This window comes from Macaca thibetana, chromosome 2, assembly GCF_024542745.1.
Source record: "Macaca thibetana thibetana isolate TM-01 chromosome 2, ASM2454274v1, whole genome shotgun sequence".
Taxonomy (NCBI): domain Eukaryota; kingdom Metazoa; phylum Chordata; class Mammalia; order Primates; family Cercopithecidae; genus Macaca; species Macaca thibetana.
Genome location: NC_065579.1, coordinates 62,885,359 through 63,139,412, shown reverse-complemented (window position 1 = coordinate 63,139,412; position 254,054 = coordinate 62,885,359). Strand labels below are relative to the sequence as shown.

At 38.1% G+C, this 254,054-nt stretch overlaps 3 protein-coding genes and 3 pseudogenes across 15 annotated transcripts; 3 read left to right on the top strand and 3 right to left on the bottom strand.

The window, feature by feature from the left end:
* The first annotated feature begins 15,458 nt into the window (after positions 1-15,458).
* Positions 15,459-15,527, top strand: LOC126949483 (uncharacterized; annotated as a pseudogene).
* A 27,114-nt stretch (positions 15,528-42,641) lies between these two features.
* TRIM59 (tripartite motif containing 59) lies at positions 42,642-56,170 on the top strand. Its single transcript, XM_050779912.1, has 2 exons — positions 42,642-42,739; positions 52,559-56,170. Exon 2 carries the CDS (start codon positions 52,562-52,564, stop codon positions 53,771-53,773), a length of 1,212 nt encoding a protein of 403 aa, XP_050635869.1. The 5' UTR covers positions 42,642-42,739; positions 52,559-52,561; the 3' UTR covers positions 53,774-56,170.
* LOC126948939 (signal peptidase complex subunit 2-like) lies at positions 54,538-58,061 on the bottom strand (annotated as a pseudogene). The gene has a single exon (XR_007723572.1). The product of XR_007723572.1 is annotated as a signal peptidase complex subunit 2-like (transcript).
* Positions 58,062-58,090: 29 nt separating this feature from the next.
* Positions 58,091-94,753, bottom strand: SMC4 (structural maintenance of chromosomes 4). Of its 3 annotated transcripts, XM_050779900.1 has the most exons (24): positions 94,658-94,753; positions 93,454-93,594; positions 92,366-92,544; positions 91,561-91,752; positions 89,897-90,073; positions 82,215-82,379; positions 81,850-81,977; positions 80,719-80,859; positions 79,836-79,986; positions 77,964-78,128; positions 76,513-76,746; positions 74,624-74,809; positions 73,267-73,428; positions 70,862-71,087; positions 70,675-70,754; positions 69,419-69,571; positions 68,159-68,285; positions 64,214-64,403; positions 62,432-62,576; positions 61,970-62,143; positions 61,362-61,544; positions 60,409-60,641; positions 59,770-59,953; positions 58,091-59,336 (listed from the first exon to the last, which is right to left on the bottom strand). In XM_050779900.1, the coding sequence occupies exons 2-24, from the start codon at positions 93,587-93,589 to the stop codon at positions 59,184-59,186; spliced, it is 3,864 nt and encodes a 1,287-aa protein (XP_050635857.1). In that variant the 5' UTR covers positions 93,590-93,594; positions 94,658-94,753; the 3' UTR covers positions 58,091-59,183. The 3 variants fall into 3 exon arrangements, with proteins under 3 accessions (XP_050635857.1, XP_050635858.1, XP_050635859.1); XM_050779901.1 differs by lacking the exon at positions 93,454-93,594 and having other exon boundaries at positions 94,658-94,748; XM_050779902.1 differs by lacking the exons at positions 91,561-91,752; positions 92,366-92,544; positions 93,454-93,594 and having other exon boundaries at positions 94,658-94,750.
* A 409-nt stretch (positions 94,754-95,162) lies between these two features.
* Positions 95,163-228,981, top strand: IFT80 (intraflagellar transport 80). Of its 10 annotated transcripts, none has more exons than XR_007723393.1 (22): positions 95,174-95,284; positions 101,591-101,682; positions 111,755-111,839; positions 114,693-114,912; positions 118,852-118,962; positions 120,528-120,596; positions 130,402-130,511; positions 139,894-139,983; positions 141,319-141,456; positions 167,107-167,286; positions 178,663-178,781; positions 182,468-182,542; positions 185,381-185,544; positions 194,405-194,469; positions 197,680-197,815; positions 199,481-199,628; positions 200,929-201,100; positions 202,635-202,724; positions 202,828-203,000; positions 211,705-211,828; positions 217,548-217,740; positions 227,330-227,416. XR_007723393.1 is itself a non-coding variant. In XM_050779909.1 (22 exons), the coding sequence occupies exons 3-21, from the start codon at positions 111,801-111,803 to the stop codon at positions 217,647-217,649; spliced, it is 2,325 nt and encodes a 774-aa protein (XP_050635866.1). In that variant the 5' UTR covers positions 95,174-95,284; positions 101,591-101,682; positions 111,755-111,800; the 3' UTR covers positions 217,650-217,698; positions 227,330-227,392. The 10 variants fall into 10 exon arrangements, 8 of the variants coding, with proteins under 8 accessions (XP_050635862.1, XP_050635866.1, XP_050635867.1 ...); XM_050779909.1 differs by having other exon boundaries at positions 217,548-217,698; positions 227,330-227,392; XM_050779907.1 differs by lacking the exon at positions 217,548-217,740 and adding an exon at positions 110,134-110,265 and having other exon boundaries at positions 95,175-95,284; positions 227,330-228,981.
* Positions 154,002-159,612, bottom strand: LOC126947689 (60S ribosomal protein L35a-like; annotated as a pseudogene).
* Positions 228,982-254,054: the final 25,073 nt, after the last annotated feature.

Below are 254,054 nucleotides of genomic sequence, written 5' to 3'. Positions count from 1 at the left end.
CTAAAGATCAAGAGTCTGGATAACAAAATGTCATTGACATAAGACAACAGTACCCTCATGTCTTCCTGTTTGGAGTGCAAATTGGTACAAACTCAGGAGAGGTAAATTTGATAAAATCTATCAAAATTATAAATATATGTACTCTTCCTAAAATGTGTGAAATGACACACAAATTTATTGCAGCATCATTTGGAAAATGAAAAGACTAGACTGGCTGGGCACAGTGGCTCACACTTGTTATCTCAGAACTTTAGGGGGCCAAGGTGGTTGGATCAGTTAAGGCCAGGAGCTCTAGACAAGCCTGGCCAACATGGTGAAACCCGGTCTTTACTAAAAACACAAAAATTAGCCAGGCGTGGTGGTGTGTGCTTGTAATCCCAGCTACTGGGGAGGCTGAGGCACAAGAACAGCTTGAACCAGTGAGCCAAGATCATGCCACTGCACTCCAGCCTGGGCAACAGAGCAAGAATCTGTTTCAAAAAAACAAAAACAAAAACAAAAAAAAACTGTAACTAACCATCATTATGTGCTGGTTAAATCAACCAACATCAATATCGTGAACAATTTTACACCTATTTTTAAAATAAGGAAGACTTTTTATGCCTTGATACAGAAAAATCTCCAAAATACCATTGAAAGACTGAAAAAGCAAAATATATAGCAATGTAGTATTTTAGCATTTGTATTAAAAATACATTTTTGTTTGAATGTGCTTAAAACATCCCTGGAAGAAGATACACAAAAATTATTATCATTGTATTCTCTATGGAAAGGACAGGGTTGGAGGGAGAGTTTTATCACATGATGTTTTAAAACTGAATTTTGAACCATATGAATAATAAAACACATAACTTTTTACATAAATAAGAGTGTTTTTTGCTGCCACAAGGTGGCAGTGTTAAAGTCTTTATAAAAGAAGAGTATTTTGAAATTTGTCTCAAGACAGAAATTTTTGTATTGGGCCTGTAATTTTCAAGGATCTAACTGGGGATTGAAAACAGGTAAAATGTATTTTCATATAAGATAGCATATTTTAGGAGTCACGTAAATATGTTTTATTTCTGTAGTTTTGTAATCACAGTGTATTTTATTTTGACTTTGCTTTAAATAAAGCACTACAGGACCATGGTAAGAAAAAGATAATACAAAAGCATTTTTGGCCAGACATGGTGGTTCACACCTGTAATCTTTTGGAGGAGGACCAGATTGATTATTCCGGGTAGCTAGTGTGAGCTTTCTCTGTTGTTGGATTGTCAGTTTCTTTACCCAAGAGACCTCCCCCTAGACTAGGAAAACAGGGAATTCTGCATGCTTGGCCAGTGCATGTTAACTGCAGACTTTGCTTTAAAGTGTGTGGACCTGATGCTGAGCATCAGACTGGGAGCCTCAAAATGTCAGAATAGGCCGGGCGCGGTGGCTCAAGCCTGTAATCCCAGCACTTTGGGAGGCCGAGGCGGGTGGATCACGAGGTCAGGAGATCGAGACTATCCTGGCTAACATGGTGAAACCCCGTCTCTACTAAAAATACAAAAAACTAGCCGGGCGTGGTGGCGGGCGCCTGTAGTCTCAGCTACTTGGGAGGCTGAGGCGGGAGAATGGCGTGAACCCGGGAGGCGGAGCTTGCAGTGAGCCGAGATCACGCCACTGCACTCCAGCCCGGGCGACAGAGCGAGACTCCGTCTCAAAAAAAAAAAAAAAAAAAAAAAAAAGTCAGAATAAAGAGGGAGGAAGCCAGTTTCCCCTAACCAGACCATTTTATTTTGGTAAGAGCCCACTTGTTTCTTTTTCCTTTTGCTTTTTTGCCCTCAGGATAAATATGGATTGTTTTACAGTAAGGCACATGTGAGAAGGAAGGGGAGTTGAAGAGGCCAGATGTTAACTTTCAGTGTACTATGTTGAGACCCCTTTCTTTTTTTCTTTTCTTTTCTTTTTTCTTTTTTTCTTTTTTTTTTTTTTTTTTTTTTTTTTTTTTTTTTTTTTTTTTTTTTTTTGAGATGGAGTCTCCAGGCTGGAGTGCGGTGGCGTGATCTCAGCTCACTGCAACCTCTGCCTCCCGGGCTCAAGCGATTATCCTGCCTCAACTTCCTGAGTAGCTGGGATTACAGGTGCCCGCCACCACGTCGAGCTAATTTTTGTGTTTTTAGTAGAAAGGGGGTTTCACCATGTTGGTCAGGCTGGTCTGAAACTCCTGACCTCGAGATCCTCCCACTTCGGCCTCCCAAAGTGCTGGGATTACAGGCATGAGCTACTGCGCCCAGCCCGAGACCCCCTTCTTGTCTCTGCATAGCAGCCCCACTCTGGCCTAGAGCCTCTTCAGCTTTCCACCACTAAGCTAAGCTCTCACCTCCACTTTAGCCTCTTCCTTACTTAGACTTGTGTTATGGGCTTCCTCCACTCGGATTAACCTATCCACATGCTCCAATCTTCTCATCTTCCTGAAGTCATTTGATACGTCTCATCTAATGGTTCAGCCCTCACTGGTAAGTAAGCGTTTATTCCTTTTTGCTCTTCTATGTAATTATATTTATTTCATCAGGTTCTCCTGAGAGAATAGAGAAAGCACAAATGTTCCATCACCATACTGGACTGGAATCCTCTGGAGATATCTCTTAGTTCTGCTTTTTTCTTCACTCAGATCTTTGTCCCTCAGATGTGTGTGTTTGTGTTTATAACAGTTGTTGGTCTTCTGATTACAACAGTAATATATATTCATTGTATATAATTTGGAAATATAGAGAAATAAAAAAGTCTATAATCCACCAATTACTGTTACCATTATAGTATATTTATTTTTAGCCTTTTCAGTATGCATATGGTGTATTTTTAAAAACAAACGACATTATTTATACTATGTACAATTTTGTATACCGTTCTTTTTACTAATATCGTGAACAATTTCCCAAGTCACAAAATGGTCTTTTTCAACATGGTTTTTAAGGCTACATAGTATTTCATTATCTGAATTGACCATTATCTGAATTACCTCTTATTCTCCTGTTAGACGTTTTGCTTGATCTCAATTGTGTTTGTTTTTTAGTTTGTTATTATAGAACACTTCTATTATACCTGGCCTTTCTTGTGTGCTTGTGATATCTGTCTTAATTGCAATTGAGAAATGGACTTTGGGCCAGGCACAGTGGCTCACACCTGTAATCCCAGCACTTTGGGAGGCCAAGGCAGGCGGATCGCTTGAGCCCAGGAGTTCAAGATCAGCCTGGGCAACATGGATAAACCCTGTCTGTACAAAAAATTTGCCAGGCATGGTGGCACATGCCTGTAATTCCAGTTACTCGGGAGGCTAAGGTGGAAGAATCACCTGAGCCAGGGAAGTCAAGGCTGCAGTGAGCAGTGATTATGCCACTGCACTCTAGCCTTGGCGACAGGGGTGAGACGATCTCAATTTTCAAAACTAAAAAATATTTTTTAAAAAATATACTCTGATTTAAGCTGCAAAGGAATTTATTGAAAGGAAGGCTGTTAGCTCGCAAAATCATACATGCACAAGTTCAGGTAAGGGCTTTTCTTCTCTTTTTCATCAAAAACAATGTTTCATCTACTATCCATCATCCCAAGCACTGTGAGAGATTCACTTTTGACACTTGAACGGAGTTCGGAGCATTTCTACTAGCTATTCTGTTCTCATTCCATACCAGTCCTTCCTTTTTCTCATTCTTTCTGATCAGATCTGTTCATAACATTTGTTGACTATGGGGCAAAAGTACAAATAAGGCTCTATGTTACTTATATCTAAATATTTTAATCATACAAATTAACCTAAAAACTTGAAAGAGAAAATGTGCTCTGTCTTCCTCCATTGACCAATATACTTCATAAATAACCTGGAAGGGGAAGTTCTAATTCTGAATTATTGTTCTGTGCCTAAATGTAGTGGGGCAGGAAGAGCCAGCCCTTGGCCCTCTGCCTCAGGCCCGTGGCCCACCTAGTTGCTTTTCTACCTTTTACTCATTCCTTCGCCTGCTGTGGATGCCAGCATAAGAGGCTTTATACAGGCCTTAGAAGTGGACTCAGCGTGTTTGGCCAGAATTCTGGGGGTCCCAGTACACAGAGTGTGGTCTAGAAGAGAGGCGGTGGGTGCAGGCTCTGGTGGGCATTTCCTAATGGACTCCTCACTCTGGTGTTGGACTGTGGCCAGAGAAGGGCCAGAGCAGGGCCCTCTAAAAAGGGGTTCTGAGCAGGGCTATCTCCACTTCTCCCTGAAGCCTCCCTTGTCTCTTATAGTTCATATGACCTCACCTTTGTCTTTCATGTTCCCAGAGCATTTACCATTAATATTACTCATTTGAGCATATTAGTCATATATTCACTGTATTGTTACTTAGCAATTTCCTAAGGATATGGACAGCTTCCTGGCATCCCAGGAAGAGAGGACTGGGTTCATATCTTATCAATGTCAAATATTTCATCATCACAACTGATACTTTATGAATACTTGATAAATTGAATGGCATCAAAATGATGTAATAGTGTACTAATCCAAGATTAGTAACTTTGTTCTCAAATTAAAGCCTTACTGGATATTTGCAATGTGGCCGTCTTAGTCAGTTTGCATTACTATCAAGGAATACCTGAGGCTGAATAATTTATAAGAAAAGAGGTTTATTTGGCTTACAGTTCTGCACACTGTACAAGAGCCTGGCACCAGCATCTGCTTCTGGTAAAGCTTCAGCCTGCTTCCCTCAGTGGAAGGTGAAGGGGAGCTGGCCACGTGGAGATCATATGGCAGGAGAGGAAAGAAGAGAGAGGTGGAACAGGTGCCAGGCTCTCTTTTAACAATCAGCTCTCAGGGAAATTTCTGCAGGAACTAATAGAGCAAGAACTCATTCATTACTGCAAGGAGGAACCAAACCATCTGGGAGGGATCCACCCCCACAACCCAGACACCTCCTGTTACATTAAAGATCAGATTTCAACATGAGATTTGGAGGGTCAAATATCCAAACTATAGCAATGACCATATATGTTTTTGCCATAATTGTGGGATTATGTTTTCTGGTTATGCAAAACAAAAAATAAAAAAAAAAAATCCTGTAAAAGCGTCTTCTAATGGAACTAGCATTGTAATAAAAAATTGTTATATATCTAAAGTATAGCTCAAAATGTATGGCCAGGTGCAGTGGCTGTCACCTGTAATCCTGGTACTTTGGTGGGAGGATTGTTTGAGCCCAGGAGTCCAAGAGCAGCCTAGGCAACGTAAGCCAGACCTCATCTCTAATAAAAATTAAAGAAAAAAAAAAAAATTGGCCAGGCATGGTGGTGCACACCTGTAGTCCCGGCTACTCCAGAGGATAAGGCAGGAGGATCACTTCAGCCCAGGAAGTTGAGACTGAAGTGAGCCATCATTGTGCCACTGCACTCCAGCCTAGGTGACAGAACAAGGCCCTTTGACAAAAATAATAATAATAATAATAATAATAATGAGAACTATTACATGGAAAAAAAGTAAGTAAGCTAATACACTATAGAATTATTGCCTTCAACACGGAACATGCTGATAAAAAAGTTTCAACATAGCACACAATTTATAAAATAATCAGTTAATCAGGCCACAAATATTTCTTGAGGTTTCTATTTACTGAGTGCTGTGCTAGGCCCTAGGCCCTAGGAGTATTCAGTAGTAAATAAAATAAGACAAAGTTCCTCCTCTCGTGGATCTCATATTAAAGCTGATTGTAACAAAGGATGAATTTGTCATTGGGCATTACAGCTGCAACTCTTAAGTCCAGGCCAAAGAGTGTGCAAGGGTCGGAGGAAGAGCTCAAGGTCCGCATAGGATCATTGTTTACTGGCAATGGCAGTCCTTCCTTCCTGCTGTTCTGAATTTGCCATAAATGTCGCGAGGATAATGTGAAGGGTAGTGCCACCTCAGGACCTGCTCACCTCTCTCATGTTCCATCTTATTCCCGTAGACCTTTCATTGAAGCTGCAGCTCTTATTTTCCAGTTACTATTTAGATCGCTCTATCAAGGCCTGCGGTGTCTTGGGTTTGATTATGAAGACAGTTATTAAGGCTCCTAAATTTTCTTCCCTTGCAGTTTGCCTAAAGGCTGTTTAGGGAAAGATAGTCTCTTGGCTTGGCTTCTCTAAATGATCTTTATTTTTCCTGCTTTCCCCTAAATCTTTCTTTCTATTTATTTATTTATTTATTTATTTATTTTTGAGATGAAATCTCACCTGTCGCCCAGGCTGGAATGCAGTGCTGCAATCTCAGCTTACTGGAACCCCTGCCTCCCGGGTTCATGTGATTCTTCTGCCTCAGCCTCCTGAGTAGCTGGGACTACAGGTGCCTGCTACCATGCCCAGCTAATTTTTACAGTTTTAGTAGAGACAGAGTTTCGCCGTGTTGGCCAAGCTGGTCTTGAACTCCTGACCTCAGGTGATCCACCCACCTCAGCTCTCCTAAATCCTTCAAGTAGAAACAGAAAAGAAATAGGAAGGGGGAATAGGCACAAATTTGTTCAGGCTCCTGGAAAGCACCACCTGTCAGGCTGCCCTACACAACAGGAGAGCTGCCATCTCAATGTAGTGACGTGGTTCAACAGAAGAAGGTCTTCATATTTAGCTTCCCTGACATACCCACAGCTCCCCAGCATTGCCAACACTGAATTAGTAGCAGCACATCTGCCCTGAGACTCATGAGGTAGAGCAAGGTGACTCACCTGCACTCAGAGGCTGAGTGGAGACCAAGGCTCAAAGACTGGAGAGAGAAGACACTGCAGAGACTCAGGGGCCTGTCACCAGCAGGAGTCAGAGGAAAGCCAGCCAGCCAGAGGAACATCATTGGGAGCATTGCCCAAGGTGAATGCCCATTCACATTCATATCAGCCTCAGACTTAAGCCTTGAATACCAGCAGCACAGGGAGAAATTAAGTGAACAGTGGGTTGGCCAGGGGTGATGGCTCACACCTGTAATCCCAGCACTTTGGAAGGGTGCAGTGGGTGGATTACTTGAGGTTAGGAGTTCGAGACCAGCCTGGCCAACATGGTGAAACCCCATCTCTACTAAAAATACAAAAAATTAGCCATGCGTGGTGTCAGATGCCTGTAATCGCAGCTATTCAGGAGGCTGAGGCAAGAGCATCACTTGAACTGGGAGGCAGAGGTTCCAGTGAGCCGAGATCACACCAGTGCACTCCAGCCTGGGTGACAGAGCGAGACTCTGTCTCAAAAAATAGTAATAATAAAATAAAATATACAATGTTTCAACACACTTGAACTGAAGACAAAATTCTTATAAAGTGTTATAAGTAGTAGGAAAAAAATGGGGAGGGGGTGGTGGGAGATCCTCAAATAAAGTATGGATTGTCCACCAAATCTCTGTACTTGCAGAGACTTGGACTCTGGTTCCCTTCTTAGACCTCAGTGTGGTGGAAAGAACATGGGCCTCTGTTCTCAGCAGGCCTGAGTTTGAATCCTACCTCCATATATTATTTATCCTAGCTAATTTGTTAAATGAGAACAACTACTTCATCAGTCTGAACCTCAGTTTCTCTACCTGAGGAAAATACATGCGTTCTGTGTCATGGGAGGATTAAATGAAGTAGTAAACACCTGCAAAGTGCTAAGTATATTTTCTGGAACATAAAGAGGCAAAGGAAAAAGAAGAGAAGGAGAAGCAGAGAGAAAAAGGAGAAAAGAAAAACGTACAGATGACTACCAACAATGACCATGGTTAGTCATCTCACAAAATCTCTCCTAGCAAGTTCTGTCTTCTTTATGTCTCAAATATTATTGCTAAACTTACCTTCTATTTATTTGCCATTTGACTTCCCTTCTTAAAGCTGCCTGCCCCCCTTTGAACAGCAGAGGCCTTAATGTTTGGGGAAATTGGGTGAGGAAGAAAATCATTCTGCATATAGAGTTGCTGAAAAATACTGCCATATAGTTGAAACTTTTAACATTTGGTTTTTTTTGAGACAGAGTTTTGCTCTTCCTCCCCAGGCTGGAGTACAATGGCATGACTCGGCTCACCATAACTTCCACCTCCCAGGTTCAAGCGATTATCCTGCCTCAGCCTCCCAAGTAGCTGGGATTACAGGCATGCACCACCACACCCAGCTAATTTTGTGTTTTTAGTAGAGATGGAGTTTCTCCAAGTTATCCAGGATGGTCTCGATCTCCTGACCTCGTGATCCACCAGCCTCGGCCTCCCAAAGTGCTGAGATTACAGGCGTGAGCCACCGTGCCCGGCCGAAACTTTCAACATTTTTTAGCAGCTTAAAACAACAGCTGTTTATCTCAGCGTTTTTGTGGGGCAAGAGTCCAGGCATGGTTTAGCTGGGTTCTCTGCTTTAGGGTCCCTGCTTCAGGCTGCCACCACGGTGTAAGCTGAATGTTATTCTTAAAGTCTGACTGAGCAAGTGTCCACTTTGAGGTCCACTCGGATTGTTGGCAGCCTTCATTCCCTTGAAGCTGTAGGCTCCCAGCTCCTATAAACTCTCTGCCAGTCCTTGCCATGTTGGTCCCTCCATAGGCAGTTCACAGCATGGGTATTTGCTTCTTCAAAGCCAGCAGGAGACTGAGAACAAGACTGCTGGCAAGGGAAAGTTTTGTAAACATAATGTGATTACAGGAGTGACATCCCATCACCTTTGCCATAATGTATTGGTTACAAGCAAGTCACAGGTCCCACTCACACTCAGGAGAGGGGACTACAAAAGGGGGTGAGCATCAGAAGGTAGGGAATATACGGGTCACTAGATAGTTCAACTTTTTAAATTGTTTTCACAGAATTTTTCATCTCTTATGGATTTTTCAAGAATTGGTTTTTAAATTGTGCATTAAGGATGGTGGTTTGGGCTGGGCATGGTGGTTCACACCTGTAATCCCAGCACTTTGGGAGGCCAAGGTGGGCGGATCACTTGAGGTCAGGAGTTTGAGACCAGCCTGGCCAACATGGTGAAACCCCATCTCTACTACAAATACAAAAATTAGCTCGGCATGGTGGCATATGCCTGTAGACCCAGCTACTCAGGAGGCTGAAGCAGGAGAATCACTTGAATCCGGGAGATGGAGGTTGCACAGTGAGCTGAGATCGTGCCACTGCACTCCAGCCTGGGCAACAGAGCAAGACTCTGTCTTTAAAAAAAAAAAAAAAAAAGGAATGGTGATTTGGCTTAAACCCTTTGTGAAATGAAACAGAATGTCAATATAAACAAAAAGAACCATGCCCCACAACAGCACTGAGTCTATTTCCAGGCAGCCGGTGATCAGGGCTGAGAACTTGCCCCAGACCACGAGCCTCTCTGTTGAGAAAGCAAGCTGACACAGTTTTTCAGCATCTCAAAGAGCCTGCAGCGGTGATCCAGTTTCTTCAAAGGGTCTGTGGATTCTCTAAGCTTTCCTGTTATGTTCCTGCCGTAGTTCTTGCAGCAAAAGTTCATGATGTGAGTCTCCACATGCTGCTTTATCCATCTGAGCAGGAACTGCAAGCTAGTCCTGCCTCCTATCTGCCGTCTTAATCCCTAAACTCTCATCAGTTTTCTTGTCCTGTAAAAGATCAACAAACAGAGAATGGTATTTACCTGTGATAAAATGCAAAAACTAAGACTGCTTCATCTCCAATATCACCTTCACCTCCAACTCTACATCAAGGTTTGCCACAGAATATTGACTGTTCAAATAGGTTGTTTGCCGTGTGACAGCAAGAAGAACCTGAGACCTTAAAAGAACTCTTTAAATACCTGAAGATGAACTTTCACACAAACCAAAGGAATTTTAAAATATATGTCTTCCCCTCCCAATTTTTCAAAAAGCTCAGGGCTTGCCCTGTTTAAAAGGATGTGGTCAGCTGACTGCTACCTCAAGCCAGAAAAGCAATCATGTCCAATCAGTCCACACAGCCATTGCTGCCTCTGTGTCTCACTGGCATTCAGGGTCATTTTTCAAGGCTGGGCCTCCATGACCACCTGCAGTTACTGTTGTCTACTGGGAGATAACACTTCAAAGACCCAGGTGGGCCATTAGACTGAAATGAAGCTTCGAGGCTGGATACTCCCAGCCTTAGTGCCAGACTTAGCGAAGGAAGGCTCTCACTTGGGGTTAACTCCCAGGGAGCCAGCCCAGGGGCTTCATCTCTGTGAGTCCCTGGCAGGTCGCTCCCTGCCTTGGAACCTCAGTGTCATGGTTGGTTCTGGCATTCATTCCCGGAGGACCAAAACCGTCCCTGTCCCTCTTGGGTTGCTCAGCTTTTCATTTTTAACTCTTGAAACCCACAAGACTGATCTTCCCGCTTGCCAGAAAACAGAGCTCTGGTTCCATCCTCCTGCGGGAAGCTACCTTTGGGAGGCAGTGCCTGCAGTCACTCATTGACTGAGATAACCCCAGTATCTCTTGCTCTGAAGTCAAAAGAAAATCACTTTCTCTCCAGGGACACACATTGCAAAATGAGAAGCTGCCAAAGCTGGCACTCATTTTAATTTTCACTCCTCTCTCTCATCTACTTTTCTCTCTATTGCTCCTCATTCTCACCACACCCAGTAAGTGACATGTTTCTAAAATTTCTCAGGCCATCAAATCTCGATGCCAGAATGCTAATCTATTGGGTGTATTAGAAAGAAGCAAATGTGAATGAAGGTAAAATATGACAATAAGAAATACATATCTACAAATGTAAAGGACTACAGAAATAAAAACAGTCATTAGTCTATAGATTTAGGTTATTTATTTATTTATTTTGAGATGAAGTTTTGTTCTTGTTGCCCAGGCTGGAGTGCAATGGCACAATCTTGGTTCACTGCAACCTCCGCCTCCTGGGTTCAAGTGATTCTCCTGCCTCAGGCTCCAGAGTAGCTGGGATAACAGCCACCATGCCCGGCTAATTTTTTGTATTTTTAGTAGAGATGGGGTTTCACCATGTTGGTCAGGCTAGTCTCGAACTCCTGACCTCAGGTGATCCATCCACCTAGGTCTCCCAAAGTGCTGAGATTATAGCGTGAGCCACTGCACCAGGCATATTATTTTATTTTATTACTATTTTATTTTATTTATTTGTTCATTTATTGAAGTAGGTTCTTACTCTGTCACCCAGACTGGAGTATAGTGGCATGATCATGGCTCACTGCAGCCTCAACCTCCCAGGCTTAGGTGATTCTCCCATCTCAGCCTTCCAGGCAGTTGGGATTACAGGCACATGCCAATGCACCCAACTAATTTTTTGTCTTTATTGTTGAGACATGGTTTCATCATGTTGCCCAGGCTGGTCTTGAACTCCCGGGCTCAAGCAGTGCACCCACCTTGGCCTCCCAAAGTGCTGGGATTACAGGCGTGAGCCAACACACCTGCCCTAGATTTAGATTATATATAAGAAGGGCTACTTATGTATAGATATATGTGTGTATGTGGTTACTATGATGATAGTTTCCCTTAAGCTAAAGAACAAATATATACATGAAAAAGAATACTATAGCATAGGCTTCATTTTGCCCACAATGGGCACAATAACTCCATGGTTCAGCATTTGATGGCTAACATTATTATGATGAGCAGCTATTAGCAAGGCCTTTCAGCAGCTATTAGCAAGGTAAAATTTCTACCTGGCAGAAACCTTAGTAGGAGTAATCACTTTGGTTTGAGGCTTGGTTTTAATCCTGAACACATCAACAGAATTTCAAGATCAAAGGCCCTTAACAGTGACTGAGTTTCTTAGGCTCTTTTCCGTGGGAAGATTGACATTTCTCTTTCTTCTTGAGTTAGATCATTTATTAGCATCATTTTCATTTAGTTACTACCCAGTATAAAGTGTAGCACTAATATAAAACTCATTGTCCTCATGATGACTAAAGCTTTTTATCTGATGACACTGGCCTGGGAAGATCAGGATTATCTTTGTTTCTTTTTTTTTTTTTTGACGAAGTTTTACTCTTGTCGCTGAGGCTGGAGTGCAGTGGCACGATCTTGGCTCACTGCAACCTCTGTCTCCTAGGTTCAAGTGATTCTCCTGTCTCAGTCTCCCAAGTAGCTGGGATTACAGGCACTTGCCACCACACCGGGCTAATTTTTGTATTTTTAGTGGAGACAGGGTTTCACCATGTTGGCCAGACTAGTCTTGAACTCCTGACCTCAGGTGATCCACGGGTCTTGGCTTCCCAAAGTGCTGGGATTACAGGCGTGAGTCAACACACCTGGCCAATCAGGACAATCTTGAAAGGACTTTTTGAAGAGCCTGCCTCAGACTTTGTGTTACCTACCTCTTCATCTCCTTCACATAGACCTTATTTCATAGTTACTCTTGAAACAAACAGTGCATCTGTTCTTTCCTGGAATCAAATGAATAGGGTGGAAGTAGGAGGAGAAGAGGATCATGGCAGGAAGAGAGGAGGCACAGGGACTTTGAAATCCATTCTCTTCCACAGTCAAGTGCCTTACCTCCTCCTGCAAAGTGCAGGGGAGAGGGGGGAATTCAAGGTTTGCTGCCTTCCCTAAATGCAGAATTTTTTAAAGTATTATTTTAAAAATACTGCTTACATTTAGTTACTTCCCTATTTCTGCTGATGCAGACATTTTTATGCAGACATTTTTAGCAAATGTCTTTTTTAAAAAGTGAAGAATTGTATAACTGCAGAATTTCTAGGATCCAAAGAGCCAGGGGTACACAGGCCTTTGCAGCAGGAAGGGGAATTCAGAGATGAATCCTCTCATTTGATGGGTGAGAAGACTGAGGCCCAGACAGAGGTATCCACAGTGGTTTAGCAGGTTAGTGGCAGAATAGGGATCCAAGGTTCTCTTTCCTGGTTTAGTGATTTGTCACAAAAGCTGACTCATCCATTCACTCATTCTTCAAAAAGTGTTTGGATTCTCACTCTGTGCCAGGTGCAGTTCTGGGCACAGCCTCCTGCCTTTGGTGGATTTCCATGTTTGTTAGAAGATAGGGAGTGCAGCTTCAGGGTAGGTACAGGGTGCTGTGGAGGGTGAGGAAGTCTAGAGACAAGAGCTCACAGGCCTCTGTGGGTAATAAGAGCAAGCTGTTTTGGTGTGATTGGAACATGGGGAAGGGGTCATGAGCAGAAGGCGAGGGGGTGAGGAGGCTAGAGAGGGAGGTGGGGTCTGATCGAAGAGGTCTAGCTGGTGGAGAGCCAAAGTGGGAGTCTGGGACCTGGTAATGTCTGTGCTTTAGAGAGACCACTTTGGCTGCAGAAGGGTGAAAAAAATCAGAGAAGAGCTTACTAGTAGGCTTTGAGCCAAGGTAATGAACCTCTTAGACTCTGAGGCAGAAGTCAGACCTGGAAGCTTCCTCCAGTAGCCTCAAGTTGTTATCCCAGTGTGCTGTACTAAAATTGTCATTTTCTGTGTGCTATGATGAGAAAACAGATGAGAAAGCGCTGCCATAGAGGAGAGCAAAACCCTGGGTGAGGAGACTGGTTTGATGGGAATTCCAACTGGAAATTATATTGACCTGAACCAAGAGGTCAAGACCTGATTCTGGACTTTGTAATTTACTGGTTGTAGGTAGTGAAAGGGAAGTAGAGGTAAGTAAGAGACCCCTAGTCTGGGACAACTAGAAGGGTGATGATACCATTCATTGAAATAGGGAACATAGGTGAAGAGTTTGTGGATAAAGACTATGAGTTAGCACATACTAATGATAGGTACCTGGAAGACATCCAAGAAGCGATGTCCAGTGAGCATGTAAATATGTGGCTCTGAAGGGGAGAAGGAGGTCTCGGTTACAGTTATGAATCTGGGAATCTCAGCATATCTAGTAATTGAAGCCATATGGTCAGTGAGTAATGGTGGCCAAGAGAAATGTGTGGAGTAAAAGGAAAATGGGACTCAGGAGAGGAACATCAACATGTAGGCTAAGGCCCAGGAAAGGAGCTCCTAAAGAGAAGATGGGCCAGATAGGAAGGAGGAAGGTTCAAGGAGGTGGTGTCCTGAAAGCCAAAATTAAGAGCCTTTCTCAAAGGTAGAAGCAGCTAAGTCCTTTCTAGAAGATGGGAGGTTAAGGGTGTAATGCTGTGGATGCTGGTTGTGTGTGGCTGTAAATAGCTCCAATCCATGGCATCCATTTGTATTCTTAATGTACATGGATGGTGTTACCTTTTTTGGGCTAAAAGAGGAAAAGATGTTGTTGCCTGGGTTTGTAGAATAGGTAGAGAAAAATGAAAGAAATTCATACCCCAGGAGGTTTCGGTAGAAGCTGTAGGGACTGGATAATGAAGGACCTTATGGGACTTTGGAACCTAAGGGATACAGGGTTGGAGACAGAGGCCTTACTACTATTCAGTACCCAAGACTACTGTATGGCTGGACCCATAGAGCATCTGCGGACAGCATCAGGGCCAGCCTCTACTGGCTTGCAGAGGCAGTAAACTCTGTTTAGAATCTTGGAGAGAAGACCAAGAGTACATGTGAGTCCACCCTCTGAGGCTACAACACATCACTGGGAAAACTTTGGGGGCTGAGGGTTTGCTGGTTGCAGGAACAAGGAGCAAACACAAAATGTGGTCCCATCTGTGTCTACAGCTGGTGAGACTGGGTTATTCAAGAATCTGGGTGTGGAAGAAAGCAGCATTCTTAGAAAGAGCTGCAAGAGACATGATTAGTCAGGGCAAGGCCAGTTTTCTGGAAGTAGAATAAACTTGTAGTGAAAAGGTGAAGTGTATGGGGGAGTTTGTTTGCCTGGAAAACCTTTCCAAAGGTCATAGTTGAAAGGAAAATTTAGGAGAGAGTGAAATGGTAGAACACTGGGTGAGGAAAATAAAAAATAGAGAAATAGGGGATTGAGAGTGCATAAGAGGAGAGATGAGCACAGATGGCAATGACCAAAGATAATCAGGACTTCTAGGATGGAAGAGAGATTGGGAGGTAGGAGCAGGAAGGCAAATTCAGATCCCATAAAGAATCAGTTGTCCTTCCAAGAGGTTCTCAGCCCAGTGAAGTTCCAGATCTCTTTCCATTCTTGGGAAAGAGTAGCAGTCTCTGGTGGAAGGAATATCCCCTACTTCTTAGGAAAATTTATTCATGACCTGGTCTGGTAGTATTCCCTACTTCTTGGGAAGATTTACTCATGACCTTCCATAGCAGGGTGGAGTTGGGGTTTTGGTTGCTGCCATGCTTCTTCCTTTCCAGTGTCTCTTCTGCTTATCCGAGGTAATGCAAAAACTTTAAACTGATACCTGTTGGTGTAATGGGAGTGCCTTTAATTTATATCAACCTTCCAACTACCTTAATGTTTGGTTTTTGCTAGTCAATTCCATGCACATCTTATCCTCAAATGCTCTAATATGTGTAGACCTAACTGTCCTATTGTGAATCCCCTGTCTATTAGATACCCAGAGGCATGATCCAGCCAGGTCATTCAAGAGTGGCTCAGCAATCAGCAGACAGGATGTGTCAAAGGGATGGTCAAGTCCCTGGTTCCACCTCCAGGGTCAGCAACAAGGAAGGTGTCTGATCAGAGAGAAAGAGTCAGAAAAGCAAGAAGCAAATGTATTATAATAAAATGTTACAGCTCTTTTAGAATTTATCTAGCAGGTTTTCTGGTTACTATAAGAGAAGGGGGAACCACTGCGGATTTGGAATATAGTAAGATGGGGATATATTTATTCTCTTAGTAGCTGGTGCAAAGATTCCTCTTTGGGGGAAAGGTGTCTTTGTAAAATTACTTCAGGGGCAAACATGGGGAAGACTGTAAACATTGTGTTTGGGTGCAGAAGTCCTTAAACTTTAGCATGCAGCAGAAACCCTGGGAGTTGCTAAAACTCAGATGTGCTGGTCAGCTCACCTTCAGAATTTCTCACTCAGAAGACCTGGGGTAGAGCTTGAGAGTTTGAATTTCTAACACACTCCTGGGTGGTGATAATGTTGCAGGTTCAGAAACCACATTTTGAGAACTACTGACTTTCAAAAAAGAAGACACTACCTGAATAACTGAAGAGAAGAATCTAGGGTTGCACTTGTATTAGCCCATTCTCACGCTGCCATAAGGACATGCCTGAGACTGGGTAATTTATAAAGGAAAGAGGTTTAATTAACTAACAGTTCCACATGGCTGGAAACTTATGATCGTGGTGGAAGAGGAAGTAAACATGTCCTTCTTCACATGATGGCAGGAAGGAGAAGTGCCAAGAAAAAGGGGGAAAATCTCCTTATAAAACCATTAGATCTTGTGAGAACTCACTGTCACGAGAACAGCAGCATAGGGGTAATTGCTCCCATGATTCAATTACCTCCCACAATGTCCCTCCCATGACACATGGGGATTTGGGGGAACTATAATTCAAGATGAGATTTGGGTGGGGACACAGCCAAACCATATCATTCTACTCCTGGCCCCTCCCAGATAACTTGTCCTTACATTTCAAAACACAATCATGCCTTCCCAACAGTCCCCCAAAGTCTTTTTTTATTTTAATTTTTGAGACAGTGGGGACTCTCTGTGGGGGCTGCAACCCCACATTTCTTTTCTGCACTGCCCTAGCAGAGGTTCTCCATGAGGGCTCCACCTCTGCAGCAGACTTCTGCCTAAACATGCAGGCATTCCTATACATCCTCTGAAATCTAGGTAGAGGTTCCCAAACCGCAGTTCTTGTCTTCTGCACACCCGCAGGCCAAACACCACATGGAAGCTGCCAAGGTGTGGGGCTTGCATCCTCTGAAGCAATGGCCTGAGCTGTACATTGGCACCTTTTAGCCAAAGCTAGAGCTGAAGCAGCTGGGAGGCAGGGCACCATGCCTCGAGGCTGCACAGAGCAGGGGGCCCTGGGCCCTGGGAAACCATTTTTCCTTCCTAAGCCTCAAGGCCTGTGATGGGAGGGGCTGCCACAAGTGTCTCTGACATGCCCTAAAGACATTTTCCCCATTGCCTTGGTGATTAACATTTGGCTTCTTATTACTTATGCAAACTTCTGCAGCTGGCCTGAATTTCTCCCCAGAAAATGGGGTTTTCTTTACTATCTCATCATTAAGCTGCAAATTTTTCCAACTTTTATGCTCTGCTTCCTCTTGAATGCTTTGCCACTTAGAAATTTTTTTCTGCCAGATACCCTAAATCATCTCTCTCAAGTTCAAAGTTCCACAGATCTCTAGGGAAGAGGCAAAAAGCCACCAGTCTCTTTGCTAAAGCATAACAAGAGTCACCTTTGCTCCAGTTCCCAGCAAGTTCCTCATCTCCATCTGAAACCACCTCAGCCTGGACTTCGTTGTCCGTATCACTATCAGCATTTTGGCCAAAGTCATTCCACAAGTCTCTAGGAAGTTCCAAATTTTCCCACACTTTCCTGTCTTCTTCTGAGTCCTCCAGACTGTTCCAATCTCTGCCTGTTTCATAGTTCCAACATCGCTTCCACATTTTCTAGTGTCTTTACAGCAGCACCCCACTCTCTGCAGTACCAGTTTACCATATTAGTCTGTTCTCACAATGCTATAAGGACATTCCTGAGATGATAATTTATAAAGGAAAGAGGTTTAATTGATTCACAGTTCTGCATGGCTGGGGAGGCCTCGGAAAACTTACAATCATGGTGGAAGGGGAAGCAAACACATCTTTCTTCACATGATGGCAAGAAGAAGAAATGCCAAGCCAAAGGGGGAAAAGCCCTTTATAAACCTATCAGATCTCATGAGAACTCACTCACTATCACAAGAACAGCATAGGGGTAACCACCGCATGATTCAATTACCTCCCATCAGGTCCGTCCCATGACATGTGGGAATTATGGAAACTGCAACTCAAGATGAGAATTGGATGGAGACACAGCCAAACCATATCAGGGGAAGAGGATTCAGAAGGGAAGGAGAAAAAAGGGAGGTCACAGACCTGGTGGCAGGCAGGCTGAATACCATGTGAGGCAATCCTCCAAACTTTGAATATAACATTCTTGGGGTGAAGAGATTTCTTGTGGGAACTGGAAATGGGGTTGAGCTCTGCATTCTGAGATGACAGGAGGGTGAAACAGACATCATCCATGGGGCCAAGGAGACTTAAAATGAAATCCATGAACATTTTCAGAAATCTTAGTGGAACACTTGAAAATTTTCCCAGGTGGTGAAAATTGAGAATGGTGGGCAGTTTAAAGAAAAATCAACGGATAAGTTGGGGTTTGTGTACCTCAGCTGACCTCTACATTGCATGTCATCTAGGAGGAAGTATTTGTGGAAGAGAAAGAAAGGTTCTGGGAAAAGAAAACATTATACAGTATACATTCCTGAGGAAACCCAGTGTTTGAAATTCATCAGATGTTAGCAACACACAGAAAACCTGGGGAAGACAGAAGCTCCTCAATAGGAAAATATTCAAAGGCATTTTTTTTTTTTTTGGAGACAGAGTCTTACTCTGTCGCCAAGCCAGAGTGCAGTGGCACAACCTTGGTTCACTGCAAACTCTGCCTCCTGGGTTCAAGTGATTCTCCTGCCTCAGCCTGCCAAGTAGCTGGGACTACCGTTGCATGCCACCACGCCCAGCTAATTTTTTGTATTTTTAGTAGAAACGGGACTTCACCATATTGGCCAGGATAGTCTCGATCTCTTGACCTTGTGATCTGCCTGCCTTGGCCTCCCAAATTGCTGGGATTACAGGCATGAGCTACCGTGCTCGGCCTCAAATGGCTTTTAATAAGCCCATTTGTTCATTACTAAGTCCACGTGTTCATTAAGTTCAACAAGACAAGACTATGCAAGTATCCACTAACTTCATCCATTGGCAATTGGGAGAAACAGTGAGGTTTTTACTGTAGTGTAACATTTTCATATATACCCACTTATGAAAGATTGTAAGTAGAGTAAATTTCTATACATACCACACTGTTTTGGTTATTTATTTATTTATTTATTTATTTATTTATTTATTTTTTGAGACGAAGTCTTGCTCTGTCACCCAGGCTGGAGTGCAGTGGCGTGATCTCGGCTCACTGCAACTTTTGCCTCCCAGGTTCAAGCGATTCTCCTGCGTCAGCTTCCCAAGTCACTGGGATTACAGGCACGTGCCACCATGCCCAGCTAATTTCTGTATTTTTAGTAGAGATGGGGTTTCACCATGTTGGCCAGGATGGTCTCGATCTCCTGACCTCGTGATCCACCTGCCTCAGCCTCCCAAAGTGCTGGGATTACAGGCGTGAGCCGCATGCCTGGCCATACCACACTGTTAACAGTGCTGAATGGGGTAATTACATTTTTCACTTTCTTCATTTCTGTACGGATGATTTTTTTTAAACAGGGAGTTTCATTACTTTTGTAATCAAAATATTTTTAGAAAGCAGATTTTTCTTTCCTTCCTTCCTTCCTCTCTTTTTTTTTTTTTAGATAAGATGTCACTCTGTCACCCATGCTGGAGTACAGTGGAATGATCACAGCTCATTGCAGCCTTGACCTCCCGGGCTCAGCTGATTCTCCCACCGTAGCCTCCTGGGTAGTTGGGACTACAGGAATGTGCCACCACACCTGGCTAACTTTTGTAATTTTATAGAGGCATAATTTCACCATGTTGCCTAGGCTGGTCTCAAACTCCAATTACATATGTGAGTCACCATGCCCGACTAAAAGCAGATTTTATTTCCTATTCTAGTTTTCAACTGTTTCATGAACCTAGAGATTTTTTTTCACTTGAAAAGGGGAAAAGGATAAAACAGCTTTATCATAAAGAAAAAATGGAAACAAAAATAAACTTTACTGTATTGACACTTAGCAGATAGAGATGATCACCTTATAAATGCACATTTGAAACTGAACTGATCTGTCTTGTAATGAGTTTAACAAGCTTCCAACAGAAACTTGTGATGGATGTGGCTGTGTGGGTATATAGACTTCCCTTCTTGATGGTGGTTTAGCTCCAAAACCCACATATGGACTTCAGGTCATTGGAACACAGGGCAGGATTGACAGGGTCACAAGACCTGGGCCTTATCACAGGGATGAGGTGCTAGAGTGAGAACAAAGGAAAAAAATTGACTTAAAGATAAGATCCTAAATTTGAGTTCTCTTTAAATTCTCCAAGACTTGGAGGAGGATTGGTAATATATCTTGTTAGACATTGCCATAGTCTGCCCCAAAAAGGTTTGCATTCCCATCAGCAGTGTATAAATGAGACTGCCCATTTCCCCAGACCTCAGGATGTGTTGTCATAATTTTTAATTTGCAATTTTCATCAATACTATAGGTAAGAAATGGTACCCAGAATGATGTAAGTATGAGTAGAATGTAAGTATGAGTGAGTTTGGGTGTCTTTTTATATGTTTAAGGGCCATTTTTGTATCTTTTGTGTGAATTGCCTGTTCTTTTCCCAGTTTTTAAAATGAGATTTGTGGTTCTTTGTTCCTCAGTTTTTAAGAGTTCTTTTTATATTAAAGATATTAGCACTTTGTCTTTGACATATGTTACAAATATTTTTTCCCAAATTTTCAGTCTTTTTTTTGTGTGTATGTGTGTGTCTGTTTATGGTGGGTTTGCATGTTAATTTTTTTCATTTTTACATAGTAAAGTGTATCAATATTTTCTCTCAATGACTCCAGATTTTGAGTCATAATTAGAAAGCCTTTCCCTACACAGAGATTTAAGAAGTATTCATCCATGTTTTTGTATAATACTTGTATGATTTAGTTTCCTTTTATTTAGAATCTTGACACATTTGGAATTTATTCCTGTATATGGGTGTGAAGTATGGATCTAATTTTATCTTTTTCCAAATGGTGAATTAATTGTCCCAGCATCATTTATTTAAAACTCTATATTTATCCCAGTAGATGCCAACTACTGGGTTGAATAGTTGGCGTAAAGTTGAGTTGGATAAAGTTAAGATGACGACTTTATCATGTGCTAAAATTTTATATGCACTTGAATGTATTTCAGGACACTCTAGTCCAGGAGTTGGCAAATTTTTTTTTTTTTTTTTTTTTTTTTTTTTTTTTTTTTTTTTTGAGATGGAATCTCACTCTGTCGCCAGGCTGAAGTGCAGTAGCGCGATCTCGGTTCACTGCAATCTCCGCCTCCCGGATTCAAGCCATTCTCCTGCCTCAGCCTCCCAAGTAGCTGGGACTACAGGCATGCGCCAGCACACCCAGCTAATTTTTTTATTTTTAGTAGAGACGGAGTTTCACCATGTTGTCCAGGATGGTCACAATCTCTTGACCTCATGATCTGCCTGCCTCAGCCTCCCAAAGTGCTGGGATTACAGGCGTGAACCACCGTGCCTGGCCAGCAAACGTTTTTTTTCAAGGGCCATACAGTAAATACTTAGGACTGCAGGCCACAAGGTCTTTGCTGTTATAGGGCAAAAGCAATCATAAACAATTTGTAAATGAATAGACATGGCTGTGTTCCAATAGCACTTTACTTACAAAAATAAATAACCTTGAACCGTAGCTTGCCAATCCCTGCTCTAGATTATTTCACTCATTTATTTTTGCACCAGTAACTCATTGTTTTAATTACAGAGGCTTTTTGGTATGTTTTAATGTCTGGTTGGGCTAGTTTCTCCCTTTGTAATCTGTTCATTCTTTTAAAAAAGAAATATAGGATAGATCCATGAAATAAAATGACTTTTTGTTTTGTCTGTTTTTTGGTCTGGTTCATAGACCAACTCGAACGATAATTCCAAAGAGGAGTTCCAGAAGAGCCTCAAGCAATGTTAGTGATTATTCGAGTTCCCCATTGTGTTACAACTTAGAGGCATAGTATTGATGTGAATGTATCTGGTATGAACTGTTACAAAGTTAAATCATACAACTTACCTTATAGTTATAACTTTTACATGCATATTTTAAAAACTGAAGTGAATAGAAATTATGTTGAGGAGATATTTTTAAATGTTATAATAACCTTTGAGAAATTGGAAATATTTTAGGATATTACAATCAGAGCTAGGAATGGTTTCAGTATGTAATTTTTTTCCTGTGACAAACGTCTTGTCAATTGCAAATGATATGTAATTCTTCACAGTCTAAGATCATGAGTTATTTTTAAAATCCTGTCAATCATCTCTTATTTATCAGAACATTCTTCAGCTGAGTTGTTTTAAATAGTAGAAAGCTTCCCAGTTTTATGACATCCAGACCCTCATCCTGTTGGAAATGTCATCAAATCACTGCCAATAACCTGGCCACTAATTTGACACTCCTTACTTTCGTCAATCCTATAGTTGGATTGAACAGACTTTATGAATAAGAATTCAGAAGCTTGAATGAATATGAAGCTTATAACTCTTTAGTAACCACTAGGAACCAGAAACATTGGACGGTAGCCAAGCAAAATCTCACCATGTATGTGAGTTTCATGGTTTTGACAGCTGTGTAATTTTTACTGAAGAGAAAAGATTATCTTTTAAATGTACAAAATGGGAAGCTCATTTTTGGTTACTATCAAATGCAGTGGGGATGAAAAACACTGTCTCTTCAGTTGATGTCAGAATTATTATTAGAGAAGGAATTATATTAGGAAAACCAATTGACCCTGTGAGTGTGGAGGTCAGAAGCTTACATAAGAAGAAATGGCTAACCTGCTCTATAAGGAAAAGCGAATAGACTGTGTTTTGCTCCTGAGAGAGGGCCACTGGAAGAGAAGTACAGCAAACTAAAGGGAGGCTATGGCAGTTTGTGGTGAATAGTGGCAGTCTGCTGAAGTCATCACAAGATGAGACCCATCTCTGCCAGCATTGTCCCACAATAACAAACATCGTTTTGTTCAAGAGTGATAGATCTCCAATTGTTCATCAACAGGTGTTTGAGATGGTGGCTTTTGTTTTCAACATAGTGTAATTGCTAATTTGAACAAGAACCTATCAACTACACAGATAGTTTAATTTTGCTCCTCAACTGTCCATTTAAGATTTACTCAATAAAGAAAGTTCTTCCTCTGACCCTGGATGGAAGTGGTCGGTAGGCCCATGACTTTTCTTTTCTTTTTCTTTTTCTTTTTTTTTTGAGACAGAATCTTGCTCTGTTACCCAAGCTGGAGTGCAGTGGCACAATCTCGGCTCATTGCAACCTCCACCTCCCAGGTTCAAGCAATTTTTCTGTCTCTGCCTCCCAAGTAGCTGGAGCTACAGGCACGCTCCACCACACCCAGCTAAGTTTTGTATTTTTAGTAAAGACAGGGTTTCACAATGTTGGCCAGGCTGGTCTCGAACTCCTGACCTCAGGTGATCCACCCGCCTCGGCCTCCCAAAGTGCTGGGATTACAGGTGTGAGCCACCGCGCCAGGACGGCCCATGACTTTTCTAGTCACTGCTTGCTAACACAAAGTCCTGAAGCCCCTTTAAATTGTGAAACAGTCTCGTTTCAGAAATTAGTTTCATTGTCAAAGCTTGAGACTTCATTTGAAACTATAGTTACTCCCTCTCCCTCAGATAAGGCCTATTCCAGGGGGGTTGTTGACTCCTGAGGAACGTACAGGATCGGCTGCTTCTAAATTACCTCCTTTCCACCCTACCCCACTTCCCCAACTGACAGCTGTTTCTCATCCTTCCTGCATTTGAGCAGAGGGTGGAGGAGAGGGAGGTGAAGTGGGAGAGTTCTTACCTGGCTGGTGCTGTGGAAAGCCCAGCTCACATTCTCTGAGCAGGGGTAATGTTTCAAGCTGACTCTCTTGTTACAGAGGATCTTCTGTGGTTATTTGGAGACTCTGGAGTTCTTTCATGGGTTCTTTAAAGCATTTTACTAGGACTTCTCACCTGCAGTTTGCTTGACTTGGTGGATTTGCTCCCCTTGGGCTCACTGCTTACTCTTTCGGAGTAAAGGAGTGCTGTGATGCTTTTAGTATTTCTCTGTTGAGGCCTGTTTGCCCCTCTACTTGGAACAATTGGGCAGGACCTTTGGCAACCCCACACCTGCTCATCTGACCCTTGGGAGCAATCAGGCTTTCTCAGCACCCACCAACTCTGGGGATGCAGCAGCAACTCTCCCTCTCTCTGGCCAGCAGTGTAGGCAGCTATCTCTGTCTCTGCTTCCCCAAGGATTCAGTAAATACTAGGCTACTCAATCCCTCCAATGCAGAGTAGACGTAGCTAAGCCCTTCTCACTAGGCTTGAGGTGGGGGCAGACACTGTGTGAGAAGGTAGGACTGAAAGCACCCCACAACTCTTTCCAAGAGAGGTCTCACAAATCCCCTCCCCAACTCTTGCATACTGTCTCTGAGGGTGAGAAGTTATGATGCCCCAGTACAATTCTCAAGCCCCTATATTGTGGATGTTCCCCAGAGGTCTGTCTGCCTTGCGGTACACTTTGATGTTTGATAGCCTGTATCTTGAAGTTGCAGCAAAAATTTCGAACACAAAAGCCATTCAAGGAAAAGTAATTTATTTGGCCTGAAAGGCAGGGAATTGATGAGATTCTAAGATTTGGACCTAATCCCTTAGCAGTTGGCCACAAAGAGAGATAATTATGTGGCTTTCCTAGCCATGTGAAACGTAGCCCATCAGTGGGAAAAAAATACTTGTTAAGGGCTTGAGATCTGACAGAAATTTGTCACAGAGACATACTGATAATTGTTTTTACCATGATTCTTTGGCAGATGAAAAACACTATGAGATGAAAAACATTCTTTTTTTTTTTTTTTTTTTTTTTTTTGAGACGGAGTCTCGCTCTGTCACCCAGGCTGGAGTGCAGTGGCGCGATCTCGGCTCACTGCAAGCTCTGCCTCCCGGGTTCACGCCATTCTCCTGCCTCAGCCTCCCGAGTAGCTGGGACTACAGGCGCCCACAACCGCGCCCGGCTAATTTTTTGTATTTTTAGTAGAGATGGGGTTTCACCGTGGTCTCGATCTCCTGACCTTGTGATCCGCCCGCCTCGGCCTCCCAAAGTGCTGGGATTACAGGCGTGAGCCACCGCGCCCGGCCATGAAAAACATTCTTAATCACACAATGATATAATCATTCTCTGATAATGTGAAATGGTCATTGGGTAAGGCATCAGGAGGTTTAAGCATGGTCTTGAATCTGCTGTGACCTTGCTGTGTTATCACAAGTCAGTCACCTCTCCTTTGGAACTAAGTTTATCCTGTTGAAAATGTGGAGATGATCTCTGGGATTCACTCTGCACTTAGTGTTCTATGAGTCTGTTAAGCTCTCAACATCAAATAAATGACAACTCTAACCCACAGGGATTGCATTAGGAAGGTGTAGTAGGTTAAATGGTGGTCATGCAAAAGTTATGTCCACATCTTAACCCTCAAAACCTATGAATGTGACCTTATTTGGAAAAAGGGTCTTTGCGGATGGGTCATTAGGAATCTTCAGATGAAATCATCCAGGATTACCCAGGTAGGACTAAATCCAATGACAAATGTTCTTATAACAGACAGAAAAGAAGGCATACAGAGGAGAAGCCCACATGAAGGCAGAGGCAGAGAGTGGCATTATTTAACCCTAAGCCAAGGAATGCCTGGAACTACTAGAAGTTGGAGGAGGCAAGATCAGATTCTCCCCTAGAGCCTTCAGGAGGAGCACAGCCAAGTTTGGACTTGGCCTCCAAAACCGTGAAAGGATAAATTTCTGTTGCTCCAGGCCACCAAGTTTGTGGTAACTTGTTACAATAGCCCTAGGAAATTAATAACAGAAGGTGAGGGATAAAATAAGAGCACACAATCTGGCAGTGAAGAGCTCCTGCTTTGGAATTAGAGAACAACATTAAGCAGCCTGGAGGGCATTATTTAACCTTGCTAGCATTTAGTGTCCTCCTTTGTAAAACAAGGATGAAAATAGAGACCACTGTTTCTTTTCTATACTTCCTTTAAAAGTTTAAAAAATAGTAACTATTTTATAGCCCATTTGTAAGGATTATGGAAGATAGTGAATGACTTAATACAGTGCCTGGTTTGCAACAAGTGCTACATAAATGTTTGCTGTTGTATTTAAGGTTATTGCATACATGAGGTGACAATCTCTTTCCTTTTGAACGCTCTCTCTAAAACTTATTTGATGTTTACTCATACATTGCTAGGATCATCTTAAAAATGAGGCAGGGTACAAATCATAGTATAAGTCTGCCTAAATTTTTTAAAAAGGCAAATTCTGATTATGATGAACATGAACGGCACCCTGAAAGGGAAAACAAAAAGAATGACAGTTAACTCTTGAACAATGTGTAGGTCCCCATGCAGTAAAATATCCATACACAAAACTTTTAACTCCCCCAGAACTTCACTGATAATAAACTCCTGTTGACCAAAAGCCTTACCAACAGCATAAACAGTCTATTAACACAGCAGTCCCCATCCTTTTTGGCACCAAAGACCAGTTTCATGGAAGACAGTTTGTCGACAGATCAGGGTTGCAAGTGGGGAGGATGGTTTCAGGATGATTCAAGTGCATTACATTTATTGTGCACTTTATATCTATTATTATTACATTGTAATATATAATGAAATAATTATACAACTCACCATAATATAGAATCAGTGAGAGCCCTGAGTTGGTTTTCCTGCAACTAGATGGTCCCATCTGGGAATGATGGGAGACAGTGACAGATCATCAGGCATTAGATTTTCATAAGGAGCACACAACCTAGATCCCTCAAATGCACAGTTCGTGATAGTGATGGCAGCGCCTGCAGCAGGGTGGTGTGGCTAGGGCTGCACACTTCATGGAGCTCCCCATTGCTGCTGCAACCACCCAAACCATGATGTAGACCCAGGCCTCCTGCTCTCTAAGGAGCAGGCAGGAGCCCCACCCTCCTGGATGGGGCTGCAGCTACTCAAACTGCAGCTGTGGAGCCAAGCCTCCCTGTGCTCTTGGAGGGGGTTGGGAGTAGTCAGGATCTGCCCTACTGGGTGCAGCTGCATCCACCTGATCTGCAGCTACAGACCTGGGCCTCCCACTCCATGGAGCAGGCAGGAGTTGGGAACAAGCAGGAACACTGCCTCTTCTGAGTTGGTGGGGCGGGAGCTCCCTGGGTATAGCTGTAGCTGTCCTCCCAGGTGAAGGACCTGGATATCTCTGTAGTCTGCATCCTCAGGGGCCTGGGAAGGGCCCCTCACCTCTCCATCCCTGCTGGCTGGGGGGTGTCTGCTCCCACTGCCTGGACTCTCTCCTCTCCTAGTGCCATCTCTAATCTTGGAGTGGGGTTGGGGCCAAGCCCTGGGGCCATAAATGGCAGCAGGAGGAAGTCAGATTCCTGGGCTGTAGGGGGCAGGTCCCCAGTAAGACCCCACCTTCAGGCCAGGGAGGGCCTGAAGGCTGGGGGTGAGGCTGCCAGTTCTGCAGACTGGAGTAGGGGACTCGTGGTGCCTCTTCCAGGCCTGCCCATGGCTGCCCATTGATCAATCAGTACACACTTCCTCCCCTCTGAAGTCCATAAAAGCCCTGGGCTTGGCTAGTGTGGGCAGAGGATGGCCAGAGGATGAAGAGGGCAGAGAGATGATGGGATAACCAGCTGTAGAGAGAAGCTACCCTCTCTGTTGATAGCTGGAGATGATGGGACAACCAGTTGCAGAGAGGACCAACCCTCCTGCTGACAGCTGCAGAGATGACCTGCTGGCAGGGATGCGCCCCCCTCTCCAGGGCCTTCCTCTGCTGAGAACTGACCACTTGACAGATGGCCTGCCTACAGAGAGGAGCTACCCACTGCGGGGCTCCTCTGAGCTACTGTAACACTCAATAAAGCTCATCTTCATCTTGTTCACCTGTCGCTTGTCTGCATATCTCATTCTTCCTGGATGCAGGACAAGAACTTGGGCAAAGGCACTATGGCCACAGAGGTTTCTGGCTAGAAAATCGACACCCCAAAGATCCCATAACAATAGGGTTTGCACTCCTATGAGAATCTAATGCTGCCACTGATCTGACAGGAGGTGGAGCTCAGGTGGTAATGTAAGCAATAAGGAGCGACTGTAAATACAGATAAAGCTTTGCTAGCTCAGCTTCTGCTCACCTCCTGGTCTATGGCCCTGTTCCTCAAATTGGGGACACCTGTATTAACACATATTTTGTACCTTACATGTATTATATACTACATTCTTACAATAGTGTAAGCTAGAGGAAACATTTCTAATATCTTGAAAAATATATTTATTATTCATTAAGTGAAGGTGGATCATCACACAAGTCTTCATCCTTGCCATCTTCACATTGAGTAGGCTGAGGAGGAGAAGGAAGAGAATGGGGGTAGGTCTTGCTGTCTTGGGCTGACAGAGATGGAGGAGATGGAAGAGAAGTCAGGAAAGGCAGGCACACTTGGTGTGACTTTATGGAAATATATCATAATTTCTGTCTGGCTTTTGTTACTTTTCTATTTATCTAAAATTGTTTCTGTACAGCACCAATTCTTCTTCTGCTTTTTGCCTGAGTTTCAGTGCCCTTATCATAGCAGAGTCCTTGCTGTAAGAGAAGTCAAAAGCAATCTTGAATCATTGAAACTTTTCTGCCAGGTTGTCTAATGTCAGTTTGTTTTCTGGCACTGCTTCTTTTATGTCTTTTTCTTCATCACTTGGCACTGTTCAGAGGTGCCCATCTTCATTAAGCTGTCTTCTGTTAATTCCTCTAGTGTGGCGTCTATTAGTTCTTGAATTTCTCCAAGGTATCTTAAAACCCTTCACACTCCACCTTTTTTGCCATATTCACAATCTCTTTTATGATTTCCTCTATTGGTTCTGTCAAAATAAATAATAACTGGATTTATGACAGAACAAGTTACATATAAGTTAGCAAGCCCAAAACAATAAATTCCTGCTGAAGAAAACTGCAGGAATTTATTGTTTGGGACTTGATAACTGTCACAGCTTTTTCTATAACAATGATGCCATCTTCAGTGGTGTAATCCTTCTAGACTTTCATGTGTTTTCTCTATTGGGGTTCTCTTCCTTTCCATAGGGTACCATGTGTATGTAATGAGCCTTAATGGTCCTTATGACTCTCTCACCTAGAGGCTGATTTAGAGACGTTGTGTTTGGGGGCAAGTAGACCACTTTCACACCTTCAGTGTTGAGCTTGTGGGGCTCTGGGTGGCCAGGGGCAATGTCCAATATCAAAAGAACTTTAAAAGCAGTCAGTCCATTACTGGCAGGATACTTCTTGACTTTAGGGACAAAGCATCAATGGAGCCAATCCAGAAAAAGGGTTCTCCATGTCCAGGCCTTTTGTGCACCAAGACTGGCAGCTGGTGTTTATCTTTTCTCTTCAAGGCTTGGGGATTAGTGGCTTTCTAGATAATGGCAGTCCTGATAGCATTTGCATAAAACACTAGAGTTAGCCTATACCTTCTTGCCTTAAATCCTGGTGCTCACTTATCTTCCATACTAATACATGTCCTTTGCGGCTTTTTTTTTTTTTCCCATAATAGGGCACTTTCATCTGTATTAAAAACCTGACCAGGCAGATATCCTTTCCCCTCAATGACTTTTTTTTTTTTTTCGTATTTTTGAGACAGAGTCTCATCATGTTGCCCAGGTTGGTCTCAAATTCCTGGACTCAAGTTATTCTCCTGCCTCAGCTTCCCAAAGTGCTGGGATCACAGGTGAGACCCACGGTGCCCAGCTTTAATGATTTTCTTAATGGCATCTGGGAACTCATCTGCTGCCTCTTGGTCAACAGAAGCTGCTTCTCCTGTTATCCTGACATTTTAAAAGCCAAATCTCTTTCAAAATCATCAAACCGGGCACACCCAAGATGGCCAAATAGGAACAGCTCCAGCCTCCAGCTCCCAGTGTGAGCAACACAGCAGATGGGTGATTTCTGCATTTTCAACTGAGGTGCAGACCGACACCTCACACCTCACACGGCAGGGTACACCCCTGAGACGAAGCTTCCAGAGCAAGAATCAGATAGCAACACTCGCTGTTCAGCAATATTCTATCTTCTGCAGCCTCTGCTGCTGATACCCAGGCAAACAGGGTCTGGAGTGGACCTCAAGCAAACTCCAACAGACCTACACCTGAGGGTCCTGACTGTCAGAAGGAAAACTAACAAACAGAAAGGACACCCACACCAAAACCCCATCAGTACGTCACCATTATCAAAGACCAAAGGCAGATAAAACCACAAAGATGGGGAAAAAGCAGTGCAGAAAAGCTGGAAATTCAAAAAATCAGAGCACATCTCCCCCTTCTCCCCCTCCAAAGGAACGCAGCTCATCGCCAGCAATGGAACAAAGCTGGATGGAGAATGACTTTGACAAGTCGAGAGAAGAAGGTTTCAGTCGATCAAACTTCTCAGAGCTAAAGGAGGAACTACATAACCAGCACAAAGAAACTAAAAACCTTGAAAAAAGATTTGACAAATGGCTAATTAGAATAACCAATGTAGAGACGTTCTTAAAAGAACTGATAGAGATGAAAACCATAACACAAGAACTACATGACAAATGCACAAGCTTCAGTAACTGACTCGATCAACTGGAAGAAAGAGTATCAGCGATTGAAGATCAAATGAATGAAATGAACCGAGAAGAGAAGTGTAGAGAAAAAAAAAGTAAAAAGAAATAAACGAAACCTCCAAGAAATATGGGATTATGTGAAAAGACCAAATCTTACGTCTGATTGGTGTGCCTGAAAGTGACGGGGAAAATGGAACCAAGTTGGAAAACACGCTGCAGGATATCACCCAGGAGAACTTCCTCAACCTAGTAAGGCAGGCCAACATTCAAATTCAGGAAATACAGAGAGCGCCACAAAGATACTCCTCAAGAAGAGCAATTCCAAGACACATAATTGTCATATTCACCAAAGTTGAAATGAAGGAAAAAATGTTAAGGGCAGCCAGAGAGAAAGGTCGGGTTACACACAAAGGGAAGCCCATCAGACTAACAGCAGATCTCTCGGCAGAAACTCTTCAAGCCAGAAGAGAGTAGGGGCCAATATTCAACATTCTTAAAGAAAAGAATTTTCAACCCAGAATTTCATATCCAGCCAAACTAAGTTTCATAAGTGAAGGAGAAATAAAATCCTTTACAGACAAGCAAATGCTTAGAGATTTTGTCACCACCAGGCCTGCCCTACAAGAGATCCTGGAGGAGGCACTAAACATGGAAAGGAACAACAGGTACCAATCATTGCAAAAACATGTCAAAATGTAAAGTCCAGTGGAAACTGCATCAACTAGTGAGCAAAATAACCAGCCAATATCATAATGACAGGATCAAGTTCACACATAACAATATTAACCTTAAATGTAAATGAACTAAATGGTCCAGTTAAAAGACACAGACTGGCAAATTGGATAAAGAGTCAAGACCCATCAGTTTGCTGTATCCAGGAAACCCATCTCACATGCAGAGACACACATAGACTCAAAATAAAGGGATGGAGGAAGATCTACCAAGCAAATGGAAAACAAAAAAAAGCAGGGGTTGCAATCCTAGTCTCTGATAAAACAGACTTTAAACCATCAAAGATCAAAAGAGACAAAGAAGGCCATTACATAATGGTAAAGGGATCAATTCAACAGGAAGAGCTAACTATCCTAAGTATATATGCACCCAATACAGGAGCACCCAGATTCATGAAGCAAGTCCTTAGAGACTTACAAAGAGACTTAGACTCCCATACAATAATAATGGGAGACTTTAACACTCCACTGTCAACATTAGACAGATCAACGAGACAGAAAGTTAACAAGGATATCCAGGAATTGAACTCAACTCTGCACCAATCGGACCTAATAGACATCTACAGAACTCTCCACCCCAAATCAACAGAATATACATACTTCTCAGCACCACATCGCACTTATTCCAAAATTGACCATATTGTTGGAAGTAAAGCACTCCTCAGCAAATGTACAAGAACAGAAATTATAACAAACTGTCTCTCAGACCACAGTGCAATCAAACTAGAACTCAGGACTAAGAAACTCAATCAAAACCGCTCAACTACATGGAAACTGAACAACCTGCTCCTGAATGACTACTGGGTACATAACGAAATGAAGGCAGAAATAAAGATGTTCTTTGAAACCAATGAGAACAAAGATACAACATACCAGAATCTCTGAGACACATTTAAAGCAGTGTGTAGAAGGAAATTTATAGCACTAAATGCCCACAAGAGAAAGCTGGAAAGATCTAAAATTGACACTCTAACATCACAATTACAAGAACTAGAGAAGCAAGAGCAAACACATTCAAAAGCTAGCAGAAGGCAGGAAATAACTAAGATCAGAGCAGAAGTGAAGGAGATAGAGACACAAAAAACCCTCCAAAAAATCAATGAATCCAGGAGCTGTTTTTTTGAAAAGATCAACAAAATTAATAGACCGTTCGCAAGACTAATAAAGAAGAAAAGAGAGAAGAATCAAATTGACGCAATAAAAAATGATAAAGGGGATATCACCACCAACCCCACAGAAATACAAACTACCATCAGAGAATATTATAAACACCTCTATGCAAATAAACTAGAAAATCTAGAAGAAATGGAAAATTTCCTGGACGCTTACACTCTCCCAAGACTAAACCAGGAAGAAGTTGAATCCCTGAATAGACCAATAGCAGGCTCTGAAATTGAGGCAATAATTAATAGCCTACCAACCAAAAAAAGTCCAGGACCAGACGGATTCACAGCCGAATTCTACCAGAGGTACAAGGAGGAGTTGGTACCATTCCTTCTGAAACTATTCCAATCAATAGAAAAAGAGGGAATCCTCCCTAACTCATTTCACGAGGCCAGCATCATCCTGATACCAAAGCCTGACAGAGATACAACAAAAAAAGAGAATTTTAGACCAATATCCCTGATGAATATCAATGTAAAAATCCTCAATAAAATACTGGCAAACCGGATTCAGCAACACATCAAAAAGCTTATCCACCATGATCAAGTGGGCTTCACCCCTGGGATGCAAAGCTGGTTCAACATACGCAAATCAATAAACGTAATCCAGCATATAAACAGAACCAAAGACAAAAACCACATGATTATCTCAATAGATGCAGAAAAGGCCTTTGACAAAATTCAACAGCGCTTCATGCTAAAAACTCTCAATAAATTCGGTATTGATGAAACGTATCTCAAAATAATAAGAGATATTTATGACAAACCCACAGCCAATATCTTACTGAATGGGCAAAAGCTGGAAGCATTCCCTTTGAAAACTGGCACAAGACAGGGATGCCCTCTCTCACCACTCCTATTCAACATAGTGTTGGAAGTTCTGGCTAGGGAAATCAGGCAAGAGAAAGAAATCAAGGGTATTCAGTTAGGAAAAGAAGTCAAATTGTCCCTGTTTGCAGATGACATGATTGTATATTTAGAAAACCCCATCATCTCAGCCCAAAATCTCCTTAAGCTGATAAGCAACTTCAGCAAAGTCTCAGGAAATAAAATCAATGTGCAAAAATCACAAGCATTCTTATACACCAGTAACAGACAAACAGAGAACCGCATCAGGAATGAACTTCCATTCACAATAGCTTCAAAGAGAATAAAATACCTAGGAATCCAACTTACAAGGGATATAAAGGACCTCTTCAAGGAGAAGTACAAACCACTGCTCAGTGAAATAAAAGAGGACACAAACAAATGGAAGAATATGGATAGGAAGAATCAATGGTCATGGATAGGAAGAATCAATATCGTGAAAATGGCCATACTGCCCAAGGTAATTTATAGATTCAATGCCATCCCCATCAAGCTACCAATGACTTTCTTCACAGAATTGGAAAAAACTGCTTTAAAGTTCATATGGAACCAAAAAAGAGCCCGCATTGCCAAGACAATCCTAAGCCAAAAGAACAAAGCTAGAGGCATCACGCTCCCTGACTTCAAACTATACTACAAGGCTACAGTAACCAAAACAGCATGGTACTGGTACCAAAAAGAGATATAGACCAATGGAACAGAACAGAGCCCTCAGAAATAATACCAAACATCTACAGCCATCTGATCTTTGACAAACCTGACAAAAACAAGAAATGGGGAAAGGATTTCCTATTTAATAAATGGTGCTAGGAAAATTGGCTAGTCATAAGTAGAAAGCTGAAACTGGATCCTTTCCTTACTCCTTATATGAAAATTAATTCGAGATGGATCAGACACTTAAATGTTAGACCTAAAACCATAAAAACTCTAGAAGAAAACCTAGGTAATACCATTCAGGATATAGGCATGGGCAAGGACTTCATGTCTAAAACACCAAAAGCAACGGCAACAAAAGCCAAAATTGACAAAATGGGATCTAATTAAACTAAAGAGCTTCTGCACAGCAAAAGAAACTACCATCAGAGTGAACAGGCAACCTACAGAATGGGAGAACATTTTTGCAATCTACTCATCTGACAAAGGGCTAATATCCAGAACCTATAAAGAACTCAATCAAATTTACAAGAAAAAAAACAAACAACTCCATCAAAAAGTGGGCAAAGGATATGAACAGACACTTCTCAAAAGAAGACATTCATACAGCCAACAGACACATGAAAAAATGCTCATCATCACTTACCATCAGAGAAATGCAAATCAAAACCACAATGAGATATCATCTCACACCAGTTAGAATGGTGATCATTAAAAAATCAGGAAACAACAGGTGCTGGAGAGAATGTAGAGAAATAGGAACACTTTTACACTGTTGGTGGGTCTGTAAACTAGTTCAACCATTGTGAAAAACAGTGTGGCGATTCCTCAAGGATCTAGAACTAGAATTACCATTTGACCCAGCCATCCCATTACTGGGTATATACCCAAAGGATTATAAGTCATGCTGCTATAAAGACACATGCACACGTATGTTTATTGCAGCACTATTCACAATAGCAAAGACTTGGAATCAACCCAAGTGTACATCAGTGATAGACTGGATTAAGAAAATGTGGCACATATACACCATGGAATACTATACAGCCATAAAAAAGGATGAGCTTGTGTCCTTTGTAGAGACATGGATGCAGCTGGAAACCATCATTCTCAGCAAACTATCGCAAGAACAGAAAACCAAATACCGCATGTTCTCATAGGTGGGAATTGAACAATGAGATCACTTGGACACAGGAAGGGAAACATCACACACTGGGTCCTATTGTGGGAATGGGGGAGGAGGGAGGGATAGCATTAGGAGATATATCTAATGTAAATGATGAGTTAATGGGTGCAGCACACTAACATGGCACATGTATACATATGTAAGAAACCTGCATATTGTGCACATGTATCCTAGAACTTAAAGTATAATAAAAAAAAAAATCATCAAACCATCCATTGCTGGTGTTACGTTTTCCAGCTTTAGATCTTTTACCTTCCTTTTGCTTTAAGTTGTCATATTGTGACTGTGCTTCTTCTTGAATCATATTAGAGTCTATAGGCATGTCTTTCTTATAGCAATCCTATACCTATACAAAAGCTGCATTTTCAATATGAGATGAAGTATTTTACAAAAAGTGCAAGGTTTTTGTGCCTGCTTGCATAGCTATAGTGACACCTTCATAAATTTCCTTTTTTTTTTTCTTTTGTGACGAAGTCTCACTCTGTCATCAGGCTGGAGTGCAGTGGCATGATCTTGGCTCACTTGCAAGCTCTGCCTCCTGAGTTTAAGTGATTATCCTACCTTAGCCTCCTGAGTAGCTTGGATTACACAGGTGCGTGCCACAGGCCCAGCTAATTTTTGTATTTTTAGTAGACACGGAGTTTCACCATGTTGGCCAGGATAGTCTCGATCTCTTGACCTCGTGATCTGCCTGCCTCAGCCTCCCAAAGTGCTGGGATTACAGGCATGAGCCACCGCGTCCGTTCTCTTTTTTTTTTTTTTTTTTTTTTAATAGTGGCCTTTATGCTGGACTTATTTAACTTGAAATGGTGGGCAATCCCAGCTGCAGACTTCACTCCATGGTACATGTCAAGCAATTCAACTTTTTCTTGTAACGTCATGACTTTTCTCTGCTTCTTGGGAGCACTTCCAGCATTATTAGTGACACTCTATGGTGTTATTCAAGGTTTACAGTATTGCAGTAAACACAATGAAAAATACATGAGAACCGTGAGAGATCACTTTTGATCATAATAAGTGATTTACTAGGGAGAGGAACTGCTCATGGGGAGATGATTAAGGTCACACAGTGTTTTAAGCAGATACAACATGAGCTCACTGCAATAGCAACAGAAGGGACTATGAAATTATTACAGTAGTACGGTATGTGCTATTGCTCATTTTATGCAGTTATGATTTAATGTTGCATCTTTATGTTTGTTTACACTTCTCTCAACTTTGAATGGTGCTATGTACAGTCTGTGTGTGTAAGTTTTGGTAAATTTTAACTTTTTAGAAAAGGTTTGTGTATATTTTATGGTAGTACATGATAAACTAGCATCTACCTATATTTTATGCAATCATGACACACCTTTTTTTGATATTTCTAGGCTACATGGTTCATCTGTGAGTTTTTTCAAATTGTCCAAATCTCCGCGATATTTTCTAATATATTTATTTCTAAAAATCCACCCCTAAGTGGGCCCTTGCAGTTCAAACCTGTGTTGTTCAAGGATTACCAGTATAAGTAATCATCCACATGAGCTATTTCAAGTCCTTAGCACACACATGTTTGGGAATTGCCATTCTGAATATACAGAGTGACATGTATATACTATAAGGGGGTTTTTATAACTAGAAAAGTCCTCATGTTTCTCCTTTAAAAGACAACAGGGCAGTGTCTCAGTAGAGGATTTAAATTACAGGGGTGTTTTATTCTCTCAAGTCTCAAAAACTTAAAAGATATATGTTTCTTGACTTTTCAGCTATAATGCCAACCAGCATTAGGAAGATATTACCCAATCCCAGACTTGTGTTGCTGCCCCAAATTCAACCATTCTGAATTACAAGAGACAGAGACTATCACCTGAAAAGGTGATATAGCACAGACATGATGAATGGGGGCCTAATTGTGAGGTGGGCAGCCAGTGTGATTTGTATCTCTTCCGGAAATCCCTCTATTGATCTCAGAATGGGTGAAGATCATCCAGGTATAGCCCCAACTTCTGGTCATCAGTCACCAGAAATCTGGGAAACTCAGTGGCATAAGGCCTGGGCTGCTTGTGCCAATTGGAGGTACACCTTAATCTGCAGTTTATCTGATATTGTCATTTAACTAGATCTGTATGTTAGCTCGCTTAGATAAGCAACTTGAATATAGGAGCTGTGTTCTTTGTCTCTGTAATACTGTGTATTTTAGAAGGCAACTAACAGATATTGGTTTGAAATGGACTAGAGAATCACACAAGGCTGTATCAAAATAAAAATTCTAGGAATCATTTATCAGAAAAAATTCTTGAAATTCAAAATGTTTGGATCATTTTAAAAAAATAGATGCATGCATAACCATTACAAAATAGTCTAGAAAACTGGATATTAAGTGCCTACATAAAGAGATCCCCAAATTTACTTAAGGTTACAGCCACCCATAAAATTGAGTACTCAAAAAAGGTGGTGGCAAAAAAGTTAGTGGCATTTGAAATAAAAAAGACTCAATGATAATAAAGAAAAGGAAAAGTGGTTACAAGGTAAACTGCTCTAGGACAGACACATCTTTGGAGTCTTCCAAGGTGCATTCAGAGACACAGCTGAAAAGGGCTGTGTGAAAATAAATTCTGTGTATGTTCTAGTTTTAAAAATTGTGTAGTAATTTATGTATTTTTAGGTAGTAATATACAAACGAGCTCAAACTCAGCTGAAAGCAACGCCAACATGGTTGTTAGGTTTCTCTCCTCTAAAAATGAGGTTTTTCTAGATTGCCTCCAAAATCCCCCCAAACTCCAGGTCTCTGAGTCTATAAACTCCGCTGCATCATATAGCTGTGTGCTGTTTTTCCAGATAAAATGACCTTCTATGAACTATTAGGTAGATTCTCCCAGCTCATTATCACAGATTCATTGCCACTATAATTATGGTGCCAGCTGCTGCTGTGTTTTTTTGTTTTCTTTGCACTCCAGGCTCCAGATGAAAGCTGTGCATTTTCTGTGAAGTCCTAGAAATGAAACACTTGAGCTTTCTAACTTTGGAAAATCACATGTTCTCTTTATTAGAATTCTGCTGAGACTAATGTGATGGGAGACAAGAGTGGAGTATTTAAACTCTGTAGCTATTAACACCCCAATCAAGTGTTTTAGCTTGTCTATAGAGTACTTCTCTGTTACTGATGCCTCCTGTTTTAGCAACTTAGATAGAAGATGCCTAGAAGCAAAAAGTCTGACCTGAGCACCAGAAGGTTGTCATAATTAACAACAAAAAAAAATTCTTTGTAGAGATGGAGTCTTGCCATGTTGTCTGTCCATGGCTGGTCTCAAAACTCCTGAACTCAACTGATCTGCCGGCCTCCATCTTCCAAAGTGCTGGGATTACAGGCGTGAGCCACCACGCTCGGCCTAGTTGTCATAAAATTAATGTTATATTGCCTCCTCTTCTACACCTGGTAATAACTGCAAATGTTTATCATCTTTTATCTCTTTCCAGTATTCTATCAAAAGATTACTGGAAGTCAGGCCGGGTGCGGTGGCTCAAGCCTGTAATCCCAGCACTTTGGGAGGCCAAGGTGGGTGGATCACTTGAGGTCAGGAGTTCAAGACCAGTCTGGCCAACATGGTGAAACCCCGTCTCTACTAAAAATACAAATATTAGTTGGACACAGTGGTACGTGCATGTAACTCCAGCTACTCGGGAGGCTGAGGCAGGAGAATCACTTGAACCTGGGAGGCGGAAGTTGTAGTGAGCCGAGATTGTGCCACTACACTCCAGCCTGGGCGACAGAGCATGACTCCATCTCCAAAAATAAAAAATAAAAGAGACCCTTCCCAAGCAGCTCAACTGTCCTCTTCCCCACCATTTTTTTGGGTGGCTGAGAAACTTATCACCTGAGTTTTAGGCTTATGGATTTGAAGCATGTACTCCTGCATTTGAGTATTAGTTCTCCCATCCCACCTTCCCAGGAAAACATTATCTTTTGTAGAGTATGTTAATCACGGTCCACAAAACCAATTACGTCAGGCTGACTGCCACCACTTAGGCCACCATTGTTTTTGTAGGCTCCTGTGGTTCTCCACACCATCCTAGCCTCCTCAATCCCCAAATTCATGCTGGGCTACAGAAATCTTGAATCTTTGGCAGGGTTGGGAACCCACGGGCCTCTGAAGCAGACTCCCTGGAGGCACCAATATAACCCTTCCCTTTTGGCGTCATAGTTTTCCCCCACCAGGACCCGAGTCATCTCTATTTTGGGGCAAACATAATTCTTTCTGCTTCTCTGAAGCATTCGGCCTCTTCCTTAAAATATTGTTTTTCTACATGGGCTCAGGCTTTTTGGGAAACAACAGCCAGTAAGTCTAGTGTGAGGTTCTTCTGTTTTCTTGCTACATACATAACTGTTTTGAGGTAAGAAAGCACACAGGGGAAAACAGGTGAAAAAAATTATAGCTCAAAAACATTTTCATCCATATTAATTCAATTCCAGAAACAATTACGCTTTTTATAAAGACAACAATTTAATATACTACATTTACTGCTATGGAAAGATAATTCACAATATGTTGGGTTTTTTGTTTTGAGACAGGGTCTCACTCTTCTGCCCAGGCTGGAGTGCAGTGGTGTGATCATAACTCACTGCGGCCCTGATTTCCCAGGCTCAAGCAATCCTCCTGCCTCAGTCTCCCAAGTAGCTGGGACTACAGGTGTGAGCCACCACTCCGGCTAATTATTTTATTTTCGGTAGAGATGGGTTCTCACTCTGTGGCCCAGACTGCTCTCAAATTCCCGGGCTCAAGCAATTCTTCCACTTTGGCCTCCCAAAGCGTTGGAATTACACACATGGGCCACCACGCCTGTCCCACATGTTGTTGTGACAGGAAATTATAAAGATGTCTATCAGGATGACTCCAATGTTTAAACAGAAAATGTACATCAAGTCAAAACGAATATTTACCACCATGAAACAGTAGCTATCACTACAATTCACACTTCATAAGCAACCTTTTTAGGAGCTGAATTGGTGAAGCTATCTGAGATTGACTAAGGCCTCATTAATATTGCCTTACTTTCTGCTTTGTATCTTTAATATTTTCTGTAATTTACTGAATAAAAGCCTAGCACCTGAATGTACTGCAATATAAATATACAGTATATAGAGCCCATAGATTTTTTTTTTTTCCTGGAATGCAGAGGTGCCATCTTGGCTCACTGCAACCTCTGCCTCCCAGGTTCAAGCGATTCTCCTGCCCCAGCCTCCAGACTAGCTGGGATTACAGGTGCCTGCCACCACACCCGGCTAATTTTTTGTATTTTTAGTAGAGACGGGGTTTCACTATGTTGGCCAGTCTGGTCTTGAACTCCTGACCTCAGGTGATCCACCTGTCTTGGCCTCCCGAAAGTGCTGGGATTACGGGCGTGAGCCACTGCACCCGGTCTAGAGCCCATATCTTTATTTAGCACATTAGTAAACAAAATGACTTTAGTTATCAGAAGTTAAGTAATTCAAACTTAAAGCTGTTGGAACTTTATTCTGAGCCTTGAGAGGAATGTGGCTACAGCCTGAGCCAAGCAGCAGGCATCTGCACCGTCTGCCTTTTGTTTCTGTAAATAATTAAAATCGGAGGAGCAAACCATACCAGAGATACAACCCCCTGAGATCACTACCCTTCCTCACGGAGTAACGAAGTACTCTTTCTTGGAATGTAGCAATCTGTAACCTACCAAATAGCTGTAAGTATGTACTGGTCTCTTACGGAAAATGAAATCCTGCTAAAATTTGTCTCTGGCCACCTAGGTGAAACCTTAACTTCTTCACTTTGGAATGCTGACCCCATTTGGAGCTGGTGTCTCCTGGGTGGCTACCCTCAAGCTTTACGCTGGAATAAACTCTTATCCTTAATCATATTTCCTGAACCTATTTAAGGTCGACAGGAGAGGGAAGCGGAGATGTCTTGAGATAAAGCTGAATAAAGTTTCTCAAGAAAAAAGGGAAAGGGACCTCTGAGCTGTAAGTTGTTTTCTAACTCAGGGAGTTAGAGGTGAAGTAGGAACTTGAAGTTGGAAGTGCTGAGTTGGACAGCCCTCATCTCTAGGCAATACTTTAGTAAAGTGGAAAAACGGGAGAAGACGACGAAGGCTAGGGAGAGATGCACCCAACCCAGTCCCGGGTTTCCCACTCGCTCTCGGAGTTGGGTACAAAGAGTGTTCCAAAACCCCTTCTCCTGTGCTCAGCCCAGTGCTCCGGTGGGTCAGGTCTCCGGAACGCGTAAACAAAAGCAAACAGCTGAGCGGCGGAGGGCGCTGGCGACAGGTGTGGGTGTGCCCTGAGGATGCGTGGCGACTTCCCGGAGCAGCGGGTCTGTGAGGCAACGATGGAAGACACTGCATTCCACAGCATAGCAGCAGGCCCTGCCCTGGATGGCTCCAAGTAAAAGACAGTTCCCCAGAAGCCGTCGGCCGCCGGCGATTCGCCTCCTCCGGCGCCCGACCCCGCCTCTCCCCCAGACTACCGGTGCCATCCAGATGCCCCAGGCGGGACCCCAGCTCACGAAGCCCACTGGCCGAAGCTCCCCATAGGCTAGAGAGCCGCTCCTTCGAGGCCAAACGTCCGAGAGGCGGCCTGCGCCTAGCACGCAGGCGTGGAAAGCTAGGCGCCAGCCTCGATCTGACCGCCGCCACCTGCCTCGGGCCGCGCCGTCCGCCGTTTACTTTCGAACGAGCCCAGCAATAGTTCCCATTGGCCGATGCCGCGCAGTTGAAAGCTGCCTGCAGACTGCGCCTGCGCCGCGAGGCTCCGGGCGGCCCCGCCCGGCCTGGGCACCTGAAGCCCTTCGGGGCGGAGGAGGGCGGGGACTCGGGGCGACTCTCAGCATCAGCCAGGAGTCGGTGGCTCTCTGTTTCGGCGCTGTGGAGTCGCCTACTCCGCCTCCTCCCCGCGGTGAGTCTAAGGACCTTTACGGATCCGAGAAGGTGGCTCTGAGTCCTTTTTCTTTTCCTGTAGCACAGGCTGGTGTTCCAGTGTGTTTGCTGGGGAGTCCTGGGGGCGTGACGATGGAGGGAGTGGCTTGGGACCTGCATTCATTCCCACTTGTCCCACACTGGAGTTTGGGGAACCATTCTCCCGTCTCTCCACTGTGGAGCTGCGTTCCTGTGAGGGAGGAGGCGCTCTGTGGTGGCCAGGGTGAGCTGGGCCAGGCCGAGTCGGTCAGCCCCACGGGGCTTGGGGTCGGGCGGTTGCGGAGGCGGAGGCGCTTTAGGAGGGAGGCCTGGGAGAGTGGAGCTTTCAGAGGGGGAGGGGAAGAGTACTGCCATTTTGAGTCCCTTTGTGGGAGGTGCTCGTAGGACTTAGGTGGGATAGGTGCAGTTACCCATTTTACAGATGTGAAGGCTCACTTTTGAGAGGTATTTGATAATACTGACTCAGGTACCACAGCATTGAAATGGCAGAACAGAGAGATGAGCAAACTATACTAAATCAGTTACAATTTTGAGCTGGCAAAGTATTTTACTCCCATGGATGCTTTTGTCTTGCAGTTAATTTTAAGCACTCTAAATGACCGTGAATGTTTTTTCTGCCATCGCCGTTGGTGGGTCATATTGTCGAGAGCTCATAAGCTACTTGACGTTGTAAAGAGGTCCTTTGTGACCATCTGTTTGGTCAGAGTTCGGATTTTCAAGGAACAAGCGATACCTCTACTGCAGCTCCAGCAACTGTGTTGGTGTTTGTGACTTTTCGGAAAACACAGTGAAGCATAGTGAAGATAAACATCAAAGACAGTGAACTAACAACCATTTTTATGACATGAGACAATAAATTGAAAGCATTAAGGATAACATTATTTTAATTTTAGAATAAGAATAAAAGATTCTGGAGGAGTTGGAGAGAGTGTATTCCGTCCCCAAACCAGGAGATCAACAAAGTAGGTAAGTTCTGGGAGATTAAGTAAATATGAAAAACATTTTAACTGAGTTTTTACAGAGTGTATCATTTAAACTATAAAGTGAAATTTAGAAGTCTTTTGAAAAAACATTATGTTGATGGTGTATCAAATTCCAACCATCTTACCGAAGGAGCGGAGCATAAAGTGAAAAATAAACAGCTTCCTTTTCCGATCTGTACCTTAAAGGTAGTCACTCAACTCTTTCGTACATCCTTCTAGAAATTTTACAAGAATGTGTACATCTCAAAACACATGCAAAGCTGTTATTTTAGACATACAGATCTGCAGAACTACACAAAACTGCAAATTAAGTTACCTGGATACTTCTTCACTATGCATTCATATATTGGTCTTTTTAAATGAGTAAGTAGCTATTTAATCTGGCAAGGTGAAATTTTGATTTTAGGTAATGTTAGTTTTGACATTGCCTTTCACCAAACACGTTGATGAATATTTCCCACCAGATATATTTTTACTTTGAAAAGTATAACAAAAGTAATTAAAGCCTTAACTTCTCAAGTCAGTTCCTGGTTAAATTGAATTAATAGTCTTTTTTTGTTTTGTTTTTAGTTTTTTTATTTTTTAGTTTAGGAAAATAGGTTGATATCAAAATGAAATAAAATAGTACAGATGGACAAAGAGAGTTAAAATCAGCTGACCATAGGATTTTTTTTTTAATTTGAAAAAGTTAAGGTGATCTCTCATTATTTTTGTATATTTATATGTGGCAGAATTATTTTTAAAAATCTTGTTTCTCAAACTTTCCGCAACAGTGTTAAAAAAAAAAATCTTATTTATGTATATAAATGATGAAGTTGTAGTTATTTCTTAAGTAAGTCTTCGATTGCATGAAATGTATTTCTTCTTTATCAGTTAGGGCCACAAAGATGTGAGCCCCAATTTGGGTGGTGGCACCATTTGAATTTTTCTATACTTAAAGCTGACTCACTAGAAGTCATGGGGCAAGTCATCGAATTCTATAATGTAGTAAAAATATTTTCGTTTCAGAGGCTGTGAAATGTAATGAATGTTTTACAACTGTTCATGTTTAGAGTTGAAAGGCAGGAAAGCATTAGTGAATTAAAGCTTAAAAACTGGTTTACACAAGAGAATGGGTAATGATATTTTTGGTGCTATTTTATCATCTGTTATACTATCTATTACCTAATATGCCAGTTAGACATCAGGGAGGCTCCCTAGTGAATTGGTCCTCTGGAGAAAGACTTAATAAAAAGTGTGGAAATTCAGAAATGTATTTGTTTTGACACTTAAACACAAGACGTTAGTGAAATAATTTGTCAGTAGAGTGATTTAGCCTCAGATTTCTTTCTGAGAAGATTCATTTTTTTATATTTATATTTCTTGGTGACTTTTAAAAGAGAAGCAGGAAATCTTGAGGTACTGGTTTCTACATGAGCTTAGACTCACTAGAGGAAAATACATTTTACATGGATTATTTTACTTTTTTGCTTTTTAAAAACATACAGTAGTATAAATTGATTCAAATTCATTTAGCAAAAGAAAGACTGGATAATAGGCAAGACACTTGAACATTTTTTTTAATTGTGTAAAATATACTAAACATAAAATTTACCATTTTAATATTTTTAAGTATACAGTTTGGTGGTATTAAATACATTCAGATTGTTTTGTAATTATCACCACCAACTATCTCCGTAACTTTTTCATCTTCCCAAACTGAAACTGTGTACCCATTAAACCAGCAGTCCTCAACATTTTTGGTACCAGGGACCAGTCTCGAGGAAGACAATTTTTCCATGGACAGGTGCGGGTGGGTGGTACATGGTTTTGGGATAAAACTGTTCTACCGCACATCATCAGGCATTAGATTCTCACAATGAGCTACAACCTAGTTCCCTCGCGTGCGCAGTTCACGGTAGGGTTCACACTCTTATGAGAATCTAATGCTGCCACTGATCTGGCAGGGGGCTTTGCTCAGGCGGGCTTGCCGGCCGCCATGGCGGGGGTGCAGGGTGGGTAGGGAGGGTTGGGGACCCTTGCATTAAATAAATGATAACTCTACGTCTTCCCTGCTCTCAAGCCCTGGCAACTACCATTCTACTTTCTGTCTTTGAGGACTGCTTATTGGTTTTAATATTATATATGCTTTTTTCACATATCATGTGAATGTAAATTTTTTTTCCATTGAACTAATTGAGTGAATTATATTAATAGATTTTTTGTTATTGAATTAACTTTATATTTCTGGGAAGAACCTTATTTAGTCATGGTGCAGTGTTTTTTAAAATGTACTCCTGTATTTGTTTTTGCTAACATTATATTTAGAATTTTACATAAGTGTCCATTTTTGAAATTAGTCCATTTTTAGTTTGTATTGTCTCAAGTTTTGAAATCATGTTATACTGTCTTCAAAACATTTAGCAAACTTTTCATATTTGTATTCTGGAACAGTTGAGTAGGGCCTAGTCCACACTCAAGGGAGAGATTTCAAGAGTATCCAGGAAGTGCAGGTCATTGGGGGCCATTTTAGAGGCTGCCTATCACAGATAGCTAATGGCTTGTTTATTTACTTAAATAACTAACTCTTAGACTGGTCATGGTGACTCACAGCTATAATCCCAGCCCTTTGGGAGGCTGAGGGGGGAGGATCTCTTGAGGCCAGGAATTTGAGACCAGCCTGGGCAACATAGTGAGACCCTATCTCTACAAAGCATAAAAACATTAGGCACGTGTGTTGACATGTGCCTATCAGCTACTTGGGAGGCTGAGCTGGGAAGATTGTTTGAGCCTGGGAAGTTGAGGCTGCAGAGAGCCATGGTCTCACCACTGCATTCCAGCCCTGGTGACAGAGCAAGTCTCAGTCTCAAAAAGAGCCATCTCTTGGGTTTATCAGTTCTAGCATTTTTATTTTTTATTTTTTTGAGACATAGTCTTGCTTTGTCACTCAGACTGGATTGCAATGGCATGATCTCGACTCACTGCAACCTCTGCCTCCCGGGTTCAAGCGATTCTCCTGCCTCAGCCTCCTGAGTAGCTGGGATTATAGGCACCTGCCACCCTGCCCAGCTAATTTTTGTATTTTTAGTAGAGATGGGGTTTTGCCATGTTGGCCAGGCTGGTCTCGAACTCCTGACTTCAGGTGATCTGCCTGCCTCGGCCTCCCAAAGTGCTGGGATTATAGGTGTCAGCCACAGTGCCCAGCCAGTTCTAGCAATTTAAGTTTTCTAGTTCATTATCATCTTCCATTTATCTTTATTATTATTTTGTCTTTTGAGACAAGGTGTGGCTCTGTAGTCTAGGCTGGAATGCAGTGGAATGACCATGGCTCATGGCTCACTGCAGCCTGGACCTCCCAGGCTCGAGCAATCCTCCCTCCTCAGCCTCCTGAGTAGCTGGGACTAACAGGCATGCGACACCATGCTTAGCTAAGTTTTTTATTTTTTATAGAGATGGGGTTTCAGTGTGTTGCCAGGGCTGGTCTCAAACTGCTGGGCTCAAGTGATCCTCCCACCTTGGCCTTCCAAAGTGCTGGGATTACAGGTGTGAGCCATCACACCAGGCTTATCTTTATTCTTTTTTTTCCACTTTTCCTTGTTTTTTTTCCCTCTTTTTTTAAGTTGAAGGCCGGGCGTGGTGGCTCAAGCCTGTAATCCTAGCACTTTGGGAGGCCGAGACGGGCGGATCACGAGGTCAGGAGATCGAGACCATCCTGGCTAAAACGGTGAAACCCCGTCTCTACTAAAAAATACAAAAAACTAGCCGGGTGAGGTGGCGGGCGCCTATAGTCCCAGCTACTCGGGAGGCTGAGGTAGGAGAATGGCCTGAACCCGGGAGGCGGAGCTTGCAGTGAGCTGAGATCCGGCCACTGCACTCCAGCCTGGGGGACAGAGCAAGACTCCGTCTCAAAAAAAAAAAAAAAAAAAAAAAAAAAAAAAAAAAAAAAAAAGAATTATTTTATATTCCTTTTGGTTTGGTAAGGAAAGTGTATGGTGTCAACTCTGCCCATGTAGTTTTTTTTAGCTCTGTAGATTTTACTGAAGAGTATTTCTGTTGTTTCACATGAATAAATTATGTGTTGACTGTGTACAGAATTCTCAGCTCATATCCCTTTCCTTCTAGACCTTGTGGACATTGCTACATTGTGTTCTAGCATTCCTTGTTGCTGGTGATGTTCTGGTTATTTCCTGCTGTGTAACAAATATCTGAAAGCTTGGCTGGCCAGATGTTCAAGATGTCTTTTTCACTCATGTGTCTGGCAATTCCTTGCCCTTCTGTTTGGCCTGTCTCTTCAGCAAAGTAGCCTGGACTTCTTACATAGCAGTTTGTGGCTCAGAGGCAGCGACCTGCCAAGCTAGTTAAGGGCTATACCTAGAACTCACCACAGCACTTATACTGTATCTTCTTGGTCAGAGCAGTCACATGGCCCACACATACTCTAATAGGGGGAGAATAGATTTCAACTCTTCATGTGCAGGGAGTAGAAGCAAAGCCACATTATAGGACAGCTCGTGTGGGAGGTAATTACTGTGGGCATTCCAATTTTAGAAATTCCAATCTTTCAGAGGAGAATTCTGAGACCTTTGGTTTTGTTTTCCTTTTTTCATCCTTCTTTTCTATGTGGATACTTGTAGGATTCTCTTTCTTTCTTTAAAATTGTATTATATTTTTAATTGCTTAATAGTTAAAAGTGAAACCATAATTTATAATGAAAAACAGATTCTTACCCTCTAGAAGCAGTCACTTTTATCTTTTTTAACATTTCTTTTGGTATTTTCTTCTAAATTTCTATATACTTATTTTTTTGTGGTTTCTTTATTTTTTAAGTATGTATTGACTTTCTTATAAGGAAAAATTAAGATTTAGTTCTTAAACTGTTTCCTTACTGTATTTTCCCCCTCAATATAATTTTGTTACTCTTTGGTAAAATCAGTATTTGATATTTACAATATTATGACTGTTACAGTGACAGCTGAGCCATATACTATAATATTAATCTTTCCTCTTTTCGTGATTCTATCATTTTTTTCCCTAAATTTAGTTACCTCTCAGTATGTTTCAGATACATGAAGCATTTCTATCAGTTCCATTTATTTACTTAAACATCTGTCTTCTGCACGCCTGTAATCCCAGCACTTTGGGAGGTCGAGGCAGGCAGATCATGAGGTCAGGAGATCAAGACCATCCTGGCTATCATGGTGAAACCCCGTGTCTACTAAAAATACAGAAAAATTAGCCAGGCGTGGTGGCGGGTGCCTGTAGTCCCAGCTACTTGGGAAGCTGAGGCAGGAGAATGGCATGAACCCAGGAGGCGGAGCTTGCAGTGAGCGGAGATTGCGTCACTGCACTCCAGCCTGGGCGACAGAGCGAGACTCCATTTCAAAAAACAAAAAAGAGATCTGTCTTCTGGATCTGCCTTCCTCTTCTAGAGTGACTCTTCTCTAGGCTTTCACAGTTGTCCTGGAATTTATTTCACCATTATGCTGGTGAACATTCTTGCTTTTCTTTTCTCCCTGCAGTAGCGTCTTTAGAAAGAGTTGGCAGAAGGTTGTTCATTTTTGAGATCTTACGTTGTCAAACTGTCTTTATATAAAAATTTATTGTTTTTTTTTCTATGTATAGAATTTTATTTTCCATTTTGGAAGCTATTTTTTTTTTTTCTGAGAATATCAAAGGTATTACTCCATTGTCTTATTGTTTCCAGTGTTACTGATGTTTTTACTGTTTGGAAACCTACATACAGCATAGCTAAATCCAAGGTGTTCATCCTAGATTAATTTTTGCTCTTTTTCTTCCTTCCAGAAGTCTAGACTGGTTGTGGGAAATTTCTGCTGCATAAAATTTCATACTGGTTTCTGAAAGAACTAGCCTGTAAGCATGGTAGCCACCTTTTTTTTTTAAAAGAAAAAAAAAGGGTCTTGCTCTGTTGCCTAGGCTGGAGTGCAGTGGCAGTCGTGGCTCACTGCAGCCTCAACTTCTTGGGCTCAAGTGATCCTCCTGCCTCAGTTTCCCGAGTAGCTGGGACTATAGGCATGTATAACTGTGCCTGACTAATGTTTAATTTTTTGTAGAGATAGGGTCTCACGGTGTTGCCCAGGTTGGTCCTGAACTCCTGGCTTCGAGTGATCTTGCCACCTCTGCCTCCCAAAGTGCTGGAATTACAGGCGTGAACCACTGCACCTGGCCCACCTATATAGTTAGTGTACTTCTCAGGCAGCAACCAGAGTCAGAAAGTTCCTGACCTTACACAGTTATTTTTCAGTTCTAGTTTCTCTTCAATTTGTTGCCTAAAATTAGTTTTTAATAAATAAACCAGTGAGAAAAGGGTAGTCCGAGAATAGATTTTGACTTCTGTGATCTGTAAGTTATCTACAAATTTTTGTCTAAAAAGTATTATTAAAAATTTTACATATGATAGCAGTAACTTTGAGACCAACCATGATTTTTGCCTCCTTTTTTTTTTTTTGAGACAGAGTCTTGCTCTGTTGCCCAGGCTGGAGTGCAGTGGCGCCATCTCATGCCTCAGCTTCCAGAGTAGCTGGGATTATAGGGAGTACAGATGTGCGCCACCATGCCTGGCTAATTTTTGTGTTTTTAGCAGATACAGGGTTTCACCATGTTGGCCAGGCTGGTCTCGAACTCCTGGCCTCAAGTGATCCACCTGTTTTGGCCTGCTTCCATTTTATATAAGCTTAGGATTTGCTTTACAATGTCGTGAATATTTTCATTTTAAAGAAGTTGAGCTTTTGGGCCCCTAAATGCATTATCAGAGTTGTTCCCTAGCTTTTTGCAAGCATAGAATAGGGGTTTGGGGAGAAAAGTTAGATTCTGTTTTAGGACTAGTTTTGCTACTTAAACAATTGAATAGCTCCAATAATATTAAATCTAGATTAAATGTATGTCCACTGCTCAAATTTTATTTCCTACAAAGTGTTATTCTGTTTATTCCTTCAATGTGAATTCTGACATCACTGAAATACTCTGAAAAACACATTTGTTTTTCTTGGGTGGTTTCTGTATGAGTTCAGAGATTTCTGTAGGTGTAAAGTTGTAAAGTCTTGCCAACATGCACTCACTTGAATTCATCTGCAGTGAATGTCATCTTTACTGTTGCTCAATTACTTTAGTTTGTTGGAATGCTTCATCGTTCAAGCTTAGTCTCTGTTTGACACACTTTGGCTCATTCAGGGTCTGTCAGTCTGAATGGAGTATTTTCTGATAGATTTTCCTTTTACACCTTTTCCTAAGCAGAGATTTTGCTATTAAAAAAAAAAAGCAAAAAAAACAAAACAAAACAAAGTCCCGAAACAAAAATCTGTATTATCACAGGTGTCTGAAAAGGCATTTGTTCATTGAACCAATAACAAGTAAATGCCTGCTGTGTTAAAAGTTGTGCCTAAATTGCAGGAATATAACCATAGTTTAGACACAATTCCTGCCCTTCTAGGAGGCCTACATTCTAATGTATACAGAAAAGTTACAAAATTCTTTTAAATAAAATCTTGTTAAAGTGCTATGAAGTAAAAGTGCAGTGTTTAATGAGAATAACAGGGGACCTAATCTGGGGCAAGGCATCCCAAGTTGAGCCCTGAAGAAAGAGTAAGAGTTTGACAGATAGTAAAGATAAGGAGCCAAGTTTGCATTTTATTAGAAATGCAGTTACTTTTAGATGCTATTTTCACAGATTTTTAATCTTAAAAGTTAGTTTTATGGCATGTGATTTGGTAACCTTTATATTTTATGTGAATGGCACTGGGGTGTCTTTTTTTTTTTTTTTTTTTGAGACGGAGTTTTGCTCTTGTTGCTCAGGCGAGTGCAATGGTGTAATCTTGGCTCACAGCAACCTCCGCCTCCCAGGTTCAAGCAATTCTCCTGCCTCAGCCTCCCAAGTAGCTGGGATTACAGGCATTTGCCACCACACTGGGCTAATTTTGTATTTTTAGTAGAGACGGAGTTTCTTCACGTTGGTCAGGCTGGTCTCAAACTCCTGACCTCAGGTGATCCATCCGCCTTGGCCTGCCAAAGTGCTGGGATTACAGGCATGAGCCACCGTGCCTAGCCATGGCACTTGGGTTTTTAAGTTTTGCCTAAGGTACTTTCAACAGTGGTGTAACTTGGTTTTTCTCTATCAAGGGGTAAGCTAGTCTTCAGAATTGTGGCTTGCGTTGAGGGTAGATATAAAGGAAAACAGTAGGAGGTGATAGGGTGCAAAATGGTCAGACTTCTGTTACTGGAAATATCAGTAATAGCTTGCCAAGAGGTCAAGTTACTTGTGTCAGAGATGGTCTCTGAACTATTGCTGCATTTCTTTTTCTGTCTCAGAAATACTGATTGAGAGACTTTTTCATGAAGGAAAGATGACTAATGGTCTCCTTTTTGTTCTTTACCATTTAGTGCTCTAGTTTTTCACTTAAAAATTAAGGCAGTAATTCAGTTACCATAGTCAACTCTTATCTTTCAAACTGATTTTTATTATAAGGATTAATTCAAAATTTTTCTGCCTTCTAAATCTCCAAGTTAAAATTATTGCCTTAGAAATTTATACTGTGCTGATCCTGGGGTTTAAGCATACTTGTATTTTAATTCAAGAAGCTAAAAAATTTATGGTAGTAACAGTTACTATGGAGAAATTTGATAACTTGCTTTAGAAACCATTGTTGAGCCAACTGGGACATGTTTCCTTCTTTTGTATTAAAGAATATACTTTTGCTAAGCCTAACTTGTTATAATAGAAATAGTCTTGTCTACTCATTATATGTGCTTGGTTTTGATTTTATCATCTTAAATGTTAAAATGTTGCCCAAAATAGGCCGGGTGCGGTGGCTCATGCCTGTAATCCCAGCACTTTGGGAGGCCGAGGCTGGCGGATCACGAGGTCAGGAGATCGAGACCATCCTGGCTAACACGGTGAAACCCTGTCTCTACTACAAATACAAAAAATTAGCTGGGCGTGGTGGCGGACGCCTGTGGTCCCAGCTGCTCGGGAGGCTGAGGCAGAATGTCATGAACCTGGGAGGCAGAACTTGCAGTGAGCCAAGATCATGTCACTGCACTCCAGCCTGGGTGACAGAGCAAGACTCAGTCTCACAAAAAAAAAAAAAGAAAAAAAAAGTTGCACAAAATAGTTGTAATCACTAAGTAGACTTTAACAGAACACTTTGAATTTTTGTCTTTATTAGATAGTATATTAGTCTGTTTTCATGCTGCCGATAAAGACATATCCGAGACTGGGTAATTTATAAGGAAAAAGAGGTTTAATGGACTCACAGTTCCACGTGTCTGGGGAGACCTCACAATCATGGCAGAACGTGAAAGGCACATCTCACATGGCGGCAGACAAGAAAAGAGAATGAGCCAAGGGAAAGGGGTTTCCTCTTAAAAAGCCATCAGATCTCTGATACCACAAGAACAGTATGGGGGAACTGCCCCGATGACTCAAGTTATCTACCACTGAGTCCCTCCCACAACATGTGGGAATTATGGGAGCTACAATTCAAGATGAGATTTGGGTGGGGACACAGCCAGACCATATCGCATAGCAACAAATTTAAATAACTTTAATTTGAAGCATTTTACTACAAATTAATGATAATCGCTTTGTTTGGGATGCTTTTGGTCCCTAAGGAATAAATTCTTAATTGTGATCAGTTATTCACCATATATACTAGGAATTGAATTACTCAGAAAGCTTCATTTTAAAAATACCTTGTTCTCTTTTAAAAGACAAGCAGTATAGTAACAATTTGGAGGTTAATGCCTAGAATGTTAAATAATATGTACAGGTGTCTCTATGTAAACTTAAAATAAGCTTTTCTCTTGACAGGAAATGCACAATTTTGAGGAAGAGTTAACTTGTCCCATATGTTACAGTATTTTTGAAGATCCTCGTGTACTGCCATGCTCTCATACATTTTGTAGAAATTGTTTGGAAAACATTCTTCAGGCATCTGGTAACTTTTACATATGGAGACCTTTACGAATTCCACTCAAGTGCCCTAATTGCAGAAGTATTATTGAAATTGCTCCAACTGGTATTGAATCTTTACCTGTTAATTTTGCATTAAGGGCTATTATTGAAAAATACCAGCAAGAAGACCATCCAGATATTGTCACCTGCCCTGAACATTACAGGCAACCATTAAATGTTTACTGTCTACTAGACAAAAAATTAGTTTGTGGTCATTGCCTTACCATAGGTCAACATCATGGTCATCCTATAGATGACCTTCAAAGTGCCTATTTCAAAGAAAAGGACACTCCTCAAAAACTGCTTGAACAGTTGACTGACACACACTGGACAGATCTTACCCATCTTATTGAAAAGCTGGAAGAACAAAAATCTCATTCTGAGAAGATGGTCCAAGGCGATAAGGAAGTCGTTCTCCAGTATTTTAAGGAGCTTAATGATACATTAGAACAGAAAAAAAAAAGTTTCCTAACAGCTCTCTGTGATGTTGGCAATCTAATTAATCAAGAATATACTCCACAAATTGAAAGAATGAAGGAAATAAGAGAGCAGCAGCTTGAATTAATGACACTGACAACATCTTTACAAGAAGAGTCTGCACTTAAATTTCTTGAAAAAGTTGATGATGTACGCCAGCGTGTAGAGATCTTGAAACAAAGACCACTTCCTGAGGTTCAACCTGTCGAGATTTATCCTCGAGTAAGCCAAATATTGAAAGAAGAATGGAGCAGAACAGAAATTGGACAAATTAAGAACGTTCTCATTCCCAAAATGAAAATTTCTCCAAAAAGGATGCCATGTTCCTGGTCTGATAAGGATGAAAAGGAAATTGAATTTTTTAAAATTTTAAACATTGTTGTAGTTACATTAATTTCAGTGATACTGATGTCAATACTCTTTTTCAACCAACACATAATAACCTTTTTAAATGAAATCACTTTAATATGGTTTTCTGAAGCCTCTCTATCTGTTTACCAAAGTTTATCTAACAATCTGCATGAGGTAAAGAATATACTGTGTCACATTTTCTATTTGTTGACGGAATTCATGTGGAAAATAGTTTCTCATTGAAAATGTCAATCTGAATTGTTTAAATGGGCTCATTCTGTACACTGCTAAATGAAAAATAGGGTGGCAGCATGAATAAATAGCAAACTAAGCTTTATTAGTGCTGCAACTAATACAAACAAAGTTTATATTTGTTGCTTTTGGTTAACAATATGTCAAAGTTAGAAATATCTGAAATATTCAAATCTTTGGGAAAATCTAGTAACTAATTTGAAAAATACACTATCTCATTTTTATTGGCTTTATGAATGTTGACATAATGTTGCTGTGACATTTAAACATTCTTGTACCAATATTGTCTTTTACCATTATTATATACTGCAGTTAATTGGCTTTACAGTTCTTTATATATATAGCAAAATCCTGAAAGTACGTATACCTTTATTTTGATATGGCTTGAAGCTTTTGAATGGGTGAATAGGATGATAGAAAGGTTTTAAAATCAAGCAACAAAGTCTTAAAGTGATAAGGCATTGCTTAAAGATCTTTTGATCAAATATACCTGTGTTTTAAATAGTTTAAGAGCCCTAAATGTTTATCACCATTCACTCCAAATAAAGCTATTGCTTTTGGATAACTGTTTGGGAACAGTGGCTTTTTAAAAGAAATTTTCGAGACTGGGTCTCACTTTGTTGCCCAGGCTGGAGTGCAGTTGTCTGCATGACTCACTGCAGTTTCGACCACCCAGGCTCAATTGATCCTCCCGCCTCTGCCTCTGATGTAGCTGAGACAAGGCACACACCCCCATTCTTGGCTAATTAAAAACATTGTTTTTTGCAGAAATGAGGTTTTGCCATATTGCCCAGGTTGGTCTCAAAGTTCTGGACTCGAGATCTGCCCACCTTGGCCTCCCAAAGTGCTGGGATTACAGACATGAGCCACTGTACCTGGGGGCCAGCATTTTTAATACTTGTCATATTCTATGTTAGTGTAAATTTAAGATTGTATTTAACTTTTCTGCTCATCAAATCAGTTCTTGGATTAAAAACTCATTCTTACTAGAACAGAATCATGTTGGTAACTTGGTCTGCAACAGGTTTTGATGGCATCGTGGACTTTATTCATCTTTTTTATTATACTTTAAGTTCTAGGTGTATACATGTGTATACATGTGTACAACATGCAGGTTTGTTACATATGTATACATGTGCCATGTTGGTGTGCTGCACCCATTAACTCGTCATTTACATTAGGTGTATCTCCTAATGCTATCCCTCCCCTCAATATGCCCCAGTGTGTGATGTTCCCCTTCCTGTGTCCAAGTGATCTCATTGTTCAGTTCCCACCTATGAGTGAGAATATGCGGTGTTTGGTTTTCAACTTTATTCATCTTAGCTCATTTAAATTGTCTACCACATTCCCTTAAGCTAATGCAAAAGTACCAATAACTTAATCTTATATTTGCTTTGCTTAAGAGGGCCTATTAAATCAAAGCCTTTTAGTTCCCTTTAACAGGGACTGGAGTTATGATGCATGTGTTATGACTTTTGGCCCACTGTTCATGCAACCCTAAGTGCAGGTTGATTTGCTTTCCAGAAATCCCAAAGGGGCTGCTCTTGGATCACTGAAGAAGAGCCTTATCTAGTTCAAAAAGACGTTTTGGGTCAGATTAGACAATGCTCCTGGCCCTACAGATTACACATAAACTATCATAAATAAATACAGCTTTTCAGGGAACTAGTCCTAAAAGTCTTATCTGCTGAGAACAAGTCTTAACACTAAGATGACGGTATTATATCAATTTATGATTAGTATCAGACTTACACCTAGCACAATTAACTATTGTGTGGGTAAAGAACATTTAAAGGGCATAGTAGAGGTAAGGAGACACATATTCAGGTAGAGATAAAAATACTAAGTTGCATTGATTACTTAAAATACTAGTCACACCATAAAAGTGCCCTGTAGTTTGAAAAACACATAAGCAATGAAATGTATGTTAGCCATTATGTGTTAAGCTACTTAATCTCTCATATCTGTGATGTGAATATTTTTAACCCCCACTTTTTGTAGATGAGGGAACTGACAAGTGACTTGCCCAAGGTCATATAGCTGTGGGAGAACCCATGCATTCTCTTTTCAGAGTTCATGCTATCACTCAACTTTAAAGAAGTAGGCCAAGATTAATGTTAATAAGGGTTTATAATCTATAAGAATAGCTAAAAACATAAGTATATATACCATTTTAGATTTGACATTATTTTGTATCTTGCTAATTTTTAGGAAGACTTCATTTTGTTAAGTATGCATATAGTTGAATATGAGTAACTGGTTCTTATACTGCTGTTTTGTATTTTTACCAGCAGGAAGATTGCAAAAGTTAATGTATATAAATCTTGAAATATTTCTAAGTTTTATGTATAACAAAATATATATTTTAATAAACACCTTTTGATATTTATTTGCACTGTCTTTATGAGACTTCCAAACTCAGGAGTGGTAGCTATGGGATTTTCACTTGGGTTCTGGGTACTTCTATTCTTTGAAACTTAGTACTGCAGGCTGGGTGTGGTGGCTCATGCCTGTAGTCCAGCACTTTGGGAGGCTGAGGCAGGCAGATCACTTGAGGCCAGGAGTTTGAGACCAGCTTGGCCAACATGGCAAAACCCCACTCTACCCAGAATACAAAAATTATCTGGGCACTGTGGTGTGCACCTGTAGTCCCAGCTACTCGTGGCTGAGGCACTTGAATTGCCTAAACCCATGAGGCGGGGTTGCAGTGAACCAAGATCTTGCCACAGCACTCCACCCTGGGTGATGGAGTGAAACTCTCAAAAAATCTGAGCTCTACTGCATTGGTTATGAAAACATAAAGTATTAAATTCTATTCTCCCACCAAATGAAAACACTTGAGATTATCATTATAGCATTTTAAACTTACTTTTCCCTTATATATTCTTTTTTTTTACTTTTCTTGAAAAAAATTTTAGAAAATGGCAGTTAATAAAAGGCACAAACAAATCAACAGGGACATACTAGTGGAAAACACAATATAAAACTAAAAGGCCATTGGCTTGTTTAACTGGTTAAAAGCACAAAATGTAACAGGCAGAAAGTCTGTTTCAAACAAATTAAAAAGCTATGTGTTTTTTAAATTCTCCCCAAATCAGATACATACACACCCACAAAAAGTGTGTGAAGGAAAGCTGTCATACACAAGAAGTTGTATCCTGAATTCTTCAAGGAAACATATTGAAATAGGAATTAACAGTCAGCAACAGATTAATAATTTTTAAAAATTGAGTCTTAAAATGCTACATGGCCCAAAGCTATACTATATAAAGTACTGCTAGGTACAAAAGAAAATGTCTGTACAGCTTTTAGCAAAACTGCTTTCTCAGCAAAGCAAATTAAAATAATGCCATCAGCAGATCAAGGAGACTATAGACATCAGAGCTACAACTTCTCATTTCCGTGTCAGAAAATCCTATTTATCCAGAATAGACTAAAATTTCAGGACAAAACAGGGACTTAACATTTCTTACTTTACCCAGTTTAAGTTCATCTCCCCCACCCCCAAAGCCAGTAATTCAGCAAGATCCAGCAGAAAGAGGGCTACTTTTAGAATTCGCTATTTTACTTTTCTATAGCGAGACCGTCATGGAGCCTGGATATTTCAGGCTCATACGCATCCAAGACCAGTGTCCCACTGTGGTCAAAAAACAGCAATGGACTTGGTGAACTTGGCTTCCCGCTGCTGCTTTGTTCTCCCACTGATGAAGGTCGGCTTCAAGGTGTATTTGTCATCAAACCTTTTAAGACCGGAGGACAGCTGCCAAATATCATCAGGGTCCATTCCTGTAGGATCTTTCCTGTGGGCCATGAGACAGATGCTCTTCTCCTTATATGAGGTATAAATGGTCAGAATCCCCATCATCACAAAATAGGATATGACGCACAAAGCCAAAACGGGTTTGGACTCTGGAAAGGGGTGCATACAATCCCAAAGCAAAGCCAGTATGGCAAAGAAACAGGAGATTGTACAGATGGTGAGGCGACCATCAATTAGACCAAAATTCTCCACATATTTCTATTTTTCCAGAAGTACTTTTTTGCCAGAATCATCCAAAGAGTTTTTCACAGCTGATCCATCCCACTTGTCAATTTTTACAGGCTTATCATCTATCTTCCACTTACCTAACAAGCCGCTACGGCCACTGCCTGTCCCGCAGTTGGAACCGCCGCCAGCCCCACCATTGCCTCTGAGACCACGGCTTCTCCTGCCCTGTGCAGCTCCGCCGCCATTTTGTCCACCTCTGAGTCTCCCCCTTATATATTCTTGATTTCCAATAAGTTACCATACTTGAATTTCAGATCTTGCTTTATTTAAAAGTCCATGCTAATACTGCGTTTACATTTTTACAGTTACATTATGATACAAACTGTTGGATTTCTTAAGTATCTAAAACAAAAGCCCACTGAAGAAACAATTAACTCTTTTAATTCCTTAGGATAAATACCCAGAAATTTAATAGCTAGGGCAGACTTCTAATTCAATACCAAAATTCCTTCCAAAAACCAAGTGGTTGCCAACTTATGTTCAGTAGCATTAAACATTCTTGAACCAATAGTATAAAAATACCCTGACAATTTTATAGGCAAACATTACTCAAGATATCTTACTAACCATTTATTACTAAAGTAACCCCCAAATACAGATGCTCCTCAACAGTGGGGCTACATCCTGGTAAACCTATCAAGTTGAAACTACCAAGTTGAAATGCATTTAGTACCCTGATAAATGTATCATAAAGTTGAAAATTTGTAAATGGAACCAGTGTAAGTCAGGGGCCATCTTCATACTCATGAAGCAACTACAGTGGGGTATTTTTCAACTTAAAAGATAGCCTAGGCTTGTTGAGACACTGTCTTAATTTACTGGCTCTCTTGTAATTAAGTCATAAATGGTCAAACATCAAATTCTAGAAAAGCATATATTTAAATTCTCATCACTATAATTCAAAATGACTGGTTTACAAAAATATGTTCCTAGTATTTGGGTAATAACTGTGGTGATTGTCTAAACTGGCAAGCTAAGTGGAATGCCTTAAAGAATATATCCAAGATTAGTTGGCAGATGTTTCCAGTGTAGGTAGATCAAAGGCCCACGAAGGTATGCTGAGCACAACCTAGTTCAGGACTTTGCCTCAACTAACATACTTCTTACTTTGGCAAGTTACTTGACCTTCCAGGTATCTAATTTTTCTCGATAGTCTGCTACTTACAAGATTGTCATATTTTTGTAATCTAGAAGCAATTATAGAGAATATTTTATTAGACTTAACTGCATAAAATAGAAACCAGTTTCATGATCTAGTTTAAGGGGTATTTTATAAAACTCATAATCCTTTACAAATAGAAAAAAATCAGTAATACACTGAATCAACTTGAAGAATCTTCAGCATAAACAAGTTCAACAAAGTCCCTTAGATGCAATTTCTTTTGGATTTACAGCAACACTTTTTGTTATGTTGTATGTCTTGTAAATTCCAATAAGTCTATCCGAAATCTCAAACATATTATTTCGAAGAGAAATTATTATGAACTGTGCATTTTTTGTCTGTTCCTAAAGAGAAAGAAAAGTCAAACATTAAGTAATAACAGGTAAATCACACAAACATGTAACCTCAAATATTTTTTGGAAAATAAACATTGCATTGATAACATGTAAAGGAATGATGGCAGGAATAATTCATAAAACAGTATTTCAGTGTGAAAGGAATTTGGTTATTTTGACTTCTAATGGAAAAGATCTAGGAAGATGACCTAGGATTCTAGCTGTGATTCTGCTAATTTGCATTTTTAAGTTTATATTTTATTCCTCCAAAATGGAAGTATTTGGTTCAAATAAAAAATAATTTGGTCTCCACTGATACCAGAGGAGATGGGAGTTAGACAATAAAGAAAAAGCTCAATAGTAAGAAATGAATAATTCCACGTGCAGTGTTTAGGATACCCCTAAAAGTTTCTGGAATGAAAATCCCAAAATGATTACTTACATATATATAAAATGCAACAATGGACACATTTTTAAAATCAAGGGCTGCATCAATCTCATCCATGAAGTAAAGGGGAGTGGGCTTGTAGTGGTGAAGAGCAAATACTAAAGCCAATGAACTAAGTGTTTTCTCTCCTCCTGAAAGGTTGAAGATCTTTTTCCAACTTTTCTTAGGTGGTCGAACACTGATGATTAAGAAAATCATAGTCAAATTACTTGTAAAGCTAAAGTTAAGACCTTATGATTTGTTTTCCATAATTGACTTCTACTGTCTTTCTCTCAGGAATCTGTAATTTGCTTTTCACAAATATGAACTCTTCTGTCATTTTATAAAAACGTTACTGGAAGACGAATACATAGGAATACATACCAAAATTTTAAGATTTAAAGAGCAAGCTAAGTATACTTCTTGCTATTCTTTCTCCTTATCAAATACAGTTTCTCAATCCTGATGTTAAAAATGCCTTGAAAATTTAAGAAAAGATGAACTAGACAAATATTTTGTAAATACTGGCGGGCTGTCCCTGTAAACTGCAAGCATAAATAGCACGTAAGCAAATTAATATTTACTAGTAAATTGTTTGGAGAATATGCAGCAAAAGGTTAACGGTGGGATTATAAACTCAGCATAATTACACACCTGAACATGATTCCTTCAGAGAAAGGATCCAAGCTGTCTACAAGCTCCAGTTCAGCATCCCCTCCCAAAGTAAGCATTTGGTAATTTTCCTTTAATTTATTTGTTATTATATAAAAACCGGCCATAAATTCATTAAGCCTTTGTTTCCGAAGATCTTCATATGCCTGTCTAAAACTGTCTCTTTCATAAGTAATTTTGTCCAATTCTGCTACCCGTTGCAAATACAATTCTTCCTGTGAAAAGATTATGATAGGAAAAATCTATTCAGATAAATTTGATATAATTAGCACTGGTTTTTTTTGTTTTTTGAGACGGAGTCTCGCTCTGCCGCCCAGGCTGGAGTGCAGTGGCCGGATCTCAGCTCCCTGCAAGCTCCGCCTCCTGGGTTTACGCCATTCTCCTGCCTCAGCCTCCCGAGTAGCTGGGACTACAGGCGCCCGCCACGTCGCCCAGCTAGTTTTTTGTATTTTTTAGTAGAAACGGGGTTTCACCGTGTTAGCCAGGATGGTCTTAATCTCCTGACCTCGTGATCCGCTCGTCTCGGCCTCCCAAAGTGCTGGGATTACAGGCTTGAGCCACCGCGCCCGGCCAATTAGCAGTGTTAATTATTATTTCGTTATGAGACGTAGTCTCGCCCTGACGCCCAGGCTGGACTGGAGTGCAATGACGCGATCTCGGCTCACTGCAACCTCCGCCTCCCAGGTTCAAGCGATTCTCCTGCCTCAGCCTCCCAAGTAGCTGGGATTACAGGCACGTGCCACCACGCCCGGCTACTTTTTTGTATCTTTAACAGAGATGGGGTTTCACTATGTTGGCCTCGCTGGTCTCAAATTCCTGATCTCGTGATCCACCCCGCCTGGCCGACAGCATTAATTATACAAAACTAAAGGTCAGAATTTAGGCTAAGGACTAAAAAGAATTCCAACTAGTATACATAAACAGTTCATTCATACCTTCTTTTTATACTCTGCAATGGCACCGAGGTTTGGTTTCATTTCATGACACCGGGCTTCCAAAAGTGCAATTTGATTTGTTATAGAATCTGGATTCTTGATTGCTTCAAGATCCTCTGGGCTTAGAACTGAAATCTCTTCAATAGGATTATCTTCTATAGGATGCAATGATATTTTTGAAATCTAAAAGTTCAATTTAGGGGAGAGTTAGAGAAGGCATAATATCACAATTCATTGTCTTAAAAAAATAGTATGACAAATTACACAGCTATGAAAACAGGAGTAGTGACTGATTTGTGTATCAATTATTTTTCAAAGGACTTTAAGAAAAATAGTTGTAACACTCGAAAGTGTTCATGTAATCTTTTCTTAAATGTCCAGATCAGCCTTAGGGTGAAAGGGTAGTTGTCTGATTCTAACCATTACTTAAGACTTTTCTGTCTATAACAATATGTCCCCATAAACCTGAGATGTGTCACAGAATTAAAAATCACAATGTAGCTCGCAAACAAAATTTAAGAACCCCAACCCCCCAAAACAATCCTCCCCAAACCCACTTTTTTCATAAAGAATACGTTAAAAATTAAACTAAGTGGTAACAATCTCACCTCTTTGTGCCAATATTTTATTTTAGAATTATGTTCAGCAATGTGACCATCTATTTGTTCAAGTTTCAACTTAATACTAAGTGCATCTTTTTGCAGAGCATGTTCATTTTCTTGAATAACTTTTAATTCTTGAAGCAGATTGCGATGTTCTTTCTGGATCTCTGGTAAGGATTCCTAAACACCGAAAAGAACTGCTAGATAGAATCTTCCCAAATACAGCCATCATTTTCACATTATAAAGATGAAGGAATTACTAATCTCTCCTTGCCCCTTCCATTTAAAAATAATATAAGCATTTAAATTCACAAATTACAGTATTCTCTTATTGTACAAATACAAATTGATAGTTATAAAACTTTAAATATATGAGTGCTTACTACATTCTAGGCACTGTCACATATCCAGCTCTTTAAATTGGTTCCAGTATCATCCCATCTCCTCTTAACAGAAAGCAACTCTTACCTCTGCAGCATTTGTATTCTTTACGACCTCTGCTGCTTTGTCCTCAAGACTTTTCAGCTCTGCTGTTAGGTCATCCACCTCTTTCTCAGTATCTTTTATTTCTTTCTCTGTACGCAAGACAGAGTCTTGTGCCTTTTGAAGGTTTCTAAAGCAAAATGATGCATCAAAAATGCGGTAACATGATTTGTTGTTTCTGAAAACCTACTAAAGAACTTTTAATGAGATTTAGTGTGACATTTTTTGTATTCATAGATTTTTAAGTTTATGACTTTCTAAACCATCCTTAAATCGGTTTTTGTAGGTTTATACAAACACTTGTGGGATGAGTTGTATATTTTTAATTAAAAATATACAATATAAGCTGCTTGTATCATCTAACTTTAGATTGATGCAACACTGTCCATTAGATTATCAAATTCTGTCATTTTCTTGTCAGAGATTCTTAAATCTCTACACCCATAAAGTTGTACCTTCAAATACTTACCAGTTCAAGACAAGGCAACAAGTACTTCCAAAAAAGCAAGGCACCACTTCTCCCTTATTACCTCCTTATCTCTGAGCAAAACACTCTGGATTAATTTAACCAGATAATCAATATGCAATCAATTTGTTAGAATTTTTTCTAAAAACAGAAATGGCTATTTAAATTTCAATTTTATATACATACCTAGCTTTATTTTAGACATACTTCAATAAATACTCTAAACAAATTAAGGCTGGGCGCGGTGGCTCATGCCTGCAATCCCAGCACTTTGGGAGGCCGAGGCAGGTGGACCATGAGGTCAGGAGTTCAGGACCAGCCTGAGCAACATGGTGAAACCCTGTCTCTACTAAAAAAACAAACATTAGCTGGGCCTGGTAGCGTGTACCTGTAATCCCAGCTACTTGGGAGGCTGACGCAGGAGAATCGCTTGAACCTGGGAGGCGGAGGCTGCAGTGAGCCAAGATCGTGCCACTGCACTCCAGCCTGGATGGCAGAGCAAGACTGTCTCATAAATGAATAAATAAACAAATAAATGATCTAGAAGTAGATAAACCTTTTTTTTTTAAGGACAATGAAATCTTTTAGGTATTTACAAATTCAAGGTGGCTGGGTGCAGTGGCTCATGCCCGTAATCTCAGCACTTTGGGTGGCCAAGGCAAGAGGATTGCTTCAGCCCAGGAGTTCAAGACCTGCCTGGGAAACATGGCAAAACTCTGTCTCTACAAAAAAATACAAAAATTAGCTGGGTGTTGTGGTGCATTCCTGTAGTCCCAGCTACTCGGGAGGTTGAGGTGGGAGGATTGCCTGAGCCTGGGAGATTGAGGCTGCAGTGAGCCCTAACTGTGCCACTGCACTCCAATCTGGGCTACAGAGCAAGACTCTGTATCAAAAAATAAAAATATAAAATAAAATGTAAGTTACCAAGAGAATTTTGCTAAGTGATCCCATTTTTACCTCTTTTACTTATTCTTTTAATGCCTATATCTATTTAAATTAAGGACCAACTACTCCCTCCGAGACCAGAGAAACAAAACTGATTTCCATGCCCTCACAACAACTGGGGGGTTCGTCTACCTGTACTTTCCTATATCATACCTGTTTACCAGCCTTTTTAATTGGCCATAGGATAAATGTTCATTATAGGTTTTCCATCATGAAAGTCCTATTAGTTAATGTGTCAGACAGGTTCAATAAGTTAACAGTAAGAAAAACATTTTATGGAACATTACATAGTAACCCCCTTTCCAATGTGAAGGTGGGGAAAGGGAAAACAGGTTAGGGTAACATGCATACTCTACCTGTCAGCAGTCTTGATTGCTACTTGGGCTTTAGTAATAGCAGAAGCACATTCATCTAATTGCTTATTTATTTTATCAAGTTTGTCTTGTTGGGCCTTGAGTTTATGATTATTGATTTCTACGATGATATTGTGTAAGCGTTTAACCTCAGATTCTACTTTACCAGCTTTCTCAGCCACAGCATCATATTCTGAAATTAAAAAATAAAGAACCTAATTTGTGTTTCTATGTTAATGACATCATTCGTTAGAGGTACATTTCTTCAGTTGCTATGACTTAACGTGAGGCATTAAAACAAATTTTAGGCATATGGGAAAAAGCACCTTAAAAAAACGATTTCCTGTATCAGAAGAAATGGTGTTATAAAAATATACAAGGTTAAACACTCTAACTCAGCTGTACACACACCATTTCTTAATGGCTTCATGTTCTCGGCTTCTTTTAAGGTATCTTTACAACTTTTTCTTAGGGCATTTCCTTGACTACTGAATTCATAATGATTTTTAGCCTTAGATACACTATGTGCCTAACTCAGTATTATCTTGCCCACAGTGAAGTAACTGTGGTTATTTTCTTCTGCTAACATAACTTCGCAGTTCTCCACATTAAAACAAAGTGGAGGATATAAGATGAATTAGCAATTCTTCCTGTGACAACGAAGAGTAAAAGTTAACATTTCCCAGATTCCCCTGTAGCTAGGGTTTAGACGTAATTTAGGTCAATTCAATCAAAAGTACTTGCATAATTTGGAAGGCATAAACAAATTGGACATGTTTCTTCTGGCAAGCAGTCTGGATTTTCTGTAATGAAGTTAGAGGTTCTGGTGTCCAGTCAATAGCTTTGTGAATATTAACAGGCAGTGGCACTGACTTTGATGGTATGGATTACAGTAGGTACAATGTATTGCTACTGTTGGCAGTTGTAGTGGCATCTTCCAAATTTGAGAGATTGCTTTCCAAATGTGGAGGAGGCAGTAGCTTCTTTGATGGTTCTGCAGAGCAGCTCTGGAAATTATTCTTGAAATGTTAAATCTAGAAACTCTCTTTAGACATCCCAGTGACTCTGTAAACAATGTATTACTCTGCCCCTCCCCCACCACACCCACTCACCACACATATCCTATTTATGCTAGCCATACTGAATTCTGTTCTCCACACTTGAATCTGAATCACTATCCAATACAGGAAAAATGAAAAGGTAGCAAAAACATGGGAGATTCAGGCTATCAAGAATACTGAGATAACTGGTGGAGATTCCCATAAAGCTCCTTTGGGTATATGGGTATTAGGCACAGGAGGAGGGAAGTAGGATTTGCTGAGAGACAAGGATTGGACAGATATAACTACTGCTTCCTTCGTCTTTGCTCTCCTGTTAGGCAGATGTTGGAATTTCAAGAGCTCCCAAATCTCTTAACTTCCTGCTTCTTTATCTTTTTGTACTACGTTATAATTCTTTAGCCTGATCTTTTAGCCCATCTATTAATTCCAGTATCTCTATTTCTCAAATATCTGAAATTACCATTTGGCTCTAAAAAAAACAAAAACCCCCACTACTTTTTTGGGGCGGCTTATGGATGGCTCCTTACTTTCCTAAGAATATTAAACATATACATTTAAAAGTCCTACATATTGCTAACACTAGTAATTACTTCTTTCAGGTCTAAGTTACATTTGTTGACAGGATTAACTTGTTCATAGTAATAATGTTCTTTGTGGCTGAAATTCTAATAGGCTGCCTGTGTGCTTGGCTCACTTGTAGGGTAGAGCACCAGTTGCTGTGGGAGCCATCAGCACCACTCATGATGATTGGGGGATACCTCAGGCATGCAGTTGGGAAGGCTTCTATCCCTGAATCTCCTTTCAAAAAGAAATTCTACAGAGCACTTTCTTGTTTTCAAGTACCTGCAGTGCATTTTTTAATACCTATAGCAGTATGTCTACTAGAATTAGAAAATCTGTGCCACATATAGCCTACAATTCTGACATCACTATTCTATATTTAACTATTTTTTATTTTTGAGACGAAGTCTCGCTCTATGGCTCAGGCTGGAGTGCAGTGGCGCGATCGCAGCTCACTGCAACCTCCACCTCCCAGGTTCAAGCCATTCTCCTGGTTCAGCTTGCCATGTACCTGGGATTATAAGCGTGTGCCACCACACCCGGCTTTTTTTTGTGTGTGTATTTTTAGAAGAGACGGGGTTTCACCATGTGGGCCAGGCTGGTCTCAAACTCCTGACCTCAAGTGATCCGCCTGCCTCGGCCTCCCCAAGTGTTGGGATTACAGGTGTGAGCCACCGTGCGCAGTCCAATTTATCTTAAATATAAAATGTTTGCACAGATTTAGATATAATGATTTACTGTAGCCTTTATTTAAAAATATGTTCAAGAGTTGAAAAGAAAATATTTAATCTTAAAGATATGCTTGCACGAATGGGTCCTCCACATGAGATATTAACAGAGTCTCCTGATAATATACGGCATTTTTATGGCATTTCTATGAGAGGAGATATATAGAGCTCCTAATAAAGTCAAGGATTCCTTTACAAGTAAGTATGAAACACATATAGACTCTTGCAGTCTCTCCATGAAAATGTTGCCATTAACAGCACAGATACACATTTTGGCTTCTCAACTGACCGTTAGGTACCATCAGAGCCATTGTTGTGGGTGCTTGTAGGGAAAGTACAGTGTGGTTGAAGGCCCCAGGGGATCTGGGTTCCTCCGTCCTTTATTCCAGCCACAATGGCTTGTGTTCCCAGCATACTCCTGCTTCAGCCTTTGTATTTGCTCCTTTATGCTCTTCTTGGAATGCTTTTGTCTCAAACATACACAGGTTAGCACTCACACTTTCTTTGGGCCTCCACTTAAATATGTGCCATCTTACATGTGTGCTCCCTGGAAAGAGACTTTATTTTTGTTTACTGCTGTATCAATAGGACCTAAAACAAAGCCTGGTCAGTAGCAGGTACTATTTAAGTGAGGGCCTGAATATTAGAAATGCAGATAGACACAGACACAGACACGCACACAAATTAATGTGCGTATAAATGAACATTTGATACGCATTGTGGAAATGTGTCAACATTTAAAAATCTTTTTCTTTGGGAAGAAAATCCCCTCATTTTTGGAGCAGTTGGATAACTGCTCCAACTCCACTCTCATTAGTTTTTTGGGATGGTTAATCGGTATTTGTCTTCCTTGGCTCACGAAGCAAACTAACAGGGATCCATCTTAAGAATAAAAATGAAGCTTGCTGTGTTTGCTGGAGTCACTAGCTAAGATTGTGTAAACCTGGAACGGGACTGTGGCATAATTCACCATCCCTTCTCTCAGTAAGATGCACATCTATGTTTGATTGAAGCCAACATGGAAAGAGAAGCACAGCTGCTCAAGTGCGTGATCAGGGGATTTCAATTAAGGCTACAGAGCCAATTCTGCCTATGAATTCCTTTTCCTGCCTAAAGATTCTATTTTGGTAGAACATTTACACGTCTATATGTGCACAAGAAGTTATGAAAGAAAAAAAAATACAACTACACATTGTTTTTGAGTGCATACCATTTATTCCCTGTGTTATTTGAGTGATTTAGTTTTTCTAAATCTATAACCACTATCTTGAAGGGGTTTTGGAATGATTAGGGCCAAAGTATACAAAGTATGACATTAAAAACATGGGCTCAAAAATCAGACTATATCACCTATTCCTATACCACCACATACTGTGTGACCTTAGGCAAATTATATATGTATACACACACACACGCACCGCTGTGCCTCAGTTTCCTTATTTGTCAAATGAGACTTAACAGCACTTACTTTATAACACCATAAAAGAGTGCAATGACTTGCATATACTTAGCTTCTATTATTATTCCACTGCTTCTTAAATATTGCAAGCTTTAAAAACCTGTTTTTGTTTTCAAAAAAGGTCTATCTTTAAACATACCTGTTTTGAAAGCACTAACGTTTTCTTCTAGCAATTTCTGCTTTTCTTTGTCAGGGGCTGTAGCAAGTACATTGGCTTCAAGTTCCTTAACTTGGACATTCAAATATTCTTCTTGCTCTATTAAACGCTACAAAAAAGTTTTAACATTTAAGGTCAATATTTTAACATTTGCTGTAAACATTGTTAATTTTTAAAAAGAGCACTTAAAATCTTCAAGAAAAAGACACACACTAATAGGAAAAGGGAAGACATGTGCCATTGATATAAAAAATGAAAATGGCCAACAAAAACAAAATGTGTAAGCTCGTTATAAAGTTAAAATGCTACATTTCTGTTTACAAGATAGCAAACTTATTTAGACCACCCTAGTGTTCAAAGACTTGGAAAAATAATTATTTGAATATGCTGTTAGTAGTGCATAAATTATAACTTTTGAAGACAATCTGGCATTATGCAACAAATGCCTTAAACATTGTACACATATGGTCTAATACTTGTAATTTTTGAAATCTAAGGAAATAACTGATGAATCAAGGTATACCTACAAGGATTTTTTTTTAACATAGCCATGTACATAATACAAAAAAAATGGTCAATTATGGTATAAACAAAATGCTCTAAAGCAATTAAAAACAAAGTACATTTATATTGGCTTGAGAAGAAAACCATATTTTATTAAGAATAGTATGACATTAAAAAAACCATATGCACACTTTATATATACATATCTACCACATATATAAATATGTTACATGCAAACTAGGTATTAGAAAAGTTGAAAGAACATGCGTCAAAATTGAAGGTGATCATTTGGGTATTTTCTGGAAACTTAAAAAAAAAAGTGGGAGTGCATTGCTTTTTCATAATTAAAAAAAATTCCACTTTGAAAAGAATAAAAATAAAGGGCCACATCGTTAAGGAAAGTAATAAAAAAAAAAAAGTGGGAGTGCATTGCTTTTTCATAATTAAAAAAAATTCCACTTTGAAAAGAATAAAAATAAAGGGCCACATCATTAAGGAAAGTAATGTTTCTATGGAGTACAAATGGAAAACAGGAATAGCTGTGGTTGGGGCAACACTGTGACAGGGCATTATCTATTAGTACTCAATGAAACAAAATCATCAAGAGTTACATCTGCCTATAGATCCTCTCTTCTCCCTCCCTTATATATTTTATAAATTGTAAGCAAATAGCAAAATGGTTCTGATAAATTCCTGCTGAATCCCAAATAGTTTCAGTACACACACACATGCACATACCTGGATGCTTGCAGTAAATTTTTCTAGCGTGTTCCTCATTTCTCGTTCACTATGCCGTAACTTAACTACTCTTTCTTCAAGTTGTACTTTCTGTTCTTGGATTTGCATTGCTTTTTTAGAGTCGTTTTGCAACTGTGATTCCATTTTGTTTACCTACAAAGAAAGTTTTAAAAGCTATTAAAAAAAGTTTTCTCTAAGAGCCATTTCAGATTGACAGAAAAGTCAACTTACGAAGAAAACTAAAACTTCTGTCGCCCAGGCTGGAGTGCAATGGTGCAGTCTTAGCTCACTGCAACCTCCGCCTCCTGGGTTCAAGTGATTCTCCTGCCTCAGCCTCCCGAGTAGCTGGGACTACTGGTGTGTGCCACCACACCCAGTTAATTTTTGTATTTTTAGTAGCGACGGGGTTTCACTATGTTGGCCAGGCCAGTCTTGAACTCCTGACCTTGTGATCCGACCGCCTTGGCCTCCCAAAGTGCTGGGATTACAGGTGTGAGCCACCATGCCCGGTCTAAAACTTCTGATTTTAGACTAGAACAAAATCAAACCACCCGTTCCAATCCCAAGCTTAAAGTTCAGGAGATGGTCAAATAATTTCTTGATCAAATAATAAGATGGAAAGGTAACTAAGTGTTGTAAAGTCACCTATTACTTCAATGAAGGTACAGCATTCAAATACTTAAGTGGAAGGATATAAACTCGTATTTTCAAAATATGGGAGGAAAAAATCAAAGCACAACACTTTGGGAAAAGGTATTCAGGCTATCTAAGAACATGTTTTTGAGAAGGATAAAAGTATAAAATATGGGAAAAGGTATTCAGGCTATCTAGGAACATGTTTTTGAGGAGGAAAAAAGTATAAAATACTTTGAAGTAAAGTTGAGATTTGCATCAAGAAGTCTTTGCTCTGCTTATAATTATTTTGAAATAAAAAATTATGTAATATAGCAATAATGCAAAAAAACCCCAATAAGTTAAATGTAAAACAGAAATTATGTAAGTTATGGAATATCTGTATGATCCAAATGTACTAATTAAAAGATTTTGAGCATATAGTTTCTAATTAATATTTTGTTTTCTAAAACTTTTAAAGGGTTTTACATAAAAAACCCCTAGTCATTTACAGAAAATTCAGTCTATTAAAGTTTGAGTACACCATACTTAAAATGGCCAAATTTTGTAGTATGTATGTACTTCAGTAAAGCTATTAAAAAAAAAAAAAAAAAAAGTCTGGCTACAATTTCAGATATGCTGACCTCTTCTTCAGAGATTTCAGTGACAAGTGAGGAACCCATTCTTCCTTTCATTACTTTGCTTCCACCACCAGTCATTGTACCTGGAAAATAGGGGCGAGAAGTCAGTTTTAGATGTCTCCCCAACAAGATTAAAGTCAATGCTGGTAGAAAAAAAAACAAAAACAAAAAGAAACAAAAACACTATTACCTGACTGTTCTATGATTTGTCCCTGTAAAGTTACCACTCTCCACCTTCTATCTTTTTGATACGCTACTCTTGTGGCTTGATCCAAGTTGTCAGCTACTAAGGTATCTCGTAAAGCAAAATAAAAAGCCTGGCGAATTTTCTCATCTTTTACTTTTACTAAATCAAATAAACGAGGAGTATTTTCAGGAGTTTGAATTTTGGTCATCTTTTTTGCCCATACAGCCATCTACAAGTGAAAAACAAACAAACAAACACAGTAACAAAAAAGAAAACTCAGAAAAAAAACCCATAGGAATAAATTTAACAGAAGAAACAAGAAATGTACACAAAAGGTTATAAAATTAGACCTAAGTAAATGGAAGACATCCCATGTTTGTGGATCTAAAGATTTAATATTGTTAAGATGGCAATACTATCTAAACTGATCTACAAATTCAATACAACCTGTATCAAAATCCCAGTTACTTCCTCGCCTTTTTTTTGTGGCAGTAATTGACCATCTGGATCTTAAAATTCATATATACAAATTCTGGGGACCCAAGAACAGTCAATATGATAAAGAACAAAATTACAGGACTCAGACTTCCTGATTTTAAAACTTATTACAATGCTGTAATAATCAAGACCAGCACAAGTAATAAAATTGAAAGCCCAGAGATAAACCTTTACATTAATGGCTGGGTGGTTTCAACAAGGATGCCAAGAAAATTCAATGGGGTAAAGAATCTTTTCAACAAATGGTGCTGGAATAACTGGATAGCTGCATGGAAAGAGCAGTTTGATCCCTACTCTATATCATGTGAAAAATTAACTCAAAATAGATTAAAACCTAAATATAAAGCTAAAACTACAGAACTCCTAGAAGAAAACAAAGGAGGTAAATCACCGTGACCTTGGATTAGGCAGTGTTTCTTGGGTATAATACCCAAAACACAAGCAACCAAAGGAAAAAAAGATAAATTGTGCCTCAAAGGATACCATCAAGAAAGTGAAAATACAATCCAAGGAATGGGGTAAAATATCTGTAAATCATCTCACAAGAGATTTGTATTCAGAATAAAGAAATCCTACACTTCAACAGAGAAACCAATTAAAAAATGGGCAAAGGATTTGAACAAACATTTCTCCAAGGAAGATAAAAAATGGCCAAGGACATAAAAGGACTTTTACTATCATAAGTCATCAGGAAAATCCTAATCAAAACCATGAGATCCCACTTCATATTCACTGAGATGACTATAATCAAAAAGATGTACCATAACAAGTGTTAACGAGGATGTAAAGAAACTGGAACCCTTACACATGCTTGTGGGAAATGGTACAGCCACTGTGGAAACAGTCTTGACAGTTCTTCAAAAAGTTAAACATAGAATTACCGTATGACCCAACGGTTCTACCCTAGGTATATACCCAAAAGAACTGAAAATACATGTTCATTCAAAAACTTGTACACAAACGTTCATAGCAGAAGTATTGCCAAAGCAGTCAGAAAGTGAAAACACAAGTATCCATCAACTGACAAATGGTTATACAAAATGATGTAACAGATACCATTTGGCAATAAAAGGGAACGAAGTACTGATACATACTTCAACACAGATGAACCTGAAAACCTGCTAAGTAAATGTAGCTGTATAAGAAGGCCATATATCATATGATTCCATTTATATGTAGATAAATCTATAGAGACAAAAAAGTAATTAGTGTTTGGAGGAGGTGAAGGGGTATAGGGAGTGACTGTTACTGTCTATGGGGTTTCTTTCTGGAGTGATAAAAAATATCCTGGAATCAGACAGTGGTCATGATGAACAACCCTGTGAATATACTAATACCCACCAAACTGCATACTTTAAAATGATTTCTTTTTTTTTTTTTTTGAGTCTCACTGTCACCCAGACTGGAGTGCAGTGGCACAATCTAGGTTCACTGCAACCTCTACCTCCCAGGTTTAGGCAATTCTCCTGCCTCAGCCTCCTGAGTAGCTGAGATTACAGGCGCTCACCACCACGCCTAGCTAATTTTTGTATTTTTAGTAGAGATGGGGTTTTGCCATGTTGGCCAGGCTGGTCTCAAACTCCTGACCTCGTGATCCGCCTGCCTTGGACTCCCAAAGTGCTGGGATTAAAGGCATAAGCCACCACACCCAGCCTAAAATGATAAATTTTATTGTAGATAAATTATCTCAATAAAGGTTTCCTTTTAACTCTGGAATGTACATTTCTTTAATGGAGGCACTGCAATATGTCAAACAAGTTTTTATAATCATATAACCTCAGAACATAAAATAATCCTCAAAACCCATCAGGTGTTCACTGAGTAACCATAAAGAAAAAGCTAGAATCCAAAATGAAAAAACACTTAGCACTTAAAAATTCTATTATAGGTAGGTTATTATGAATACCCACCTTATCTAAACCTATAAAGGTTGCAACTCCAATATTTTGTCTTTTAAGGAAGTTTACACATTCTTGGGCTGTATCAATAGAATCAACAACAATGTAGTCTAATGCATGACAACAGGATGATATAGCCACATCGTATTTTTCATCAATGGCTCCTAAGTCCCCCTAATAATTAAGAGTGGGGGGAAAAAAGAGTTAGGCAAAAAGGACAGGACCATTTCATTCAACAAGTTTTAAAAAGTTCTTTTAATTGAAAAACTTTATGTAGACATGGTTTTAAAGGGTACAAAAGGGTACACAACAAAATACAAAATACATAGTTTATGAATATCCAGCTTGAATTTCTAATGAGCACGAAAGAACTGTTTTCATTTTATGAAAATGTGAAGCTATAAAACCTAAATGAACTATAAGCAAAACAACTCAGAAACTCTGAATTACTGAAAAGCATCTAAAATTATGTAAATCGTGATGAAACACATTTATCTGTTTATCTATTACACAGCTATCTAGCAGTATTCACTGGTTTGGGCTTTCCTTGAGAGCAAATGAATAGGATCAAATTGTTTATCCTCAAGAAAATCAGGTGGAAGTCCCCTGATACAAGATGTAGAAGCAATCACGTTGGGTAATTTTTCATTTGCCCTTTTAAATCACTTTGTTCCCTTCTCCGAAAGGCTGACTTAAGGACTGTATCAACTGGCTCCTTTGACTCTCCAGCTTCAGCCAATATGAGGTTTCAGTTAAGACTAGAGGGCAGGAAATAGGTGGGGTTAAGGTATCGATTTTCCCCATTTCCTCTGAACCACAACTCCCTTCCCTCCAGGTTCAGAAGCAGTAATGGCTATTGCTAGCCTTAGATTTTTAGATTATCCCTTGTTATATCCTTAAATGCTAGCCAAAACCTAAGTAAAATGGTGTGAAACCCCAAATATATCAACTTTTTAAAAATTTTTCATTTTTTAAAAAACGGACTTCGTTATATTGCCCAGGATGGACTTGAACTCCTAGGCTCAAGTGATCCTTCTGCCTCTGCCTCTCCAACAGCTGGGACTACAGGCACACGCCATTATGCCTGGGTAAATTCTTTCTTTTAAAAAAAAGGATAAAATGGTTTTAAGTTTGTGTGCCATTACTAATATTTTTCTTGACAGGTATGAAATAACTGTATTTATCTAAAGCTAAATAAACAAGAAACTATAAGGGCAAAATGTTTAAAAATAAGTGTGCTTTAAAACAAAGAAAATGAATGTTATTTTATATACAGTGACACTTGAAATACAGTTGTTTAAGGCAAAAAAAGTTACACTTTCTTAAAAAATAAAAGTAAAGCCATGCCCCCCCACAAAATCTACCTTACCAATCTTCCATATATTCCTGGAATCCTGCCAGATTTTTTTTCTTGAATTACTGCATCAAGGACTTTCCCCCTACTTCGATTCATTGCTAATGAGCTCTTTGCTTCTTCAACTTTTTGGAAGAGATCATGAACCAAACTTTTAAAGTTTATTTCTTCTTGTGTAAGTTTTTGAAGTTCTTTTTCTTTCTAAAAGTGAAAATAAAATGAAATCCAGAAGCATTAACTCCTAAATATGATCAGTTATTGCACTGAATTAGTTGTAATTCTTTAATAACAAAGAAAAAAAAAGACCAACAATAAAAATGTGAACCAAAACTGAGCAGCTGTATGGCGATTGCTGGTTTGGTTGTGGCAAATATGGATGGGTTTAAAAGGGGCATAAATTACTTGGGTCAATAAAAGAAAACATTAAGTGTAGTATTTTTCCAGGAGCAATTAGTTCATCCTGATAGAGAAAGTGTACCTGGGGCTGTGAAAATCCCAGTTTGACTCTACATAGTTATACGTAAGTGTGCCCTAATTCTTAAGCTCTGCCCTAATTAAAAGCAGACCCAGAAACAGGATCCAAGGTATGAATAACTGGGCAGGACTATGGTTATGCTGTGCTTTATTTTAGCTGAATGGGGCTGGGGGGTGCTGGAGAAAAAGCACACCTCTGAAATGAAGGGGAGAAAGAGGACTGGATAATTCTATTGCTATACAAAAATGCCAGGCTCCCAACAAGAGAGGAACCACACACATGCACACATAAATACAGCCTCTCAGTTTCTCAATCTCCAACTTAGCAGCAGCCATTTTTTGTAACTGGTATTCTCCTCCATCCACTAGATTTAAATTATGTCTATTACTTACTGCACTGGCATAAAGTTTAAACGAGGTTACTGACATAATTCATCCCAAAATAAACGGATTCACCAGGAAGATAGAAGTAGTCACTGGATCTAACTTAATTTACATTTAAATTCTCCCTGGTCATGAAATTCCCTGATGACCAAATAGTATGCATTTACTAAAATGAAAAAGACTCATATTTATTTTCAGTATAATTACACTTCAAACAGTTTTTTTTTTTTTTTTTTTTTTTTTGAGATGGAGTCTCGCTCTGTCGCCCAGGCTGGAGTGCAGTGGCCGGATCTCAGCTCACTGCAAGCTCCGCCTCCCGGGTTCCTGCCATTCTCTTGCCTCAGCCTCCCGAGTAGCTGGGACTACAGGCGCCTGCCACCTCGCCCAGCTAGTTTTTTTTTATTTTTTAGTAGAGACGGGGTTTCACCGTGTTAGCCAGGATGGTCTTGATCTCCTGACCTCGTGATCCGCCTGTCTCGGCCTTTTTTTTTTTTTTTGACACCTTGCCTACTGAGGTTTTGGAGATCTTTGGAGATTTAAAGTTTATGAAATTCCTTAGACATCTAATTCACTCAAGGATAGGGGACAGGCACCGATGAGCTAAGCTACACATCTTGGTTAGTTTATAACATTTTGGAATGCCAGGCAAAGAAACTACATCCATAAATTCAAAACCCAAAACAAACTAAGATAGTTGTTCTATATTCATTATATAAATACATATACACTTAATGTTTTTTATTTATCCTTAAATAAATTGTCTATACTTAAGATTTAAAGAAACACAAACTTTCTTTTGTTTAAATTATTTCCACAGTAGGGTGGCGGTGGTGATTTACTGTATGATGCTTCTGGGGATAATACAGTTTCTTGATAGCGCACATATGGAATACTGAAATGCTGACCTCATTCTTTTGAGATTATATAAAATGAAGAAAATTTATCTATCACTAATCACCTTAGATGCTGAGATTAAAAACAACAAAAATGTATAAAGCTAAAGGTGATGAATGATGTTCTGACGCAATAGAGAAGCAAAGATTTACCTCCTTTAATTCTTGTTCAGTTTGAGGGAGTTTTCCTTCTATATCTCTGATTGCAGCTTTCCTTTCTTTGAGAGTCTCAGAAGCTGCAATTAGAGCTTCCTTGGCCTTAGTTAATTGCGACACTGCAGTATTATGACAACTGAGATAGATATCAAGTTCTGACTGGGCTACATCCATCTTTGAACGTGCTTCATTTACCGATTTGCTGAAACCCATAAGTTCTTTCTCTCGACTCTGTTAAAATATGAGTTCATTAAATCTGGACAGATATTTACTTTCAAACCTACACTGAAATGAAACCACACATTTTACATTCAATTTAAGAAAGGAAATTCTACAAGCACAGTATATAGAAATAAAAAATTCTCACAAGTGGACTAGATTCAGTTTTTGCCTAGTTGTCAATATTCACTGTAGACAGCTTTTTCCCAACTGATTTCACAAGAGCTTTGTGAGGCAGATCATTATGCTGAGAAATAGACATTTGAGGCCTAGCTTTGTCATTAACATGGGGTTCAGGGCACATGAGTACTCAATATATATTAAATGAGCAAACAGTGAAAATCCACTAACCATAAAGTATCCCATCATGAAAGCTACTGCATTATCCATTGACACTTTATCACACAGGTATTCTAACCTGCAAAGTTTTACAGTTTGACATTAGAACATGTCCATATTCCAAAGGAGACTCTATTAAGTCCATGACTTTTTAATACAGTCTATTCAATTACCATTTTCCATTAACATATGTATTTAACATGCTTAGCATTGTCAAAAATGCTGTGGTACATATAAACAAAGACAATTTTATACTTACTCTTGGGGTAGATAGTACATATAAATGTGACAACTTCACGCTCTCGTTTTATTAATAAAGTGCTAAAATTACAGATAACGTTTATTTTCTTTCTTGGTATTTTATATATATTTATTCTTTATTTTCACAAAGTAGATATAATTCTTTCTCATTTTAAGGAAGACGACTTGGAGACATAACAACCAGCACAAGAACACAGACAGTAAGTGACTGACCTAGGATTTGAAACAAGAGCCACAGCTTTTAACTATTACACAAGAGCTATAGAAGCAAAAAGAAAGGAGACATTAATCTGTGCTTAGTGTGGCTCCAGGTTTTACAGGTGGCAACAAAATATGATGATTCAACATGCCTAGGAGTGGCATATATAATAATCAAGGTACTGTATTTGACATCACACCTTCTGCTACTACTACAAATTCTCATTCAGTTAACTTTTTAAAAAACAGGACAGCAGGAATTAAACGAATAGTCATCTAAGTCTAGGTTGACTAGTTTTAGGAATGTTGGACATTAAAAGTCCAAACTTACCAGTTCATGTTTCATATTTTTGAAAAAAACATCTTTAAGTCAAAAAAAAAAAAAAAAAAAAAAAGGCCACCAAAATAAACACTGATAAAAAACATCTTACTTCTTTTTCTTTCTGAAGCCCTTGTGTTTCCTGTTTAAGGCTATCCATAACTTCCTTTAATTTTTTTTCTTCTTTCTCTTTTTCTTTCTCGAGGGCATTGTTTCTGGTTGTTGTTTCATTAATGACATTGTTACTCTTGGCAGGTATACTTTTGAATTCTTCAACCTGAGGTTATAAAACAAGTTATAGGAGTATACATCTTTATGCTACCCAATACTATCAATATTTGACTTATTTAAAGGCATTTCTCAGTTCTTGTTTTCTTTATAATCAGAGTTAAATTAGCTAACTTTAACAAGTATTTTCCCGACTGTTCACGTAATTTCTAGATTATTTCAATCTAACAGTAAAACTACTACAAACACCTGACTTCTTACGAAGGAAAATTCTCTCTGGCAGGGCCTTAGGTCTGTCATCCTTCTCTCCTGATTTCAGGTTGTAACTATTCTTCTTTAGCTATAAATACGCTCTGACTACAAGGAATTTTCTAAACTATCCTTCCTGGTATGTCATAAGTTACCACAAATTATCTTTACCATCTTCCCCAATCCTAAAATCTTTCACTTTACTCTTCCAGAGTCATCATGTAGGGCTAATATTTTATTCCATTAACATATTCTGATAATAATCACTTATTCACGCAGTCTATGCCTAAAGGCTAATGACTCTGTAACAGTTACACTTAAATAAGATTGTCAAGTCTTTGGGGTTACCCCCAAACCCTTGTTATTTTGTTTACTCTGATTATGTAGTACCAGTGAAGTTCAACATTTCCCAAAATGCCATTTCCTTAAACACTGACTCAACATATTTATCAGCTGTGCTAAGCAGAAAGTATTTTGTGAACAAATACATTTAGAAAATGCTTATAGCATAGAGCCTAATCTATAATTACTGTGTAAACATAGGCAACAAAGCTTTTTTTCGCGGGGCTGGGGTTAAGGTATCATATCTATTTATATATGATAGAGCTACGAACATGAACACAGCTTACGAGACTCCAAATTAAAGCTTTCCTATCTCTAAGACATAGAGTCTCACTTTGTCACCCAGGGTGGATGCAGTGGCTTGATCACTGTTCACCGGAACCTTGAACTCAAGGCATCCTGCCGCCTCTGTCTCCTGACTAGCTAGGACTTGTTAGGCATGTTCCACCAAGCCTGGCTAATTTTTAAATTTCTGTAGAGATAGGATCTTACTATCTTGCCCAGGCTGGTCTTAAACTCCTAGCGTCAAGCAATTCTCCAACTTTGGCCTCCCAAAGCACCGGAACATAGGTGTAAGCCATCATGCCTGGCCAACATTGGTAATTCTTGCGAAATCCTGTTCTGATCCTGTTAGCTTAGTTTTTTGTAGAAGACAGGCAATATTTTAAAGCCTGTAATACTTAACCTAAATATCTTTAAAAACTACTACTTTAGGAAAAAGAAAATTAAAATTAACACCAAAATGGAACTGCGGTAAATGTTTTCCCAATAACATATATTATTGTAATATAAACTTTAAAACTTAAAGTCAAGCTAGGAGCAATGGCTCACATCTGTAGTCCAAGTTACTTTGGGAGGCTGAGGTAGGAGGATTGCTTAAGTCCAGGAGTTCAAGACTATAATCATATCACTGAACGCTAGCCTGGGCAACAGACTGAGACCCCATCTCTACAAAACTCCAAAACCAAACAAAAAACCTCCTGCAAAATAAAGTCAGTGGAAGCAAGGTTTCCCTAGAGGGGGTAAAATCATGTTCAGAGACAAATCTTAAAACAACATTTAGAATACTAATTCATTCTCTTAGGTAATAAGAGGCAAACACTTCCATGAAAACTAGATATGATATTCAGACATGATATCTTAAGAATTTTTTTCTAACACCTACCTTTTCTTTATCTTTTTGAAGTTGTTTCTCCAGTTTTTTGACTTTACTAGTTGCATGTTTTAATTTTTCTCTAACTTGAACATCTTCCAAATCTAGTTGTGTAAATTTTTCTTTATACTCCTCAATAAATTTTGTAATTTTATTCAGTTTCCTAGCAAAGCAAGTAGTCATTATTTTGAATGTTCAGGTATTTTAAAACCATGTTATATTTCCTACCTGGAACACTTCCTCTATAAATATGTTCAGGCTTTTAATAAGGCAAGATCCTAAATTTCTCCTTCTTCCAAGATGATCCCTCTCCCCATAGTTGAAGAAGCACCTGTATTTGTGATTATGACAGCAATTTTGCCTTTCTAAGTTGGATGCAAAATACTACATTTTCCAGTGACTACAATGTCTAGGTATATAAAATTTTTACCCTAGGAGTAAAAATTTTTTTTTTACCTTTTATGAATATACTTACAAGTTACTATACAAATTTTTTATTTAAAAATAGAGATACTAGTGTCACTGAAAAATGGCATAAGTAGGGACATGATAAAATCCTTCAAAATTTATCTAGAACAACCCAAATCCTACCCCTCTATCAGATTTGTGACTATTAATTAACCTGTCAAGCCAAATGCTTATTGTTTGTTACTGTGCTATGCCACTAGGGGGTAGCATCCCCACGGTTCCAAGACTTAAGAGTAGGGCATTTGATCTGTAATAATGAACTGGATGTGAGGCAAGTTTTTTTTTTTTTTCTTTCTGCCAAGGGGGCCACCACTTGATATGCTGGCAAATGTCTTACACTCATAATGTGCTGGCAGTAAGTTTATATATAAATACACATGTAATAAAATTATCTAAATACTCTTAGTACTTTCCAAAATATTATTACTTTTCTATATCTTTTACATCTTTATTCTTAGCTTTCATTTCATTTGATAGTATACTGCTCTTCTCATTAATTTCTTTGGTATCTTCATGAATTTTTTTCTTTTGAATTTCCATTTCAGCAATTCGTTTCTGCAAATCATAACTAGAGGGAGAAAAAAAAAAAAGAAATTGAAGCTCCTAAAATGCCATTTCTAAAACTGTATTAACAATTTTAGTAAAATTAGCTGTTTCTAAATTATTATACTAGTCAATATGTGACTACCTAGGCTATGAAGGGAAAAATCTCCTTGGGTCAAGGCTAGAATTTAGGAACAAAAATCGGTTTCATTGTACCAATGCGGTGGCTGATGCCTGTAATCCCAGCACTTAGGAGGCTGAGACAGGCAGACTGCCTGAACCCAGAAGTTTGAGACCAGCTTGGGCAACATGGCAAAACACCAACTCTACCAAAAAAAGAAAAAACAAATACAAAAAAATCCCAGCAACAACAATAATTAGCCAGGTGTATTGGTTTGCACCCTGTAGTCCCAGCTACTCATGAAGTGGAGGTGGGAGGATCAACTGAGTCCAGAGGTTGAGATTGCAGTGAGCTGTGATCACATACTGCGCTCCACCCTGGGTGACAGAGCCCCGTCTCAAAAAACAGTTCATTGTAAGCTGAAAAAAATCAGATCTGCTATTACACAAATTTTAAAAAGTGCACGTGTAAAAGGATTAAGCATAGTAATAAATACCTGCGAACCCACCTCCTAACTTAAAGTAGGATACTAAAAAGTATCAGCTTCAATGAATTGATAAATATGCCTAATTTAATAAATTCAACCCTGGTGATCAATGGGGTGACAGCCAGATAGTCCTCACATCAGATAAATTTACCACATAATTTCTTTTTTGTAGAGATGGGGTCTTGCTATGTTGCCCAGGCTGGTCTTGAACTCCCGGCCTCAAGCGACCCTCCTGTCTTAGCCTCCCAAAGTGCTGGAATTACTGGCATGAGCTTACACATCCAGTCACACAAATCAATGCTTAGAGACTTTTTTCACTTCAGTCTTTATGTTTCTCTAGGAAAAGAGAAGGGCTTTGACTTAATGGTTAAAAAGTAATATAAAAATTGATAAATCAAGGCACTTACATATAATATTGACAAACATGATTCTTTTTTCTAAATATTTCATTTTCCAAGGTAAGAAATTCAATAGCTATGTTTTTCTCTCCTTCTAAGGCATCCTTTTCCTTTTCCACCATCTTTACCCTGTTTAACTATAGAAATTAAAAGTTTAAAGACTGAATACACACTTCATATATACAATATGAACTTAAAATATGCAAACATTAGACTAAAAATAAGAACGTTCATCTTAAATGTTAATATATAAACTTCAATATAAGAGATAACATTTCATTATGAAATATTATAACATGACTATCTGACTTAGTAAAATGTGTTAAATCATAAATGAAACATTGATATACAATGAAAGTCTACAGAAGATTCACCTTCTCTCCTCTGTGTTCATTTAATATTTCAACTCTCCGACACAAGACTTTAATAGGTTCATTTAGCCGTCCACAACCAATTATATCTTCTAAATATTCAAGCATACCCTCATCGTGTTCAGTCTGGCCTTTTGGTTTCATCATAGCAATTTGTTCAACTTCGCCCTTTAAAAAAAGTTATATTTCATACTCACTGTATATGTTTAGCTAAATCAATCTTAAGTGAGAATTGGGAGCGGTTAAATAACAAAGCCAAGAGTAATAAACATCTAAATAAGGTACAGTAGTTCAACGATTGCATAAGGTATAAATAAAAATGTTATTTTCACTGGTATTCCTAGGAGTTTTAATTTTACATAAGGAGATATGAAACATGAATTTATATTCCCTTAGATAAATCCTTATAAAAGTGTAATATACATCCACTTATATATACACACACAGTTCCCCATCTAGAATGTTCAATATAAAAATAAAACAAGTAAAATTTAGGAAAGCATTCACTTAATCTGCAATCTGATTATAGTGGCAACATTATCAACTATTAATAACACAATTGAAGCTCCTGTTCTAAAATAAAGAATTTTCAAAAACACTTGCATCATTAAACTGTGCTAGGAACCCTGTCCCAAAGTAGTATTACCAACTTTCTCTATAAATATGGTTATTATGAGTTCCTTAACAAGTAATAGGTTTCAAAGGTAGTCAAAAACTTAAATGTTCAATTTTCTAAAAACAAGAGCCTTTGGTAGAAAAGGATATTACCTATTTTTCATGGTAATAATAGAAATCAAACTGATCACACCTTGACTAGAGAAAACTAATGGCACTGGTACATAAGACATCAGAAAACTTTTAGTTTGTAATCACTAATATAACAACTTTGAAATGTAATTAAAATCTTTAACTTTACATATTTGCATTCATGCAGTTTAATTATGAAGAGAAAAGAGAAAAAAAATCCATAATAAGTAACCATCAAGGCTGACTGCCAGGCAGCCATTTAGTTTGATGGTGGAGAGAAAATTGTGTCTGAATATGTTCAGGCCAAATGCCTCTACTTTATAGAAGTAGCTTGTTTGTACTCTAAACTATTACAATGGAAGAACAGGTACAGGCAAGTGAAAAAAAGATATACCTCTTATTTTCAGCAAAATAGCTAAGATGAAAAAAATCAACAAAAAGAATTACATATTAAAAATAGTATATTGTTCTCAATTTAAATATCTTAGTGATTCCCATTTCCTAAGTGAACACAGGTGAACCTTAAAAATGTGGGGTAAAACTTACTGAGAGCATCATATTCACCAAAAGCCTCAACATAATTACAAAACGTAGACAATTTAATAACAGGACAAAACAGCTCATTTGAAAATCTACTCATTAAGGCATAATTTTATTTGTATACATCACTTTTCGATACTTTTGACAGTCTATTAGCACAATGATTATCAACAAAGTAAAACTGTTACCCCAAAAGTTATTTTCCATAACATTCATATTATGTATGAATCGGTATAAAGTGAAAATATGTAGATATTTACATAAAGTATTTTATTCTGCTTTCAACTGTTACTTCTCTCTAAAAGTTTGCAGCAATAGTTTTAAGTTTTAGACAGGAATGAAGCCTGGAAAAACGCCCAAACCTTTGGATTATACAGGATGAACGTTAAGTCACTGAAGAAGCCAAGAGTCTTTTTCAAAGTGTGTATCTACGTAGGGTTTATCAACAGTGGCAGTACTGACATTTTGGGCTGGATATACTTTGTTGTGGAGAGCTATGCTGGGCATTATAAGATGCTTTAATAGCATTTCTGACTTTCACCCACTAGACACCAGTAGCATCCCCCCTTCCAACAGCTGTAACAACCCAAACTGTCTTCAGATGTTGCTGAATGTCCTGTGGGAAGGGGAGCAGAATTACTGTCAGCTGAGAACCACTGATCTAGAGGCTGCAGTTTGTTTGTTCATTCATTTATTATTTTTTTGAGATAGGGTCTTGCTCTGTCGCCTAAGCTGGAGTATAGTGGTGCGGTCTCAGCTCTCTGCAGACTTGACCTTCCAGGCTCAAGGAATCTGCCCAGCTCAGTGTCCCAAGTAGCTGGGACTACAGATGCACACCACCACACCCAGCTAATCTTAAAAAAAAATTTTTTTTTGTACAGATGGTGGTTCCCCTATGTTGTCCAGGCTGGTCTTCAACTCCTGGGCTCAAGCCATCTTTTGCCTTAGCTTCCCAAAATGCTGGGATTAAGGGCATGAACCACTATGCCTAGTCTAGAAGTTTTAGTTTAAATCCTGTGGGTTAGTGTTTATAATCCAAATAAGAGACAATATCTGACAACTAATATTCTACCCAATTCAAGGATAATATCTGAACACGTATTTTAAGAAAATGAAAAACCATCCTAAGAGAACTTACATTTGAGTCAAATGGCCATATTATTATTTAAGTATACATTTTTCAGATAGCTAAAAGTTGGGATTCAGTTAACAGTTTACGCTGATAAAAATATTCCTTAAAAACATCATATTTCTCCTGGCAAATTACTTATTGAAGAGACAGAGTACAGCTATTAAGAAACAGCTTAGCTTTGGGTAAATAACAATGGTTGCTTATTTTTGGTTGGTTGTTCCTCTCTCTCCAAACAAAATGAAAGATACAGCTATGATTTCCTCTTACTCTAATAAAGTTGACAAGCTTTTTTTTTTTTTTTTTTTTTAAAGACAGGATATTTACGAAGCAAAATAGTTACACCTCAAATCCTACATAACATTCAGTCTTATTATACTGTATTGCTTTTTTAAAAACCAGTTACCATATTATCAGATTAGCATTATTGAATCAACAGACAGTATTAACAGGCCTTTACTTGTCCTTTGACTATAAGACTACTGTGGTATCACAATGACAACCTGGGACTTTTCTTGTTGCTCTATTCTTTGATGTCCTTTGCCTGCCCTACCACTTGCTACCATTTCCAATCTTCCTTCTTCATTTGTGCCATCTCCTATGTAATCTGTAGACTGACAGTCTGTGCCTAAAGGATTCCTCCTTATTTCTTCAGAAAACTTACATAACTCATGTAAAATCATAGAATATAGTTTTAATTTAGGGCAATAAGCTCAATAAATTTCAGAAATAATTTTAAAACATCAACCTGAATTTAAAGTCATATCAAGGTTCAATCCTAATTTTTTTTTTTTTTGAGACGGAGTCTCGTTCTGTCGCGAGGCTGGAGTGCAGTGGCCGGATCTCAGCTCACTGCAAGCTCCGCCTCCCGGGTTCACGCCATTCTCCTGCCTCAGCCTCCCGAGTAGCTGGGACTACAGGAGCCCGCCACCTTGCCCGGCTAGTTTTTTTTTGTATTTTTAGTAGAGACGGGGTTTCACCATGTTAGCCAGGATGGTCTCAATCTCCTGACCTTGTGATCCGCCCGTCTCAGCCTCCCAAAGTGCTACAATACTATTACCTGACGCTGACAAAGTTTTACATGTTCCCAGTGTTATCTCTATTTGCTGTCGCTTAAAGCATATGAAACAAGGTCTTAAATGCTTTTTTCCCCCCACTGTTATTTACTACAAACTTCCTATGTTTTAAATTACATTCTTACTATATAAAAGACACTAAGCAACTGTGGAAAAGATCAAGTATGGTTTTTAAGAGTTACACAAAAAGAGCAAACATGCTCCAAGAGTACATTTACCATATCAACAGCTTAAATCTTAATTTATGGAACACTTTGAGTGGCAAACCAGGAATTATGATCCAGTTATACCATTCTTTGAGAATCAATTTACAGAAATACAGCTTAAAAATCTAAGAGGAATGAATAGGTATGATGCCCTTTATCCTTATTCAAATGTAATCCAAATTTTAGCAAGTGTAAACTACAGAAAACTCAAACAGTACATAGCTATAACAAAGTTTTGTTGTCCTAGTAAAGCCTCAATTATTCTTCTATTTTTATGTATAATTACTATGAAGGGGGGTTTCAATGATTCTTACGGCAAATATGAGTGTTTGCATAAAAATTAAATGGCCTAAAATTACTGGGGTTTAAGTTTTGATCATATTTTTGATCAAAATCTTGATCATATTTTTATTTTCTATATCTTTTATTATATTATACTATAAATTACTGTTCTTTATCTTCCTCTAGTACATTTTACTCTAATTTGATCTTTGTAAGCTACCAGAGGCCAAGAAACTAAACCACCAAGGTTAGTATCTTTCTAAAATAAAACAGAAAGAGTAATTTGTTCGTAGTTGGACTTCTTGATATCTATTTCTGGTTGGCTAGAGGATGCTTCCTTGCTGCTCCCCACCACCTCCACCCTACTTGTGGATATTGAATACCTTTGGAAAACTGAGGTATTACCGAAAAAACTAAAAATTTCTTTTGATATTATAGCATAAGCTCATTTCTACAGACTAAGAGACTAGAATCCAAGTAGTTTATGTGATAAGCTTAAAAGAAGTACATTGGAAGAGATGGTTAGGCAACAACTCAGACCTAAGTTAATTAAATCTTCAAATTACAAAATAATTTAAAAACAAACAAACAAACAAAAAAACCTTTGCTATTATTTATTTAGAGACAAGGTCTCACTCTGTCACCCAGGCTGGAGTGCAGTGGTACAATGTTGGCTCACTGCAACCTCTGCCTCCTGGGTTCAAGCAATCCTCCTACCTCAGCCTCCTGAGTAGCTGGGACTATAGGAGTGTGTAACCAAGCCCAGCTACTTTTTGTATTTTCTGTGGAGACATAGTTTCACCATGTTGCTTAGGCTGGTCTCAAACTCCTGGGTTCAAGTGATCTGCCTGCCTCAGCTTTCCAAAGTACTGGGATTATACGTATGAGCTAACGTGCCCAGCCTGGTTTTTCAAACTTTAGATTTTGTAATGTGAAGACAAAAACATATGAAATTGAAAACTTTGACAAAATTAAAGTTGTGCTAATAGTTGTAACTTTTGAGGATTTACAAAAATATTCCTGAGGCAGCAATCATTAATACAACTTTTTAGTAAAAACATTAACCATTCTTCTACCCCTGAATGGAGCAAAAGCACCCCTAATTTATAAGTCATAGTTACCCAAGAAATGCTATACAGAGCTAATAAAACTCTACTTGTATGGACTTATAGTTATTACAACGGGACCAAGGTTCCCAAAGTAGATATATATAAAAGGAAATGTACAATTATAAAAAACACAATGGTCAATCATAACTAAAACTTTGTGAGGGCATGTATGTGTCTTTAAGGACAAGAAACAAGGTTTAGCCATCTTTATATTACTTATAGCATCTTAGCATAGTGCCTTAAAAGGAATTCATTTGAATGGCCAATTAATGAAATTTTTAATGGATTCAAGTAATAAAAATGCCTACTTGAAAAATTTGCTAAGCCAATATATTAACACTGAGAAATTTTACTCTTAGGAAATTCTAGAAAATTTGGTTCTTTTAAATCTTAAAAATAAACGTTTACTTTTACTAAATTTAGATTACTTTTGCTGTTAATCACTATTACTGGCCAAAGAGTCTACATGTTTTATTCCAAGTAATGATTTAGGTCTTGGATGTTGATACTACGATGCTGTTTCCAATTTCTCAGCCTCCCAAATCAGTTTTTAAGATAGATGTTATTCAGTAAAAGAGAAGGTAATACAAATCACATTTTTACTTACCATCAAATGCTTTATATTGCCAGTTAGGAGTATGAGATTTTCATAAGCGACTCAAAAAAAAAAAATCCATAGAAACCATTGCCATTTTCCCTCAGTTTTAATTGGGCACTCACTATTAGTTCTACTGTAGTCCAGTCCCTGTTTCTTATTCCTAACAGGTGAGTTTCTAAGGTTCTTATCTGTAAATTTAATTGAGTCAAACTGAATCTATTAACTTGGAACATTTACCTTGGTATTATCTGGGAAGAAATGTTTTTAAAACAACTGTAAAGATCACAATAAAAAGGTTCAGATTATCATGTGGACAAATTGGCTTTAGCATCCCATATACTTCAGAAGCACAAATGTAATATAAACTTGACAATTTATAAATTATTTACTCCCTTGGGACAATATTACATTAGCTTCCTTTATTACTGAATTATGTACAGAGATGCTGTACAGGGGAAAAAAAAATATCCTCAGAAGGGTTAAAATGCAGTGTATTTTGATGAATCTTTGCATAAATGTAAAACTCTGATTATCCCAGGACGACGGTAAAAGATGATTAAGCAAAAGATACACGTTAAGTATAATTTCCTGCAAATTGGTATCATCATCAAATTTAGCATTATATAGGGACATAGCTTATTATCCATAATTAACCAAACCAAGTCCCAGAATATGAAAGTCAATAAAACAGTTCAATTTGATTTTAAAAACACACAAAATCCTTTAATGCCACATTCTATAAATTCAAATCTTGTTTAGAAATACATCTGCAATTAATTTCCTCAACATTAATTTTTAAACAAGTTTAGGTTGAAGTATTGCAAATATACTGTGCCTGGTAATAAAAGATACTAAAAAAGGTTATCCTAGAATGATACTGATTTACCTTGTATACTACGAATGTCTAAAAGTAATAATTTTTAAAAACAATTGAAGAATAAAGACTAAAATGGAAACAGAGGCTAATATTTTATAAGTTTGTTACTAGGAACATCCAGTCACCCTAACAAAACTTTTAGCATCAAATCAAAATTCCCTACTTATTTCAGTCATTTCTGCATCACAAAATAGTTTTGCTTTTATTATTATGCTTCGGTGATTCCTGATGGAACACAGGAAAAGAAGATACCCTAGAATCAAACAGGAACTTGACAAAGCCATGGTTTTACCCTTTTTTTTTTTTTTTCAAAAAATTCTGAATTTTGAGGACAGGGAAAAAAAGATAGGGGATTTTTCTTACCAAGCCCTGCTGGTAGAATATACTTTTACTTAAAGAAAACAGGGTTTCTAATAAAAATCAGCTTGGCACAGGTACTTAATTTTTACATCTCTTTAAAAGGACTTGCTCTGTAACAGCTGTGATACTTAAGAATGTAATATCAAAGTTCCTTTCTTTCACTAGTCGTGGTTCCACCAAGTCAGTCATTTTCAACGAAACAAAAACCAATGAGTAAAGGTTCAGTTAACCATCCGAAGTGTTACAAAGATTACATTAACTAGGTGCTCAGGTAAATCGAACACCAATTGTACCGATTTTTTCAGTTTTTGGTTATATATCAGAAAAGAATAAAACAAGAACAAAGGAAAAGGATAGATTATTAAAAAATAATACATTTCATTTAAAATGTTACCTTAAAGGGAAATACAAACAATGGATAAAATAGTTGCTATATCCCTGTCACACTGAAGCAGCACAGTAATATTGGTGTTTAATACATATTTCACTACGCCAATATTTACGTGCTGCTAGAGTGGAACAAGTATGTCAGTTCATCCAAACATAAAATGAACATCTGATGATGAAAACATAGTTTTGAATGAATTTCCTTAAATTTCTAGAGCAGCAAATAATGATTCGCATCTTGACTGTAGTATGTAAACCATGATGTGCTGCTACAGTACTTTAAGGCCTCAAAAATACAGGATTCATCCAACCTAACTTTATAGAAAAAAAAGTAACAAGAATAAGATAATCTTGGAAGTCTTTAATAAACTTACCTGTAAAATTAAAAATCTATTATGGTCCAAGTCAATTCCATGGCTTCGAAGAAGATTTCCAACATCCTTAAATGTCTTTTTCTTTCCACTTATGTGATAGACAGAAGTATTATCTCTGTAGGCCGTTCTTGATACATAGAAATTACTGTTCGGAATGACTTCATAATCATCCCCTTCCTGTTTTGAGGAAAAACAAAACCAGAAAACAATTGTTGGTATTAAGTCATAGGCCTACTTCAAAATTCACTCATTTCATACTGAAACTAATTCTATGGATTAAAAACTTCAATTGAACACGCACACAAACTGCCAGTAGTTCTCAATAATAACTCGGCTTAGCAAAGAATTGATAGTTTTCCATGCTGCTTGGTCTTTCTCAAAGATCATAAAAACCAAGAAGCCAAACCAACCAGCCAACGAAAAAACCCACCTCCAAACAAGCCTAAAAACACTTATGATTCAGAAGAGGTAGACAAGATTCCTACCATATTCAAAACTCACACAAATTATTAACATGTTGACAGATTTAAAAAGCTGCAGCTTTTAAAAATGATGATTCAAAGAAAAAGGAAGGAAGGTAGTAACGGGGTGATACAGTTTAGTTTTTTTGTGTGGGAGGGTAAAGAGTGTGCCATTAATTTAAAGTAAAAAGCATCACAAAATAACAACTAAATTCCCTAGGTTTTCTTTTAAACAAACAAGATGTAAAAAAAAAAAATCAATTGCAAATCTACTTTAACACTCACTTTCCCTTACCCTTAAAAGTTCTGTCATACTGAAGCAATGGCTTCTAAAATTTAGATAAATCAAATGTAATTAATAGGCAATGGAATAAAATCTGATTTACCGGCAATCTATTTTCCAACCCAACTTGTACAATAGAAAACACAAAAGAAACCAAATTAAAATAGATGATTCTGTGTAATTAAAGCACTTTGTACTTTTTTAAAAAAAAGGAAAACAAAATTCAAAAGCCAAATCACCTCCCAATTTCATTATGTAATTAGTTTTCTATATTTTTAGGTTCCATCGAGTCATTTTTGAACAATTAATTTCCTACATTAATTATTAAACAGAAGCAAAAGTATCAACAGGTAAATAATCTAGACATTTTACCTGTAATTGTCTCTATTTCTAGAAAACAAACATTAGCTTGCCCTTCCCCCATCTCAAAAGGACTTAATCACAGCAGTAGTCAAACTGAAGCAAAGCTCCTTCATATCATAGATACTCAGGGGCCACTAACATTAAAGTTAAAATGCATTGAAATAATAAAGATGGTAAAACCAGCCAATTGCCATATTTTCAAGTTTAGCTAATTTATTCTAAAGCAACCAAAATATAACTTTAAAAATGAACCCAATATTTATAGTAAAATAATGCCTATTTAGTACTCGGGATCCTAAAACTGCTCAATGTTTTTATTCCAAAAAGGATTACTATGAATAATTTGTAATTCATTTCTTTAGCTAAAAATTTAATATTTTAAAAGGCACCACCACCACTCCCCCAAAATAAAACATGGTCAGAGGTAATGAAACCAATACTTTCTGCTATAATTACATACAAATTTCTTAAAGTCAAAAATAATAAAATATGCAATGCATTTAAGTCCATTTGCCTTGCTTGAACTTGTCAATTACTAAACAGTAAAAATCCCTTACCTTATCAATTATCTTTTGAAAATGAACTTCTACGGTACAACTCTGAATGTCCTTGTGTTCATCAGAATTATGTATTAATACTGAGAGTTTTTTAGATCTTATTTTTTGTGCTCGATAGCCAAACACAAAAAGCATAGAATCAATAACATTGGATTTGCCACTGCCATTTGGCCCGATAATACAGGAAAAGCGCTGCATTAAAAAAACAAAAACAAAACAAGTAAAAGTTCATAAGGTCAAGCTAATACTACTGATTTTAACTTAAACCGTTCGGTTTTTTTACTTTACTTGCAGTTAAAAACTGCAAGTATTTAAAAGTTTTTATTGCTAATCACGGACATACAACTTGAGTTTTCTTACATCAAGTTCTCCTCTCTTAAAAGTTTCAACATTTAATAAGAATGCTCTAATTCTAACGCAGACGTTTTAGAAAACTCATTTTATAGTTAAATTATCTAAGGGTTCCAACGAAAGCTTTAAGAAAAAAAATTATCTAAGGGAAAATACTATTTCAAACAAAAACACCGACTCCATTCAATAGAAAACTTTACAGCTAGAGGTACCAAAGATAACCAGATAAACAAAAGATAATTTAAGTGTTAAAATCATATGAAACGTGTGTGCGTGTGCGAGAGAGAGAGAGAGAGAGAGAGAGAGAGAGAGAGAAAGAGAAAGAATGGCTATCACGATAAACAGGGAGTGAGTGAATTTTAGGATAGTTACAAAGCTGAAACATCTTGTAAATACGTTATTACCTTACAATAGGTATTTAAAAGTTATAAAATAGTTATTTCCATACAAATACCTTATGGAAAGGTCCCAGAATTTTCTCCCCAGCATAGGATTTGAAGTTCTGGTTTACAATATGAGTTATCATAAGCCGAGGAGCTCCAGCTTCATTGGTCATTGCTGGAGGCGGGGGAGGAGGAATGCTATTCAAAATCTCTTCTAAACTTCTATTATCAAGCTCCTCACTTGCAGTCTCTAAGTCAGTGAAAGGAAAGGAAAAGGAAGGCAAACGGGGGAAAAGCCTACATTAGTGCAATTAGTTCGGAGAACTAATGACTGCCCATCTTTAAAAGTAGGGGATGGAGGGATGTTATTTATGAAACTTAGGAGTCTGTATTTTCCACTTAAATATGTTATTATCTTAAACTCATGGGGGCGACTAAACCTTCAGCTTGATTTTATTAAAATTCTTGAAAGAAATGCCACCAGTCACAAAATTCTATATACCTATACCTCTTAAGAGTCAAAACACTACATCATAGAGCTAATCTGGGAAAACCGTAACAAGCTACTTCCTGCTGTCTATCCTAAACGGGAGGTTAAATCCTAAGGCTCTAGATCCAATTATCCGTACCGCTGAGCACCTCGAACCTTCATTTTGGAAACTCATGAACTTCAGCGACACTGCCACGAGAGTTTAATAACGTCACCCAACTCCTGGACTCACAAAAGCTACAGTGGTTTCAAATAAATTACCGTCTTTTCTTTAAAGGCAATCTAAGACCACGGAGGTGAGGTTAGGGTCAAGAAACTTTTCATCATGTTCACAGTCATATTGATTGTCTCTGGGAAAAAAATCCACTTGCTCTTGATTGACCGTCTCGATTTTAGCGGAAATACAATAAAGACGTCTATACCATTCCACAGGTCACAAACAAAAATTCACAACTGAACCGGTTTGCTCGCCCCCATCCCTTCCAGCGCCGTTACACCAAAATTGCACGGGAGTCTTATCTCAAAGTTGCCAAATGGCTCTCCTAAGCCTCTACGGGACCGACACCGGATCTTCAGACTTCAACCCCGCAGCCTCTAGCCCGCGCTCAACAACCCCAGCCAGCCTCGGGCTGGGCGCGCGTTCCTGAGTCGTCGCGGCGGGTCACTCACCTGCGGCGGTGGCTGGGCTCTCCGCGCGGCCGGACGGCGGCTCAGGCTCCGTGTCGCTGCTGGCGCCGTCAGGGGACGGCGGCGGCCCTTCCTCTCTGCGCCGGGCAGTGGAGGGCTGGGTGCCTTTACGGGGCATGGTTGCTGGGGCCGAGGGAGAGCCGGGAGCAAGTGAGCCCGCGGGCTGCTACACCGCGCCCGCCCCACCCGGGGAAACCTCGGTCCACCGGCTTCCATGAGCCCCGCTTAACACCCCGCTTAGAGGCAGTGGGAGTTCGGGAAGGGAGCCATCGAAAGACACCAGTGGCAAGAAGGCAGGACTGGTTTCTTAACAAGACCTATGTAAGTGAGAAAAACTAGAGGTGCCTGAGGATCAATCAAGGACTGAGCAACTGCTTATTTATTTTTTTAAAAGCCCTCCACCCGTCCGCCCATAGTATAAGCGTGTAATACTCGCTAACGCATTTCTAACGGAGGAACTCCCATACGCCGGCATTTCCGGACATTCCCACGCTCTCGGCGCCAGGGATGCAAGCGCACCGACAGGGAGAAACGAGTTCGTGTCAGGGTCAGGATCCCGCGGCTAACAACTCTCTCTAGAACGGTGAGGACTTAACTGGCGACTCGCCGCCCGCTTTCGTCTGCCCGCCTTTTAGCTCCCGGTGCCGTTGACGGCCCGAAGCATAACGAGGTCTCCCTCCTCTCCGCGATCCGACCGCTAAGGGCGAAGGCTGGAACCAACCACTAACAACTTCAAGTCGGACGCTGGCAGCGCTTGCTAATTTTGGGGTGGCAAGAGTTTGTCTCTCCAGCTCCCCGGGCGGAGTCCCGTTGGACAGTAAACCATGAAAGGTCACCAGCGAAGGCTGAGACCCGGTGACTAGTCCCTTGGCAGAAGAGAGAGGGGTAGGGGGAGACGCCCTTTCCCAGATAGAGACTAGGATTTTTTAAAGAAGAGATCTGCGAGGCTCGGGGCCTCCCCAAGACGTCTGAGTAGCTTGGAAAAGTGGCGCCCGGGAGTTGCGCGCGGGAGCCCGGGCCGCCCGGGAGCGGCCGAGGGGGGAGGGGTGACAGCAAGAGAAATCTCCCAGCGGCAGCCTCAGCCCGGACTTCGTCGCTCCGGCTCAAGGCCTCTATTTTCCAGGCGCTCGCGGACAAGGCAGGAAGTAAGAGCGTGACAACCTGACCAGGAAGAGAAGTACTTTACCTGCGAGACAGTCCGCTCAGACCAAAGCTGGAAACGGTTGTGTAGTATCCACCTCTCTGCTCCTACCGGTGTTTCGGCTCCGGGTCCTTCACTCGAAAATGGCGCCTAAAATACAAACTCGAACGGAAATTCGTTACAAATGCGCGCAATGATTTCTGGGATCCACTAATTTGAAAAAAAGTGCGGCGATTACCACCGCCATCTTATGGTCGCTCCTGCGCATGCGCGAGCTCCTGGCGTGACCTACGCGGTAGAAGTTTCTACTAAGTGAAAAGGAAGAGCGAGGGATTGTTTTCTCTGTGGTCTACAACAGCAGCACTATTATTAAAAATATTTGGAAAAACAACCTGGCAAGTTTTGAAAAATAGTTTTTTGAAAAGGGTAGGGTTCCGCTCACAGCGGGAGGCGGGGCTCAGTGGTCCAGAAACGCCTCTTCAGAAGAGGGCGGGCTCACCGAGAGGCGGGGTCTCTGGCCCACTCGGATGACGTGCCGCGTAAAAGTATCGCGGGAAGAGGAAGGGAGCGTAACTCTAAGAAGTCACTATGGTGACGGGGAGGTCGGGAGGCTTCTTGGTAACTGGTACCAGGTATTTCAGAGCAATCGCCACCGCTTTCCTGGAACTTGAGGTAACTCTCTTCACCTCTGGACCTGGTGGGAAAAGGGTTTGGAAGTTGTAGGCGTCACTGGATCCCATCTTTCTTGTTTTGAAGGTGTGTGCTTCGTGGAGCATCATTTTCTGTCTCCCTGGCGGCAGCGAGGCTCTGGGTGTAGCTTTTGAGATGAGAAGGAGGAAGCCCTGAATTTGAAGGGAGTAGAGAGACAACTAGAAGAAGACCTGGATTAGTGATAGCTTAGTCCACATGTGAATAGCTCAATAACGATTTTCGAGTTACTGCTTTTTAGATCATTGTTGTTACTAGTGAAAGGTTTCGGTCTTTTAAAATAGTTTGACTAAAAGGCTCTTTAATGGAAAAAACGACTCGCCAGTGTTCTGGTTATTTTTATGAGGAAATTATCGATCAGCAAATATTCCCTAAGTAGCTTTTGTATACATTGCACTAGATATGACATAATTAGGATTAGTAAGCAAGTTTGGCAATTCCTGTTCCCCGAGAACAGGAATTTTAGTTTTAGTGGGTTTTTAACCTGAGGTCTGTGGATCTGGTGGTAGGTGATTGGGTTTCACAGTTCATAACTCGCCTAACATTGTATACATAATTCTATGTGCATTTTTTTGGGAAGTTAGTTTTCCTACAGCTTTAATCAGAATCTCATACTTGCTCCTAATTCCCTGCATTGTTAAAGAGCCACCATCTCATTTGACTATCTCCAGTATTCATGCAACAACTCTTAAGTACTTGACATTGAGAACTACTAGCCTCTTTTTTTTTTTTCTTCAACTTTTGCTTACTTAGGGTCTGGCATGTTAAAGCACCAAAAAATCTGCCTTCTGAATGAATTTACATGATCACTCTAAATATATTATGGTTCTTCTCTCGAAAAGCATGAAGTCAGGTTCAGTGATTCTCAAAAAGGCGTGGAGAGCCACGGCCCTCCCAACCAATTGTAAGAATTTGGTGAGGTTGGGAGGCTGGTGTGTTTTAAATAAGCATAGACTCAATATCGTGATATATCTTTATGTTTGAAGTTAAAAACTATTGTTTTCATAAACTATAGAAATAAAGCTTAATGAAAAAAAGTTTTTTGACTGGTAAGCATACCAAGAAGATATAAGGATTATCTTTGAGAGCTTCTGGAATTTTTGCATTTCCAAAGGTTGTAAAACACTACAAAACCTGAGTTGGAGAGGTATCAACTATGCGGATCACCTGAGGTTGGGAGTTCGAGACCAGCCTGACCAACATGGAGAAACCCCGTCTCTACTAAAAATAAAAAATTAGCCGGACACGGTGGAGCATGCCTGTAATCCCAGCTACTAGGGAGGCTGAGGCAGGAGAATCGCTTGAATCCGGGAAGTGGAGGTTGCGGTGAGCCGAGATAGCGCTTTTGCACTCCAGCCTGGGCAACAAAAGCGAAACAGCGTCTCAAAAAAAAAAAAAAAAGTATAGACCAAATTGAGTGGTGTATTTGGGGGAACAGAGCACATTGTAGTGGAAAGATGTAATATAGAAAACAGAATCGTAAGTTCCGTCATTTTTTAGGTATATGCTTGACAGTTTCCTCCTTTTGTCAATCTTGAGAGTATTTATTTATGAAACTAGCATATAATACCTGTCTCATCATACTGTTTATGATTGTTCATCTAGCACATATTCCATAAGGATTTGATTTTGCTGTGTTTATGACACTGAACTTATTAAAGTATGCTAAGGACGAATACTGGGATATCAAGTTAGAGGAAGGGTAGCTTCTGAAGGATCTTGAAAACCAAGTCAAGGATGTTAGATACGATATGGAGGAAACGGCTTTTAGAACAATTCTGAGCCAAGGAATGACTTGGTAAATATAGGAAGAATAATTAACAGTAGTTATGTGGGATGTGTTAATGGGGAAAGAAAATGAGATCAGTCTAGGTTTTCGTTAAGATTGTTACTATATAACAATAAGTGAGAAGTGCCTACACAGTAGGATGGAAAAAAATCTGGAGTCATTTTGGGGGAAAAATCTATAGCTTTTGTAAATTGTCATGGTTCAGAGTATAAACCCTTGAAGTCAGTCATGTACTATTCTTTGTGTATCCTTGAATTAGTGATAAGGTATAGGAAGAACGATAAGTCACAGAAACATAGTTTTGATAAATAAACTGACCGATGGCCTTAAATTTAATTGAACCTAACTATTGCCCACTCAGAAATTTTGAAAAGGGGCATAAACCAGGTTGTATAATGAGAAAACATAACAAACAGCTACAGAGTAGACTTAAATCTGGAGATTTATATATACCACAAAAATAAGACATTCAGAATAAGTATAATTTTTGAGACGATATTAGAGTCACAAGAAATAAAGACTTTTGGTTGATTGTTGCCAATATTTTGGACATCTCATGAAATTAACAGAGTTTAATTACAAAGAGAAGCTAGCCTACCTGGAAAAGACTGGGTTACAATCATTTTGGAAAGTATTGCTATAACCAGGTCTTATCTTCCTAGTCTAAAATAATCTGCCAGTTATCTCTATTTGCAATTTCAGGCAGTCTTAGAAGGAAAACCTCACTTTTTACATTAGAAAAAAATTATACCCCACAGGAAGAAATACGTTCGAAGAGAAAAATTGGAATTACAGTCTTAATTTTCAATTCTTTAAGTGCAAGGTTTTTTCATCATTTTAATAATACGTGTTTTGTTTGCCTTCTCATGTCATAACATTTCAGAAAGGCTGAAATTAGATTTCTCAGTAAATATTTTAAAAGATTAAGTTTGTAATTGTAAATATTTAGATAAATTAGATATTAACTAATATGATTTTATGTAAGTATTGTATAAATATTTAGATTATATTGTTCAAGATTAATAGATATAGACACAGTGCAGATAGAAGTGAATATTCCTCCTGATAATATAAGCCCCTTGGTATATTAATGTTACAGAAACACACATAACTTATCACCAAAAACCCAGGAAGCTAGAAGGCAGAACAGCTCTTTTTTGGAAATGTTATATTGAAAGATAAGTATGTTTTTATTCTGTATGTTGGAATTCTGGAAAGATATATTCAACAAGCAGTAGAGGTACAGAGTATGGCTTAAGAGAGAAAATAAAATGGGTAGTGTTATAAGAATAACTGGAACACTAAAATAGGTTAGGTTTTTAAGATTGTAAGTGGAGAGAAGTTAGCACCAGACCAAGGATATTAAGAAAATGTTCATTTTTAGAATATAAGAAGAAATAATTACAGTAATATCTAGGATAGGACCCTCTTGGTTACAAGTGACAGAAAACCCAATCCAAATTGTCTTGAGAAAAAACAAATATTGTCTCCTATAACTAAAAAGTCAGGTGACTATAACTGGATTGAGGGTTCAGACAAAGACACAAGGGTTTGGTTTCTTTCCTTGCTTTGAACTCCACTGTGTTGGCAGTATTTTCAGGTTCCGTATGATAGTCTCTAGCACCTTTAGGTTCTCCCCTTGCTGTGGTAAGATAGCTACAGCAATTCCAGCCTCATATCTTCTAAAATTAAAATCCAAGGGGGAATGAGAGTTTCTTTTCCCCAGCATTGATTTGAATAAAAGTCCTGGGCCACCTGTGAAACAGTCTGTGCAAAGGGAATGGAATGCTCTAATTGGCTTAAGTCTGGGCCTCATGCCACATGGGCTAACAGTGAGGAAGTGGTTGTTGCAAAGAGAAATTCTTTTTAGGTAGGAAAAGAATGAATATACATATGCAGGGTGAAAAAACAACTTTCACAGGAAATACTAACATTTATTAAGTACTTACTATGTATAGGGTACTCTACTGGACACTTTACATACTTTATCTCATTTAGTCATTATAACTAATTTGTCAGGTAGGTATTATTAGCCTCATTTTACATTAGAAAGAAAGCAAAGTATAGTATCTTCATGAAGATAAGCCAGGTGAGAGTTTTAATAAGAAGGGATTCACGTGTGGAGAATGGTGATCTTATAAAAATATCATTTATTAGGGTTTTGTAGAAATGCAGAAATGCATAAAAATTGGGTCATAATCCCTTTCACTCAGATAATCCTATATTAAATATATAAATGGATAGATTAAAAAGTACTGTGAGCATTGTTAAAAACTTCAAACAGAACAGAAGTATATAAAATTAGAATTTAAAGCTTTCCTTCTCATCCCAGTGCCCCTACTCTTTTAGAGGTCTCCATTATTAAGTGTCTTGCATATCTTCCCAGAAAAATGTTTTGGTATCCACCAGCTTAAATATATCTCATTTTTTGTTTTCACAAAAGGAATTGAATTATATAATACAGCTGTATATCTTGCTTTTGTCATTTAACATAGACATCTTTCTATATCAATATGTACAAGTTCATCTCATTTTTAAAATAGTTTTTTTTTTTCTTTTTTGAGATGGAGTCTCACTCTGTCACCCAGGCTGGAGTGTAGTGACAATCTCGGCTCACTGCCACCTTCACCTCCCGAGTTCAAGTGCTTCTCTTGCCTCAGCCTCCTGAGTAGCTGGGATTACAGGCGCCTGCCACCACATCCAGCTAATTTTCGTTTTTGTTTGTTTGTTTGTTTTTGTTTTTGTAGAGATGGGGTTTCACTATGTTGGCTAGGCTGGTCTCAAACTCCTGACCTCAAGTGATCCACCCACCTCAGCCTCCCAATATGCTGGGATTACAGGTGTGAGCCACCATGTCCGCCAAAAATAGTGTTAAAACACAACCTTCAACTATATCAGCTATGTGATTTTTAAAAAATGTTAGTGGAATTAAAAGTGTGAATTAAAGGTGACTACATACTTTTAAATTTGTGAATCATATAGTTTAGTGGTTAGAATTTATTAGACCACCCCACAGAAGAATTATAAGTATAGCCAATAAGAATAATACTGAAGTATGGCTATTAATCATAGCTAGAATTTCAAGGAAACGTAAATACCACAGCATTTAGCAAATGCATACAGGAATTGAGATGGGGTGGGAGTTGAAGGTCTTCACTAATTAAACCACGGTTGTCCAACCCACGGCCCGTGGGCCACATGTGACCCAGAACGGCCTTGAATGCAGCCCAACACAAATTTGTAAACTTCCTTAAAACATTATGAGATTTTTTGTGATTTTTTTTTTCTTTAGCTCATCAGCTATCATTAATGTTAGTGTATTTTATGTGTGGCCCAAGACAATTCTTCCTCCAATGTGGCCTAGGGAAGCCGAAAGATTGGACACCCCTAATAAAGTAAACTACTGTACTGTTTCCTGTGGTTAAGCCTTTGAGTCTGTGCCTGAAAATGGTGAGCCTGCTTCTCTATCTTTTCTACCATGCAAGAGATCTCAGCTCAAGTCTGCAAGTTCTGTGATGGCACCAATCTGAATAAAAGGCTTGCCTTTCCGCTTTCTCCTTTCTCTATTGGAGAAGAGACACAGGAGTCTGGTCAGAGCTATCAATTTAGGGGACTGTTGATAAAATCTGTACTTCTTTTAATAGGACCTTGGTTAGTAATAAGCCAGCCTGCTGTCTCTATTAACTAGTATGCAAGTGACCCAAAGAAAACTTGGTATAAATATGCTTGTGATCTAGCTCTTAAATTTCTTATCTATCCTTGACATTCTTGTTCACTACTAGAGATATTTCTGCCACTTCTTATCTACAGGTACATTCTTGTTAACAAGTCATGGTCTCCCTGTTTATCACCTAAAATTTTTCTTATTGTTAGTGCTTTTACCTCTTAGTTTTATTTCCTAAATCTAATTCTTTTATTTTCTTTTTTAAAAACCATCTGTTTTACAGTTCAGTGACATTAAGTATATCCACAGTTGTGCCACTGTCACATGCATTCATTCATCTATCCATCCACAGAACTCTTTTCATCTTGCAGAACTCAAACTGTACTCATTGAACAATAACTCACTATTCTCCCTTCCCCTAGCCCCTGGCAGCCATCATTCTACTTTTTGTTTCTATGAATTTGACTGCTTTAGGTACCTTATATAAGTGGAATCATATAGTATTTGTCCTTTTTTACTAGCTTTTTTCAATTAGCATAATGCTTACTTAGGTCTAACTCTTAATTATATTTTCCTGATTTTAACTCTTCCATATTATAAACACATATATCCACACAGGGATGTAAAATCTATAAACATTTAAATTTCTAATTTTTGATAGTACTTACAGAGTTCTGTAATGAACAGATTTGAATATACAGTCTCAGACTATGATGGTTTGACATGATTTATATTGACTTTATGACGGTGTGAAAGGGAAGCACTTTTCAGTAGAAACTGTCTTTAAATTTTGAATTTTGATCTTTTTTTGGGCTAGCGATACATGATATGATGCTCTCTTGGGATGCCTGGCAGTGGGCAGCCCGCCACAACTCCCAGTCAACCACATGATCATGGCGTAAACAACTGGTAAGTTATAGTATGCAACTATAGGCTAATGTGAGTGTTCTAAGCATATTTAAGGTAGACTAGACTAAGCTATGATGTTTGGTATGTTACGTGTGTTAAATGTATTTTTGACTTAATGATATTTTCAACTTATGATGGGTTTCTTGGATGTAACCCCTTTGTAAATTGTTGAGGAGCATCTGTATATCTTGGTGTACATTCATATGTGTAGAGTGAATTCCTATGACTAGCAATTATTCCCAGTGTATATTGCTTATATGATACTTCCTTTGCATCAGTAGCTTCTAGTTTAAAAATATGGCATAGATCGTAGATTTGGCAGAGCCTTAGTTTTGTTAATATTTACCTGTGTTTCAGCTATAAGGAAGTGTAGAGAGGAAATAATTTGTTTTGTATAATGGGAAGAAGGACTCATAAGACATGGAATTCCCCAAACATAGGAAATGCAGCACCAATTGACCTACCCTTCAATAATGTATGGAAGTATCTGTTTCTCTGTACTGGCCAACTGGGTTTTGGGTATTTTGCATTTGGCCACTCGGAGAACAGAACAATGTATCTGGTTGTTTTAATTTTCATTTCTATAATTATAATTGAGGCTGGGCATTGCTTCTTGTTTCTGATTGCCCATAACCATCTTTATGTTTCTACGAACTGTGGATCTGTACATTTTAAAAAATAAAAGGTACCCTATTATCAGTGCCCTTGATCAAATGATTTCTAAGGGGACTGTGCTCTCTTAGTTTTCCTCTGTTTCCATGATATTGCTAATCTATCCCTGTCCACTGGGCCCTTTGCTTCCAAACTTGTTGTTTGCTTCCAAACATGCTAAGGTGTACCCTAATTTAAAAGGCCTTCATAGCTATAGCTATATTTCTTTCCTTTAACCCCTATACTTATATACTTTTTAACACACACACGTATATATATATACAGCATATTAATACACACACATACTACTACATCTATCTGTCTACACTTACAGATCTTTAACCTCTGCACTTATAAGCTGTGCCTACTGGCTTCATATTTTCTCCATTTGTTCATTGGACAAACGTTTACTGAACCCTTACTGTAAGGAAGGCATGGTTCTAGTTGCAGGGGATTTTTGGGTGCACAAAACAGACAAAAATTTCTGCCCTTATGGAGCTTACATCTTAGAAAGGGGCAACGGTAAGTAAAATACATAGTATGACAGACAGACGTAATAGGATATACAGAGAATGCTTTACTGAGAAGTGACTTTTGGGCAAAGATATAAAGAAGGAAAGGGGAGTAAGCCATACAGCTCTCAGGGGATAGGGATTCCAGGCAGGATATGGTAAATACAAAGGCCCTGAGGCAGGAGCATGCTTGAAAGAAAAGCATAGATGTCATTGTGGCTGGAGCAGTTTTAGTGAAAGTGGAGAGAAGCAGAAGATATTGTCAGAGAAATAATGGGTATATTACTCAGGGCTCTCTAGAGAAACAGAACCAACATGGGGTATATACTGCATATAAAAGTCATATTTACACCATATGGTAGTCTCTTAAGTGTGCAGTAGTAATATATCTAAGAAAAGAATGTACATAGCTTAATGAAAAACTACTGTATTGCTAAAAAATGCTGATACTCATCTGAGACTTCAGTGAGTCATAATGTTATTGTTGGCTGAGGATGTTGCCTGGATGTCAATGGCTGCTGACTGATTAGGATGGTGGTTGCTGAAGGTTGGGGTGGTTGTGGCAGTTTCTTAAAATAAAACAACAATAAAGTTTTCTGCCACCAGCTGCATTAGCACCTAACAAGAGAATCAGGATGTCATTTGAAACTTTGAAGCCAGGCATTAACTTGTCCTTTCTAATTGTGAAAGTCCTAGATGACATCATCTTGACTGTTTCATCTACACTGAAAACCTGTTGTTTAGTGGAACCACCTGATTTCATTAATTATCTTAACTAGATCTAGATAACTTGCTGTAGCATCTAAGTTAGCACTTGCTGCTTCACTTTTTGCCTTCATGTTATGGAGAAGGCTTGTCTCCTTAAATCTCATGAACCAAACCCTGCTAGCTTCAGACTTTTCTTCTTCAGCTTCCTCACTGAGATTTCTCAGCGTTCATAGAATAAAAGAGAATTAGGGCCTTGCTCTGGATTAGGCTTTGGCGTAAGGGAATGTTGTGGCTGCTTTGATCTTCTATTCAGACCACTAAAACTTTCTCTATATGAGCAATAAGGCAGTTTTACTTTCTTATCATTCGTGTTTTCATTGAAGTAGCACTTTCAATTTTTTTCAAGAACTTTCTCTTTGCATTCACAACTTGGCTGTTTGGCACAAGAGACCTAGCTTTTGGCTTCTCTGGGCTTCCAACATGCCTTCCTCACTAAGCTTCATCATTTCTAGCTTTGGATTTAAAGTGATAGACCCTTCTCTTGAATACTTAGAGGCCATTGTGAGGTTATTAATTCACCTAATTTCAATATTGTTGTGTCTCAGAGAATAGGGATGTCTGAGGAGAGGGATGGGGAAACGGCCGGAGGGTGGAGCAGTCAGAACACACACAACATTTATCCGTTAAGTTTGCCGTTTTACATGGTCATGCTTTGCGGTGCCCCAAAGCAATTAAAATAGTAACATCAAAAATCACTGATCACGGATCACTGTGGCTGATATAATAATAATGAAAATGTCTGAAATATTGCAAGAATTACCAAAATGTGATACAGAGACACAAAGTGAGCACATGCTGTTGGAAAAATGGTTGATAGACTTGCCCAAGGCAGGGTTATCACAAACCTTCAATGATATATGATATATTATATATAAGATAATATATAAGATATATATTGTATATACATATATTGCCCATATAAAATCATAAATACATAGATCTATCTGTCTGTATATAGAGGGAGAGTTTAGGAGTTGTCTCATGTGATTGTGGGAGCTGACAAGGATAAAATCTGTAGGGCAATGCTGTCCAGTAGGTTGGAAATTCAGATATGAGTTGATGTTGCAGTTTTGAGTCCAAAGGCTGGAAACTCAGAATTTCTGTGTTGTAGTCTGGAGGCAGAATTCCTTTTTTGTGGGGGAAACCTTGGTCTTTGTTCTTAAGGCCTTCAGCTGATTGAATGAAGCCTACCTACATTATGCAGGGTAATATGCCTTATTTAAAGTTAACTGGTTGAAAATGTTATACTCACCTGTAAAAAAATACCTTTACAGTAGTGTTCACCCAAACGACTGTGCACCATAATCTAGCCAAGTCGTCACATAAAATTAACCATCACAATGGAAATCCAGATTAATAAGGGCCTTGGACAACATTGTCAGAACTTTGTTTTCACTCTGGGTGAGATAGGAAGCCACTGAAGAGTGTTCAGCAGAAAAGTACCATGGTTTATTTAATCTAATTTATTTTTTTTAGAGACAGGGTCTCACTGTGTTGGCCAGGCTAGAGCTCAGCAGCATGGACATAGCTCAATGTAACTTTAAACTCCTGTGCTCAAGCAGTCCAACTGCTTCAGCATTCCCAAGTAGCTAGGACTACTGACATTCACCACCATGCCTGGCTAATTTTTTATTTTTTTGTAAAGAAGGGGTCTCACTATGTTGCCCAGGCTGGTCTTGAACTCCTGGCCTCAAGCAGTCTTCCTGCCTTGGTCTCCTAAAGTGCTGTGATCGCAGGCATGAGACATTGTACCTGGCTGTGGTTTATTTTAAATCAGTCACATTGGCTGTTGTGGTGAGCATACATTGTAGAGTGGCTCAGAGGCTAACTAGGAAGCTGTTGTAGTAATTCTGGTTAAGAGAACATGGCATCTTGGATTGCGGTCATAGTGGAGATGGTGAAATGTTTTACATTTTTAAGATAAAGCCAACAAATGTTTTTATTTACAAGTTGGATTTGGTTTATGAGAGAAGAGTAAATGATGACTCAAGTTTTTGGTGTATGTAACTGGAAGAATGGAATTGCCATTTACCAACATGGGTAAGAATGTGGGAGGAGCAAAGTTGGAGGGAAAATCGGGTTTGATTTGGATCTTTTTAAATTTGAAATGTCTGTTAGATATTCAAATAGAGTTGTCAAATAGATATAAAAGTCTGGGGTTCAGTGGAGAGATACGAACTAGAAATATGAAATTAATAGTTGTCACTATATGGTGAATATACTTACATTCATATTAAACCATAAAACTGGATGACTTCACCATGGCAGTGAGTGTAGATATAGAAGAGGTACAAGGACTGAGCCTACCATTTAAGGCTGGGGATATTAGGAGAAATTAACAGAAATTAACATTTGGTTATTTCCTCTGTAATTCTCTGTAGTTCCTTTCCCTCCTTAAACTGCTAGTGAAGTAAATGCCAACACCCTTATCAAGATTGAAAAGAAATCCCATTGAGTTCCATATGCTGCTAGAGGACTGCCCCTTTTTCCTTATGAAAGTCTGTATCACTACCGCCTAAGAGAGCAGTTCCAAGAAGGCTACAGTTTAAATCAATTAGCCACCTTTTCTCAAGAGACATTTGGGACTACTATGTCTTACCTTACATCCCTGTTTACCTCAGTCTCCACATTCAAGACTCTTAATTCCCTGTATTAGTTTGTTATTAGGATTAGCTGTTGATGACAGTAACTTAAATATGATGCAACTATTCTCTGTCACTTAAAACTTTGATGGTACAGGATTGATGTGATTTTCCACAAGGTCAGGAATCTTGGCTCTTTTTTATCTTGCTGTGTTATACATGGCCTTGATGGCATGGCATGGGGAGTGTCACTCTTTCAAGTTTTTATTTCAATTATGCTGTGATTTTATATAACTTTTTTTTTTTTTTTTTTTTTTTTTTATTTGAGACAGAGTCTTGCTCTGTCGCCCAGGCTAGAGTGCAGTGGTGCAATCTCGGCTCACTGCAACCTCCACCTCCTGGGCTCCAGCGATTCTCCTGCCTCAGCCTCCTGAGTAGCTGGGATTACAGGTGCCTGCCACCACGCCCGGCTAATTTTTTGTATTTTTAGTAGAGATGAGGTTTCACCATGTTAGCTAGGATGGTCTCCATCTCCTGACCTTGTGATCCACCTGCCTCAGCCTCTCAAAATGCTGGGATTACAAGCGTGAGCCACTGTGCCCAGCAATTTTATATAACGTTTATAAGAAGTAATGAAATGGGTTCCTTAGATAACTCACTGTGAAATTAGGCAACATGAACTTAGGTACTATTACTGTTGGGCTGTGTATCTGATGCAGGGCAGGCAAGCTCCAAAACGGGCTTAGCCCAGGAGTGTTCTTGGCGTGGCCCAAGAAAGAATTCAAGGGCAAGCTCGTGGTGTTATAGCAACTTTTATTGAAGCAATAGTGTACAGCAGCAGCAGAGGTACTGTTCCTTGTGGAGCAGGGCTACCCCATAGGCATTGTGCCCAGAGGAGCAGCTCAAAGGCACTTCTGCAGTCATATTTGTGCCCACTTTTAACTATATGCAAATTAAGAAGTGAGCTGTGCAGAAATTTCTGGAAAAACAGGTAACTTCCTGGTGTTACCATGGCAGTGGTAAACTGATACGGCACACTGATAGGCATGTCTTACAGAGAGGTGCTTTCACCCCTTCTGTGTTTTAGCCAGTACCCAATCTGGTCCTGTTTCTGAGCCCTGCCTCTGGAGTTGAGTCCTGTCTCTTACCTCATTTCTACCCCTCACAGAATATAAAATCCAGATTGGGCCAGTAGGTTGATGATATTATAATAGCCACTGTTGGTTTCAGTATTATTAATGCCTTGGGTGGCCACACCTAGTTTCAAGGGCAGCTAGGAAACATAGTGTTTGTTCTAGGTGGCCAGATGTACAGCGAAACTTCAGATTCCTATACCACAGAAGCAGGGATGAAGGCATATTGCACGATAGCCAGCTGTTTCTACCATCTCCAACCATCTATCTTAAACCATTAGTTCTTCACCATCTAAATTTTTTTAGACCTCACAGTGTGTCATTAGCCAAATCAGTGTCCTTAGCTTTTATTCTGAATGATCCCTTTACTCTCAAAGTCTAACCTAAATCTGGTTGTTTCCTAAGGAAACTGCTTTTCTTTTTTTTTTTTTTTGAGACAGAGTTTCACTCTTGTTGCCCAGGCTGGAGTGCAATGGTGAGATCTCGGCTCACCACAACCTCCACCTTCCGGGTTCGAGCAATTCTCCTGCCTCAGCCTCCCGAGTAGCTGGGATTACAGGCATGCACCACCATACCCGGCTAATTTTGTATTTTTAGTAGAGACAGGGTTTCTGCATGTTTGTCAGACTGGTCTCGAACTCACGACCTCAGGTGAGATCCGCCTGCCTCGGTCTCCCAAAGTGCTGGGATTACAGGCATGAGCCACCATGCCCATTGCTGGAAACTGCTTTTCTTACAGATCTCTCAAGTAGAAGCTATTTTGCCTCCCAAACTCCCATACGTCAGAGTCTTATCTCTTATTACTGTATCTGGACACTTGATTCTCTTTCTCCTTCCTCTCTAAAATCTCCTAGTCCCTTTGAAACAAGTCCTACCAGATTGAACCATTCTCTGCTGTGCTTTTATGCGGTCATCTGCATAGCTCTTTGCTCTTCCCTCATTCAATGAATATTTTAGCATCTGGCTAATTGTCCTTATCTCTACTACTCTCCTTGTCATTATCTTCAGCGATTTAAAATGTCCACAAATAAATCCCTGGCCTGTCAGTTCCTTGACCTCAGCCACCCACTTTAACAGTCATAACCCATCTTATTGTTACCCATATCTATACTGGCTCTAAAATCTGTTTTAAGTATCCCATTGTCTATCTCCACTTGTTTTTGCTAGTTAACTTCTTCTGGAATCTTAATGCTAACAATTCTAAAGACTCAGTAAGATTTCCAGGCCATTGAATCTACCACTTTTTCATGGTATCTTTGGCAATTTCATCTTATTCCATGGCTTTGAATATGATGTTTTTGCCGACAACCCTCAAGTTGATATCTAATTGATATATGCAACTCCAACTTCCCACTTGACTCCAGACTTAACTATATTATATCTCATTTCTCTTTAACTTTTCCATTGGGTTGTCTAATAGAAACCTTGTACTTAACATATCCAAGACAGAATGTTTGATATCACCCTTTCCAACCTGTTTCTCAGTCTTCCTCATTTCAATAAATGGCAACTCCATTCTACCTATTGAAACTTTATAGTCATTTTTTACTACTGTTTTTCTTTTTAATTTTTTGAGACTGAGTCTTGCTCTGATGCCCAGGCTGGAGTGCAGTAGTGCGATCTCGGCTCACTGCAACCTCCACCTCCCGGGTTGAAGCAATTCTCCTGCCTCAGCCTCCTGAGTAGCTGAGATTACAGACATGCGCCACCACGCCCAGCTAATTTCTGTATTTTTAGTAGAGACAGGATTTCACCATGTTGGCCAGGCTGTTCTCGAACTCCTCACCTCATGATACGCCCACTTCTGCCTCCCAGAGTGTTGGGATTACAGGCGTGAGCCACTGGGCCTGGCCACTACTGTTTTTCTTAAACTCAATTCACCAGCAAATCTTCTGGAATCTTTCCTCAAAATATATTTAGCATATGACTGCTTCATGCTGCTTATACTATTGCCTTGCTTGTCCTTCTTTATCTAAGTCACTTTCATTTCTCTTCTGGATTATTGAAATCCCAACTGGTCTTACTGCATCCAGTCTTATTCATTTTCCCTCTGTATAGGCTCTTTATTGTATACCATCCATCGCATCCATTTAAAATGTAAGTCAGTTCATATTGCTTATTTGCTCATAACCTCTCCACTGGCTTCTTGGTTCATTCAGAAGAAAAACTAAAGCTTTTATTATGACTTTCCAAGGCCCTGCATGTTGTGTCCCACCCTCTCCTTCCCTAATTTCCTGCCAGTCCCTCACTCATTTTATTTTAGGCATACTGGCCTTCATATTCTGACTTAACTTTAAAAGAATTACTGGCTGGTGTATTTAGAATAGTTTGTAGGGGTAAATGTAGGAATAGGAAGATCAATTTTGAGGCCACTGCAATAATCGAGGCAGGGGATGGTGGTGGCTTTGGATTATGATGGAGGTGCTGAGAAGTGACCAGATTTGCTGTGTATTTTAGTGGTTGGACTCAGATTTTGTTGCACATTTTTTCCTCTCAAGCCTCATAAATGTTGACCCATACTGGACCAAAAACAACTTATACTTGATTTTTAGTAGCAAAGACATAGTTGCTGCTACTTGCTCCCTATGTAAAGTTGCAAAGTTACCTATACCCTCAAAATTGTCTTTCTATTATCTAAACCCAGCCCCTGCCCCAATACCACTGGTTAGTCAGATCCTCGTGATCAGTCCCTTTAGGCAGATAAAAACACCTCAATGCAGCATTCAGGCAGTTCTGCACTTCCCCAAATTGGCTATGTTTTAACATTACTTTTCTTTTATTCCCTTATTCAATCCCACGTGAAAGTGCACATGTCATTCATACAGATGGACTCAGATAAATGGAATGTGTGAGGATGATCGTTAAGGGAGAACCTTCCCAGTGTTAGAATGCCATCGTCTTACTTTCTCTGATTCCTTGGCATGATGTTTCTGAATGGTTAGTGATTCCTTTCTTATAAAAACCATACTGCTTCTACTATTTATAGAGGATTATTATTTATTCTCGTGAGGAATTATCGTAATTATTAGGGATTTCGGCAGTTTTAGGTTTTCTGATGTAGAATCCATCATGTCTTTTAAGTTTCTGATTTTAATAGTATATTCAGTTTTTATGTGTATTTTGTTATCTATTGTGTTTTCATTTCCAGAAGCAAATATTTATCCGCCTTTCTTCTTTTAAAATCCTTATAAGCTGATTAAATTTCAATTATCGTGAAAAAGCAGCATTTCATAAAATGTTATTAGTCTTTTTTCCCCTGTCTAATCAGAGGGGACCTGATGGAAGAGGGAATTTGGAGGAAGGTGGAGAACTCCTAAAGACCAAAAAAGTGAACCTAGGAAGTGTTCCTAGGAGACATTGTATTTTAGCTCTGGCTGTGCTACACATAGTTTCATACTTTTGATATTCCACAGAAATCACCTTAAGAGAACTGGAAGAGAAAGAAGTGAAAAGAGTACTTTGAAATACAGCTTTATTTAGCACCTTGCTGGTCTAAAGGTTCTTGGATTCATGAGAATGAGAAATTATCTAAGGGAGGCCTACTGAATTCTCATCTATAGTCAGTACCTCCTTTGATGTAGTTAGCAGTAATTTTCAACTTAGTAAAGAGGATTGTTTCCCTTTAATTACACTTTCATTTGATTTATATTTGCCTATTTAGGTTAGTGATGCTACTCAGAAAGAATTCTGTAAATGTAAATCATACTCAGACAATTTAGCATTTTCTTGATTTCTAGCTTTTTTTTTGTGTACGACAACTATATTCATAGCAATGATTTGTGTCTTCTGATGATATGGCTATTTGGGGAATGTTATTCTTCTTTTCCTAAGTTTTTATTTGGCAATTACACTGTGATTTTTACATAACTTTTATAAGCAGTTTATTACCTCTTCCTTAAATAAGTCACCTATTTTTCACATTGTCACTGTAGTAACCGTAACTGTTGGGCAGTGTATCTGCCCCACTGCAGAATGTCAACCCCAGATTGGGCCACTAGATTTATGATGTTGTATTTTTCCACATGGATTCTAGAATTGTAGCTGAGCCAGTCAGACCTTGGATATTTATATCCAGTAGACAAGACCAAAATTGATTTGCAATTGAAGAGTTCCCAATTTGTGGAATTTTTTGATATGATCACAGGACATGGAAATTCTTTACCTGACCAGATTTACCTAGTGCTGTTCTGCGTAGGACTGTCTCAGGCAGGTTTAGAGGACTCCTGGGGTTCAGCCCAAGGCTCTCCATCATCCCTTGGTAGGATTGGCACACCAACTAGTTTTCTTTTTCTTTCCATGTACTTGATGTCAGAAGGACTGAAGGTGCTCCTTGCGGTGCAATGATGTTTTGTTTGCTTTTTGTGTGTGTACATATACATTTGTTTTTAATGCTGACTTTATATTTTCTCTCCTTTTATTTTTGCAGTAAATACAATCAAGTGGCATCTTAAATTTTTGCTGGAAGTGGAGTCATGAGACTGAAGATAACTCTTTTAAAAGAACCAAAGCATATCCTTTTAATGGTTGTAAATCTTATGGATTTTCTTAATTATAGTATTGTTAAAAGTTTCTCTATTTTATATTCTAGTTGAAGAATAGATGTTTTTTTAATTTCTTTAGTAGCTGTTTATCTAAATTGTTTTAAAATATTTAAGATCATGTGTTTTAGGTAATTCTCCAAAGTGAACCATTTGCTATAAATCTTACTTTCAAATTCTTATTGACATTTTTCTTATTTTACTTAAGTACTATACTTAAATACTTAAAAACCGGTTTTTGTTTACTTTAGTAGGGTCTTAAAAAGAAGCTTTTTTTGTTTTGTTTTTTTAGACGGAGTCTCACTTTGTTGCCCAAGCTCGAGTACAGTGGTGCAATCTCAGCTCACTGCAACCTCTACCTCCTGGGTTCAAGTGATTCTTCTGCCTCAGCCTCATGAGCAGCTCGGACTACAGGCACCCGCCAACATGCCTGGCTAATTTTTGTATTATTAGTAGAGATGGTGTTTCACCATGTTGGCCAGGCTGGTCTCGAACTCTCGACCTCAGGTGATCCACCCGCCCCGGCCTCCCAAAGTGCTGGGAATACAGGCATGAGCCACCATGCCTGGCCAAAATGAAGCTTTTGTAAAACCAAATAGTTTCTTTGCTAGTGTGATCTAGCATGTATTCATTCTGCCATGCTCTATTTCTTTACATTCATGATAAGGTAAAGGACAAGTTGGGGAAATCTGAGCAGTCAGATCCTCATTATTTCACATGAGAAGGTGGCAATTAGTAATATTTTCTCAAACACATGACCCTATATTTTGTCAGCAAGAGTCCCCAGTTATGTGTCAAGGAATTATGACAGGCCCCAGTATCATCATTCTTAGACATTGAGACTAATTCTACTCAAAGCATCCTTTGTAGACTTCATTGCAGGTCTGTGAAAGAATAGATAAAGAAATTGAAAGTAAGGGCTGAGAAATTTTTGTAGCAATTTGACATTGTTATAATGTCCAAATTTTCTAATATTTCATTTTTATTATATCTTACAAAATATCTATCTGCAATGGATTCAAAATAAAGAAAAATCTGGTCCTCCATCAGAACTAGGAAAACACTGATTTAAACATTTGGTCAGACATTTTAAATTGATAGGTGTTTTCATTTACATTATCTTGTCTGCTTATTTAACTATTAAGTGAAGACGTAATTATTTTTATTCCTACTTAAGTCATTTTTACGTCTTTTCAAAAAAGTGTGCTTTCAAGAGTTCATGCCATACACAATTGTATAGATTTTGACCATGTCTACTGTCTGCTTTCAGACCAAGAAATAACAATGTTTTTAAACTTTTTGATCTGGCAGTCTTCTCATTTCTCCCATAGTTTTAGTTGACCTATTAGTTTGAAGATAATGCCATGGACATCTAGCATGTACTTACAGCAATTTATATAAGGATAAGCTAATGATATTTGGTTTGCGATGTGTGCATATTTGTTTGTGTGAGTTTTCTTCCTTTCTAGGTTTTACCTAAGCTACTCCCATTTTAGTTTTACCTAACATTCTTTAGGCGACAGCAGTGATAATACAACAGTTTTTTCAGGAATGATCTAGTGTCCTTTTGTTTAGCTTGTGTTTTGAGTTTTGAGTATTGTGGTATCTCTTTATTACCTTTTTGTGCAGACTCTTAAGATCTTTCTATAATCTGTCTTTATTTTTTTTGGTTTCTGCTTAATCTATCATATTTTGAAGTATTAAAAAATCTTGGAACATACTAGAATAATTAGGCACATTGTCTCTGTTTCCTTTATCATATTATTGCTCAGATAAGACAGTAAAAGTATTGGTGAGAAATGAAGGAAATAAAAGGATTATATCATAACAGTAAGAACAAACAACTCAACCAGGAATAATCTGGCAGTATAGAAATCCAGATGTAGCAAGAGAAAACATCCTTTGTAAATAACAAACTGAAATGCCTTGTGGGTACACAATTCTGCTAGGGTAAGTACCCTGTCCTGACGGAGGAAGTGAGGGCTACTTGAGCATCTCAACTTACATAGAAATTCTTCTGATAAGTTAGAGCTAAAAAAAATGGGTTAAATAAAGTAAAAATTTTAGGGATCATATCTCATCCAGCACTATGCATCTTTTAAGTGAGGTAAATTATAATTGAATTATTTCCTAATTTTAATGTAGGAAAGTTTGCTATTGTCAATTAAAAATAAATGAAGAAATAAAATGAAAAATTTAAAAAAAGTTTGGTGAGATTTTAGTTTCAGCTGTTAAACCATAGGTTCTTTCCTAGGTGAATTGTTATGATAATATGTGATTTAAAAGGATAGCCTACTGTTAGATTTCAGTCTTCTTTTGACACTTGATTATTTTTTCCTTAGCAAAAGAATGCATGCTTATTTTAATAACTTAAATGATACAGATATATATAAAGAAAAAAAGTATAGTTCCCTTTGCTCCCTACCTATCCCCCAACAGTTCAGTGTAGATTCTTTGATACCTTTTGATCTACTAGGTTTCTTTTGTGTACCTTTTGGCTTTGTTTATGGAATATTGTGTAACACAAGTTTTAAATTTTCATGTGGTCAGATCTTTTCTCCCCCTCCTTTTGGCATCTGGATTTCTTTCTTGCTTTCCATTCTTACAACTGTTTTAATAGATGCTTATTTTCTTTTATATAGAAAAAAATTCTAGTCATAAAATGGAAAATACATTTAGAAGCTTGAAAACATTTGACCCTATTTTACTTACACCTTAAAATCTGCATCTGTGAATTACACTTTACTTACACCTTATAATCTGCATCTGTGAATTAAGATTTAAGACTTTTGTTATGTTTTATGTCTCCTTAACATGGTGACACATCAAGAATTAGTAAGCTGTGTGGGCTGGACTACTGCTGAAGAGCTGTATTCATGTAGCGATGATCACCAGATAGTGAAGTGGAACTTGTTAACCAGTGAAACAACTCAAATAGTAAAGCTTCCTGATGATATTTACCCTATCGATTTTCACTGGTTTCCAAAAAGTTTGGGTGTAAAGAAACAAACTCAGGCAGAAAGCTTTGTCCTCACAAGTTCTGATGGTAAGTTTTAAATAAACATTATATACTCACTATTGTATTTAAAAGACTTAATAGTATGATTTATGCTTTGAGTTGTTTTACAAAACTGGTATTTGTGGATCTGCATATTTTTATCCACACATTGTATTTCTTTTCTGAATAGTCACTTGGTTTGTGTATGGGCTATGAAATTATTGTCATGGAAGAAAGTTAATTTAACTGGCATATACCAGGATTGAATATGGGCCTTTGGCATTATTATATATATATATTTTTAGAGACCAGGGTCTCACTCTGTTGCCCAGGCCAGAGTGCAGTGGTGTAATCATAGCTCACTGTAGCTTCAAACTCCTGGGCTAACACAATCTTCCTGCCTCAGCCTCGTGAGTAGCTGGGACTACAGGCACATACTATTACATCCGGTTAATTAAAACTTTTTTTTTGTAGAGACAGGGTCTCATCTTGTTGCCCAGGCTAGTCTTGTACTCCTGGCCTCAAGCATTCCTCCTGCCTTGGCCTCCCAAAGTGCTGGGATTACAGGTATGAGCCACCATGCCCAGCTGGCTTTACTTTTTTAGTACTCTTATCAGTTGAGTTAAGCTGTTCTCATAGTTTTAGTTTCTAAATTCTTCAAATTTAACTTAATATAACCACACTGAAAAGATATACATATTCATTTAGTAAGGTATCTGTTAAAATATATACTTTATTTTTCAGTACATGTTAATTTTCAGTTACAGAGTTGAAGAGTTTTATAATTTGACCGCAGCTTTCTTATTGGTGAATAGAAAGTATGATTTTTTTTTCACTTTTTAAGGGTATGTTTTTATATTTGTTTTCTTAGAAGTACATGAACTGTTTTCATCTGTGTTATACTTTACCTGCTGTTTCAATTAGGAGTACATTCATTGAAAGTAACAGAAACTTACTAGGCTAACTTAAGCACAAATGGCGTATTTTGGTTCACCTAGCTGTAGGGGTGGATCAAGCACTAGTTGCATCAGGTCCCTGTTCTCACCATCTCTTGGGTAGGCTCTTTGCACATGGTGAACATGGTGGTGAGCATGACGGTGGCCAGTAGCCCAAGGCTCATAATACTTCATAAGACTGCTTCTTCCTCAGTATCTTGTGCAGGCAGCTTGCAGAGGGACCCTAAATGAGCTTGGGTCATATGCCCATCACTGAGTCAATCAGTTTAGTCAAGAGAAATGGACTTTGGGAGGCTAAGGTGGGTGCATCATTTGAGGTCAGGAGTTCGAGACCAGCCTGAGCAACATGATAAAACCCTGTCTGTACTGAAATACAAAAAAATTTTAGGCAGGCATAGTGGCACATGCCTATAGTCCCAGCTACTCTGGAGGCTGAGGTAGGAGAATTGCTTGAACCTGGAAGGCAGAGGTTGCAGTGAGCCGAGATTTTGCCATTGCACTCCATCCTGGGTGACAGAGCGAGACTCTGTCTCAAAAAAAAAAAAAAAAAAGACAATGGGACACTGATTGAGCATATCCAGCCTCAGACCATCCACTTGCAAAGGGAAAGAGAAAGAGAAGAGAAGAGGGCTTTTGTAACCTGAAGATGGAAAGGATGTTAGGCCAAACAATAATATCAGATTACACCTCATTTACCGAGAGACTTGTGGTAGTTTTTTAAAACTTTGTTTTTCAGAAACTTGATTAAATGAGATACATGTGTAAAATCACTTTGTAGAGTGCCTGGTGCTTAGAAGATTGACCCTGAACCACAGCTAGAATTTAATTTACCTCAGATGATAAAGGGAACATTTGACGTAAACAATTTTGATTTAATTTTGCATTTACAGAAAAGTTTTAAGAATCATACAAACAATTCCTGCAGGTCCTTTATCCAGATTAACTAGTTTAACATTTTGTCCCTTATACATTGGGACAAAGTATTGGCTCTGTTTCTTTTTATACAAACCTCCCTCCCCCTCAACATACACCCTTTTCCTGAAAGATGTGAGAGCAATTTGTAGACATGTACTTTTAACCATAAATACTTCAATGCATTTCCTAAGAATAAGAAGTTTCTGTTACATTGCCACAATTTGTTGATAAAAATCAGGACATTTAACATTGATGCAATACTATTATCTAATCTATAGTTTATATTTAAATTTTAACAATCATTCTAATTTTCCATAGAAATTTATTTTTGCTGGTACGGAATAACATATTGCTTTTGTTGTGTCTCTTTAGCTTCCTTTAATCTGGAACAACTTTTCAGTCTTTTATGATCTTGACAATGTTGAAGAATATATGCCTGTTATTTTATAGTTCTTCAATTTGTTTTTGTCTGATGTTTCCTCATGATTAGATTCAATTTATATGTCCTTAGCAGGAATACTTGGGGCATCAGATTAGGAGATTAATGATGTTGGTTTGACCCATTATTGGTGATGTTAACCTTAATTATAAGTTAAAAAGTTCATGTTCATTAAGTTAATTCTGTAAAGTTACTATTTATTCCTCTTAATAATTTGTGAAAAGATACTTTGAGACTATGTAAAAATATTCTCTTCCTCATCAAACTTCCTCCCACTCTCTTAACGTCTATTGATGACTCTTGGCTGAATCATTTATTACTAAGATGGTTTGCCAAATGCTAATTTTTCCAACTCCATAATTCCTTCCATATTGATTAGTTGGTATTCTACTCCAAGGAAGAGGTTCCTGTCCCATGCCCATATATTTGTTTTTTTTTTGGGGGGGGGGTCAGATTACACTTGTGGATTCTCATTTTATTTCATAAATATATTATTATCATTTTTAGATTTTGATGTTGAAAGTGCCCCAGATTTGGCCAGTGAGAGCCCCATCAGGCCAGCCACAGTGATTTTTTTTTTTTTAATTTTATATGTGTCCTCATCATTTTTTGAGCACTTCCTTGCTGGCACAAGATGTTCCAGGCTTATCTTGTACTTTCTTAGTCCCAGCCCCCAAATCAACCATTTTCCACAGAGACCTGTTCTTTTTCTGGTGGTTAATGGTATTTAAAAAAACAAGATAACAGTGCTAGCTGTGCTCATTCCAATGGGGTGTATTTGCTTCAAGGCCCTTTCAATGGACAGAGCTAAGAACTGTGAATATAAAACCTTGAAACAAGTAACATTAAATAGACATATGTATACAGTGCTATGATAAATCAGAGGGACATAAAACTCTGCTGTGATGTGGCCAAGGGAAGGTCAAGAGAAATGTCAAGAAAGTCTTGTATTTAAGCACAGTTTTGCAGTCTTGACTTTTTTTTTTTTTTAAATAGACTATAAAAAAGCTGGAAAAGGTATAAAGGAGAGGAACCAAAATAGTAAAATGGATAAAATACTTGCCTTATATAATTTTATACTGTATCAGGAAACAGGTAGACAAAAGCAAGCCACTTAATTGCAGAAGTTTGTACATATATTGGCAAAAAGTAAAAACACTGTAACTTTAAAGGACATAAGCTAATTATATAAGAGATGTCAGAGAGACAAGTCAACAGTACAAAGAATAAGTGATACAAGAAGCCAAGAAAGGATCATTTGGTTTCTGAATGATCATTCAGTCTAGTAATATACAGCTGGTAATTTAAAACACTTTCTCATCCATAGGTGTGGCATATTTATTGGCACATTGTTTCTGAAGCATAGACATATACCCAGACCATAGGTATTTAAATTATGTTAACTAAATCAAAAGGTTTATGAATTTGAATTTTTCCCTATTTTGAACATATATAATTATTTTGAACCAAGTAAGCATATGCATTTTCAATTTATTTTAAAATATTTAAATAGTTTTGTTTTTGTGCCTATTTTCCAACAGATTTATGTGTGAGATTAAGAATAATTATATTGTTAATATTTGCCTTTATGCCTCTAGTGCCTGTTACTTAGTCTAGTAGTAGGTGCTTTGTTGATTGAATAAATAAAATAGATTTTTCAAATGTAATTTCTTTTAGGTAAATTTCATCTGATTTCCAAATTAGGAAGAGTAGAAAAAAGTATAGAAGCTCACTGTGGAGCAGTACTTGCAGGAAGATGGAATTATGAAGGAACAGCATTAGTTACAGGTAAGTTGTCTGTTAAAATGACTTTTGAAATGAATATTTTAAAGAAAAATTTCCAAAGAAACAGAATATTTTCATTTAGCAATAATGTCTAATAGCATTGTCTGATAGCAAATAATTGGCATAGTGTTGTTCTACACTGCTATATAAATGTTATAATTCAGAATGTTATATTAATCATTTTCTTATGTGACCTTTGGAGACTGTTCTGTCAAAGAAGGCTTTTGGAATGGTCAAATATGGGATAAATAAAAGTTGTAATTCTTTAAAATTTGAAAATTCCAAATATTCTCATTTAACTGACCGTTATCCCCATTCTGTCTCTTTCCCGTCCCCTGCCCTACTCTAAGGATTCTTAACTTCACCTATTACATTAGTTATATATTGCTTATAACAAATTAATCGTTAGTGACTTAAAATAATAAGCATATAGTACCTGATAGTTTCCGTGGGTCAGGGAACAGTTTAGGTGGGTGGTTCTGTCTCACTCAGAGCCTGTCATGAGGTTCTGGTCAAATTGTTGGATGGGGCGGCAGTCATATGAAGGCTTGTCTGGGGCTGGAGGATCCACTTCCAAGATGTCTTACTCACATGGTTGTTGGCAGGAGGCCTTAGTTCTTCTCTGGCTTTGGAAGGAGACCTTAATTAATTCCTTGCCACACAGGCATTTCCATAGGGCTGCTTAAGTGTTTTTACAACATGACAGCTGGTGTCTCCCAGTGATCCAAAAGAGAGCCAGGTAGAAGCTACTATATCTTTTGTAGTGCATCCTCAGACATTATACTCTCTTTCAGTTATATTCTGTTAACTTAGCAAGTCACTAAGTACAGCCCACACTGGAAGAGAGGGAAATTAAACTGTGCCACTTGAAGGGAAGAATAACAAAGAACTTGAGGATGTATTTTAAAACCACCATGCCTATACTCTGGGCCTTCTCTAGGACTTTCCTCAGTGAACTGGCACTTCTCTTACTTGTATCTTTAACATCTTTTCCAATGGTTTATTTATCAGCATGTAAATATGTTCAGATGTCACCCATCTTAAAAATTAAGAAGAAATAGAAATCCCTCTCTTAACAAACAACTCTCTCTACCTGCAGCTATTTTCTTTCTCCCTTTTTCAGCCAAGCTGTTCAAAAGAGTAGTCTATTACCTCACTTCATTCAGTCCCCAGCTCATTGGAATTTGGCTGCAGCTCTGCTTATTACACTGGAAACACTTTTCTTGGAATTCTAAGATGGAGATTGCAGTGACAAAGGAAACATTATTTGCGTAATATAAGTCTTCTAAGATTGAAGGAAATAAAAATTTTAGTCATGAAAGTTAAGCTACTTTGATAAAATCATTTCAAAGTAATTTCTATTAAATGATACAGTTATAAAGTACTCTGCCATTTAATTAAACTGTATCTGAATTTTAAATATGCAGTAATACTCCATGATTTGAGGAAGCCTAGAAAAAAAAGAATATGCAGTAGTATAGATACTGTTAATTTTTATATGCAAATTTAATGTTTAAATTTATTTCCTATAGGTAAAAATACTGATTAAATTTTTTTTCCCTGTATAGTTGGAGAAGATGGGCAAATAAAAATTTGGTCAAAGACTGGGATGCTTAGATCTACTTTAGCTCAGCAAGGTATGTTTTACAATTGACAATTTCATTTTTGCAAATTATACAATACAAAAATGCCTTAAAGTTTTGTTTTAGAAAAAATCTAATATGGTGGTTGAGACTGACTTTGGTTGAGTTCAAAATCTGTAATCTCTTATTTTTTACACTTTTTTGTCTTGCTTTGCTTGGTACCTGATGTACCATGGTAACGCTATTATTTCAAGCCAAGAACTATAAGAAATACTCAAGGGCTTCTTCTTTATGTTAGTGAATCTCTATAAAGGCAGTTATAAGCTAAATATTTTCAAAAAATAATTGTGAAACGTTTGAAGCATTTCTTATATAGAATGGAATTGGCTGTCTAGTTTAGTAAATCATAGTACGAAAAGACATTGAGTATCTCCTTACTTAAAAACCCCCAATAACTCTTCATAATATTAACACCCCTTCCAAATTAAGTTGTATGTTTGATTTCTATACTAATGGAGGGGAACAGACACACTAAGAATCTGAAATTTGGTAAACCACACTATTTAGAGTAGCATCTTAATTTTTTATGTTAATAGAAAGGAGTGGCCATAAAATCAATCCAGTGGTCCTTCCTGTTAGAAGTTAGATTACATACGATTTTTTTCTGTGTAACAGATTAATTTTCTTAGTTAGATTTTACATAGGAACTGTAAGCAGTTTTAATGTTTACCTGAGCGTGTATCAGCTGATCTTCAGGTTGCCAAAAAACTTGAGGACTATTCCTCAGAACTATTTGATAAAGTCATATTATGAAACATTTTCAATAACTGACTTCCAAAAATTTCCAAATTTTATTTTAAAAATCACGTTTACTTTTAGGATAAGGTTCAAATCACTTGCATTTCTTTAGCTATATATTAACTGAATGTTAGCAAAGGTAACCAGAAATACTAGGTAGTATTTCTTTTCTGAGCTTAAATGTTTGCTACAGATAATCTCAAGGTAGAATATTTATTTATGAGTAGAAAATTCAGAGTTCATAGAAGTAGCCATGGGTAAATTTCAGTTAACAGCAAAAGTCAACTTATTGTTACTTTAGTAATATATGTACCTTTAGAACATAAATCTTACTTTAATCTTCTAGTAGGCAGATGGATTTACCTTTGGCTTCATAGATTTTTCTTTTAAGGCTAATTATTTGACATTCTCAATTTGTGATGAATGACTTACGAGTAATTGACAGAATTCTTCCAGAGATCACTGGCTCTTGGAAGAACTACAGGAATTTCAGCTACTGCTACTGCTGAGACAGTGTGCAGCAGCTGAAATGCTATATCCATTTTTCTTTTCTCTTTCTCCTGTCAATTTGTTGCCTATAGATGACACAGATCTTCAGAGAAATTCTAAAAGCCAATGCCACTATCCACCATAGAAGATTTTTCCTTCCTCCCTCCCTCCCTCCCTCCCTCCCTCCCTCCCTTCCTTCCCTCCCTCCCTTCCTTCCCTCCTTCCTTCCTTCCTTTCTTTTTTGACAGGGTCTTTGTCTGTAACCCGACTGGAGTACAGTGGCACAATCTTGGCTCCCTGTAACCTACTCCTCCCGGGCTCAATCGGTCTTGCCACCTTGGCTTCCCAAGTTGCTGGGAGTACATGTGTGTGCCACCACACCTGGCTAATTTGCTGTATATATAGATATTTTTTCTGGTAGAGACGAGATTTTGCCATGTTCCCCGGCTGGACTTGAACTCCTGGGCTCAAGTGATCCTCCTGCTTCAGCCTCCCAAAGTGTTGGGATTACAGGTGTGAGCCACTGTGCGAGTCTGAAGATTTGAATTCTTTCCCGAGACCCTTCACCAGTGCCCTCCCAGTGCTGCTTCCACTTCCTTCAATTTTTCTGTTACCTCCTTCCCATTTACTACCTGTGGATTCACCATTTCAGATGTTCTAGAGTCTAAAATGGAAACTTGGAATAAGTTGTTTAATACAAACATTGTTAATTGTTTAGTCTAGGTCAGGGGTCCCCAACCCTTGGGCCACAGACCAGTAGCTGTCTGTTGTGTGTTAGCTGGGCATTACAGCAGGAGATGAGCGGTAGGTGGGCGAGCAAGTAAAGCTTTATCTATATTTACAGCTGCTCCCCATCACTTCCATTACTGCCTGAGCTCCACCTCCTGTCACATCAGTGGTGACATTAGATTCTCATAGAAGTGCAAATCCTATTGCGAACTGTGCATATGAGGGATCTGGGTTGTTCACTCCTTACGAGAATCTGATGCCTGATGATCTGTCACTGTCTCCCATCACCCCGAGATGGGACCATCTAGTTGCAGGAAAACAAGTTCAGGGCTCCCACTGATTCTACATTATGGTGAGTTGTATAATTATTTAATTATATATTACAATGTAAAAATAGAAATAAAGTGCACAATAAATATGATGCCCTTGAATCATCCTGAACCATCCCCCACCTGGTCCATGGAAAAATTGTCTTCCACAAAACCAGTTCCTGGTGCCAAAAAGGCTGGGGATCACTGTTTTAGGTGATAATAGTGCTGGTAGTTTAGTGCTGTAGTTTTCCTGTATAATGAGTCTGGAACCAAATTGCTACTTATTTTATTCTCATGGAGAAAATGCATTCAGAGTCTTCAGACTTGGAAAGGCTAGTTGGAAGCACATGTTCACAAATGAAGAAAACTGGAGATCACAATTAGATGGCCTCTGAGCTTATTCTGGCCCACCAGCATGGTAGAGGCCCAGTATTAAAAATCAGGACATTTTGGCCAGGCATCGTGGCTCACTCCTGTAATCCCAGCACTTTGGGAGGCCGAGGTGGGTGGATCACTTGAGCTCAGGAATTTGAGACCAGCCTTGGCAGCATGGTGAAACCTCAACTCAACAAAAAATACAAAATTTGCTTCTGCTTTTCATATTATAGTGACGAAGCCATTGCCTAATCCCATGCCATAAAAATTTCACTTATATTTCAGTGCTGACATTCAGGTCTGTGATCCATTTTGAGTTAGTTTTTGTGTGAGGTGTTTATTTTAGAGAGGGATGGTGATGCTCTTCCCCTCACTGCCTTCATAGATGGGTAAACAAGATTTTCTTAAAAACTAAAATACAGAATATACCATAAAGTACAGGTGATTTTCTGATGTATTCGTTATATCATGTAATGATATTACCCATCAACATTTAAAATGTGTTTTTCTTAACATCAAATGACTTTGAAATGCCTATCATTGTTGTCCTATTTTAATTTTATTGTTCTCATTCAAAGTTTGTTAATTACGGATTAATAAGCAGAATTAAATTAGCTAGATATCCCCATTTTGGCTAACCTCTTGGTATTTCAACAGAGTAATCTGATACATTTTTCTGGCCTAAGAATTACAAACTTACTGTAGAACTATGCATCTAATTTTTGAGTTTTTAATCATTGGTGCCACCAACACTTTCCTAATAAGGCATAGACTTTTCCTTTTTCGTCTCCAGAAAAATCAGTAGAGCAGTTAAGTTGTTATAATGACACTAACCCAAAAGGAAAGGTCCCTAATTACTTATAAAGTTTCTTTAATCTATTAGGCACTGCAAGTTTTGAGGGTGATTGTAAATCTGAACTACTGAGAGCTGGATGCTAAAGGCTCAAGTAAGAAGGCCAAGGCAGCTGGGGGTGCAAGACTGTTGCCTCCTTTGAAGGGAGAAACTAAATTTTGACACAAAAATGAAATAACATAAACCTGAATTATCATAAAATTTGGAATTCTGTAAACAGTGTTGAAAGCATCCGTGTGGCTTTGTCTATGTGTGTTAATTATACTTATTTCTTGATGAATAGAGATTAATTCCTGAATTCATTTCTTGACTATTGGAGCCAGATGTTTGGATAGAAAAAGCCATAGTCATTAACTTCTCTTCTAATCCAAAAGATACTTTAATCTCAGTTTTGGTTGGGGGGATTTGACTTAGTTTAAAAATGATTCTTAATGGTATTATGGGGAATTTATTGTTCCTTATTAGAGAAAAATAATATGTACACCAGAGATAATTATACTTAGGCCATATGTTTTGTGTCATTGTTCCAGTTTTAATCTCTAATTAAAGTATATAAAGTAATGCTGTAAACCTTTAAGGACATTTTTCCCACACTGTTTTCAAGTGGAGGAATAGAACAACAAAACATGGAACTTGTCTATAATGAATTTAGTAAAGGAGGTAAACTGTAAATGTAAATAATTGTGGCTGGGCACAGTGGCTTATGCCTGTAATCTCAACACTTGAGAGGCTGAGGTGGGCAGATCACTTGAGCCCAGGAACTGGAGATCAGCCTGGGCAACATGGGAAAACTCCGTCTCTACAAAAAATACAAAAGTTAGCTAGGCATAGTGGTGCATCCCTATAGTCCCAGCTACTCAGAAGACTGAGGTGGGAGGATCACCTGAGCCCACAGGCGTTGAGGTTACAGTGAGCTGTGATCATGTCGCTGCACTCCAGCCTGGGCGCCAGAGTAAGACCCTTTCTCAAAAAAATCAATCAATAAAAATAAATAAATAAATAATTGTAATACAAGGGAATGTGCTTAAGGTGCTGTTGGTGGCAGGTAGGAGTGGACCAGAGGGTTAAGATTAATGCTCTGGGGAGAGTGAAGGTATTGGGAAGTCTTCCTGGCAAATATTGCAGCATCTTTTGAACTGGGCTTTGAAGAGTAAAGAAATAGGAAAGGAAATGGTCTTGTTGGCATTGGAGTGAAGCTGTTAAGAAGCTTGGCATCATAAGAGGCTTAGAGACAGAAGACTGTGAGACATAGAAATCAGGTGAGTGGGAGCTAACTTCTTGGGCCAGAGTGTAGGCCATGTGAAGGATAGTACTGCCAAGGGGACCAAAACACTGACAGTCCTGGATGCTAAAGGAAGGGGTTTGGCATTTATTCTGTAAGCATACAAAACCTTTAAAAAATTGACCAGGAAAGTAAAAGATAATGCCAATCTTTTAGAAAGATTCCCTTTGCAGTAATAATAAAACTAGAGGAGGTAGAGATTAAATAGAGGTGGCCAGTAAGGTTTGAAATTGTCTATTCTAGTGCTAATGAAAACTTGAACGAAGGCAGCGGTTAAGGCTTGAATAGAGGCAGTGACAACAGTAGTTGGAAAAGTGAATAGTTCTCAGGGACTGAGAGGGATGTACCCTGTAAGGGTAAAGACTTCAAAGAGGGATAAATTAGGAAATATATGTGAAGGGATGATGGTTTTGGATATGTAGAATTTGAAGCTCTGTGATGGAGATCTCTTTGGATCAAGTAGAAATGTGTTGGAGCTCAGAGGTAAAGGCTAAAATATTAATTTGGGAGTCAGTTACGTTAAGTGAAAGGTGAAACTATGGGGAAAGTTGAGACCCCCCAAGGGAGAAGTGGTTGAAGATAGAAACTAAAAAAAAAAAAAAAAAAAAAAAAAAAAAAAAAAAAAAAAAGCCTTTATTTAAACTTTTTCTTGTATTGATCCAGTGACATACGTAAGCATGGAGCCTGGAATTTTTTGAATAAATCCCACTTGACTAAGTATTGTTAGCTCATGTCTCCTACAAATGAAATGAAAAGGAAACCATTCTTGGTTTTTGAATGCCAATGATTTGGCCAAAACAGAAAAAAAAAAAAAAAATCAAATGGCTACTACTATGAACAATACAGTAAGCAAATGCTTGCTTATTACATTACAAAATAATTTGTAGTAGTAGTAGTAGTTAACAGATAGTGCTATATAGTGCCAGACTCTATTTCAAGTACTTCACTTCTATTCACTCAATGTAGACCAATACTGCATTCAAGGCAAAGATAGCTAATGCTTTATTATAGTAGTGAACAGTTTGTTTCAAAGGCATTCTTAAAAACATACAAAAACAACGTTTTTAGGGGATACTTTTATAGTGTGAATGTGAAAAACATGGTATATTTGACCATGTACTTCCTTAAAACAATTGAAATACATTTTTGTCTCCTCTTCTGTGGTTTAAAATGCCTTCAACAGGTTGAAAGAATTTAGATAATTTGTTTTATGGAGAGATAAGGGTCTGACATTTAACACAACCCCAGGTGCATGTGGTTTCTTAAAAAATGTCAAAAAAGTCACATGATTTTAGTGTACAAAGTTAGAAAAACAAGATCTTTTTGAGTGTCTTAGCAGAAATGGAGCATAAATTAAAATTTCCGATATAAAAAGTAAAAAACTATTATAAAGCTATTTGTTTTTTGTCCATTTTTGTTAATGATGAAATAAATAACATTTTGTTACATAATTTGCTACACTCTTTGTTTTAAAGTAATTCAATCCAAAGGCTAAATTTGTTATTTCCCTGCTGACTTTGCAAAGTGAAACATAGCAGTGGGAATAATTCATACTTTAATAAGTATATTTTAAAAATTTGAAATATTATAGATTTTTTAAATGCTAGTGGATGGATTTCATAATAATAGAAATTATTCTGTGAAGCTGATTCTTCCACTTTTAATAATGATCTTTATTAGAACCACCCAAATTGAAAGTTGTGTAGCTATGTAGTTTATTTCCTTCTAGAAAAGAAAATGTTCACATATACAGTAGTTTCATGCTTAATATTTTATTTTAAATGTAAGGAATGGTTGTAATAAAGATCAAGGCTTTTGATGTTATATCTATTTTGAATTTTTAGTGGTTAAGGAGAGTAACTAATGAGTCCTATCTATTGACCTTGCTTATTTATCATAAATAAATTATTTGTTTCCATATTTGTTTCCATAGCTTGTATTTTGATTGAAGGAATGTGGTTAAAAACCACATAACAAAGGAATTACTTAACTTTTTCTTTATAAGCTTATTTTCTTTTATTATATAAGTTATACCTGTTTTTTTAACATTATTGTTTACAAATTTGTTTTATAAGCAGGAAATGAATTATCTCTTTGTCCCAAAAGGGAAGATAAATACGATGAAGAAAGGTTCATAAAAAAGGAAATGGTGTCATAACTGACTTAATGGGACCACAAATTAAATGTTAAAGTTAAGAGAACTAAAGAGTCCTTAGTTCCTCATTCTATACCCCAACCGTGCCTTTTACCACAACTAAAGCCTTAAAGTCACATCCTGTATAACTCAATGGGAGTTGTATTTACTGAATTATTTCCTTGAGGGTAGGTGTTTGTCATAGTTTAGTATACACCCCAGGAAAGTATAATTTTACTGAGTGTATTTATGAAGATTTGATAGGCTATAAATTAAAACATATTAATTTACTTTTTTGTACAAAAATTATAACTATAATAATGGAAATAAAGATGGCATCTATAATTCTACCACCTTAACTAGTAAGTCCCTGTTACTCCTTTCCAGTGATCAACAAGAACTACATTTGAAATATCTGAAATTTTGACTTCTATTTTTGGGGGAGTTTATTAAGGTTAAACTTCATTCATTTGGAGAGTTATTTTTGAAGCACAGGTCACCTCCCGGCTACTCCCAGAGAATATTCCCAGAAAATATACTCATCAAGTACAGAAGAAGGAGGAGTACCTTCTGAGGTTGGCCATCTCATCAGGAAGAATTTCTGTGGGTTCCTTTGATACAGAACAATCCTAGATGTCATTGACTAAACAGGATTTAGACATTTTATAACACCTGAACTGTGGAAGACATGTTTCAGGGTTTTTTTTTTTTTGGACTGGGTCTAGACTAGACTTTCTAACCTCTATAAACCATTGGGACTGGTTCATAAACGAATTATATTTTTATTAGGGAGAAAATGGCACAAAAAAAGTAGAGTACCTCTTAAACAAAAGCATTTCTCTTACTGAAATTTATTCCCTGTTGATTGTATCATCAGTTGGGCTTTTCATTTAAATAAACAATTAAATTTTATTGATTGCCCACAAACCCTGAAATTCAGATTTCATTCCACTAAGAATGTAAATTCCTTAAAGATTCATTCATTTATTCATTGGTTCATTTATTCACAGAAAGTCAGTTACTACAATAGTCTGATTTAGGAGTCCTAGACAATTTTTAAAAGCTGGTTTTGTAAGTATATTTGGGTTACTATTTCATAGATTAACTACATAACCTTGATTCACCTGCCTAATGAATAGACAGCTGGGCCAGAGAAGTGGAATACAGATTATTTACTGCCATATAACCAATGCTTTCAATAAATATGATAGTCATTTTTTTAAATTAGGCTTACATAAAGTATAGTCTTCCAGAAGACATTAGGTAATCTAGAAAATAATTAAGCTAAAAAATACTATACTTAAGTGTAATTTATTTTAAAAATCCCATCTCTAAATTCCTATTGGCAATTGAAAACACTATCAAGTGTAATGTAGTTTATAGAGTGGTAGGTAAATCAAACTTGTGCTTTTCTTCTGGAAGTAAACTTTATGCAAGTTATAACATATTGGAGCTTCTTTTAGCCAAGGTTTCAGGCTAAAGCCAAAGCTGATAACAAAACTTTTCCTAATCTGATATAAAAAAATTTGCCATTTGTGAATTCATGAGTTGGAGGTTATTAGATTATTTTGGGATGAAGTTATTTCTGTCCATTAGTCTGCTGCTTAAGTAGCATGTGAGGGGAAGTTCTATTGCCTGTTGTAGCATCAGGTATGATAATTAATTTATAAGGTGAGTATACCATTTGTATTTTAGTATGTAAAATTTAAGTTACTTTATGTGTTGAGTCAGTTTAATACTGATGGCTGTAACTCCATTGCTGAGTCATACCCAAAAGAAAGGAAATCAGTATATTAAAGAGATAGCTACACTTTTGTGTTTGTTGCAACTCTGTTCACAATACCAAGATTTGGAGGCAACCCAAGTGTCCATCAACAGATGAATAGATAAAGCAAATGTGGTACTTATATACGGTGGAGTACTATTCAGCCATAAAAAGGAATGAAATTCAATCATTTGCAACAACATGGATGGAACGGTAGTTCATTCATTATGTTGAGTGAAATGAGCCAGGCACAGAGAGACAAACATTGAGTGTTCTCACTTATTTCTGGGATCTAAAAATCAAAACAATGGAACCCATGGAGTTAGAGAGAAGAAGGATGGTAACAAGATGCTGGGAAAGGTAATGGGAGTTGTGAGGGGGGTGGGGTGGTTAATGGGTACCAAAAATAGAATGAATGAATGAATAAGTCCTAGTATTTGATAATACAACAGGGTGAGAGTATAATTGGATTGTTCATAACACAAAGGAAAAATGCTTGAGGGGATGGATACCCCATTTTCCATGATGTAATTATTTTATATTGCATACCTGTATCAAAATATCTCATGTACCCCATAAATATATCTACTGTGTACCCACAAAAATTAAAAATAAAAATTTTTAAAAAGCTCTAGGTGATTACAATGTGCAGCCAAGCCCCAAGACTGCTGCTTTAAACCAACATCATTTGTTGAACTAGTTGCAAATAAATGTAAAAACATTTGCTGCCAATAAATAAATACATACTGATGACTGTCGATGATGGGAAATGATAAATCATGACTTTTCTGCTATTCCTTTATATTAAAATGAAGTATATTTGTTTTATCTTATGTATTTCAATAGCACTGTATATGGAATTTCTAAAACTCTGTATTTTCTCAGCAAGATCCTAATTAGTTAAAAGTATAGTATGTCAGTTGCTCACAGTAGATTTTCAAATGTCAATATTAACTCAGTCAGCATTTCAACATCAGACTATACTCTATTTTGAAAGGTCCATTGAAAAGAGAAGAAATGAAATGACACCTCATATGACTTTTTTCATTCTCTTAACAATCTCTCTTTTTATAAGGCATAATAATTAAAGTTTATCAGCCTTTTTTTTTTTTTCATCTTTCAGGAACACCAGTGTATTCAGTAGCGTGGGGCCCTGATTCAGAAAAAGTTCTTTATACAGCAGGCAAGCAACTAATCATTAAACCTCTTCAACCAAATGCTAAAGTTTTACAGGTACTTTTCAGTCATATGTAAATTGTTATCAGGGTCTGCCTGACTGCTAAACTAGAGGGCACTTGCTTAGGAGTCTCTTTCTTCTGGGTGGTCTTTTTACAGTCTGGTCTTTAAGTACATGGTTTAATCAGCCTTTATTACAGAACAAGGAATATCTTTATATTTCCAACAAGGTTTGTTTTCCCCTTATTCCAACTCATTTTGATAATGATACAGCATAGTTTGCTAATAAGAACACAGGCTTTGGAGTTAGCCACTTGAGTTCAAATATTCACTTACTTACCTATACACGACCTTAGGCAAGTTATAAAATATTGTTGAATGTCAGCCTTCTTATCTCTTAGTCAGTGACACTAATATCAGCTGAACAGGATTGCTGTGAGGATTAAATGAGTTAAATTACAAAGCACAAAGGACAATTCCAGGCATACAGTAAGCACTCAATATAGAGTACCTGTTATTATCTGTATTATTATGCTATTATAAGTTGCTATGCCATCTCTACCTTTTAGTCAACCAAGGAGACCAGGAAAACATTGTAGAATGACTAGGTCTTGAGTAAGAGATTTGTTGGCAGACATTGACAGGCTACAGCGGCATAGATGTGTTTTAACAGTTGAGTAGATGTAGATTTTAGGGAATAAGGACATAGAGATGACTTCGAGGTTCCATATTAATAACATCTGTATAGATTATGCTATATGTATTTTACACAGCCAACATGCATTTACATTTTTACAGTGTGCAGAATACTCTGCTAGAAACTATAGGGACATGCAAGAATAGAACATACAAGCCCCTGTCCTTAGGCACCTAAGGTAAAAAATTTGGGCAAAGGGAAGAAGCTGGGAAAGAGGACTAGATCTGATGGCTCTTAGTCAAAGTCCTTCCATGCCAATTACCTACGCTGAAAATCTGCTATGAAATTTATACAGCAAAAACAGGCAAGTTGAATATTTTAGTTTATACCTTTAGTTTATAGTTATGTGAATTTGGTTTTTTTTTTCTTTTTTTTTTTTAATTATACTTTAAGTTCTAGGGTACATGTGCACAATGTGCAGGTTTGTTACATAGGTATACATGTGCCATGTTGGTTTGCTGCATCCATTAACTCATCATTTACATTAGGTATTTCTCCTAATGCTATCCCTTCCACATCCCCCCACCTTACTACAGGCCCTGGTGTGTGATGTTCCTCGTCCTGTGTCCACGTGTTCTCATTGTTCAAATCCCACCTATGAGTGAGAACATGCGGTGTTTGGTTTTCTGTCCTTGTGATAGTTTGCTGAGAATGATGGTTTCCAGCTTCATCCATGTCCCTGCAAATGACATGAACTCATCCTTTTTTATGGCTGCATAATAATCCATGGTGTATATGTACCACATTTTCTTAATCCAGTCCATCATTGATGGACATTTGGATTGGTTCCAAGTCTTTGCTATTGTGAATAGCACTGCAGTAAACATACATGTGCATGTGTCTTTATAGTAGCATGATTTATAATCCTTTGGGTGTATATCCAGTAATGGGATCACTGGGTCAAATGGTCTTTCTAGTTCTAGATCCTTGAAGAATCGCCACACTGTCTTCCACAATGGTTGAACTAGTTTGCAGTCCCACCAACAGTGTAAAAGCATTTCTATTTCTCCATATCCTCTCTAGCATCTGTTGTTTCCTGACTTTTTAATGATCACCATTCTAACTGTGTGTGAGATGGTATCTCATTTGGTTTTGATTTGCATTTCTCTGATGACCAGTGATGATGAGCACTTTTTCATGTGTCTGTTGGCTGCATAAATATCTTCTTTTGAGAAGTGTCTGTTCATATACTTTGCCCACTTTTTGATGGGGTAGTTTGTTCTTTTCTTATAAATTTGTTTAAGTTCTTTGTAGATTCTGGATGTTAGCCCTTTGTCAGATGCGTAGATTGATTCTGTAGGTTGCCTGTTCACTCTGATGGTAGTTTCTTTTTGCTCTGCAGAAGCTCTTTAGTTTAATTAGATCCCATTTGTCAATTTTGGCTTTTGTTGCCATTGCTTTCGGTGTATTAGTCATGAAGTCCTTGCCCATGCCTATGTCCTGAATGGTATTGCCTAGATTTTCTTCTAGGATTTTTATGGTTTTAGGTCTAACATTTAAGTCTTTAATCCATCTTGAATTAAGTTTTGTAAAAGGTGTAAGGAAGGGATCCAGTTTCAGCTTTCTACGTGTGGCTAGCCAGTTTTCCCAGCACCATTTATTAAATAGGGAATCCTTTCCCCATTGCTTGTTTTTGTCAGGTTTGTCAAAGATCAGATGGTTGTAAATGTGTGGTGTTATTTCTGAGGCCTCTGTTCTGTTCCATTGGTCTATATCTCTGTTTTGGTCCAGTACCAGACTGTTTTGGTTACTGTAGCCTTGTAGTATAGTTTGAAGTCAGGTAGTGTGATACCTCCAGCTTTGTTCTTTTTGTTTAGCATTGTCTTGGCAGTCCTGACTCTTTTTTGGTTTCATATGAACTTTAAAGTAGTTTTTTCCAATGAAGTAGTTTTTTCTGTGAAGAAAGTCATTGGTAGCTTGATGGGGATGGCATTGAATCTATAAATTACCTTGGATAGTATGGCCATTTTTATGATATTATTATTCCTATCCATGAGCATGGAATATTATTCCATTTGTTTGTGTCCTCCTTTATTTTGTTGAGCAGTGATTTGTAGTTCTCCTTGAAGAGGTCCCTCACATCCCTTGTAACTTGAATTCCTAGGCATTTTATTATCTGTGTAGCAGTTGTGAATGGGAGTTCACTCATGATTTGGCTGTCTGTTTGTCATTGGTGTATAGGAATGCTTGTGATTTTTGCACATTGATTTTGTTTCCTGAGACTTTGCTGAAGTTGGTTATCAGCTTAAGGAGATTTTGGGCTGAGATGATGGGGTTTTCTAAATATACAATCATGTCATCTGCAAACAGGGACAATTTGACTTCTTCTTTTCATAATTGAATACCCTTTATTTCTTTCTCTTGCCTGATTGCCCTGGCCAGAACTTCCACAACTATGTTGAATAGGAATGGTGAGAGAGGGCATCCCTGTCTTGTGCCAGTTTTCAAAGGGAATGCTTCCGGTTTTTGCCTATTCAGTATGATATTGGCTGTGGGTTTGTCATAAATAGCTCTTATTATTTTGAGATATGTTCCAAACTAGGAACTAGATATGTTCCTAGTTTATTAAGGGCTGTTGAATTTTGTCAAAGGCCTTTTCTGCATCTATTGAGATAATCATGTGGTTTTTGTTGTTAGTTCTGTTTATGTGATGGATTACATTTCTTTATTTGAGTATGTTGAACTAGCTTTGCATCCCAGGGATGAAGCCAACTTGATCACAGTGGATAAGCTTTTTGATGTGCTGCTGGATTCGGTTTGCCAGTATTTTATTGAAGATTTTTGCATCTATGTTCATCAGGGATATTGGTCTAAAATTATCTTTTTTTGTTGTGTCTCTGCCAGACTTTGGTATCAGGATGATGCTGGCCTCATAAAATGAGTTAGAGAGGGTTCCCTCTTTTTCTATTGATTGGAATAGTTTCAGAAGGAATCGTACCAGCTCCTCCTTGTACCTCTGGTAGAATTCAGCTGTGAATCCATCTGGTCCTGGACTTTTTTTGGTTGGTAGGTTATTGATTATTGCCTCAATTTCAGAGCCTGTTATTGGTCTATTCAGATATTCAGCTTCTTCCTGGTTTAGTCTTTGGAGGGCGTATGTGTCCAGGAGTGTATCCATTTCTTCTAGATTTTCTAGTTTATTTGCGTAGAGGTGTTTATTGTATTCTCTGATGGTAGTTTGTATTTCTGTGAAATCAGTGGCGATATCCCCTTTATCATTTTTTATTGTGTCTATTTGATTCTTCTCTCTTTTCTTCTTTGTTAGTCTTGCTAATGGTCTATGAATTTTGTTGATCTTTTCAAAAAACCAGCTCCTGGATTCATTGATTTTTTGGAGGGTTTTTTGTGTCTCTATCTCCTTCAGTTCTGCTCTGATCTTAGTCATTTCTTGCCTTTTGCTAGCTTTTGAATGTGTTTGCTCTTGCTTCTCTAGTTCTTTTAATTGTGATGTTAGGGTGTCAATTTTAGATCTTTCCAGCTTTCTCTTGTGGGCATTTAGTGCCATAAATTTCCCTCTACACACTGCTTTAAATGTGTTCCAGAGATTCTGGTATGTTGTATCTTTGTTCTCATTGGTTTCAAAGAACATCTTTATTTCTGCCTTCATTTTGTTATGCAGGCCATAGTCATTCAGGGGCAGGTTTTTCAGTGTCCATGTAGTTGTGTGGTTTTGAGTGAGTTTCTTAATCCTGAGTTCTAATTTGATTGCACTGTGGTCTGACAGTTTGTTGTGATTTCTGTTCTTTTACATTTGCTGAGGAGTGCTTTACTTCCTGCTATGTGGTCAATTTTGAAATAAGTGTGATGTGGTGCTGAGAAGAATGTATATTCTGTTGATTTGGGGTGGAGAGTTCTGTAGATGTCTATTAGGTCTGCTTGGTGCAGAGCTGAGTTCAAGTCCTGGATATCCTTGTTAACCTACTGTCTCATTGATTTGTCTAATATTGACAGTGGGGTGTTAAAGTCTCCCATTATTATTGTGTGGGAGTCCAAGTTTCTCTGCAGGTCTCTAAGGACTTGCTTTATGAATCTAGGTGCTCCTGTATTGGGTGCATATATATTTAGGATAGTTAGCTCTTCTTGTTGAATTGATCCCTTTACCATTATGTAATGGCCTTCTTTGTCTCTTTTGATCTTTGTTGGTTTAAAGTCTGTTTTATCAGAGCCTAGGGTTGCAACCCCTACTTTTTTTTTGCTTTCCATTTGCATGGTAGATCTTCCTCCATCCCTTTATTTTGATCCTATGTGTGTCTCTGCACGTGAGATGGGTCTCCTGAATACAGCACACTGATGGATCTTGACTCTTCATCCAATTTGCCAGTCTATGTCTTTTAACTGGGGCATTTAGCCCATTTACATTTAAGGTTAATATTGTTATGTGTGAATTTGATCCTGACATGATGTTAGCTGGTGATTTTGCCCATTAATTGATGCAGTTTCTTCCTAGCCTCGATGGTCTTTAGAATTTGGCATGTTTTTGCAGTGACTGGTACTGGTTGTTCCTTTCCATGTTTAGCTCTTCCTTCAGGAGCTCTTGTAAGAGAGGCCTGATGGTGACAAAATCTCTCAGCATTTGCTTGTCTGTAAAGGATTTTATTTCTCCTTCACTTATGAAGCTTAGTTTGGTTGGATATGAAATTCTGGGTTGAAAATTCTTTTCTTTAAGAATGTTGAATAGTGGCCCCCACTCTCTGCTGGCTTGTAGAGTTTCTGCTGAGAGATCCACTGTTGGTCTGATGGAATTCCCTTTGTAGGTAACCCGACCTTTCTTTCTGGCTGCCCTTAACTTTTTTTCCTTCATTTCTACCATGGTGAATCTCACAATTATGTGTCTTGGGGTTGCTCTTCTTGAGGAATATCTTTGTGGTGTTCTCTGTATTTCCTGAATTTGAATGTTGGCCTGCCTCGCTAGGTTGGGGAAGTTCTCTTGGATAATACCCTGAAGAGTGTTTTCCAACTTGGTTCCATTCTCCCCATCACTTTCAGGTACACCAATCAAACGGAGATTTGGTCTTTTCACATAGTCCCATATTTCTTGGAGGCTTTGTTCGTTTCTTTTTATTCTTTTTTCTCTTAACTTCTCTTCTCACTTTATTTCATTAATTTGATCTTCAATCACTGATACCCTTTGTTCCACTTGATCAAATCGGCTACTGAAGCTTGTGCATGTGTCACGTAGTTCTCGTGCCATGGTTTTCAGCTCCGTCAGGTCATTTAACGTGTTCTCTACGCTGTTTATTCTAGTTAGCCATTCATCTAATCTTTTTTCAAGGTTTTTAGCTTCCTTGGGATGGGTTAGAACATGCTCCTTTAACTCGGAGAAGTTTGTTATTACTGACCTTCTGAAGCCTACTTCTGTCAACTCGTCAAAGTCGTTCTCTGTCCAGCTTTGTTCCATTGCTGGCGAGGAGCTGTGAATCTTTGGAGGAGAAGGGGTGCTCTGGTTTTTAGAAGTTTCAGCTTTTCTGCTCTGGTTTCTCTTTGGTCTTTGATGTTGGTGACCTACAGATGGGGTTTTGGTGTGGACGTCCTTTTTGTTGATGTTGATGCTGTTCCATTCTGTTTGTTAGTTTTCCTTCTAACAGTTAGGACCCTCAGCTGCAGGTCTGTTGGAGTTTGCTGAAGGTCCACTTCAGGCCCTGTTTGCCTGAGTATCACCAGCAGAGGCTGCAGAATAGGAAATATTGCAGAACAGCAAATATTGCTGCCTGATCCTTCCTCTGGAAGCTTCGTCCCAGAAGGGTATCTACCTGTGTGAGGTGTCAGTTGGCCCCTACTGGAAGGTGTCTCCCAGTTAGGCTACATGGGGGTCAGGGACCCACTTGAGGAGGCAGTCTGTCCATTCTCAAAACTCAAACGCTGTGCTGGGAAAACCACTGCTGTCTTCAGAGCTCAGTTGGAAATGCAGAAATCACCCATCTTCTGTGTTGATCATACTGGGAGATGCAGACCAGAGCTGTTCCTATTCAGCCATCTTGGAATGGTATCCCTGTGAATTTGTTTAGATACCTGTCATTAGCTTGTATAAATGAAACTCAGGAAGCTGGTTATATCACCGTTGGTCAAGTAAAATATGGTTTAGTGGTTCAATAGAACCTTTGGGCCAGGAGGTAGCAGAGAGAAGCAAAGTATCCATTGCCAAAATTAGCTAGAGAGGAACAGGACTTAAAGTATAATTAGTAACTTCATGCAAATTATCTATTCCTTTTGGGAGACTAAAGCAGTTGCAATTCTTCTTGAGCATAAAAACATATTCAAATTAGGATTGTACACAAAAAAGTGTGCTTAATTAATTCTTGCTTGTGGAATGCAGTTCAGAAGTATATACCTCATTTCCTTTAAAGCCTTCTTGACACCTAGAACTTGGTTTAATAGTGAGGAAATTTTTATTTATTCATTGAATAAAAATGTAGTGCATACCTATTATATACCAGGCACTGTGATAGGTATGAGATAGTCAAAATGAAACAGAACATAGTTTCTGCCTTCAAGGAGCTTGTTGTTCAAAGGAACTTTACAAAATGCCTAATAAATTAAGAAATAAATAAAAATTATTGTATTTATAACAATATGCAAATATTTGTAATATATGTTGATACCCTAAATTACAGTGTGAGGAAAATTTAAATCATATTTTATTCATAAATCTTGAATATGCAATATTTATTTTGTTCCTTTAAAGTGAAACTCTTAAGAATCCGTGGCTGGGCACAGTGGCTCATACCTGTAATCTCAGCACTTTGGGAGGCCAAGGCAGGTGGATCACCTGAGGTCAGGAGTTCAAGACCAACCTGACCAACATGGCAAAACCCCATCTCTACTAAAACTATAAAAATTAGGTGGGCGTGGTGGTGGGCACCTGTAGTCCCAGCTACTTGGGAGGCTGAGACATGAGAATAGCTTGAACCTGGGAGGCGGAGGTTGCAGTGAGCCGAGATCGAGTCATTGCACTCCAGCCTGGATGACAGAGTAAGACTCTGTTTCAAAAAAAGAAAAACAAAAAAGAATCTGTATGTATATGTGTAGCTGTATATATTGTTACATTTGTCCTTGTAGTGTATTTCAGGACATTGGATTAATTTGGCAGTTAATTGTGAAAACTATTGCTTTTTAACATGTGTTATCAAAACATTTGTTTTTGAAAATGTATATTTTTGTATATTTTGAATATAGCAAGTTACGAATTGTTGCTTATTCTTAGAGTTTATTTGGCCCACATTTAATACTTTGTACTGTATACAATAAGAACAATAGATTGGGCAGGGCCTGAGGGTAAAGCCCTTAAAATCTGCCACCCTTTGATGTGAAGTCAGTTGACTCAGACATTAAAATATACTTATAGTCTTAAAAGAAGGTTAATTCTTTTTAGTTTCATTATTCTGCCTATGGTAGCATTTAATAACACGTTAGATAATAGCTAAATGGGCCCATGGATTACATTTAAGAGCAAAACAACCATATTTACTGTTTGGATTGCTAGTTTCTGCATGACTTATAAACACCCATGTCTATGCATAGTATGTACATTCAGCGTAACCATGGGTTCCGCACTGATAGATTAAACTAACCATGAATCAAATATATTAAAAAAGATAGCATCTGTGCTGAACGTGTATAGACTTTGCTCTTGTCATTATTCCCAACAATACAACTATTTACATAGTATTGCCATTTTATTTCTATAGTAAGTAATCTAGAGACGATTATGTGGGAGGATATGCGTAGGTTGTATGCAAATATTGTGCCATTTTATATTAGGAACTTATGATTTTCATATCAGTGGGAGGTAATGGAACCAATCCCCTACAGATACCAAAGAATGATTATATACATAGAATATATACTTATCTATGGAAAACATCTTTTTGTTACATGGTAAATACAGCAAAAGTTTCTCAGAGTACTCCAGTTATAAACCAGACACATGAAGATAAAGTGAACGAAACTTAGAAGAATATGATGAACAGAATGAAATGAAGAGGGTATTAAAGATGTTTGTGCAGAAGTTTTTTTAAAAAAATGGTTAGGGGGGCCAAACATGGTGGCTCACACCTGTAATCCCAGCACTTTGGGAGGCCAAGGCAGGAGGATTACTTGAGCCCAGGAGTTTGAGACTAGCCTAGGCAACAAAGCAAGAGTTCTCTACCAAAAATGAAAAAAAAAAAAATTAGCTGGGTGTGGTGACACGTGCCTGTAGTCCCAGCTACTCGGGAGGCTGAGGCAAGAGGGTTGCTTGAGTGTGGGAGGTGGAGACTGCAGTTAGCCCTGATCACATCATTGAACTCCAACCTGCGTGACAGTGAGACCCTGCTCAATAAATAAATAAATAAACAAGCATGAAGGCAATATGAGTAATGGCATCTGCTGTATGAAGGAGAAAGCAAGATTTGGATTCAGTTGACATTTTTGGAATACATAACATATTCATTCAGTGTTATCATACAAATGTCAATCTTGAAATAGTTTAGCAGCAAGTGATTTTCCATCTGGAGTCCAGGCAATTGAGGAAATTCATAAGGTTTGAAGCTGTATAGTGGATGTCTTAGGTGCTAGGTGCTTGCGTTAGTGTAAATTACAAATGAAAGAAGCAAATGAGGTATTGTACAATGGCTATAAAAGGAAGATAGGAATCCTTGAGAAGATGACAAGGGAGTCATTAGAAAGAGGCAAAATATATTTTCTTATAGAAAAAAACTTAAGTGCTTTTAAAGTTATAATTAATATCTTATTTTTTTCTCACAGTGGAAAGCTCATGATGGCATTATTTTAAAAGTAGATTGGAACTCAGTCAATGATCTTATTTTATCTGCTGGTGAAGACTGTAAATATAAGGTATGTAATGTTTAGATTTATCACTTGGCTGAAAGAATCAAATTTATAAGTACTTAGCATGTAAGAATATTCTTTTAGTTTTTTACTTTAGCCATGTCTTTATACTCCAGTAATTTAGCAAATTATTTTATAATGTTAAGTGGTATTTTAAAGCATGGACTTTAAAAAGACTATCTCATTAGCCTGGACAACACAGTGAGACCCTACCTCTACAAAAATAAATTAGCCAGTTGTGGTGGAGCACATCTGTGGTCCCAGCTACTTGGGAGGCTGAGTTGAGTGGATCACTTGAGTGCAGGTGGTCGAGGCTGCAGTGAGCCATAATTGTGCCACTGCATTCCAGCCTGGGCAACAAAGTGAGACCCTTTCTCTCTCAAAAAAAGAAAGAGGATCTCATTGATCTATAGAGTTTGATATTTAATAACTAACAATATCAGTATAGCCTGTAATTTTACCGTGACTCAATTTAAGTCAATTCAGTATGTTTTTAAAAATCAACCCTGCTGGTTTACTAAATATTGATCAATTTCAGGTCAAAATAATTTGTAGAGAGGAATAAGGTTTAATGTATTAATAACTAGAGTTAGACACAATTAAATTGAAATAAATACTTTTAGAGAAAGTAGGTAGAGCCCTTACAGGGAGAAAAAAATTTCGGCAAAATGGTAAGCAAGCTAGGTATGGTAGCTCATACCTATAATCCCAGTGCTTTGAGAGGCCAAGGCAGTAGGGTTACTTGAGACCAGGAGCTGGAGAACAGCCTAGGCAATATAACAAGACCCTGTCTCTACAAAAATTAAAAAATTAGCCAAGTGTGGCAGCATGTACCTGTAATCCTTGCTACTTGGGAGACTAAAGCAGGAGGATCTCTTGAGCCCAGGAGATCAAGACTGCAGTGAGCTATGATCATGCTACTGTACTCCAGCCTAGGCCACAGAGTGAGACCCTGTCTCTAAAATTCAAAAAACAAAACAAAGCTAAGAAGTAAACATTTCAAAAAGTACTATTATATTTAAAAGACTTAAAGTGGGTAGATTTTATGTTCAGAGATTTAGTAAAATCTGAAAATTATGACAGTGTTATAAAATAGTTTCTTTTTGAAATATTTAGGCTTAAAGGAATACAGCTTTGTTTTCCCCTCGTGTGATAGTAAAGACATTTAATTGCTAATATATAAGGTGCTGATTTCTAAATTTTTATTTACTACCTTGCTGGAAGACAAACTTGTTTTTATGTGGTGTCTGTTATAAAACATTTTTATTTATTTATTTTTCTTTTAGTTTTGGTAAACTTCTCCCTGATATTATAAAAGATTTTTAAAAATTGCTTTTGTAGGTATGGGATAGTTACGGCCGCCCACTGTACAATTCACAACCTCATGAGCATCCTATTACTTCAGTTGCCTGGGCTCCAGATGGAGAATTATTTGCTGTTGGATCATTTCATACTTTACGCTTGTGTGATAAAACTGGGGTAAGTTATAGTGGTGAGCAATCACAGATGTGCTGTCATAAATGTGGTAATGCACAACACACATGGTTCTCAATCTTTAAAAAACATTTTCAATGGATGCATTTGGTTGAATCTTTCTGATTTGTCTTCTTAATATACTGGTTCAATCAATTCCAGATATATGGGACCAAAATCTGTTTAAGTTTGAAGAATGGGCACGTTCTCTACTATTTGTCTTTCTGGAAATACTTACTTTGAGCATGATTGTGAAGGATGAAGTAGTTAAAATATTAAAATTTATGCCCATTCAAAATGGAAAATTCAGTTTTAAACCTTTCTTTCTAACCTTTCACTGACTAGCTCATAAACTTTTTTTTGTTTTTTGCTGTCAATATGTTTCATATGAAATCTCGATTGCATATTTTGTGTAAGGAATTAATAGTGCATTTGAAAAGCAGTCATTTTAAGACCAGAGGACATGACTGGATGTGGTGTTTCATGCCTGTAATCCCAGCACTTTTGGAGTCCAAGGAGGGAGGATTGCTTGAGCCCAGGAGTTTGAGACCAGCCTGGGTAACATAGTGAAACTCTGTCTCTACAAAAAATTTTTAAAAATTAGCCAGGCATGAAGGTGCATACCTGTGGTCCCAGCTACTGGGAAGACTGAGATGGGAGTCTCGCTGCAGCCCAGGAGGTGGAGGCTGTAGCGAGCTATAATTGTGCCACTGTACTCCAGCCTGGGTAAGAATTAGACCTTGTCTCTAAATAAATAAATAAATAACCAAAGGACATATTTTTCTTTGTCAAGGATTCATATTTGAATACATGCAAGAATTTTTCCTCACAAGAAAATATGCCCTCCTTCATACAAATTCTGTTTAGTACCTAGGGAAATAGCCAACCTCAGCAGCATTTACCCATTGTACTTGAATGAATTGTTGGTTGAAGTACCCCAAAAGCAGCAGCATTATGTGGTAAGTGTGGCTGTTTTATACTGTTCCTAACTGGGAAATCATATAATTGTTCTGTGGCTTATTTGCCTCTAACGTAGAATAAGACAGACTTTTTAGAGCTTTTAATCTGTTAAGATTTCTAGTTACTTGTTTTCTACCACATAAATATGAAGTCCTCTGCCTGGCTTTAGAAAATGTTTGAAACCTGGTGTCATAAAATCCATTCAGTCTTTTCACCTGCAACTCTCTAAGTGTGTTCAAATCACGTTGAACATTGACTCTCGAACCTTTCCTGCCTCTTACTAACATCCCTACTCATTTTCTCATTTCATGGAATACTTTGATTTCTGTCTTAGACCATAGCGAGTTCCACTCATTCTTTTTTTGGGGGGGGGCGATGGAGTCTCGCTCTGTCACCCAGGCTGGAGTGCAGTGGCGAGATCTCGGCTCACCGCAAGCTCCGCCTCCAGGGTTCACGCCATTCTCCTGCCTCAGCCTCCTGAGTAGCTGGGACTATGGGCGCCGGCCACCACGCCCATCTAATTTTTTGTATTTTTAGTAGAGACGGGGTTTCACTGTGTTAGCCAGGATAGTCTTGATCTCTTGACCTCGTGATCCGCCCACCTCAGCCTCCCAAAGTGCTGGGATTACAACCGTGAGCCACTGCACCCGGCCCCAGTTCCGCTCATTCTTAAAGGTCCATCTCATGTTTGACTTCCTTTGATCTTGCCTTCCATTGACTCTAAGTTTGTTTGTATGTTTTTCTAATTTCTTTTCTGCTAGGTCCCTCCTTTCTCAATTACAGCATCAGGATGTTGAATCATCCCATCTAATCACTTAAGGAGATCTTACCTCTGATTTTCCCTATCAATGATTCTAAATCTATAGAATATGTGGTCTCATTTTCACAATGTATTACATTCTTACATTGTCAAAATCCCATAGTTCAGTAATTCTCTGTTATTTGTGCAACACAGTAGATACTTAACAGTTTATTAATAAGCCAATTTAAACATAATTTTAGGTTGCCATTTTGATTAAAATATTTAAAAATTTTAAAAGCTTGAATTAAAGGTTTATCTCATTAAGCACCTAGTCTTTTTATTTAGAATGTTAGCATCTATCTTTTATTCAATAGACATTAAATATATACTACTCATCAGACAGTGTTCTAGAAACTGGGGATATAAATAAGAAAAAGATATAAAGACTTTCACTTAAGTTGTTGACAGTGTAGTGGAGAATTAGACTATAGTACTTACAGTGCATTATGATAAGTGATATATGGGAAGGTTTTTATACAAGCACTGCAAAGGTGTGGAAGAGCCTAACTCAGCCTGTGGGACATTGACTAGAGAGCAGAGCCTTGAAGAATTAGTAGTTCTCCAAGGAGACAACATTGGGCCAGAGAGTTGCAGGCAAAAGAAACCTCTTGCAAATCAAAGTACAAAAGAATATGGTGCTTTTTGTGCAGTGTCGGTAAAATTTTCATGGCATAATATGAGGAGATAATACAGAAAAGATAGATGGACTAAAGTGTTTGCCATGCAACAGAATCCAGATTTCAGTCTTTTAAAATCTAATTCTGTTTTGTGGAGCCTCCTTTGGGGTTGCTGTGGGGTAGAAGAGAGGTGAGGGAGTTGAGCCCCTGATCTCTCTCACTACCTGCAACCAGAGCAGCTCCGGTTATACTGTTTGAGCATCTAGTATAAGATTTTCTTTGAACAGCTGAAACAGTGAAGTTGGAAATTGAGTACATTAGTCAGTAGAGAGCCATGGATGGTGTGTAGTAACATGGTAGTATTCAAATGTTGGAAATACTGCTTTGAGGTCAAAGGAACAGTGATTTGAGAGAAGGAATAGAATAAACAAAGGTGAAGAATCATGGTTTATTAGAAAAATTAAAAGTTTAGTATGGCCACAATAGTTTGGAGTTTATCTTATGGGCAATGATGAGTCACTGATCTATTTTAGATAGTTACCTTATTAGATTTGGCATTTTTGGGGAAGCATACTCTAAGATCATCATAGAGGACAGATTAGAGTAGAGGTACACTAGAGGCAGGATGGCTAATTAGGAGCTGTTGTAGTACAAGAAAATGATGACGTTGGCCTGAATAATAGGGAAGTAGCAGTGGAGATGGAAAGAAATAGACAGGTTCAGGAGATAAATCCTTGCTGTATAAGTAGAAAGAGACAAGAATAATTACCTGAGTTTCCATTCCTTACTGTCTGGATGTTCGCCTGAGGATAATGCCCTTTCATGATGTAATGCCCTGTTCAATCATTACAACAGTAAACCAAGTTACCTAAATTTCAGCATTCATAAGTATCATCTGGGTATTGCAAAAATACACATTATTAGGTACTATTTGCAATATGGAGAATCAAAATCTCAGAGAATGAGGCTCTGTGAAGTGGTATTTTTAGGAAGTTTCCGAGTTGTCTTTATGCAGGTTGTCCTCAGAGGGCACTTGAAGGAAGACTTAGTGAGATGCTTTATAATTCCTTTTGAGTTCTGAAATGGGCAATGCTTACTCTACTGCAGAAAAAATACCTTGAATTTTACTGCAGTAAACTATAATGCAGGTGATACCAAAAGAGAATAGTATAACAGAAAAAATTACATTTCTTAAAAATCTCAGGTAATTTATTCTTCTGACTCATTCTAAGCATCTTCTTCATTTAAAATTACTGTTGGGGGTCAGGCGCGGTGGCTCACGCCTGTAATCCCAGCACTTTGGGAGGCAGAGGTGGGCAGATCACGAGGTCAGGAGATTGAGACCATCCTGGCTAACATAGTGAAACCCCATCTCTACTAAAAATACAAAAGCAGAATTAGCCAGGCATGGTGGCAGGTGCCTGTAGTCCCAGCTACTCGGGAGACTGAGGCAGGAGAATGGCATGAACCCGGGAGGCAGAGCTTGCGGTGAGCCAAGATTGTGCCACTGTACTCCAGCCTGGGTGACAGAGCGAGACTCCATCTCAAAAAAAAAAAAAAAAAAAAAATTACTGTTGGGTTATGTCTGCCACTTTGCTGTGGCAACAATGTTGACAGTATATGAATCATATGTGTGATGATATTATCTCTTAATGTTCTAGACTGATTCTTTTAGAATAACTAGTTGTAAATACTATTCAAACACTTAACTTTCATTCATTGAATTATCGATTTTTTTTTTGTTTCATTTTCTGCCTTGTATATTTCCACAAAAGTATTTGGAATTCATTTATGCAATCATTTCTTTTCTTTTTGCAAGGTTTGTATTAACCCTGTAATATATCCTTTTATACAGTTATCATTTAGATTTTTATGAGTTACTTAATATTTAGATTTTTATGAGTTACTTAATGTGTTATTTATGTGTGTATGTATATCTATACTAAATATATTTATTTGTTTGATTCTTTCTGGAGGATATTTTGACGTTTTATATAAAAAACCCAAGAAATAAACATATACTTCAACCCAGCAATTCCAGTTTTAGGATTTATCCTAAGGTAATAATAAGATAAAGAATGCTTAGTGGAGCATTATTTATAATTTAACAAATGAAAAGCAATATAAAACTCTTAACAGTAAGATATTATTTAACTTAATTATGGAATATAATTCTTACAATGAATTATTATACAGTTATTAAAAATGATCATTACTTTTATAATACCATGAAAATGTTTTAAAATATATGACCACAAGAAAAAAATAGTTACAAACTTTATGCATAGGGTGATCTTATTAGTATATATCAGTATAAATGAACAGAAAAATAGTCTGACATGATATAATAAATTTTAACAATGGTTATGTCTGGAGTTTGTTGATTTAGTCATAGGTGGTGATAGGTGAGTTTTCTTCTTTTTTGCATATCTACATTTTCAAAATGTACATTTTTTAAATCTACATTTTCAAATAAAATGTACAGTTTTTGAAAAGGGAAAAAATAGCTTTATCCTTTCTTTTGTTTAGTTTTCCCTAGATTCTCTAATCATGTAATTCAGCCTTCTTTCTCTTTTTAAAAAATGTTGTTTTTTTGAAGTTATCCAATTTATTTTAGAAATATGTATTAGTTAAAACATGGGAAACTATTCTTAAGGTGACATGCATTTTTTTTTTTTTTTTTTTTTTTTTTGAGATGGAGTCTCGCTCTGTCGCCAGGCTGGAGTGCAGTGGCATGATCTTGGCTCACTGCAATTTCCACTTCCCGGATTCAAGCGATTCTCCTGCCCCAGCCTCCCAAGTAGCTGAGATAACATGTGCGTGTCACTACGCCCAGCTAATTTTTGTATTTTTAGTAGAGGCAAGGTTTCCCCATGTTGGCCAGGATGATCTCGATCTCTTGACCTCGTGATCCACCTGCCTTGGCCTCCCGAAGTGCTGGGATTACAGGTGTGAGCCACCGCATCCGGCCTGCTGATATACATCTTTATTGGGGAATAATTCTACTCACTAAGATATAAATGCTATGAGCTTTTTGAGTTTAATAAAAGTATGTAAATACTTTCTGCATGTCTATTTTTTTTTTTGAGACAGAGTCTTGCTCTGTCGCCCAGGCTGGAGTGCAGTGGCGCTGTCTCAACTCACAACAATCTCTGCCTCCCAGGTTCAATTGATTCTTGTGCCTCAGCCTCCCGAGTAGCTGGGACTACAGGCATGCACCACTACTCCCAGCTAATTTGTATTTTTAGTAGAGACGGGGTTTCACCATATTGCCCAGGCTGGTCTTGAACTCCTGAGCTCAAGTGATCCATCCGTCTTGGCCTCCCAAAGTGCTAGGATTATAGGCATGAGCCACCATGCCCAGCCTCTGCATATCTTTTTTAAGAATGCCAAGCAGACATTGCCTTTATAGAGTTTAAAGACATATGTTAAATAATTAATTATACACTCAGTTATTTAATTACAGTTGTAATAAATTTTAAAAACAGGAACAGGCTGCTCTTAGTAATGAGAACTAATATGTCTGGAGGGTCAAAGCAGGCTAGTGTGAAGAAAGGGAAGAAGGGCAGCGCTTATTGAGACTCTTTACCTTTTCTTCTTACCAAGTAAATAGATATGGTAACTGCTGGTGTCAACTTAGAGTAAGTTTACCCAACTTACTCTTAATGGTGTCAATGTAGACCTGAAAATTTAAGTCAGCTGGTGTCAGCTGCTTTTCTCACACAGTGTTTTCTCTTTGGGAAAAAAACTTGCCAAGGCTTCTTTTAAAAAAAGTACATGTTTTCTTGAATCTGGAAATGTTACCCTTAAATGTAGCCCCTTGTTTCTTTTTGTTTCTCTCGTAATCTGTAACTTAAAGTGGCATAATGAATGTATGTCTAAATAATGTAATCATTTATCCAGGGCCAGATTTTGTGAAATAATTTCAATATCAAATATATAAAAATCTAATCTTCAGAAATGATCTATACTCTAGCATTTTCCACAAATTTATCAAATTTCTATTTAGTGTTTGAGAGCTCTTCACAAACTTTTAGTTGAGGTGCAGCGTTCCTTTTCTTTTTTTTCTTTTTGAGAGGGAGTCTAGCTCTGTCACCCAGGCTGGAGTGCCGTGGCGCGATCTCGGCTCACTGCCATCTCTGCCTCCCGGGTTCAAGCAATTCTCCTGCCTCAGCCTCCCAAGTAGCTGGGATTATAGGTGCCTGCCACAGCGCCCAGCTAATTTTTGTAGTTTTTATTAGACACGGGGTTTTGCCATGTTGTCCAGACTAGTCTCAAACTCCTGACCTCAGGTCATCTGCTTGCCTCGGCCTCCCAAAGTGCTGGGATTACAGGTGTGAGCCACTGCGCCCGGCCCTGTTCTCTTCTTTCAACCATTGACTCCTCTCAAGTTTCTGGCTTTTTTAAAAAAACAAATTTATCAGGATACAATTTGTATATGACACATTTTACCCATTTAAAATGTGCAACTCAGTGTTTTCTACTATATTCATAGGGTTGTGCAACCATTACCAAACTCTAATTTTAGAACATTTTCCTTTCCTCTAAAAGGAGTTGTGTACCCATTAACTGTCAATCCCTATTTTTCCCTACTCCACTCCTAGTCCCTGGCAATCACTAATCTACTTTTTTTCTATGAATTTGTCAACTTTGGACATTTCATATAAATGAAATAATATATTATGTGGCCTTTTGTGACGGCTTCTTTCAGTTAGCGTGTTTTCAAGATTCATCCATGTATCCAGTACTTTATTCTTTTTTATAGACAAATAATATTTCATCATATGTTTATAACACATTTTGTTTGTTTATTAATCAGTTAATGGACATTTAGTGGTTTCAAAATTTGGTTATTAGAAATAATGCTGCTATGACTATGTGAACACATGTTTTTATTTTTGTGTGGACGTGTTTTAATTTTTCTTGAGTGTATACGTAGAAGTAAAATTGCTACGATAAGTGTAACCCTATGTTTAACTCTTTGAGGACCTGCCAAATTGTTTTCCAAAGTGGCTGTCTGCCTACTTTTGATTGCTGTCCAGTCTTCAAATACTTGTATTTTGTCTGGAGTGCATAGGTGTTATCTGTGAGAAGGCAGATCTAATAGCAGCTGTTCTGCTATTGTAATTCTTTACATATCAGAAGTTTATTTTAAATAATTGAACATGAGTTTGTAAAAATTAGCTTTGCACATTTCAGAGCTATGCTAAACTACTGCGGTGATTCTCAAGGTGGAGTGGAGTGGGAAAGCTACCTGTTTGAATTTCATCGTTCAAGAAATAATCCAGAAAAATAGCCAAAAGGCATAAATAGTTCATAGACAAATATAAATGGCCAATAAAAACATGAAAGGATGTTCAATTTAACTAATAAATAAATATAAAATAAAGAAGTAAATAAATAAAATAATATATTTTACCCAATAAGTTGAAAAGATTAATAATGACCTAAAACCCTCAGTTTCAGTTGAGCAGGAAGGAATTGAGCTCCTTCCTTTATACAGTATTAGTGGAAATATGAGTGATTTGACTTTTTGAAGGGTAGTTTGATAATACATATCCAAATGTCAGACGCACATATCCCTTGACTCAGGAATCTCTCTTCTAGGAATTTTCTTTAACGAGATCATTGCATAAGTACACAAAGATATATGCATATCAGTTTTCATCACAGTATTAATAGTGAAAAGTAAAAATAAATATCCATGAGCAGGAGACTGATTGGTTATTATTCTATATACCTAAAGTGCAGTACCCTCAACTCATTAAAAATGGAGAAGAAGGATCATGTTTAATTATCTGGAAAGATATTTGTGATGTTATTTAGTAAAAAGACTGGGTTATAGGACAGCATGCTATTCTATGATTTTTCTTTAAAAATAGCTTTATTGGCCAGGCATGGTGGCTCATGCCTGTAATCAATCCCAGCACTTTGGGAGGCCGAGACGGGTGGATCACGAGGTCAGGAGATCAAGACCATCCTGGATAACACGGTGAAACCCCGTCTCTACTAAAAAATACAAAAAAACTAGCCGGGCGTGGTGGCGGGTGCCTGTAGTCCCAGCTACTCGGGAGGCTGAGACAGGAGAATGGTGTTAAACCCGGGAGGGGGAGCTTGCAGTGATCTGAGATCAGACCACTGCACTCTAGCCTGGGCAACAGAGCAAGACTCCGTCTCAAAAAAAAAAAATAAAAAAATAAAAAATATAAAGAATAAAGGCTTTGGAGGGTCCTCACATATACTGAGGGATCTAGAATGTAACATACATGCCCAGGGCCAGACACATGCTCAGAAAAGACCAGAGGATGTGGGGCTTGTATCACTGGAAAATCTTTCATCTATGAACAAACAAGGAGTGAAAGCTAAAGTAGAGTTGTAGGTGGTCTGGCTATGTATTAAAGGAGTGCCTAGGTCAGAGCCAATTGGCAAAGAGTGGGAGAGTATTTTTTTTCTTTCTTTTTGGCTCTGTCTGGCTGACCACTGAGATATCAGAATGGAGACTTCAGTGACCACACACAAAAAGCAGTCTGCAAAAATAGTTTGGAAAAGTCAGTAAATAGACAGATAACTGAGCCCTCAACAAGCAACAATACAAGCCTTGTTGGGGAGAGATTCTGATTTCCTGAATTACCACATTATGATATTAAAAACATCCAATTTTCTACAAAAAATTACAAGGCATACAAGAAGCAGGAAATTACAGCCCATTCACAGGGAAAGAGATTAATAGAAACCATACCTGAGAATGCCCAGCATTGGACTTATTACACAAATACTTAATTTTTTTCAAAGTTTTATTGTTAATTGACAAATAGTAATTGTTTATATTTATGAGGTACAGGTACAATGTGCTGTTTTGATATATGTATACATCGTGGAAGGATTATATCAAACTAATTAACATGTCTATCACCTTACATAACATTTTTTGTAGTGATAACATTTAAAATCTTCTGTTTTAGCAATTTTGAAATTTACAACACTTTGTTATTATTATTAACCATGCTATGCAATAGATTTTGAAAACTTTCTGTCCTGTCTAACTGAAACTTTATACCCTTTAATCATCATTTCCCCATTCCCCACTACGCACCACCTTGTAGCCACTATTCTACTCTCTACTTTTATAGATTTGATTTTTTTATTTAACTTTAGTTTTTGTAGATACACAGTAGGTGCAGATATTTATGGCGTATATGACATGTTTTGATGCAGCATGCAATGTATAATAATCATATCGCAGAGAATGGGGTATCCATTCCCTCAAGCGTTTATCTTTTGTGTTACAAACAATCCAGTCATACTCCTCTAGTTATTTTTAAATATGCAATTAAATTATTGACTATAGTCACTCTGTTGTACTATCAAATAATAGTAGATCTTGTTCTTTCTGATTTTTAAAATACGTATTAACTATTCCCACCCGCTCTCCTGCCCGAACCCATGACCCTTCCCAGCCTCTGATAACCATCCTTCTTTTTGTTTTTTCTGAGGCAGAGTCTTGCACTGTCACCAAGTCTGGAGTGCAATGGAGCAATCTTGGCCCACTGCAACCTCTGCCTCCTGGGTTCAAGCAATTCTCCTTCCTCAACCTCCTGAGTAGCTAGGAATACAGGTGCCTGCCACCACGTCTGGCTGATTTTTGTACTTTTTTTTTAGTAGAGACTGGATTTCACCCATGTTGGTCAGGCTGGTCTCGAACTCTTGACCTCAAGTGATCCACCCACCTTGGCCTCCCAAAGTGCTGGGATTACAGGTGTCATCCTTCTACTCCCTATCTCCATGAGTTCAATTGTTTTGATTTTAAATCCACAAATAAGTGAGAACATGTGATATTTGTCTTTCTGCACCTGGCTTATTTCACTTAACATAGTGATCTCTATTTCGATATATGTTATTGCAAATAACAGGATCTCATTCATTTTTGTGGCTGAATAGTACTCCATTGTGTATATGTACCACATTTTCTTTATCTATTCATCTGTTGATGGACACTTAAGTTGCTTCCACATCTTGCCCATTGTGAACAGAGCTGCAACAAACATGGAGATAGCTCTTCGATATATTGATTCTTTTCTTTTAGGTATATACCTAGCTGTGGGATTGCTTGGTTATATGGTAACTCTATTTTTAGTTTTTTGAGGAACCTCTAAACTGTTCTCCAAAGTGGTTGTACAAATTTACATTCTCACCAGCAGTGTATGAGTGTTCCCTTCCCTCCACATCCTCACCAGCATTTGTTATTGCCTGTCTTTTAGGTATAAGCCATTTTAACTGCAGTGAGATGATATGTCATTGTAGTTTTGATTTGCATTTCTCTGATGCTCAGTGATATTGAGCACCTTTTCATATACCCATTTGCCATTTGTGTGACTTCTTTTGAGAAATATCTATTCACACCTTTTGCCCAATTTTTTTATCAGATTATTAAATTTTTTTCCTGTGGAGTTGTTGGGTCTCCTTATGTATTCTGGTTACTAATCCTTTGTCAGATGGGTAGTTTGCAGATATCTTCTCCAATTCTGTGAGTTGTGTGTTCACTTTGTTGATTGTCTCCTCTGCTGTACAGAAGCTTTTTTAACTTGATGTGATCCCATTTGTCCATTTTTGCTTTGGTTGCCTGTACTTGTGGAGTATTACTCAAGAAATTTTTGCCCAAGCCAACGTCCTGGAGATTTTTCCCAATGCTTTCTTGTAGTATTTTCATAGTTTGGGTCTTCAATTTAAGGCTTTAATCCATTTTGACTTGATTTTTGTATATGGTGAGAGATAGGGGTCTAGTTTCATTCTTCTGCATATAGATACCCAGTCTTCCCAGCATAATTTATTGAAGAGACTGGACAAAGACTTTAAAGCAGTGATCTTAAATATGCTCAAAGAGCCAAAGGAAAACAGATCACAGTCTGAACAAATAGAAAATACCAGTAAAAGGATAGAAATTATACAAAAGGAATATTATGGGAATTCTGGAATTGGGAAAAAGCAAAGGATAAAAGAAGGGTACATACCCCCAGAAATGCAAAATGTGTTGTCTCTTTAGCAATGAGTTTTATGCAGATAAAAATTACAATGTTATGCCATTCCCATTCATCAGAAAATGGGAAAATGGGGCTCTTTGTGGAACATTGATAGGAACATTAACTGGCACAGCTTTTCTCAAGGATGATTTGGTAAAATCTGTCAAGAGCTTTGAAACTTTTGACATAGCTATTACTTCAGGGAAGTATAAAAGTGCATTGCATATTAATTTGCTCGTTTATTTTCATATTTATCAATTCTTTTACAAACATTTATTGAGAGTCTGTTAGATGCCAGGCACTTGCCCTAGTTGTCAAAGAAAATCCATAAATAAATTCTGTGTTGTTGAAAGGTTTTATTCCATCGGATGAAAGACTATAAACAAGCAAAAGTAACATTTTAAACGGTAATGAGTGCTATAAAAATTAAGCTGGGCAAAGGAGATGGCATTATTTTAAGTGAGATGATCAGGGAACATAAAAACAAATATAGAAACTAAATGTACGTTACTGGATGGTAAGTAAAATAAATATGGTACAAATGAATTACCTTTGGGATAAAAATTAAAAGTCATAGTACCATAATGTTTTCTATATTACATGATAAATTTTATTTTTACCTTTGATTTTTAAGAAATGCTTGATTCCAATTGTAAGGGCACAGATGTTCAAATTAACATAGTTATTATAAATAAATAAATTATACAATATATTAATGAATTATGCTGTATTAAACAATAGTGTCCAAGGGGAAAGATCTAAATATATGAAGTACTTGGCCTCATTTTTAATTAGCTGACATTGTTGCTTTTATTTATCAGCAGGTGGTGCTATTGCTTGTGTAAGAGATACTTTTTGTGATTCTCATTTTCTCTGTCCTTGAATATTCAGTTAGGCATTATAATAAAAAGGTATCTGCCTGTTCATCTTTTCAATTAAAATAATTGCAATGACTTACCATCTGCAGTAACTGCTCCTAAACATCAGTTAATGTGCCCTAAATGAATGTAAGAAACTTTGCATCTATTTTCTCTTCCACTTAAACTTACTTTGTAAATGTACAATTTTATGAATTGAATTTCTTGAACTTGGCCAAAGTTTATGCTTTTTTTCCCCCCAAGAACACGAATCCACTTTTATTTACTTTTCGTTAGCTTAAATCCTTGAGGGGTACAGCATCACACAGATTCTGTGTCCAGTGGCCTTAGCAGGAAGATTTCTTTGGATTTTGGCACAAACCATGCTACTGTTTCCATGGGCCCAAATTATCTTTCCACGGATTACTCTAGTTTGTTTGGTTTGCCACCAGGAGTCACTATGTTGTTCTTTGTTTTATATACATAAGCATATCTCTTGCCCAAATGGAATTCAGTTTCATCTCTAGCATAAACATCTTCAACTTCAGGAAGAGCTGTGTACTCCCTTTGGTTCTGGAGACCCCACTTAGAGCAAGCAAACATGATCTTGTACCACAGCCTCCCAACCTATTTCCCTTTTAGACATCCTGTTCCCTGCAGGCCTCCACAGGCTCCAAGATGGCAGAAAGAGCGAAAGATTATCCTTTTGAGGATCCTTTCAATGTAATATATTTATACAGGAATAGTAAAGATAAGGGTGAGGTTGACATTGAGGAGATACTTTTAAAAGTCTCTATAGTCAAGTCATGTTTTTTAGTTTAAATATTTATTTCCCTGTTGAGAAATAACCTGCATGCCTAAGCAATTTGACAGAATACAGAAGGAAAAAAATAGTCTCTTCGCTCAAAGGAATGTATCATTTTTTGATCTATCAACACTTTATAAAACATTCTGAATTGTTATTCCCTATATTGTGCTGTTTAACATGATTGCTTATTTTGTTTTAATGTAAGAGTAGCATTAGTATGTTTGTAGAGCCTGGAGTCAAGGCTCCAGCGGTGAATTTACAAAGTCAAAGGCCTCTTCTTGGTCTTTACATTTCTCATCTACAAAATAAATTGTCTAAGCTAAATGATTACCTCTCTCTTTTCAACTCCACGATTCTATGATACCTTTTCTATGGGCATTGGACATCCTGCTTGCTTCTTCTTATAAGTATTAGTGTATTGATTGTTTCTTTGTTTTTTAATATGAAGTTATTATATAGGAAGAGGCAACACTGCAGCCTTTTCTCACTGCCAGAAGTGAGAAAAACACAAGCAGTGCTGGAGAAGTATGGCTGATCTTATGACTTCAAAGTTACTCTATGTTTTCTTTTAGTTGAAGAAAGTAGAAGAAACCATTAAGTAAAAAGGAGATTTGGTTATAAGGATACAGGGATATCTTCTAGAAGCCAGGGAAAGGATATAGCCAGACCTCAGGAAACAGGAACTGGAGTGCTAGGAGAACACAGAAAGTGCCTGTTTTCTTTGTGTCTTTTGTCGCTTCTGTCTGTATATCCAGGTCCTTTTTTTCTTTTCCAGTGGATTGACCTTTTTTACCCCCCTCAGTTTATGTGCTGGGAAGTGACCAGTGTTAACAACTCTGAAGTATACGTTTTTTTATTTGAGAGAGCAGTCAGACTGAGACAAGATTCTTAATCCCAATTTTAAGCACTCCCTCAGGGAAGGGATCACTGACTCAGCTTAGGTTTGGTACACATGCCTGGTCTAATGAGTTGTGTCTAGGCAGGTTGGGGTAAGTGTACCTATTTTGGTTATTTTTTTCTTTTTAAAAGCAACTTCTTCAATAACTTAAAATGTTTTCTTTTGGGTATCTTTAATAATCCAGTGCCACATGCCAAGTTCCTACCACCACTTGGTGGCAACGTGGTCACATAGTCAAAATATTGTTTAGGTTTTTTTTTTTTTTAAATCATTGTTAATAAGTCCTTGAAAGCCAAAACCACAAATCGCAAACTACATTTAAAGAGTGGTAAGACTTTAGGAGGCCAAGGCAGGCAGATTGCTTGAGCCCAGTTCAAGATCAGCCTGGGCAACATGGTGAGACCCCCATCTCTACAAAAAATACCAAAAAAGCATTAGCCAGGTGTGGTGGCAAGTGCCTGTAGTTGTAGCTACTCAAGAGGCTGAAGTGGGAGGATTGCCTGAGCCCAGGAGATTGAGGCTGCAGTAAGCTATGATCGCGCCACTGCACTCCAGCATGGTGACAGAGTGAGAACCTGTCTCAAAAAAAAAAAAAAGAAAAAAAAGTAGTAAAAATATAATTTTATGTGTTTATGCTCATATCTAAATATGAATCTTTAGAAAAAAAGGAATATGCTTTTACAATCCCCAAATTAACTGCTATGTTCTTCCTAATGTAACTTAATGACTGGCTGAATAATGGGCCTCCGAAGATATCCATGTGCTAATCCCCAGAACCTTCGAATATGCTACCTAATATGGCAAAAGGAACGTTGCAGATGTGATTAAGGGTAGGGACCTCTAGATGGTAAATTATCCTGGATTATCCAGTCATCCAATATAATCACATTAATTCTTAAAAGCAGAGAACCTTTCCTAGCTGGGGGTTAGTGGACGAAGAAGGACAGATTCAAAGTAAGAGCAGCTCCACCTGCTGTTGCTGGCTTTAAAGGCGAAGGAAGTGGACTGCAAACCAAGGAATGCAGGTGGCCTCTAGAAGCTATGAATGGCCAGCAAGGAAATGGGGACCTCAGTCATACAACTGCAAGAAACAGTTCTGCCCACAATCTGAATGATCAAGGAAATGGACCTTCTCCCAGAGCCTCCAGAAAGGAATGCAGCTCTGTTAGCACCTTGATTTTAGCTCAGTGAAACTCATGTTGGGTTTTTGACTTAGAGAACTGCAAGATAATCAATTTATGTTTTTCTAAGCCTCTACATTTGTGGTAATTTGTTACAGCAGTAATAGAACACTGCAGATAAACCTGCAAAGATATAAACTATATCTTTGTAACTGCATTTTAGGGCCAATGTTAGCAATGAGTCATGTAGGTAGTAGATAACTTGGGAAGGATTTCACCTTCTTACTGATAAAAAAATTCCCTCACTAGCTTTATTGCTTTAAGAAATTGTTTCTTAAAATATAATAGTATCATGGGAGTAACACATTAAACTTATTTTTATTAGGTCCTTTTCTAAGTAACTAGGCTAGCTGAGAGCAGACTTCAGAGCATGTGAAGAGAGGTATAGAATATTTTTGCCCAGGAGATGGCCCTTTATGGAGAGATTTTGGCTAGTTGTAGAACACCCTCAAGGTACTGGATATTTGAGGAAATGCCAGTGATATTTGCCCAGAGCTAAAAACCAAATTGGTCAGCCTCACACTTTTTCAAGACTGCCCTACCTTCAGACAAAGTTGTTGCTTAAAAGAAAATTGGCCTAAGGGAAAAATAGAATGCAAAAAGAAGTTTTAAACTCTTTTATAATCATGTGTTTGTGGTATTAATAGTGTTATTCTGAGTATCTATATTGTTGTCTTAAGAATCGGGATTTTTAGGGCCGGGGGTGGCGGCCCATGCCTGTAATCCCAGCACTTTGGGAAGCTGAGGTGGGTGGATCACCTGAGGTCAGGAGTTTGAGACCAGCCTGGCCAACATGGCAAAACCCCATCTCTACTAAAAATACAGAAATTAGCCAGGTGTGGTGACGGGTGCCTATAGTCCCAGCTACTCAGGAGGCTGAGGCAGGAGAACCTGGGAGGCAAAGGTTGCAGTGAGCCAAGATTGTGCCACTGCACTCAAGCCTGGGTGACAGAGCAAGACTCCGTCTCAAAAAAAGAAAAAAGAAAGAATTGGGATTTTTTTTTTTGCCGAACCGAGTTTGACAAATCAGCCTGAAAAACATAGTGAATTGAAACTCTATCTCAAAAAAAAAAAAAAAAGAATTAGGATTTTTCCAGCTAATTAAAGGAGATCCTGAGGTAAGATTGGAGAGGGTAAGTAGAAATCCGATAGTTCCTGGATTGGAATGGAAAGCATTAGAGTTTGTTTTTTATGTTGAAAAAATTACCTATTTCTGTCCATTAAAAAGACCTAGAAAAGCAATGATCAACTCAGTAATAGTATCTAAGCACTTGTGGGCATTCTTTAAATAATATTTTCCACATTTTTATAACATGAACCAGTGCTCCGCTGAGAATTCCCTGTGTAAGTCAGGAAATCTAAAATATGAATCTGGACATTTTATCATACTAGGAAACAAGGTAAGTGTCTAAAAAAAAAAAGCTGTAAGAGTCTGTCAAGAAGACTAAAAAAAAAAAAAAACACCCAAGTTGAAAGAGATCTGACTGGCTAAAAGTGAGCCAATTTGAAACGGGCACAGTAGCTCACGCCTGTAATCCCAGCACTTTGGGATGCCGAGGCAGGCGGATCACAAGGTCAGTAGATCAAGACCAGCCTGGCCAATGTGGTGAAGCCCTGTCTCTACTAAAAATACAAAAATTAGCTGGGCGTGGTGGCAGGTGCCTGTAGTCCCAGCTACTCTGGAGGCTGAGGCAGGAGAATTGCTTGAAGCCAGGAGGCAGAGGTTGCAGTAAGCCGAGATCGTGCCACTGCATTCCAGCCTGGGCGACAGAGCGAGACTCTGTCTCAAAAAAAAATTGAGCCAATTTGAGCATTCTATTTATTGAAACACATCAAAGGTGTATATACCAACTGGTATAACGAACCGCTATTTACCCATTACTCAACTTCCAACAATTATCAACTAATAACATATCTCATCTGTACCACCACCCACTTAGGCAAATCCCTGGCATCCTATCATTCTGTCACCAAATATTTTAGTATATATCACTGAAAACACAAAGTCTATTGTTAACCTAACCTCAATACCATTATTAAATCTGAAGACAATTAACAGCAATTTTTAAGTATCATCAAGTATCTGGTCACTATTCAAATTTATATTTTTGAAAAGTGATACAATTATGTACCACATAATAACATTTTGGTCAGTGACAGACTGCATGTATGACAGTGGTCCCATAAGATTACAATGGAGTTGAAAAATTCCTATTGCCTAGTGATGCCATAGCCATCCTAGTATCATAGTACAACACATTACTTATGTGTTTGTGTTGATGCTTGTGTAAACATACCACTGTGCTGTCAGCCATATTAAAGTACAGCATGTACAATTATGTACAGTACGTAATACTTGGTAATGATAATAGATGACTGTGGTACTGGTTTATATATTTCTTATACTATCCTTTTTATTGTTATTTTAGTGTGTACTCCAATTTAAAAAAGAAGTTAACTGTAATACAGCCTCACATAGGTCCTTCAGGAGGTATTGCAGAAGAAGACATTGTTATCATAAGGAATGACAGCTTCATGCATGCTATTGCCCCTGAAGACCTTTCATTGGGCAAGGTGTAGAGGTGGAAGACAGTGATATTAATGATTCTGACCCTGTGTAGGCCTACGCTAATGTGTGTGTTTATATCTTAGTTTTTAACAAGAAAGTTTAAAAAGTAAAAAAAAAACAAAAAATTTTAAAGATAGAAAAAAACATAAAGAATAAGGATATAAAGAAAATATATTTGTACAGCTGTCCCAACATGTTTTATTTTAAGCTTAGTGTTACTACAAGAGTCAAAAAGTTTAAAAAATTAAGAGGTTTATAAAGCAAAAAAGTTATAGTAAGCTGAAGTTAATTTGTTATTGAAGAAAGAAAAATACTTTTCAATGAATTTAGTAGCCTAAGTATACAGTGTTTATAAAATTGATAGTAGTATGCAGTAGTGTTTCAGGCCTTCACATTCACTCACCATTCACTCTCTGACTCACCCAGAACAACTTCCAAGCCTGCAAGCTCCATTCGTGTAAGTGTCATATACAGGTATACCATTTTTTATGTTTTAATGCTGTATTTTATTATACCTTTTTTTGTGTTTAGGTATGTTTAGGTCTACTACTATCATTGTGTGACAGTTTCCTATAGTATTCAGTACAGTAAGGCGCTTGATAGGTTTGTAGCCTAGGAGCAACAGGCTATACCATATAGTCTAGGTGCTATATTATCTATATTTGTGTAAGTACACACTATGATGTTCACATGATGAAATCGCCTAATAGCCCATTTCTCAGAATGCATCCCCTTCATTAAGCAACACATGATGGCAACTAACTGGAAATAATAAAGAATTTATCCTGCCTTTGATATATATACCCCAGGGTAACCAAATAGGTGATGAGAAGATACTTCTTTTTCTAAAATTATTGCAGTTAGTAAGTGAAGAAAAGATTAGAAGATTACCCATTTTGCAACCCTACTGAATTAGTAGATGTAGGCAATGATCGTCATTTACTAAAAGCGTAAGAAGAGAGGCAACAGATGTTAATTGCTTCCTACTAGAAGTACATGTCATTACTCTTATTCATGTAATGCTGTCCCAGCATCCATTTTGTTGTCTTGTCCCTGACTTTTGACCCATCTATTTTGAGATAGTCTCCATCTAGTTAGCATTTTATCTTCTAGATAGATAAGGCCCCGTACCCCGAACTGTTTGATCACCTTCTACTTTTAAGTGTTAGGAACCTGATAATGTAATCCCCAAGTTCCTGTGCTTATCCTTGTGCTCCCTCCAATCAACCCCACCTAGGGGTCGCCAGGGGAAACCCACCTAGGTAACACCCTGCACACCAATAAAAGCTTCCACCCGAAGGTCTCACCCTGTCTCTCTTGCTCCCCATCTGCTGGTCGAGCGTTCATGTTCTTGATAACACCCCACACCTTCCCATTGGCTCTGCCTTCTCGCTTAGACCTATGAGTAGTAAACCTAATCTTTCCATGAATGTTCCTCACTGTGCCACACAAAACCTAACTTAAGTACCTCACTAAACAAATTGCAACAGTATACAACATCACCTATGAAGTTTTCTTGCCAAAAATATGGAACCTGAATCTGATCAAGACTCTAAATCTAACTACTAATTTACAGGAAATAAAGGGGACAGAGGAAATGTTAAATAACACCATGAGAATGCAGAAGCCAAAATCCAGACTGGGAAATTTTATAGGACATACGACCCAGTTTCTTCAACAACCACAAAATTACAAAGGGAGGTCAGGCATGGTGGCTTATGCCTGTAATCCCAGCACTTTTGGAGGCCAAAGCAGGAGGATCACTTGAGCTCAAGAGTTCAAAAGCAGCCTGTACAACATAAACCTCATCTCTACTAAAAATAAAAATCCCGCTGTCTTGGCATGCACCTGTGGTTCCAGCTACTCAGGATGCTGAGGTGGGAGGATCACTTGAGCCTGGAGATTGAGGCTAGAGTAAGCTATTGCATCACTGTACTCCAGCATGGATGAAAGAGCAAGACATTGTCTCAAAAAAAAAAAAAAAAAAAAAAAAAAAAAAAAAATTTACAAGGGTAAAAAGATGTGGAAGGAGAACATATAGATCTTACCCATCAAACATAGTGGTTGTACCTTATTTGCATCTTGATTGACACAAACTGGAAACAAATTGGAAAAAAAATGGCAATTGGGAAATTTTGAACAGTGACTTAATGATGGTATTGAAGTTGGGTTTAAAAAGCCTTTTGTCTTTTTAGTGATATATAGTAGTTCCTCCTTGTCTGTGGCTTTGCTTTCATGATTTTTCGGTTACCTATAGGCAACCATGATCTGAAAATATTAAAGGGAAATTCTAGAAATAAAAAATGCATAAGTTTTATATTGCACACTGTTCTGAGCAGCATGATGAAATCTCAAGCCATCCTACTTCGTTTTCCCAGGACATGAGTCATCCCTTTGTCCAGTATATCCACTCTGTATACACTACCCACCCATAAGTTACTTAGTAGCTGGCTTAGTTGTCAGATCAACTGTCACAGTATTTCAGGGCGTGTGTTCAAGTAACCCTTAGTTTTCTTAATAATGGCCCCAAAGCACAAGAGTAAGGATGCTAGCAATTCAGTGTGCCACAGAGAATCCATAAAGTGCTTCCTTTAAGTGAAAAGGTGAAAGTTCTCAATTAGAAAAAGATGGTATGCCGAGGTTACTAACATCTATGGTAAAAATGAATCTTCTATCCATGAAATTGTGAAGGAGGAAAAACAAATCTGTTCATAGTGTTATATAGACAGTACAGAACTATCTGTGGTTTCAGGCCTCCACTGGGGGTCTTGGAACCTATCCCTGTGGATAAGAAGGGACTACTATGTGCTGAAATATTTATTGATGAAATGATATGATAGGGATTTGCTTTAAATAATCTGGGCCATGGAGAAGTGGATGGTGGTACAGAGGAGATGAGAATTAGCCATTAGTTGATAATTGTTGGAAACTGGGTAACAGGTAAATGGGGGTCTATTATGCCAGTCATTCTCAAAGTGTGGTCACTGGCCCAGTAGCTTCAGGACCCTCTGGGAGTTTGTTAGAAATGCAAATTTTTTGACCCCAGCCCACATCCACTAAATCAGACACTCTGGGGTCGGGCCCAGGAATCCATTTTAACAATCCTTCTAGGTAACTCTGATGCACACTAAAGTTTGAAAACCACTGCTTTGTATTATTATTCCTACTTAAGTTTATGTTTGAAATTCAAAGAAATAAAAAGTGCAAAAGAAAAAAATTAGTTTATGAATATAACAAGCCAAATGTACACATACCTAGGAGAAGCTGGTTTAGAGGCTAAGACAAGGTTGTATAATTGTCTTAATAGTTAGCAGATGAGTTGGTAAGGTACTGTCAGAGAGCCAGCTGCTAATGATAAACTAAATTACAAATTTTGCTCTTCTCTTGAAACAATGGCTCTTTATTAACATCACCTAGAGAACTTTTAAACACACATCCAGACCTACCCCCAGGAGATTCTGGATTTAATTGGTTGGATCAGAGCTAGGGTTTTGGCTCTCTTTTTAAAAAGTTTCTAAGATGATAATAATGTGCAGCTAGCATTGATAACAAGTATCCTAACTTTATGTGCATAAGAATTATCTCAAGAGCTTGTTAAAAGCTTCCTGTCTCTCCAGAGATTCAGATTCAATAGCTTGGGGTAGGGTCCATGAATTTACATTTCTAATAAGCTCACACGTGATATAGATGCTGCTGGCTTGCACACTTTGAGTAACATCTTAAAGTAAGAGATAGTCTGGTCAAAGAAAACGATAAGATAAGTAACAGTATAGGGGAGAAAAAGTGTGTCTCTTCCCATCTTAGGTTTATGGATGAGGACCCTATAAATAACGAAAGACAGATTAACAACAACAAAAAAAAAGCATACAATTTTATTTAATACAAACTTTACATAACATGGAAGCCTTCAGAAATGAAGACCCGCCCCCCCCCACCCCCACCCCAAGAAACAGGGAAACCTGTGTATTTTTATGCTTAGGTTTTATTACAAATGAACTGTCATACAAAAGTATGATTGGACAGAGAGGTTATGATCTAATGCTAAAAAACTGGGGGAAATGTAGCAAAGCCTTTCTGTTCAGATTATTCCTCTCTGCATTCCTGTGTCTTTAGAGATAAGGATGTTCCTTTCCTCCCAGTACAGGGAAGGTACCTCTCCCTTGATGAACTGACCTGCCTTGGGAGAGGGGTGAAAGAAGGTTAGAGAATGACGTTCCTGCTTCTACTGTGTTCTCTATGTCAAAAATTTTGGATTTTGGAGTATTTTGGCTTTTGAATTTTTCAGATTAGGAATGCTCAACCTGTATAACAATATCGTGATAGTAAAGTTAAATTAAATTCTTACATTAAAAATTTTTTAATTTACAATTTAAAAATTATTTTAAATGTAAGCATTAAAAATTAAAATTTCATCACCAAGGTATTAAGCCCAGTACCCATTAATGATAACAAACCCCCATGATACAAGGTTACCTATATAACAAACCTGTACATGTACCCCTGAACTCAAAATAAAAGATTAAAAAATAAAATTATTTCTCTCTGTTTTAGATTAGTAATAAAACAATATAATCGAAACCTAATCAGCAGAAAATAAGTCTTTAATAGTTACTAAAATTGGGGCGACATACTGGAACTATTCCAAAAATTAAAAAGGAGACACTCCTCCCCAACTCATTCTATGAGGTCCGCATCATCCTGATACCAAAACCTGGCAGAGATATGACAAAAAAAGAAAACTTCAGACCAATATCTTCGATGAACATCAATGCAATAATCCTCAACAAAATACTGGCAAAGTGAATCCAGTAGCACATCAAAAAGCTTATCCACCATGATCAAGTAGGCTTCATCCCCAGATGCAAGGCTGATTCAACATACACGAATCAATAAATGTGATTCATTACATAAACAGAACTGAAGACAAAAACCACACGATTATCTCAATAGATGCAGAAAAGGCTTCCGATAAAATTCAACATCCGTTCATGTTAAAAACTCTCAATAAACTAGGTGTTGAAAGAATACCTCAAAATAAGAGCCATATATGACAAACTTACAGCCAATATCACACTGAAAGGGCAAAAGCTGGAAGCATTCACCTTGAAAACCGGCACAGAACAAGGATGCCCTCTCTCACCACTCCTATTCAATACAATATTGGAAGTTCTGGCCAGAGCAATCAGGCAAGGAAAAAAAAAATAAGGGTACTCAGATAGGAAGAGAGGAAGTCAAACTATCCCTGTTTGCAGATGATATGATCCCATTATATATCTAGAAAACCCTGTCATCTCAGCCCAAAAGCTTCTTAAGTTGATAATCAACTTCAGCCGAGTCTCAGGATACAAAATCAATGTGCAAAAATCACTAGCATTCCTATACACCAACAACAGACAAGCAGAGAGCCAAATCACAAATGAACTCCCATTCACAACTGTCACAAAAAGAGTAAAGTACCTAGCCAAAATACTCCAAAATCCGAAACTTTTTGAGCACCAACATGATGCCACCAGTAGAAAATTCCAACACTTGACCTCATGTGACAGGCCACAACCAAAACATCTGCAAAACTTTGTTTCATGCACAAAATTATAAGAAATATATGTATAATTGCCTTTATGCTATGTATAAGAAATATATATATAATTACCTTTATGCTATGTGTATAACATATATATGAAACATAAATGAATTTTGTGTTTAGATTTGGGTCTCATTCTCAATATATCTTCTTATGAATATGCAAATATTTCAAAATCTGAAGAAATCCAAAATTTGCTTCTGGCCCCCATGCATTTCAGGTAAAGGATACTCAATCTGTATTCCTTGAGATGTGTTTTCAGGGATAAGTTGCATGTTGCAGATTTTATTTTTGTTGGTTCGTGTGGACTGTAAAGGAAATCAGTTGAATATGGGATGATGATATACTATTATCTAAACATTTCATTTTCTCCTCTTAGGATCATGCATCTGTAAGTTCTTAGATAAATATTTCTGTTTAATTTTAGTAAGACATTTCTTTCTGGCTGATTTGGTTCTTCCAGTGTTTTAAAACTATACTTTAAATTCGGTAGTCCTCCCTTTTTCACAGTTTCTTTTTCTGTGAGTTCAGTTACCCTCTGTCAACTGCAGTCCGAAATGGAATTTCCAGACATAGAGATCACACTCACGTAACTTCTACTATAGTATATTTTTATAATTGTTCTATTGTATTATTAGACATTGTTAATCTCTTACTTTCCCTAATTTATAAATTAAACTTCAACATAGGTGTGTATATATAGACAAAAACATAGGATGCATAGGGTTTAGTACTATCCATAGTGTCAGGCTTCCACTGGGGATCCTGGGACTTATCCCCATGGTTAAGGAAGGAATGTTATATGAATGTATTATTTTAAAATAGAAATTAAACTAAGATCTCTGTTTCTTCTACACCATGAGGATAGACTAGATTTAGAAAGAGAGATATGCCATAAGCCTATATGTTAATAAATCAAGACTCATTTGTCATTACCAACCACTTTTAATCTTTATGTAAAATAGTATTCATGTAGTGTTTCATAATTCTTTTTTGTCAAACACAAATGAATTAATTTCATTTTATCGCCCAAAGCAGGTTATTAGTATCTTTGAAGTTCCCAGTCTTACAGTTATTTTCAAAAGATGACTTCAAATATTATATGTATTCTTTTTTTAATTGATTCTTCTTAATTTTTGAAAAGGAAGTTTCTAGTATTTTCATACTGCTGATGAAGCAAAGGTTATGGTTTGTTCATTATCTTCTCCTTGATAACTTTATTATTAGGCCTTTACTGAAGCCATTAAAGAAACAGTTAGTGGCTCTAAAGCTGGAGGGTGGGGAGAGTTGTAAAAGAGTGTCAGCAAGGGGTCAAAGAGCCTTTCAGTATGTTTTTGTTATGTATGAACTTTTATTAGGAATTTTAAATTCTTGTTTTGTAATAGTATCAATTAGTAAATCTTTATATTTTTCCATTCCCCCAGATTTGTTGTCAAAGTGAGCCTGTAGCTAATAATGAGTATTTCTGGAAAAAAAAAAAAGTAAAACAAACAAACAAATTATATCTATCTATCTATCTATCTATCTATCTATCTATCTATATCCAGCCAAGAGCAACAACAACAACAAAATCAAGACTGTGATTATACGCTGTAAGGCTGGAGAAATGGAAAGAGAATATGTATATAAGTTTAGTCAAATTAATCATCCTAGCAAATAACATATGTTGCATCTGAAAAATGAAACAAGTGCATATAATACCATGTATTAAAAAGTTTGCTTTTTTTCTTATGTCTTACTTATACACACACACACAAGAATCTCTTTTGTCCTATTTAATGCTTATTGATATCTCTAAATAACTTTCTCAAATAGATAGATAGGTTCTAGGAGACGTTATACTTACTGCAGTCCGTTAAAAAAAAAGAAAAGAAAAGAAAGAAATCCAATTTCATGTAATTTCATGATTTAGGATGTGTGTCAGAGCTATTTTAGTTACATTGTGTGTTGAGTTTCAATTTTTTTGTGACATTCTTAAAATATTGTAATGAGATTTTTTTTAGATGTGGAGACTATATATTAAGAATGAATAATAAGATGTCTTTGTTTTTTCTACAGAATCTTTGTGTTTACCTATTAAGTATTATTACTGAAAAGGAATAGTAAACATTGAAATGATGTGGGTTTTTTATAGTTCTTGAGATATTTCATATGGTGTTTTATCATGATGTTCTACTGTGGACTTCAACAATTACATCTGTGTTTTCCATTCAGTACACTGTAATTTTAGTAAGAAAAATATTTTAATAATTCCAGAACTGACATTCTTTTAAAAATGATCTTAATATGTTGTCATGTGCCTGATTTAAAACTTCCTAAAAATTTTTTTCAGTAAGTCCATTTTTTTCTTGTTTTTTCTCCCCCAGTGGTCATATGCATTAGAAAAACCCAACACTGGCAGCATATTTAATATTGCGTGGTCTATTGATGGCACTCAGATTGCTGGAGCCTGTGGAAATGGACATGTTGTTTTTGCACATGTGGTGGAACAACATTGGGAGTGGAAAAATTTTCAAGTAACATTAACTAAAAGAAGGGCCATGCAGGTATGATTATGTTCCAAGGTTGATTAAACCTGCTTCTTTTCATATTAGTTAACTGTACAGAATATGGAATTATTTTCATTAATTATATTTAGTCAAGCTTATAAAAATTCAGTCACATTAGAAATATTTTAACTATGCCATTAGTCACTTTCTCTGACATAAAAACCTTTCACAGATATAGAACCTGAATGCCAAAGCTACTCGGTTATGCATTTAGTACAAATACGGTGAAATTGGAAACATTGAGGAAATGTTGAGGAAAAAGCTGTAACAAATAGGAGCATGTTGGATTTGACTCCTGGAGCTGAATCCAAGGCAGGCCTAATCTGCTAGTTACTGACAGGGTTAATTGTTTTACTTATTTGTAATTGGATGAACTTATTTAACCTGATTTTTTTTTTTTTTTAAATTTATTTTAAGAATTACCTAAGGAGAGTCAAAATGGGAAAATGGTATAGGAAGTTCTTATTAGGAATTAAGAAGTATAGGGGAAGAAAAATATCTCTACCCATCCTAGGCTCATGACTGAGGTCCCTGTAACAAAAGGCATATTAACAAGAAAAAAGCATATAAACTGATTTAATGTAAGTTTTACATGACACCAGAGCCTTCCTGAGGAAATGTAGATCTGAAGAAACAGTTAAGCCTGTGTGCTTTTACGCTACGTTTGATGAAGAGTATACAGTTGTGGCGATACGCAGTAGGCCAAAAAAGGTATGATCTAGTGGTAATAAGCTAGGGAAAATTTAGCAAGACCTGCATGTTTAGATTCTTCTCTGTGTCCCTGTGTCTTCAGAAATAAGGATATAACTTTCCTCTGGGTATAGGGAGGGTACCTCTCACATGAGAGTCTTATGACCTGCTTTAGGAAAAGGTCAGAAAATCCTTTCTAGGTTTTATGACCTGTGTGAGAGAAGAAGAGTTGGGGAAGGTCAGACTGACCTCCTGCTGCTCTTGTTTTATCAAATTCCTTTAGCTTAAAATATTCAGTATGCCATAGTGCCATAATAGTGTATCCTCAATCCCATCAGAAGAAAATTTTGAAGTGAAATATTTTGTAGATAAATACAAGGAGGTTGGAATGTGGCAATGGGAAGTAGAGAGATGTTTTACAGGTCAAAAGCCATCAGTGGGAGGGCACAAGTATCCTCATGGCTCATCTTTGTCTCTCTTTCAGGGCCTCTAGCCCAGTGCCTTGCCCTTAATATATTAATAATTAGTTGAAGAAAGGTACAAGGAGAAGATCAAAGTGCAATGTGTCAATAGAAATCCTCTGAAAAAGAAGGATTCGACCTTTGTCTTCTTCCTTTTGCCTGTATCAATTGCCTCTATCTTCAGTATTCATAAATCATATTATTACTATAAAAATTTAGAAGCATAGGCAGGTCTATTCAAATATTCTGTTAGCCCACATATCCAGATTTTAAAATTTGGATAATATTGTCACTAGATTACTAATAATTAAGTATATTATACTTTTTCTTTATTCTGCTTATTTATTTTAAAATTATAAAACTTTTTATTTAGATAATTTAAAACACACACAGAGTAGTATATTGAATCCCCATGTGCTCATCACCTGGCCCCAGTAATCACCAATTCATGCTTAAGCCTGCCCGGTCCATGTCCTGTCTACTTTCCTTGTTCCCCAAATTCAGACGTTGTATTTCATTTGTAAATATTTTAGTATATATAACTAAAAGATAAGGACTCTGTTTTAACATAACCACACTACCATTATCATATCATATAAAATAACAATTTCTTAACATGATCAAATATCCACAAAGTGTTTAAATGTCCAATTGTTTCCTACATGCCACAAAACTTTGTTTGAATCAGGATCCAATTTTACATATTGCAATTGGCTGATATATTTTTTGAGTCTCTTTTCGTCTGTAGAGTCCCCTTCTATCTCTATTTCCTGCCCTGCAGTTTGTTTGTTGAAGAACCAAGTTATCTGGTAGAGTTTCTCAGTCTGGACTGGGCTGATTCTATCTCCACAGTGTGATTTGACATGCCCTCCATCTTCTGTGTTTCCTTTAAGAAGGATTTAGGATCCAGATGATGATTTAATATATATTTCTTCTAATTAACCTGAGATCTAAACCATTATAATATTCTGGATATGACATAGAATCCATTGTGAGTTCTAATCAACTAATTGGGGTATAATATTATATTTATAGCTAATATAGTAGTGCTAAAAAGTTCTAGCCTTAATTACAGATATGCCCCAATGTAAGACTATATCTAGAAAGAGGAATTCTTCTTTCATAATAAAAAGAAATTATCCTAGTGATGAGAGGATTTTTATGTGAAATAAGATGAACCATTGAAATGCTTAAATGGCTTATCTAATCTAAATTATCTTTGTGTTTAAAATAATATTTATAAATACTTTTTTAAAGTTTTAAACTAGAACATTATTTTTATTTTTTAAAGAGTTTTTACTTTCTCCATGTTATAAAACATTTGACTGCATTTTTGCTAAGTTAGGCCTATTCACTGTTTCTTTTTAGAATGATTTTATTCACTCATTCAATGGATATCTATTGAGTGATCCCTACTTGCCAGGCATTGGGCTAACCAATGAGGAATACAGTAGTGAACAAGACAGATTTGGTCCTTGGTTTTATGGACCCCCTAAATTATTACCTTGAAATTTTTTTTTCATCAATTCAGCTGTAATTGATTTAAAGTGAAAAATAAAGGAAAAAAAGGAAATTTATTGATTCATGTGAAGTTAAGAGATAGACTGACTTGAGAGGCATTATTGGTTCAGAGGCTTAAATAATGCCAAGAGGACTTCATCTCTTTCTCTTCCTTGACTCTTCTTTTCTCTGCAATTGTCTTAGTTTTCAGAAAGGCTCTATTTTGTGGCCTTGGTAGTTCCAGACTGACATTCTACCAACTTCAAGTTCAGCGGAAAGAGTGCTTTTTTTCCCCTAGTAATTCCAGGAGAAACCTCAGCCTTGGATTTCATATGCTGAGCCTGAGTCAAGTGTATTTACTTAGGGAGAGGCAGGGGAAAATGAGTCAATCCCATCTAGCCAGTCACTGAGAATAGTGGAAGGAATGTTTTCCTAAAGGAAAATCAATGTATATTTATGAGAAAAGATGTCATTTGATTCTGGGCAGACAAAAAATGATAGATAGATATATGCTGTAGTCTATCCTTGAGCGGTTTAGCAGCTATAGTGTATTAGTTACTTATTGTTGCATAATGAATAACCCTAAACATAGTGGCTTAAACAGCAACAATTATTATCTCTCATTTTCTGTGAGTCAGGAATCCAGGCATAGCTTAGCTGGGTCCCCTGTTTCAGTCTCACAAGGCTGCAAACAAGGTGTTGGCCGGGACTTTAGTCTTATCTGAAGGCTCAACTGGGGAAAGATTTGCTTTCAAGCTCACTGACATGATGGTTGGCAAGATTCCGTTCATCAGTGTCATTTACACCTGCGGGCCTCAGTGTTTTCTTGACTATTGACTGGAGGTCTCCTTCAGTTCTTTGTATGTGGCCTCTTCATAGGGCAGCTCACAACTTGGTGGTTTGCTTCAGCAGAGCAAGCAAGAAGGTCCAGAGAGAGTGCAAGCAAGACATAAGTCACAGTTTTTTATAACCTGAGCTCAGAAGTGACGTCTCATCACTTTTGCCATATTCTATTTACTAGAAGCAAGCTATTAGGTCCAAACTACACTAAATAGAGAGATTTGCTCAAGGGTGTGAATACCAGGAGGCAGGGATCATTGGGAGTCACCTTACAAACTTCCTTTATTCATATATATGGATATATATTCAAGTTACTCATATATATGACTCAGAAATATACTAATTTATCATGCAGCTATTTCATATGTGATTGAAAACAAACCCATCCCCTTTCTAAAAAAAGATAACCTAGACTCTACGGTTATTGCATCCAGCTCCAACTCTCTGGTTTGGAAAACTATACATAAATATGTATTTTAATTCTTCTCCCCTCCCCTCCCCTCCCACTCTCCATATTCCCAGTTTACAATGGCTAAAGGAAAAGAGGGTGGCTGCAATGAAAACAATTTGGAAAAGGGGAGAAAGGAAAACAACACACAGTGATTACCCATTTATAGCTAAAATCCAGCTGGTGAGTGTGAAAGGAAAATAAAAATCTTGAGACCCCAAACTCATTATGTCAAAGGGAAAGGGTAAGCTTGAGAACTGAGTCATGCAAAACTGCCTCTCATTTTGTTCCTAAGTAGATAGCTACAAAGATAGAACACATACCTCCCCAGAGGACTTCCCTTGCAATATGCTCACAAGTAAATTCCCTGTAGGCCCCAAGATCTTTACCCTACAACAGAGTTCTGTTGAGTTTCACCCTAACAATGTAAATTAACAGCTTATCTTCACAGGTATGGGAGAAAGACAAGACTAGAAGTCATCCCTCTGCTCACCGGAGACAATGCATATTTCACTGCTTCTTCTACTCTGTGTTTATCTTTTGTAAAAATTCAGATTCACTGCAAGGGGAATACGCAGTTGACTATCCCTGTACCTCTTTTCATTTGCAACATGTGGATTCAGTGAGCTCTAATCAAAGCCTCACAAGAATGTGACCATACCCTCCCTCTTCTCTTCTCTTCTCTTCTCTTCTCTCTTTCCCTTTTCCCCTCCTGCCCACTTTTTTTTCTCTTTAAATATTGAAGCTCTCCAAACCCTTTTTTGGAAAAAGTATGGATCACAGATGTTCCTGTGATTTTGTGTTCCTTTTTCCTGGGCACATCCCCAACCTTGGCAAAATAAACCTATAAATTGATTGAGGCTCGCCTCCAGTCATTTTCTTTGGTTTTACCCCAAGAATATCCTGAGAACTTTTTTAGCAACAAAGTAGTTGCTTGGTCAGTTTGTTAACTCCAGTTTGCCTTTCTGGGAAGATCTCCCCGGACATTTGGGAGGATTCCCTTTCTGAGGGCTGTACTTTGTAACAGCCCACTTTTGTTGCAAGGTGGAGTCACAGGATTTCAGTGAGACTAAACAATCACAATTGTTTTTGTTTGCCCAATTTAGAATTTTACAGTTTCCTTAGAGGCTTTGTTGGCTTTTGGTTTATCCGTGTTTCATTAACTCAGAAACCAGAGATCATGTTGAGTCATGATTGTTAAATCTACACCTTGACCTGCTGGTGCAGTTTTCCTACAGTAGACCTACTTGCCCTACGGTCTCCCTGGACCTCAGCTTTTGTGGGACACAATAGCCTGTAGTGAAAAAGTTTCTTAATCTGCCTCTTGCCTCCAGGAAGCAGCCCAGTGGATAATTCTTTCCAAAAGAGATCTGTTGATGTCTTTGTTAGAAGGAAGTGCCTAGGAGGGAAAGCCTGCGGGTGCAAAGGATGAGGCATTTCTAGTGTCCCAATTTCTTTCCTGCCACTCTAACTTTAGGATGGGATACAAATTTGGCTTTTAATAGTCATCAAAGTTCAAAGGTGTGTAATTCTTACAGGACACTTTATGTCTTGTAAAAATAAGAGCTAATAATAGAGTAATTTTGAAGATGAAATGAGATAATATATGTAAAACAAAAATAAATGATAGCTATTGCTATGATTATGATTATAGCTATGTATAGGATTAAATGAGTGTTTTGCAAATGTGCAAACAGAATGTTTAGACTTATGTCAATCTGAGGAGTCTAAATATTGTGATCACATAGAAGAATTAGGTGATGCGAATATCAGGAGAGATTAATCCTGGAGCTGCGCTGAATTGAACAGAGTAATTGGTGTATTTTAAAATTCAGCAGAGGCCGGGCGTGATGGCTCATGCCTGTAATCCCAGCACTTTGGGGGGCCGAGGCAGGTGGATCACAAGGTCAGGAGTTAAGACCAGCCTGGCCAACATAGTGAAACCTCGTCTCTACTAAAAATACAAAAAATTAGCTGGGTGTGGTGGCTCGCGCCTGTAGTCCCAGCTACTCAGAAGGCTGAGGCAGGAGAATCTCTTGAACCCTGGAGGCGGAGGTTGCAGTGGGCCGAGATCAAAGCCATTGCACTCCAACCTGGGCGACAGAGTGAGACTCTGTCTCAAAAAATAAAAAATAAAATAAAGTAAAATAAAATTCAACACATAACATTTCTGATGTGGAATTTGCCATAGTTTTGAAACTATAACAGCAATTACTAGAGTGTCTTTAGTTTTGTTATTGTGGCTAGGATGCTTTATTCTGGTTTGGTTCAGGTGTACCAGATTCACAGAAAGGGACACTGCACCATGTGAGCCTTTAGGCAAATATGGATCTTAAGAAATCTATCTATAATTTTAATAATGTTAGAGGCCTATACAATTGGATTTTTAAATGTTGAATTTTCTTAAACCTGTTTGTTTAGGAAAGTTTGCAAGCAGTTTGACTAGATAGCATGTTGCTATAAAGAAACTAACATATAACTTCCCTTTAACATTTTTATATCATTCTATTAGCTTTAAACTGTTTCTAGAAGATGGCATTTTGGATCTTTAAAAAACAAAATCTCTGGGAGCTCAGACTTCTCACAAAAATGGTGTTAATTCATACATGGAAGAAAGAGACATACTTTTGGCACCGAAAGATTTAAATATGTAGATATATAAAAGACTCATCTGGCCTCAAAAACAAGATAAAGATCTCTGTGGACCAGAAACAGAACAAAAATGCAGTGTGGAGTCTCAGACCTACTCCAGGTCCAGAAGCAGGCAGGGAAAGGCAGTGAGGAAAGTTGCTCCTGCTGGCTAAGGAAACTGAAAGTATTAATACTTGAAGTGAGACAAGGGACTAGATTCAAGTTTCTGTTTGAAATCAGAGCCTGCGGGTCTATGAGGTAGCTCCTTTCTCTCCATCCTGAAAGGAGACCTAAAAATTCTACAGCCGCCTGCTACATGGGGCTTCATATGTGTAGTTGTAGGCCTAGGAAATTTGAAGACACCACCTGCAGTCAGCGGCCTGTTCAATTCCAGAGGGCACCATTCACATAGACCCAGAGTTGTGCAGTACACAACCTGCAGTCATATAGCTGTGGCCTTGCAGACAAAGCTCAGCCCTTTCACTAAAAGCATTCTTGTGCTAATTAACAACAGCTGACTACTGGCCTGGCACGGTAGCTCACGCCTGTAATCCCAGCACTTTGGGAGGCCAAGGCAGGCGGATCATGAGGTCAGGAGATTGAGGCCATCCTGGCTTACACGGTGAAACGCCGTCTGTACTAAAAATACAAAAAAATTAGCCGGGTGTGGTGGCACACGCCTGTAATCCCAGCTACTCAGGAGGCTGAGGCGGAAGAGTCCCAGCTTGAACCTGGGACGCGGAGGTTGCAGTGAGCCAGAGATCACGCTATAGCACTCCAGCCCAGGAGACAGTGCGAGACTCCGTCTCAAAACAAACAAACAAAAAGCAGCCGACTACTGAGAGCAGTGTTTTTCCTCCAGCCTTCTCAAGTAGAGGTGTTTTTCTTTGATGCGCTGCATATCACCGGATCTGGTTAGATGTCTTCCTTACTCCTCCTTGCTGATTCTAGACCATTATAACCTCCTCTTCCCTAAAAAACTCTAGCTCCTTTGAAACACTTGATATCAGACTACTCCCCTCTTTACAGTCATTCCTCCTACGCCTTGAAGAGGTGAGCAAAAATATTCATGTCTTTTTCTTCACCACTAGTTCTGGAATTGTTTTTTAAGTTCTTTTTAAACAGTCTGAAAGATAAGAACTATTTTCATTTTAACATTACCATAGTAACATTCACATTTCCCCAGTCTTTTCCTAACGTCTTTCTACAGTAACAAATCACATTTCTCCAATTATTTTCTAAATATATTTTTCTAGTTGGTTTGTTTTTATCAGGAAATAAAGCCCCACATTGCATTTAATTAATTTGTCTCTTAAGTCTTTTAAAATCTGAAACAACTTCTTCTTATTTATTTACTTACAATTTATTTGTTAAAGGAACCAGGTTATTCTGTTGAATTTCCCACATTCTGTATTTGACTGATTACATCTTTGTGGTATGATTGCATTTATTTATTTATTTTTATTTACTTATTTATGTATTTATTTTTTCAAGACATGTTCTCACTTTATCACCCAGGCTAGAGTGCAGTGGCACAGTCACGGCTCACGGTAGTCTTGCCCTCCCAAGCTCAAACGATCCTCCCACTTCAGCCTCCCGAGTAGCTGGGACCACAGGCGTCTGCTACCACGCCTAGCTAATTTTTTTTGTTTGTTTGTTGTAGAGACAGGGTCTCACTTTGTTGCCTGGGCTGGTTTTGAACTCTGCCCACCTCAGCCACCCAAAGTGCTGGGAATAAAGGCACAAGCCACCATGCCCAGCCTTGATTACAATTAATATGTTCATTTATCCTGTGTTTCCTCTAGACTGGTTATTGGATTAGAGCCTTAGGCGATGCTGTGCACTTCCTGTTGCATTAAATCAGGAGGCACATATGTCTGCTTGTCTCTCTTTTAGTGATGTTAAGATTTGATCAGTGTGTTCAGGTATTAGAAACCTGATTCATCTATCATATAGTTTCCCACTGGGTTTTTTACCTTAATGCCTTTAGCTGCCATTAATGATAGTTGTTTAGACCTATTTTTCATTGGGGGTTGTGAAATAGTAACATTGTAATTCTATCATTCCTTCCACATTTATTAGCTAGAATTCTTCTATGAAAGACTTTGTTTGCCTCCTCAACCATTAGGTTACCCTATGGGGAATGGTAACAAATGCGGATTTTCCTATTTGCCAATTTTCAAATAAGTTGGTTTCCTAGCATGCCCAGTAAATTTCTTTTTTGTTGTCATTGATGTTATCATTATAAACTTGTAGATTTTAACATTTTCTGTGTGTTTCAACCCATCGTGGTTATTCTCTATAATGCTCAAATTGTCTCATCTTTGGCCAGTTGGCTCCTATGTTCTTTTGACTGATTTCAATAGCTTCCTTGCTTTCTGGTATGACAAGATGTTTCAGGCTTCTTTTGTACAGACCACAGTCAGATCTGTAAATAACGTGTGTTCATTGCTACTGATTTAATCATTACTTCTAGACAAATTTTTTTTTCTTTTTTCTTTGTACTTGAGCCTACACTGGGAAGAAATGTTTTTGTTTTTGACAGATAAAAATACATCACAAGTTTATGCTGAGGTTTCTAATTTAAATTTAAGATTATAGGGTTTTACTCTTGATTTTTTTAAGAGCAACACTTCTCTGACCAGAAAATTTTGGTTCCTAAAAACATTATATCCCCAAATATAGTTTGAAAATAACAATATTAATATTATTCTAATAATATATTACTGAATACTGTTTAAGATTTCTCATTTTTTTTAAATGTGAGCAAGTCCATATCTTCATATTCTTCCGTTTCTTAGATAAAAGGTATCATACTATACACGCTGTTCTGCATCTTGCCTTTTTTTTTTTTTTTTTTTTTTTGAGACGGAGTCTTACTCTGTCACCCAGGCTGGAGTGCAATAGCACGATCTTGGCTCACTGCAAGCTCCGCCTCCTGGGTTCACGCCATTCTCCTGCCTCAGCCTCCCGAGTAGCTGGGACTACAGGCACCCACCACCACGCCCGGCTAATTTTGTGTATTTTTAGTAGAGACGGAGTTTCACCGTGTTAACCAGGATGGTCTTAATCTCCTGACCTCGTGATCTGCCCGTCTTGGCCTCCCAAAGTGCTGGGATTACAGGCGTGAGCCACCGCGCCCGGCCACATTTTTTTACTTTACTACATCTCATGGACATCTATAGATCTTCCTCATTCCTTTTTATAGCTGTATGTATAGACACTTTATGTCTCTATATGTGTGACTATATCAGTTTATACAACCTGTCCCTTATCAATAGACATTTGGGCTATTTCCGGTCTTTTGTTATTACTAATAGTGCTGCAGTGATAGTCTGTGCATACGGTATTTTATAGTTTTGCTTGTTTATCTTTGGGATGGAACTCTAGAAATGAGATTGCTGGGTCAATATTTTGGTGGAGATGGGAGTTAGACAGCAGATAGTAAAAAAAAAAAAAAATAACATACCTGTTTATTCTGTTTGGTCTGCTGTAACAAAATACCATAATCTGGGTAGCTTATAAACAACAGAAGTTTATTTCTCACAGTTTTGGAAGCTGGGAGTCCAAGATCAAGGTGCCAGCAGATTTAGGGTCTGGCAAGGGCCCACTTTCTAATTCATATATGGTGCCTTCTTGCTGTGTCCTTGCTTGGTGCAATGCGCAAGGCAGCTCTCTGGGGCCTCTTTTATAAGAGCACTAATCCCATTCATAAGGGCTCATAACCTTCCAAAGGCTCCACCTGCTGATACTGTCATACTGGTGATTAGGTTTCAAAATATGAATTTTGAAGACACAAACATTTAGATCATGGCAGTGCCTGGTAGGCATAAGTACTTCTTTGAAGTACTTATAAGAAGTTAGATTTACCTTCCTGTTTTTCTTTCCATACCCTTTCATTGTTCATTAATATTATAATTGTCACATTATATTTAGAAAAATGGTAACATTTTGAGGAGAACTTAAAGCAGTATTAATTTGTAAGTATAATTACGTTTTTTTCCTCTATTTTTCACCTCTTACTGTGCTGCCATACCCATTCTGGTATTGGGCAGAGATTAGGTAAATTTAATTTGCTCAACATTTTTTTTAATTTCTTGCACTTTGTTCGTCAACTTCAAGATTTTTGTTCAATACTGCCAAATATTAAAATCCTTGCAAAATAGTCTGTTACAAACTTTTATGATAAATCTGACTGTCATAAGCAAATCTCTCTCTGTTAGTTGCTGCTTGGCTTTTTTAGACACTGTCTCTGTGTTTTTGCATATGAAAATACCTTTCCCCATTCCTTGCAGCTTGGCTTCTTCACCATGCAATTGGTTTGTTTACCAGTACCTCCTACCCCACTTTTGATTTTTAAAGCAATTATGTCTCTTCTTTTAGAATGTATATTTTTAAGTAAAATCTAACCCCAAAAAGAGATATTCTTACCATTTTGGGCAGAAATCACATAGAATCTTTCCAACTTCAATATGCCACCCTCCTTTGACTATATCTCAGTGTTGGAATATTTTTTATATCACTCCATTGCTACATCATTAAGTTTGGCTTGCAAGTTAGAAATCTCTGTGGTCTTTTTCTACTTATTTCTAAGAGATTTTCTGTATCTCTACTTTGTTGGTTGGTTTTTTTAATATTAGGTATACTACCTTATGCCTAGTTTCTATTAAATTCTTTTTTATATGATTAGATAATCAGTAGTGCATTGAATTTTTTTGTGTTTCAAAATTTTGCTAACTTATGTAAATAAAATTTGAATATGTTTTAATGATGTTTGTTGGCATTTTTTTTTTCCTTGTTTAGGTTCGTAATGTTCTTAATGATGCAGTGGATTTACTGGAATTCCGTGATAGAGTCATTAAAGCATCTTTGAACTACGCACACTTAGTTGTTTCAACGTCTCTTCAATGTTACGTGTTCTCGTAAGCATCTTGCATTTCTTAAAAATTCAGAGTTTTGTCTATGCTGAGGAGTTTATTTTCAGGATTTCACATCAGCGTGGTTTGGTTTAAGCTTAACTTTCTCGAAACCTCAGCTATCCTGAACTACCTCAAACCAGGAAGTGAGAGAAAGTGAACATAGAGCAGTGAAAATAGATCTAATAAGGTTTGTACATCAACAGTTAATAGTCAGGCGAGGTGCAATGGCTCATGCTTGTAACCCCAGTACTTTTGGAGACCAAAGCAGGAGGATTGCTTGAGTCCAGGAGCTTGAGACTAGCATAAGCAGCACAGTGAGACCCCATCTCTACAAAAATTTTTTGAATTAGCTGGGCATGGTGGTGCGCACCGTGGTCCTAGCTTCTCAGGAGGCTGGGACTGGAGGATTGCTTGAGCCAAGGAGGTCTAGGGTGCAGTGAGCTGTGACCCTACCACTGCACTCCAGCCTGGACAACAGAGTGAGACCCTGTCTCAAATAATAAATAATGGCTTTATTTAACAGTTGGCTTACAAAATTCTTGAAAACTTAGTAACTAGTACAAGCTGGCTCTAGCATGCTACCAGTTGATTCCTCAACTATCCAAAAAACTCATGTAACCACTATGATGCTTTCAAGAGTTAGAAATAGTTAAGGATTTTTTAAAAATTTTGTCCTTATTATTTGTAACATTACGTAGTTATAGTTTAGTCACTGAATATACAATTGAGATGGAGACTATATGTGTCTCATTCACCACTATATGTCTAGCACCTAGCACAGTGCCCAATGTGTTGTGAGTACTTAATAAATACTTTTGAATTAATAAATGAATTAAAATATGTAAAGTATAGCATCATCTTGGTATCCTAAAGTCTAATAGTACACAACACAAAGGTATTTAATTAACAACTGCTACAACTATATATTTTAAAATTCCCACTCACTATATATAAACCTGCTACTAATCAGAATCTGCAATTTGGGACAAATAGCCAAATCTGAAGTAATGAAATAGAAGAAACAGAGGTGAGTGGATAAAGAAATAAGCAATTTAATTTTATGTGAGTTTTTTTTTTTTTTTTTTTTTTTTCTTACATGAGAGCAAAAGAGGAACAGTAAGAATTTGGGAAAATTCAAAAAAGATACCAAGTTAAGCAGCTGAGATGTGGGGAAGGGATTATAGAATGTGAGAAAACCATACAATCACTTTAATGCAGATAGGTGTTTGAATAATTAATTTTCATGGGGCAGGGGAGAACAGAGATCTCTTCAGTTTAGTGTTTATTTGTTTGTTTGAGGGAAGATAAGGCTCTTAATTTCCCCATAATAACTTCCCCATTATTCTACTAGTTATAGTGGCAAGGACATAATGTTTGAATCTGTAGGATTAGTATCATTAGGTGTTACATGTATTAGAGAAGTTGCCTTTAAAAATACCCAAAGTTTAGCAGCTATTATTTTTTTTTTGGTCATTCTACTTTTCCCTTACAAGTTTTTTGTTTTTTGTTTTTTTTTTCTGAGAGGGGTCTCTCTCTGTGGCCCAGGCTGGAGTGCAGTGGCACGATCTCGGCTCACCGCAAGCTCCGCCTCCCGGGTTCACGCCATTCTCCTGCCTCAGCCTCCCGAGTAGCTGGGACTACAGGCGCCAGCCACCACGCCCGGCTAATTTTTTTTGTATTTTTAGTAGAGACGGGGTTTCACCGTGTTAGCTAGGATGGTCTCGATCTCCTGACCTCGTGATCCGCCCACCTCGGCCTCCCAAAGTGCTGGGATTACAGGCGTGAGCCACCGCGCCCGGCCTCCCTTACAAGTTAATGTGCGGCAAATTTAAGATTGCTTTTCTTCTTTTCTGTTTGAACCTTGCCTCCCCTCTTTGATTGTCAAGACATTTATTAAGGTACAAAATATTAATACCAGGATGCAGCAGTGGTTATGAAATGCCAGGATGCAGTAGTGGGAATGAATCACCACGAAAACATATTTCATAAAGTTTTAAAAGCCTACTAGCATTTTAGATAATAATGACTGTCATTTATTGAGCAACTGTTATACTGTCTTTCATGTTTATTATTATTCTGATTTGAAAGCTGAAGCTAAAGGACATAGAGAATGATTAGATAACTTGCCTTACATCAGATTATTGACTTTGTTACTAAAGGAAAGTGGGGATTTGAATCCAAGTTCTTAATAACTGTTGGCTCTTTTTTAGTAATAAAAATATAATTATAAAAACAGACATGCAAGTAGTTTACTAGTTTATATGAAAAGAAGTTCCAGAAAAAGAAAACAATATATAAGCATTCTATATTAAATTTTCATTTGATTTTTCAGATAATTATATTAATATTCTTGTTCTATTCAGCATTTATAGCTTAGGGAGTCTATATTTCCATGGCATTTATGTATCTCTCAGTTGTCAGGAATCTCAGATATTTTCTTAGGGGGCATTAAAAAAACCCTCACATAATCACTATTTTTCTTATCAACTTTCTTGACAAAGAATGAAGGTTAATTAATAAAGTATTTTGTGATTTTTTTCTAAAGTGCAAAAGCATATATCTTTATCATATCTATGAACCACAGACTAATTAATAATCAGTAATTAATAATCACTAATTATTAGCAGTTCTTTATTTGTTATTTTGCCTTGTCCATGTATTTACTTACTGAAATTATTATCAGAATCTTTACATTAGTCAAGATTAGTTGCCTACCTGTTTGCTTACTCACTGCTTCCTTCCCCTTCCCTCCTCCATCTTCTGGATTTGAACATGAGATTTAATCTGATTTAGAGAATCGGCTTTATGAAAGTTACTGAAATTCAGAATATATAGAAATAATAAAACTTATTTTAAACTGTGGAACAACTTTTATTATTTAAGGATGAGTTTTTCTGTTTGTAAATGTTCTCTTTACCCACCCAAATCTTTGATTGATGTTACCCTATAAAAACAAAATGATTTGCTTGTTCATTTATTAATCAATTTATTCAATAAGCATGTTCATGGCTTACATTTATATAGTATTTTAGAGTTTACAGAATGCTTCACAGAAATATTTTCATTTCAACCCAACAATAACATTGGGAGGTCTGCAGGAAAAATAATCATGTTCATCATATTACTGTTATTAGTTTCTGTTTGCCTGGTACCTGCTTTATAACAGGTAGTTTGCCAGACACTATGTAAGTCATCATTATCCCCATTTTACAAATAAGGAAACTAATGCTTAGCAGGTTAAGCTTAAGATCAAGTGGCTGACAGGTGGTGAAGCCATATTTCTAATCCAGATATGTCTAACAAAAAGCTATCATCTCTTCATTATGCCATGCTGCTGCTGGTTTTTTTAATGAGAATCATTAGATGACTTGCCCAAACTCACAGAGCCGATAAATGGCAGAACTCAAACTTAGAATTCCCCAATTCACATGTTGTAATACCTCCAGTAAACATTTATTGGATTCCCATTATGTGCTAATTGCTGGAGATACAGAGTCTCTGCTTTTTAGTTGGGGACACAGACACATCAAGGAATAATTTCAGAACAATGCACCAAATGCTGTAATAGAAGTATGTATATAATTACTATGAAACTGAAGTCACTTTATTTAAAATGAATACCTATCTACTTATTTAAAAGTATTTGCTGTTTTAAATGTTAATACATATCCATTTTACTTGTCTTTTAGCACGAAGAACTGGAACACACCAATTATATTTGATCTCAAAGAAGGAACTGTTAGTTTAATTCTGCAGGCAGAAAGGTAATTTATTATGTTTAACTGTTGGATCTGGGGTTAAAATAAATAGCATTAAAGCACTCTTTAATAAAAACATCCAATTAAAAGAATGATATACTAATCATTTAGAACAAATCTGTTTCTATTATACATTTTAGAATAAAAAGAAAAGAATAAAGTTTTTTAAATCAGTGATTCTGAAACATTTTAGTCTCTGAATTTCTTAACATTCTTAGAAAATTACTGAGGGTTATATGTGGGTTAAATATATCAGTATTTACAGTATTAGAAATTGAAACAAATTTTAAAGCTATTTATTTTAAATGATGAGAATAAACTCATTACAAGTAAATATCCGAGTGATGACGTGAGAGAATGGGAGCAACCTAGGTAGATAACTAGTAAAGAATTTTTACCTCATGGCCCCCCTATTTTCTGTTCTGCTTTGTTTTAAATATTGGTTGAAACTCTTTGGTTTCATGGGCCTACTGGGCTGTGACCTGAAGTTTGAAAACTAGTTTTCTCTACTAAGACATTCAGTGTATACAGGACTAAGAAATGCCAGGCAATTAACTGGAGTAAATTAGGAATAGCTATTAGTCAAGAACCTACGCTTTTCCATGAAAACTGTCAATTAGTCTCTTGCATACAGCAATAGCCTACTGAATCAGAGGAGGACTTAGCTACAACCCAATAAAGCTTGTTAAAAATTTTGAAAATATAATCGACAGTTACCTAAAATATCTACCCATAAAACATTTGCCCCAAAACCATGCGCTTTATTCCTCATCCCTTTACTCATCATGTAGGCAGCTCTTAATAGTGTTTATTATCAGCTTTTCTAGCCCACAGCTTTTTATAAATAGAAAACCAGAAGAAGAATGGTACTGGTGGACTGCTAGAGGCTGGCACAATGACAGGAAGAAAAGTGGTTGCCTGGCAAGGGAACATGGAGAAAACTAAAAGCACAGAACTGTGTAGCTGAGTAGTATAAGGATTCTGCACACCAACAGATTCTTATGAGTATCAAAGTTATCAGTTAAATAGTGAAAAATGTGATCACCGTATTGATGACCTTGAGTGACCAATGAAGTGTTATATCAAATTTTATGTTACCTATTTAATGAAATTGAAATATATGAATTGTTTAGTTATACCATAAATTTTTTAAGTCATTTTTGTCATTTAAAAGGTAAAATGTCAGCTATCTAAAAAACATATATCTGAAATGCTTTTTACTCTAACAGTTCCAAATAAATTCATTTATACATTATTTATAAATGTATTTATTGAGTATACTCTTAATAAAGACATATATTAATGGCATAAATAGCCAAAAAATTTAGTCACTGCCTATCATTGGTCTTATTTATGCAATTAGAGATGTTTGCCCCTTGAAACAGGGTGTTTACTCACAAGTAGGTTAAAAGCTATAGTGTCTTATTTGGAAACAAAAATACTTTTAGTACGGAGACAAAAGAATATATACTAATGTATGTCACTTTGTCAAGTTTAGCAAGTATTGTTTTCATAAACCAATATGTATGACCATACACCAGTGTGTAAGGGCCCAACCCTTCAATTAAATAAACTGCCTACCAATCCTCAAGTATTAATTAAAGTGTATATAGTTGGTGTTCATTAGATACTAATTTTTCATTGGTTTTGGTGTTTATTTCCTTTTTGTTTCCATAGCAAAAAAAGAACAATTAGCAATTCCTAAATCAAGAACCAATTCTGAATCAAGGATATTTAAAACATTAAACATAAGATTTTGAAAAGTAATAATGTCTTCAGCATTAAGGAAACAGGCACACCCATATAGCCATAGTATGTGTGTAAATCAATACAACTTTTCAAAGGGCAGTATAACAATATATATTTAAACATTTTAAATGTATGCTCTTTAATCCAGTAATTGCATTTCTAGAAGCTGAACTAAGGAAATAAGTAGGGCAGACATATGGAGGTGTATATACACTGTAGACATTCTTTAAAACAGTGAATAATTTGAAACAAATGTGTATCGGGGAATGAGTGAGTTAGTAAAGCAATATACTATTGCCATAGTTATCTCTATGGAGGTAGGATCTCAAGAGGTCTTTTGTTTTCTCTGTATTGCTTGAATTATTTTGTACAATATTCATAAATTTTCAAAGGAAAAATATAACAGCCATAAAATATTTATGTTTCGAGTTAATAAAAAAGTAACAACAGAGAGCCCTATGCCTTAAATATGGTTGTCAATATAGCAGATGAATCTGACCCTGTGGCAAAAAAATATGAGTTTTTAGATATGAATACATACTGATAGTCACCATATGATTTTAAAGTCACAACTACCTTATTTTAATAAATGCTTGCCCTAATGTTAATTTTTTTAGTCATTTTCACTACTTTAGACTTTAACCACTATTTAATCTTTAATTATTTTTAGCATAATCTTTAGTTATAAAATATGTATTAAGACTGTTTCATGAAACAAATAGCACCTGGCATTAACATGACTATATTGTAAACTCTAAGATTTTTTGATTGTCTTTGTATAGAATCTTCTTTAGGAAAGGAAATGAATTGTGGGTATAATGTAAAAGAAGTCAAAATTTTAGTGTATAGGGTGATGATTATGGACCTTTTCATTTTTCTTCTTCTACTTCATAATAAAACAAAAACCGAGAAAACAAACCAAAACAACCAATGCTGGTTTTCAGTGTTTGAAATGTTTTATTCCTTATATATCTACACATTTATATTAATTGTAAGATTTAGATTTTTTTCCCAAGGATAAACTATTCTGTAATATAAAAACGAAAATATAATATATTCCTATTTGAGAATCTATTTCTATTCTTTATTTTTTAGACATTTTCTTCTTGTAGATGGTAGTAGTATCTATTTATATTCATATGAAGGGCGCTTTATTTCATCTCCAAAATTTCCTGGAATGAGAACAGATATTCTGAATGCACAGACTGTATCTTTGAGTAATGATACCATAGCAATAAGAGACAAAGCTGATGAAAAAAGTAAGTACATTTTTATAATTTTTCCTGTCAAATATGAAAATTTGTTAAAACTATAAAATTTGTTAACACTATAAAATTTTCATAAATTAACTTACATTTTCTACCAATACATCAACTTTATAGAAAAAGAATTATGGGCTTTCTAATTTGTTTTCAAAACATGAGTTAATTAAACAGCTAAAGTTGTCATACTATATCCAGTTAATGGGACAAATAGATATTGTCACAACATCAAAGATCAGTAATAAGGAAAAAAATCTTTATCGTAGCTGCGTAGCTGTTGGTAGAGAGTTTGAATTTAATGTTGTGGTCCTAAAAACATATATTAATGTTTAAGTTTTTGATCTTTTTAAATATTCCCTTTTTCTTCATTTGGTAACATAGTAAATATTGCACTTCATTGAACTATTTAATTTGTTTATATTTTTAAATTCATATTTTAAGTTAATTGAAAGAAAGGTATGAATAAGTTAAATTTTCTGTTTAAAAATCTAGGCCACATTAGTATTCATAAATAAATATAAGTATGTGATTGCACTCAGTTTCCAGGTCCCTTCTCAAGAGGTTGCTGGTGGGGTGGAGGGCTGAAAAGTGCTTAACTCTCTGAACATGAGATTGGTCTTTCTGGTGACCAGCCGCTATCCTGAAGCTATCTAGGGGCTCACCAGAGTCACCTTATTAGGATAACAAAGACACCTCTATCACTCAGAAAATCCCAAGCATTTTTGAAGCTACCTGCCAGGAGCCCAGGACAAAGACCAGACAAATTATTTATTCAACTACAGATCACCCCCTGGTCTATGACCATGGATCCCTTACGGCAAAAGGATCATTCCTGTCAATAGGTCCAGCATGAGTATGCCTAATGTTTGGAGGAATCAATATTGGGTAGAGATAGGAGGCTTTTAATTCCATTCCCAGTACATTCGATCATCACTATCAGTATTTATACTCTTACCAACAATTCCAGTGTTATATCATATTGTAAAATAGGAGTCAGAAGACACTAGCACATTACTAGAGTTCTACTAGTCATTAATAATTAGTCCAGTCTGGGCCAGGCACAGTGACTCACACCTGTAATCCCAGCACTTTGGGAGGCCGAGGTGGGCGGATCACGAGGTCAGGATATGGAGACCGTCCTGGATAACATGGTGAAACTCTGTCTCTACTAGAATACAAAAAATTAGGTGGGCGTGGTGGCGGGTGCCTGTAGTCCCAGCTACTCAGGAGGCTGAGGCTAGAGAACGGCGTGAACCTGGGAGGCGGAGCTTGCAGTGAGCCGAGATCACGCCACTGCACTCCAGCCTGGGTGACAGAGTGAGACTCTGTCTCAAAAAAACAAACAAACAAAAAAACCCAAAAAACAAAAAACAAAATAATTAGTCCAGTCCATCATCATGTTTTGTGACCAAGTTGTCTTCAAGTTTAGACCTCTGAGGTTTGCAGGATTCCATTCAAGTTTGTCAAGTTCCAAGTAGGAGAGGTCTCAGCAATATATGGCTTCATCTTCTCATGTATCAGCTATAATTAAGCTAAGAAACAATATCATTCTTTTGCTCTGAGCCTCTTTTGAAGCATTAATGTAGTATTTTACTTATTGCATAACCCATTTATTCATTTCTTTACTCTCAGCTATTATTTCTCCTATCCATTTGTACAGAGCAAACAGGCTGTTTCCTCTACCAGCCAATAAAGCTGCATTCACTATTAAACCCCCAATCTCCAGATGTAGTGAAGGCACAACCCATCCTATCAGGTCCTTAGGAATTTTGACATTAAGGCTTAAAAGTATAGTTATAGTTTCTTTCTTGGGGACCATCCCTGCTTCTGGCATTTGTAGTGGTAGCCCTGGTCTTGGGACCATGGTGTCAAGTAGGAGAAGGTGATATAAGGAAGAAAGAAAAAAGTGTTTTGCCATACCAGCATCCTCCTTTCCCCTCCCCCTCTCCCTGAGATCCATCAAAAAAACAAAAGGAGGCCAAGGTGGGCAGATCACAAGGTCAGGAGCTCGACCAACTTGACCAACATGGTGAAACCCTGTCTCTACTAAAAATACAAAAATTAGCCGGCCATGGTGGTACGCACCTGTAATCCCAGCTACTCAGGAGGCTGAAGCAGGAGAATCGCTTGAACTTGGGAGGCGGAGGTTGCAGTGAGCCGAGGTTGTAGTGAGCCAAGATCGCACCACTGCACTCCAGTCTGGGTGACAGAGCGAGACTCCGTCTCAAAACAAAACAAAACAAAAAAACAGAGGAATCTATCTAGTGCAGGAATCTATCTCTTTGCTTCTCTCTTGCTGAATCCATACTCATGCAGGCATGCAAGCCAGTTCTTCATGCTTTCCCCTGTTTTAGAAAACCGCTGTTTTAACTTACCATTCTGATTCTTTACCAAACCATTACTCTGGGGAAGATATCTCTCTGCCCATTGTTGGACATTATGGATTGTAAAGTATGTTCCTTGGTCTGATGAAATGTGACTAGGTAGTCCAAATCAATGCATTATCTTCTCTGCTGGTTCTTTTATAATTCCCTCAGTATTTGCCAGGCTACCACTGGTTAAGCAAAGCCCAGTGCAGAGTCAGCATTTACTCATCTCAGGACCCTTTTGTAGCCCTCCAGGGCTACTGGCATGAGTCCAGGTTTCCAGCTATATACAGGGCCATCCTCCTGGGGAATCTGCCCTATAGCCATCTGCAGTCTGTCATGGGCAGACAGAAAGTTCTTGCTGGTATTTTGTGCCTCAGAGGATTTGAGAGGAACATTTCTAGATTTAGTTCATCTCTGCATTGCTGCAGCCCCCAGTGTTCACTTGCTTCATATACCCAAGGGGGCCACCTCAAGCAGGCATCCTGAGGTATTTGCTCGTCAATTCCAATCACCTTTTGAACCTAGAAGGGGAAGTCTCCTGATAAGCAGTGATACGCCATACCTTAATGCACCCATCAAGTTCCCATAGTAAGTTCCTTGAAGGCTGTACCCTATATGGGCATTCCTATAACAGGCCAGTTTTCCATTGTCCTTCTTGCCTGACCATGTGACCATGGCCTGCAAGTTAATAAAAACTCAGATATCGAGGCAAACAGCATGCAGTGCGGCCCACCACACCTTCTTCTGTCAGGGGGTGGCCTTACAAATAAAACGTTGTATGTTCACAATAGAACTGCTATTCATAAACCAAGCAACTATCTGTTAGTTAATTGAGAGCTGTTTATAGGCCACTGTCCGAGTGTCAACAGAATTTGGCAGCTCCTCAAGTGGTTCCAAAGTCAGTCAGAGCAGGTAGACTCATGAATACACTGTAACTTTTTGTATTTCCCAGTAATGTGTTCCTACTCAATACATTTCCATTTTATTATGAAACTCTTCTGGGCATTGCCTTTCCTAGTAGAATCTGTCTCCAGTGTCACCCAAGATATTATGGGTACATTAGATTTCAAGATTATTTTCTATTCTTCGGTTATAGGGTCAGTTTCAATTAATGTCAGATAGCAAGCTAGTAATTGCCCCCAGATGGGAATTCTCTAGTCCAGAATCCCAGTAATTTTCACTGAGAGGTGTTCATAGGCTTTCTCCTGTAAGTTCCAATCTGTATTCTACCCAGGGTTATTGTATAGAGAATTCGTCCATACTAGTTCATATACTGATTGATATTCAAGGCCTGTTGAACTTGAGTAATCTTATTGATTCCCATTTTGCATTCCCAATTAATATTGCTTAAAGGGTGGATTTACATGCCTTCTGTTTCACGTTACTTGATAGAGGAAACGCTCTCCAGTCAGATGTAATATCAGTCCCCATAATACATTCTGGCAAATGAGACACAACTACTTAACATAAAGCTCGTTTGGGGCCAGGTGTGGTGGCTCACATCTGTAATCCCAGCACTTTGGGAAGCCAAGGCAGGCGGATCACCTGAGGTCAGGAATTCAAGACCAGCCTGGCCAACATGGCGAAACCCCGTCTTTACTAAAAATACAAAAAATTAGCCGGTGTCCCAGCTATTCGGGAGGGTGGGGCAGGAGAATCGCTTGAACCCAGGAGGCAGACTTTACAGTGAGCTGAGATCGCACCACTGCACTCCAGCCTGGTCAACAAGAGCAAAAACTCCGTCTAAAAAAAAAAAAAAAAACTTGTTTAAATATACAAATTTTCATCCAAAACTTTCACCTTAATGCCATTAGCTCTTGCATTTCTATATCCTCTCAATCTAGTTGTGATTCCCATTAGGACTTTGTTTTCTTTTTTTTTTTTTCCTTTTTTTGAGACACAGTCTCACTCTGTTGCCCAGGCTGGAGTTCAGTGGCGTGATGTCGGCTCACTGCAACCTCCTCCTCCCAGATTCAAATGATTCTCCTGCTTCAGCCTCCTGAATAGCTAGTATTACAGGCATGCGCCACCACTCCCAGCTAATTTTTTGTAGTTTTAGGAGAGGTGGGGTTTTACCATGTTGGCCAGGCTGGTCTCAAACTCCTAACCTCAAGTGATCTGCCCACCTCAGCATCCCAAAATGCTGGGATTACAGGTGTGAGCCTGGCCCCATTAGGACTTTCAGTAGTAGGTGGGTGAAGTGTTCCGGTCAGGCATAGTATCTATTCCCATGAAACATTCAGGTAAAGGAGACACAGCCTCTTCACATAAAGTCTGTTTAAACTCTCAAGTTTTCATTCAAACTTTCACCTTTCTTCTACCAACGCTTGCACTTCTGTACTCTTTCAATTTAATTGTAGTCTCCTTTAGGACTTCACCAGGGGGTTTTGGACCAAAGTACATGGCACTTTTGCATCAAGGTGTCTAGAGTCTTCTCCTCTCTACCCCCTGACCATTTTGCCTATTCATGTGCTTAAGGTGTTGGGTCTGCAGCTCAGAATTGAGCCAAGGAACCCAGTCTCTTTCCTGAATCTTTTTCTTGATTAAATTGGTAGACCATTGCTCCAGGTAATTCAAGGTCAGGTTTCTTGTTGCCATCTTTGCCTTTCTGCTTTCCAAATTCTTCCAAACTAAGATGAATAAAGCAGATTTGCTTAGCACTCTTAAATTTTGGGGCACTAGCAGGACCGCCCCATTGGTCCACCCAACCTCTGTGTTTTGATCCCAGACTCCCACACTGCTATGATGAGTCCCTTGACTCTCTCCTTTCTCTTTCCCTTTCATTTTACCCCCATCAGCATTTGCTTTTTCACCCCATTTCTTTAAAAAACAACCAAAAAAACTTTTGTTTTAGGTTCAGGGTACATGTGTAGGTTTGTTACATTGGTAAACGTTGTGTCATAGGGGTTTATTGTACAGATTATTTCATCACCTAGTTACTAAGCCTAGTACCCAATAATTATTTTTTCTGATCCTCTCCCTCCTCCCACTCTTCACCCTCAAGCCCCCAGTCTCTGTTTCCCTCTTTGTGTCCATGAGTTCTCATTATTTAGCTCCCACTTATAAGTGAGAACATGTGGTAATTGGTTTTCTCTTTCTGCATTAGTTTGTTAAGGATAATGGCCTCCAGCTCCATCAACATTCCCGCAAAGGACATGATCTATTCTTTTTTATGGCTGGACAGTATTCCATGGTGTATATGTACAACATTTTCTTTATCAGATCTGTCATTGATGGGCATTTAAGTTGACTCCATGTCTTTGCCATTGTGGATAGGTGTTGCAGTGAACATTTGCATGCATATGTCTTTGTGGCAGACTGATTTATATTCCTTTGGGTATACACCCAGTAATGGGATTGCTGGGTTGAATGGTAGTTCTGTTTTTAGCTCTTTGAGGAATTGCCACACTCCTCTCCACAATGATTGAACTAATTTACACTCCCACCAACAGTGTTAAGCTATTCCCTTTTCTCCACAACTCACCAGCATCTGTTATTTTTTGACTTTTTAATAATAGCCATTCTGACTGGTATGAAATGGTATCTCATTGTGGTTTTGATTTATATTTCTCTAATGATCAGTGATACTGTGCTTTCGTTCATATGTTTGTTGGCCACATGTATGTCTTCTTTTAAGTTCCTGTCCTTTACCCAATTTTTAATGGGTTTTTTTTCTTAAAAATTTGTTAAGTTCCTTATAGATGTTGGATATTAGAGTTTTGTCAGATGCACAGTTTGCAGAAATTTTCTCCTATTCTGTAGGTTGTCTGTTTACTCTGTTGATAGTTTCTTTTGCTGTGCAGGTCTTAAATTTAATTAGATTCTATTTGTCAATTTTTGCTTTTGTTGTGATTGCTTTTGGCATCTTTCTCATGAAATCTTTCCTTGTTCCCATGTCCAGAATGGTATTGCCTAGGTTGTCTTCCAGGGTTTTTATAGTTTTGTTTGCTGTGTTTTCTTTTTTTTTTTTTTTTTTTTTTTTTTTTTTTTGAGATGGAGTCTCGCTCTGTCACCCAGGCTGGCGTGCAGTGACGTGATCTCGGTTCACTGCAAGCTCCACCTCCCAGGTTCACGTCATTCTCCTGCCTCGGCCTCCCGAGTAGCTGGGACTACAGGCACAGGCCGCCACGCCTGGCTAATTTTCTATATTTTTAGTAGAGACAAGGTTTCACTGTGTTATCCAGGATGGCCTCAATCTCCTGACCTTGTGATCCGCCCGCCTTGGCCTCCCAAAGTGCTGGGATTACAGGCGTGAGCCACCAAGCCCGGACCACACTGTATTTCTTAATAACTGTTTAAAGATTTTTTTCCCAGTTTGAATGAGTTTCTAGACACTTCCCTCTGTCTGTCCCCATTCTTTTATGGATCATTTTAGTCTTTTTCATGATTTGTTTCAGCATAACTTTTTCCTTTGAAAATGACTCTGAGGCTAGTGCCTGTTCCTTGAACTGGCAAGAATCCAGTATCTTTCCCAACACATTCGTTCCTTCATTTGGGGCCCTGAGGCTAGAGGCCATAATTTAGACTGGCCAGAATTTATATTTGATTCATCTCTTCTTTTCATTTTTAGCTGTTATATTATAGATAGCAATTACCAAGAGATTGTATATTTCTCTTTTTTCTTACTGTTTTGCATTTTCCTATGCATTTAGTGAGCCAGTTCCCAGAAGATGTATGCATTATCTCTAAATTTCATCGGTAACTTTTGCCTCCAATAACTGATTGCAGCATAGCTGGTGTTTCGTATCCTGGGGGACCCCATGGCCACTGAGGAATCAGAAGTTCTTCATCCCCTGCCCTTTCATCTTTCTCTTCCCAAACCATATGTTTCAGTAACCTGATACCAACTATTCCATTTTCATCTCAGCTGGGTATACTGCAATTCATTTCTACACTACCCGGAGTTAATGCAGACACCAAAGCTTAAGGGCACAGTCTTCCACAAGACTGCTCCTATTTCAGATGACAGTCACAAGTCTAACGCTCCCCCAACCCCACTGCAGCTGCCTACTTTCCTGACCAACTAGCTGCAAATTCAGGGATTCCCACAATGCCTTCAAGTTTGATAATTCACTAAAATGACTCACAGAACTCAGGAAAGCTATACTTATTATTACAGTTTTATTATAAAGGATGGACACAGAGTTTCTGTTCCCTCTCCTCTCAGGACACATCATCTTCTCTGCTCATCAATGTATTCAGTAACCAGGAAGCTCCACTGAGCTTTGGCATTCAGAATTTGTATGGGGTTTTATTACATTGGCATGGTTAATTAAATCATTGGCCACATGATGAACCCAGTCTCCAGCCCGCTTCCCATCTCCAGAGACTGGGAACCTGAAAGTTCAGACCCTTTAACCACATGCTTGATCTGATTATCAGCCCCTATCCTGAAGCTATTTAGGGGCCCATCAAGAGTCTCCTCACTAGCAATAATACAGCTACTCTAATCACTCAGGAAAGTCTCAGCATTTTTGAAGCTTCAGGACAAAGACCAGATAAATTATTGATTATACCAGCGTAGCATATTAATAACAGAAAACTGAGCAGCACATAACATGTTGCCTGGCATTATAGTAGACATTCAACATGTTTTTCCTTTGTGGAATATGATGGTCTATTATTGGGGTCTAGAAACTGACACCCCAAAATATGGTGCTTTGACATGCTGTGCTGAAGTTCCCTTATCTACCTCAACTTCGGACCCACCAAAGAAGACAACAATTCTCTCTGGTCCCTTCCTTGAGTTTTCATTAACTAAACTCATATTGCAGGAAGAAATACAGAAAGCTGTCAACACACCTGAGCAGACTTTTGTCACAAACCATTGTGTGCTCTGTGGGCCCAACAGACGGTTCCAGGCCACTGAATGTTCTTCATGCCCACTGAATTCCCTTAGAAATCATTTACTACCCATTCTAAAACCATCCACACTTCCCTATCTCCATTTCCCTTAAGAAGGGGAAGAAGTGGCTTTTAACCATCTGCACCCCATTGTATGGTAGGGTAATCACTCTCTGATTCTCCCCCATGTAAGTTAATAAAATTGTATACCATTGTATACCATTCTCCTATTAATCTGCCTTTTATGAGTTGATTTTCAGCTAACCTTCAAAGGACAAAGAGGATGTTTTCCTTTGGCCTCTACTCTATGGTGTTGTATTAGTTTAAATCAAAGTTATCAGAATTATAAATTACATTCACATTTGGACTTCCCATTGTTGAGCATTGATGCCATACCATTAATAAAAATTCTAATTAGGGATTGTGTTTTAGGAAGAAGTATTCAGTTTTATTGTTTTCATAAGAAATGTGACCACATTAATAAATTAAAATTGGATGCTGCTGCTCTTCTGTGCTGAATTATTTAACTCTCTGTGGTCTAGAGAGGTAAATAATTTCTCATAAGGATTATAATAGTTTCACTGAATTTTACCAGTAAAAATTCTAATATAACACATTAATTAATGTTCTACTTTTTTTTCAAGTAATCTTCCTCTTTGAGGCATCAACTGGAAAGCCTTTAGGTGATGGAAAGTTTCTTTCTCATAAGGTAATGGACATTAACTACTTCTAATGTAAATAGCCGCTGTTTATTTACTTCCTTTTCAAAATTAATGTTTTCATTTTAAAGAGGGCACAAAGGAATTAGTTTTTTATTTAAAATCAATGTGCATTCTCCATTGACTGTTTCGCCTAAAATGTCACAGTCAAAGACTAAGCACTGGTAAAGTTCGTGATAGGAAGCTATACATGCAAATTAGTTGAATAAAAGGATCTGACTTATATGTCTGTTGTCAAACTCTTCACTGCTTTTCAGTTGCATGTTCTTTTTTGATTAAAATTTTAGCACCTGTCAGTAAATAAAAATGTATTTGTGTTTCTAAATATCTTGCAGTTTTCTCATTGACCTGTTCTTAGCCAGCATTTTCTTTAGGTTTTAAGACTGTAGTAAGAAATCTCTCTACAAAGTACAAAAGACCCTGAATTTTAAGTTGTTTATTGGTTTCTGATTTTTAGCCTTAGAAAAAGAGGCGCATTGCGTTGAGTTATCCTTCTAAATTACTGATATGCTAGGGTTTAGAGACACTTTTAGTTTTATTAATACTTCTAGTGAAATGTTACTCAAAATTATATATATTTTTTGTAATTAATTTTTTTTGTTTGTTTGTTTTTGGAAGAGACAGGGTTTCGCCATGTTGCCCAGGCTGGTCTCGAACTCCTGAGCTCAAGCAATCCACTCACCTCAGCCCTGCAAAGTCCTAGGATTACCGATGTGAGCCACCACGCCTGGCCCTAGTTTTAAATTTGAATAACAAACACATTCATATGGTTCAAAAATCAAAAAGCATTAAAAAGTATACAGTGGTAGTTTCCCTACTATACCTATTATTCATCACTGTAGTGCCTCTCCACCAAATAAGTAACCATTGTTATTAATCTCTTATATATTCTTCCAGAGATTTTTAGTGTATGTGCCAACAAAACTGATATATGTTCTCTTCCTCCCCTTTTACAAAAATGTAACAAACAGTTTTACACTTTGCTTTTTTCATGTAATACTCTCTTTCTGGAGATGATTCCATATCTATACACAAAGTGCTTTCTCAACCCTTTTTCCTCCCACTGTATGGTATAACATTTTATGTATGTATCAGAATTTAAACTGTTTCCAATCTTTTGCCATTAATATTACAGTATTGCCAAGATGAATTACCTTGCATATACATCTTCTTGTACATGTGCCAATGTAACTGTGGGATCTATTCTTGAAATATTGTTGCTGGGTCAAAGGATATGAGAATTTGTAATTTTAATAAATATTGTAAAGTCATCTTCCAAAGAGAGTTTATCAGTTTACTTTTGCACTGGTAATATATGAGGTGCTTATTTCTCTATAACCTCTCTGTTATTGTATTTTAAATCAAAACTATGTAAGCAGAGTTTTTCCTCTTCAGTAAGATTAAGCATATCAAAAGGAGTAAATTTTTCAGCTTTTCAAGATGCAGTCATTTTTGTTAGTAGGATTGAAAGGAGAGTCAATTAATAAGGTTAAATATTTATTTTAATTTTATAACTCTTTCTATAACACTTTTCCTAAGTGTAAGAATTTCCTAAGAAATTTACAATTAAAATAATTTAATTGTAAATAAAATTTACAATTTACAATTTAATTTACAATTAAAATTAAGAAATTTATAATTTCCTAATTATAAGAATGAAAGTGTCTTCTACATGTCACACTTCACCCCAATTACATTTGTATGCAATACAAAGGATTTTTAAATTTTACATTCTATTAAATAATAGAAAAATCACCCACTCTATTTTATTTTATATGTGGAAGAGATTCATATCCAAGATCTTCCCAAATAATAACAGAGCTCAAACTAGAACTCAAGTCTGTGTATTAGTAAATGAATATTGATTAGTGTAGGGCAAGGGAGATGGTTCTAATGAACACAAAACTGCTTTTATGTTCCACTAGAAAGAGTAACCCAGGCGGAATAGAACCTATGTGGAGGTGGTAGGACTTGACGAGAGGAAAATGGGGGAAGCCCTGCTGAATGAAGTGAGGGAGCCCCTCTTCCCCATGTACATAGGCATTATTATAATTAGTGTCCATCTTTGATTTTTAATTTCTTAGGAGAGTCATATCTGTTTAGCAGTGTTTTTAAAAGAATACACTAGGTTCTGATGATGATGGTGATGATGACGATGATAAGCAATTCTTTATTGTTAACATTTCCATTTTGAAAATACCTAGAGTTATATTTCATGCATGCCTTGATATATATGAAACCAGATTCTTTTATTCCTTAAAATATAAATTATGGTATTCTAGAAAGAGCTGAATTTTTAAAAATGTATTATGAACTGGTATATGATTGGTTCATCAATTTGGATAAAAGTATATGTGTATTTTTGTTTTACTTTAAAAAGTGTTTTTTATAGTTCATTTTGGTACAATGACTTGATGTTGTGGTCATGATTCTTGTTGAATTCACAATTCCTACCAAAGTCTTCAGACATTGTAGGAAGTAAATAAATCTTTCTTGGTTTGAATTAAAATGAATCTATATTGAAACATTTTCAAGTTATAGTAAAATTCATCTCACTAGCAGATGAAAAACAATGATCTTGGAGTTAGAAGTCTGAGTTGCAAGTTTATATATACTTGATACTGGCTTTTTCTGAGCAAAATTGCTCAGTGAGTATGAGTCTAGTCTTCTGATTTGTAAATTAAGTATAGTAATACCTACAGTACAAGCTTGTTTCCTGTTTTGCAAGAATGAATGTGAGAGAATCTGTAGAATTTAAGGCCCTGGACACATGATGTATTTCCACATATTTCCAAAATTTGTTTTTACAAATATTTAACAGATAGTTGTTAGGCAACTTATTAATCAAAATAGACCTCTCATATGATACTCAGAATTGCCTGACCCTTTCACCCTGACTACGAAAGGTAGGTCAGGACAGATGGGAGTGTTTCTCAGCCTGCAGAGTATCAAAATATATGTTATTTTATTGTATTTTAAGAGGTGTCTTTTCCTTGGATGTCAAGCAAATATACTTTAGTGCAGCTTTTGAACGATTAATGTGTTGGCAGTTTAAAATTATTTAACAGGGACATTTTATCATTATAAATGTGTAAATGACATTTAATTGATCTTAAAGGGAATGATTTTATAATTAATTAAAATGATCTTATGTCAAACACTAAAACTAACCCAGTATTTACATTTTTTAAAAATTTTAGAATGAAATCTTGGAAATTGCTCTGGATCAAAAAGGACTTACCAATGATAGAAAAATTGCTTTCATTGATAAAAATAGAGATCTCTGTATCACTTCTGTGAAACGATTTGGGAAGGAAGAACAAATTATCAAGCTTGGTAAAATAATTTGAATACATTTTAAGTTTTAATTGTCAACTTTCTTATATTTACTGTAATAAATAATTTGAATGAATCTGGAAATGTTTTAATGTTTTGATCTTGTAATACTTCTTAGCTACTTAACCCATTTTTTAAAGAGTAGGAGTGAAAGTTTATTAAAAGCTTTATTTTTAAATTTTTATTGTGTTTTATTTGAGATAGGGTCTCACTCTGTCACCTATGCTGGAGTGCAGTGGCAAGATCAAGGCTCACCGTAACTTCTGCCTCCTGGGCTCAAGTGATTCTCCTGCCTCAGCCTCCCAAGTAGCTAGGACAACAGGCATGTGCCACCACATCTAGCTAATTTTTTTTGTATTTTGGTAGAAACAAGGTTTCACCATGTTGCCCAGGCTTGTCTCGAACTCCTGAGCTCAAGCCATCCACCTGCCTTGGTCTCTTAAGGTGCTGAGATTACAGGCATGACCCACCGGGCCCGGCCTATTCAAAAGATTTAGAGCAGGAAAGAAAGGAAATAGAGTAAACCTGGAAGAGGGCAAGCAGGCAGCTTGAGAGATCAAGTGCACTCTTTGATCTTTGACTTGGGGTTTTATACTTTGGCATGCTTCTGGGGAGTTGCAACCCTTCTGCCCTGATTCTTTCCTTGGGTAGGCTGTCCACATGCCCAGTGGCCTGCCAGCACCTGGGAGGGGCCACATGCACAGTGTGTTTACTGAAGTTATACACATGCTCACTTGAGGCATTTTTCCCTTACCACTCCAATGTTTCTAGTGGAAGTTTGTATACCAATTAAACTCCTCCACCATTTTACCTGTTAGTACGCATGTGTGAGCCCACTCACCTAGTTCTTGAGATCTTATTGAGAAGCTACTGATTTCCAGTTTTGGCGTTTATATTGAGAGACTACCTTTCCCTGGCACTGGCTGCAACCAATTATTATTTTAGAGAGACAGCTTAACAACAGCCTGACCATCACCTGATGGTCATCTGACATTCCTGGTGCTGGTGGCAGGGGCCTCTCCTGCCTTGCTCATGTCTGCCTGACTACCTGCTGTAACATTTCCACCCTCAAGAGTCCAAGACCCCAATTCTATGGGGAAAATGGACAAAAGTCAGTCTTCTGTAACTGCTTCCTGCTGACAGAGAGACAGTGGTGGTTATTCTGTGGATCTTGGCCTCTTGCTAGCTGTCAGGGCAGGATGGCTCTGTGGGTTGGTGAAAGCGGTATACAGCTAGGTCCAAGGGAGACAAGGGAGGACTTCACTTCTGTCATGTCCCACTGACGGGCAGACTAGGGGTCCCCTGTAGAAGAGTGACTCTTGAATATTGAGGGGACGGTATTCCTCACTGAGGATCATCTGGAACTTGATGGCCTGAAGACAAGAGGATTAACTGAATAGCAAGTCTTTAGCTGCTGCAGCTAAATTGTCACTGAAAGAAAGATTTGCAAATTTAAAATATAAGGGTTCTAAGTAAAGCATTCAAATATTTCTGTAAATTATTGTGTGATTCTTTTGTATGTGTTTTTCACCATTATAGAATCAGAAAGTAGAGTCATATCTAACAGAAATTTTGTGGGATTTTGTTTGTCAGGCATTTTAAAGATCTATTCTTAATTCTTACATATTAAAGCTAATAGCACATTAACATTCTTTTTAAATTAAGGAACAATGGTGCATACTTTGGCATGGAATGATACATGTAATATCCTTTGTGGACTTCAAGATACTCGATTTATAGTGTGGTATTACCCCAATACAGTTTATGTGGACAGAGACATTTTGCCTAAAACATTATATGAAAGGGATGCAAGGTAACATTTTACTGCATATAATTCTGTATTGTAGTAAATAAAACTCTGAGTATCATGTTTTTGCGTCTGTTTTCAATCCTGCAAGGTGTTTTTCGCATCAGTCAGATTTATTGATGAATAAATTGTTCGGCTAAAGCTAGCTTGAGACTTAAGTGACAGAATCAAGTTGAAAGTGTGGTATGATATGAATTATTTATTTGTCCCTTATATGAATATAATTTTCAAGCTTAATATTGTGTAATGGTAGCTCAGGTAGTTTTCTCAGTGTGATCAAGTAATTTTAGTCTAGTCACTCTTAAGATTTTTCAGGATGCACAACCTGTGACAGCTAGCCAACTCTGTCACAGATTATCATTGACTTTAATACTTTCAAGAATGTAAATGTTTCTAGAATTGAATTTTTGGTTGATATTAAAAGTAGGAAAGGACCAAAGTTACTGAAATTTGTTAAAATTTATATGCTTCAGAAAATCAAAGCATTTATATTCCTAAATTCTCTAAGAAATAGCAAGGAGATCTCTTATTCTTGACAAAATAGGAATACAAAGGCTTCTTAATTCTAGGCCTTAGCTTAGTTTCCAAATCTGTTTTGAGTTCATTTTTAGTATTCAGATTCAAACCCTTAACAAAACCAGAGAAGCATCAAAATAAAACAGTGTATTTTTAAAAGTATTTGAACTAATGAAAAGAAGTTAGTCACTTTCTTTAAAGGTTATCTCTTTATTTATTTATATTTAGAGTCAAGATCACACTCTGTTGCCAAAGCTGGAATGCAGTGGTGTAATCATGGCTCACTGCAGCCTGGGCTTAAGTGATCTTCCCAAGTAGTTAAGGCTGTAAGTGTGAGTCACTGTGCCTGGCTCACCTCTTTTTATTCTGAGAAAATAGTCTTGGAATTTAGTTTACTTTTTATTGGTTTACCTTTTAATACTTTTAAAAGCTAAAGCTATATTAATTATTGTTGTGATTTATCTAAGCCTCAGAAAAAAAAAGATGATTTCAAATGCTCTTAGGAATAGCTCTCAAATATGTAATAATTTTTGCTACTTTATATACCAAGTTATATTCAAATATTTATATTCAAAGTTAATTCCAGGGAGAATGTATGTATTCAAATAAATACATCGAAGTTTTTTTGAACATATACATTCTCCCTGGAGTTAACTTTTGGGGTTGTGCCTTTTGAAGATTGGAGACTCCCTGTATATTTCATGGTCCACTCCCCAGATTTAATATACATGAAAAATTTTGCTCAGAATACAACTTTAAATTGTACTTTGCTTTTTTTTTTTCCCAACAGTGAATTTAGTAAAAATCCCCATATTGTGAGTTTTGTTGGAAATCAAGTAACTATTAGAAGAGCTGATGGCTCCCTGGTTCACATCAGCATATCACCATATCCTGCTATTCTCCATGAATATGTAAGCAGTTCAAAATGGGAAGATGCTGTAAGACTTTGTCGCTTTGTTAAGGTAATTTACATTTTAGATTCATAGTTGTATATATATTTCATAGTAGTTTACCTTTGTGCAAAATGAGCAATGATAATAGGCTTAAAGGCTGGAAAATTGTGAATAAGATCATGTCTTTTGTTTTATAAGTAAAGACATGAGCAATACAGAGGAATACATGTTGCTGTGTGATTTATTCTCTGAAGAAGCTGTAAAATTTAAACTGTTTTTCCATACTGGCACATATAAAAATCTTCTGTGGAACTTCTTTGAAAGTCAGATTCCCAAGTTCTACTCCCATAGAGATTCTAATTCATTATATCTGGATTGAGGCCCAGCCATATTTTTTAATTTCCTCAGATGATTGTTTTGTACAGCTAAGGTTAAGAATCTCTGCTTTCGATCAGCCTTTTTCCAACTTGGTTGAATCTAGTATTTTTCCAACATGTGTGACCGTAGACCTTTTTAATTGACTATCAGTGAACATTCCTTAGAATACACTTTTGTGAAATAACTTTTAGATGCTTTTTTTAAACAATGGGTTGTTGTTGGTGAATAGCATCATTGTCTGGGGTAAATACCCGGAGTTTGTCATCTCACACCAAGAAAATTAAGGACGGACACATGTGGGTAGGTTAAGGAGTGGAAAGTGTAATAGGCAGAAGAAAGGAGAGAGGAGAGCAGCTCCTTGCCAGACAGAGGCATCCAAAAAGGGAAAAGTGGCGGACTGCAGCAGATTTCATAGGCAGGCTTGAGGAGGCTGTGTCTGATTTACATAGTGCTCACAGATTGGTTTGACCAGGTGTGACATTTACATAGCACAGGAAAGGCTGGTTGCCCCACCCTAATCTTATTATGCAAATAGACTTTGCACTTGGCCAGTGCCATCTTGTCTACTCCTTACTGTACATATGGCTGGCAAAAAGAGAAGATGGAGCTGCCGTTTTGAACATGCCTAGTCCCAGGTAGTATATTGCTATGGGCACAACTACTGGCATTCACTCATGCAAGCTTCCAGTTTGCTTGTTTGTGTCTGCAGCTCTATTTTACAGGCTGCTCTTTGTTAGAAAAGAAAATGATTTGGGGGCTGCTTTTCATTAAAAGGAAAACCTTATCATGAAGGACTTCTATACCCTCACTATCTGCCTAAATAATTTCTTCTTAACTGGTATATCAGTAGCAATCTGCCATAATATCATTGTCTGATAACTTCACTATTTCTTTGGTTCCCTATAAATTACATTATTTGACACCTCATCAAAAAGACTGGAAGGTTTATAACCTTGAGTTATTATTTTAAATTCAGAAATAAATCCTTAATAACTCAAAATTGAAAATTTCAGAAAATTTCTTTCAAAAGTTTTCTGTGTATTAATATATTTTAACAAAATGGCCACAATGAAATTTCCACATTATTAGTTTTTTTCAATGCCATGCTCAGTAATTTTTATTTTTTAAATTAAAATATCATTTTGGTATGAGTATTTAAATCACTGCTTATTTTAAGGCAGTTCAGTCACATAGTTAAGATAATTGTTCTCATACTTCACTTTAGGAGCAAACCATGTGGGCTTGTCTAGCTGCTATGGCAGTTGCTAATCGAGATATGACTACTGCAGAAATAGCCTATGCAGCAATTGGTGAAGTAAGTAATTAATGTTTACATATATGTACATGTGTTTTTTCTTAGCATAATTTGTTATATTTCTGTTACTATCTACTTCAATATTTTTCTTTTCTTTTTTTAGATTGATAAGGTTCAGTACATCAATTCTATAAAAAGTCTTCCATCTAAAGAATCAAAAATGGCCCACATACTACTTTTTAGTGGGAACATACAGGAGGCTGAAATAGTACTTCTTCAGGCTGGCCTTGTTTATCAAGCAATCCAGATCAATATTAATCTCTACAACTGGGAAAGGTAATAAGAATGCTTTCCATCAATTCCAAAATCTGTTTGACCTTAATGTATTTTTCCATCTACCACTTAGTAAATTACATTTTCACTGTATTTTAGTTTCTGAACACCACAGAATTTATTCATGTTTATATTTGTGAATAGTTTGCAATTTATTTCTTCTCTGAACTTTCAACTGATTAAAAGTTGGGGTGTGAAGAATGAGAGGCTAGGATGTTTCCTAAATTTTTGGTTTTAGTAACTGGAAAGATCATGACACCATACCATTTGCAGATTTGGTAGAGAAGATAGTGAGTTTCATTTTAGCCAAGTTGAATTTGAAATACTCGCAAAGAGATATAATTGTTGATTAAATGGACCTGGAGCTCATAAGAAAGATCTGAGCTAGAGGTTTAGATTTAGGAGTCATTAGCAAATGGATAGTAGTTGAAGCCAGAGAAATGGATGCAATTGTCTGGGGAATGTGTGGAATGAAAAGACATCCACTACATTATGAGATGGATGAAAGAAAAGAAAGACACCAAATGTTATTCCATAAAGCAGCCAGACAGGCAGAAAAAAGAAGAACCAAGAGAGATGTATAGTGCTAGGGAAGAAAGAGGAAAGGATTGGTGATTCCTTGCATTTGGCTCTCAGACAGATTGCTTTCTGAGGCAAAGTGGCATGCTGCTCTTCTCTGTGACATAAGAGGTTCCTCATTCTCTCAGGTACATGTCTCTCAGTGAACAAAACTATAGTTTTTATATACTCCTGAAGTTACTATGTTATGGAATTGACGCATTTTTCCAGGTTTGAAATGTCTTTCATGATCTTTGTTTCTGCCTGGGTGAAAAACAACCCCTGTATCTGTCAATTACAAGGCCCTTTACTTAAACTTCCTTAGACTAGAATTTCTATAAATATTTTATGTCTGTCTTTCCCTTGACTGAAAGTAACAAAAATGGCAGATGGTTTATTTCATGATTGACATACTGTAGTCTCCTTATTTAATTTATGCCTAATGATCTATACTATTCATATAATTTAGCTACTCTGTTTTTGTCTTTTATTAACACAAATTCATTGTCATTGTTTAGCTGTACAAAGGATCATGAAAGATGTTTTTAATTCTATAAAAATAAATAGGCTGCGGGGTGCAGTGGCTTACACGCTTGTAATCCCAACACTTTGGGAGGCTGAGGCAGGCAGATCACAAGGTCAGGAGTTTGAGACCAGCCTGGCCAATATGGTGAAACCCCATCTCTACTAAAAATACAAAAAAAAACAGCCGGGCACGGTGGCGCATGCCTGTAATCCCAGCTACTCAGAAGGCTGAGGCAGGAGAATTGCTTGAACCTGGAGTTCCAACCTGTGCGACCAGACCAAGACTCCATCTAAATAAATAAATAAATAAATAGGCCATTATCTTTGTCCTGAATTTATTCATAATTCATAAAGTTTAAGGTAACTAGTTTAGAAAGTATGAATATTTTAAAAATTTTATGTTAAATAACTTACAGAAAATTGTAGGTACCATTATCAAGCTAACAGAGTTCTATGAGAAATGGGGAAGAATTGTGTTTATAGCATTCTTTTGACCAGTGTTTTTGAAAAAATATGTTGAAATCATAGACACTGCTCTTGCTATAGTATTCTGAATACTGTACAATTTGATAAAAAAAATTTAAGATAATGGTCTTTATCTTAAAAAACTTATAACCTAATTAGGAATTCCATTTTATTGTCATTAATAATAGTCAAATGTCAAAATGATGAAGAGTATTGCACATAGAATGAATATTAACTACCTACTATGTGAAAGTAATGTAAAATGTTTCTGCTGTTCAGGAAGCATATAATCTGTAAGGGGAAACATAAATATCTGCAAATATAAATATTTAGAGAGAGAAACAGTAATCCAGTAAAAAAATATAAACAATGGTACCAGCAGTACATAATTAACTGCTTGGTGACCATTAATAATCATTTTGCAGCATTCCTCCTTTTAGATTGATGTGGTTCAGTACATCAATTCTACAAAAAAACTTCCATCTAAAGAATCAAAAATGACCCACATACTAATGTTTAGTGGGAACATACAGAGGTTGAAATAGTACTTCTTCACACTGACCTCCACTTATCGAGTTGTTATGATGTTCTAGGAATTAATTGTGCTAGACACTTTCTATATATCATGTCATTAGGTTATCTCAGCAACTCCAGAAGTTTAGATATTACCAGCCCCGTTTTATAATTTAGGAGATTGAGGTTTACTTATAAATAAGCACAAAATCTAGGATTCGAACCCCCAAGTTGTCTAATATCAAAGAAGAGCTCAGTTTATCACCAAGCAATCAATTATCTATGGCTGGTACCATTGCATATGTTGTTTTGGTTTTTTTTTTGAGATGGAGTCTCGCTCTGTCACCCAAGCTGGAGTGCGGTGGTGCAATCTCAGCTCACTGCAACTTCTGCCTCCTGGGTTTAAGTGATTCTCCTACTTCAGCCACCCAAGTAGCTGGGATTACAGGCTAATTTTTGTACTTGTAGAGATGGGCTTTCACCATGTTGGCCAGGCTGGTCTCAAACTCCTGACCTCAAGCGATCTGCCTGCCCTGGCCTCCCAAAGCAAAGGGATTACAGGCGTGAGCCACTGTACCCGGCCATGCTTATGTTGTTTCTACTGGATTACTATTTATCTCTTTATTTATCTTTGCAGATATTAAATCGTCTTTCCCCTTACAGATTATATGCTTCCTGAAGAGCAGAAACATTTCACATTATCTGTACATAGTAGGTAGTTAATATTCATGCTCTTACTCTCTATGCAATACCCTTCATCATTTTGCAGCATTCCTCCTCTTCAAACATTTATTGGGTGTAGATACGTGCAGTGAGTGAGTAGGTATCATAGAACAAAGTGAGGAAATTTGCCTCTGATGGCCTATAATATAACCTTCTGAACATTTCTTGTACCTCCTTGACCCAAATGAAACCTACCTTTATTTGGAAGAGAAGGTAGAGAAGAGAACACCACTTCTCTACCAGTCCTCTCAAATGGAGTCAATTTTTTCTCTCCACTCTACATTCCTTAGGATCCAGTGTGAGTGGAGTTGGTGTCCTTTTTGCTTCCCTCATCTTTACTTCCCTATCTTATAAAATCTCCAGTCATTTAAGGCTTATATCATGTGTCTCTACTTATTTTTTGCTAAGACCTCAAACTTTCCCTGCTATCCTTATATCTTGTTCCCCACGTGCCCCCCCTTCACCTTCCAATTCTCATAAGTGACCTTGACTTGAGATTATTAGATCTCAGGGAGAGGGAAAAGAAGAGGGTCAAAGAAGATGTAATGAGGAAAGAGAATGAATTCCGGGTGCTCCTGCGTTCCTCTTATCTCCTGACATCTCCTTTTCCTGTGTTTCTTGTTTTTACCTAACTGTAAGCCAGTCGGTTGGTCAGGTGCTGGTAGAGATCTCTGAGTCTACCTGATAAGATGATAAAGATCCCAGAGCATTATTCCTGGATTCTGACCATTATTTATACACTACACTATCTATACACTTAAGACTCCAAAATATGCATCTCTCATCTAGCCTTCTGTTCTGCCCATATTTGCTTCCAGAATCAATTCTCCAACTGCCTACTTAACATTTCCATTAGATATCTCACATTTTTTAGCTCAAATTTATGTTTATTCCCTCATAAACCTGGTCTTCTTCCAGACTAATCTATCTTATCATTCTTTCAGCTGTACAAAGCTGGAAATCTAGAAGTCACTTTTGACATTTTCCTCACCTTCCCCCTCCCTATTATCAACCACTTCCCTCCCAAATACCTCTAATACTCATCCACTCATCCACTTCACTACCATTATGTAAGTTGATTCAAGTTTTTCTGCTTAATGTCATCACTGATCTCCCTATATCTGCTCTGTCTCTTTCCTACCCATTATTCACTCAGCAGTCATAGTGATCTTTTCACAATGGAAATCTGATCATATCACTCTTGACCTCTGATTCACTTCAATGAAACCCACTTCAGTGAAATTCATAGTTTCCCATTGCTTTTAGCATAAATACCAAGATTGGATAAGAAGGGATTGCAAATATTCAGCAAAAGTAATTATAGCTGCTAAGAAACTCTCAGGAAACTTATATATTATTTTCATTTCTAAGTTCTATAGATATTTCTGAAACAATTTGGAGTATTTGTTCCAATTGCACATTCATTCATTCATTCAACAGATAATTGAGTATAATCCCTTGATATCCATGAGATGGGTAAGGATTGGTTCCAGGACCCCCAGGATACCAAAATCTGGAATGCTCAAGTTCTTTATATAAGATGGCGTAGTACTTACATATAACCTATGCACAGGGCTTGAATTTGTTTGCGTACCTTAGGTACAGGGAAGGCCCACATTGAATATGTGTATAGTAAAGAACTGTACTAGATTTTTTTGTAGGGAGTATAAGGTAATGGTTAAGCTGTGTAACAATTTGAATTTGTTTACCTTTAATTGACTTTCTACATCCAGTTCATAAGCATAAGACCCAGTGGGGAGTGGGATATACAAGTTTAATGTTCACGAGAGATCCTAGACATTGAGGGAAAGCCACTAAAGGAATTATCAGCCTACAGATAGTAGTTGAGGCCATGAGTATGGCTAAGGTTAATCACGAAAACTTAAGAAAAGAGAGCAGCAAGCAGATATCTGCTGAATACCAATATTTAAGGGTGTGCTTTAAGAAGAGAATTTAGCAATAGAAATCAGAAGAGATGAAAAAGATGGAATTTAAAAAAAATTGTTCATTATGGAAAATTTCAAACACATACAAAAGTAGAGAGAATAGTGTAATGAATCTGACTGTACCCATCATTCACCCCAACAATGATCAATTTGTGAACAATTTCTACCCTTACCCTACCATTTATTTTAAAGCGGACCCCAGTCATCTCATTTTTTCTGTAAATATTTCAGTATGTATCTCTAAATTTTTTTTAACATAACCACAATATTGTGGTCATACCCTAAAAAGTTGACAGTAATTATATTCCGTGTTCTTATTTCTCTGTTTCACTCATAAGTACTTTGTTTTGTTTTGTGGTTTGTTTGAAATAGAATTCAGTAAAGATCCACACATTGTGATTGGTTGATATGTTCTTAAATTTATTTTAATCTACAGCTTCTCCTATTCTTTTTTTGTGTTTTCTTGCAATTTTCCCATTGAAGAAACTGGACCTATAGAATTTATCATAGTGTGGACATTATTGGATCTTTGGACAAAGATTGCATCTTTGTGGTATACTTTAACATAGTCTGCTGTCCCCTGAATTAGTTGCAAATTGGTTGTTGAATATAGGAACTTGATTAGATTTAGGGGTTTTTTTTGTTTGTTTTGTTTTGTTTTGGTAAGACTTCATTATAGTAGTGTTATGTTTTTGTAATGACTGGCTGTAGTAGTTTTTCATGGTATTTTTTGTGATGTTAGTAGCCATTGATGATCATTGCCCAAATGTATTAATTTGAGCTTACAAAATGGTGATATTCTATCATTCCAGAAGGATAGAACTTGTTAGATGCTAAATACATTAGATTGTTTTTAATATTCCTGAATTTCTATATTTGTTTAATCCTCTAGAAGGGAACAGATTTTGTTTTGTTCATATGTGATATTCCACTTGAGAAGCATAGTCTTGCTGGTTTATGTTTCTGTCTTTCATATTTGAATTTGAAAATTGCCTGCAACCTAATAAGGTACAGCTCTTGAAGAGTTATAGGTAAGCAAGTTATCTGTTTGCTATCCACTTTGGACATTTCATAGTAGTCTGTTCTCAAAAACTGAAGTTGAGAGAGGTAGAAACTAGAAACTCCAAATATGCATATTAATCCTTTATGATCCTTTATGTGCATATTAATAAAAATAATTTCTAATCTACCAGTTATACAAAGTGATTTTGCTTCATTCAAGTTATGCAAAATCATATTTTGAAGTTATAACATCTTTTTATATAACTTCCTTCTATTTAAAATACATGGATTTATTCCAGCCTTAGAATCTAATGTCACATTTGTTTGGTTGCCAAATAACCATTTTAAAATTAGAGACATACTGTTCCCAAAACCCTTATATAATTTGGAGTAAGTTCCCTCCTAAATGTGGAGAAGAAACATTTTTTTACCCAGTATGTGCTTTTAGAGAACATTTAAAATAGCACATATCATTTGAATGTTTACCCTTAGCCATTGCTATTCAATCAGTTGATACATATTTTATAATAATAATAATAATGACAATGATAGATAATTCTTAGGACCTAGCATCTAAATGTAGGATTAGACATCATATTCTATTCTTTCTACATAATTAAATGTATTGATGTTTCATACCATAGTATCTCTTTTGAAATTTTGGAAAAGCTTCAACCCAGAATGGATGCTTTTATGTACTCCCCACTGAGAATACTTTCAGTTTTGCACAATCAAGATCTCCTTCCCTCATCATGTACAATCATAAAGAAAGAATGGGAGATGGAGCTTCTAAGGTGACAAAAAAGTAGTTCACCAGTCTCCACTCACACATACACCACTGGAATCAGAGCCTTAGGGATGTACATGGGGGTTTAAATGGGAGAGGGTTAGCAGAACTGAAGCATCTTTACTTCCGTTTCTCCTTTTTTGAGCCTCTGTGAATTGCTTTTTGCCTTCTTTATCTTCCACTTTTCCCCTCTATATTCTAGTAATTTTACATTCTTTTCTGCCTGTTTTTTTTTTTTTTTTTTTTTTTTTTCTGAAAGACTTAAGGTCACAGAGGAATGAGGGAACTTTGTGAGAATGAGTGATGGTAGCAAATGCTGACCCTTGGATTTCACAATATATTATGTCAATATATATATAAGAAATCATTTTGCCTAATTTTGGCGTTACCATTTGTATTATATATAACTTACACTCATAATTTTTTCATGTTAAGTGTTTAATATCTTTCAAAAGTCTATCAGTTGTCAATCAATAACATACACCGTGTCTAAAATACTTTTTAAAGTGACTATTTAGTTTGATCAATAGTAAGGCAAACCAGGCCAAGCATGGTGGCTCACGGCTGTAATCCCAGCACTTTGGGAGGCCAATGCAGGCAGATCACTTGAGGTCAGGAGTTCAAGACCAGCCTGGCCAACATGGTGAAACCCCGTCTCTACTAAAAATACAAAAATTAATTTGGTATGGTGGCAGATGCCTGTATTTCCAGCTACTTGGGAGGCTGAGGCAGGAGAATTGCTTGAACCCTGGCGACAGAGGTTACAGTGAGCCAAAATCATGCCACTGCACTCCAGCCTGGGTGGCAGAATGAGACTCCATCTCAAAAAAAAAAAAAAAAATAGTAAACCAAACCAAAGCATGCTGAAAATGAACCAGATTTTCCTACTGAAGAGTCTAGTTGCAAAAAATCTAATCAGTAGTCAGCTTTGCTAAAACAAGAGATTTATAATAGTTGGCTCTGATAAATCCTGACTGGAATATTCAGAAGTCATATGTCATATTAGAAAGAAAAAGAACTTGAGAAATAATGTGCTTTTGACTATTATGATGACTGTTATCTTATTTTGAAACAAGATGACAGTGAACAGTGTAAGAGAACTGTCGTCCCCTGGATTGTTCCCGACTCAACTAATATGAGTTATGCACAGGATTGCAGTGGCTGAGGTGCTGTCCAAAACCCACATGTAAAAGTAAGCCTGGAACTGAAGATTAATCTTTTTGTTTTCCTGCAAATTATCGTCGGTATATATATTTTATGTCTTTAGTTTATAACACTGTTTTCAGCAGCAATTTATTTAGTTCTCATCTACCATTTAAATAAAATATTACTTTAAAAATAACTTGCATAAATATTGATTGAATTATAAAACTTAAATGACTGTCAACTTTTCCTGAGACTCAGATGGCAAAAGGCATTTTGTCAGACTTCTTAGCCTCAATTTATTATTTTCATAAGATTTTTAATTTGCTATTATAATAATGTAAAGATACCAGTTTTTAATTTTATAAATTCTGTATAGACTTATGAAAATGGTCAAAATAATGGGACCACTTACATTGTGGGGAAGTTCATTCACTTGAATTACAGGATGATTTCAAAAAAATTTTTTTTTTTTTTTTTTTTTTTTTTTGGAGTCTTGCTCTGTCACCCAGGCTGGAGTGCAGTGGCATGATCTCAGCTCACTGTGACTTCCACCTCCCAGGTTCAAGTGATTCTCCAGCCTCAGCCTCCCAAGTAACTGGAATTACAGGCATGTGCCACCACGCCCAGCTAATTTTTGTATTTCTAGTAGAGACAGGGTTTCGTCATGTTGGCCAGGCTAGTCTTGAACTCCTGGCCTCAAGTCATCCACCCACCTTGGCCTCCCAAAGTGCTGGGATTACAGGCATGAACCACTGTACCCAGCCTCAAAAATATTTTCAATGAATATTTACCACATATATATTCTGTAGTACTCACCAAAGAGAAATATCTCCCTTCAAGAAGTGTATTGCCTAGTGGAGAAAGCAGACTCATAACAATTGTACTATAAGCATGCTGTAATAATAGTATATATATATAAATGGTATGAAGCATAGATAAGATAATAGTCATTTATTTCTACAAGAGGAGCTGGTCAGGGAGAAGAGGCCTCATTTGATCTGACACAAACAATGTTAATAATCTGTTTTATTTCTCATTATAGGGCACTGGAATTGGCTGTAAAATACAAAACACATGTTGATACAGTTCTTGCTTACCGTCAAAAGTTTTTGGAGACATTTGGTAAACAGGAAACTAATAAACGATACTTGCATTATGCAGAAGGCGTAAGTATTTCACAATTTTGTATAATAATACATACGGTTTATAAGTATATGTCATATTCATCCTAATGAGACAAAATGTGAATGATTCAAATTTTGAATCTTTTAACCTCTAAAAGAATTACTTTTTGCCTTATGACATCTTATTTTGACTATGTAATTCTAGTACTAAAATTTTTTCTGGAATCTCGCAGGCATGTTTTGATTAACTCAAGTCTGTCATCATAATATTCCATTTGTTCTAAGGTTGGGTGCTATTTGATATTTTTCGATAAATAATATAGATGGGTGGAATAAAAGCTTCTAACTCTTAAATTTTACCTGCCACCAGCTGCCTCTTCTGCTGCAGGGGAAATATGTATGCACAGAGGGCACTGACCAGAAAATGCATAGTTGGTCACTTTGTTTTAGAGAGCTAGGTTGCACCTCCTAGAAGTGCCTAGCCTAGGTAGATTTCACTACCTAGAACCAAAGAAGACTCAGCCTTTGCCTCCCAGGCTCCTACCAGCATCTCAGATTTTATTACTCTAATTAGAAGAAAGTCATTCTGGGATGCAGTGGTGCATGCCTGTAGTCTCAGCTACTTGGGAGGCTGAGGCAGGAGGATTGCTTGAGCCCAAGAGTTCAAGGCCAGCCTAGGCAACATAGTAAGACCCTTCCTCTAAATAAATAGATAAAAACAAAAAGAAGGAAGTCATTCCAGTATAGATCAGCCCACAAGGAGACCCAGAATGAGTTTGCCCCATTGCCTAGAGCATAACTGATTGTAGCCACTTACCGAGATTATTTTAGGCTCAGACAGCAGAAACAGAGCTCATGTCACTAACCATATAGATCCAAGAGACTTGACTCCTAAAAGCTATGATTACAAGATAGGGCTGACCTTTCTTTCAGCTCCATGAACCACTTTAGCCTTTCATTCATTCATTTATTCAAAAATTATTTATGATGTCTCACTCTGGCCTAGACAGTATGCTAGGGGTTAAAATCAGATACAGCGTCTTGTGTCTCTGTGGAGCTAATAGATTATGTGGGAACACACCTTCTTGGTATAGAATAAAATGGAATGTTCTGATTGATCCTAGGGGCAGACTGGGTTAGAGGAGCCTCAGGAAGAGGAGAGAAGATAGAGAGAAGGCACCCACAATTTCTATTAAAACCAACATTATCTACTTACTGTATTTATAATATGTAGTGTCTTGATCTACAATTTTGCACTTCAGAACAATTTTCATGTTAGTGAGACCTTTAAGACCATTCTTAGAGTTTAGCAGTGCAACTTCAACATCTAGATCCAGGATAGCTACAAGTTGTGGATTTCATGGTAGAAAGGAGATATGTTTTATAGAAGATCCACAAACCTTTTTTTGATTTCATTTTGAACCTGTTTAGTACTGAAGTGAATCCTGGGAGTCTGGGCATACTGTACTATTAGGACAAACACAGCATCCCTGGGATCTCTGGGGCTACACTCTGATTCATAGTACATGACAGCAACCACCACCAAAACAGTGCTAAGCAACCCAAAGAACTGTGACACAAAGATAAGGAAATCTGATCTTTGTGTCACAGTTTTGAAAATATGGCCATATGTTAAAACTAAGCACCCACCTTGTTTATTGTGTAATTTTAAAGCAGATTAAGCTACTCTGCTTTTTCCTCCTCATCATCATCAATATTTTTTCAATAGTCACATTTGATACTTTTGAGAACATAAGAAATATAGTTCTGATCAGGTATGGTGGCTCAAGCCTATAATCCCAACACTTTGTGAGGCTGAGGCAGTAGGATCACTTGAGCCCAGGAGTTTGAGACCAACTTAGGCAACATAGTGAGATCCCACCTGTACAAAAAATTTTAAAATTAGCTGGACATGGTGGCTTATGCTTGTAGTCCCAGCTACTTGGGAGGCTGAGGTAGGAGGATCACCTGAGCCTGGGAGGTCAAAAGGTGGAGTCAGTTGAGATCATGTCACTGCACTCCAGCCTAGGTGACAGAGTGAGATCCTGTCAGAATGAAAGAAAGGAGAGAGAGAGAAAGAAGGAAGGGAGGGAGCGAGGGAGGGAAGAGAAAGAAAAGAAAGTCCTTACTATAAAGGAAATTATATTTTAGATAGCAAAAACTTCTCAACATCCTTATAATCTTTTTCATTATACATATATTCAACTATTACCAAAATATAATACTTTAATCATAAGAGTACCAGAACAACATGGCTTTCTTAGGTATTTTAGGGGTTTTTTTAATCCAGAAACTTTGTAGGTTACTTTGACTCCCTAGGGTACTATGTTCTAGTTTCCTACTTTTCTTCATAAATATCATTTGGAGTTAACTAAAAATCATAAAGCAGTATTTTACGATGAAATATATTTTTTTTCTTAAAAATTTCGTACCAGTGAAATAAAATGTAACCCTAGGAGAATAGCTCTTGGGGATATCTGCATTACTTGCTGATCTTTTGGTTTCATTTAGGTCTATAATCTAGTCATAATATACATCCATATTTATCTTTGCCAGGCTTACGATTATATAAACCCTTTATTTCAGAACTAAGAGTTAAATAGAAAAGGGTCACTTAAAAATAACATTGAGAAATTTATTCTAGATACCTGGTGATTTTGGTGGGCTCACAATGCATGCCATCTGGAAATTTAGAAATGAATGGAATCTACCATATGGGAAGAAGTGAGAAGTTTGATAGACACTTAGTTTATGAGCCCTGAAATGTTATTTGGCCATTTCTAATTTAAAATATGGCAATCTGGGATTCTTACAAGGAGTACTGTTTTCCAAGAACCCTGATATTTAGAGTCATTGTGCTTGGTCTACAATAGTGTTCTGTAAATATTTATAAGACAAATTATAAATCTAGCAAATAAAATCCACTCAAAGTATACATTTATTATACTAAATATATACTCTGCACAGGAAGAAAAGTAGATCTGGGAAATACTTCAAACATTTTGCTAGGAAAAAGAAAAAGAGTGAAAGAAATCAAACTCATGAGCAGGATTTCAGAAAGTTTAGAATTTTGAAGATCTGAGTCAACACTCTACTTAGGACAAACCACTTTAGGCTTAGCTACTACCGAAAAGCTGCTTTACAGGTTTAACTTTGGAGGAATTGCTAATAGTGAGGAGTTGTTAGCTGATTACTGATTTGCTTGGTAATTATTTACCTTTTATTCATTCAGTATTTATTGAGTGCCTCCTGCAGACAATGTTTTCTCCTTAGTGCTTGGGATATAATAGTAAATGTGACAGACACTAGCCCTGGCTTTATGAAGTTTATATTCAAATGGAGGTGACAGTTATATAGGTAATTGTTCATTTCAATTGTGGTAATTGCCTTGAAGGAGATGTATGTGGTGCTCTAAGACTTTATGAATGGGAGTCCTGACCTAGAGTGAGGCAATCAGCAGAGACTTTTCTTGCAAAGCACATGATATTTGAACTCAGCCCTAGAGGATGAATAGTAGAAGCTCACTGCAGAGTAGAGGTTGGGTGGGAGATGAGGATTACAAGTTCCAGGCAGAGGGAAGGCTTTGAAGTAGGAAAGAGTAAAAGCAATGGAGGGGTTGAGTTTAGGGTTTCATAGGGCAAATTAAATAAAGAGAAGCCTTTGGAGGTAAATAACATGATCCCTTTTCCCTTCTAAAATCCTGATTCGGCCAGGCGCAGTGGCTTATGCCCGTAATCCCAGCACTTTGGGAGGCCGAGATGGGAGGATTGCTTGAGTCTCAGAGTTTGGAGACCAGCCTGGGCAACATGGCAAAACCCTGTGTCTACCAAAAAAAAATAAAAAGTTAGTTGAACATGGTGTTGTGCACCTGTAGTTCCAGCCACTCTGGAAGCTTAGGTGGGAGAATCACTTGAGCCCAGGAGGCAGAGGTTGCAGTTAGCTGAGGTTGCACCACTGCACTCCAACCTGGGCCACAGAGTGAGACTCCACCTCAAAATAAAATAAAATAAAATAAAATGCTGATCTCTGGCCAGGCACAGTGTCTCATGCCTGTAATCCCAACACTTTGGGAGGCTGAGGTGGGAGGATTGGTTGAGTCTAAGAGTTTGGAGACCAGCCTGGGTGACATGGCAAAATCTTGTCTCTACAAAAAATAAATAAATTAATTAATTAAATAAAATAAAAATAAAAATATAATTAACTGGGCATGGTGGCATGCACCTGTAGTTCCAGCTACTCTGGAAACTTAGGTGGGAGAATCACTTGAGCCCAGGAGGCAGAGGTTTCAGTGAGCCAAGGTCATGCCACTGCACTCCAACCTGGGCAACAGAGCAAGACTCCGTCTCCCGAAAAATAAAATCCTGATTCCTGGCTGTCCACAGTGGCTCACGCCTGTAATCCCAACAGTTCGGGAGGCTGAGGTGGGAGGATCACTTGAGCCCAGGAGTTCAAGACCAGCCTGGGCAATATAGTGAGACCTTGTCTTTACTAAAAATAAATAGGCTGGACACGGTGGCTCACGCCTGTAATCCCAGCACTTTGGGAGGCTGAGGTGGGCAGATCACGAGGTCAGGAGATCGAGACCATCCTAACACAGTGAAACCGCATCTCTACTAAAAATACAAAAAATTAGCGGGTGTAGTGGCATGCACCTGTAGTCCCGGTTACTTGGGAGACTGAGGCAGGAGAATCACTTGAACCTGGGATTTGGAGGTTGCAGTGAGCCAAGATCATGTCACTGCACTCCAGTATGGGTGACAGAGTGAGACTCCGTCTCAAAAAATAATAATAATAAAATAAAAATAAATAATCAATAAAATAAAATCCAGATTCCTAAAAATAAATGGAAACAATAGTTTTTACAAAATTATCTTATGATTTTGCTAGTCAGTTGAAGGAGATGATAATAAGAGCAAATGTATGAGTTATTGTATGAATGAGGAAGAATCCCGAGTGACTGCTCTGGGCCCTGGGTGGTTGGAATACTGGTTGGGAAAAGACATTGAAAGATCTTAGTACCAAGCTAAGAGAAGACTTCGTAATGAAGGCAATGAGAAGACTTGGAGATTTGTAATCAAGAGAATGACTTGAAATATAACGTCAGACGTGAAAGATAGCTTAGAGGAGAGCGTGATGACTAGGAGAATAGTTAGGAAGTTACTATAATAATCCCACTAGGAAATGGAAAGGGTACGATTAATGTAAGAAAAATTTTAGAAGTAAAATTAAGAGAACAGTTGTGGCTGGGGGTGGGAGGAGAGGTGGTGAGGTAAGACAAGGCATTTGAGAATGACTTCAACATTTCTAGTGTGGGCAGCTGATAGATGGGAATGCCATTAATCTAAAGAATACCTAAGAATATACACATTTTGGACCTTTGAGTTTGAGTACATGAAAATATACCATTTTGTATGTGTTTAGAGTGTCTATTAGGTGTCCAGAAGGAGGTGTCTAGAAGGCAATTAGAAATACAAATATGAACACAAAAGGATATTAACAAGGGAGAAACAAGGGCTAGAAAACTAACTTTATTGCCTTGATCATATAGGTATAGTTGAAGCTATAGGAATTGATATTTCTTAGGGAAAGTGTGAGAAAGCTTTGGTTGGACGCTGGTGAATATTAACAGTTAAGAGGTTGTTGAAGGAAACCAAAATATGACACCCCAAAATATGCCTCTTGGAGATGTGTATTTTTGAGCTAAAGACAATTAAGCAGCAGCAAATAGAAGAGCTCTATTCTCCCCCTTTTCCTCCTACAGACAGAATATAAATTCTCCTTTACTAGAGACAACTCTTGTCAGCTCAGAGACGACTCCAGAGAAATCTACCAAAAAACCTTACTGCATGGCTGTGCGTGGTAGCTCACCCTTGTAATCTCAGCACTTTGGGAGACCAAGGCAGGAGGATCACGTAAGCCAAGCCCAGGAGTTCAGGACAAGCCTGGGTAACAAAGTGAGACCTTGTCTCTTCAAAAAATTTTAAAAATTAGCTAGGTGTGATAGCATATGCCTGTGGTCCCAGCAGGAGGTCGAGGCTGCAATGAGCCATGTTTGGGCCACTGCACACCGGCCTGGGCGACAGAGCAAGACCCTGTCTCAAAAATAGAACAAACTTCACTTGATTAGTTTCTTCCCATATATTTTTTTCCCGTGGTTTCCAATCTCTGGAAGCCTAAAACTGCTTTCACTTCTCTAAAAACAGTCTTGTCACATCTTTAAAATTTATTGTTCTTTGTTGAAAATGCTATGTAGACCAGAGTTCCAAGACGCTGTTTTGAGTTACCTTTCATTGAGATTTTTCCTGCTGTGATGTACACTGCACATATTATTGTACTGGCTTGTTTTTCTCTTTTTAATCTGTCTTTTGTTACAGGGGTCTGTCCCATCAGTAAACTTACAAGCATTGAGGAGAAATTATATTTCTTCTCCAACATTGTCTAGGGAGCAGAATGTAGGGGAAAAAAGAGAAAGAAAGAAGCAGCATTTAGAAAGGAGAGCAGAAGCCAGAAGAGAGTGGTATTATACAGTCTGAGAGATTTTTCAAAGAGCAGTGGTCAGCAAGGTCCAGAGAAGGCTGTTATCCCAGGGCCGTCCGTGTACTTCTCCATATCACCATGCCCTTCCCCAGATATACACATGGGTTCACTCACTCATCTCCTTCAAGCCCCCCCCCTTTTTTTTTTTTTTTTTTTAGACAGAGTCTCACTTTGTTGCCCAGGCTGGAGTGCAATGGCACAATGACAGCTCACTGCAGCCTCAACATATCAGACTCAAGCAATCCTCCCACCTGAGCCCTCTAAGTTGATGCGACTCGAGATGAATGCCACCAAGCCCAGCTAATTTTTAAATTTTTTTGTATAGACAGGGGCTCACTATGTTGCCCAGGCTGGTCTCCAACTCCTGGGCTCAAGCAATCCTCTTGCCTTGGCCTCCCGTCAAGTAAACTGATGACATTGCAACCTCCTATTCTATTCCTGGTGCTCACTATCTCCCTTCTCTATTTTCAAAATCTTTACCGCTTCTGGCATACTAGATATATTTTTTGTTTTATTTATTATCTGCCTCTTCCATTTTTATCTGTCTTTGTTTATTATCTCTCTATGAAGACAGTGATTTTTATTTTTTTGTTCACTGGTGAATCCTTGTACATCAGACAATTCTTGATATATACTAAGCACTAAATATTTGTTGAATGAAAAATTGAATCATACAGAGAAGGTATATACGATAAGGACTGAAAACAGCTGATGGTGGCTTTAGTGCAAAGTTCCTAAAGTGTCACAGGATCAGAATTATAGTGGACTGGGAAGAGAAGGAGAGTCAGGAATGAGAAGAGTAAGGGATGGTAGTTTGCAGGGAGAAGACAGAATAGAGAGCCAAGGATGATGAGAGCGAGCCATTGAAAAGAAAGACACTTAATGTGTGAGGAATAATTGAAGTCAAATGTCCTAGAGGAGTCAAAGAAAATGGAATCAGGGACATATGTTAAGAGGTTGGCCTGAGACGGAAGAGAAAGATAATGATGGGTGTAAATATAGGTAAGTTCATGAATGCAAGGAAGGAAAATAAAGTGAATTCATACCTGATGGCCACTATATTCTCTGTAAAGTAGGAAGCTGATCTTCAGCTGAGAGGAAGAGAAATGTGTTAGAGGATGAAGAGCCTTTTGGTATGATTTTGAAATTGTGTCTATATGAGTAAGAATTGGCTAGTGAGTAGAATAAGGAGTGCCAGATAATATTGGCACTCCCTATACAAGCAAAAGATGGATTTTAGTGTAGAAATCACTTGACAACTATCAGAGAACATTCTTATCTAAAACCTGCTATTAAAAATATTCTAATCCTAGAACTAAATTATCTGCAGAACACTTTTTAAAACTGGATCAATGCCAAAGTGAAAGTGAAACATTTATTTTCAGTAGGACAGCTATCCACTGACACCCTTATTTGTAGTATAACAAGTAACTAATACAGATATCATCAATTTACTTGCAACAGAGCAACAGTTGTTCAGTATACTATCAATGTATGTTTTTATTGTGATTGATTTGAGAAATGTATGTAAGTCAATTTAAGGCTGGAAGAAACCCAAAGCATTCATCAAGTTTCATCTTCTCTGTGTTTTGTTAGACATAGAAAGGAGTGCTTTGCCATTTAAAAAATATCAGATTTTGCCCTGATTGAAAAAATGAGTCTTTCAAATAATCTAACATCTGGTTGGCTTTTCAGTGAGCTGTCACTTGCATCTTAACACAGACATTTTTCTTCTATGAGTAAGAAGAATTCTTTTATTAATCCATCTATTTTATGTATTATACGTAAGTATATGGCATTGTTTTTTTAAATAAAGGTGAGCCTCCCAATATTATTGTATGGGAGTCTAAGTCTCTTTGTAAGTCTCTAAGGACTTGCTTGATGAATCTGGGTGCTCCTGTATTGGGTGCATATATATTTAGGATAGTTGGCTCTTCCTGTTGAATTGATCCCTTTACCATTATGTAATGGCCTTCTTTGTCTCTTTTGATCTTTGATGGTTTAAAGTCTGTTTTATCAGAGACTAGGATTACAACCCCTGCTTTTTTTTGTTCTCCGTTTGCTTGGTAGATCTTCCTCCATCCCTTTATTTTGAGCCTATGTGTGTCTCTGCATGTGAGATGGGTCTCCTGAATACAGCAGACTGATGGGTCTTGACTCTTTATCCAGTTTGCCAGTCTGTGTCTTTTAATTGGACCATTTAGTCCATTTACATTTACGGTTAATATTGTTATGTGTGAACTTGATCCTGTCGTTATGATATTAACTGGTTATTTTGCTCGTTAGTTGATGCAGTTTCTTCCTAGCATTGATAGTCTTTACATTTTGGCATGTTTTTGCAATGGCTGGTACCGGTTGTTCCTTTCCATGTTTAGTGCTTCCTTCAGGGTCTCTTGTAAGGCAGGCCTGGTGGTGACAAAATCTCTAAGCATTTTCTTATCTGTAAAGGATTTTATTTCTCCTTCACTTATGAAACTTAGTTTGGCTGGATATGAAATTCTGGGTTTAAAATTCTTTTCTTTAAGAATGTTGAATATTGGCCCCCACTCTATTCTGGCTTGTAGAGTTTCTGCCTAGAGATCTGCTGTTAGTCTGATGGGCTTCCCTTTGTGGGTAACTCGACCTTTCTCTCTGGCTGCCCTTAACAGTTTTTCCTTCATTTCAACTTGGGTGAATCTGACAATTATGTGCCTTAGAGTTGCTCTTCTCGAGGAGTATCTTTGTGGCGTTCTCTGTATTTCCTGAGTTTGAATGTTGGCCTGCCTTACTAGGTTGGGGAAGTTCTCCTGGATGATATCCTGAAGAGTGTTTTCCAACTTGGTTCCATTTTCCCCCTCACTTTCAGGCACCCCAATCAGACGTAGATTTGGTCTTTTCACATAATCCCATCCTTCTTGAAGGCTTTGTTCATTTCTTTTTCTTCTTTTTTCTTTAGACTTCTCTTCTCGCTTCATTTCATTCATTTGATCCTCAATCGCTGATACTCTTTCTTCCAGTTGATCGAGTCGGTTACTGAAGCTTGTGCATTTGTCACGTATTTCTCGTGTCATGGTTTTTATCTCTGTCAGTTCGTTTATGGCCTTCTCTGCATTGGTTATTCTAGTTATCCATTCTTCCATTCTTTTTTCAAGATTTTTAGTTTCTTTCTGCTGGGTACGTAATTCCTACTTTAGCTCTGAGAAGTTTGATGGACTGAAGCCTTCTTCTCTCAACTCGTCGAAGTCATTCTCCGTCCAGCTTTGATCTGTTGCTGGCGATGAGCTGTGCTCCTTTGGAGAGGGAGATGCACTCTTATTTTTTGAATTTCCAGCTTTTCTGCCCTGCTTTTTCCCCATCTTTGTGGTTTTATCTGCCTTTGGTCTTTGATGACGGTGACGTACTGATGGGGTTTTGGTGTGGGTGTCCTTTCTGTTTGTTAGTTTTCCTTCTAACAGTCAGGACCCTCAGGTGTAGGTCTGTTGGAGATTGCTTGAGGTCCACTCTAGACCCTGTTTGCCTGGGTATCAGCAGCGGAGGCTGCAGAAGATAGAATATTGCTGAACAGCGAGTGTACCTGTCTGATTCTTGCTTCGGAAGCTTAGTCTCAGGGGTGTACCCCGCCATGTGAGGTGTGGGGTGTCAGTCTGCCCCTAGTGGGGGATGTCTCCCAGTTAGGCTACTCAGGGGTCAGGGACCCACTTGAGCAGGCAGTCTGTCTGTTCTCAGATCTCAACCTCCGTGTTGGGAGATCCACTGCTCTCTTCAAAGCTGTCAGACAGGGTCGTTTGCGTCTGCAGAGGTTTCTGCTGCTTTTTTTTTGTTTAGCTGTGCCCTGTCCCCAGAGGTGGAGTCTACAGAGACAGGCAGGCCTCCTTGAGCTGCAGTAGGCTCCACCCAGTTCGAGCTTCCCAGGGGCTTTGTTTACCTACTTAAGCCTAACACCCCACTGTGAACATTAGACAGATCAATGAGACAGAAAGTTAACAAGGATATCCAGGAATTGAACTCAACTCTGCACCAAGCGGACCTAATAGACACCTACAGAACTCTCCAACCCAAATCAACAGAATACACATTCTTCTCAGCACCACATCACACTTATTCCAAAATTGACCACATAGTTGGAAGTAAAGCACTCCTCAGCAAATATAAAAGAACAGAAATTATAACAAACTGTCTCTCAGACCACAGTGCAATCAAACTAGAACTCAGGACTAAGAAACTCAATCAGAACTGCTCAACTACATGGAAACTGAACAACCTGCTCCTGAATGACTACTGGGTACATAACAAAATGAAAGCAGAAATAAAGATGTTCTTTGAAACCAATGAGAACAAAGATACAACATACCAGAATCTCTGGAACACATTTAAAGCAGTGTGTAGAGGGAAATTTATGGCACTAAATGCCCACAAGAGAAAGCTGGAAAGATCTAAAATTGACACCCTAACATCACAATTAAAAGAACTAGAGAAGCAAGAGCAAACACATTCAAAAGCTAGCAGAAGGCGAGAAATAACTAAGATCAGAGCAGAACTGAAGGAGATAGAGACACAAAAAACCCTCCAAAAAAATCAATGAATCCAGGAGCTGGTTTTTTGAAAAGATCAACAAAATTCATAGACCACTAGCAAGACTAATAAAGAAGAAAAGAGAGAAGAATCAAATAGATGCAATAAAAAATGATAAAGGGGATATCACCACCGACCCCACAGAAATACAAACTACCATCAGAGAATACTATAAACACCTCTACGCAAATAAACTAGAAAATCTAGAAGAAATGGATAATTTCCTGGACACTTACAGTCTCCCAAGCCTAAACCAGGAAGAAGTTGAATCCCTGAATAGACCAATAGCAGGCTCTGAAATTGAGGCAATAATTAATAGCCTACCAACCAAAAAAAGTCCAGGACCAGATGGATTCACAGCTGAATTCTACCAGAGGTACAAGGAGGAGCTAGTACCATTCCTTCTGAAACTATTCCAATCAATAGAAAAAGAGGGAATCCTCCCTAACTCATTTTACGAGGCCAACATCATCCTGATACCAAAGCCTGGCAGAGACACAACAAAACAAGAGAGTTTTAGACCAATATCCCTGATGAACATCAATGCAAAAATCCTCAATAAAATACTGGCAAACCGAATCCAGCAGCACATCAAAAAGCTTATCCACCATGATCAAGTGGGCTTCATCCCTGGGATACAAGGCTGGTTCAACATACGCAAATCAATAAACGTAATCCAGCATAGAAACAGAACCAAAGACAAAAACCACATGATTATCTCAATAGATGCAGAAAAGGCCTTTGACAAAATTCAACAACCCTTCATGCTAAAAACTCTCAATAAATTCGGTATTGATGGAACGTATCTCAAAATAATAAGAGATATTTATGACAAACCCACAGCCAATATCGTACTGAATGGGCAAAAACTGAAAGCATTCCCTTTGAAAACTGGCACAAGACAGGGATGCCCTCTCTCACCACTCCTATTCAACATAGTGTTGGAAGTTCTGGCTAGGGCAATCAGGCAAGAGAAAGAAATAAAGGGTATTCAGTTAGGAAAAGAAGAAGTCAAATTGTCCCTGTTTGCAAATGACATGATTGTATATTTAGAAAACCCCATCATCTCAGCCCAAAATCTCCTTAAGCTGATAAGCAACTTCAGCAAAGTCTCAGGATACAAAATTAATGTGCAAAAATCACAAGCATTCTTATACACCAGTAACAGACAAACAGAGAGCCAAATCAGGAATGAACTTCCATTCACAATTGCTTCAAAGAGAATAAAATACCTGGGAATCCAACTTACAAGGGATGTAAAGGACCTCTTCAAGGAGAAGTACAAACCACTGCTCAGTGAAATAAAAGAGGACACAAACAAATGGAAGAACATACCATGCTCGTGGATAGGAAGAATCAATATCGTGAAAATGGCCATACTGCCCAAGGTAATTTATAGATTCAATGCCATCCCCATCAAGCTACCAATGAGTTTCTTCACAGAATTGGAAAAAACTGCTTTAAAGTTCATATGAAACCAAAAAAAGAGTCAGGACTGCCAAGACAATGCTAAACAAAAAGAACAAAGCTGGAGGTATCACACTACCTGACTTCAAACTATACTACAAGGCTACAGTAACCAAAACAGTATGGTACTGGTACCAAAACAGAGATATAGACCAATGGAACAGAACAGAGACCTCCGAAATAATACCAAACATCTACAGCCATCTGATCTTTGACAAACCTGAGAGAAACAAGAAATGGGGAAAGGATTCCCTATTTAATAAATGGTGCTGGGAAAATTGGCTAGCCATAAGTAGAAAGCTGAAACTGGATCCTTTCCCTACTCCTTCTATGAAAATTAATTCAAGATAGATTAGAGACTTAAATGTTAGACCTAATACCATAAAAACCCTAGAAGAAAACCTATGTAATACCATTCAGGACATAGGCATGGGCAAGGACTTCATGTCTAAAACACCAAAAGCAACGGCAACAAAAGCCAAAATTGACAAATGGGATCTAATTAAACTAAAGAGCTTCTGCACAGCAAAAGAAACTACCATCAGAGTGAACAGGCAACCTGCAGAATGAGAGAAAATTTTTGCAATCTACTCATCTGACAAAGGGCTAATATCCAGAACCTACAAAGAACTCAAACAAATTTACAAGAAAAAAACAAACAACCCCATCAAAAAGTGGGCAAAAGATATGAACAGACATTTCTCAAAAGAAAACATGCATACAGCCAACAGACACATGAAAAAATGCTCATCATCACTGGCCATGAGAGAAATGCAATCAAAACCACAATGAGATACCATCTCACACCAGTTAGAATGGCGATCATTAAAAAGTCAGGAAACAACAGGTGCTGGAGAGGATGTGGAGAAATAGGAACACTTTTACACTGTTGGTGGGATTGTAAACTAGTTCAACCATTATGGAAAACAGTATGGCGATTCCTCAAGGATCTAGAACTAGAAGTACCATATGACCCAGCCGTCCCATTACTGGGTATATACCCATAGGATTATAAATCATGCTGCTATAAAGACACATGCACACGTATGTTCATTGTGGCACTATTCACAATAGCAAAGACTTGGAATCAACCCAAATGTCCATCAGTGACAGACTGGATTAAGAAAATGTGGCACATATACACCATGGAATACTATGCAGCCATAAAAAAGGATGAGTTTGTGTCCTTTGTAGGGACATGGATGCAGCTGGAAACCATCATTCTCAGCAAACTATCACAAGAACAGAAAACCAAACATCGCATGTTCTCGCTCATAGGTGGGAAACGAACAATGAGATCAGTTGGACTCGGGAAGGGGAACATCACACACTGGGGCCTATTTTGGGTAGGGGGGAGGGATTGCATTGGGAGTTATACCTGATGTAAATGATGAGTTGATGGGTGCTGACGAGTTGATGGGTGCAGCACACCAACATGGCACAAGTATACATATGTAACAAACCTGCACGTGTACCCTAGAACTTAAAGTATAATAATAAAAAATAAAAATAAAAAAATAAAGGTGAGCCAAAATATTTACAAATTGCTTCACAGCAATTCAGATATGGGATATTGGAATTTAAAAAAATATTTAATTTCTTTAACCTCAATCATAAGATAAAAGAGGCACGAAGTCCTATTAAAGTTAAATTAACCCCTCACTTAAGATAAATCTGTTCAAGCAGACTGAGGGTCCCTCAGTCTTCTTTAATGCTACTTATTCCATTCAGCTCCCCTAAACAGAGGTGAAAACCTCTTCACATCTGGCTCAGGCTCAGGGGTTTGGATTTATTTCCTGTAAATCAGAGTTAGTTTAATCTATGACCCAATTTTTTCCATATCTTGCCTCAGAAAGGATAAACATTCCTAAACTAGTGATCTCCAAACTTTGTTAAGTGGTAGAATGTGCTTTCCTAAACAAGTTGCTCATAGAACTCAGGGGCAGAGTCTATTCCTAGTAAGTCTAATGAACTTAGGAGAGGAATAGGGCTGGGCTAGAGGAGGGGAGACTGCATAACGGATAGAAGGGAAGCAAACAAATAAAAATGTGTGTATTTTGCAATTATTCTTTTCATGTGTTTCCCAGTCTTGCTTTCCCTTCGCTTTCTCTAACATCTTTTCCTCATTGTCTTAATGACCACCATGTCTTACTTTAAGAGTTGGTGCAAAGGAGTCACTTTCACAGAATATGCTTAGGGGAAGCTAAGGAATCCCCGTCTTTCCTCATAACTAGGCTTCCAGTGGAAACTTCAGTTTATAAGATGTGAAACCTATTTGAAAAACAGCTTGGTAACCAGAGTCCTGTCCGTTTTTTCCTCGTTTGGAAGACGGCAGTCCATCTCATCCCTTACCTTGTCCCTGAGCACCTGTGCACAATCCTAAGGCTCCATGGGACTGTTTAGATGCACCTTTATAAATAGCTGTGACTAGATTTTGGTCTTTTGAATCACAATGAGAGTCTTTGCTTTTTATTATATAATTCTTATTTTTTGGTCTTATTCTTAAAACTACTTTGTGAGCATTATTTGTTTTTGTTTTTTTGAGACAGGGCCTTGCTCTGTCACCCAGGCTGGAGTGCAATGGTGCGATCACCGCTCACTGTAGCCTTGACCTCGAGGGCTTATTTGATTCTCCCACCTCAGCTGCCCTAATAGCTGGCACTACAGGTGTGTGGCACCACACCCAGCTACTTTTTTTATTTTTTGTATTTATTTTCCCGTCTTGGAATATTGCCACATTGCCCAGGATGTTGTCAAACTCCTAGACTCAAGCAATCCACCCACCTCAGCCTTCCATAGTATTGGGATTACAGGAGTAAGCCACTATGCCTGGCCAAGCATTATTTCTTCTTCTTAACTTTGATGTTCTCTTTTTCTCTAATCTTTTGGAAGTCACACATTCTATCTATTTACTCTTGGTTACTTTGGAGTAAACAAAAATGTCTTATACTATCTAAGCATATTTCTTCTTTTTTTTTTCTATTGCAGCTCCAAATAGATTGGGAGAAAATCAAAGCCAAAATTGAGATGGAAATTACAAAAGAAAGAGAGCAATCATCAAGCAGCCAATCCAGCAAGAGTATGGGTCTAAAGCCCTAAATGCCATGCTTATCTTTAAGAAGTTTTATCTTTTGAAATAATTCTGATTAACCAAGGGTAAGCATGTTTTGGTTGCTAAAGAAAAAAGCATAATCTTTAAATGAGTATAAGTACTTGCTGTGTATTTAACGTAAAAGTACATTCAGAAAGATGAAACACAAAGTAACTGATGTATTTCTATCTTTTATATTTTTTAGTCCAATAATTAGCAAAATGTTACTATATACGTAAGATATACCTGTGTAGTGTTGATTATATTTCAGTTTTTTGCCCATTACTTCATCCCTAAATCTTCAGCATGAACAAATATTGATGTTGATAATAAAACAATGGACTCTTTGAAATGTATGTTACCATTAATTTCTATTTGACCTCTAAATTGTAAAGTGCCTCCAAAAGTTTATTTATTTATAGAACAAAAATACATGAGGATGGATTTGTACAAATGTATAAAATGCAGCTATTTATACACCAAGTTCATAGCAGCATTACTGGAATAGCAAAAGATGGAAACAACTCAAGTGTCTATCATGAATGGATAAACAAATGTGCTATAATACATGCAATGGAATATTATTTAGCCTTAAGAAGGAATGAAATTCTGATAAATGCTACCTCAGGATAAACCTTGAAAACACTATGCTAAGGGAAAGAAGCCAGATACAAAAGGTCAAATAAGAAGCCACTTTTATGAGGTGCCAGCAAAGGCAAGTTCATAGAGACATAAAGGAGAATAGTGGTTACCAGGGACTGCAGGCAGGAGGAAATGGGGGGGTTATTGTTTAACGGGTACATAGTTTCTGTTTGGGATGAACAAATTCTGGAAATGGATAGCGATGATGGTTGCTCAACATCGTGAATGTTAATGCCACTGAATTGTACCCATAAAAATGGTTAAAATTGTAAATTTTTTTGTGTATATTTTATCATAATTTCAAAAATATATCTAGAATGGGCAAGAGGTAGTCTCCTCATTCCTCTCTTGACTTGAGAATGGTCAGGCAATAGGCCCTGAAGTCTGAATTTGTGAAAATTTCCTTGGGTGATAAACCTGTTTGATTACTGTTAATTTAGTATATCCCAAAGTTATTACCACATAATCTTTTAAACAATAAAACAAACACCCCTTAGAAAGTCTTCTATAAACCCGTTTCTGAAAATGGTACATTATAGGGTGGGTATAGATGCATATATATGGGATTATGTATGTTACATATATATATATACACACACAAAGGGATAGAGGGATTACCTCTCTTAACTCCCATTTTAATTACTATGTCTAGGTTTTTTAAATAAAAATATTTTTTTTTAACATGTTTCTTTTCTTTTCCGGAATGTTGGAATATTCTGTTCTTGATCCAGATGAAATCTGATTGAGTAGTGTACTCATAAGTTGTACTGTTTATATGTTTCCTATATTGTTATATTTCAATGAGAAGTTTAAAATGTTTAAAAATAAAAAATGGTTAAAAGCGTTTTGTGTTATGTATATTTTACCACAATAAATGCAAAAAATAAAAAGTCTGTGTTCTAAACAACCATTCTCTCATATCCTGGAATTCAATCCATTTCTGACACTAACTACCTGGAGTTAGAAACAGGTCCCACAAGTTAAAGGGCAAGGTTCCCAAAAATACTACTATTTATTTATTTATTTATTTATTTATTTATTTATTTATTTTTTGAGACAGAGTCTGACTCTGTCGCCCAGGCTGGAGTGCAGTGACCCGATCGCAGCTCACTGCAACCTCCGTCTCCCAGGTTCAAGCCATTCTTGTGACTCCGCCTCCTAAGTAGCTGTGATTACAAGTGCCCACCACCACGCCCAGCTAATTTTTGTGTTTTTAGTACAGATGGGGTTTCACCAGGTTGGCCAGGCTGGTCTCAAACTCCTGAATTCCTGACCTCAAGTGATCCGTGCTCCTCGGTCTCCCCAAGTGCTGGAATTATAGGCATGAGCCACTGCACCTGGCCTAAGACTGCCCTTATTTTAGACTCCAGCCACAATCAGAGTCCCCAGGCTACTCACACTTGTGTCTGACTTGGCTGCACATTTGGAGGCTCCCTTGACCCCACTTTAAGTTTGATAATCTGCTAGAAAGATTCACAGAACTCACAGAAACACGTTACTTACAATTACAGTTTTATTAAAGTAATACAACTCAGGAACAGCCACATGGAAGACATGCATGGTCTGGGAAAAAGTTGGGGGAGGGAACGTGGAGGGAACACAGAACATCCATGTCCTCTCCTTGTGGAATCCAGGCATGTCATCTTCCTAGCACATCAATGTGTTCACCCACTAGGAAGTTCCCCTGAGCCTTACTTTTCTGAAGTTTTGTTTGTTTCTTTTTAAATTAGGATTTCATTACATGGGCATAATTGATTAAAACATTGGCCATGCAATTAAACTCAGTCTCCAGCCCCCTCCTCTGCCCAGAGGTCTAGTGGCTTAAACTTCAATTACGTGGTCAGTTTTTCTGGCAGTCAGCCCCATTCTGAAGCTATCTAGACGTTCTCCGCCAGTAGTCACCTTTTTGGCATAATGAAGATATTCTTATCACTCAGGAAATTCCAAGGACTTTGGAAGATCTATGCCAGGAACCGTCCTTCACAAGACCATATATATTCTTCGTATATCACAGACCACCCCCTTGTATTTGACCCAGGATTCTTTATAGCAAAAAGATCGTACCTGACTGAGCATAACTGATACTCTTAAGTATTTGCATCTCTCCCTGTGTAAGCAAAGCCCAGTCCAGAGTGCCTACTCATGTTAGGACCCATTTGTAGCTCGCCCATGGCCACTGGCATCAGTGTAAGTTGTTCTCCATGTGTAGGGCCTTCTCCCTGGGGAATCTGCCCCCTGGCCATCTATCTGGAGTCTCTGTCTCTCTTTTTGGCAGACAGAACAATTTTTATTGGTGGTTTTTTCCTCAGAAGATGTAAGAGGAACATGTCTATGTTCACCCTATCTATGTATTGCTGCAGCTCCCCAGAGTCATTTTATGGACCCAGGTGGTTATACCAAGTGAATAAACTGGATATCTGCTCATCGACTCCAATCACCTTTTGATGCTGGAAGGGAGGTCCTCTTATGAGCACTGACATGTCTTACGTTAATGCACCACTCAAATTCCCACAATGATTTCCACAGAGCCATGCTGTGTCAGGGCAGGGCATCCCTTTACTAGACCAATCTCCCATTGCTCTTCTGCCTGACCATATGACCAGGCCACTGGCCACCACAAATGAGTACATAGAAACCCAAACATAAGAATAAACAGCATGCAATACAGCCCACCAAGCTGATTTGTTTTTACATTCTATGCTGGGTGTGCTGGCTCATGCCTGTAATCCCAGCACTTTGGAAGGCCGAGGCAGGGGAATTGCTTGAGCCCAGGAGTTTGAGAGCAGCCTGGACAACATGATGAAACCCCATCTCTACAAAAAAGCCAGGCGTGGTGGCATGCATCTGTAGTCCCAGCTCCTCAAGAGGGAGGATTGCTTGAGCCAGGGAAGTAGAGGCTGCAGTTGAGCCATGATCATGCCACTGCACTCCAACCTGGGTGACAGAGCAAGATGCTGTCTCAGAAAAAAATTTTTTTTTGTTTTACATTTTTTGATCAGAGTAATGATATTGTCTGATCACATTGGAACTGCTATCCATAAACCAAACAGCTATTTATTGATTAAACAAGAGCTGTTTATGGCATATTGTCCAAGTGATGACAGAATCTGGCAGATCCTTGGGGACTTCCAAAGACAGTCCTAGGGGAAAAGTGCCTACCGGCTGATGAATACACTGCATCCCCCCAGTATGTATTCCTACACAAATCATTTCCACTTTATTATGGAACCCTTCCACTTTCTTCCTCATTAGTGTTTCTCTGACATCAACCCAGACATGATAGATACTACAGGTTTCAAGATTATTTTATGTCCTTCAGTCATAGAGGCAGTTTCAATTAATGTCTGATAGCAAGCTATTAATTGCCCCTCAAATGGGAATTCTCTAGTCCGACATCTAAATGGTCCCGTCGTTGTTGCTGTGAGGCGCTCATAGGCTTTTGCATAAGCCCTCTGCTCTACACAGGGCAATTACACCAAGAATTTGTCCAGACCAACACTCCGGCTTCTATTATGGACTGGGTGGGGTTGGGAATCTCATTCATCCTCGTTTATCCTGTCCAATAAATATGGTTTGATGGGTGGATTTACATGGCTTGTTTTACTGTTGTCAAATGCAAATCATTAGATTTAGAAAATAAGATTAAGTATAGAGTTTATTTGAGTGAAAAGCTCGAGGATAGCCACCCAGAACACAGATTCTGAAGGAATGGGGTCAGTGCTCTAAAGTGGAGAAGTTAAGGTTTCATTTATAAAGGCAGAGACAAAGAAATTTAAAAGGGTTATAGCATTTTCCATATAAGGTCAGCCTCCTCATGCCTGTAATCTCAATAATTTGGGAGGCCAAGATGGTAGGATAGCTTGATGCCAGGAGTTTGAGACCAGCCTGGGCAATATAATGAGACCCTGTATCTGTTTAAAAAAAAAGAAAAAAAATCCTCCAAATTGGGATAAATAAAGCAGACGTTTAGGAGTTCTTTTAGTGTTGGAGGCCCAGGAGAGGGGGTCCCATTGGTCCACCCAACCTCCTATAGAGCTATATTAAGATCTTTATTTCAACCCATCAGTGCCCATTTTATTCATCCCATTTCTTAATAACCATCTAAAAATTTCCACCCTACTGGAATGAATTCTCTGTTTCTGCTGTCTCTTCTCATTGTCTTGTTGATGAATGTTCTTGATATCTTTATGACCCACATCAAGAAGCAGAGACAGCAAATCCGATAAGCCTTCTCTGTTGTTGAATTCTGCAAGAGAAAGTTTACATGGGGTGCCCTTGCAAACGGGGTCCCTTGAATCACAGCATTTACCATGACTGAGTAATGGGCATATTCAGTAGATAAATATCCTGATAATCATAATTCCAGTTTCAGTGGTTTGCATACAAACCATATCAGCCTCTTCATCTGGGCTATTTCACTTGGCATTTATAGAGAGAATCAGAAAGTCCTTCTCAGGGTAAATACACTCTTTACAGTGGCTTTTATCCAGTCTGCCAGGCCAGCTGTTCCCTCTGGAATAACCTGCTGTGTGTCTGGATCACATAAACCTTCTATGATTTTTCCATAGTGAGCTGTGGGTCCTGTATCAATCCAAACATAATCTTCTGCATTGCAGCATTCAAAACCAAAGGTACTGCCCCTAAATTAGATACTCTCACAGTCCACTTTGGTAAAGATTCTTCAGGAGGCTGATAACTATTCACAAAATGAAACAGCTCCTTCACACTATACCTACTGATTTCAGTAGTTTTCTGGGTTTGCCCTCCCATGACATGAAGTACCCTCTTACTGACCAGAGCTACCTTCTGTTGTCCTAGCATAATTGTTCCTTTTGGGGGTTGCCTAAGGCTAGTGGCCATAGCTGAGACTTACCAAAATCTGAGTTTGGTTCAAGGTCAACATCCACCCTAGCATTTTCTTTCACTCTCACTTTAGCTATTATAGATACAGTCAAGGGATTGTATGTTTACTATATTTCTTATTATTTTGCATTTCTTTATGTCCCCTGTGAAAGGAAAATAAATCCCGGGACCCCAAAATCACTGAGCCAAAGGAAAAGTCAAGCTGGGAACTATGTCAGGCAAACATGCCTTCCATTTTATTCCTAAATAAGATAGTTGCAAAGAGAAAAAGCTACATACCTCCCTCACAATTAGCCCACAATGAAATTCCTTGTGGACAAAAGACAGACAGAAAAAGTCATCCCTCTGAGGCTCACCTGAGACAAATGCGTACCTGATTGCAGAAATCCCATATTTCTCCCCTATTGTTTATGTAAAAATGCAGATTAACTGAGTAAGACTAAACTGTGTATTCAGTGGAAGGCTGATCAAAGGACTCAAAAGAATGCAACCTTTTGTCTCTTATCTACTTAGGACCTGGGAGCCCCTGCCTCAAGCTGTCCCTCCTTACCTGATAGAACCAATGTACATCTTACACATATTGATTGTGTCTCGTGTCTCCCTAAAATGTGTAAAAGCAAGCTATACACTGACCACCTTGGGCATATGTTGTAAGGACCTCCTGAGGCTGCGTCACAGGGGCGTCCCTAACCTTGGCAAAATAAACTTTCTAAATTGATTGAGACCTGTCTCAGATACATTTTGGTTTATAATTCAAATGATTCCCTTCCTTTGGAGTTGAGTCTACCACCATTTCTAAATTCCACCGATAATTTTTACCTTTGGTAACTGATTGCAGCACAGTGCAGTCTCATATCATGAGTTATCAGGTAGCTATCAAGAAACTAGATTCCTCATCCGCCACCCATTCATTCTTTCTTTTCCCAAGCCAAGTTTCTGTGAATCAGGGCCATTCTAGAAATCCCGTATTTCTGATACACAAAAATAAATGTGTTCTAACCACAATTCTCTGACACCAGCTGGGTGTCCTACAATTTAATTCAATTATGACACTAAGTACCTGGAGTTAGAAGCAGATCCCACAAGTTGAAGGGTAAAGACCCCAACAAGACTGCCCTTACTTCAAAGGCTAGCCAAATGGGTTCTCCGACTTACCAAGACTTGTGTCCAACTTGGCTACACATTTGGCGGTTCCCACGACCCGCCTTCTGGTTTGACAATTTGCTAGAATTACTCACAGAACTCATTGAAATGCTATACTTATGATTACAGTTTTATTATAAAGAATACAACTCAGAAACAACTAAATATAAGAAATGCAATTTTAAACAAGTTGTAAAGCAAATATACCTTAGGAAATGGTTTACTATAGTAAAATATTTCCATGTGTCCCTATTGAAGAAAGTCTTCAAATGTCTGTCATTTTGTACATACAGAAAATATATACCTTTCTGAAAATGAAGTACGCTACATAAATCCCGTTTGGAGAATACCTCAAATATGTTTTCCTTATTAATCCTTATACTGACAAAATTCAGAATTTACAACGTACATAGCATTAAGAGGTAATATGCAGCAATAAAAATGTATGGATTCATGTTATTTACCAAGAACTCCTTGTTAATTTGTGGGTAGGATTTTGGGAAAATCACTTGTCAGAATTTCTTTTAGAACTATCTGCAGAAACCAAAGAAGGACATGCAGCAGCTCTTTTGGAAAGACTCATCATCTTCTTGTTCTTAGCTTGTATATCTTCAGTGTCTTCTGCTCAGTGGTAAGTGATATCTGGGCCAGAAAATTTGTGAGGTTCTCCCAACCTTTTACAGTCTCTAACAAAGTCAATTAAAAAAAATTCTGTCTGCTTTACTCTTAAGTTACTCTGTCCCTGTGAATTGGCTTGAGCTGCTGGAGTATTACTGGCTGGCCATTTGCAACCCAGGGGATCAAACACTCACCGTGCATTATGCATAAATTTTTAAATGTAGTAATTTCTAAAACAGACCACTTCAAAACAACCATTTTGAAACAATTTAGAGCAATTCATGCTTTCAGACAGTTCCAGATGTTCTAGATTATCTAAAACTCTTTTTTACTCTAGTAATCTATGGTGAAGAAACTTTCACATTAAAATTTTTTATACTTTTAATTGAAAAAACATTTTAATTCCATGGAAATGATTATGACACATTATTTTCCTAGTAAGGTGAGTATAAAGTAGTGGCTCTAAGCTCCTTTTCATTTTGAGAGTATTATCGCCAAAATAGAGAGTTTAAAACAACTCAGTCCAGAAGCAATAAAATATCTACCTAAAGTGTGTTTTCTTGTCTTCAAGTCAAGGGCTGTACCAGAAGGCTACTAATTTAGCCAGTAAATGAGTAAACAAATAATGTTTACTTCTATAAAACATCAATAGAGTTTGTAAACCAAGATCCTCCACGTGATTAGCATTAAATGGGATTGCTTGTGAATAGATTCTATTTAATAGTCATAATGACTAAACACTGAATATTTATATAACCAAATAATTACTATTCAGGTCCACAATCCCACATATAAAATCCCTGGGTCACATCTGTTTCAGAATTCAAATCTGTTTAAGAAAAATGGTGTGTATTCCAAAGTTCTTGGTAACACATATGTTGTTACAGAACATCCCCAGCAGGGTCACAGCGATCATTCCCTAAACACATCAGTATTTCTGCCGTGTAACACATGAATATTTATATTAAGTGGTATAAATAAAGATAGTAGCTTCTCTTCAGGTTTTCTAGTTTTTCTTCAGGTTTTGCTGCCAAATGAGTTCAGATTGGGTCAGTTATGAAAAAACTTTTTGTAGTTCATAAATTTGCAGTTCATAAGTTGTGAATATGAGATTATAGATTTGTCCTGGAGGAACTGGATTAAAAATTGGGATGTATACATGGGCTTGGGATGAAAGGAAAGGTAAAAAAGGCTAAATCTTCATTTTTTCATAGTGGAGAGACAATAGATACTGTTCCCCCACCATTGGTAAATAATAAGCATGTTATTTATTAATAGGTGGGTTAAGGTAAATACCAAAAGAGCCAACTAAAAGAGCTAAAAGTGATTGCTTCTGTGGAGGGGAAGGTTGAGAAGAATGGATCCAGTACTACTGTTTTTCACAACAAACCTTATAGAAGTATTTGCCTACTTAAATATGTGCATGTATAACTTCAATAAAAATAAACACTGACCTTAGAAAAAAAAGATGGGAGAAAATATGCAGACCACCTATTTGACAAAAGACCTGCATATAGAACTTACCAAGAACCATCAAATCTTAACAGTAAAAAAAAAAAAAAAAAAAAACAAGCAATCCAATAAGAAAATGGTCAAGGGACATAAACAGACATTTCACCACAGAGGATATACAGATAGCAAATACACACATGAAAAGAAGCTCAACAGCTTAGCAATTAGGGAAATGCAAATTAAAACCATGCCAATCAGAATGACTGAAATAGCCAGTGATAACAAATGCTGGCAAGGATGCAGAGAAACTGGATCACTTACATTTCACTGGTGGGAATATAAAAATGCCATAGTCACTATGGAAAGAAATATGGCAGCCTCTTACAAAACTATACCTGCACTTACCATATGACCAAGCAATTGCACTCTTGGGCATTTATCCCAGAGAAATGGAAACTTATGTTCGAGTAAAAATCTGTATGCAAAAGTTTGTAGTAGCTGAACTCTTAATAGCCAAGAACTGAAAGCAACTCAAATATCTTTCAATGAGTGAATGCTTCAACAAACTATGGTACATCTATATCACGGAACACTACTCAGTAGTAAAAAGAAAACAACCGGCACAACAACCTAGGTGGATCTCTACGGAATTATTCCAAGTAAGAAAGGCAATCTCAAAAGGTTAGACACTGTATGAGTCCATTTATATAACATTCTTGAAATGACAAAATATTAAGATGGAAAACAGATTAATGGTTGCCAGAAATTAAGAAGTGGTGAGAGGGAGAATGGATGTGGCTCTAAGGCTAAAAGGTAGCACCAGAAAGCCCTGGGATGATAGAAGAGTTCTGTGTCTTGATTGCGGTGATGGTTACATGAAGCTACCAAATGATTATATTGCACATAAACAAAAACCTTAGGTGAAAAATAGTACTATATATTTACTCTGGGTACATCCATGTGGAGCAAAAATATACAGAGAAAATTCTGGAAATATACTTACCAAACATTGGTTAAATCTCGATTTAGAGGAGTAGGCAGCGATTGAGGACCAAGATAGCAGAGGGGACTTTGTTGTAATGTTCTCTTCTTTCTTTCCTTCCTTCCTTCTTTTTAAAGGAAGATGTATTTGTTATTACTTGAGTTGAAAACGTAAACAAAAAAGACTGGAAGGTTTTAGTTCATTGGAGTATTTCAGTGTAGTGAGTTAAAGGACAGATTTTAAGACTGAATTTTCTCCAATGTGTGTTTAAATATCACTTCCATAATTTTATTTTTATTAAAAAATATTTTTGATCAATTTTGAACATTTCTATTTCACAAGAAACCCTGTACCCTATTGCAGGAAGTCAGGGACCCCAAACGGAGGGACTGGCTGAAGCTGTGGCAGAAGAACATAAATTGTGAAGATTTCATGGACATTTATTAGTTCCCCAAATTAATACTTTTTTAATTTCTTACTCCTGTCTTTACTGCAATCTCTGAACATAAATTGTGAAGATTTCATGGACACTTATCACTTCCCCAATCAATATCCTTGTGATTTCCTATGCTGGTCTTTACTTTAATCTCTTAATCCAGTCATCTTCTTTGTAAGCTCTGAGGAGGATATATGTCGCCTCAGGACCCTGTGATGATTGCGTTAACTGCACAAATTGTTTGTAGAGCATGTGTGTTTGAACAATATGAAATCTGGGCATCTTGAAAAAAGAACAGGATAACAGCAATGTCCAGGGAACAAGAGAGATAAGACTTCTGACTGCCAGTGAGCCAGACGGAACAGAGCCATATTTCTCTTCTTTCAAAGGCAAATAGGAGAAATATTGCTGAATTCTTTTTCTCAGCAAGAAACATCCCTGAGAAAGAGAATGCGCCCTGAGGGTAGGTCTATAGACGGCCCACTTAAGGTGGCTGCCTGTTAGGATTGAAGCCGAAGGGATGAAATAAGCCCAGGTCTCCTGAAGTGCTCCCAGGCTTATTAGGATGAGGAAATTCCCGCCTGATAAATTTTGGTCTGCTCTCAAACCCTGTTTCCTGATAAGATGTTATCAATGACAATACGTGCCCAAAACTTCATTAGCAATTTTAATTTCGCCCCATCCGGTGGTCCTGTGATCTCGCCCTGCCTCCATTTGCTTTGTGATATTTTATTACTTTGTGAAGTATGTGATCTCTGTGACCCACACCCTATTCGTGCACTCCCTCCCCTTTTGAAAATTGATAATAAAAACTTGCTGATTTTACGGCTCGGAGAGCATCATGGAACCTGCCTACATGTGATGTCTCCCCCGGACACCCAGCTTTAAAATTTCTCTCTCTTGTACTCTTTCCCTTTATTTCTCAAACCAGCTGAGATGTTTAGGGAAATAGAAAAGAATCCACATTAAATATCGGGGGTGGGGTTCCCTGATAGTACCCATTAAAAGTGAATCCTCATCTCCTCCCCTATCTCCCACCCAGCCCTAGGAAACTACTAATCACCTTTCTCTCTTTACAGATTTTCCTCTCTTGGGCATTTAATTTAAATGGAATTATACAATGTGTGGTCTTTTGTAACTGGCCTCTTTCACTTAGCACAATGTTTTTAAGGTTTATGCATGTTGTAGCATGTATCAGTTCTTTCTTTTATTGCTGAATAATATTCCACTGTATTTATATGCCACAGTTTATTTATCCATTCATCAGTTGGTAGACATTTGGGTGATATCTACTTTTGCTTGGGCTATTATATGTAAAGGTGTTATGAACATTTTACACAAGTTATTGAGTAATATATTTTCCTTTTCTTTTCTTTTCTTTCTTTCTTTCTTTTTTTTTTTTTTTTTTTTTTTTGAGACAGAGCCTTGCTCTGTTGCCAAGGCTGGAGTGCAGTGGTATGATCTTGGCTCACTGCAACCTCTGCCTCCCAGGTTCAAGCAATTCTCCTGCCTCAGCCTCCCAAGTAGCTGGGTCTACAGGCGTATGCCACCGTGCCTAGCTAATTTTTGTATTTTTAGTAGAGATGGGTTTTCACCGTGTTGGCCAGGCTGGTCTTGAACTCCTGACCTCAAATGATCCACCTGCCTTGGCCTTCCAAAGTGCTGGGATTACAGGTGTGAGCCACTGTGCCTGGCTGAGTAGTAGGTTTTCATTTCTCTTGGATATATTACTGAGGATTGTAATTGTTGGGTCATATAGTAACTCTATGTTTACTCTTTTTTTTTTTTGACAGAGTCTTACTCTGTTGCCCAGGCTGAAGTGCAGTGTCATAATCACGGCTTCCTGCAGCCTTGATTTTCTGGGCTTAGATTATTCTCCTACCTCAGCATCCTGAATAGCTGGGACTACAGGCATGCAGGCATGTGCCCAGCTAATTTTTGTATTTTTTGTAGAGATGGGGTTTTGCCATGTTGCCTAGGCTGGTCTCGAACTCCTGGCTCAAGCAATCTGCCTGCCTCAGCCTCCCAAGGTGCCTGGATTACAGGTGTGAGCCACCACACCCAGCCTATGTTTAATCTTTTGATGAACTGACAGGCTTTTCCAAAGTGGCTGCATTATTTTACATTTCCACCAGTAGTATATAAAGATTCCAACCAATGTCTTTCTTTCCTTTCTTTCCTTTCCTTTCTTTCCTTTCCTTCCTTTCCTTTCTTTCCTTCCCTTCCTTTCCTTCCTTCCATCCTTCCTTCCCTCCGTCTCTCTCTTTTTTCTTTCTTTTCTTTCTATTTCTTTCTCTCTTTCTCTCTCTCTCTTGTTCTTTCTTCTCTTTCTCTCTCTCTTTTTTTCTGCCAGTATTGTATGTGGCTAAGCTCAGACATCCTTAATGTCATTTATTATTTATTTATTTATTTATATTTCAATAGGTTTTGGGGGAAGACGTGGTGTTTGGTTACATGAATAAATTATTTAGTGGTGATTTCTGAGACTTTGGCGCACCCATCACCTGAGCAGCGTACACTGCACCCAATGTATAGTCTTGTATACCTCATCTCCCTCCCACCCTTTCCGTCGAGTTCCCAAAGTCCATTGTATTAGTTTTATGCCTTTGCGTCCACATAGCTTAGTTCCCATTTATAAGTGAGAACATATGATATTTGGTTTTCCATTCCTAAGTTACTTCATTTAGAATAATGGTCTCCAATTCCATCCAGTTTGCTGCAAATGCCATTATTTCATTCCTTTTTATGGCTGAGCAGTATTACACACACACACACACATATATAATCACATTTTCTTTATCCATTCATTGATTAATGGGCATTTGGGCTGGTTCCATATTTTTACAATTGCGAATTCTGCTGCTATAAGCATGCATATGAAAGTATCTTTTTCATATAATGTCTTCTTTTCCTCTGGGTAGATACCCAGTAATGGGATTGCTAGATCAAATGGTAGATCTTCTTTTAGTACTTTAAGGGATCTCCACACTGTTTCCCATAGTGGCTGTACTAGTTTACATTCCCACTAGCAGTGTAAAAATGTTCCCTCTTCACCACATTCACTCCAACATCTATTTTTTTTTTTTATGGCCATTCTTGTAGGAGTGAGGTGGTATCGCATTGTGGTTTTGATTTGCATTTCCCTGATCATTGGTGATGCTGAGCATTTTTTTCATGTTTGTTGGCCATTAGTATATTTTATTTTGAGAATTGTCTATTCATGTCCTTAAACCAATTTTTGATGGGGTGGTTTGTTTTTTTCTTGCTGACTTGTTTGAATTCCTTGTAGATTCTGGATATTAGTCCTTTGCCAGATGTATAGATTGTGAAAATTTTCTCCCACTCTGAGGATTGTCTCTTTACTCTGCTGATTGTTTCTTTGGCTCTGCAGAAGCTTTTTAGCTTAATTAAGTCTCATCTATTTATTCTTATTTTTGTTGCATTTGCTTTTGGGTTCTTGGTCATGAAACCTTTGCCTAAGCCAATCTCTAGAAGGGTTTGTCCGATGTTATCTTCTAAAATTTTTATGGTTTCAGGTCTTAGATTTAAGTCCTTGATCCATCTTTGTTGGGAAAAAGCTGAGTGTTGGTAAAAAAATAACTGAGGCAGGGCTTGCATGTCTGATGTAATGTCCTCTGGAATGTGTCTAGACTTGCCAGCTCCTTGCTTCTAGCCCTCTTAGGCTCTTAGATTGATTGTATTCCCATTATCTCAAGTAGCAGAACATGTTCCATATAAATGCTAAACCGTCATAGCTGTAGATCATGTGCCTGCCCTTTTGACCCCCATAGTGGCCGTACTAGTTTACATTCCCACCAGCAGTGTAAAAATGTTCCTTTTTCACCACCTGTTTCTTTGTTGGATTACCAATAAATAGTGTGGGCTCCCAGAGCTTGGGGCCTTCGCAGCCTCCACAGTTGTACTGGCCCCCTGGTCCTACTTTCCTTCTCAAACTGTCTTTTTCTCAATCCTTTGACTCCACTGGACTTCATCGCCCCCATGACGTGGTGTTGGGTCTGATCACCCCAACACATCTTGAGTTAATTTTTGTATAAGGTGAGAGATGAGGATCCAGTTTCCTTCTTCTACATGTTGTTTGCTGGTTATCCCAGCACCATTTGTTGAATAGGGTATCCATTCCCCACTTCAGGTTTTTGTTTGCTTTGTCGAAGATCAGTTGGCTGTAAGTATTTGGCTTTATTTCTGGGTTCTCTATTCTGTTTCATTGGTCTGTATGCCTATTTTCATATCAGTACCATGCTGTTTTGGTGACTATGACCTTATGGTGTAGTTTAAAGTCAAGTAATGTGATGACTCCAGATTTATTCTTTTTGCTTAGTCTTGCTTGGCTATGTGGGGTCCTTTTTTGTTCCATATGAACTTTATGATTGTTTTTTCTAGTTCTGTGAAGAATGATGGTGGTATTTTGATGGGAATTGCATTGAATTTGTAGATTGCTTTTGGCAGTATGGTCATTTTCACAATAGTGATTCTACCCATCTATGAACATGGAAAGTGTTTCCATTTGTTTGTGTCATCTATGATTTCTTTTAGCAGTGTTTTGTAGTTTTCTTGTAAAAGTCTTTCACCTCCTTGGTTAGGTATATCCCTAAGTATTTTATTTTATTTTTTTGCAGCAGTTGTAAATGGGGTTGTGTTCTTGATTTGATTCTCAGCTTGGTCACTGTCGGTGCATAGCAATGCTACTGATTTGTGCACATTAATTTTGTATCCTGAAACTTTACTGAATTCATTTATCATATCTAGGAGCTTTTCAGATGAATCTTTAGGGTTTTCTAGCTATATAATCATAACATCAACAAACAGCAACACTTTGACTTCCTCTTTACTGATTTGGATGCCCCTTATTTCTTACTCTTGTCTGATTGCTATGGTTAGGACTTCCAGTACTACGTTGAATAAAAGTGATGAAAGTGGGCGTCCTTGTCTTGTTCCAGTTCTCAGGAGGAATGCTCTCAACTTTTCCCCATTCAATACAATGTTAGCTGAGGGTTTGTCATAGATGGCTTTTATTATATTAAGGTATGTCTGTTCTGTGCTGATTTTGCTGAGAGTTTTAATCATAAAGGGATGCTGGATTTTGTCAAATGCTTCTTCCACATCTATTGAGATGATCATGTGATTTTTGTTTTTAATTCTGTTTATGTGGTGTATCACATTTACTAACTTGTATATGTTAAATCATCCCTGCATCCCTGGTATGAAACCCACTTGATTATGGTGGATTATCTTTTTGATATGCTGTCGGATTTAGTTAGCTAGTATTTTGTTGAGCATTTTTGTGTCTGTAGTTTTCCTTTTTTTTTTGTTATGTCCTTTCCTGGTTTTTGCATCATGGTGATACTGGCTTCATAGAATGATTTAGGGAGGAGTCCCTCTTTCTCTATCCTGTGGAATAGTGTTAATAGGACTGGTACCAATTCTTCTTCTTTTTTTTTTTTTTTAGATGAAGTCTGGCTGTGTTGTCCAGGCTGGAGTGCAGTGGCATGATCTTGGCTCACTGCAACCTCTGCCTCCTGGGTTCAAGTGATTCTCCTGTCTCAGCCTCCCAAGTAGCTAGGATTACAGGCACATGCCACCACGCCCGGCTAATTTTTGTACTTTTAATAGAGAGAGGGTTTTGCCATATTGGCCAGGCTGGTCTTGAACGCCTGACCTCAAGTGATCCACCCACCTCAGCCTCCCAAAGTGCTGAGATTACAGGCATGGGCCACCGTGCCCGGTCCCAATTCTTCTTTGAATGTCTGATATAATTCAGCTGTGAATCCGTCTGGTCCTGGACTTTTTTTTTGTTGGCAATTTTAAAATTACCATTTCAATCTCACTGCTTGTTATTGGTCTGTTCAGAGTTTCTATTTCTTCCTGGTTTAATCTAGGAGGCTTGTTTATTTCCAGGAATTTATCCATCTCCTCTAGGTTTTCTAGTTTATGCGCATAAAGGTGTTCATAGTAGCCTTGAATGATCTTCTGTATTTCTGTGGTATTGATTGTAATGTCTCCCTTTTCGTTTCTAATTGAGCTTACTTGGATCTTCTCTCTTTTCTAGGTTAATCTTTTTTTCTTGGTCTATCGATTTATCTTTTCAAAGAGCCAGCTTTTTGTTTCATTTGTCTTCTGTATTTTTGTTTGTTTGTTTTAATTTCATTTAGCTTCCGCTCTGATCTTTGTTATTTTCTTTTCTTCTGCTGGATTCAGGTTTGGTTTGCTCTTGTTTAGTTCCTTGAGGTGTGACCTTAGATTGTCTATTTGTGTGCTTTCATATTTTTTGATGTAGCCATTTAAGGCCGTAAAATTTTCTCTTAGCACCACTTTTGCTGTATCCCAGAGATTTTGATAGGTTGTGTCACTATTATTGTTCAGTTGAAATAATTTTTAATTTCCATCTTGATTTCACTGTTGACCCAATGATCATTCAAGAGCAGGTTATTTAATTTCCATGTATTTGCATAGTTTTGAAGATTCCTTTTGGAGTTGATTTCCAATTTTTTTTCACTGTAGTCTGAGAGAGTACTTGATATACTTTCGATTTTCTTAAATTTGTTGAGACTTGTCTTGTTGTCTATCATATGGTCTATCTTGGAGAAAGTTCCATGTGTTGATGAACAGAATGTATATTCTGCAGTTGTTGGGTAGAATGTTCTGTAAATATCTGCTAAGTCCATTTGTTGTAGGGTATAGTTTAAGTTCATTATTTCTTTGCTGACTTTCTGTCTTGATGACCTGTCTAGTGCTGTCAGTGGAGTATTGAATTCCCCCATTATTATTGTGTTGCTGTCTGTCTCATTTCCTAGGTCTAGTAGTAATTGTTTTATAGATTTGGGAGCTCCAGTGTTAGGTGCATGCATATTTAGGATTGTGATATTTTCCTGTTGAACAAGTCCTTTTTATCATTATATAATGACCCTCTTTGTCTTTTTTAACTGCTGTTGCTTTAAAGTTTGTTTTGTCTGACATAAGAAGAGCTACTCCTGCTCACTTTTGTGTCCATTCACATGGAATATCTTTCTCCACCCCTTTACCTTAAGTTTATGTGAGTCCTTATGTTAGGTGAGTCTCTTGAAGACAGGAGATACTTGGTTGATGAATTCTTTTCCATTCTGCCATTCTGTATCTTTTAAGTGGAGCATTTAGGTCATTCACTTTCAATGTTATTATTGAGATGTAAGGTACTGTTCTGTTCATCATGCTATTTGTTGCCAAAATACTTTTTTTTCTTTTACATTGTGTTGTTTTAAAGGTCCTCTCAGACTTATGTTTTAAGGAGGTTTTATTTTGGTGTGTCTTGAGGAATTTGTTTCAAGACTTAGAGCTGCTTTTAGTAGTTCTGATAGTATTGGCTTGGTAATGACATATTCTCTCAGCATTTGTTTGTTTGAAAAAGACTGTATCTTTCCTTCATTTATAAAGCTTAGTTTCACCAAATACAAAACTCTTGGCTGATGATCATTTTGTTTAAGGAGCCTAAAGATAGAACCCCAATCCCTTTGAGCTTGTAGGGTTTCTGCTGAGAAATCTGCTGTTAATCTGATAGGTTTTCCTGTATAGGTTACCTGGTGCTTTTGCCTCCACAGCTTTTAAAATTATTTACTTCATCTTGACTTTAGATAACCTCATGACTGTGTGACTAGGTGATGATCTTTTTGTGATGAGTGTTCCCAGGTGTTCTTTCCACTTCTTGTATTTGGATGTGTAGTTCTCTAGCAAGGCCAAGGAAATTTTCCTCAATTATTCCCTCAAATATGTTTTCCAAACTTTTAGATTTCTCTTCTTCCTCAGGAACACCAATTATTCTTAGATTTGGTCATTTAACATAATCCCAAATTTCTTGGAGGCTTTGTTTGTTAAATTCTTTTCTCTTTGTCTCTGTTGAATTGGGTTAATTTGAAAGCCTTGTCTTCAAGCTCTGAAATTCTTTCTTCTGCTTGTTCAATTCTATTACTGAGACTTTCTACTGAATTTTGCATTTTTCTAAATGTCTCCTTCATTTCCAGAAGTTGTGATTATTTTTTCTTTATGCTCGTTAGATATGAATTCTAAATTTCTTTTCAAGGAATCAATACGTCAGTATGTTCAATTCTTTGCCTTCTACTTTTAAACTTAACTTCCTCATAAAGCAACCTTTTTTGATTACCTGCTCCACCCTGACTCATTCCAATTGCCTGCTACCTGCTGTGCCCTAACTCATTCTCCACCCTGCATGACCAATTTTTCCAGCCAAACCACTCACCCCATCACTCTCTTTAAATTAGCCAATCGGAATTAGTTTAGCCTGTGTGGTCTAATCCTAACCAATAGGGGAACGATACAGCAGCAGGGGCCACGTGAGTCAGGGATAAGAACCCCTTCCTCTCCCTCGTCCAAGTATGCACTCATCATTGCTCCATCCATAAGAGTGTACCCTTCTATAAAAGTACCTTGCCTTGCTGAGAATTAAAAAGAAAATTTTATATTCAAGTGCTATTTCTTTTGAGGCACAGAAACTTTATTTATAACACTCTCTATTCCTCTGGAGATTTTTTCATCCATATCCTATGATATTTAAAAAATTTCTTTGAGTTTATATTCACCTTTTTCTGGTGCCTCCTTGAGTAGCTTAATAATTGACCTTTTGAATTCTTTTTCTGGCAATTCAGAGATTTCTTCTCAGTTTAGATCCATTGCTGGTGAGCTAGTGTGATCTTTTGGGGGTGTTAAAGAACCTTGTTCTGTCATATTACCAGAATTGTTTTTCTGGTTCCTTCTCATTTGGGTAGACTATGTCAGAGGGAAGATCTGGGGCTCAAGGGCTGCCGTTCAGATTCTTTCGTCCCACAGGGTGCTCCCTGGATGTGAGTGCTCAGAGAAGAGGCTTCCTGAGAGCCAAGCTAGATTGAGATACAACAATCTAGCTGCCCAGTGGAGCTACCAGGCTCTGGCATGGTACTGGGGAGTCTCTGCAAAGAGTCCTGTGATGTGATCCATCTTCAGGTCTCTCAGCCTTGGATACCAGCACCTGCTCCAGTGGAGGTAGCAGGAGAGTGAAGTGGACTCTGTGAGGGTCCTTTGTTGTGTTGTTGCTTATTGGTTGGCCTCTAGCCAGGAGGTGGTGCTTCCAGCTGCAGTATTATAGGGAGGATACAAGCTTGTCCTAAGGTCACCTGGATAAGTTTCTCAGGCAGTGGGTGGGGTTATAGGGCTACCAAGAGATTATGTCCTTTGTCTTCAGCTACCAGGGCAGGTAGAGAAAGTCCATCAGGTGGGGATAGGGATAGGCTTGTCTGAGCTCAGACTCTCCTTGGGCAGGGCTTGCTACAGCTGCTGCAGGGGATGGAGGTGTGGTTCTCAGGCTAATGGAGTTGGTTCCCAGGGGGATTATGGCTGCCTCTGCTGTGTCATGCAGGTCACCAGGGAAGTGGGGGAAAGTCAGCAGTTACAGGCCTCACCCAGCTCCCATGCAGCCCGAAAGGCCGATCTCACTCATACCCCTCTAATAGCACTGAGTTTATTTCCAGACAGGAGGTGAGCAGAGCTGAGGACTCGCCCCAGGCCCCAGGCTACCCAACCGGGAAAACAAGTGGGCTTTCAGGTTTTGCACCTCCCTGCCCGCTGCAACTTCTGTGCTTTGTCTGCACTCGTGGTTCACCCTCTTTCCCAGATTCTGTCCAGGAAACTTCACATTCAGTCGAAATTGTTACAAAGTTCATTTGGAAGTTTCCTTCTCCCTGTGGCCTTTCCCCAATTCCACTGGCAACCCTCCAGTGGACCCCTGTGAGACAAAGTCAGAAATGGATTTCCCAGGGGCTGAAAGTGCTCACAGGCACTCTCCAGCTGCTTCCTCTACTCCCGTATTTCCCTCAGCTCTCTAAGTTCGCCTTAACTCCAGGTAAGATCAACTTCTTCTCCAATGATCTGTGCCTTCAGGTTCCCAAGTAGGGATGTGTGTTTGGGGGTGGATGACCCCCTTTTCACACTTTTGGACACTTACAATTTTTTGGCTGTCTCTCAGAGCCTGCAGCAGCAATCAGCTTCCTTCAAAGGGTCTGTGTATTCTCTCGGCTTTCCTGGTATGTTCCTGCAGTAGTTCTTGGAGCAAAAGTTCACGATGTGAGTTTCCACATGTTGCTCTGTCTGTCCAAGTGGGAGCTGCAAGTTAGTCCTGGCTTCTATTCTCCATTTTCTTCCTAATTCCAACTTTTGTAATTTTAAAAAACAGTAAAAATGACTTTTAAAAAGCTTAAATGAGATAAATAGCATTTATGGAAAGTAATCTGAAAGTTGTACAGTTACCTATATAGTTTTATAGATAATTCTAGAATAAGGCCTCTAGAATAAAACTTGTTTTGAGATTGGCTCAAAGCATCCAATGTTAGAGTTTCTGTACTACATTATTTAGACATCTTGAGAAATTGCTTCCCTTGAGGCAAGTGTCAATGCTATGCCATTGTTTATACTGAAGATCTCATTTTTGGAAGCCGTGTGAAGCATATTTAGTGTTGAGATGGCCACATATGTTATTCTTGACCTTACAGTGTCTTCTTCATGAGAACCCACAGGAACGGCTTCTCCCAGATCTCAAGTAGTAGGAGGATTGTGCTTCTCTGAAGCATCTGGTCTGTATTTTACTTACTAAATGTCATGAATCCTTTAACTAGTCTGCCACTGCTTTCATTGTATTTCCTACTTTAAAGCTCAGAACTGAGATATAGTCTTATTTTTTCAACTGCTTTCCTTTTTGCCCTGTTTTTTCATCTACTCTTGGGGGGTCTTGTTTTTTAAGTGTTTTTTTGTAAATACCCTTAAAACTGCTTCATTGTAAGTTACAGAATGGCTGGATGAATAAATAGGTAGACAGATGAGATAACTGATGTGTTTGTAATTTGACTTTTTTTAAACTTTTAAGTTCTATCTTCTGGAACCCTACAAAATAAGATTAAGTCTATTTCTACAAGTTAACACTTTAAATATTTAAAGATAATTATTCCCCTTGTTTGTCTCTTCTTCAGGTTAAAATCAGAAATGTTTATATCAAGGCTGGGCACGGTTGCTCGTGTCTGTAATCCCAGTACTTTGGGAGGCCGAGGCGGGCGGATCACTTGAGGTCAGGAGTTTGAAACCAGCCTGGCCAACATGACAAAACCCCATCTCTACTAAAATTACAAAAATTAGCCAGGTGTGATGGCAGGCGCCTGTAATCCCAGTTACTCAGGAGGCTGAGGCAGGAGGATCGCTTGAACCTGGGAGGCAGAGGTTGCAGTGAGCCGAGATCACACCGCTGCGCTCTAGCCTGGGCGACAGAGCGAGACTCTGTCTCAAAAAAGTTAAAAAAAAAAAAAAGAAATCCTTTTTTTTTTTTTTTTTTTTTTTTGAGATGGAGTCTCGCTCTGTCGCCCAGGCTGGAGCGCAGTGACCGGATCTCAGCTCACTGCAAACTCCGCCTCCCGGGTTCACGCCATTCTCCTGCCTCAGCCTCCGGAGTAGCTGGGACTACAGGCGCCCGCCACCTCGCCCGGCTAGTTTTTTGTATTTTTTAGTAGAGACGGGGTTTCACCGTGTTAGCCAGGATGGTCTCGATCTCCTGACCTCGTGATCCGCCCGTCTCGGCCTCCCACAGTGCTGGGATTACAGGCTTGAGCCACCGGGCCCAGCCAAAAAAAGCCTTTATATCAGACTCCAGTTCCATGTCTGACAAGGATTTCAATGTCCATTGTGCCAATTCATTTACCCTCATTACTGAACTTGCCCTCCTCTATCTGCCTTAACCTTTATTCTCCCAGCTCTGTTCCTATAGCCCTGATGTCCATTCTCCATCTAGTAAATCTAGAGACCAGAGATTTACTTAGGCAGACAGACTGCATACTCCACAGCCCAACTCTAAACCACTGTGTATATGAAGTTCTTGTTTGTTTATTATTATTTTTTTAACAGAGTCTCCTTCTGTTGCCCAGGCTGGAGTGCAGGAACATGACCATAGCTCACTGCTGCCTCGAGCTCCTGGGCTCAGGTGATCCTCCCACCTTATCCTCCTGAATAGTTAGGACTACAGGTGTGTATCATCACACTCAGCTAATTTTTTTATTTTTCATAGAGATGGGGTCTCACTTTGTTGCCCAGGCTGGTCTTGAACTCCTAGGCTCAAGCAGTCCTTGCCTTGCCCTTCCAAAGTGCTGGGATTACAGGCATGGACCACCGCACTCAGCCTATATGAAGTCTTAACATTTGTATTCTACCACAAAAATATAAACAGAACCTTAATTTAAGATTGTGCTATTTTTGTCCTTACTCTGATATTAGCTACCACTGGGTATTTAGTGATATTATGTTAGACTCTGTGGTTCTCATTTTTATGCTGAACATACAAATCCCCTGATGTTTCTTTTTTTAAATATTGGAAAAGATTTACCAGCTATTTTAAAGAAATTATTTTCAATTTTTAAAGTTAACTAAGCCAGACTGGGAAGGAGGCACACTTGGTACTAATGGCCCATTAGCCGAACAAAATGGAAAAATGAAACAAACAAACAAACAAAAAAACCAAATCAGCATCTGAGTAGTTTTTTGTCAAACATTTCAGATTGTATCCATTTTATCCATTAAACATTTCTATATGCCTACAAATAAGTTTGAGTCGTTATTATAGATCCCCAGCACAGCTCCTAAGGTGTTTTTAATAGTGGTTTCTTTAAACAGCAAATTACAGCCACCATGCCTGTAATCTCAGCACTTTAGGAGGCTGAGGTAGGCAGATTGCTTGAGCTCAGGAGTGCGAGACTTCAGCCTGGGCAACATGGTGAAACCCTGTCTCTACAAGAAATACAAAAATTAGCTGGATGTGGTGGCACATGCCTATAGTCCCAGCTACTTGGGAGGCTGAGGTGGGAGGATCACTTGAGCTCTGGGGGTGGTAGGGGGGTCGAGGCTGCAGTGAGCCTTGATTGTGCTACTCCACTCCAGCCTAGCTAAAAGAGTGAGACCCTCAGAAAGAAAAAAAATAATAAAAGATATTCTGCAAGGTTAAATTAATTGTGTGTTGAGACATTGAGTGGTTGAGAACAGCAGCTCTGGAGTAAAACAGGCTGGATCAGCTTCCTGGATCTTCTACCTATCAGCCGTGTGACTTTGGGCACATTACTCAATCTCTTGGGGCCCTACTTTTCTTATCTGTAAAACGGGGTTAATAATCCTCACTTCCTCCTGCTGTGAATTTTAAGTGAAATAATACATGTAAAATGCCTAGCACAGTGCCTGGCATATGTCAGCATTCAGTTAATTATAGTTATTTTTGTTATAGTCATCATGATAGAAATGAAAAGTGTCACCCTCACAGCAAATGTTGAGCTTATATCTAAAGTTGGGTGAATGCCTATATTTTATTTATCGGAAGAAAGGCTAACATGTAAATGCTACCAAATGTTAAATCAGAGCAAGCTAGAATTAATGATATTTAACTTATCAAAGTGAATTGCCCGAGTTCAAACTCAGTAACTATACATTTCAGGAATTCATTAATGAAATTACTAATTATAACTGATTACAGATGTTTACTAAAATAGGTAGCCATAAAAATCTTAGGAGTACTGCAAAGCATAATTGGGAACCTGTAGAAACTCTAACATTCCTCAAGAGACTGATGAAAACAGCTGAAGAAAAGGCAAACGCTGTGGAAGACCTGGCAGGTATCAGAGAGCGCCCACAATCACTGAAAGAACCAGAGGAACAAATAAGTGGTGAAACACCCATAGAAATCTTATGAGCACTCCAAAGCATGAAACAGAACCAGCGGAAACTCTTAAGAATTCTCATGAAAATGCCAGGACACTTAAAATAAAACCAAAACCCACAGAAGACTGGCAGCTATCAGAGAGCTCCGGTAAACACCAAAAGAACTAGAGAAACAAATAAATGTTGATGATGTCAACAGAAAGTTTAGGAACACTTCAAAGCACAAACCCAGGAGACTGCTGGGGACGACTGGGGAAAATGCAATCAGGAAGAAAACCCGACAGGCATCAAAGGGCTTATGAAAATGCCAAAGCAGACAGTACAGTTAGAGAGAGAAAGCAACAAGAACCCCAGATCTGCCAAGTGGAAATGGTGAAACCTCACAGGGAGCAAGAGATTGTTTAGGATATCTAAAGAAAAGCCAGAACTGGCGGAAGACCCAACAGAAACCAAGGACCTTGGGAAAACTCCACAGCCAATTGCCGACCCAGAGAACAATCAACAAGAAACTTGGGATAGTGTCCAGGGCTCAGTGCAAATCAGCTGGACTTCTTACAACAATCAAGAAATTTCTGAGAACTTCTGTGAAAAAGATTGAACCCACAGAAGACCTGACAGGCACCAATAGACCAAAACTCCTAAAGAAATAAAGGCTGGTGCAGTCGTTGACGTCTGTAATCCCAGCACTTCAGGAGGCCAAGGTTGGAGGATCACTTGAGTACAGGAGTTTGAGACGAGCCTGAGCAACATAGCAAGACACACACACACAAAAAAAATAATAATAAAAATAAATAAATAAATAAATAAATAGTTTCAAATAGCTAGAAGGAGGATACTGAATGTCCCCAACACAAAGAAATGATAAATGTTTGAGATGATGGATCTGCTGATTACCCTGGTCTGGTCACTATACATTATAGGTATCAGAACATCACTATGTATCTCACAAATATGTACAATTACTATATGTCAACTAAAACGTGTAAAAAAAGGAAAAGATGAAAATAGTTACTTGAACTTAGCATGTTTTCAAGAAATATTTGTAAAAGGAAGAAAAGTAAAATAAAGCCCAGTTGGATTCTGTTTCCACTAGGAAAAAAAAAAAAGGAGGAAACAAGGAGAATATTTTTTCTTTCTTTCTTGAGAGAGAGTCTCCCTCTGTCGCCCAGGCTGGAGTGCACTGGTGTCGGCTCACTGTAACCTCTGCTTTCTGGGTTCGAGAGATTCTCGTGCCTCATCATCCTAAGTACCTGGGATTACAGGCGTGCATCATTACACTGGCTAATTTTTGTATTTTTAGTAGAGATGGGGTTTCACCATGTTGCCCAGGCTGGTCTCGAACTCCTGGCCTCAAGGCCAGGTCTCGAACCACCTGTCTTGGCCTCCAAAAGTGCTGGTAACTCAGATGTGAGACATTGCGCCTGACCAAGATTTGACAGGTGTCAAGAACCTCATGACAACTCTTTTGTGGAGATGTGAATCGGCAGAAAATTTTACAGGCATCAAGAAACTTTTGAAAATTTCTAAGGTATATCTAGTAGAAGATCTGGCAGACATTCCAATGCTTATAGAAACTTAGAAATTCCAAATTCTAAAAACTTGCTCATAGGAAACCTTAGTACACATTCAACTATATTAGACAGAACTAGAAAAACAGTTGGCTAAAACACCTATAATAAAAAATACGAAAAATACTACTCAATGGCTGGGTGCAGTGGCTCATGCCTGTAAGCCTACCACTTTGGGAGACTGAGGTAGGAGGATCACTTGAGGTCAGGAGTTTGAGACCAGACTGGCCAACATGGAGAAACCCCATCTCTACTAAAAATACAAAAATTTGCCGGGCATGGTGGCATGCACCTGTAATCCTGGCTCCTTGTGTAGCTGAGGCAGGAGAATTACTTGAACCTGGGAGGCAGAAGTTGCAGTGAGTCGAGATCACACCACTGCACTCCAGCTTGTGAGACTCTGTCTGGAAAAAAAGAAAAAATACTACTCAAGAAAGCCAAGCACTAGAAAACAATATACACAACATACAGAGATTTTATGTTCTATTTAGAGTTCAAATTTGATTGTACAAGTGTTTAGTCAAAGGAAAATGTGGAAGACCATACAAAGACTACAGCCCTTTTTTTAAGGTTAGTCAACTGACCATGAAGCCCTCCTCAGAGCATTAACAAGAATTCTGGACAGATATACAGCTACAATTAAGCATTAATCAGGCTGCACTTTGGCCCACTTCCTTGTAATCAAAAGTCAGGGTGGCACTAGATACTAATTATTTGCATGCCCATTCTTCCCATAAATAGGATTTCTGACCTTTGAATGATAAAACTCTTGTTTAAGAATTGCTTCAACAGATCCTGAATTCCAGAAGTACAGCTGAGACAATAAGTTTGAAGACCACCACAGAGGAACCAAATGAGCATGAGAATACTGATGCTGTCCCATGACCACACCTTTGTACTCTGACCAATCAATGAGTTCAACACTTTGGCCCACACCAAAACCAAAATCCTCAGGGAGACAGATTTGAGGTTTTCTCTCATCTCCTCTTCTATTTGGTGGCCCTATGATTAAACCTCTTTCTCTGCTGCAACCAGATGTCTCTGCATGTTAACTTCCTTGTGCATCAGGCAATGAACCTATTATAATTACAATCATTCAGAACTTTTTAAAACACCAAAAGAAAACACTGACCCAAGCAAGAGTTATCAGTAGCTTATTGAAACCATCAAGAAAAAAGAACAGTGCAGTTGAAGACTTA

Excerpts from the sequence above, each read along its gene's own strand:
- IFT80 (XM_050779905.1), top strand. The coding sequence starts at position 111,801 with ATGAGACTGAAGATAACTCTTTTAAAAGAACCAAAGCAT. Across the intron at positions 111,840-114,692 it reads TTTTAAAAGAACCAAAGCAT|CAAGAATTAGTAAGCTGTGT; the intron begins ATCCTTTTAATG and ends ATGGTGACACAT. Across the intron at positions 203,001-211,704 it reads AATCTCTACAACTGGGAAAG|GGCACTGGAATTGGCTGTAA; the intron begins GTAATAAGAATG and ends TTCTCATTATAG.
- TRIM59 (XM_050779912.1), top strand. The coding sequence starts at position 52,562 with ATGCACAATTTTGAGGAAGAGTTAACTTGTCCCATATGTTACAGTATT.
- SMC4 (XM_050779900.1), bottom strand. The coding sequence starts at position 93,589 with ATGCCCCGTAAAGGCACCCAGCCCTCCACTGCCCGGCGCAGAGAGGAA. Across the intron at positions 82,380-89,896 it reads ATAGATTTTTAATTTTACAG|GGCGAAGTTGAACAAATTGC; the intron begins GTAAGTTTATTA and ends CTTTTTTTAAAG. Across the intron at positions 78,129-79,835 it reads TTCAAAAAGATAAAGAAAAG|GTTGAAGAATTCAAAAGTAT; the intron begins GTAGGTGTTAGA and ends TTATAACCTCAG.